Source organism: Pristiophorus japonicus, chromosome 7, assembly GCF_044704955.1.
Source record: "Pristiophorus japonicus isolate sPriJap1 chromosome 7, sPriJap1.hap1, whole genome shotgun sequence".
Classification (NCBI taxonomy): Eukaryota; Metazoa; Chordata; class Chondrichthyes; family Pristiophoridae; genus Pristiophorus; species Pristiophorus japonicus.
Window position 1 is genome coordinate 159,597,755 of NC_091983.1, and position 247,048 is coordinate 159,844,802.

Below are 247,048 nucleotides of genomic sequence, written 5' to 3' on the forward strand. Positions count from 1 at the left end.
AACATGCACTAGAGAAGTGTAAGTTGTTGTTGCAGGTATAAACTTGAGTAAAACAAATAAATTGTTGGCTCATTTAATCCCAAAAAAAGCTTCCTGGAATGTGGGAACATTTTCTTACACAGAGAATTACATACATTTGCTTCTTTATAGTACAGAATCAGTATAGGGTTTACAAAATGTATAACATTGCCAGCTTTGTTAAAGAGGATTTTTATACAATTGGTGCAAAATTGTATTCAGACTTAATGTGTAAGCGTGAGTTTTACTTTATATTTAAGTACCTGTCCAGGTGTTTGAGTCTAATATGAGTGAGAAAAATGTTCTATATTCTGATACTAGATCACACCAGAAATGCAAACCTATCTTTCTCTTTTACATGGTGATCGATTTGAAGTGTGTTTCTAGTATTTTCTGTTTTTCTTTCAGATTTGTGATGGTCTTTTTAACACCAGGTCCTTGAAGTTCTACCCCTCTGTGACCTCTGGAGAGTGTGAAAGAGAGAGGACTGCTTGAAGAGTGGAAAACTTGCTTGAAAAATCTGTACTAAGGCTTTTTGTTAATTGCACTGCTGTAGGTTTTACATAAATGTGAACATTAATTTTGAAACAGTTTAATTACTCTTAAATTTAATTAAATATAAAAATGGAAACTGGGTGTTTTTTGCCTTATTGCATAACTATTGGCTGGAAATAACCATCGATGTTGCTTTTGTATGAATGCAAAGCTCCTTTTCTGCTACTTTAATGAAGGAACTATTTTAAATGGGTTAATGGCGCTATTAAACAGAGGAGAGAGGAATATGTACAATAACATTGTCCACAGTCTTTCCTCGACTCATATCTTTTTATCACAATTTAATAGCATTTCTTTAAACAAATGTTGCAATTTAAGATTTAAGAATTTAACTTTTTTTAATAACCGTGTCATTTTGCAGTGAACGTCCAAGGAAATATCTGGTCCCAAAGGGTTAATGTCCATAAAGATTGCAAAACAGCCATTCAATAGCTACCCTATGTACTCGTAGCCATGAAAGCTTTAGATGTACTTTAAGCAGCTTCCCTGGTTCAGGTCCAGTGAAATCCATATTCTGTGTTCCTTGTTGCCACAGCAATAAGGTCTGGAAAACAGCATGTGGAATCAGCACTGATGTCTAGCAGAAGAATAGGAAAAGCCTTGAATGTTCATGTTTGATATTGTCTGAAAAGTTGCCCATCATGTTGCTGCTTGGAAACCCTGGCAGTCGGAGATGACACGCTCCGGCTTCCCTATTAGGTCCCCTGCTTTCACATAACAATATGAACTGCAGGCTCCCAGCCAAGCACATACACTTGCAAACTGCCGCCAGTCAGTTCCCAAGGCCAGAGGCTGGATGCCGTTGACAAAGGAGATGTGAATCAGGGCTTAGCCCAGCTCATTCTCCCTGCAGAGCAAGTGGCGCTTCTCATGGAGTTCTATAGGGCCGGACCTCCTGTCAGCACTGGGGTGTTGACTGCAAAGAGTAATTTTATATTCAACAAACTAATATTTTAAACCAACCCAGTCTGCTGGATTGAATGTGACTTTGAAGTAATGGGGCCGTAACGTATTTTTCATGCGCTCCATTTCATCGTCAAGGAACTGAGACTAAGCCATGGAAATCTCTGACGTGTTTCTGGCCTGTTTTAAAAAAAAAATCCAATGTATAAATTTGGTGTGGTTTCTCTTAAGGTCACTTTCTGGGAAATCCCTGGTTATTTCTGACACTCGTAGAGTCACAGCACATGCATTGCTACTCCTGCATCCAGCAGGTTAAGCTCAACGCAACTGGCACTCCTCCTGATTCATCATCATCATAGGGTGCACCTGGCACTACTACTGTGTCAGATTCTTTTAACTCAACCCCAAAACAACCTGTCAGATTGTTTGTAAAAAGGATCCTGAAAGAAGCAGTTGAACTTGTTTCTAGACTTGAATTCAATTTCTTTTATCGTTTTCTAGATATTGGTTTGGAAACCAAGGGTCATGTGTAACAGCTCGGTGTTTGCCTTTTGTACAGACGCATCAATAAAAAATTACACAGAAGTTGTGGGGGAGGGGTGGGGACTTAGGGGGAGACTTTCACCTTCATTTTCGGCCACTTTCTCAGTGATACAGCTGTTTTAGGGAGAGAAACCACCCGGCGAAAGTTTCCCCCTTACTTTTTGAATGGTACCGCCCACATCTCGAAACGCCCACCGACGTGCAACGCCGAGAGAATCGCCAGGGCGTAAGTTTGGCCTCAACGGAAGCCCGTCCAGATCACCGAGGGAACCGCCCTGTGGAAGCAGTTTAAACAGCGCGGTAGGTGAGTACTCTACAAAGAAAGGTAAGTTAAAGGTTCTTTATTTTTTTTTAATTGTAAGACAGCGATTAGGTGTAAAAGTATCTTGGGAATGTTTTTTTTAACTTTTTTTTAGTGGAAAATGTTTTTTTTAAGTTTCCCCCCTCCCTAGGTCCAACCGCAGCCTCGGAGTAAATTTTTAAAAACATTTGAAGAACCGCCCATTTTCACCTAGTTTCGCCTTTAACCGCCAAGAAACCGCCGAGAATATTGGTGCAAGACCCATTTTCTTGCCGGGCGGTATTTCTTAACTTTATTATGGAAATTTTCGCCAGCGTTAGTTGCAGAACCTCAGCGGTGTTTCTGGGCGGCTATCGGGTGGGGAGGGGCTTTAGGGAAAGTTTAGTCCTAAATCTCTTGCTGTCTATTATTCTACATTCCTTCTATAATCTGATGCCTCTGGTTATATAGTGAAACAGATCTTAATCCCGCTTAATGACTAGATAGAATGTAATAATGCCAAAACATTCTTAAAAGAAAGGCCATCAACCTGAAACATTAACTCTGTTTCTCTCTCCACAGATGCTGCCTGACCTGCTGAGTATTTCCAGCATTTTCTGTTTTTACTTCAGATGTCCAGCATCTGCAGTATTTTGCTTTTATTCTTAAAGCAACATTGCCACTATCCTGGATATTACCACACCTCCAGTAGGACACATGGTAGAAGGCCTGCCAACAAAGCAGATAGATAGTTGACAATTAAGTCACAGCACTGCCTGCCGTCCACCTGCTATTGATTGGAGCTGTGATTTATCAGGATCGTGGTCAAGCCCCAAGAGTGCGCCTCTGTTCGGAGTCAGTTTGTTTTATCTCATTGGGAAAGGACTTGTTATATAGGTATCTTGCCTCTTTGTAAGTGCACTGATTATAGAATGGGACTGCCAGTACTGACAGTTGTCATGGGACGGCCTGTGACCCATACTATTCCTGCTCCATGGCCAACCCTTGAGGCCAAAACAATTTGCTGATAAAGTGACTCTATCTTGTGTCCATAGCACACAACAAATGAATGAAGTTTAATTTTTTTTAACATCTTATGGCCTAAAATACACTGCAAATAACATAAAAGTGTGAAAAGTTAATAACAAAAATTATCATTCAACCCTTGTAGATCTCCCTGTAATTAAAGGTGCCACTGAGATGTTTTTTATGTCCTTCCTGCCTGTCACCAAATCTGCATCTCTCTATCCTCTGATTATTGAAGTTCTCTTTCTTGACACAATCAAAACGTAGGGGAATGATCAGCAGCCGACCCGAGATCTGCTGCACCAATGGTAGCCTCAAGCCCAACTTCAGTCAAAGACCAACAACATGCCCAGGCCCAGCAGTAACTGGATATTAATTAAGGGAAACTGTTCCTGTTACCTTAATTGGCTTCAGTTTTAGAAGACACTAAGACACATATGTGAGTTCAGTCCATTGATTCCACTTTGAGAAACAAAGCGCAGGCGTTAAATTTCTGCTTGATTTTCTGTTGCAGTCAGCTCATGGGAAGCTAATATGATGAGTTTCTCATTTGATCATGGCAGTAGTTACCTGACTGACAAATTACACAAAGCGGGGCAGAATATGATGGATATATCACCTCCTGGCTTTTGAAAGGCACGGGTTGCATTAAAATGTGAGGCCAACAGTTTCATTTCATTACCATGCTGGATATCCTCACATAAATCTGGAGCAGTTTTCAACCTGTGCTACTGATTGGCTGACTAACCATCACCATGGGCTGCTGACCTCAGGGTGATCACACCTCCTCTTCTCACACAACCTGCAAACATTTTGAAGCGACGTGTTGATTCTGTTGTTTAGCTTTTATCGACTTCTTATGGGGTGATTTGGAAGATGGAACAGACAGGAATCCTGTTTTCACACACGTTTGTGTGTTGTAGCGGGAAAAAGAAAGTATCATGATGAATAGCACACAGAAATAGAGATGTAACAGATTTACAGTAAAACAGCTCTGCGCTTTTATGTAAGTCTCTGTATACATCATCCAACATTCACGTCATACACTTCTTGGGGAATATTTCAAATTTCCAATTGCCAATACATCAAAGCTAGAAATCCTTTTGGGGTATTTTTTTGCAGAGAAGCAAAGTGGCAAATACCCATGTGGAATCAGAACCCTTGTCAAACTTGTGTTTGACTGCGAAGTGAAATTTGTGCAGTTTAATTTTTATGGAGGGTGATTACACAATCCTGTACTCCCAGTGAGGAGCTGATCTTGCAGGGAGTGAAGATCAGGGAATCAGGGCTACAATTTTTTAACTTCACCCCAAACTCCCTGGGAGCACGGCTCCTCACTGTATGTGTTGGCTCATGGAATTACCATATGACAGCAATGCTGCTACTATCAGTATTGCAGATCCATTACATAGGGCCCAAATTTCCCCATGAGTTGCACTGTTTTTTTTGGTGTAACTTGATTTTTTTGGTGTATCTTTTTAGTTGCAAATATGGCCATTTAATTTGCGCCAGTGTAAGTGAGTTAGTTAGGTTTTTTATTAGGTCATTTTTTTTAAAGGGGGCGTTCCCAGCCACTTACAATTTGGCCAGAAAAAAGTTGTACTAAACTAACTTAGAGCAGCGTATGTGTCCACTTTTGCCCGCACAGAAAGACCTTACTTACAATTAAGGAATCGGCGCAAGTAACTACATTTAAAGCACCACCAAGCACCAAACAAAGCACAAAAAGTAATAAGCAATTAATTAACAAATAAAATAGAAGGAACCCTGCACCTAAAGCACCAAGACCAAAGTAATAAGCAATCAATAAATAACAAATAAAAAAATAGAAGGAACCCTGCACCTAAAGCACCAAAATCAATCAGTAAATAACAAATAAAAAATAGAAGTCCTACCTTAGGGAACACAGCGGGCCGCCAATGAGGGAGCCCCCGTTCAGCCAGGGTTTGCTTCGGCCCCTCCCACACAGCCTGCAGCACGCATTTGCAGGAACGGCCTGCCAGGAGCTACTGCACATGCGCGCAGATTCTAGCGCGCATGTGCAGACGTCCCGGCACTGTTTTCAGCGCCAGGACCTATTTCCGCCCCCCTCTCTTTGTTCTACGCCACACAAGCTCCACAGGCGGCCTGAGAATCGGCCATGATCAGAAGTATTTTTTTTGGTGCTGCTTCTGATCAAAACGTCGGCGGGGGACTCGCAGGTGCACCGAAAAAACCAGAGGGCCAAATTTGGGCCCATAGAGTGGGACAGATATGGAATAAAAAGTGGGAGAGTTGCAGTCAGCAGAAGTTTAGGCCAGGTGAACTCTTGGTGTTCTAGTTTCCTTGTCTATTTTAATAACTATAAACTTTATTTTCTCTCCATTTGTTCTCCCCCCCCCCCTCCCCCCATCCATGTCATGCACCTTTTTCTAGCTCTCTGGTCATGCCATTGTGTAGCTAGGCACTAGTAGGTATATGAAAGATCAGCAAGAGTTGACTAAAGAATCTCACCTATTTTCTCCTCCCTCCTATCGTCCATAGAAACCACATTAACTCTACTTACCAACTCACCTGAAATGGTCTGCACCAAAATCAGGATCTTAGTCTCAGGAAATAGATAAACAGACCCTTGGCCGCACTGCTTCATGAGGCACACCACATGGCACTGGGGTTGCTGCATTACTCACAGTTTTGAGCCCGAAAACAAGTATTTATTTTAACTACGTCCTTACAAGAGAGGTGTCACTATACTGGGAAGTCTTAGAATAGTATCAGATACTTCAACAGCTGGGAATAATCTCCTTCAGAATTATAGCCAAACGGCTGCCATCTTGGTCACAGCAAAAATTTCTCCCTACAGTTTATTCAAAACCGAATAAAATACAATCCTTGATAAGATTATAGATAGAAATATTAAACTTGTACTGGCAATTATGATCATTGAGTCACTTCACTGCCAACTTTGATATGATAACCTCTTCTGTGTGCAAATAAGACACTTGAACACAGTGAGAGTGCCCCTTTAAACAGCCAGGGCTAAAGTAATCTCCTTCGGTTTCCTAACCGGCACTACTAAAATTCTAGTGATGTTTTATTACAAATGTAAGATGAAGGAAAATACTTTGATTTTTAAGGGCACAGAAATGTCAGTGTTCCAATGATTAATAAACCAACACTAAAAATAAGAGAGGAAAAGCCTCACATAAAATCATTAAAAAAATAGTTTGGAGTAATTTATGGCACTGAGAAGACTTGGTTTTCGAATGACTTTTCCCTGTGATCCACCCATGAATAACCCTGAGAAAGTGAATAGAGAAAAGACTGAGCTGGAGACAGACACAGGCAGAAACAGGAGACAGAGAATGAATCTGCGTGCCCCTGCTTTACACTCCCTCTTGTTTCCACAGAAATGTCACAGAGTGACCATGGGATCAGTTCACAGCCCAGCATGGGGACTGAATGCAACGTTATGTGTGACATGATATCTAACAATTCCCATCCGTGGCAACAACAGAAGAATGCTGCTCAGCCTACCGTGCAACAAAAATGTATGAAATCGCATTTAAAAAACAAGATTTCTTGGTCTGCAGAAAGAAAGATTCTTTTATTTAAAATTCTGTTAAAGCCTCATTGAATAAATAGCTCGGACAGGATAAATAGGTAACTCGAACATATCTTTTCAGTAATGTAGAAAAAAACACATTCTGACTTTGCATTTAATGATGGTCTTTGATTCTTCTTATCAGTTTTCAAAAATAATACCCTGGGGCTGTGGAGTGCAGTCACAGCAGGGTTTGGTTGTGAATAAATGTCTCTGCATTGGTTTCTCTGCTAAAGGAGACAAGAAGTATTGGCATTTTATATTGCAGTCAGCAGTGCGATATTAGAATGGGGAGGTAAAAAGGAGAATCACAAATGCTGAATGTTTGAAATAAATACAAGAAATGCTGGATATATATGGCAAGTCAGGCAATATCGGAAAGAGAAAAGATAGGTTAACATTGTGGGTGCGACACTTCATCAGAACTATCTTTGCTTTCTGATTGCTATTGGGGACTATAGGTCACAACTGATTTCCCTGAATAAGCAATTCTAATATAGGAAAGTTATCATGCATAGATTCATGTAATTATTTTTAAAGTTTCAAGTTAAAATAATATATATATAGATTTTTTTTACAATAACACCCATTGATGTTGAATGGTCAATCAGCACACTGCATTAGTAATTTGGTAACTTCAACATTACATTGCCATCAACATACAGATAAACAATATTCACGGGACTTGAAAATAAACTGCAATTTAATTCACAATTGGAAACAACCGCATAGCCTGTGGGTTTGTGGAAATAACTTTGATAATTATTTACTACATTTTTTATTTAAAGCTTTACGGACTAAATTAAATGTGTAAATGTTACTACAGTAGGTAGAATATTAAACCATTCACATATTGCAATGTTTTCAGGATAATTGACCACTGTAATTGACTGACAAAATTTGAAAATTCTAAAAAGAAATGTTTGCCATATTTTTCAGTTTTTACTTTCAGGTTACAATTATACTGCCTACTTTTATAGCGCTGCAAAGTGATTTTGGCTTCAGATCCATTTTGAAGTGTGCAGGCGGCGGTATAACTCTGGTCTCCAGATCTTCGGTGTATGAAAGAATATGGGATGAATACATCCTACATGACTCCAGGACTTGATGATGTCAGGACTGAGCCTCCCAGGAAGATACAGTTGTTTGTACCTATAACCCCATATGTATTATGTGTACATACACGTCTGCAGCAACACAGCGATGTCCATAGCTTGCACATGTCCTGAGGACCTGGAATTAGCTTTGAAATCACTGAAAAATTTAAGAAATTTGATTGGACTATAATTCTGGTTTATGTAACCACTGCAAACTCAAAGGTGAATTGTGTTAGATTGGTATGTACAGTATAACTGCAGACTTAATCTAAACACGTCAAATTATTAGGATTCAAATATTGATCAGTTTGAAATGAATTTGAAAAACAAACAACTATATTCAGCAGTCCTAGCTATACTTACCAAATTGTACCTTTTCAAAATTAGCTACATCTTAGATGAATCAAAATGCATTATAATTAAGACATTTTTTTGTAGATTATTATGTATTATCTGACCCCTAATTGGCACTAATCCCCAATATGGTCTTGCATTCTAAAAACTTATTTGAATTTGAAAGTGGTACCAGGAGTGATGTGTCCACTGCTGACTATAGTAGGTTCAATTTTGGAATTGTTAATCACCTCTTTGATCAGCAAAGCTGGTGGAGATTTTACTGTAGCCACACAGTGCAGTGTTCTCATATCATTTGGACACATGGTTTTTCCCCACTTCAAAGAAAAAAGTGCGGAAACATGCATCTCAGCTGAACCAAAAAAATTTCAAATATGGTATGGGTGCCTACAAGGGACAAATATCAAGGTAGAATTCAGAGATATTAAAGATTAAGCCTGTTAAATGCATGAAATCAAGGGGAGGCAGCAGAGGCTGGGCACAGACAGCTCTTGCCAGTCAGGAGGGGGAGGGGAGGTCATGTTGACTGGGTTGTAAGGTTGGCATTTCTTATTGAACAGTGGAACCCTCTCAATCAGTAGGACAGGAGCGTGACTAGTAACTCTTTCCTGCAGTGCAGATGCTTTAAAAAACACGTTTGAATGTTGTGCTCATCACGATAAGGGATATCAATGCTGGAGAATGAAGCTCTTTTCTATTCTTGTCCCCAATGTCAGCATCAAGGACTCCCAAGTAAGGCATAACACAGTCAGATGGACTCCTTCTAGTCTGTCCCAACAACCTTTCTCAGTTATTTTAGTCAGTGTAGTGCATTTATGTTAGATTGCTGTTCAGTGTGAAGAGCTGGAATTGACATTTCTCTGTCCTACCTCCTGTTGTCTCAAGGTGGAAATGAAACTGATCTGTGTATCATCTGTGGAAACTGTTATTTAAAGAATTCAGCATATGAATGAATTTTATTGCTTCTTATAAAGGGGCCCATGGGGAGGGGCGTTTACCAATCATCCCGACAGAAGTGCCAGGATTCACCCGCCAGGGACCTCCAGCATTTACCTCACTGAAGTTAGAGGGGTCAGAGGGAGATCCTTTGTTTCCCATCTGATTAGTGGGTGCCCATGCCACTAGGAGTGTATCCACGGCCTGCCCTAACATGCCAGAAGGTCTGGCACAACCTGCATTTCCCATGGAGTGGAGTGCCAGGTCCCCCTCCTCCAAATAGATTATGGATGGATCTCCAGTGACCACCTTTGTAAAGGGTCTGCTTTAAAATAATGTTTTAAAATCTTTATTTTTCTTCCAGTGTGCAGGCCATGGTCCCAGCTTGAACCACCAGGTAAGGCCCACTTGTATCTCTTGGTGAAAATGCCCTTTCATAAAAAAGTACTGACCAGTTGCTGAGGTCTGGCTGAGCATGAGCTCCTTCTCCCTCAGCATACAGAAGAAGGCCACCTTCCTTTCCGATGACAATCATTTTTTGGATCCCAGTGTTCTCGTTTTGCCTGGTATCTTGGAGCCTTGTTGGTTTTCCGTTCTCTGGCCAATATTTCCAAGTCATTCACACACTTCCAGTTTTCAGGTTTCCATCACAGTTTGAAATGACTCATTAATGTTTCGGGGCATTTAAAGACCATTGGCTTGTTTTTGGTGTAGAAATTCTTCGACTAAAAGGTCAAACTCATGCTACTCAAAAGTTTTTTCAGGGACATGGGGCCCAGGTTTCGAGCCGCGCCTAGAACGGCGCAGTCCCGACCTGGACGCCCGTTTTTTGCGCCACAAAGTGCGCCTAAAAAAAACCTCCAGATTCTCCACCTCCCTGCAGGTCCTCTGGCCCTCGGTGCAGCGCAGCAGGAGCTGTAGGGGGCGGAGCCAGTTCCCTGCGCTGAAAACAGTGCCGGGACCTCTGCACATGCGCGCTACAGTGGGCACACATGTGCAGTAGCTCCAGGCGCCCAAAACTGTGTGGGAGGGGCCGAAGCACGCAGCCCCTAGCCCTGGCCGAATGGCCTCACTGGGGCTGCGTGAATAAGGCTCACCTCCCACGGCCAGCTCCTGCTTCCTCCCGACCCGACTCGACTCCCGCTTCCCGCCTGCGGACCGGACCCAACACCGACCTGACTCCCGCTTCCCACCGCTCCCCCCCCCCCCCGCCCCCGGACCCGACCCGACCCGACCCCCCAGACTGGACTCGACCCGACTCCCGCTCCCCCCCCCCTCACCCCCGACTGGACCCGACCCGACTCCCGCTCCCCCCCCCCCCCACCCGTCTCCGGACCGGACCTGACACCGACCCCGACCCGACTCCCGCTCACCCTCCTGCCCCCGGACTGGACCCGACACCGACCCCGACCCGACCCGACTCCCGCTCCCCCCACCCCCCGCCCCCGGACTGGATCCGACCTGACCTCCCTCTCCCTCCCTCCCCGCAACCCGAACCGAACCGACCTCCCCCCCCCACCCCCCCCCCCGACCCGACCCAACGTCACCTACCTGTAAATCTGGTGCTGGGGACGGACCCTGCCCGAAGTCTTGGGCCCGGCCCGTTCAGCCTCTCTCCCCCTTCTCCTTCCCGCCCCCAATCTCCTTCCCCCCCAATCTCCTTACCCCCATCTCCTTCCCCCCCTTCCCCCATCTCCTTCCCCCCATCTCCTTCCTTCCCCCCCATCTCCTTCCCCCCATCTCCTTCCACCTCCCCCATCTTCCCCCCCATCTCCCCCCCATCTCCTTCCCCCCATCTCCTTCCCCACCCCCATCTCCTTCCCCACCCCCATCTCCTTCCCCCCATCTCCTTTCTCCCCCTTCTCCCCTTTATCCCCTTCTCCCCCTTCCCCTTCTCCCCCATCTCTCCCCATCCCTCCCCCTTCTCCCCCATCCCTCCCCATCCCTCCCCCCCTCCGCATCCCTCCCCCTTCCCTCCCTCTGCTGCCCCCTCTCTCCCTCTACCCCCCTCCTCCCCCTCCCCTCGCTGTCAGAAACACAGACACTGACAGACAGAGAATGAGAGACACACACAGATAGACAGGGAGATAGAGACACTGACAGAGACACACTGGGGGGGGGGGGGGGAGGGGGGGCACCCCAGCACGCTGTTGGAGGGCTCCCGGTGCTGCAGTCGGTAAGTAGAAAATGTTTTATTTATTGATTTTTTTTTTTTTTAATTATTTCTTATTACATTTTTTTTGATTGATTTATTGGTTGATTTATTGATGTTTTTATCATTTATTATTGTTGATGGCTCTTTATTTGTAAAACTGAAGTGTTTAATGTTTGTAAACTTCCCTTTAAACCCCCCCCCCCCTCCCACCATTCCCTACGCCTGATTTGTAACCTACGCCTGATTTTCTAAAGTGTAGACAAGGTTTTTTCGAGCGTACAAAAATCTTCACTTACTCCATTCTAAGTTAGTTTGGAGTAAGTTTTCACTGACGAAACTTTGAAAACAGGCGTAAGTGGCCGGACACACTCCCTTTTGAAAAAAAAATTCTGTTCCAAAGTGAAACTGTTCTAACTGACTAGAACTGGAGCAAACTAAATGACGAGAATTCCGATTTCTAAGATACTCCGTTCTATACCAGTTGCTCCTAAAAATCAGGAGCAAATCATGTGGAAACTTGGGGCCATTATGTCTACCATTTTCATTCCATGACTACAAGTAGAAGTAATGCTGGAGTCACTGACAAAGGTCAAGCAGCTTATTTCCATTTGTTAAGCAGATTAATTTTTTACAGATTCCAAATAATTGCATGGGTTAATTTACTGTCACTGTAATAACCCATTCACAAACACTAAATTATATATTTGTACTGATACGAGCATTATCTTGCTGGTTCAAAGAGCCTTAACATCCACATAATGAATCAAACCAGTGTTTGAATCTCTACAACAGTACACCAGCTCACTAGGCCTTTCAGTGCATCTGTACTTTTGGAAACGTTTCCTGCCTATGTGATATCCATTCAGTATTAAAATGACTGGACTTTCATTCTGTCGCACTTGGCGAGCATTTAAACATAATTTTTAATTACTACTATACCTAGATCTTAGGTAAAAGACAGTTTGCTGAGCTTTACACTTTGAAACCCCAGGCGTGCTAGCAAATGAACCATATTAACATATTATGGGTGTTACATATGAATGGAAACAATTAATTTAAAAAATTGCATAGTTTAGCAGAGAAAGGCTTTACTATAAAATTCAATGGAACAGCAGGGAATTAAACAAGTGTCTATGCAATTGAAAGAAAATCACCTTTCAACATTCCCCAGAAAGAACACCGCACAGTGCTCTATCAATAAACACTGTATTCCCAATGTCAATCTCATGCCTGCTGGTGGGAGGAGGATGTGGTTCTATAGTCCTGGAGGTACATTGGCACAGTCACTGGATATTTAAACATCTCTTCTGTTGTTCATCGTCTTGTTTAACTTAAATACAGTGTGACTGCCACTGCATCAATAATGAGAGATCTTTCTGTGAAACTCATCCGTGAAATTGGAAAATGGGATGTAACTAAAGCCTTGTAACACTGGCTTATCTATATGTATTCATCTGAAAATGCCCTCACACAACTAATTAAAAATGTCATTTATAAGTGAGAATTTTTTTTAAAAAGAAGACACTACCATGCCGTGGCTGGCCCACCAATCTGCTTTGTCAGCTTTGCCCTATTTCCAAGGCTAGGCAATGAAACAGGATGTGACTAGCCTTGGCTCTCAGCGGTCACCGCTGCTAGTTGCTATGGATGGAGCAGTAGTGAGTGCTGGGTGCCAAGACTAGGTGAAGAAATATCATTTATCAGAGCATAACCTTGGAAATCCAGTGAAGATGGCAGTCCCGATCAGGAGGCCAGCTGGCACATGGTGAGTTATTAAAGAGGCATTGTCACCCTTTAACCCATTGTTGTCAGGCAGAGCTTTGGAACTTGGTTTGTAAATGTGAAGAACAATTAATATCACCGTGACCAATGCCAAATGAATGTGACAAAACTGTAAACTGTATTGTGAAAAATTTCATGTTATATCCTCACGGTATACAATGCTGAAACAATGCTTGGTTCTTCCACAACTGGATAATTTACTTTCCCTTCATAAAATGGGAACAATCCCCCTTTAACAATTTTCTTACTCGTATCTTTTTTTAAAGTAAAGTCAAGGACAGGTCTACCATAGGACCTTCTCCTGAAGTATCCCTTTATAGTAAAAGAAAACACATAAAATAGCTATTTCAAAATATAAAATCAATACAGAGTATTTGAAAAGTGGATAACATTACATGATCCTTTCACCACTGTTTTTTTATATTATATGATAATAGAAGCAGGTGTAGCCAGAGCTAAGAGTAACAAGGACAAACTCACAAAGTTAACACTGGAGATTGTTGAGAGCACAGAAACTCTTGAAGAAATTCTCATGGTATCTTTAAGCAAACAGATTTTCCGCAACTCAATATTTTTGTTAAGCAAGTGTACCAAAGGATATGGAGCAAAGGTGGGAAAATGGATTTGAGGTGCCGATCAGCCCTGATCTGATTGAATGGCAGAGCAGGCCTGAGGGGTTGAATGGTCTAATCCTGTTCTGTGTTCCTATACGTGCTTCAGCAACACTGGTGCAACTATTTATGGTTAACTCTGCATTTGAATCCTGCTTACAAAGAGCAGGGTTCCAGGTAACAGCAGTATCTGAGCTCTACAGCCAGGAGGAACAGCGTGAAGCTTCATTATTGGTGTTTTTGTGCTAACATTTTCGATTGATGCAGAACGTTGAGCTGCAGTTGCATCAGATCCATGAAATTTGACTCAGGCACCAGTAACTTTTGTCGTGTTGCCACAGTCTTAATCCTGTAGATGTGTGACAGGTTGGCCAGGCCCATTCGATGCAGAAGATTGACTCTGGTATTGAATAGCCCATCCTTAGCTAGTGTGCGGCAAAGCTTTGGACTTTGTTAAGTCCAGGAGCAAGAGATAGGTGGGCTCAAGAGCAACCCAAAACGAAAGATGATAGTGCGATTGTTCTTCCAGTTGTAAAGTTCATTAACCAAATTCGTTTGGGCAGGTTCAACCTATTATGGATGTGCATGTGCACAATACAAAGTAACCCATAATCTACTTTCCATTAAAGTGACCAGTAACTAAAAATCTCACTCAAAGCTGCTGGTGTAGGAAACAGAAATGAGAGACGACTGCTCTAGGTTGTGCTTTCTGAACTTGAAGTTAAAGCATGTTGGGGAGAGCAAAGCAAAGGGAGCTTCATTTTATATCTGACCATCCTATACCTGACCTGGAGTGCTTGAAGCTGACACTGAGTGAAAAAAATGGAAATAATGGTGTTCCTAAGTACTCAAATTCCTTAACCATGCAAAAACAACAAAGCTTTTAATTTTATAGATATATATAAACAATGCCACGTGTGAAGAACACAAATAATGCTGGAGATATTTATATAATTAAAAACTTTGCACCTAACCTGCCTTAGCTGACCACATTGGCTTCCAGTCCCCGCCCCCTCCCCCCCCCGCCAATGCTTCAAATTTAAAGTTCTATCCCTATGTTTAAATTCCTCCATTGCCTCACACCTCTCTATCTCTGTAACCTCCTCCAACATTACAACACCCCACTCCCACCTCTACAAACTCCTCTGAATCTGGTCTCTTCTGATCCCCCTCTCTTCACCTCACCATTGGGGGCCATGCCTTCAGGCACACAGGACTTCTGCTCTGGAATTCCCTCCCTGGACCTCATACCCCTTCACCTCTTCACCTCCATCCCCTTTAAGACCCTCCTTAAAACCCACTTATTTGACCAAACTGTTGGGCAACTCCTATAATATCTCCTACTTTGGCTTGGCATCCATATTTTCCCATATGCCTCTGTAATGTGCCTCGGATTATCTTACTACTTTAAAGGCGATATATACTCAAGACTGTCAGGTGCCAAATGATGCTCCATGTGAATTGTACATGTCTGACCCTATCTATCCCTCACCCAATACAGCTGGGAAATATTGCCGCTAAGCTGTGCAGCCGCCCAGTAATGGGAAAGGTCCCGCACAGGCCGCACACAGCTTGTCCATTGTAAATACTGCGCATGAAAGAAACAGACCACGCAGAACAAAACGCGGCTTACAGGGAACATTGGAGCTGTATAAGTGGCAACAAGCACCAACAATAAAAACATTACTGATTCGTGGCTATGCAACAGTTTCATCGAGTATAGTATTGTAGTGGTTATGGTAGTTCAGCGAGAGTGCAACGTGGACAATAATGCATGGCTGCCCATTATACATCCCGTCTGATTTTTCTTTCAAATGAAGTCAATGGAAAGGTAAACCAGGCACCGCTCCTTTTGTGCCCCTGCTAGAGTTGAATTGAGTTTAAATTCTGCCAGGACAAATTGTGAAATTAAATGCAGTAAATCTCGTAATTGGTGGGCTGTTTCCTGCAGAAAGAAAAATGACCATGCAAGCTGCCAGATTGTTGAAAAAGCTCAACTGGTTCACTAATGTGTGTCAGCCAATGGAGCCTGCCACCTCCAGTGAGTCTGGCCTACATATGGCTCACACATGAATCATGATTCTCTCTGTTTTGCCTCCATAACAACAGCCACTGCACTTTAAATTCATTGTTTATGAAGTGTTTTGAAACATTTTCACAACTTGAGGCGATGTTATATAAAAGCACTTTTTATTTTTCTTTCATGGGGTACAGACTAGTAATCCAGAGGCCTGGAGTAATAATCTGGAGACGTGAGTTCAAATCCCACCACGGCTTCTAGGGGATTTAAATTCAGTTAATTAAAAAAAAAATCTAGAATTTTTTAAAAAGCTATTATCAGTAATGGTGACCATGAAACTAGCGGATTGTCGTAAAAACCCATCTGGTTCACTAATGCCATTTAGAGAAAAAAAACTGCCGTCCTTACCTGGTCTGGCCAAAATGTGACTCCAGACCCACAACAATAAAGTTGACTCTTAACTGCCCTCTGAAATGGCCTAGCAAGCCATTCAATTGTACCAAACCGCTGCGACAAAGTCAGCACTGTGGGAGTACCTTCACCACACGGACTGCAGTGGCTCACCACCACCTTCTCAAGGGCAATTAGGGATGGCAATAAATGCCGGCCTTGCCAGCAATGCCCACATCCTGTAAACGAATACATATTTTTAAAGTTGTTGTTCCAGCTAATGTCAGTAGATGGCACACATACCACAATAAAGTTATTTTACCACTCCTGAATTATTATTTCCTAGTTTCACATGCGAGTATACAACTTTATAGCATGAAATTGTTAGTTTGGTCTATAAATAAAGCGCATTCTTTTCTTAGTTCCTTCTTAATGATAGACCTAGAAATCCTAAAATGTCCAATCCATGATATCCTTGATACCTCCTCACCAGGGATCACATGCCTGATTTCAGAGTGAAGGGGAAGGCAGTCAGGTGCAAGGACACCTCTTATTTCTGGCCTTCGCCTAGTAGCAGAGGCACGTTGCAGCAGCTGACATCCTGCACCTTCGTATTATAGAACTACGTCTTTTATTCACAAGCAACAACTCAGAGACAACCCCAGGATCAGTATGAGGGCAGTTCACTAGGTGTAGCAGTGATCACAGGTGAGCAGGAGCAGGTGGTGGAGGAGGAACAAGAGGCCCTTGCCAGAAGGTGACCACAGCTGGTGAGGCCACGGATCCTGGTCTCTAGGACTCAGCTTTTAAAAGAAGAATGCACACTGAGCATGAAAATTGTTTGAGTCTTTGATAGAAGTTCCTTCCAGCTTCCGACACATAGAGGATAAGGTTGAGGAGTCCAGCTCTCCAATGTCTGAAGTGCTATTGCAAGGGTTCCAGACCACTCTGGAGCAAGGGCAGCTCAAGGCATATCTGCAGCACAGCCCTTAATGGCAGAGGGCATTATGCCCATCTTAATATCCCTCTTGAATGCCAAAACTCAAACTATTAAGACCGTGGGAAGCAGTTTGACTTCCTCCTTCAAGAAATGAACAAGTCAGGTTGATCGAACGGAAAGTGCTATAGATAGGGACTTCACATTATTGTTGTTCTCACACAGATCACAAGGCACATGACTCAGAGGCTCCAGCAGAGGCGGGCCAGAACTGCAGAGGGATGAAGTTTCTGTCTCCTGCGATGGAAATCCCACCACTACAGTACTCCCCCCTCCCCCTCCCCACTTCTGAAGACTTCAATAGATCCAATAGGCAGGCAAGCCATGCTGAAGACACATCATTTGAAGCGCCACAATCTGAAACAGGTCCCTTGAGCATCTCCTTGATCCCAAGCCAGCCACCAGTCATGCTCCTGACAAGGGCCTGACGCCCCTTTTCCATCGTCAATCACGAGCAAGGTTACGATCAGTTTTCTCGGGCCTAAAGCAGCCAAACCTGTGGTCCTTAGAGACTGCCACAAAAAAGTTATAAAAAAATGTACATTCTTATATGTGGAGCAAGGCGGAGCTGGAGTGCTCCTCCTCGCTGCTCATTGAAACCACCGGCCCATTCGCCTCCTGCCCCCGCCACTCGGACCCATGTGGCTGACTTTCTTCCTCATCGCGACTGGCACACCGCCTCCTGAGGTACAACTGGCTCCCCCAGCACACCAGTTACGTCCTAGTGAGGCCAGAGGAACAATTTTGCGTGGCCCTCTTGTGCATCAGTTTAGGCACTGCGGTAGTTGCCGGATTCCCGAATTTGGGTGTGAACTGATTTCTAGGCTCTCATGTCAGTGTTGGCTCACATGAACAGGGCCTCTGTCACAGGCTGTATGTATCTATACACCTGACAGATGTTTGAGATGTCACCTGCGCCAGCCTGGAACGACCCCAATGCAAAGAAATTCAAAACAATGGTAACTTTCCCTGCTACAGGGAAGGCCATTCTTGCCACGCATTGGAGCATAAGGTTGTCGTCCAGCATGGCACAAGGCCCCCTTACCACTTCCTGGTAAAGAATTTGAAAAGATATAAAACTGTAGCAATATTAGGCTGAACATCCATTGCCTGGATCCCCAAAGAGATAAGAAACTTCATGAATTTCTTAGGTTTCCTCATAAAGGAGGCCAATGAGACTACTGCATGGATCATTCTGGAGGCTAGCACCCTTCTGGCACGAACAGACTCTGCCACAGTTTGATGGTCTCCTCGAGCAGATCGGTGCCTGGAATGTATCCCTAGGACACCCATCCACTTTATTCAAATTAAGTGACCTTCCCTGACCCCACAAACTTTATACAGTCAGTGCCAGAGGTCACAGGCAGGAGCGCTCTAGCATTTACGGCAGGATGTTGGACCATCGAGCTTCACCCGCATAGTTTTCTTGACATCTAGACCACCCACCACAGCAACTAGCAAAAAGGCAGAAAAATGTCCAGGGTATTCATTTACGTTTGTTCACGGTCACCTTTAGTGAAAAATCCACCATCATCAGCCAGCATGAAAATCCAGCCCAATATTTGTCACGATCACTTCTGCATTTTAGAATGTTCCACTTGAAACCCCACTTCCTGTAAAACTAAACTGATTCCTGTACCCACAACTGGATTTTCCCTTATTCCCTTCCCCCACAATAGATCCAATGGTAAACGGAAGGATGAATCTTCCTGGAAGCTTTTCTTAGATTTACGGCTAACAGGCTCAGAACAGAACACCATTTAATCAGGGGTGGTCAGCACCGAGCCAATAATAAAGAAGCAGAAACGTTTTGGTTAACAGACGGAGAATCTGTGTATGTCCAGTTCCTAAAACTGCTGAAACATCCATAAATAAATCTGTTTAAAACACACAAAACACAGTATTTAGACATGCCAAGATCATATATATGTGTGTGTGCGTGTGCATATATATTTGTTTCAATTTTCCTCTCGCAATGTTCAGGGTGAAAATCCACTATATGAAGTGTTACTGAGTTATATCGATCAGGCCGATCCCAGGTTCAGTCTCTGATCCATTCTGAGTTAGCTTATCTCAGCGGGAGTGCTAAAGTTGGCATCAGCATTCTGAGGTTGGGAAAAGAATGATCAGCCAGTGATCCTGCTGCATTTGTCTTTCTTAATCACTAATTATTTATTTGCAGGAATAACCTTTGATTTTTGAAAATTACACAATGGGTTTTATAGATCATGGTTGCTCCTATACCAACAAAACTCTCAATTCTTCTAGTGTCCCGATGAACACATCCCTCCCATACGTTAAGATAGATGACCGCTTAACATTTTTTTAAACAATATAATGAAGCCTTCTAAAATGTAACATATGGGGCTGAATTTTCAGGTCAGCATCCTGAAAATGGTAGGTAATGATTTACCACTGTGTTGCCACAATGGCAATCTTCCTCAAGCAGCTGGAGAAGCCCCCCGAGTCAGGCGGTAGGCACATTTGAAATGCTAATCGGAGTCTTGTGACGTACAGAGGACCCTGATTGATCTGAACTGGGGAGAGTTGACACCGTGCACGCTCCAACTAGTGTCACAGCCAAGGAGGATGCTGAAGATAAATTCCTCTTCATTTTTGTTGAGGCCAGGAAGACCAAGCGTGCTCCTCCAGGTTGCACAAATACAGCCCGGGCTTCTGCCACTCGGCTCCCCCCACCCCAGAGATCATGGCCTCTCTACTTACCCACCTTCTGGTGATATTGAGCTGGCTTGGAGCAGGTCAGGTGACCCAGGGCACTCGATCACCAGCCACAGCCCTTTGCTCTGATGCTAATGAGGCCCGGCTCTCAAAATGGACCGGGCCTCACTCTGAAGTGTAGTCACTGTTGCAATGTAGGAAATGCGGCAGCCAATTTGCGCACAGCAAGCTCCCACAAACAGCAATGTGATAATGACCAGATAATCTGTTTTTGTTATGTTGATTGAAGGATAAATATTGGCCAGGACACTGGGGATAACTCTCCTTCTCTTCTTCAAAATAGTGCATGGGCTCTTTTACGTCCACTTGAGAGAGCAGACGGGGCCTTGTTTTAACATCTCCTCCGAAAGACGGCACCTCCGACAGTACAGCACTCCCTCAGCACTGCACTGGAGTGTCAGCCTAGATTTATGTGCTCAAATCCCTGGAGTGGGACTTGAACCGACAATCTACCCACTGAGCCACAGCTGACACTGAAGGTTACAACAAATGCTTCACAACCAGAATAATCAATACTGTTTGCTCTGCATATGCTGAGATTTAAATATTGCTGTTACTTTCTTGAAGAAAGATACATTTCTAGTAATTTGATGGCAACATATTTCAGCAGAACTATTTCTCCTAATCATAATGTAGACAAGTGGTTACCTAAGTGAATGCCTATTTTCTTTAGCTTTCAATTTAACATCATCACTGGGAGAGTGAGGAGCGAGGTTTGGAGAGATGTCTTTATACAGAAGGTTGTTAATGCAATCCACAGGGACTGGTTGAGGCAGAGACCATTGCATTTTCTAAGAGAAAATGCGATAAATATTTGAAGCAGAGAGACATATAAGGCTATATATAGAGACAATGGGGTAGGGGAATTCATTTTGGAAGAGCCAGCCCAAATAGAGCCAGGTCAAATTGCCTTGTTCTGTGCTATAAATGTCTATGGACCGATGGATTACTTTTTAGAGGTCTGCATTTTGATGATTGACTGCTCCAACGGAAATGATTTCATTTCCAGCGCGCACAACACTCTTCTCCCTTTACTGGGTAATCACTTATAGTGATATTGCTTACCACAATCAGTTATAGGGATAATCTCCACTAGTATAACCCTTAATTGGAGTTGATCCATATTGACTGTGGTTTCGCCTTGGTATGATGGAATTTGCATTTCACATTTATCTGGTTGACAGAGACTTATAGGTTAGTTTTCACATTTACTGAAATTACATTCAGTTGGCTCAAGTGCTCTTACCAGTTCTAACAGCTCATCCAAGTGCAGTCTCGTTCCAGGGTTCTGAGCAGCACATTTTAGACAAATGGGGGGAAATTCAGTGCTGCTGTTTAAAATTTTGAAAAATTAGCGCCAGGTGCAAACGATTTCTAACTTCTTCTAATTTGGGCTTCAGCACCCCAGGAAGGAAGGGGGCGGTAAATGAGGTGCTAAATACATCAGTGGGGTGCTGCAGGGGCACTAATAGCAGAGCGCTACCCAATTTCACGTGACTTGTATTCAGCAATCATCCTTCAATCCTTGGCACTGGCTCATTCCAGCTCTTAAAGGGGAGCTTATATCAAGCTGTACCTGCTCATTTTCATTTGAGGGAGAGCTGTGAGCAAGTGCAACAAGTTTCTGGGATAGCTGCTGCAAATCCAGCTAGAAGGGAGAGGGCAAGGCGATTTAATGACTTGGCATTGGAGGCATTGGTGGGGGCAGTGGAGAGAAGGAGGGATGCGCCCTTCCCTGCAACTGGAAGGAGGCCATTGCCACAGGTCTTCAGGGCCATGTGGAGGAAAGTGACCAAGGAGGTGTCGGCCAGCACTGTAGTAGATCGAACACTCACACAGTGCCGGAAGAAGTTCAACGACCTCAGCTGGGTGGTTAAGGTGAGTACATGCTTTCACACGTCCTACATACCAGCCTCTGAACCTCTGTCTGTGCACACTGAGCAAACCACCACTCAACCACCAAACATGTGCAGCTACTCAAACTCACATGCTCATCTCATGCCTTGCCTACAATCACAGCTATTGAACGATGGCAGGCATATCTCCCACATACACAGCTAGAATCTTACTCACACAAATTATTTTCTTTTGCAGGCCAAGATGGCACATAATCGGAGAGAGTAACAGAGGACTGGCAGGGGTGAACCTCAGCTACAGGAGCTGTTTGATCTGGAGGAGCGAGTACTGCAGCTCATTGGGCCACAGGTGACCATTGCAGATGTCGACCCTGCTGGGGCTAACAACAGTATTTTTATCCCCTCTCCTTTTCTCATCCCACTTCCCCGTCACACCAGGAAGCTTTATCACTTTCCAGTTCCTGATACTGTCTGTCTTCCTTGCTTCATTCCTGCCCCATTGCTCTCACTTTAACGTGAGTCTTGTGCCATTAATTGTAATGTTGCATATTTGGGTGACTCTCATTTCAGTTTTGGGGCTGTGGTATGGAAGGGGAAATGGATGTGCTGATGGGGATGTGCAGAGGAACTGGGAAGTGGGATGGAATTCACTGGAACTGAAGTCTGATGAGACGGTCACGGACCGCCCTTGCAGAATCGCGATTGAGTGGCTGCCTCCTCTATCGCTGCTGTTGGTGCTCCTGCTCCTCCTTGCCCTCCTCCTCATCCTCCTCCTGTTCCTCCTTTTGCTCCTCCTCCTGCTCCTCCTCTTCCTCTTCCTGAGGTGGCAATGCCTGGTGGCAATGGCTGCGCCCTCATGATGGCCAAGTTGTGCAGCATGTAGCAGATGATGACGGAACGGGATACCCACTCAGCCGAGTACTGCAGGGCTCTTCCCGAGCAGTCAAGGCAGAGGAACTGTTGCTTGAGCACTCCGATGGTCTGCTCAATGATGTCCCTGGTGGTGACATGGCTGTCATTATACGTGTGCTGGCAGGAGTGTTAGGGTTGCAGAGAGGAGTCATGAGCCAGGTGGAGAGTGGATAGCCCTTGTCTCCAAGCAGCCAGCCGCGAGCTTGATGTGATATCTGGATGAGAGCTGGCACAGAATGAACGCATCGTGGTTGCTGCCAGGATAGCGGGCATTGACGGTGAGGATTCTACATGTGTGGTCGCACATCAACTGCACATTCAGTGAGTGGTAGCCTTTGTGATTACGGAATACCTCAGGATTGTGATGAGGTGTCTGCAAAATGACGTGGGTGCAGCCAATGGCACCCTGGACCATGGGAAAGTCCGCATTCCTGGCAAAGCCACATGCACAATCTAGCTGCTTCTCTCTGGGGAAGGAAATGTAGTCCCTTCTCCTTCTGTACAGAGCATCTATGAACTGGCGGATGGAGCAAGGACGGCAAACTGGGAGATGTTGGAGATATCTCCTGTTGCACACTGAAAGGATCCGCTGGCGCAGAAATTGAGAGCAATGATGATCTTGACTGGCACTTAGAGAGCCATCCTCACCCTGGTCTGAGGCTCCAGGTCTGGTTGCAGGAGATGACAGAGCTCTGTGACCACGTCCTTGCTGAAGTGCAGCCTTCGGACACACTGCTCCTCAGTAAAATTGATGTAGGAGAACTGTTGCCGGAATATCCTGGGAGGATAAGGCCTCCTGTTGAAGCCCTGTTGGGTCTCCTCACTCTGACCACATTTTGTTGTCTTTCTTTCTGCCTAAGTTGCCTCGGTGACATCAGAGCAGGTGGTCGAGTGCCTACACAGCCCCCATAAAACGATATAAATGTTGTCCGTTCAAATCTGCCCTCAATGAAAGTCATGAATGTTTAACAGCCAGAACACGCCTTCAACTGAAAATCGCTAAAATCTGTCAAAAAGCCTGTCTGCCTATGTGGAAGTAAGCTGTAAAAAATACTGGCCGACTAAAATTTTTCCCAAAGGTGGCGCCTTTAAATCATGCTCCTCCAGCCAACTCCTGACTGAAACTCGACAGCTAATGCTGTCATTGTCGGCGCCAGGCGGGAACATGGGAGGCGCGACTGAATTTAGCTTCCGGGGTGGTAACGGGGTGCAGCCGAGCGGGGCGCTACGTGTTAGCACCGCCACAAATACCCTGCCCAATTTAGCGTCACCATCAAAGGCAGTCCCTCGAAATTGAGGAAGACTTGCTTCCACTCTAAAAGTGAGTTCTCAGGTGACTGTACAGTCAAATACGGGAATTACAGTATCTGTCACAGGTGGGACAGACAGTCGTTGAAGGAAAGGGTGGTTGGGGCGTCTGGTTTGCCGCACGTTCCTTTCGCTGCCTGCACTTGTTTTCTGCATGCTCTCGGCGAATGAGACGCGAGGTGCTCAGTGCTCTCCTGGATGCTCTTCCTCCACTTAGCGCAATCTTTAGCTAGGGATTCCCAGGTGTCGGTGGGGATGTTGCACTTTTCAAGGAGGCTTTGAAGTATCCTTGAAACGTTTCCTCTGCCCACCTGGGGCTCGCTTGCCGTGTAGGAGTTCCGAATAGGGCGCTTGCTTTGGGGGTCTCGTGTCGGGCATGCGGACGATGTGGCCCACCCAACAGAGCTGGTCGAGTGTGGTCAGTGCTTCGATGCTGGAGATGTTGGCCTGAATGAGAACGTTGGTGCGTCTATCCTCCCAGGGGATTTGCAAGATCTTGCAGGGACATCGTTGGTGGTATTTCTCCAGCGATTTGAGGTGTCTACTGTATATGTTCTCGCCGTGCCCAGGCAAAAACTCATTTGTGCCCCGTTAGCACCCCCAGGGGGCAAAGTACCTGCATTTTGCCCCAAAACTTCCTTCTCTAATCTCTGCTTTGATTTCATGATCTGCAACAGTGAAATTACAGTTTGCTGCTTGTTGACATGAACATGAGTCAAAGGCACATATAGGTTTATTTTTCACTGTGCAGACTATCAAAATATGATTGAATTATATATTGTTATTTGATTTAGAGTGAAATGATCAGCTTGGGCTTTCTTAGCCTTTTCATAGTCTGTGTTATTTACAGTATTAGACAGCTTGTCAAATATATCTTGCAAATGTTCTCACCAATTATGCAAAAGCAAAGCTCTCTTTCACATAGTGGGAAATCAAAACCTGTCAAAGCCGCTCAAAACGTTTCACCCAATTCTCCTATTTTGAAGGTATGCAGTAAAAGAAAGATTTTCATTTATCACTCATGTTGGCTTTCATGACCTCAGGACATCCCAAAGCGATTCACAGCCAATGAAGTACTTTTGAAGCGTAGTCACTGTTGTAATGTATGGAAACATGGCAGCACAGCAAGCCCCACAAATCATTATCATAGGCAGTACCTCGGAATCGAGGAAGACTTGCTTCCACTCTAAAATTGGTTCTTATGTGGCCAATACAAGAACCACAGCCCCTATCACAGGTGGGACAGATAGTCGTTGAGAGAAAGGGTGGGTGGGACAGGTTTGCCGCACGCTCTTTCCACTGCCTGCGCTTGATTTCTGCACCCTCTCGGTGATGAGACTCGAGGTGCTCAGCGCCCTCCTGGATGCACTTCCTCCACTTAGGGCGGCCTTTGGCCAGGTACTCCCAGGTGTCAGTGGGGGTGTCACACTTTATCAGGGAGCTTTGAGGGTGCCCTTATAACGTTTCCTCTGCCCACTTTTGGCTCATTTGCCGCGAAGGAGTTCCGAGTAGAGTGCTTGCTTTGGGAGTCTCGTGTCTGGTATGCAAAGTGTGGCCTGCCCAGCCGAGCTGATCAAGTGTGGTCAGTGCTCCACAAATAGCAAGCCCCACAAATAGCAATTAAATAAATGTCCAGATCGTCTGTTTAAGGTGTTGGTTGAAGGATAAATGTTGACAGGAACACCAGGAGAACTCGCATGCACTTCTTCAAATAGCTTTGTGGACTCTTTTATGTCTATTCATCATAAGACACCCTCTGGTAGTGCAACACTCCCTCAGTGCTGCACTAAAGTGCCAGCCTAGATTTTGTGCTCAAATCTCTGGAGTGTGACTTGAACTCACAACCTTCTGACTTTGAGGCATGAATGAACCAAGGACAGTCAATAAGTTAAATGTAAGTGTGGAAGACCACCCTGCGATCATATTACTCGAACAGACACAGATACGTTGGATATGCTGGATCTATGTGGTTATTGGCTTATTCCAAACTTGCAGGGACCTACATCTAAGCAACAACTGCATGCCATACAGGAGTTAATTAATCCTATTCAAATCTCTGGAACTCAACCTTAATTACTCATAAATTAGCCGCACCTCTCATTTTAATTGAACTATGTCATAGTTGTCTTTATAAAGATGAATTATTTATTTGTGTGTGGGCACCAGTAAGGACAGCTAAGGTTCAGCTGTAATGCATCCCTAATGGACTAGCTTACCAACCATCGCACTATCTGTCTCACACATGATGAATACCCACATGGACAATGTGCCAGTGGACTGCTGACACCTGTGAAGTCACACCCCAGTATCAGGAAAGGTAGGAGAGAAAAGCGGAGGAACAAAATTCATTTTATTCTATTCTGAGAGCATCTGGGTATTCAAGCTATGCTCTTTAAATGAGTACTATTGTTTCAGCGAGATCCCAGCCAGTTGTATGAAATTTCCTCTCATTCTTATTGCATGCTTTAGTGTTTTCAACGACACAAAATCACTGAGTTATTAAATAGCTGAGAAGTTTCAAGAAGAATAGAAGAAAAAGACCTAACCTGATCACCCTGTTCTGGTTAAAGCATGTTTGGGCTGTTAGGGCCCATCAGCAGTCTCGACAGGAATCTCTTCTGGGACGGCAGCATGGAAGTCAGGTGTGCAGCAAGACATTCAGAAGAAGCATGACAAAGACAAAGCCCTATGAAAAGAGGCGTAAGTTTGGAGAAGATAGAGGAAACTTGGTGTGATGAGCAAGCAAAAGGGAGCAAAATGCAAGGGATTGAGGGCTGACAGCTGGAGGCCCAAAATACAAGCGAGAAATGAGGAGCAGAAGCAAAGAAAGCAAGAGGAAGACAAGCTCCAAAAGGATGGGCAAGAAAAAGACAGTAGTCGGAGGCTCATTATCTATAAATGGAGACATTGGTAGAAATTTTAACAGGGTGGGCTAGTTGGGAGCGGGTTGGAGGTAAAAAAATTTAAAATTTCAAACCCGACCCCCAAACCGATCACTTCCTGTTTTAATGGAGGCGGGTCGGGAGGCGGGCGACCAATCCCACTCTCAGCAGGCCGAACGGTCATTAAAATTCTTTTGAGGAGGCTGCACGCCTCCATTTCAACAGGACATTTTTCACCCATGGAGGCTGTGTTTTCCAGGGCTTGGGAGCAATGTTCCCTCCGATTTTTTTTTGGCAAGAGGCCACGCGGGCCATTCAAAATTCCGCACGTGTGATTTTTCGACTCAAAAGCCAGCTTACCAGCTGCATGGTACCTGCAGAGAGCTGCGCAGCTGTGGGCCACGCAGCTAATAGGGAACATTGCTTGGGAATCACCACCAATGAAAGGAGAGAAGGTTCAGATCCATGGGGTAAGTGCACTTACATCACCGCTTGTGTACCAGGAGGAGCAGAGGAGTTTCCTCAAGGTACAACAAGCTAACCAACTCCACCCTGCTATCTCCCACCCCCCCCAGCCGCCGATCTCCACCCCCGATCTCTCCCCGCCCCTGATCTCCCCCCCCCGATCTCCCCCTCGATCTCCCCCCCCCCCCGATCTCCCCCCCCACCGATCTCCCCCTTGATCTCCCCCCACCCCCGGCAATCTCCCCCCCCATCTCTCACTCCCCCCGATCTCTCACTCCCCCCGATCTCTCACTCCCCTCAATCTCCCCCTCGATTTCCCCCCCCCCCCGGTGATCTCCCCCCCCCCCGATCTCCCACCCCCTATCTCTCACTACCCCCAATCTCTCACTCCCCTCGATCTCCCCCTCGATCTCCCCCCCACCCGGCGATCTCCCCCCTCCCCCCGATCTCCCACCCCCTATCTCTCACTCCCCCAGATCTCTCACTCCCCGCGATCTCTCACTCTCCCCGATCCCCCCACTATCTCACCCCCCCGATCTCCCTCCCCGCAATCTCTCACTCTCCCCAATCCTCCCCCATCACCCCCCCCTGATCTCCCCCCTGATCTCCCCCCCCCCGATCTCTCACTCCTCCCAATCTCCCCCCCACCCCCGATCTCCCTCCCCACGATCTCTCACTCTCCCCGATCCCCCCCATCACCCCCCCCGATCTCCCCCCCCCGATCTCCCACTCTCCCCAATCTCCCTCCCCACCTCCCCTCACCACCGCCCGCCCCCCCAACCTACTCTCTTCATGGCCCCAAGTAAATATCATGGACATGGGATCCTCTAGGCTCCAGTTACAGACAGAGGCTTTTAGGTCCCCACAGAAGCCGAACCACAGCAAATACTGGAAGTCAGTGCAAAGTAGAAAAAACTAAGGAGCTATTGGAAACAAGAACTGAAAATAAAATTAAAATAACTAAAACAGGCAACAACATCAAAGGAAAGTTTGTGTAACAATGACTGGCTGAAAAGTTAAAGCAAAAGACGGGTATGCACACACATAAGTAACTTTAGAAGAAAAGAGCACAACAAAAAGAATTGAGCAAGACATATGAACACAACTTTCACAGAAGGTGAGAGACTATAAAGAGTGAATTGTACCAAAATTAAACATTTAGGGGAGAAATTTGCATCCTTTGCGCCTCCCGTTGGGGCATTAACGGGGTGTAAACGATTTCTCGTCCAACACGAAGTTCCACAGGAGTTAGCGGAGGTGCAAACCGGCAGCGCCCCGCTCCTGCTGGTAGCGAACCAGGCCGCACTCCGCTCGCGGGACGAAAATTAAAGGGTGTTGCGGCAAGCACTTTTGTCTTGCCTTGCCTTGCCGAATCTGCAGGGTCTGTGCTACGATGTTGCCATGGCAATCCGCTCCCTGGCAGTGAAATGGGGACCCCTCGCCCCATTGCAGAGATTAAGTGTGCCCTCCCCTTTAACAGAAGGGGAGGGCCCAGTGCTCCTGCCAGTGCTCCATGGCGCTCCATGTAGCACTGGAAAATTCCTGCGCTTAGCGCCCGGTCCCGCCCTCGAGAGTAAGTGGAGCGTCCGACATTGCGCTCCACTTCCTCTCAGGGAGTGTCATGTATGTAACACCACTGTATTACTGTACACACTTGACCTTGATGCACACCTTGACCACGATGCACACCTTGACCACAAGAGATGCACTTGTGGGAGACTGCCCCACACCTGGGCACCCAGGTATATAAAGGGAGGTCCCACACAGGGTCAGGTTGTCTTAGTGCTGTAAATAAAGAGTGAAGGTCTGCGTGTGGCCTTGTCCCCAGGATGTGCCTCATGTGGTTTCATACTATAGAGTGAAGACTTTACAGTGGCGACCAGAAACGGGAATTCACGACCCACAAGAATGGCCACCGGTAGCACAGAAGAATGGTACTGTGTTGGGGAAGATTGGGATGATTTTGTTGAGAGGTTTCAGCAGAGTTTTGTTACGAAGGAATGGCTGGGGGATGCAGTGGCTGACAAGCGCAGGGCTCACCTCCTGACCATCTGCGGACCGAAGACTTACGCACTCATGAAGGACTTACTAGCACCCGAAAAGCCGGCAAACAAAACCTTTGAGGAGCTCAGCAAGTTAATCGGGGAGCACCTCAAACCGGCGAGCAGTGTACACAAAGCCCGACACAGATTCTACACCCACAAACGCCGTGAAGAACAGAGCATACCGGACTTTGTAGCGGACCTTTGGCGTTTGGCCAGCCTCTGTAAGTTCACAGACGCCTGTAGGAGGGAGATGCTAAGGGACTTCTTTATCGAGGGCATTGGTCATGCGGGAATTTTCCATAAATTAATTGAGACCAAGGAATGACCTTGGAAGCGGCGGCATTGGGCTCAAACTTTCATGGCGGGGGAGGAAGAGATGAAAACAATATACGCGTGCAATTCTGCCCCCAATACGGCGATGGATCAGGGAGTCATTATTATTAATGCGACTCAGCGCTCTGCAGGCAAGCAGGGGCAGTCCGTCACCCCCCGGGCAGCCATTGACCCCAGAGTAGGTTTTCCACAGAGACAATGGCAGACTGAACGGACATTTATGCCATCAAAGTGGATAATGCGGCCCGGGATGGGGCCATTGACACCCACTAATAGGGTACTTAAGAGCAGTCAAAGGGACATTCAGAGCGGAATGCCTGGCCATAGTTCTTTCATTCCCAACAATGGAAACTTTAACTCCTGCTGGAGGTGTGGGGGTAAACACTCAGCCAGATCTTGCAGATTCCAACAGTTTGTCTGCAGAAACTGCAATCTCAGTGGCCATTTAGCTCGAATGTGCAGGAAGCCTGCAACCAGACTAATATATGAGGTGGATAAACCAGAAGAGGGTTCTTTGAGGCAGGATGACTTTTGGGGCAAATCGATGAACGCGAGGTGCAGCGGGTCCATGTGGCGAATACTCACAGTTCATACACCAAAACGCCACCAATGATGATGAGGGTTTTATTAAACGGCATCCCAGTACGCATGGAGCTGGACATGGGGGCCAGCCAGTCACTCATGGGCGTTCAGCAATTTGAGAAACTATGGCCCATCAAAGCCAGTAGACCCAAACTAGAACGCATTGAGACACAATTACGGACGTACACTAAAGAAATCATTCCGGTGCTAGGCAGTGCAATGTTGGCTGTCACACACAATGGGTTAGGGAATCGGCTGCCGCTCTGGATTGTCCCGGGCAATGTTCCCGCCCTGTTGGGGAGGAGCTGATTAGCCGAAATGAACTGGAAATGGGGGGATGTCCACGTAATGTCGTCTGTGGAGCGAAGTTCATGCTAACAAGTCCTATAGCAATTTGACTCACTATTTCAACCTGGCGTTGGGACTTTCAAAGCCACTAAAGTAGCGATACACGTTACCTCGAACGCCAGGCCGGTGCACCACAAAGCCAGAGCGGTGCCGTATGCGATGCATTAAAAAATCGAGAGCGAGTTGAACCGGCTGTTGAGAGAGGGCATCGTCTCGCCCGTTGAATTCAGCGACTGGGCGAGCCCCATCGTTCCCGTCCTAAAAGCGGATGGTTCTGTCAGGATCTGTAGTGACTACAAGGCCACCATCAATCAAGTGTCCCTACAAGATCAATACCCCCTCCCAAGAGCGGAGGACCTTTTCGCCACGCTGGCAGGCGGCAAGCTGTTCACCAAGTTGGACCTTACTTCAGCCTATATGACCCAGGAACTGGCCGACGAATCTAAACTACTGACCACCATCACCACGCACAAGGGACTGTTCGTTTATAACAGGTGCCTGTTTGGCATTCGGTCAGCGGCCGCGATTTTTCAAAGAAATATGGAAAGCTTGCTCAAATCCATACCTGGAACAATCGTATTCCAGCATGACATCCCCATCACGGGTCGAGACACCGAGGAACACCTCCACAACCTGGAGGAGGTGCTACGCCGACTGGACCGGGTAGGCCTGCGACTCAAGAAGTCTAAATGTGTGTTTTTAGCTCCTGAGGTTGAGTTTCTGGGCAGGAGGGTTGCTGCAGATGGGATTCGGCCCACCGAATCCAAAACAGTGGCGATTTGACGAGCACCCGGGCCCTGCAACACATCGGAGTTGCGTTCATTCCTGGGACTGTTGAACTATTTCGGGAACTTTCTGCCGAACTTGAGCATGTTGTTGGAGCCGCTCCACGTGCTCCTGCGAAAGGGTTGCGATTGGTTTTGGGGGGACTGTCAGGAACGGGCTTTCAATCGGGCGCGGAACTTACTTTGTTCTAACAAATTGTTGACTTTGTACGACCCCTGTAAAAAATTGTTTCCGACATGTGATGCATCGTCCTATGGGGTTGGGTGCGTGTTGCAGCAGGGCAATGCTGAGGGTCAACTGCAACCTGTGGCTTATGCCTCCAGGTCACTCACTCAAACTGAACGGGGATATGGCATGGTTGAGAAAGAAGCACTTGCATGTGTCTATGGCGCAAAAAAAATGCATCAGTACCTCTTTGGTAGGAAATTTGAATTAGAGACAGACCACAAGCCATTAACGTCCCTGTTGTCAGACAGCCAGGCTGTCAACGCCAATGCATCAGCTCGCATACAGCAATGGGCCCTCACGCTGGCTGCTTATGACTACACAATTCAGCACCGGCCCGATACCGAAAATTGCGCAGACGTGCTCAGCAGGCTTCCGCTAGCCACCACTGAGGGGGCAGCGGAGCAAAGCGCTGAGATGGTCATGGCTGTCGACGCCTTTGGCAGTGCAGGCTCCCCCATCACAGCCCACCAGGTCAAAATTTGGACAAACAGAGATCCCCTCCTATCCCTGATTAAGAAATGTGTTCTGACTGGGGATTGGGCGCCCGCACACGGAGCATGCTCCGAGGAGGTCAGACCCTTCCACAGACGGATGGTTGAGCTCTCCATCCAGGCCGACTGCCTACTATGGGGCAGCCGGGTAATTATGCCCCAGAAGGGGAGGGAGGCATTCATCAGGGAACTCCACAGCGAGCACCCAGGCATCGTGCTGATGAAGGCCATTGCCCGGTCACACGTTTGGTGGCCTGGAATTGATTCAGACCTGGAACACTGTGTTTGCAGGTGCACGACATGTGCCCAGCTGGGTAATGCCCCCAGGGAGGCCCCGCTCAGCCTGTGGCCCTAGCCCACCAGGCCATGGTCACGCATTCATGTAGAATACGCGGGCCCGTTTACGGGAAAGATGTTTCTCATCGTGGTGGACGCGTACTTGAAATGGATCGAGTGCATCATTTTGAATTCATGCACGACATCCACCACCATGGAAAGCCTACGTGCGATCTTCACAACCCATGGCTTGCCGGACATGTTTCACAAGCTACGAATTCCGGGAGTTCAATTCGGGTAATGACATCAACCACATCAGGACTGCGCCGTTCAAGCCGGCCTCCAATGGCCAGGCGGAACACGCGGTCCAAATCATTAAGCAAGGTATGTTCAGCATTCAAGGACCCTCCTGCTGGCCTATAGATCCCGACCGCACTCGCTCACGGGGGTCCTGCCCACAGAGTTACTAATGAAACGGACACTCAAAACTCGGTTGTCCCTCATTCACCCAGTCCTGACCGACATTGTTGAGGGCAAGCGCCAGTCCCAAAACGAGTACCATTACTGCAATTCAAGGGGGAGGTGTATAGAAATAAATGATCCCGTATTCGTCCTCAATCATGCCATGAGGCCCAACTGGCTTGAGGATACTGTAATTGACAAAGAGGAGAATAGGGTCATTGTGGTAAAACTCAACAATGGTCAGACATGCCGCAAGCATCTGGACCAAGTAAAAAAATGGTTCAGCACCGACACGTAGGAACCTGAAGAAGACCACGAGTTGGAACTCACAACACCACCAGTGAACGAGCAACAAGAGCAATCAGCAGAATGCACAGTCCCTGCGGTCAGCCCGGACAGGTCGGAATCACCACAGGTGACAGACACTCACGTTAGTGTCCAACAACCAGAGCCCCAACTGCGCCGCTCCACGAGGGAGCATAGACCATCTGAAAGACTTAACCTATGATCCCAATAGGACTTTGGGGGAGAGGTGATGTCACGTATGTAACACCACTGTATTACTGTACACACTTGACCTTGATGCACACCTTGACCACAAGAGGTGCACTTGTGGGAGACTGCCCCATACCTGGGCACCCAGGTATATAAAGGGAGGTCCCACACAGGGTCAGGTTGTCTTAGTGCTGTAAATAAAGAGTGAAAGTTTGTGTGTGACCTTGTCCCCAAGATTGCCTCATGTGGTTTCATACTATAGAGTAAGGACTTTACAGGGGTGATAGTCCTAATTTCGTGGCTGGGGCAGGACTTCCGTGCCAGGCGCTTGAAGTCCCACCTAGCCCCGGCTACCACCCCCCAAATGGGGCCTTACTGAATTTCGGACCCTGAATATCTTTATTATTTCACTTCTTTGATCAATAAGCTGACATTTAATAAACTGTAAGTTGCTCACATGTTTACTAGCAGTTTGTCTCCAGCAATATTTAATTACAATAAAAGGTATTCCGCTACTGTGCTACATGAATGTGGCCTTATTCTTATGAGTTAAGAGAATTGCTTTGGATTAGAGTTATATTTGGATTATGAATAAGTATTGTATTCCATAGTTTAAAGCACTAGTTGCTTTGAAAAGTGAAACAAGTCAGAAATTATTGCCTGAAACCAGAATTTTAGAAGAAATGTTGGTGTTCTCACAGAACTCCGGAGGTCTCAGTTTGAATCCCACGACAATGGAGCAGCACTACTTTTACCCATTCTTAGCCGGGGGTATTTCACTGAGCATTATGTGTTGGCAGAGCACTGCCTCTTGCAGAGGAGGAGAGGAGATTTTCCGGGAATCTTATCACCAGGAAAGTGCAATTTCTGTCAGCGAGGTGTCACAAGCCTTTGACAGAAAATTGCGGAGAAGTCTTCAAACTATTTTGTTCCACTCTCCTTGCCATAGGCAATAGTACATTGATGGGAAAACGTGTAAGCTTTGAAGCAAGAATATAATGGAGAAAAAGAAGCGAAGGAGTGTTAGATGTAAGTAATGTTCATATAGTTATGATCCATTGAGTGAACTGTTAAGCTGAAGATTAGTCCTTAAATGGATTGGTGCTGGCAGCAGATTCAGTGGGAAGTGGATACAATAGTTTGAAGCTAATGCTTGGTAATACATTAAGAACTCCTTCCAATGCCAGAATAATTGGATCTTTGAACAGCAACAGGCCAACACGGCTGTGATTTATATTGCTGCACACAAAGAAGTTATTCCCAGTCAATTGAGAAGTTTAGGGAACTCCAGGGAAAAAAATCTTAAATTAAGCTGAAAAAAAGCGTTAGCTGCTTCGGGTTTTTAGAAAAAGATTTTCAAACGAACTCACTTCCTAGGAGCTTTTATGAACTGTAATCAACATGGGTGCTATTGGACAATACAGCTGTAACGCCACAGAGTTTAATCTAACGCTAAATCACTTCTTGGATCAAGTTGTTAAAACTTCATTAGACTTCGTTGTACAATGAAACTGGTAAAACCTGTAACTGGTGTGATTTAACAGCTCACGGAGCCACTTGGAAACACAGCACAGCACCATAGCAACGGCGTACGCTGAAAGCATCGATGAGCTGGGTTTGGGAGCATCCTGGCTCGGTGGGAGACAGCTGACATTTTATTTTTGTATAAATGGTTATATGTGGCAGAGTGAAAAAACTGTTTAAAAGAATGGAAGTGATGAAATTTCCCAGCATTGTCCATGTGTAAATTGTGGAGCCTGGGTGTTTTTTTTCCACAACCATTGACTCCAATTTTTATTTGTTATTTGGTCAGCACTCACTTGCCAGCTTGTATATGCATCAGATTTCTACGAATGCCAAACTCTTTCAGATATCCAATTTGCAAAACCAGACTGCTTAATACAATAAGAGCTGGTTTATATTGAGCAAGAACAGAGAGCAGAGTCAACATTTTTAAAATAAAAGCATTTCACCAGAGCATTTTACTTTTGTCTATCATTTACTTTAATCTGGATTTTGTTTCTCACAGAGCTGTCCAGCCTCATTCAGCTGGGGTCAGAATGACTCATTTTAGCTTTAAAATGTGAGCTACTTTGATGCATGTCAGTCTTGAAAATAAAGACAGCGCTGTGTGTTTAAAAGGGTTTGTGATGTGCCTCACACATTTTGACCATGATGCTAGCCCTATCATTTCCAGAATATCGGAAGTCTGCTAAAAAAGGAGGGAGAGAGAAAACAGGGAATTATAGACCGGTTAGCCTGACATTGGTAGTGGAGAAAATGCAGGAATCAATTATTAAAGATGTAATAGCAGCGCATTTGGAAAGCAGTGACAAGATCGGTCCAAGTCAGCATGGATTTATGAAAGGGAAATCATGCTTGACAAATCTTCTGGAATTTTTTGAGGATGTAACTAGTAGAGTGGATAAGGGAGAACCAGTGGATGTGGTGTATTTGTACTTTCAAAAGGCTTTTGACAAGGTCCCACACAAGAGATTAGTGTGCAAAATTAAGGCACATGGTATTGGGGGTAATGTATTGACATGTATCGAGAACTGGTTGGCAGACAGGAAGCAAAGAGTAGGAATAAATGGGTCCTTTTCAGAATGGCAGGCAGTGACTAATGGGGTACCGCAAGGTTCAGTGCTGGGACCCCAGCTATTTACAATATATATTAATGATTTAGATGAAGCAATTGAATGTAATATCTCCAAGTTTGCAGATGACACTAAGCTGGATGGCAGTGTGAGCTGTGAGGAGGATGCTACGAGGCTTCAGGGTGACTTGGACAGGTTAGGTGAGTGGGCAACTGCATGGCAGATGCAGTATAATGTGGATAAATGTGAGTTTATCCACTTTGGTGGTAAATACAGTCATCTGACAAACTCTCTACAGTTCTTTCATTTACACCATCATGAAAAGTAGTTTGTACAAATGGATTGTTTAATAGTTACCTAATGAGGAATGATTTTGAAATAGCCAAGGACAGAGTTGAAAGAGAATTAAGCGTTTCAGGAGACTTAGTGCTCCTCATATCCAATCACCATAGAGCAGCAATCAACCAAGAAAGTGGAATTTGAACTATATAGACAAGCATAGTAAAATATAAGTCAAGAGAGCCATACTCGAACTGTATTGTTCTTGTTAGACCACCTGAGTACCGTGTCCAATTCTGTCCTGGAGGGAGTTCAGAATAAAGTCAGCGCAGGAGAAAAGACTGGAGAAGCTTGAGGTGTTGTGCCTTGAAAGGAGCTGATGACTGAGATAGGATGTTATCGAGATATATAGGTCCTGATTTTCCTCATCCCCCTTGCCTGGCATAGTTCATCTGCCAAAGTGGATTCCACCTGCTATGACCGGAACCCACCTGTACGCCCAGGTTCAGGTCATGAGGCATGGCCTGATGTTCCCAATCAACCAGAAGGCCTCCAGCATGAGACTGATGGCAAAGTCAATGTGAGGTTTACCAACTAGGCTTTTACAATCTATTATGTGGTCATTTTGGGCTCGAAATTGATGGCTTTATTGTCCACTGCTGCCCACTGCCGCCGACATTCCTCTTGAAGTTGCGCCCAGTGCCACTTTCCATTTGGTGTGGAGTGGGCTGGAGATGAGAACCGCTGGGAACCGCACGCTGACGTTAGTGGACTTCCAAGTGGCGCAACTGACCTCCTGCCTGCTGAGATGCCATATTGATGCGGGCGGGAGTCGGCGCCAGAATAGGGAAGGCCCACTGGTTGTAGGCTGTACTATCCCTGATGGTGAGTATGAAGAGCTGAAAAAAAAGGTTAGTAAACATTTTTTAATTTTATTCTTTACAGTGACTTACCTGGATGGGGTCCCCTGAAGGTATTCCGATGGTTGTTTTTTTTGATGATTTTCCTTTTCAGGTCTTTGACCCTCCATGGGCCTGACTCCATCCTCAGCGGCACTTGGGCGGCAAGCGCCTTTGCTGCCGAGATTGGGAGCTCCTGTCGGCTGCCACCCAGATTGGTGGTGTAAGTCCCTCATTTGCCACCCGCCGCTCTTTCAAGGACCTTTTTGACGAAAACCTCGCCCAAAGGACCGTCAGGTACCTCGGCAGCACTTGGGTGGGCGGAGGCCTTCACCAATTTTAGCCCCAAATGTTCTTTCCCCCCCGCTACAAGAAAAATCACAAAAAATACACTGCTCTGTTTTCTTTGATTGACACCAGTCCAGAAGTAAGGCTGAAGAAAAAAGCATTCATGAAAGATAACATTATGTGCAAAGTAATTTAAATACACTCCATATGAGAGCAGCCTGATGGTACAGCAGCTAAAATGCATGCTTTACAACCAGGTGGCAGTCTGTTTGAATCTCAAAGCTGCCTGGCACTCAAATGAGCCAGATATGAACAAAAATGCACTAGAAACCTGTTTGGAATAATCGCAGTAACAACTTGACATATTTCTAAATGGGGGCACAATAGAAATGCTAAAATTCAGATACAGGATGGAGAGCAAGTGGTTAGCAACCACACAGAAATTAGACATTTTGGGGCAGGAATTGGTACACGTGCACCAACTTCGGAGTGTGGTTCTGCACCCAATCTGTCGTGCCCACCGCCAATATTGGTCCTCGCTGTTTCTAGGCTTCCCTGGCAGCATCCTTAGAGCAGAGTTATGCCAGTTTAAATATACAAAGAAGGGTCCTGCACCTGCTTCAGGATTCTTCTGCAATATTCGTCAATAACTAGGCGCCACATGTGCCATGTGAGCTCCAACTAGCAGGAGCAGCATTAGGACTGTGCGGACCATGTAATTACTTGGGGTCCCGAGCCAGTCAGGGGCCCCGAGAAGATCCAGTGATAAGTTTAATTATCATTGTCTAGAAAAATATAGAGACCCCACAAGGCAAACATTACATCTACCAGCTAGTTGTTCCACTTCTACAGTGGCTAACCGGCAGTCTAGAGAAAACAAAGTTAATCATTTTTTTTTTTACTTATATTTATGTGGAGCTGGGGGGAGCAGGAGTGCTCCCCTTGGTTCCATAGCTTTGCTATGGGCCGTTGCCAGCCCTCGATCACCCCTCCTTCCCATTCTCCTCCCCACCTCACAGCACTTACCTGATGGGCCGCTGCCGACAAGACACATAGCACAAATTCTCCTGCGGAGAGCAGTGAGCTGCCTCTGGAAGTGCAACAGCCCTTGGCAACTCGCCGCAGTTAGTAAAATGAGGCATAAGACCAATTTTGGCAGAGCCTCGGGGTGTGCTCTGCAGCGACGCTGCCCATTTTGTATCCTTGTGCCGGGTTCTAACCAATTTCTATCCTTTTGAGTAAGATGCTAAGGCCTTGGTGAGGGTGCAGAAGAGATTTACTCGACTGGTATGAAGGATGAGGGACTTCAGGTATGTGGTGAGACTGGAGAAGCTAGGACTGTTCTCCTTAGAGCAGAGGAGGGGAGATTTGACAGAGGTGTTCAAAATCATGAAGGGTTTTGATAGAGTAAATAAGGAGAAACTGTTTCCAGTAGCAGAAGAGTCAGTAACCAGAGGACGCAGATTTAAGGTCATTGGCAAAAGAATCAGACTGACATGAGAACAAAAAAGTTTAGTTGGCGAGTTGTTATGGTCTGAATTGCACTGACTGAAAGGGTGGTGGAAGCAGATTCAATAGTAACTTTCAAAAGGGAATTGGATAAATACTTGAAGGGAAAAATTTGCAGGGCTATGGGGAAAAGGTAGGGGAGACTAATTGGATAGCTCTTTCAAGGAGCCAGCACAGACACGATGGGTCAAATGGCCTCCTTCTGAGCTGCATGTTACTATGATCCTATTATTTATGTATTTATTTCATGAATTCATTCATTAACAAGAAACATTTAAAAGCTGGTATTTTTCTCCTTAGAGCATGGAAATTAGGGGAGATTTAATAGAGGTAGATAGGCAGTATGGGACTAATGGGATAGCTCTTACAAAGAGCTGGCATGATGGCCCAAATAGCCTCTTCTGTGCTGTAAGTTTCTATAGTCTCGACTTGAAGAAACAGATTCAGCACCATTGGTCTGATTTAGGGCACAGATGTTACAAATACTTACATCTACCTGTAAATTAGTTGAAAAATACATGTGTAGGTGATACATAGTGGCACCCAAGATGTGTTTAAGTTACCTGAGTGGTGAAGAGGTAGTACACAATAATCCATTCATTTCAGGAATAAACTAACTAGTGTTTTTGCTTTTTAATAAACCTGTGATTCTTTATTTATTTTGCCCTAACTGTAAAACACCTCTGCAATGTTGGATTTTCCAGAAAGAATCTTTGCATTAAGGGGGGAAAGGGGTAGATTTCCAGCTGACAATATTATAGTGACACCAAGTGGCTTTTTATAGTATAGCCTGCTATAATGAATGATCTTGTCGGATTAATTATAGAACGCAGCTAGGCCACAATTTGGGTGTGGAATTTCCTGTATATTTGTGCCTAGAGACAGAGGAAAGGGTGCAAGCCATTCAGCCCCTTGAGCCTGTTCCGCCATTCAATCAGATCATTTACCCGCTTTTGATCCAAATCCTTTAATACCTTTTCCAAACAAAATTCTGTCGATCTCAGTCCTCAAAATTTCAATGGTCCTAGCTCCACAGCCTTTTGGGGGCAGCGAGTTCCAGACTTTTACTACCTTTGGTGTGAAGCAATGCCTCTTGATATCATTCGTAAATGGCCCATCTCTAATTTTAAGATTATGCCGCCTAGTTCCAGATTCCCCCATCCGAGGAAGTAGTTTTTCTGTATCTACTCTTTCGAATCCTTTTATCATTTTAAACACTTTGATTTGATCATCCCTCAACCTTCTAAACTCAAAGGAATATAAACCAAGTTTATGCAACCAGCCCTTATAATTTCACCCTTTAAGCTCTGGAGACACGTGTAATCGGGGCTTAAAGCAAATAGCCATCGTAAAAGATTGAGGAAATTTGGACAAAAGTGTGTTATGCACGTCATTTCGCTATGCCTGAATTTCCATGATCTTGTATACTCGTCTATCGACCCCTGTGCCCTAACATACCTCCGCTCATTAGCAACCCCATGCTAAAGGTATACCACGCATATTTCCTGCAATTACAATGGTTTAAAATTAGGGCAAAATAATACTCTTAGAGACAGCAGGAAACAAAATCATCTTTCTGGTGTTTTATCATGATTTTTTAATCATTTTTTTTTTTATCCTCACAGTGATTCGCCTTTACTACAATTCTTCCCCACTGCAGGCTTCCTCTATTACCTCAGTCTCTGTGCAGATGCTGAGCAATAAAAAAATCTGGAGAATGTGCTGTCCAAAAATTGGTTGAGTGTCACAGTTTTCGTAGTCTTAGGTGGCAGTGTCAAAACTCATGTGGAATGGGTTCTTGTCTTGCAGCCAGAACAGGTAAATGGCAAGATGTCAGGAAATCTGTACAAGCAGAGACTCATGTCGATTTTGGAAAAATCAATCACAAATCTATGTGGGCTTATACAAACCTGTTGGGAAAATCGGACAATTCTATCGCTTTACACATATCCTGTCACATTGGTGTTAACTGTGAATCTAAGCTCAACTGCTTCTTGCTTTGATGTTCAGAGCTAAAGTATCCTCTTTAAAATAGCACTATCCCAAAGTCGCCAGTTCAGAATCAATTAACTAGAGATGTTTCTGTATTTGAACAGGTTTGTTTACTAGTAACTTGCTGATTTATTAATTTAAAGTGTGTTACAATTTGCAAGACATTCCAAAGGATAATATAAATTCAACTTTAAAATTAATGATTTTTATTTGATACAGAAATGTCTCCTAGCTTTCTATGGGAGCACAGGTTAAAGGAACAATTAACACAGCCCAAGTCTAATTAGTCCGCATTTAATTATATAAACTGCCCCTATAGACATTCACTAATAGAAGGTTCCTGTCTCTGTGCCATCTAATTCAAATTCCTCAAGCTGCCCGTACCACATAACTGTTGGTTAACATAATTATGAAAGAAACACGCAAACATCTTAAAAGCAACGTTTTTGTACAATTCGATGCCCCAAGGAAAATCCGATACACATTAAAAGCTGCTAAACAATTTGATAACCTTTCACAGGTGACAGTTTCATTACATTGTTATAGATTATTTCAGCACAACAAAATGATTTATACAAATAATGTAAACAGTAGTCACAGAGTGGGAGGTGAAGGCTTGTTACTGTGATTCCCTTCTTGCTGAATCACAGGTTCCAGAATGCTGTTGTGAGGAGGCAGCAAGTGGAGGCTGGGTGACCTGTCAGAGAGAGAGAGTCACCCAAGGCCACTCAGAAAGTGGTGTTGATGAAGGCATAGCAGTCGATTTCCTGGCCTCTTATTTGGTATGTAATACAGGAGGATGTAGATGGAAATAGGAGAAAAACTAAACACTTTTGTTATGTATGAATAACGAGTCTGACTGGATACTGTGAGCTCAAAGTAAAGTGTGACCGTAGTCTTTTATTGTAGGTCTCCAGAGTGCCTCTCCAACCTGTGAGGCCTCCTTAAGTACAGGTGCTCCCAAGAGATTATGGGATCCCTTGGGACTCCAGGGGATGAGCCCTCTGGTGGCTACACAAAGTATATACAGGTTTACATATATAACAACACTCCCCTCCCCACAAAGTCAATGGTGTAACTATTTACAAGGCGAGTCAATCTGGGGCCTTTCTTTCCCAGGTTGATCGTCTCGATTCAAATGCTGGTTTAGGTGAATTGTTTGTTGGGCCCTCGCTGGGCTGCTGTGCAGCTAGCCTTGCTGGGCTGCCAAGTGTAGTGAGTCCTGCTGGGCTGCTGCGGGTGATGGGTTCTGCTTCGTGGTCAACCGCGGTGTGGGTTGCCACTGGTGTCAAAGGAGGGTCAAAGAAGGTAGGGTCCAATATGGGTTGCTCAGGATAGTCTGTGAATCTGAGTTTGATTTGGTGCAAGTGTTTCTGGTGGATGAGTCCATTTGAAAGTTTGACCCAAAACACCCTACTCCCCTCTTTGGCCACAACAGTGCCGGGAAGCCACGTGGGACCTTGTCCATAGTTCATCACAAATACAGGATCATTGATTTCAATTTTGCGTGACACATTTGCGCTATCATAATATGTACTTTGTTGAAGCCGCCTGCTCTCTACCTGTTCATGTAGATCAGGGTGGACCAACGAGAGCCTTGTCATAAGTGCCCTTTTCATGAACAGTTCAGCGGGTGGAATCCCAGTGAGCAAGTGGGGTCTCGTGCGGTAGCTAAGCAGGACTTGGAATAGGCGAGTCTGCAGTGAGCCTTCAGTTACCCTCTGCTTGATGGTTTGCACTGCTCTCTCTGCCTGACCATTGGATGCTGGTTTGAACGAGGCAGATGTGACATGTTTGATTCCATTACGGGTCATGAACTCTTTGAATTCGGCACTGGTGAAACATGGCCCATTGTCGCTCACAAGGACATCAGGCAGGCCGTGCGTGGCAAACATGGCCCGCAGGCTTTCAATGGTTGCAGTGGACGTGCTTGCCGACATTATCTCACATTCAATCCATTTGGAGTACGCATCTACAACCACTAGGAACATTTTACCCAAAAACGGGCCTGCATAGTCGACATGGACCCTGGACCACGGTTTGGAGGGCCAAGACCATAAACTTAGTGGTGCCGACCTGAGTGCATTTCTTAACTGTGAGCATGTGTTACATTTGTGCACGCAGTAAGTCCGCATCGATACCGGGCCACCACACGTGGGATCTGGCTATCGCTTTCATCATGACAATGCCTGGGTGAGTACTGTGGAGATCACTGATGAAAGTGTCCCTGCCTTTCTTGGGGATCACTACCCGATTACCCCACAGAAGGCAGTCTGCCTGTATAGACATTTCATCTTTGCACCGCTGGTACGGCTTTACCTCTTCCTGCATTTCCACTGGGACATTGGACCAGCTCCCGTGAAGCATACAACTTTTTTACTAAGGACACTAAGGAGTCCTGGCTCATCCAGGTTCTAATCTGTCAGGTGGTAACGGGTGATTTCTCACTCTCGAATGCTTTCATTACCATGACTAAATCTGCGGGCTGTGCCATTTCCACACCCATGGCGGATGCGTAGTTGTATGCGGACAACGTGAGCGCCCATCTCTGGATGCGGGCCGATGCATTCGTATTTATCCCCTTACTTTCAGAAAAAAGGGATATCAGTGGCTTATGGTCAGTTTCCAATTCAAACTTGAGCCCAAACGGATATTGATGCATTTTCTTTACCTTCTTTTTCAATCATGCTGAAGGCTCTCTCAGCCTTAGACAGACTTCTGGATGCATAAGCAACCGATTGCAATTTCCCAGATTCATTAGCTTGTTGCAATACATCATCATAGGCAGTCCCTCAGAATCCAAGAAGACTTGCTTCCACTCTCAGCATGAGTTCTTAGATGGCTGTACAGTCCAATACGAGAACCACAGACTCTGTCACAGGTCGGACAGATAGATGTTGAGGGAAAGGGTGGGCAGGGAGCCTGGTTTGCCGCACGCTCCTTCCGCTGCCTGCGCTTGATTTCTGCATGCTCTCAGCGACGATACTCGAGAAGCTCAGCGCCCTCCCGAATGCACTTCCTCCACTTAGGGCGGTCTATGGCCAAGGACTCCCTGGTGTCAGTGGGGATGTCGCACTTTATCAGGGAGGCTTTGAGGGTGTCCTTGTAACATTTTCTCTGCCCACCTTTGGCTCGTTTGCCATGGATGAGTTCCGAGTAGAACGCTTGCTTTGGGAGTCTCGTGTCTGGCATGCGGACTATGTGGCCTGCCCAGCAGAGCTGATCAAGTGTGGTCAGTGCTTCAATGCTAGGGATGTTGGCCTGGACGAGGACGCTAATGTTTGTGCGTCTGTCCTCCCAGGGGATTTGCAGGATCTTGCGGAGACATCGCTGGTGGTATTTCTCCAGCGACTTGAGGTGTCTACTGTACATGGTCCATGTTTCTGAGCCATACAGCAGGGTGGGTATTACTACGGCCCTGTAGACCATGAGCTTGGCGATAGTTTTGAGGGACTGATCTTCAAGCACTCTTTTCCTCAGGCGACTGAAGGCTGCACTGGCGCACTGGAGGTGGTGTTGGATCTCGTCGTCAATGCCTGCTCTTGTTGATAGGAGGCTCCCGAGATAAGGGAAGTGGTCCACGTTGTCCAGGGTCACGCCGTGGATCTTGATGTTTGGGGGTCAGTGCTGTGCGGCGAGGACAGGCTTCTGGAGGACCTTTGTCTTACTAATGTTTAGCGTAAGGCCCATGCTTTCATACGCCTCGTAAATACGTCGACTATGTCCTGGAGTTCAGCCTCTGTGTGTGCACAGAAGCAGGCGTCATCCGCTGCAGCTCGACGACAGAGGTTGGAGTGGTCTTGGACCTGGCCTGGGAATGGCAAAGGTTGAACAGCCTCCCACTGGTTCTGTAGTTTAGCTCCACGCCAGCGGGGAGCTTATCAATTGTGAGGTGGAGCATGGCAGCGAGGAAGATTGAGAAGAAGGTTGGGGTGATGACACAGCCCTGCTTGACCCCAGTCCGGACATGAATTGGGTCTGTGATGGATCCGTTGGTAAGGATCATGGCCTGCATGTCGTTATGGAGCAGGCGGAGTCTGGTGACGTACTTTTGGGGCATCCGAAACGGAGGAGGACACTCCATAGACCCTCGCGGTTGACAGTGTCGAAGGCCTTTGTAAGGTCGAAGAAGGCCATGTATAAGGGCTGGTGCTGTTCCCTGCATTTTTCCTACAGCTGTCGCACTGCAAAGATCATGTCCGTTGTGCCCCAGAGGGGATGAAATCCTCACTACGACCACGTAAGACGATGCATCACATGCTAGTACCAAACGCTTATATGGATCATACAACACAAGCAATTTGTTTGAGCATAACAATTTTCTAACTTTTAAAAAGGCATTTTCTTGGCTTTTACCCCATGCCCATTCGTCTCCTTCATGCAGTAAGGCGTGCAGTGGTTCTAACAGCGTGCTGAGACCCAGTAAGAAGTTACCAAAGTAGTTCAGGAGTCCTAGAAACGACCGCAGCTCCATCACATTCTGTGGCCTTGGTGCGTTCTTGATTGCCTCCATCTTCGAATCGGTGGGCCTGATGCCGTCCGCCACGATTCTTCTCCCCAGGAACTCCACTTCAGGCGCAAGGAAAATGCGCTTCGAGCATTTTAACCTGAGCCCCTCACGGTTGAGTCGACTAAGAACCTCCTACAGGTTCTGCAGATGCTCGAGTGTGTCCCGGCCTGTAACCAAGATGTCGTCCTGGAAGACCACCGTGCGCGGGACCGACTTCAGTAAGCTTTCCATGTTTCTCTGGAATATCGCCGCGGCTGATCGAATTCCAAATGGGCATCTGTTGTAAATGAAGAGTCTTTTGTGCGTGTTGATGTAGGTGAGGCCCTTCGATGATTCCGCCAGCTTCTGCATCATGTAGGCCGAGGTCAACTCCAGCTTCGTGAACGTCTTTCCTTCCGCCAGCGTCGCAAAAAGGTCGTTTGCCTTTGGTAGTGGGTATTGATCCTGCAGGGAGAAATGATTGATAGTTACTTTGTAATCACCACAGATTCTGATGGTGCCATCAACTTGAGGACTGGAACAATTGGACTGGCCCACTCGTTGAATTCGATCGGCAAAATGATGCCCTCTCGTTGCAGCTGGTCCAGCTCGATCTCCACCCTCTCTCTCATCATGTACGGTACTGCTCTCACCTTGTGATGGATGGGTCGTGCCCCCGGAATTAGGTGGATCTGCTCTTTTGCTCCTTGGAACTTCCCGATGCCTGATTCAAACAGCGAGAGAAACTTGTTTAAGACCTGGGCACAAGGAGTCGTCAACAGACGAGAGCGCTCAGACGTCGTCCCAGTTCCAGCGTATCTTTCCCAGCCAGCTCCTGCCGAGTAGCGTGGGACCATCGCCCGGTACCACCCAGAGTGGTAGCTTGTGCACCGCTCCATCGTAGGAGACCTTTACAGTAGCACTGCCGATTACGGGAATCAGTTCCTTTGTGTAAGTTCTAAGTTTAGTGCAAATGGGAGTCAGGACTGGCCTTGAAGCCTTGCTGCACCACAATTTATCGAAAGTCTTTTTGCTCATAATGGACTGGCTTGTGTCAGTGTCCAGCTGCATTGACACCGGGAGTCCATTTAATTCAACCTTCAGCATTATCGGGGGACACTTTGTGGTAAATGTGTGCATCCCATATACCTCTGCCTCCTCGGTCTAAGGCTCTGGTTCATCATGATCTGCCGTGGATCTGTCCTCCTCTGCAACATGGTGGTTTGCAGAATTAGCAGGGTTTGCAGCTCGCCTGCATATATGTTGGAGGTGTCCCATTGTTCCATAGCCCTTGTAAACGTTCACTTTGAAGTGGCATGAATGGAAATGATGATTACCCCCGCAGCGCCAACAAGGTGTTAATGGCCTTGCATTCATCACCCTTGATGGTGGATTCTGAGATATCTGCCGACGTGCAGCTGCAGGCATGTGGGGCCTGTGCTGTACGTTGTGATTTGAAAACAACATCACTTTATTCACAGTACTTGTTGCAGCACTCGTGTGCTGAGAGATTTGCTTAGTATTGTCACTGGTGGCAATGAACGCCTAGGCTATCGCTATGGCTTTACTCAAGGTTGGGGTCTCTACAGTCAAAAGTTTGCGAAGTATTGCTTCATGGCCAATGCCAAGTACGAAGAAGTCCCTGAGCATGTGCTCCAAATGTCCTTCAAATTCGCAATGTCCTGCAAGACGTCTCAGCTCGGCAACATAGCTCACCACTTCCTGCCCTTCGGACCTTTTGTAGGTGTAGAACCGGTACCTCGCCATCAGAACGCTTTCCTTCAAGTTCAGATGCTCCCGGACCAGTGTGCACAAATCATCGTACGATTTCTCTGTGTGTTTCGCTGGAGCAAGCCGATTTTTTATGAGGCCATACGTTGGTGCCCCGTAGACGGTGAGGAGAATCGCCCTTTGTTTGGCAGCGTTCTCTTTTCCTTCCAGCTCGTTGGCCACGAAGTATTGGTCGAGTCACTCCACGAAGGTTTCCCAATCATCTCCCTCTGAAAATTTCTCCGGGATGCCCACTGTTCTCTGCATCGTTGGGTTCGTCATCTGTATCTTGTCACCAGTTATTATGTATGAATAAAGAGTCTGACTGGATACTGTGAGCTCAAAGTAAAGTGTGACCGTAGTCTTTTATTGCAGGTCTCCTGAGTGCCTCTCCAGCCTTTGAGGCCTCCTTAAGTACAGGTGCTCCCAAGGGATTGTGGGATCCCTTGGGACTCCAGGGGATGAGCCCTCTGGTGTCTATACAAGGTATATACAGATTTACATATATAACAACTTTGATATAGTTTTATGGTGCAGCTACAGAACACATGTTGGAGTCAATGGTATCATTCTTTCTACAATGTTCTCCAATGTTCGCCTTAAATACAAATAAAGTGTTAATGCTTTTGACAAGGTACCAGGAGACTATTAGAGAACATTCATGGATATGGAGAAGGTCTATTATTAGGGACCTGGTAACAGGTCACTTAGAAAATCATAATATCATTGGGCAGAATCAACACGGATTTATGAAAGTGAAATCGTGTTTGACAAAGCTGTTAGTGTTTTTTAAGGGGGAACCAGTGGATTTGGTGTATTTGTATTTTCAAAAAGCATTCAATAAGGTGCCACACAAGAGGTTATCACACAAAATTAGGGCTCATTAGATTGAGGGTAATATATTAGCATGGATTTAGAATTGGTTAATGGACAGAACACAGTGAGTAGAAATAAATGGGTCATTTTCAGGTTGGCAAGCTGTAACTAGCGGGGTACCGCAAGGATCAGTGCTTGAGCCTCAGCTATTTCCAATCTATATCAATGACATAGATGAGGGCACTGAGTGTAATGTATCCAAGTTTGCTGAATAAAGATAAATACAAAGATATGTGGAAAAGTAAGTTGAGAAGAGAATGCAAAGAGGCCGCAAAGGGATATAGACAAGTTAACTGAGTGAGAAAGAACATGGCAGATGGACTATAATGTGGAGAAATGTGAAGTTATCCACTTTGGTAGGAAGAATAGAAAAGCAGAATATTTTTTAAATGGTGAGTTATTGGGAAATATTGGTAAACAGTGGGACCTGGTTGTCCTTGTACATAAATCACAGAAAGTTAACATGCAGGTACAGCAAACAATTAAGAAAGCAAATGGTATGCTAACCTTTATTGCAAAAGGATTGGAATGTAAGAGTAAAGCAGTCATACTGCAATTATATAGGGCCCTGGTGAGACCACACCTGGAGTATTGTATAGAGTTCAGGTCTCCTTATCGAAGGAAGGATATACTTGCCATAGAGGGAGTGCAATGAAGGTTCACCAGACTGAGTACTGGGATGGGGGGGATTGTCCTACGAGGAGAGACTAGTTCGCAATTTGTGGTCAGCGGTGATGCGACAGGACTCATCACTGACTTCGCAGAAAGCTGCCCACAGAGATCTCATGATCTCTGCGGCGAAAACCTTAAGTTTCCCAATGTATAATTGATTGTAGTGCTGTGAAAAGGGGATTCCTAGCGTAGAGCAGCAGTGACATCATCAAGCCCTCTAAACAGCCAATCACATTGAAGAATACTCAGTCAACAAACCAGAAATTGCTGCTGGTGTGTCTGGTTCTGCTAGTTTTGGGGCTGATCATGGTCTGATTCTGAGGACCAAAGTGAGACAGTATAAAGGGCATCCATGTTGATGGAATAGATGGCAGGCACTGATTATCTGCACTTTTAAAAAATGTTACGGAGAGCAAAATAAAGATTGAGACATACACATGAGGTTAAAGTAACTGTTGAAATATCATGAACAAACTTTTAAAAATATAATACTTTTAAAATTGTAATTTTTATCATAATAGAGAAATTTGACATTCCACAAATATAGAAATTTAATTTTTCAGAGCCAGGATGGTTGTTTAGCAGTTAATATGCTGTTAAAAACCCCAGTTACACCTATTCCAACAAGGCTTAACATTTAATGAGATATTTAACAGTGATAATAGCGCTGTTGGGACTCCACAGTTAAACCGCCGCAAAGCTCCTTTCCCAATGGTATGTGTGTGATCTCCAATCCGACCCAACCTGAGGCGGGCGATCCATTAACCTAATTATTCAATTGTTGACAGACCCTAAATAATGCTTTTAAGCTTTCCTTTTAACTTTCACTGCTCCCCCACGGTATCCATGCTGCTCAGGAACCACGTCTGTGAACCTGAGGTGGGAGTTGAGTGGCCATTGCTCCAGCTGATTACTTAACAGCTTCAAATGTACAGTAAAAGTTCCCACCTGACAGATCATCATTTTCCTCAACCACAAACTATTTCTCAGTCCATTTCCAGCACAGATTATGCAGGCTTCCACTTTTCACTCTCCATCCACTCTCACCTCATTGGAAGAACTCTCATCATTGACAGAATGTTTCTGTCATCTCTACTTCACCTGCCATCTATTCCATCAACATGGATTTCCTTTATACTGTCTCACCTTAGGCCTCAGAATCTGACCATAATCAGCACCAAAACCAGCAGAACCAGGCACACCAGCAGCATCAATATTACCAACCATTTCTGCAATCACCTAATGCTGCACAGGACACAGGGCTTCAGTACCCGACCACATTGCTGCCCGGGAGGCCAGGGATGGCTTTACCATGGCTAGATTTACTTCACTTGATCTTGTACACCCTGACTGCCACATGATGCATCAGGTTGGCACCACCCCACACCAGCATCATAAAGAATCCCTACAATCTCCAAGCCATTCCTTTCACACTTGCCATCATTGTGGGCGGTACCGTTCTGTATCACCATTTACTGCAACTCACTAAACTACTTCCAAAGCACACAAATCTGTGTAAGAGTGGAAAGTGTTGAAAATAAAAGTTTCAATGTTTGACTGCACATTAACAGAAACTTTGCAAGAACATTGGATAAAACACCCAAGTGGCTACCCTTGTGTGTTGTTAGTTGGTATGATTGCACTTGGATAAGGGTGAGTGTGAGGGGTGGCTACTGAGATGGGGATGTGATAATGTAGATAGAGAGAGAGGGATGGGTGGAGGTGCAAGATAAGTTGGTATGAGTAAGGATATATAGGAGTAGGTGAAGGACAGCAGAGTGATGGGGATGTGATGAGAGGCACAGCAGGATGAGGTTGAGTTTGGCTTTGTACTAATGTTTCGTGATCTAATGAGATAATTGGATGGTTTGCGTCACTGCACCCAGGTCTTCCTGACAACATCCCTGTTTGTGAGCTCATGTGCAGCGTGCAACCAGACTGTGTTGGACTCCTGGGGAAGTCTCTTCTGCCCATGGGAAGGGACGAGGACCACCCTGTGTGCTCTGACTCCCTCCATAAGCAAATGGAGGGAGTCATGGGAGAACCTGGGAGTAGCCCTCTGCCTCTATTCAATGCTGTCGAACACTGACAGCACAAATGTCAAAACAAAGTTGGCCATGGTCCTTTTAAGGAAAGCGGCTGATGACACGTCATGAATTACATCATCAGACCCACTTCCTCTATTTGGGCTGGGAAATGCGCTGGGTGGGCTTAACAAGCCCTATCAACATAAATTCATTTTCCAGAGCAGGACGGAGCCAGCAGTGGAGCTACAACCCACCTTTGACATCACACGCACCGAACCCGCAAGGAAAATCCAGCCCATAGAGATTCAGGGCTCCTGATGCCTTGGCCACTGTTAACAATATTGTCCCTGTTGTGGAGTATTAAAAATATAACACTCGACACAAAGGTCCGTATATAGAGAAAAGAATTGTTTATTAAAATCTGATTAATCAAGGGAGAACCGGTCCATCAGTACCACTACTGGATGCTTTAATCCCCGGTCTCGTGGGACAGCCTGCGCTGTTACATTTTATACAGTCAAAATACAGTCAAAATAATGAAATTACACGGAGAAGTGTTCTATTGGTATTTGCCACCAGTCCCCGTCCACCTGCTCCTAATACATTGATTAATACAGTTACAGTAATTTCATTGGTTACTACAGTTACAGCATTATCATTGGCTACAGTAATTTCTAATGATTTCATTGGTACATTCAGTTATGGCCACTGTAGCTGGGGAGGCCCCCCCTCATCATAGGCAGTCCCTCGGAATCGAAGAAGATTTGCTTCCACACCTGAAGTGAGTTCTTTGGTGGCTGAACGGTTCAATACGAGAACCACAGACTCTGTCACAGGTGGGACAGATAGTCGTTGAGAGAAGGGGTGGATGGGACTGGTTTGCCGCACGCTCTTTCTGCTGCTTGTACTTGATTTCTGCATGCTCTCGGCGTTGAGACCTGAGTTGCTCAGCGCCCTCTCGGATGCACTTCCTCCACTTAGGGCGGTCTTGGGCCAGGGACTCCCAGGTGTCAGTGGGGATGTTGCACTTTATCAGGGAGGCTTTGAGGGTGTCCTTGTAGCACTGCCCACCTTTGGCTCGTTTGCCATGAAGGAGCTCCGAGTAGAACACTTGCTTTGGGAGTCTCATGTCTGGCATGCGGACTTTGTGGCCTGCCCTGCGGAGCTGATCAAGTGTGGTCAGTGCTTCACTGCTGGGGATGTTGGCCTGAGTGAGGACGCTGATGTTGGTGCGCCTGTCCTCCCAGGGGATTTGTAGGATCTTGTGGAGACATCGTTGGTGGTATTTCTCCAGCAACTTGAGGTGTCTACTGTACATGGTCCATGTCTCTGAGCCATACAGGAGGACAGGTATTACTACAGCCCTGTAGACCATGAGCTTGGTGGCAGTTTGGAGGGCCTGGTCTTCAAACACTCTTTTCCTCAGGTGACCGAAGGCTGCACTGGCGCACTGGAGGCGGTGTTGGATCTCGACGTCGATGCTTGCTCTTATTGATAGGAGGCTCCTGAGATATGGGAAGTGGTCCACATGTCCAGGGCCGCGCCGTGGATCTTGATGTCTGGGGGACAGTGCTGTGCAGTGAGGACAGGCTGGTGGAGGACCTTTGTCTTACGGATGTTTAGCGTAAGGCCCATGCTGTCGTACGCCTCAGTAAATACGTCGACTATGTCCTGGAGTGCAGTCTCTGTATGTGCGCAGACGCAGGCGTTGTCCGCGTACTGTAGCTCAACGACAGAGGTTGGGGTGGTTTCGTATCTGGCCTGGAGACGGCGCAGGTTGAACAGGTTCCCACTGGTTCTGTAGTTTAGTTCCACTCCAGCGGGGAGCTTTTTGACTGTGAGGTGGAGCATGGCAGCGAGGAAGATTGAGAAGAGGGTTGGGGCGATGACGCAGCCCTGCTTGACCCTGGTCCGGACGTGAATTGGGTCTGTGATGGATCCGTTGGTAAGGATCACTGCCTGCATGTCGTCGTGGAGCAGGCGGAGAATGGTGACAAACTTTTGGGGGCATCTGAAATGGAGGAGGACACTCCATAGACCCTCGCAGTTAACAGTGTCAAAGGCCTTTGTGAGGTCGAAGAAGGCCATGTATAAGGGCTGGCGCTGTTCTTTGCATTTTTCCTGTAGCTGTCGTGCTGCAAAAATCATGTCCGTTGTACCCCGTAGGGGATGAAATCCGCACTGTGACTCCAGGAGGAGCTCCTCAGCCACGGGAAGAAAACGATTGAGGAGGACTCTAGCCACGACTTTCCCAGTGGCTGATAACAGGGAGATTCCACTTTAGTTGCCGCAGTCAGACTTGTCCCCTTTTTTAAAGATGGTCACGATTACTGCATCTCTGAGATCTCCCAGCATGCTCTCCTCCTGCAGATGAGAGAGATGAGGTCATGTATTCATGCCAGCAGTGCCTCTCCACCATACTTCAATGCCTCAGCAGGGATTCCGTCCGCACCTGTAGCCTTGTTGTTTTTTAAGCTGTCTTATGGCTTTTTCTACCTCATGCAGTGTTAGGGTCTCACTGAGGTGGTGGCGGGTAGCATGCTGTGGGATGGAGTCGAGAATACTCGAGTCAAAGGCAGAGTCTCGATTGAGGAGATCTTCGAAGTGCTCCTTCCAGCGGGCCCTGACTGCCTCGGTGTCCTTGATGAGTGTTTCCCCGTTTTTGGCCAGGAGTGGGGTGGGGCCTTGGGTGTTTGGGCCGTAGCTGGCCTTGACTGTGATGAAGAATCCTTGCACATCATGGTTATTGGCCAGCTGCTGTATCTCCTGTGCTTTCTTCATCCACCACCTGTTCTTATGGGTTACGTGTTACGTCTCTGTGAACTTGTTCCCAGGTTTTAACTCTCAGACTAGAGTCCTTCACAAATACATCTGGCTATCCTCATTTCAAAGGGGCTTTGTTTCTGCTATCTCGTGTGACTCGAACATGGCTGCCTCAGCTCGTTACTTCTGTGAGCTGTCTACATTTATCTTGTTTGCGCTCTCAGGAGTGTTATCTCTTCAGAGGATTCTTTGACCTTAGTCCTGGCCCCTTGTGAGTATGTTGTCCTTTATTTCAGCCTAACTGCTGGAATGTGGGACTCAGCTATTCCTTCATGAACGCATTAAACCTTTCTCTCAGCCTTTCTTGCTTTAGGTTTTAACTTTACCAAATTACTTTTCCCCTGATTAAGGTTTTCGCTACTACAGTCTCAATAATGCAAGTTGTCTGTAGGTCAGTTTCCAGCACAACCCCATCACTGCCTCCCTTGTAAAGGTGTGCCTGCAAAAGTAGTTTTTCAAAGGACATTGCCAGATAATGTGTGCCAGGAACTGTAGACACAGCTGCGTGATTAAGGGCAGGTGCAAACACACTGCCTCTATTGCAAGAAACCCTGCCTTGCATGTTTCCTTTTATCCTCTTCTTCCTTCTCCAAAAAACACAAGAAGAAATGATTCCTATAGGAATTGCCTTAGAGTTTTAGTTGTAGAAATCGAAAATCTTGCTGCAAAAGATCTAACCAAACAAATGAAAATAAGAGAAATGCAGCTACAAAAAAATTGTTACAGCGGGTCTCAAAATTCCAAAATTGAAGTCCAAAATTAAATGTGCTCCAATGAAAAAAATCCAGTAGCTCTCCCTTAACAACTAACATTAAAAGCCCACAAAACGTCTGACTTCCTTCACCCAATCTATACGGGCAAGTTGAACACAGCACATTCCCATCAAAACATTGAGGAATCATAATATCATAATATGAAAGATTGTGTAATGTGTGAAATGGATGGGAGTCTTGTGAACCTCCTCACCAATTTCCCAAATCCGCTAGCCAGAAAATATGTCCTCAAATGCAGCATGCTCCATGTAAATTCATAGCTAATACATGTTACTTTAAAGTTATTGCCCATGGAATGATGAATCCTTGAAACTCAGTAATAAGCTCAGTAAGGCGGGAGGAAGGGGAGGAGTTATATATTTCTCGGGGGCGTTTAATGATAATTCCATTTCTGTGTTGGTGCAAGGCAGTTATGAACAAATTGTAATATAACTAGTTTTAAATGGCTGATTTAAGGGTGCTTTGAGGTTTGGCAGAACATATGAGAATATCTCTTGGAGGTGTCTCTTTGGTTTCACACCCACTGTAGTTTAATTGTAAGAAGCGTGATTCTAAGCTTTAAAGGCAAGGCTGGACCACCTTTAAGTTAGTACAGTTGATTTTTCTCTTCATCCTGAGGAACTGGGGAGGGTAGGAACAGAAAATAGGGTGGGGACTGCATCCCTGCCCATTTCTGCATCCTGAGAGTTTTCTGGCATCACTTCTAGTAAATGCCAGAATCAGCTACCCAAATAGGGGCAAAACATTTAACTGAGGCAGTGATGATGTGGCACAGTCATACATTAATCACAGCTGTATAAAATGGATTGTCCAGTGTTGTTGGGCACTAATGGAAAGCTGAAGATCCCTTGTGTGTATGTGTGGCTATTGGTTCTTTCCATGGTACTTTCCCCTTGTACAAGTGTGTGATGTGTGCTCTCTTAAACCTAGACTCATGTTACTCTGTGGCTGTAGCTTGCAGTATACCATCTACAAGATGCACTGCAGCAACTCGCCAAGGCTTCTTCGGTAGCATCTCCCAAACCCGCGATCTCTACCATTTCGATGGACAAGGGCAGCAGGAGTAAGGGAACACCATCACCTCCAAGTTTCCCTCTAAGTCACACACCAGCCAGACTTGGAAATATATTGCCATTCCTTCATCGTTGCTGGGTCAAAATCCTGGAACTCCCTCCCTAACAGCACTGTGAGAGTACCCTCACCCCACTGACTGCAGCGGTTCAAGAAGGCGGCTCACCACCATCTCCTCAAGAGCAATTAGGAATGGGCAACTTTGTCAGCCACCCACATCCCATGAATGAATAAACAGACAAACTGGTACATGGGTTTTCTCTCCATTATAAGGAATTGCATCATGAATGTGTCCCTGGGAGTTGGCCTTGAGTTTTATTGATGACTCTGCCTCACTCGGGAGCCTTTTAATCCCACACAGTCCACTCCACAGCTGGATGACATGAAACCCGTCTAATCCTGCAGTCCTGTACTTCAAAAGGTTGGACACCCCTGGGTAGGGGAATGTCCACTTTTAGTTAATCGTAACATAAAACCTGATTTCCCAATAAAACAACTGTGCACTGGGGTTGTCCGACTTCTCTTTATTGTGTTGAGGAGGGAACCCCCTGGACACATCAGCAATAAAACCCAAGCCAATCTGAACCGGGAAATCAGTGTGTGGAAATTAAGAGTAGTGAAAACGAAACTTCCTTCACATGGACGCCTATATTGCACCGAGAACGTATAATGAATGTCTCTTTGAAGTCGGCTGGACGCGATGTTTCGGAGTGGATTTCTGAGCTTCACCTTGCCCCTGTGCCTGTGTTGTTTGCCCCGGGACAGTCTGGGAGTCTCGGCTCTTTCTCAGAAGAGCAACTCAAGTAAGCGATCGAGTGAGAATGTTATGAGTGCAAGTTGGTGAAATGCGTGTCTTGTCTTGTTTGGGTTTAGGATTTTTACCCTGTTCAGTATGTGAGGGGTTGGACATTTGTCTATGCTTTGAATGACTTAACTTCTGGGTAATAATCAGCAAACATTTCAAAAGGGAACAGACAATCTCTTGTACATGTTGGGTCAAAATGTTAACATCCGTTTTACTTTCAAAGTCAGTGTGACTTGTCCTGGGATCGTCGGGGACTCATGCCGTCCTATTGTAACCATCAACTAACACGATTTCATATTCCAGTGACAGCCCAGGCGTCTGATGGTCCTGGTGCACTGCAGTCTGCCAAAGTGGGACTGACTGTGACTGGTTGTACATTGCAGTTTGATCTCAATTTGACTGCTCATAGGGTAAAATACTTCAATTATTGTACAGTTAAATTACATTTTTTATTTGACGGGTCATCGACCTGAAACGTTAACTTTGCTTCCTCTCCACAGATGTTGCCTGACCTGTTGAGATTTCCAGCATTTTCTGTTTTTATTCCAGATTCCAGCATTCGCAGTATTTTACTTTTATATTTTTTATTTATTCGTTCTGAGATGTGGGCATCGCTGGCAAGGCCAGCATTTATTGCCCATCCCTAATTGCCCTTGAGAAGGTAGTGGTGAGCTGCCTTCTTGAACCACTACAATCTTTGTAGTGAAGGTACTCCCACAATGCTGTTAGGGAGGGAGTTCCAGGATTTCGATACGGTGACAATGAAGGATGATGTGTAACTTGGAGGGGAACTTGCAGGTGATGGTGTTCCCACAAGCCTGCTGCTCTTGTCCTAGGTCGTAGTGGTCGCGGGTTTGGGAGGTGCTCCAGTGCATCTTGTAGATGGTACACACTGCAGCAGGTGTGCCGGTGGTGGAGGGAGTGAATGTTGAAGGTGATGGATGAGGTGCCAATTAAGCCGGCTGCTTTGTCCTGGATGGTGTCAAGCTTCTTGAGTGTTGTTAGAGCTGCACTCATCCAGGCAAGTGAAGAGTATTCCATCACACTCTTGACTAGTGCCTTGTAGATGATGGAAAGGCTTTGGGGAGTCAGGAGGTGAGACACTCACCACAGAATACCCAGCCTCTGACCTGCTCTTGTTGCCACAGTGTTTATGTGGCTGGTCCAGTTAAGTTTCTGGTCAATGGTGACCCCCAGGATGTTGATGGTGGGGGATTCGGCGATGGTAATGCTGTTGAATATCAAGGGGAGGTGGTTAGACTCTCATTTGTTGGAGATGGTAATTGCACTTATGAGGTGCGAATGTAACCTGCCATTTATCAGCCCAAGCCTGAATATTATCCAGGTCTTACTGCATGCAGGCATGGACTGCTTAATTAGCTGAGGAGTTGCGAATAGAACTGAACACTGTGCAATCATTACCGAACATCACCACTTCTGACCTTATTATGGAGGGAACTCATTGATGAAGTAGCTGAAGATGGTTGGGCCTAGGACACTGCCCTGAGGAACTCTTGTAGTGATGTCCTAGGGCTGGAATGATTGACCTCCAACAACCACAACTATCTTCCTTTGTGTTAGGTATGACTCCAGCCAATGGAGAGTTTTCCCCCTGATTCCCATTTACTTCAATTTTACTAGGGCTCCTTGATGCCACACTTGTTCAAATGCTGCCTTGATATCAAGCGCAATCACTCTCACCTCACCTCTGGAATTCTGCTCTTTTGTCCATGTTTGGGCCAAGGCTGTAATGAGGTCTGGAGCCGAGTGGTCCTGGTGGAACCCAAACTGAGCATCGGTGAGCCGGTTATTGGTGAGTAAGTGCCGCTTGATAGCACTGTCGATGATCACTTTCCATCACTTGGCTGATGATTGAGCGTAGACTGATGGGGCGGTAATTGTCCGGATTGGATTTGTCCTGCTTTTTGTGGACAGGACATATCTGGGTGGTTTTCCACATTGTCTGATAGATACCAGTGTTATAGCTGTACTGGAACAGTTTGCAATTTATTCAGGCATAAACCAAACAGAAAGAAGGTTTGGTGTAAATTGACTGCACACCAGAGTTTCTCTGAAATGAAGGGAATGGCGATTTTTTTTTTTAAGTTGCTTTGCCTGGTGACTGGGCTTTTCTAGCATTTTTCCACAAATTTCTACAAATACTGGTAGAGCACATTGCAGCTGCTAATACTGTACAGAAGCAGTTACTACATTTACTGCCACTGGAATAGGGCACTTCTTACAATGGAAGCAGTTGTGATACCGGCCCAATACTGGAGTTATTACAAGTATTAGTGTAGGGCATGTATTACTGGTGCTTTATTGGCATTGGAGCAGGTTTTACATATACTGCCTGTTGCCCAAAACTCACTGTAGGTTTGTAAACAGTTTACTCGGTGGGTATTTAGTCACTAAAATCGCAACAATTTGGTGGGAATTTGAGTATTGAAAGAAAGTCGTCGACAAATGTTACGTTTAAGCCAAATAAACGTTATTTCCCAAAGTAGAAATAAAGTACAAACAACGTGTAACATAGCACATAAGCCTCACTACTGGTGCCCATATTACCCGTTACAGAGGTGATCAATTTCTGCCATAGGTGTCCTGCTTTAAGCTCCTAGCTTAAGGTCCAGCTTCTCTCGAGGGTAGGTCTTCGTTTCTCGCTGCTAGGTGGGGTTTCCCCTCCTGATTTATACTATTCTATAATCTGTCCCATCTCCTTTGATTGCACATTCATCTGTGCCCTGCTGATTAGTTCATACTATTTTATAGTCTGTCCCATCTCTTTGATTACACATTCGTCTGCCCTGATGATTAGTTTATGCTTGTTACTGGCGATGCTAAGGAAGGATTGACTGAACTTCAATTTCAATTGGTAATTTATTTCTATGTTCAAGGCATCTTAACCTTACTCTCGGGTCTTCCCATCTTATGTTGCCATCGCCTGCATATTTCTACATTCCTCCCTTTGATCATGTTAAATCGAAGATCATCATGGTCACCTGTTCATGTCATCATAAGGCTTCTCTCGGCTTGATTTGTGCAAAGCTTGATAAACCTCTACATTCTCAAGTATTAGCTTCAGCCCCTTTTCTAGTTTCAACATACTTCTCCATGTGAGGCATAAGCATATGAATGCCACCACGATTAGGATCACTGTAACATGTGAGAATATTCTGATCCAGGGATGGATTTTGATGCTGTTTCCCCAATCCCATATCTCATCCCACCACGTTGATTTCCATGGCTGGCCTTCTTTCTATGTTGATGATTTCTTCATTCCCAGTCTCATCGGTATTTGGGGATGTAGACAGAAGGTGGAATCCTTTATTGGGCATACTCTATTCCCATAATGGTAAGTGTTTTCATTCATGGTGATGCAGTAAGCCCCGTTTCCTTGGTAACTGGTTCTTACAATTGATTTCATATTTGCTTCAATCTTCATGGTGCAATTTATGGGTAGATTTCCTTTGAACCCATACCTGGCAGTGTTGGTGGAATAGATTTTGTATGGACATATCACCACTCGCTTTGTTTGTTTGCATTGATCAAATCTGGTGCCAACCAACGTATTATTCTGTTCTACGGCATATGGCAACAGATGGTCATACCTTACCCAGACTCCTTCCTGTATTCTCCCTATATTCTGGACCGCCATCAAATTCATCTTTCCTTAGTCTACCATAATTGGTATACCTATAACTAGACCCAAGGCGCTACTATTGCTACTGCCCTTGCAGTCCTTGTTGAACCAAACTTTACTCAGTATCCTCAGTTCACAATTGTTAATGTGACCATCATAATAATCCTTGCTTCTGACTAGTCTAAACAGTTGGGTATTGTTTAACCAGGTTGGTACTTTCCCCTAGTTAGCTAATATCAAATTTTCTCTTAGTTGATTCAAAACCCAATCCCCGTTACATAACGTTTGGCTTTGGGTTATATTGTCCTGTCTCTGAGTTACCTGGATTATCTTATTGATGGTTTGAGCATGTCCTTCTAAAACTCTCACTATCCTTTTCTGTGTCTGAGCATCTTCCTTGCCTGCCTGTGATGAGGTTTGCTGATTGTCATTCAAATCCTTTAGGACTCCCTTGATCTGATTAGTCAAAGTTTTAATTTTATCATTCAAATTTGTTATATCCAGGTATTTACAGTAGTCATACCGTTGCTATAGACGGTGCCTACATCGTTTACTAATCCTCTCTTCCTTCTCATTTTTCCCTCGGTGGTATTGTTTCCTACCTCTTGCTTGAGTAACACCATAACCAAATTCGCGTAGATCTGTTTCTGCTCCTTTGGACACCAGTCGGGCAATTTCATATTTAACATATTTAGCACAACGGGTACTAGTTCATACCATACATTGTCATACACAACCTTTCTTGCCAGTCTTATAACAATGTCTCCCCTTGGACCTGGCTTGTGTTTGGGGCAGTCCCAAACCGGAAGCGGGGTTGTAGTGATTGGGGTGGTAGTCTGAACAATGAATGACCACCACCCCGATCACTACAACCCCGCTTCCGGGTAGTTGGCTCGCGGGTAGTGGCTGTCTCTAATACCTGAACACTATCTTCCCTTGGTGTTTACATGAGCACGTTGGTTTTAAGCTCTTCCGTGGGTTACTGATTATGTTCCTTACAGTTGGACTGCTGATAAGCTCTTAATGAACCTTCTTAAAATATTGTCATTCCAGAGAGCATTCCAGTCTGCAAGAACACAACAGACTCCACGCCTCCCTCCCCCCCCGCAAAAAAAACCATTATTTTAAGCACAGTTTAAATGGAACCACATAGACTGGACCTTTTCAAAAAATAAGATTGAATTATCCCCTTAAATTTAAGATAAATTTCCCTTCTCGAGTGCTTGAGCAGCAACTCATATCAATTTAGCTAGTCAATTTTAATTTCACAATAAGCTTTGTCCAGCCTTTGTGATTTAACAAAACAAAAGGTATCTGCACTGCATTTTGAAGTCACTTCCATATTAAACAACTCCTCTTGGTAATCTTGCACCAACAGCAGTCCTGCTTAGAAGAAAAAAACAGAAACTCCATTGTGGCTTTCCTGCCATCCCAATGGGTTAGAAACATAGAAATTCGGTGCAGGAGCAGGCCATTCGGCCCTTCGATCCTGCACTGCCATTCAATAAGATCATGGCTGATCATCCAACCTCACTATCACTTTCCTGCTTTCTCTCCATACCCCTTGATCCCTTTGGCCTTAAGGGCCATATCTAACTCCCTTTTGAATATATCTAACAAACTGGTCCCAACAACTTTCTGCGGTAGAGAATTCCACAGGTTAACCACTTTCTGAGTGAAGAAGTTTCTCCTCATCTCGGTCCTAAATGGCTTACCCCTTATTCTTAGACTGTGACCCTTGATTCTGGAGCTCCCCAGCAATGGGAACATTGTTCCTGTCTCTAACCTGTCCAATCCCGTCAGTATTTTATATGTTTCTATAAGATCCCCTCTTATTCTTCTAAACTCCAGTGGATACAAGCCCAAATGATTCAGTCTCTCCTCATATGTCAGTCCTGCCATCCCGGGAATCAATCTGGTGAACCTTCGCTGTACTCCCTCAATAGCAAGAACATCCTTCCTCAGATTAGGAGACCAAAACTGAACACAATATTCCAGGTGTGGCCTCACCAAGGCCCTGTACAACAACAGTAAGACCTCCTTGCTCCTATACTCAAATCCTCTAGCTATGAAGGCCAACATGTCATTTGCCTTCTTCACCGCCTGCTGTGCCTGCATGCCAGACTTCAATGACTGATGTACCATGACACCCAAGTCTCGTTGCATCTCCCCTTTTCCTAATCTGTCACCATTCAGATAATATTCTGTCTTCCTGTTTTTGCCACCAAAGTGGATAACCTCACATTTATCCACATTATACTGCACCTGCCATGCATTTGCCCACTCACCTAACCTGTCCAAGTCACCCTGCAGCCTCTTAGCATCCTCCTCACAGCTCACATCGCCACCCAGCATAATGTCATCTGTAAACTTGGAGATATTACATTCAATTCCTTCATCTAAATCATTAGTATATATTGTAAATAGCTGGGGTCCCAACACTGAACCCTGCGGCACCCCACTGGTCACTGCCTGCCATTCTGAAAAGGACCCGTTTATTCCAACTCTTTGCTTCCTGCCTGCCAACCAGTTCTCTATCCACGTCAATACATTACCCCCAATACCATGTGCTTTAATTTTGCACACTAATCTCTTGTGCGGGACCTTGTCAAAAGCCTTTTGAAAGTCCAAATACACCACATCCACTGGTTTTCCCTTGTCCAGTCTACTAGTTACATCCTCAAAAAATTCTAGAAGATTTGTCAAGCATGATTTCCCTTTCATAAATCCATGATGACTTGGACTGATCCTGTCACTGCTTTTCAAATGCGCTGCTATTACATCTTTAATAATTGATTCCAACATTTTCCCCACCACCAATGACAGGCTAACCGGTCTATAATTCCTGTTTTCTCTCTCACTCCTTTTTAAAAAAAGTAGTATTCCATTAGCTACCCTCCAGTCCATAGGAGCTGATCCAGATTCAATAGAATGTTGGAAAATGATCACCAATGCATCCACTATTTCTAGGGCCACTTCCTTAAGTACTCTGGGATGCAGCCTATCAGGCCCTAGGGATTTATCAGCCTTCAATCCCATTAAATTCTGTAACACAATTTCCTGACTAATAAGGATTTCCTTCAGTACCTCCTTTTTGCTAGACCCTCGAACCCCTGGTATTTCAGAAAGGTTATTTGTGTCTTCGTTAGTGACGACAGATTGAAAGTATTTGTTCAATTGGTCTGCCATTTCTTTGTTTCCCATTATAAAGTCACCTGATTCTGACTGCAAAGGACCTACGTTGGTCTTCACTAATCTTTTTCTCTTCACATATCTATAGGAGCTTTTGCAGTCAGTTTTTTATGTTCGTTGCAATCTTCCTCTCATACTCTATTTTCCGCCTCTGAATTAGACCTTTTGTCCTCCTCTGCTGTATTCTAAATTTCTCCCAGTCCTCAGGTTAGCTGCTTTTTCTGGCCAATTTATATGCCTCTTCCTTGGATTTAACACTATCCCTAATTTCCATTGTGAGCCAAGGTTGAGCTACCTTCCCCTTTTTATTTTTACTCCAGACAGGGATGTACAATTGTTAAAGTTCATCCATGTAATCTATAAATGTCGGCCATTGCCTATCCACTGTCAACCCTTTAAGTATCACTTGCCAGTCTATCCTAGCCAATTCACGTCTCATACCATCGAAGTTACCTTTCCTTAAATTCAGGACCCTAATCTCTGAATTAATACTGTCACTCTCCATCTTAATAAAGAATTCTACCATATTATGGTCACTCTTCCCCAGGGGACCTGGCACAACAAGATTGCTAATTAGTCCTCTCTCATTACATAACACCCAGTCTAGGATGGCCAACTCTCCAGTTGGTTCCTCGACATATTGGTCTAGAAAGCCATCCCTAATATTCTCCAGGAAATCCTCTTCCACTGCATTGCTACCAGCTTGGTTAGCCCAATCAATATGTAAGTTAAAGTCGCCCATGATAACTGCTGTACCTTTATTGCACGCATCCCTAATTTCTTGTTTGATGCTGTCCCCAATGAATTCATCAATTCTGATCCCCTTTTTGTTACTGAGGGAAACATCCACTCAAATTTGAAACTAAAAATGTTCTTAACATTTTAAAATGCTCAAAATATTTATATTCAACTCTGCAAAAGGTGTTGCTTTCTGAAGTCTTGTACAGAGAGTTTCCTTCCCTTTTTGTCCGCATTTTAAAAGTTCGACAACAGGAATCAGAAAGTAGGGCAGGAGAGAGAGAGGCCGTAGTGAACCGGCTGACAGAAGCTTTGAACATTGAAAGGCAGGAGAGAAAAGCACAGGAAGAAACGGCTAGAAACCACGCATACCAATAGGTTACACATTACAATGATTCTCTCTTTCACGCATAATAGCAGTCATTCTCCTTTTTCTCCACTGGTCACACATTCTTGAATTGGTTGGAAATTTTTATTTTTAAAATACCAATATATGTGATTGCCTCATGTCTGGAACTAGAGGTTTTTCACACAATTTAAACCAACCAAAATTCCACCATGGCCGTAATGAAAGTCTGGTTTTCACGGATTAATTAACCTCAATCACTCCAAATTAATTCAAACCAATTTCAAACTAACCAGTGCCAGTTGAGAAAAACTATACAAAACATCCCTGAAAACATCAAAGGTTATTACACAGACTGGCGTTCACACACAACACATCGTACAAACACTATGTTTTATTTCTCTCAGCACGAAAATTAGAAGCTTAAGTGTCAGATTCACCTTCTTAGACTCATCGAAATGCTTTTCTATTATTTCCATCTCTTAAACAAACGGTTTACTACTGTAAACACAATGCTCCCTGTCATGCTTTGTTCTTCCTTTTGGATCCCACATGGTCCTTCTGCTCACCTTGTTGCACCTTTTCTTCCACCACCTTACTGTCAGCTTTCAAATTTCTAAAACTACTTTTGCAGGTACTGATAAGGATCTGCTTCAAGTTCGCATCCTCCAACTCTGGGTTACCCCTCCAAAAATCCACCCAGCGTCTATTAATCCACCCACTATCCATGGAGTTAATGGGGCCTTTCTCCCGGCTCAATGCTGCCAATTCATCCTCATCACAGTTATTGATCAATCCCGGTGCTTCGGGAGATGGCCGACCCTCACTATTCTGGGTCCCATCATCGGGCTCCCTTCTCTCCTCATCCCAATCTACCCCAACTTCCCCCGGTGTCATGAGACAAGCCATACCCCTGGCCCCGAATAATGCTAGGGTCAACTTACTGATTTTTCATTACAGGGCAATATACCCAATTTGAGCTACCCTGTCTGCCACCTTTATATCTTTTAACTGACCCTCGGCCTTGTCAGCTCTCTCAGAGATCCTTTTTCCTTCCTCTCGCTGAGCCTGACAGTGCCTTCTACTTTCGGTGGCATGAAATTGTTTCTAGCCGTTTCTTCCTGTACTTTTCTCTCCTGCCTTTCAATGCTCAAAATTTCTGTCAGCTTGTTCACTGCGGCCTCTCTCTCTCCTGCCCTACTTTCTGATTCCTGTTTCTCTTTTTCTAAATGCTCAACTTGCTCTTTGAGCATCTGAATTATCCCTGGTCTCCCTGTGACCCCTTTTCTGTGGATTCGTCTTGGGGCTCTACACGCCCTAGCCTGGTGATCCGTCTCCCCACAGTTGAAGCAAGTCCATCTTGTTCCTCCAGGTCCCTGTGCGAGGTGTCCTGGAGGCCCTCGGGTTCTTCCCTGATACTTAGGTGGACCTTCTGTCTTCCAGGCCAGAGGATCATATGCCCCAGCGTGTGACTGATAGGCATGCAATCGCTCTGCATAGGTATGGGGGGGTTATTCCAGGGCCTGTCTAAAGTTAGCCAATTCCATGACAGGGTCTTTACTGTTGACCCCTGACACATCCTGTACAGCAGTCCACAATTCCGCCAAGGTGCCCCCTCCCATCCTCTGTGTCTGCGGCCTGGGCCCAAAAATAACCGGTCCCAGAAAGTTACCAATTTCCTTTGTTCCGCCTCTTCTAATCCGTGGGTCTCAGAGGCCTGTAGGACCGATGCTTTCCATAATTTGAAACTATTTTTCCCTTCATATTTAGTGATACCTTTGGAAATTTCACTTAGTTGGGAGACACTCAACGGGGTGGAATACCATATGGGTATGTCAACCTTGGCGCCCGTACCCCTAGTAGTTATCATTGGATTCATGGGGGCCTGTCATGCTGAGTGTCAGGGGCATAAGGTGGGAGCTTTCCTTTTCCTCTAATTCTGGGTCATGTTCATACTCATAGGCTGCCTCGGCCAAATCAGCATAGTTAATTTCAGAACCCCCCTTGGTCAGAGAAACTGCAAATCATTCCTCTGTGGGAGGATAATTGTGCTTTTAATTTATCAATTTCTTCACGACAGGGAGTATGGTGAAACTGCTACATTACCCTAAGGGCTAACTTCAAGTCCTGGCATTTGGTTGCCAGGCAATCTTGGGCCAATCCCGATGCCCTCAATTGTTCCTTTAACCTTTTAGTCTCAAATACACTTGTGTCTACAGCTCGCAGATTAGCCGCCATATGGACGATATATAATTGTTTTTCGTCCTGGAGTTGGGTATTTTCTCTCCTTAATTCCTCTATTTCCCTTTTGACCCTTTCCAATTCGCGTATTTGCACCTGGAGTTGGGTTCGTTCATTCCGTAACTCGTGATAACAAGCACCTATTAGTAAATATTTGTAATTTTTACCTTTCAGGGTTTTACTGGCGCCTTTTAAAGTAGTTTCTAAAAATTTTTGGCCTGTGCTTTCAGTTGGCCATAACATAACATTGCCAACACCCAACTGTGAAATTTCTGAATCATTACTCGGTTAAACTGCTCTTTCCAATCTTGGGAGGTCATTTCTTAGTTCTTTGCCTTTCAGTCGCATACTGACTTTCCTTAGTCCTGGTCCCTGATCAGTTCAAACATTGACTTTCCTTAGTCCTGGTCCCTGACTAGTTCAAACGCTGACTTTCCTTAGTCCTGGTCCCTGACCAGTTCAAACACTGACTTTCTTTCTTTCAATACTCTTTAAATTCACAGTCCCATGTGGGTCGCCAGTTTGTTGCCCAAAACTCATTGTTGGTTTGTTGACAGTTTACTCGGTGGGTATTTAGTCATTACAGTCTCAACAATTTGGTGGGACTTCGAGTATTGAAAGAAAGCTGTTGACAAATGTTATGTTTAAGCCAAATAAACTTTATTTCCCAAAGTAGAATTAAAGTACAAGTAATGTATAAAATAGCACATAAGCCTCACTACTTGTGCTCATATTACCCGTTAACAGAGGTGATCAATCTCCGCCACTGGTGTCCTGCTTTAAGCTCCCAGCTTATGGTCCAGCTTCTCTCAAGAGTAGGTCCTAGGTTCTCGCTGCCTAGGTGGGGTTTCCCCTCCTGGTTTATACTATTCTATAGTCTGTCCCATCTCTTTGATTACACATTCGTCTGTGCCCTGGGGATTAGTTCATACTATTCTATAGTCTGTCCCGTCTCTTTGATTACACATTCGTCTGCCCTGATGATTAGTTTATTCTTGATACTGGCGATGCTAAGGAAGGATTGATTGAACTTCAGTTTCAATTGGTAATTCATTTCTATGTTCAAGGAACCTTAACCTTACTCTCGGGTCTTTCCATCTTACGTTGCCATAGCCTGCATATTTCTACACTGCCCCAGCAGTGAGGCATGTAATACAGGTACTGATGTGAGGCAGCTATTCAATGTTCTAAGATTGGACAAGAGCAAGGACAGGTATTTCATTTGTACCAAGAACATTAGAGTCATTTACAGGTACAGGTTAAATGTAAGATGACTGTAGCTCTGATGTTTCAGATGCCTGCACTATTGCCAGCTTTGCAGCAAACACTAATGGTAACTATTCTGATCTAAGTGCTAGGCTTGGCTCAGCAATAGCACTCTCAACTCTGAGTGAGAAGGTTGTGGGCTCATAGCTCCCATTCCAGACACTTAAGCACATAATCCAGGCTGACACTTCAGTACACTCCTGAGGGAATGCTGTATTGTCAGTGGTCCCGTCTTTTGGACGAGGTATTAAACTGAGGCCCCTTCTGTCCTCTCAGGTGGATGTAAAAGGTCCCATAGCATTGTTTCAAAGAAGAGCACGGGAGTTCTTCTGGTGTCCTGGCCAATAGTTATCCCTCAACCAATTAAAACAGATGATCTGGTCATTTATCTCATTACGGTTTGTGGGACCTTGCTGTGGGCAAATTGCCTGCTGCCTTGCCCTACATTACATTGTTTACACTTAAAGTACTTATTTGGCTGTTAAGTGCTTTGGGATGTCCTGAGGTCATTGCTATATCAATGCAAGTTCTTTCTTTCTCTATTAGTGGGCATTGAATACAAATTGCATTGAATCAGACATGATCAAAATGTTTGGGTTCCAATCTATTCTACTGAATCTATTAAAGGGGCAGCAGTGAACATTATTATAAAGGGGGACAGAATTAGGAAAGATGGAAGTTAACTCTGTTAAAGTTAGGTGTTGAGAAAGTGGTAGCAAGGCGAAGGAGCTTAGGAAGCAAATTTTAAAATGCAGGGGTATGGTGCAAGACGGTTCTGCAACTGATGTGCAGTGGAAGGAGGGGAGGCACAACAGTAGGCCAGAGTTAGAAGGTAGAGGTGCATGCTGGGGTCAGAAACATAAAAACACAGAAAATAGGTGCAGGAGTAGGCCATTCGGTCCTTCGAGCCTGCACCACCATTCAATGAGTTCATGGCTGATCATGCAACTTCAGTACCCCATTCCTGCTTTCTTGCCATACCCCTTGATCCCCCTAGTAGTAAGGACTACATCTAACTTCTTTTTGAATATATTTAGTGAATTGGCCTCAACAACTTTCTGTGGTAGAGAATTCCACAGGTTCACCACTCTCTGGGTGAAGAAGTTTCTCCTCATCTCGGTCCTAAATGGCTTACCCCTTATCCTTAGACTGTGACCCCTGGTTCTGGACTTCCCCAACATTGGGAACATTCTTCCTGCATCTAACCTGTCTAAACCCGTCAGAATTTTAAACGTTTCTATGAGATCCCCTCTCATTCTTCTGAACTCCAGTGAATACAAGCCCAGTTTATCCAGTCTTTCTTGATATGTCAGTCCCGCCATCCCAGGAATCAGTCTGGTGAACCTTCGCTGCACTCCCTCAATAGCAAGAATGTCCTTCCTCAAGTTAGGAGACCAAAACTGTACACAATACTCCAGGTGTGGCCTCACCAAGGCCCTGTACAACTGAAGTAAGATCTCCCTGCTCCTGTACTCAAATCCCCTCGCTATGAAGGCCAACATGCCATTTGCTTTCTTAACCGCCTGCTGTACCTGCATGCTAATCTTCAATGACTGATGTACCATGACACCCAGGTCTCGTTGCACCTTCCCTTTTCCTAATCTGTCACCATTCAGATAATAGTCTGTCTCTCTGTTTTTACCACCAAAGTGGATAACCTCACATTTATCCACATTATACTTCATCTGCCATGCATTTGCCCACTCACCTAACCTATCCAAGTCACTCTGCAGCCTCATAGCATCCTCCTCGCAGCTCACACTGCCACCCAACTTAGTGTCATCCGCAAATTTGGAGATACTACATTTAATCCCCTCGTCTAAATCATTAATATACAGTGTAAACAGCTGGGGCCCCAGCACAGAACCTTGCGGTACCCCACTAGTCACTGCCTGCCATTCTGAAAAGTCCCCATTTACTCCTACTCTTTGCTTCCTGTCTGACAACCAGTTCTCAATCCATATCAGCACACTACCCCCAATCCCATGTGCTCTAACTTTGCACATTAATTTCTTGTGTGGGACTTTGTCGAAAGCCTTCTGAAAGTCCAAATACACCACATCAACTGGTTCTCCCTTGTCCACTATACTGGAAACATCCTCAACAAATTCCAGAAGATTTGTCAAGCATGATTTTCCTTTCACAAATCCATGCTGACTTGGACCTATCATGTCACTTCTTTCCAAATGCGCTGCTATGACATCCTTAATAATTGATTCCATCATCAGAAAGCCCAGGTCATGGGGCAATTGAGAATGTGCTAGCGAGGATAGTGGTAATAGGACTATGGAATAAAGCGCAGAAGAGTTCTGAATGAATTGGAATCTATATGGTAGAGCTTGGGAAGCTAATCAGGAGAATCTCATCAGGACGTGTGGTGGGTATAGATGAGGATTTTGGATGTGGTGGGGTTACATAGGAAAAGGAGTAGAAAATTCAGCCCCTTGAGCCTGATCCTCCATTCAGTTTGATCATGGCTGATCTGAATCTTAACTCTGTTTGCCCACCTTGGTTCCAGAACCTTTAATACCCTTGCCTAACAAAAAACTATCAATCTCATTTTGAAATTTTCAATTGATTTTTGGGGACGAGAGTTCCAGATTTCCACTAACCTTTGTGTTAAAAGGTGTTTCTTGACATCAACCCTGAACGGCCTAGCTCTAATTTTCATGTTATGCCTCCTTGTTCTGGAATCCACCACCAGAAGAAATAGTTTCTCTCTGTCTACCTATCAAATCCTTTTATCATCTTAAACACCTCAATTAGATCACCCTTCAATCTTCTATCCTCTAAGGAATATAAGCCTAGTCTATGCAACCTGTCCTCATAAATTAACCCTTTTAGTCTTGGTATCATTCTGGTGAATGTGCACTGCATCCTCTCGAAGGCCAATATATCCTTCCTAAGGTGTGGTGCCCAGAACTGACCACAGTGCTCCTGATGTGATCTAACTACAGCTTTATGCAACTGAAACATAACTTCCACCCCTCTAGCCCCCTTGAGATAAAAGCCAACATTCCATTAGCATTTTTAATTCTTTTTTGTACCAGTCCACTACCTTTTAGTGATTTCTGTACTTGGACCTGAAAATCTCTCTGCTTATTTCACAGTTCCTAGCTTCTTGCCATTTAGAAAATATTCTGATCTTTCTTAGGTGGACCTCACACTAACCCACATTAAAATCCATCTGCCACAGTTTTGCCCAGTCACTTCATCTATCAATGTCCCTTTGCAACGTCCTTCTCCCGTCTACACTGCTTACTGTGCCACCTAATTTAGTGTCATCAGCAAACTTGTATATGTTACTCTCTATTTCTTCATCCAAATATAAATATAGTGAAAAGCTGAGGCCCCAGTACAGATCCCTGGGGACACCACTAGTCACACCCTGCCAATTTATGTACATCCCTACTCTCTGCCTTCTACCTCCTAACCAATTCCCTGCCCATTTCAATAGGTTACCTCCAATTCCCTGCCCATTTCAATAGGTTACCTCCAATTCTATTCACACTCATTGTTGTTAACAGTCTCTTGGGTTGAGGCAGGGATGTAGAAAAGCAATATTGTAAAAGTGGAATAAGGCAAATGTGCTTGATTGGATGTGGGATTTGAAGCTAAACTTAAGGTTGAGCTCAGTGTCGGTATGATGGAGCCATTTATCTTATGACGGCAGTAGTTATAATCAGATAATATTTATATGGGCTAGACTTTCCACTTCACATCGCCCATCTATGGCCCATATATGGCCCAAAACGGACCTCTATCACCCATCAAAAAGTGGAAACTAGGCCCAAAGTATCGCCCGAAAAATAAGTGTCTAAGTTTCCACTTTGATCGCCGAGAAAATCGCCAAAATTATAGCCCACACAAGGCCCATGCCAAGTTTCAGCACCTAGCATACACTTCGCTGGGCCAATGTATGGCCCAAAAGAGTGCTCAGAAATAGTTGCTTTTTCTGGGCCTAAGAGAAGGAAAATGGGCACTACGGACACCATTTTGACCAGAGGAAGGGTGGAGCATTAGTTGTGAGTTATTTAGAGAGTTAGTTGTACTCAGAATATTGGGACAGGGAATATAAATTAGGTATTATTCAGTTATTTTTGGTAAATATTGAATTTATTAAATAGCTTTTATATAGTGAAGTTGTTACTAAAGTATTTTTGTATATTAAAAGAACAAATATGGATTAACAACTGTATAGTTGATAATTAATATAACTAAGAGAGAAGACACACACAATTTATTGAATCAAACATAATCTTTTTTATTAACAAATGAAAAAAAAATTTGATAAACTATCCCTCCACCCCCCGCACCAACCCACTCTTCCCTCAAATACACAAAATCTTAACAATTAACCAATGAACAATTAACAAATAACAAAACAAGAAGAAGAACAAGCGAACAAGTTAAAAATGAACAAAAATATAAACTTTGTGAAAAAACTCCCCCCTCCCTACCTGCAGCCACGTTTCCCTCCAGGTCCAGTCTTACCCTGTGCTCGTACCCCACCCGCCCGTTTTGGTCTACGCAGACCGACGCCAAGACGTCGTGCAGAGTGGGACGGCAAGACTTCCTGCCGTGGTGGAGGTGTTGGAACTTGTCCTCCGTACTCACCTGTGTGCTCGGGGTCTCGCTGCGAGCAGGCCGACACCTTGGGGTGCAGCACCGTGTCCAGCCAGCAACGTGTGCCGTAGGGCATTGGTTGCGGCTGTCTGCTGCCGAATGGCCTCCAACGTCTCCCTTGCAGTCTGCGCTTGCTCAGAAGACCAGTTGGAGAAGTTCGTGCAGAACTCACTCCAGGATGCTGGAAACTGGCTCCAATTTGCGGAGAACTGGCTCCAGTTGGCAGAGAATCCCGCGAAACCCTGGATAAGGCCGCGACCAATCACGACCGTCTCCCTGCACAAGGATATTAAGCTCTCTGTCTGGCCCTCCATGGTAGGCGATTGCTCACCACGCTGACCGGACCTCCGTGAGGTCGGCGTTTGCAAAATTACGTGCCTTGGCGTCGCCACCTGCACACCGCTTGGTCCCGTGCCTCTTCCCTCAATGGAGATGGCCGCAGGTTGTTTCCCCCCCTCCCACAAAAACAATTTAATCCTCCTCCTGCTCCTCCTCAAATTGACTGACAGAGTGCGTGAAAACGTCCGCCTCCTCCTCCGTCTCTTCCTCTTGCAAGCTGTTGGAGGGGTCGATATTTGAGGATGTTTCCGCTACCTCACAATGCTCAATGGTTACTTGACCTTTCTAAACAACTCATAACAATACTTAATATATATCAATATTTCAATATCAATATCAATATTTCAATAACCCAAAACATTGCAAAACTTTTCAAAACCCCATATGCATAAGGGTTCACCAGGGCCTCATTCGTAGATCAAGACTACATCTAAATAATTGAATTATAATTGTATAACATTACATGCGTAACTACGAAATTTTTTGTATGTGTTAATAATGTTTGACACATTGCACAGTTCCCATTACTCATGAGACTGAAGGATGAGCTCGGCCACGCCACGAGTCGTGACCAAACGGCTTTCAGGCCCCACCAAGGCCACCGCAAGCTCTTCGTATTGAGTAAGAACGTGTACCGTCGCGGAGTCGCCACCCATCCTCCTTTGCTCCGCCTGGTTGATAGTTATCTTCTTCTGCAAATGATAATTTAACATTGCACGGCATAAGCTAATGGACTTGACAGATTTAAATGTTCAATTATTACATAACATTGTAGTGCATATGAATAATTTTTAATACTATAAGATTCAACTTAGTGTTGGGAGAATAAATGTATTTTTAATTTAATTATTTTATATTATAAATAAATGACATTGAGGATTCCAATTACAATTTATAAATTGCAAGTAAATAATACATATGTATGATTTTAAATATGACTTTTACATATGTTTTAAAATAAAATTTAAAATGCAACTTACTCTTGTAGCTGCATGTGAATAATTTTTAATACTATAACATTCAACTTATTGTTAGGATGAATAAATGTCATTTTTAATTTAATGTAATTACTTTACATTATAAATAAATGATAGAGGATTTTATTTACAATTTATAAACAGCAAGTAAATAATACATAATAATAATTTATAAACATCAAGTAAATAATACATGTGTGATTTTAAATATGACTTTTAAATATGTTTTAAATATAGAATATATAATCCAACTTACTCTGGCAGCTGCCAGCAGGCTGTTCCATCTGTTGCCGCACTGGTCCGCAGCCCGCAGCTCATTCGATGCTGATGTCACGACAATCTCCAGCCAAATTCTACGATATGCACGGGGTGGAGGTTTTCCATGCCCACCCCGTGTCAAGTCCTCCCACCTCGTTCTGACCACGTTAACAAGGGCCTCTTTGGCCTCCTCACAAAATGCTTTGGCCCTTCTCCTCTCCATCTCCCTTTTTGCACTTGCATTTGCATCGGCACTGCTACAAAATGTTTTTACAGATAAGAGATAATAGATGCGAGATAATAGTCCCTATACTAGCTATTAGATCAATTAAATGTAATAGATTTGTCAAATATAATGGTTTAATCGATGTTTTTCTCACAGCGAACTACCAAGTCCTCTCTCCTTCTCTCTCTCCCACTTTCTCTTACCCTCCCTGTGCTTCTGAGCATGTGCGATGACCCATGAACTCTCCAAACGCGGCAAAAAAAATCAACCCAAAAAAAAATCCCACACATGCGCACAATAGCGTTGCTAAGGAAGCTTCTTTTTTTTTCTATGACTTCCATTTGTCTTCTGCTTTTGTTGGGCGATCGTGTGATTGCTGAAAAATCAGATCGCCCATTTGACATTGCCGGGGTAAGGCAGAGTGGAAAATCGCAAAAAGAAATGGACCTTGTGCCGGCGATCAGCATGGGCGGGCGAGATGTCCCACATCGCTGGAACAAGACCCATTTTTGGGGGCCTTAGCCACCTAGTGGAAAGTCTAGCTCATAATATTTTTGAAAAGTTTACATTTTTTTCTCTAAAGCTCCCATCGTATACTTTACATGTTTTGTTTCTGAACTTTTCAGAAATGAGTAGGGGAATAAGTAAAATAGGCAATAGTTATTTACAGAAAGAATGAGGTGAAGGATATCTGTGATTTGTTTCACAAAATGGATGAGGGTTGCTTGCTCCATGATTCATTCTGAAACCAAAATTAAAGTTTAGTGTTATTGCGAGCAACAACTTGACAAAATGGGAGTGTAAAAGGGTGTGCCAGGAGCAGCACCCAGGATACTTTAGAATGAGGCACCAACCTAGTGTAGCTACAGCACAGCTACCTGTATGTTAAAGACCAAAAGCCGCAAGTTATAAACAGAACTAAGCGGTCCCACAAGCAATGGATCAGGGAAAGCTCTGTAATCTTACCACATCCAGTCAAGAATGGTGGTAGACAGTCAGGCAACTAACAGTGGAAGGAAGTAGTGAGCGGAAAAGTTTTTAAAAAGCCAAGCAGCTGCTATTAGTGCAAGGGTTAATCAATTGTGTTTCTGAATTTGCAGCCTTCAATTTGTGTGGTGGGTGACTGTATAAACATCGCTATCCTTAACTATGGCAGAGCCCCAAGACTGAGTGCAGGAGATGAAGCTGAAGTGTTATTAAGCATTAATTAGTACAAATGTGCATTTTAACATATTTATAACTTCATGAACTTGAGTTGCTCATTGGTCTACAGGCTTCTAACTGAAAGAAAAAAAAGAAGGACTTGCATTTATATAGCACCTTTCACTAGCACCAGACGTCTCAAAGCGCTTTACAGCTAATGAAGTACTTTTGGAGTGTCGTCACTGTTGTAATGTGGGAAACAAGAGCTGTGTATTCCTCTTGTGAGTGACGGATGGATTGGGTTACTTTATCAACCCCACAGACCAGGCATTTGGCTGTACATAATAATTCTGTAGAACAGTTAAATACTAAGGACTGCTTGAACTGTATCATGGAATTGTGAATAAAACAACAACAACATTTTGTATTTATATAGAGCCTTTAATAAAGTAAAATGTCCCAAGGTGCTTCACAGGCGCATTATCAGACAAAATTCAACATCGAGTCACAAAAGGAGATATTAGGGCAGAAAGAGGTAGGTTTTAAGGAGCATCTTAGAGGAGAGAGAGGTAGAGAGGCAGAGAGATTTAGGGAGGGACTTCCAGACCTTAGGACCTAAGCAGCTGAAGGCACAGCTGGCAATGGTGGAGCAATTAAAATCGGGAATGCTCAAAAGACTGGAATTATAGGAGCGCAGATATCTCGGATGTTTTGGGGGCTGGAGGCGATTGCAGAGATAGGGAGGGACGAGGCCATGGAGGGATTTGAAAACAAGAATGAGAATTTTAAAATTGAGTCATTGCTTAATTGGGAACCAATGTAGGTCAGCGAGCACAGGGATGATGGGTGAACGGGACTTGGTGCGAGTTAGGACACGGACAGCCGAGTTTTGGATGACCTCAAGGAAAACCCGGAGAACCTGAAGAATAAGAATGCAGATTGAATGCTTTTATTGCCTAACTACCCTCAGTATCCCCATACAGTATATGTGCTGCTATCTCAGTCACTACATTGTCATTCACTCGCCCTTTGTAGTTTTCAAGATTCACAACAAATGTTGTGATCGATTGGATGGATGATTTTGAAGCTGAACATAAGTTTGAGCAGCTGTGTCAGTATGATGCAGCCAATTATCTTATGTTGAAGGCTTGCAAGGCCCTGTTCTAATGGTTATAATCAGATAATATTCATAATATTTTTGAAAAATTTGCATTTTTTCTCTAAAGCTCTCATCATGTGCTGTACACACTTTGTTTCCGAACTTGTCAGAACTGATTAGGGGAATAAATAAAATAGGCAAAATTATTTACAGAAAAGAATAAGGTGAAGGATATCTGTGATTTGTTTCACAAAATGGATGAGGGTTGCTTGTTTAATTCTGAAACCAAAATTAAGGTTTAGTGTTATAGCAATAACTTGAAACAGTAGAAGGGTGTGCCAGGAGCAGCACCCAGGGTACTTTCGAATGAGCTATCATATTTGTGTTTTTTGAACATATCTCTTAATCAAACTTGATTATCATTCAAATCCTGACTGTCTCGCTATTGTCTATTCACTCACTGTGACTGGGATTAAAATAATGGCAGAGTTACAACACAGTAGCTCAACTGAGGCTGAGATGTAACATTCAACAAGATTATGGTTTGGAACTTTTTAATGATCTGAGCCATGCACTTCTGAAGATACTAGTGCTCACAACATAGAAATGGTGGTGGAATGGGTTAGTCAGATGTCCTTTAACCTCTGGGAAATGTGTCAGCTTGGGATATTGCTTGCTCAAAAAATTCTAGTGGTATAATCACACAACACAAACTGCCCTGAATTTAGCTTCAATTGTCAATCTCACTCTGAGCCCACGTGGATGGCTGATATGGGGATGGAAATGTCACATTGCTGAAATTAGCAGGGTGATGTTTTAGGTTTGGGACAATGATGAGAGAATTTTAACTTTAGCCGGCTATACTATATCTGACTTGACAGTGCTTGTTGCTGACACCAGGCACCTGAAATTAGAAAGTGATTCATTCCCCCAAACCTTGATAAGCACAAAGGGCTAGAGCCTCCACTTTTTTTGCATGCTGATCGCCCATTTTACCGCTGAAATGACATATAACGCCCAGATATCGCCCATTTAGCCACAACATGGAAACTGACGCCCATTTATAGGAAACTTATCGTCGAGCGTTACTTTCCCCATGTGCATAACGCCGGGAAAAAATATTACCGTCCATGCACTTTTTTGGGTGGAATCATCAGAATGGGCGAAATCAACGCCCATAATATTGCCCAGCGTTAATTTCCACACTGATTTAATGCCGAGATTCAATAATACCGCCCGTCCACTTTTTTTTGTCGTGAAGAGCATACTTACCGAAACTAACGCCCAGCAGATCGCCCAGCCTCAATTTCACTACCTCGCACACATATCGCCCACAATATCGCTTGCCCAAAAAAACGCCCACAAAAAGTGGAACTGTTCTGAAAGAATGCCAGCGGTGTGGCTGGCATTTTTAAAATCCCACTCTTACATGAGGAGCTGATATCTGAACGATTTGCCTGAAAGAGCATTGATGTGAGTGACAGCGCTGACACACTGCTGTGTGTGTGCAGCTCAGACATCAATGGTGCCCATCACCTTGGTGCCAGTTAAAGTTTACGTTGATTGATGTCCAGTTGTATTTAACCCTTTCATGGTAAGGAATCACCAGTGTGTAACGGTGCAGCTATCTGAGACAATGCGCAACAAGGTTATGTTCACCAACAAAAATTTTATACCACCATTGGTCTGAAATCATAAGTATCACAGGCAATAACACCCAACCCCCGCCCACACCCCACTTTTTCCACCATTAACATAAATCACATGATCAACATGTCCAGCAACACAGAATACAAAGGCAAAGCAGGAGCGTGCTCCCCAGCCCCCATACATTGCAACAAATTGCATACATCCAGATGGAGATAAATACAGCCATCACCTGCGGACATGCACCTCACTTTCTTTCCCCCCTCTACTCCTTCCCCTCCTCGCTCCACGGCACTTGGCTGAGGAGCGCTTCAGGCGATGCCTCATTGGGGGGGATGAAGACAGATGCGGTCGTTGCACGGGTATAGGAGCGGGGGGTGCCGAGGGGGGAACATTCTCTAATGCAGAAGCAGGATCTTGGTCCTTGCTCTCTTCTGTCGTTCGCAGTGATGCGGAACCTAGGGGTGGAGTGCCGCGCTCGGGGACCACTGGGAAGCCTGTGCCAGCAGTGTTCCTGGCTATCGCATCCAGGGCCTCTGCCATCCGCAGAATGTACTCGGTCATGGTGCAGGAGATGGTGGCCAGTTGTCGGGATATGCCCCCCCAATGCTTCGATGAGCTGATCACCAATGTTTACAGTTCTCCTGGACAACTGTACCATCTCTCCACTGTCATGTGGCACTCATGGAACAGACCTGCTGCGTCCACAGAACTCCGCGGGGTCAGCGCCGTACTGGGGACAAATGGGGTGCCCTATGGCGAGGTGCTTGAGGCCGGTACCTCCAGAGGCGAGAATGACCGGAGGACCAGATGGCCTTGGGGTGGAATGGCTTCTGGAGCGTGGCGATGCAGGTTCCTCGAAGTCTGCGCTCTCATCCGTGGAGAACAGACCCAACGGATTGACGGGCGAGAATCGGAGCTCCTCAGCACCAGATGTAGTAGGATCTTCCGCCGACTCCTGCCCCGTGACTCCACCTTCCGGCTTCTGTGGTCTTGCCTTGGGACGCGCTGCTGGCTGAGCTGCAAAACATTAGAGAAGAAGGGGGTGCTAGGGTGACAAGGCGAGTCCAGCGCTACACACAGTATATGCACGACAGAAGCACCACCGCTCTCAAAATCATCACAGACATCACATTTCATGACCATCAACACATTTGCATTGTAATGATTTTCATTAGGCCAGCATTATTTCTATGACAATTTTAGAAATTATCTATCATATATGATTGTTCGGATATGAGTGGGTGTGGCATCTATTGACTTTACATCACGCAATGGTATAAACATTACTCACATGGCATCATTTCAGGGTCTGCAGATGCGTCCGTGCCTGTCCGGGGGTGCTTCCCCACGAATGCGAGCACACGCTGCTCCATGTCAGTGATGGCGCTGGGGACTGGTGGCCCCCCACCTGTTTGCCTCTGTACAGACCTCATCGTCGATAGCTTCTTCTGTAAAAGGTGACAGGACGACATGGCATGAGATCATTGCGTGATATCATTGCTAGGTACTGTCACAGACACTGATATAACACATAACCGACAGATGTAATCATGATTATTATAATTATCATTCTTTACCAAAAGATGTACACCGTGACCGCAGGCTTTGAGTAAAACATTCCAGGTAAAAGTGAAAGACCTCACATCTGATGATAGTCATTCATGACTGTTACAAATCAAATTATATAAATACATAAGTACATGTAAATCAATGTAATACTTACTCTTGCGGATCCCACAAGGTCGTTCCATCGTTTGCGGCATGGTTGCCCTTGTTGGTCGCCGATGAGACCACCTCTGCTATCTCGGTCCATATCTTCTGGTAGGTCTTTGGGGTGGGCTTCCCACGCCTTCCCCGTGTCAAATCACCCCAGCATAGTTCGACCTTGTGCAGAAGGGAGGCATTTGCCTCGTTCGAGAACCTCCTGGCTCTTTTGTGCCCTCCAATGTGCTCCTCTCCCAGCTCACTGCTCTCTCCAACGTCAGTCCCCACAGCGTGCTGTGATGCCTCCTCCTCTCCCTCCATTATAGGCCAAATTCAGGCAAATATGTGGCTGATAACAGCTACTTTTTGTTTGCCTACTGCTGTGAAGCTCTAAAGTCTCCCTCCTTCGTCCCAAAAGCAGCCACACCACACCCAGACATGCCTTCAGTCCCTCTGAGCTCCCTCTCTCTCTGTCTCCTCTTCTACACATGTCATGATGACATGAATCGCGGGAATCGAGCGTTGTCATGCCATTGCTAAGGACGGACACACTTTACGGCAGAAGGTCAAAAAAATTTAACGCTACCGCCCATTTTATATCACTCGTGGTAATGCCCATTTTCAAAAGTGGAGACTAGATGCTTCAAGAATGGGCAAGAAGCTGGCGATCTGAAAACCCTTTTTTAATGCCCACACTGGAAATATCGCCCATTTTTGGGTGATAACCACAAAAGTGGAGGTTCTAGTCCAAGAGCATTATTTTTTTAATGCTTCTCAAGGAATTAGAAGTACTTAACAATTCACGACAGGACTCTATTGGTGGTTGAACCAACACCAGTTATAGCATTTCACTCAGTTCTGCTGTCTTCAGGTTTGGTATTGCACATGGATGTTTAAAATGGAAATTTGTACCAACAGAATTGTGCACTGCTTTCATGTGTGTTCCAAATATCCAGTGCATTCCTAAGTGAGTATCATAGAACGCATGACTCCATGATGTAATTGCAACAAACTGAGAATACATTACAGGAAAATACTGCACATGTATTAAAATTATTGTATTGCATGAAAAATTTAAGATGGCTTGGAGTAGTCTACAGGGCTGCAGCACAATTGAAATATTTTGGTAAAGTAAATCTTGATCCATTTACAGTTTCTAGAAGTCTGTTAATCACTTGAGACAGCCTGAGGATGTAATAAGGTTCTATATAAATGCAAGTCCTTTTTCGCCAGTCCTGGCCATTTTCCCCATTTTACTGAACTGTTTGCTATGCAAATTAGGTACAAGTGGAGAAAGTCAGCACTGATTGGCCGCACAGCAGTAGACATTCAGAAATGTGCAGTATACTCAGTCTGTCTGGTCATTTGCATGAGTAGTTTCAGGAGGATGTCAATGTGAATGCAGCAGCACAACTCGGGGTGAGCTTCTGATCTGATTCCCAAGACTTGGAGTTGGGAAACCAATTCTATCTCGAGCAGATAGTCCTTCAGAACTTGATGATCACACGGGCTTCACTGTTTTCCTTCTGGGAGCGGCCGCAAATGCTTTTAAAAAATTCATTCTTGGGATATGGGCGTTGCTGGCAAGGCCAAAATATATTGCCCATCCCTAATTACCCTTGAGAAGATGGTGGTGAGCCGCCTTCGTAATAAGAACATAAGAACATATGAAATAGGAACAGGAATAGGCCATACGGCCCCTTGAGCCTGCTCCGCCATTCAATAAGATTATGGCTGATCTGATCATGGACTCAGCTCCACTTCCCCGCCCACTTCCCATAACCCCTTATCTCTTTATCGTTTAAGAAACTGTCTATTTCTGTCTTAAATTTATTCTATGTCCCCGCTTCCACAGCTCTCTGAGGCAGTGAATTCCACAGATTTACAACCCTCTGAGAAAAGAAATTTCTCCTCATCTCTGTTTTAAATGGGCAGCCCCTTATTCTAAGATCATGCCCTCTAGTTCTAATCTCCCCTATCAGTAGAAACATCCTTTCTACATCCACCTTGTCAAGCCCCCTCAAAATCATTTACGTTTCGGTATGATCACCTCTCATTCTTCTGAATTCCAATGAGTAGAGGCCCAACCCACTCAACCTTTCCTCATAAGTCAACCCCCTCATCCCTAGGAATTAACCTAGTGAACCTTCTCTGAACTGCCTCCAAAAGCAAGTATATCCTTTCATAAATATGGAAACCAAAACTGCACGCAGTATTCCAGGTGTGGCCTCACCAATACCCTGTATAGCTGCAGCAAGACTTCCCTGCTTTTATACTCCATCCCCTTTGCAATAAAGGCCAAGATACCATTGGCCTTCCTGATCACTTGCTGTACCTGCATACTATCCTTTTGTGTTTCATGCACAAGTACCCCCAGGTCCCGCTGTACTGTGGCACTTTGCAATCTTTCTCCATTTAAATAATAACTTGCTCTTCGATTTTTTTTTCTGCCAAAGTGCATGACCTCACACTTTCCAACATTATACTCAACCTGCAAAATTTTTGCCCACTCACTTAGCATGTCTATGTCCTTTTGCAGATTTTTTGTGTCCTCCTCACACATGGTTTTTCCTCCCATCTTTGTATCGTCAGCAAACTTGGCTACATTCCACTCAGTCCCTTCTTCCAAGTCGTTAATATAGATTGTAAATAGTTGAGGTCCCATCACTGATCCCTGCAGCACTCCACTAGTTACTGGTTGCCAACCAGAGAATGAACCATTTATCCCGACTCTCTGTTCTCTGTTAGTTAGCCAATCCTCTATCCGTGCTAATATATTAGCCCCAACTCCGTGAACTTTTATCTTATGCGGTAACCTTTTACGTGGCACCTTGTCAAATGCCTTCTGGAAGTCCAAATACACCACATCCACTGGTTCCCCCTTATCCACCCTGCTTGTTACATCCTCAAAGAACTCCAGCAAATTTGTCAAACATGACTTCCCCTTCATAAATCCATGCTGACTCTGCCTGACTGAATTTTGCTTTTCCAAATGTCCTGCTACTGCTTCTTTAATAATGTACTCCAACATTTTCCCAACCACAGATGTCAGGCTAACTAGTCTATAGTTTCCTGGTTTTTGTCTGCCTCCTTTTTTAAATAGGGGCGTTACATTTGCGTTTTCCAATCTTTTGGGACCTCCCAGAATCCAGGGAATTTTGGTAAATTACAACCAATACATCCACAATCTTAAGACCCTAGGATGCAAGCATCAAGTCCATGGGATTTATCCACCTTTAGTCCCATTATCTTTCTGAGTACCACCTCCGTCGTGATTGTGATTGTGTTAAGTTCCTCCCCCCCACTCCCCATAGACCTTTGACTATCCACTGTCGGAATATTGTTAGTGTCCTCTACTGTAAAGACTGATACAAAATATTTGTTCAGAGTTTCTGCCATCTCCATGTTTCCCATTACTAATTCCCCGGTCTCGTCCTCTAAGGGACCAACATTTACTTTAGCCACTTTTTTCCTTTTTATATACCTATAGAAACTCTTGTTATCTGTTTTTATATTTTGTGCTAGTTTACTTTCATAGTCTATCTTCCCTTTCTTCATCATTTTTTTAGTAATTCTTTGCTGGCTTTTAAAAGCTTCCCAGTCTTCTGTCCTCCCACTAGTTTTGGCCACTTTGTATGCCCTTGTTTTTAATTGGATACCGTCCTTTATTTCTTTAGTTAGCCACGGATGGCTATCTTTTCTCTTACACCCTTTCCTCCTCACTGGAATATATTTTTCTTGAGAGTTGTGAAATATTTCCTTAAATGTACACCACTGTTCATCAACTGTCCTGCACTTGAATCTATTTTCCCAGTCCACTTTACCCAACTCTGCCCTCATACCTTCACAGTCTCCTTTATTTAAGCTTAGTACGCTGTTTAGAGATCCATCTTTCTCACCCTCCATCTGATTTGAAATTCAATCATGCTATGATCACTCATTCTGAGGGGATCCTTTACTAGGAGATGGTTTATTAATCCTGTCTCATTACACAGGACCAGATCTAAGATAGCCTGTCCCCTGGTTGGTTCCGTCACATACTGCTCAAAGAACCCGTCCCTTATGCACTCTATGAACTCCTCCTCAAGGCTACCCTGACCAATTTGATTTGTCCAATCAATATGGAGGTCAAAATCACCCATGGTTATTGCTGTTCCCTTTTACAAGCCCCCACTATTTCCTGGTTTATGCTCTGACCAGCAGAGTTGCTACTGTTCGGGGGCTACAGACTACACCCACCAGTGACTTTTTCCCCTTGTTGTTCCTTATCTCCACCCAAACTGTTTCAACACCCTTACCATTTGACCTGCTGCAGTCTGTGTGGCGAAGGTACTCCCACAGTGCTATTAGGGAGGGAGTTCCAGGATTTTGACCCAGTGACAATGAAGTAACGGTGATCTGCAATCAAGAAATTAAGAAATAATGGAGGCTTGTTAGAAAGGTAAAGCAATAATCATAGGCGATTTTAATCTTCATATTGATTAGACAAATCAGTACGTTATGGAACCAACCAGGGAGCAGGTTATCTTAGATCTGGTACTGTGTAATGAGACAGGATTAATAAATGATCTCTTAGTAAAGGATCCTCAAGGAAAAAATAATCATAGTGTGGTTGAATTTCAAATTCAGTTGGAGGGTGAGAAAGTTGGGTCTCATACCAGTGCCCTGATCTTAAATAAAGGCGATTACAAAGGTATGAAGGCAGAGTTAGTTAAAGTGGACTGGGAAAATAGAACATAGACGGTAGATAAGCACTGGCAGACATTTAAGGAGATATTTCATAACTCTCAACAAAAATATATTCCAGTGAGAAGGAAAGACTTTAAGAGAAGGGAGAACCATCCATTGCCAACTAACGGGGAACCAGTGGATGTGGTGTATTTGGATTTCCAGAAGGCATTTGATAAGGTGCCACATAAAAGGTTACTGCATAAGATAAGAGCTCACGGGGTTGGTGGTAATATACCAGCATGCATAGAGGATTGATTAACTAACAGAAAACAGTGAGTCGAGATAATGGGTCATTTTCCAGTTGGCAAGCTGTAACTAGTGGAGTGCCACAGGGATCGGTGCTGGGGCCTCAACTATTTACAATCTATAGCAATGACTTGGATGAAGGGACCGAATGTAATGCAGCCAAGTTTGCTGATGATACAAAGATGGGTGGGAAAACAAGTTGTGAGAAGGACACAAAGAATCTGCAAAGGATTATAGACAGGCTAAGTGAGTGGGAAAACATTTGGCAGATGGAGTATAATGTGGGAAAATGTGAGGTTATCCTCTTTAGCAGGGAAAATAAAAAAGCAAATTATTATTTAAATGCTTGGAGATTACAAAATGCTGCAGCAGAGCGGGGCCTAGGGGTCCTTATGCATTAAACACAAAAAGTTAGTATGCAGGTACAGCAAATAATCAGGAAGGCAAATGGAATGTTGGCCTTTGTTGCAAGGGAGATGGAGTATAAAAACAGGAAAGTCCTGCTACAACAGTACAGGATATTGGTGAGACCACACCTAGAGTACTGCGTACAGTTTTGATCTCCTTATTTAAGGAGAGATAAACTTTCATTAGATTCAATTCAGAGAAGGTTCACTGGGTTGATTCCTGAGAGGAAGGGGTTGACTTATGAATAAAGGTTGAGCATGTTGGGCCTATACTCATTAGAGTTTAGAAGAATGAGAGGTGATCTTATTGAAACATATAAGATACTGAGCGGGCCCGACAAGGTAGATGTAGAGAGGATGTTTCCACTCGTGAGGGAATCTAGAACTAGGGGCCATAGTTTAAGAATAAGGGGTTGCCCATTTTGAACTGAGCTGAGGAGGAATTTCTTCTCTCAGAGGGTTCTAAATCTATGGAATTCTCTGCCCCAGAGAGCTGCGGAGCCTGGGTCATTGAATATATTTAATGTGGAGATAGACAAATTTTTGAACAATAAGGGAGTGAAGGTTTATGTGGAGTGGGCAGGGAAGTGGAGCTGAGCCCATGACCAGATCAGCCATGATTTTATTAAATGGCTGAGCAGGCTCGGGGGGCCAATTGGCCTATTCCTGCTCCTATTTCTTATGTTCTTATACTTCCAAGTCATAATGGTGTGTAACTTGGAGGGGAACCTGGAGGTGCTGATGTTCCCATACGCCATAAGGTGGTGGTGTTCCCAATACTGGAATCATTAAGGATGACTATTAACAGTGCATGAGTTAATAAAAGGTGCTGCAATTACATATCTGCTACTTAATTCTGCACATTCAACATTAACCCTGTACATTCTATGGGCCCAATTTTGGCCAACCCGTTTTTTTTGGCGTACTTACCTTTTATGCGCCGTTTTTGTGCGCTGAAATCGGTGCTGGAAAAAATGGCCCCATCTTGGCCATTCTGAAGAGTCTGGAGTGCCCTTGCGCGGCGCAGATTAAACAATGGGGGATGGAGCTACAGCCCTGCGCCGAAATCAGTGCCGCGCATGTGCAGTGGCGCCGGGTCCGGTGTTCGCACATGCGTAGTAGTGCCAAAACTTGCAGCCGTGTTCTGCCTGTGTTGCTGTTTGGATGCAAATTATGATGATGCCACATTCGGTCGCCCCCACCCACCACCACCCAGAAGGCCAGCCAGCAGCTCTCTCTCTCTCTCTCTCTCCCCTCCTCCCCTGCCACCCCCCACCCCCCCCTCCCCTACCAATGCAGCGTTCGGTCGCCCCCCACCCCCCCACCCCGAAGCCCAACCAGCAGCTCTCTCTCTCTCTCTCTCACTCTCCCCTCCTCCCCCGCCACCCCCCCCTCCCCTACCGATGCAGCGTTCGGTCGCTCCCCACCCCCCACCCCCCCACCACCACCCAGAAGGCCAGCCAGCAGCTCTCTCTCTCTCTCTCTCCCCCTCCTCCCCCCCCCCCCGCCACCCACCGATGCAGCGTCCCTTCCTTCAGCCTCCCGATGCATCTTTGCCGGCCACCCCTTTCCCAGGCCGAATGGCCTCCCTTACAGGCCGGGCTGCTGCCTTCCCTGGCCGAGTTCAAGTCAAGGTAGGATTTACTACAATTCTTTGTTATTCAATTATTTACCTGAGTTCTTTATTTTTAATTAGTTATTTAAACTTTTATTTGCAATGTTTGGCGTTTGGGTGCAGGTCCTTTCTTACTTACCTGCGCCGATTTCTTAATTGCCCCTTCAGTTTAAGGTAGAATTTGATGCAGTACTTTTCTTTAATTATTTACTTCACTTCTTTATTTTTTATTGAATTGTTATTACTGCTTGTGCTTTCTTTGGTGCTTGAAATGTTGTTTAGATGCAGGGTTCCTTCTATTTTTTTATTTTTTATTTATTGATTGCTTATTACTTTGGTCTTGGTGCTTTAGGTGCAGGATTGCTTCTATTTTATTTGTTAATTAATTGCTTATTACTTTTTGTGCTTTGTTTGGTGCTTGGTGGTGCTTTAAATGAAGTTACTTGTACCGATTCCTTAACTGTAAGTAAGGTCTTTCTGTGCGGACAAAAGTGGACACATATGCTGCCCTAAGTTAGTTTAGTACAACTTTTTTTTGGCCAAATTGGCATAAATGGTGTAAGTGGCTGGGAACGCCCCCTTTTGAAAAAAAACCCAGACCTAACAAAAAACCTAACTAACTCACTTACACTGGCGCAAATTAAATGGCCAAATTCGCAACTTTTAAGATACACCAGAAAAATCAAGTTACACCAAAAAATACGGTGCAACTCATGGGGAAATTAGGTCCCTATAGCACTACATGTCAATCTCTAATAAGATCTTTTGATGAAAAGACAAAATCAACTTGACTTGCGGCCTCCTGCTTGCTCCCTGATGGTTTTCCATGTGTCTACTTGTTTACACACTGAGAAGGAAATGCAAACAGAAAGTGTGCAGAAAGGAAATACTCAGCAGGTCAGGTGGCATCTGTGGAGAGAGAAACAGCGTTAATGTTTCAGGTCGATGACCTTTCATCAGAATTCATCGACCTAAAACTTTAACTCTGTTTCTCTCACCACAGAGGCTACCTGACCTGCTGAGCATATCCAGCATTTTCTGTTATTTTTATTTCAGATTTCCAGCATCCGCAGTATTTTGCTTTTCGGGAAGGAAATGTAGGCCGCGATTTTGCCAACAGTAGCAACACTGGTGTGGCCAGCATTGGTGGCATATAGGGAACGCGCTCCAGGCTCCATCTCAACACAATCTTCCATTAATTAGGCTTGTTAAGCCCATCCTACAAGGTTCCCGGCCAATTTACAGGAAGCGGATCAGATGATACCATCTGCACCCAGGTTCTCCCATCAATCGCTCCAGATGCTTATGGAAGGAGTTACAGCACGCAGGGAGGTTCTCTTCCCTTCCAATGGGCGAAGAGACCTCCCCAGGACACCAACACAGTCTGGTTGCACATTATACAGGAGGACACAAGCAGGGATGTGGTCAGGTGGACCAGGCTGCAGGGGCGCAAACCTTTCAATGATTTCAGTAGATCACGAAACATTACTGCAAAGCCACACTCAACCTCATCCTGCTGTGTGACTCATCACATCCCCATCACTCTGCCTTCCCTACCCTACTGTACATCCTTACTCACACCAACTTACCTTGCACCTCCACCCATCCCTCTGTCTCTCTCTATCTACATTGTCACTTCCCCATCTCACTAGCCACCCCTCACACTCACCCTCATCCTTGTCCAATCCTAACAACTAACAACACACAAGGGTAGCTACTTGGATGTTTTAGCCAATGCTCATGTAGAGTTTCAGCTAACATGTTGTCAAACATTGAAATCTTTATTTTCAACACTTCGTGTCCTTGGACAGATCGTGTGCACCTTTGGAAGTGGCTTAGTGAGTCGTAGTGAATGGTCAGACATAAGGGTACCCTGTACAATGGTGATGAGTATGAAAGGAATGGCTCAGGCATTGCAGGGATGCTTTATGATCTTGGTGTGGGGTGGTGCCAACCTGGCGCATCATGTGGCAGCCAGGGTGTATAACGTCAAGTGACATAAAAGTGGCTAAGGTGAGGCCATCCCTGGCCTCCCGGGCAGCAATGTGGTTGGGTGCGATGCCCTGTGTACTGTACAGCATCATGTGATTGCGGAGAAGGTTGTTGTTGTTGGTGATGCTGGTGTGTTTAGTGATGTTAGGGCTGATCATGGTGGGATTCTGAGGACCAAGGTGAGATTTTTTCAAGAACACCGATGTTGCTAGAACAGATGACAGGTGAGGTTGAGATGACAGAAGCGATGTGTCAATGGTGAGAGAGATTTTCCAAGGAGGTGACAGTGAATAGAGAGTTTACTGCAAACACTTCCAAACCGCATACAGGTTAAAAGTTTCTTCTAAATCCTGAAGGCTTCATCTTCTGACATTGGAAAATGAACAGCTGTGAAATGATAGCTTTTATACGACTTCTGCAGCTGTCAACTAGCCAAAGCAATGGAGAGTCACTGAGAACCTGACACACTTACCTGGTGTGTTCCCCGAGGGACAGCAAACTCATTGAAAACTTGGTTATCTAGTAAGTGCCTGGGTAAAATCCTTTTTAATATCTTTAAAGTACCTGTTAAGTATTTTAATTGACTGGGCCGCCACTTGGTTCGGGTCTGCGATCCACAAGCAGACCCGACACTTGAGAAACTGACACGGAGGTGGGTTCAGAGCGGACATCCGCAAATGACAATTGGGGACATTTTAACACCGGGCCCACTTCCAAACCCACCCTCGCTGGGAAGATACCGGCCATAGTTTTCTCATGATTTTACCTTGGACTGCACAGAATGCTGCCATGACCAATATGACCTGCAGATGGCAGCATTACTACACACATGTAACCATAGGCTGGACATAACTGAATGATAACATAAGAAATAGGAACAGGAGTAGGCCATTTGACTCCTCGAACCTGCTCCGCCATTCAATAAGATCATGGCTAATCTGATCATGGACTCAGCTCCACTTCCCTGCCCGCTCCCCATAATCCTTTACTCCCTATCGCTCAAAAATCTATCTATCTCCGCCTTAAATATATACAATGACCCACAGCTCTCTGGGGCAGAGAATTCCATAGATTTACAACCCCCTGAGAGAAGAAATTTCTCCTCATCTCAGTTTTAAATGGGCGGCCCCTTATTCTAAGCCTATGTCCCCTAGTTTTAGTTTCCCCTTTGAGTGGAAATATCCTCTCTGCATCCACTTTGTCAAGCCCCCTCAATATCTTATGTTTCATTAAGATCACCTCTCATTCTTCTGAAATCCAATGTGTATAGCCCCAACCTACTCAACCTATCCTCATAAGTCAACCCCCTCAACTCCGGAAACAACCTAGTGAACCTTCTCTGAACAGCCTCCAATATATCCTTCCTTAAATAAGGAGACCAAAACTGTACACAGTACTCTGGGTGTGGCCTCACCAATACCCTGTACAGTGGTAGCAGGACTTCTCGGCTTTTAAACTGTATCGCCCTTGCAATAAAGGCTAATACTCCATTTGCCTTCCTGATTACTTGCTGTACCTGCTTACTAACTTTTTGTGTTTCATGCACAAGGACCCCCAGGTCCCTCTGTACTGTAGCATTTTGTAATTTTTTTCCATTTAAGTAATAATTTGCTTTTTTAATTTTTTCTGCCAAAGTGGATAACCTCACACTTTTCCACATTATACTCCATCTGCCAAATGTTTGTCCACTCACTTAGCCTGTCTATGTCCCTTTACAGATTTTTTGTGTCCTCCTCACAACTTGCTTTCCTACCCATCTTTGTATCATCAGCAAATTATGTTACCACAAGAACATTTGATCCTCATGTATCTAATTTTTCTCTCTGCTATTTTAATGGAGGCACTAATCAGTCTGGTTTAATCAAATTAATACCTCTGTTGAGATAAAAAGAGCAAGTGATACATGATTATTAAATGTTTATGCAACATCACCAACAATAATTTCTAGTCAATGGTGGAATCTCATAAAAGTATATAAATTATTAAGTGATATAGCTAAAATGAGCCCAGAATATCAGTTCAAAGTAAGTCATAAAACTAGGACTGGAGGAATGGTAATTGGTGAAAAATATATTTTGAACAAATATTAGGAAAACTACTCAGAGTGTGAAATGTTCAGATTATTCTACCAGCCAAGATAATAGAAGCAAAAATATTCGGGTCATTTAAAATACAGTTAGATGCCATGATGGGAGAGTTAATGTACTGAAAGAATGAACTTTAATCGGCTAAATATTTTCTTCTCATCCCTGTTGATTTTTAAGACTTAAAAATCTGTCTAAAATAAATAAAGGCCATTAAAAAATCCAGGCCCAGAAATTGGATAAGGCCCGAAAATGGGCGGGGGTTGCGCAAAGCACCTGTTCAAAGTGGTACAGGCAGCTCGCAAAATTCGTGCTGCCTTCTCTTTATAATGATTGCAGCACTGATCTCAGTGCTCAAGGCGCTGCTGATTGGCTTAGCACTGAACGGGGGGGGGGGGCAGGTGGTGCGGGGGGGCAGGCAATAATGTCTGGAGTCTACTGGCCAATAAAGTTTGGCCCAGGCTCTCTACACTACTTGAAGGGGAGGTGCTTTGTTTCAGAATCACCTCATTATCATTGTGGATAAAGGCATGGCCCAACATCCAAGAGAGAGAGGGGGAGGAGATTTTCGGATGCAACACTGGAGGCCTTGGTCATAGTGGTTGAAAGACACTGTCAGGTCCTCTACCTGCAGGGGGCAGGAGGCCTTCAAGGCAGAGCAGCAGAAGGCAGTGTGAGAAAATCGCTGAAGCTGTCAGAGCGACGAGTGTTGTCTTCAGGACCTAGATCCAGTGCCGCGAGAAGTTTAATGACCTCGCACGAGTGCCATATCCCACCATCATCTTCAAATGCTATATCCCATCATCTGCACCACAAGCTTCATACACTGCTCAATGCACCACACCCCCAGCACTTGCCTACCAACAATCTCTAGCAACTACCACTCGTACCTCACAATCATAGCTTCACTTCACCCTCACACAGTGTATGCAATGAGTTGCAATGACTGTTGAGGCCGGCAGGAAACCCATTATTCACATTTCTAAGAAGTCTGCCAACCATATTTCTTAATTCACACTTTCTTTGTGGTGGCTGTGGTGGTAACCTGAGCAGCATCAGCATGATCGATGCGCTCGATGCTGCTCACAAGTATAAACCCACTTCCATCAGTAATGTATGTTAACAAATAGATAGCAGGAAGGCTTTGCTGAACGTTTACTCTTGATTGTGGTTAAAAGAAGCAAACTGTGTATCTGCATATTCTGCTAAGAACAAAATCGAGAGGTGAAATCCAAATCATTATTTTTTTACAAACTGCTGCGAAATGGGCATTGCGAAGGGAACATACGCTGGTAGATGTCGGCCTGCGTCTCGCTCATGTGCTTAATACGGCGAGCCACAGACGCTAATTGAAGGTCGCTGGTCGAGGCCTCAGGAAAATCTGCCGGCCCTGTCACCGATAGGTCCATGGTGGGGGCAAGGGCTGGGGGGACACTCCTGCTCCTCCTCACTTAATTTAAATGTAAAACAAAATATACTGCAACGGCCTCCGGTTAGGCCGCTGTAGTCCCGGAAAAATTCAGCGAGGCCATGCATGGTGCATGCTCTGGCCAGTTTATGCTGAATTTGGGAGCAGGATCCTAAAATGGCGATTGGGGATTTGATTTGCATATTCAAGGGCCCAAACGCCTGTTTCCGGCCGGCGCCTTGGACACTTGGAAGTCGTCAACTTTCAATTTTGCAGCTGCCACACTGCGTGGAGAGGTCGGTCACAAGAGCTCGCGCCCGCAAATTGTCATCTAAAAACAGGCATGATGGGTGGCTATTTCTCACCATTGTCTTCATAAAATGTGTTTGCAACCAAACCAGAAAAGGTTGGAGAAACACAAGAGGTAATGGCACAATTTGCATCAAATGTTCCATAGATCAGTCAAGCAAGGTTTCTTCACAGTGAGAAAGACCCTTTCAAACTACAATTCCTTTGTCATCAGCCACTATCTCGTTAAATGGCGGAACCGGCTCGAGGGCCTACTCCTGTTCCTATATGATTGGCAAGGTTTCAGCAGAGCGCTGACAGAAGTGAATAGTGCAGTGGTGATTCCGCCACACAGTTTGGCTGTAGTGGCCATTGGTGCTTGTGACAAATGCAGCAGGATCCTCACTGCAGGAGTGACCTAAGGAGCACAGGAGGCAAAGCAGATACTCCGCTCCCAGAGTAATTTAGCCAGGCAGCAATCGACCACAGTAGGTGCAGCTATCCGGGCCTTCATGGGAGATCAGTGACTCAACATCAATTTGCCAGATTAGATGTTTTTAGATTTGAATTGTATTTCATGTGTACTTGCACAACAGTCAGTTAGTTTCAGAGGAGTCAGGAACATGTAACAACTGGGCAGTAAGTGTTGCCCCACTTTAGCTCCTTCTTGGCCTTACTTTGTAATCCTTCCACACCAGTCTGCATGGTACTTCTCATAAACACACTTATTGCTATGCATTATTGGCATACTTCAGGGTGTAGCTTTAGTCTGAATTTGAGAATATGCACTAGTTTTATAGATTTCTTGTAATGTGTCTTTTCAAATCCCATTCCCCATTGACAAGTGAATGTTTCACTGATTCTGCAGATCTACGCAAGATGATGGCCGTTGCTACAGCCTCACAAGCACAGACTATGCTTGTACAATTCAGCATTGAATCACAATCTCACTGATAAATGTCCATGACGTGAAAATAAAGCTAATCAATAGTCCAATTGAAAATGGCTTCTTCAGGGATGGTAGTTGTGGAAATCGTCCTGATGCACTAAGCATTCCTTTGTGAAGCTGAGGTTAAGTAGGTTAAGTCATATTGTTGAGACAGACTGCAAGAATCTATGCTCCCTGTTGTACTTCCCCAAAGAGTGCTGGATCTTGTTGACATTTTACACTCAAAACAGAGAGTGTTCCATTGTACATAAGGGAATTTCCACAATTCAAAAAGCACATTTTTTTTTAAATTTCAGTTTTATTGATAAAAGTGGGATAGGCTTCCTTCCCACCCCTCCCCAAACCAATAGCATGGGGCTTATAACATTATTTTCATGGCCTAGAACATTTATCAAGCTCCGTGGGAAGACAAAAGGACCGGTGTCAGCAAGAGGCTGCAGCAGTGTGAACCGTGGGCCCGAAAACCTGACCTTCCTCAACAGCTTAGTGTATTATTTATAAATGTCCTTCATTAGTGTGACGTCATAATTCTATGTATTATGTGTCAGCTGTGGCTCAGTGGGTAACACACTCACCTCTGAGTCAGAAGATTGTGGTTTCAAATCCAGGAACTTGAGCATATAAATCTAGGCTTACACTCCAGTGCAGTACAGGGGGTTGACTTATGAGGATTGGTTGAGTAGGTTGGGCCGACACACATTAGAGTTAAGAAGAATGAGAGGTGATCTTATTGAAACATATAAGATAATGAGGGGGCTCGACAAGGTGGATGCAGAGAGGATATTTCCACTCATTGGAGAAATTAAAACTAGGGGACATAGACTTAGAATAAGGGGCCGACCATTTAAAACTGAGATGAGGAGAAACTTCTTCTCTCAGAGGGTTGTAAATCTATGTCCCAGAGAGCTGTGGAGGCTGGGTCATTGAGATAGGCAGATTTTTGAGTGATAAGGGAGTAAACATAGAAACATAGGTAATAGGTGCAGGAGTAGGCCATTCAGCCCTTCGAGCCTGCACCACCATTCAATAAGATCATGGCTGATCATTCACCTCAGTACCCCTTTCCTGCTTTCTCTCCATACCCCTTTATCCCTTTAGCTGCAAGTGCCATATCTAACTCCCTCTTGAATATATCCAATGAACTGGTATCAACAACTCTCTGCGGTAGAGAATTCCACAGGTTAACAACTCTCTGAGTGAAGAAATTTCTCCTCATCTCAATCCTAAATGGCTTACCCCTTATTCTTAGCCTGTGTCTCTTGGTTCTGGACTTCCTCAACATCGGGAACATTCTTCCTGCATCTAACCTGTCCAGTCCCATCAGAATTTTAGATGTTTCTATGAGATCCCCTCTCATCCTTCTAAACTCCAGTGAATACAGACCCAGTTGATCCAGTCTCTCCTCATATGTCAGTCCTGCCATCTCGGGAATCAGTCTGGTGAACCTTCCCTCAATAGCAAGAACGCCCTTCCTCAGATTAGGAGACCAAAACTGAACACAATATTCCAGGTGAGGCCTCACCAGGGCCCTGTACAATTCCAGTAAGACCTCCCTGCTCCTATACTAAAATCCCCTAGCTATGAAGGCCAACATACCATTTTCCTTCTTCATCGCCTGCTGTACTTGCATGCCAACTTTTAATGACTGATGTACCATGACACCCAGGTCTCGTTGCACCTCCCCTTTTCCTAATCTGCCGCCACTCAGATAATATTCTGCCTTCGTGTTTTTGTCACCAAAGTGGATAAACTCACATTTATCCACATTATACTGCATCTGCCATGCATTTGCCCACTCACCTAACCTGTCCAAGTCACCCTGCAGCCTCTTAGCATCCTCCTTACAGCTCACACTGCCACCCAGCTTAGTTTCATCTATGGGGCGCGGGCAGGGAAGTGAAGCTGAGTCCATGATCAGATCAGCCATGATCTTATTGAATGGCAGAGCAGGCTTGAGGGGTCAAATGGCCTACTCCTGCTCCAATTTCTTATGTTCTTATGTATGCAGTGCTGAGGGAGCGCTGCACAATCGGAGGTGCCATCTTTCAGATGAGACGTTAAACCAAGGTCTCGTCTGCCCTCTCAGGTGGATGTAAAAGATCCCATGGCACTATTTCAAAGAAGAGCGGGGAGTGTCCGATCCAATATTCATCCCTCAATCAACATAACAAAATCTGATTATTTGGTCATTATCACATTGCTGTTTGTGGTGGTTTCCTGTGCGCAAATTGGCTGCTGCGTTTCCCACATTACAACAGTGACTACACTCCAAAAGTACTTAATTGGCTGTAAAGCACTTTGAGACATCTGGTGGTCGTGAAAGGCGCTATATAAATGCAAGTCTTTTTTATTTGTTTTGAATTTGTAGTGTATATGTGCAACTGTTAAAATATAGGCAGCTAAAAATGTTTGCCTCGTAACACTGCGCAATCTAAATTTTCCGTCCTCACTACTTTGCTGTGCTCCCACCCTGTGTGTCCCCAGATTCAGTTCAGAAAATATGGTCATCCATTTTTACAGGCATGTTTGGGGCAGCATGCGAGGTTCTTGCTGCAGGGAGGCGAAGGCCTCATAAATATTCTAAAGTCAAAGTCCAATGACGCCATTCATCAGCAAACGCCTACATGTGGAGAACACTGTAGGAGTGTAGAACATTGATGATTGGCATGTACACTTTAGTTAAAAATTAAACAAAACAAAATTTTAATGTTTTATGGAACTGAACCCCAAAGTCCCATTTTGCTTCCCCACATAGAGTGAATTCCATCTGGTTTTTTTTATGGTCAAAAATATACTGCCTCATCCTTGGTTACGTTAAATCGCATCGGTCATTATTCTGCCCACTTACTTAATCTTTTCCTAATTTTTTACTTCCTCCTTCATAATTCACGATGCCTCCTCGCTTAGAATCATCTGCAAACTTGGATCTGCTCAGGTAACAACCTTGGCTCAGTGGCAGCACTCTCGCTTCTGAGTCAGAGGATGTAGCTTCAAGCCCCACACCAGCATTGAGCATATGATCTAAGTTGACACTTCAGTGCAGTACTGGAAGAATGCTGCAATACCTTTCAGATGAAATGTTACACTGAGGCTCTATCTGCCTTCGCATTCAAAGAGCAGGGAAGTTCTCCCCGGTGTCCTGACCAATATTTATCCCTCAATCAACAGTTCAGGGGCAGGCCACAGCGTCATGTTTTCTGGGTGCCTCTGCAACAGGGCTCTCAGAAAATTTGCATGTTGAGAATTGCCTCATTTAATATGGGTCTGAGGTGGGTAGCTGAAAATGTCTCCTGGTGCCTTATTAATATAGCTGTGATAGGCCTGTGCCTATGCCTGGTGCAGGTCAATCTCTGCCCCTCCAGGAAAGCCAGTTCACCCCTTTTCCCTAACCTTTGTGCCTGGATAAATGGGCATTCACTGAAGGCAAGAATCAAGAAAATCTGTCCTATTAGGTCAACAGGAAGAACCTAAAACCGAATAGGAAGTTATTGGAGTATGAGTGAGCTGGTTGACTTAAGGTGGTCAAATTGGCATCGGGTGGCTATCCTTACACTACCACATCTCAATTTAACGATCATAGAAACATAGAAACATAGAAAATAGGTGCAGGAGCAGGCCATTCAGCCCTTCTAGCCTGCACCGCCATTCAACGAGTTCATGGCTGAACATGAAACTTCAGTACCCACTTCCTGCTTTCACGCCATACCCCTTGATCCCCCGAGTAGTAAGGACTTCATCTAACTCCCTTTTGAATATATTTAGTGAATTGGCCTCAACTACTTCCTGTGGTAGAGAATTCCACAGGTTCACCACTCTCTGGGTGAAGAAGTTTCTCCTTATCTCGGTCCTAAATGGCTTACCCCTTATCCTTAGACTGTGACCCCTGGTTCTGGACTTCCCCAACATTGGGAACATTCTTCCTGCATCCAACCTGTCCAAACCCGTCAGAATTTTAAACGTTTCTATGAGGTCCCCTCTCACTCTTCTGAACTCCAGTGAATACAAGCCCAGTTGATTCAGTCTTTCTTGATAGGTCAGTCCCACCATCCCGGGAATCAGTCTGGTGAATCTTCGCTGCACTCCCTCAACAGCAAGTATGTCCTTCCTCAAGTTAGGAGACCAAAACTGTACACAATACTCCAGGTGTGGCCTCACCAAGGCCCTGTACAACTGTAGCAACACCTCCCTGCCCCTGTACTCAAATCCCCTCGCTATGAAGGCCAACATGCCATTTGCTTTCTTAACCGCCTGCTGTACCTGCATGCCAACCTTCAATGACTGATGTACCATGACACCCAGGTCTCGTTGCACCTTCCCTTTTCCTAATCTGTCACCATTCAGATAATAGTCTGTCTCTCTGTTTTTACCACCAAAGTGGATAACCTCACATTTATCCACATTATACTTCATCTGCCACGCATTTGCCCACTCACCTAACCTATCCAAGTCACTCTGTAGCCTCATAGCATCCTCCTCGCAGCTCACACTGCCACCCAACTTAGTGTCATCCGCAAATTTGGAGATACTACATTTAATCCCCTCGTCTAAATCATTAATGTACAATGTAAACAGCTTTAACTAAGCCTTAAAACTAAAAAGAAATCTAAGGCAACCCTGCAAAATCTTTGTTGATACCTTCTTGCAAAAAATTGGGGTGATCTTGGACTAAAAATTACATTTATTCCTCTGTGAAATATAGGAAGCTCCACAGTTTAGGAACCAATCATTATACAATACAATTAAGATGAATTTGGTGAACTTTCAGTACAGTTAAGAAGTACTAACATAGTGACAATGGCAGGAAATTTGCCTACCTGGGCGGGTCTGGGGTGGTCGGTGTCCATTGCGGGTCGTGACCCCACTACTGGTTCCATCCTGCTGCAGAAAATGACCTTACCTTAATAGGGCCTATTAAGCCCGCCCAGCGCGTTACCCGGCCCAATTAGATGGAGTGGATCTGGTGACGTCATTCAAGACAAGTTTTAAGCCAGGATCCTTAAAGGGACCATGGTCGCATTTGATTTTAAGTTTAATCTAAAATAGTAGATGTTGAATCTTTACTCGACAATAATATCATAAAAATGAGATATGAGTGACAAAGAAATATTTAAATAATATTATCATTAAGCAATATGACGCCATCTACAAATATGGTCAAGAACATAATTTAAAAAGTACGTTAATTGGGAAGTTATTGGTGCTTTAGTCACAAATCTATAGACTTTTGTATCAGTAACTGGTACAAATAAAAGATGTGTGTGCATATGTAATTTATAAAATGAAACAGATTTTAAATGTAATTGCAAAGAGATAGATTTACAATCTTCTGCAAGTTCAATGCAAGAGTGTATACCCTGAAAAACAGTGCATTTGGTGTTTACAATAATGTTTCTGGGATTTTTGCAGCTCTTCCGTTGAAGTTAACAATGGGCAAGTGAGAGAACCTCCACAGAAATTCACCCCCAAAGTCCCAGACTGAAAAATTAAATTAGTCATATTTAGGGACTGAAGCAAATTAAACCAGTGGAATAAGGGATGAGAATTAAATTGTTACAGTTGATGACTTGATTTCATCATCATCATAGGCAGTCCCTCGGAATCAAGGAGGACTTGCTTCCACTCTTAGAATTAGTCCTTACGTGGTTGTACAGTCCAATACGAGAACCACAGTCCCTGTCACAGGTGGGATAGATAGTCGTTGAAGGAAGGGGTGGGTGGGACAGACTTGCCGCATGCTCTTTCCGCTGCCTGCGCTTGATTTCTGCATGCTCTCGGCGGTGAGACTTGAGGTGCTCAGTGCCCTCCCGGATGCACTTCCTCCACTTAGGGCGGAGGGACTCCCAGGTGTCGGTGGGGATGTTGCACTTTATCAGGGAAGCTTTGAGGGTGTCCTTGTAATGTTTCCTCTGCCCACCTTTGGCTCATTTGCCGTGAAGGAGTTACGAGTAGAGCGCTTGCTTTGGGAGTCTCGTGTCTGGCATGCGAACAATGTGGCCTGCCCAACGGAGCTGATCAAGTGTGGTCAGTGTTTCAATGCTGGGGATGTTGGTCTGGTCGAGGACGCTAATGTTTGTGCGTCTGTCCTCCCAGGGGATTTGTAGGATCTTGCGGAGACATCGTTGGTGGTATTTCTCCAGCGACTTGAGATGTCTACTGTACATGGTCCATGTCTCTGAGCCATACAGGAGGACGGGTATTACTACAGCCCTGCAGACCATGAGCTTGGTGGTAGATTTGAGGGCCTGGTCTTCGAACATTCTTTTCCTCAGGCGGCCGAAGGCTGCACTGGAGGCGGTGTTGGATTTCGTCGTCGATGTCTGCTCTTGTTGATAAGAGGCTTTTGATTTTTGCAGCGCGACAGTTGCAGGAAAAATGCCGGGAACAGTGCCAGCCCTTATACATGGCCTTCTTCGACCTTACAAAGGCCTTTCACACTGTCAACCACGAGGGTCTATGGAGTATCCTCCTCCGTTTCGGATACCCTCAAAAGTTCATCAACATCCTCCGCCTGCTCCACAATGACATGCAAGCCGTGATCCTTACCAATGAATTCATTGCAACCCAATCCACGTCTGGACCGGGGTCAAACAGGGCTGCGCCATCGCTCCAACCCTCTTCTGACTTGATTTAATGTGTAACTGGACAATCACAGTATACCTGACCAGAAACAAACCAAAGATTTATTTAAATGGTATGTGTCATTTTTTATAGTGCAGATTAATTCACTGCAATTATTGTTCAGTTGGAAAGCAACAGCCGAGCATGGCCAGTGAAAAATGTACTTCCCTCACCATCCAGGGTGGCACTTGCATCCCTTCAGGAATTTCTGAATTAACATTTTCCGGTAGCTTTTCAAGTAGAACAGAATATCCATCAATCTGTTAGCCGATGTAATCAACATGTTTTTATTTTGGTTTGTTTTCCATGCTGTCAAGTAATCAGCTGGAGCAATGGCTACAGAACTCCCGTCTCAGGTTGACAGACGTGGTTCCCGAGCTCTGTGAATCCTGTGGCCATGCAGGGAAATTTAAAAAGTGGGGGAAAAAGGCTCTTAAGTTCCTGTCAACTATATGATAATGATCTCAATTGGATCCCCCGCCACTGCCGGTCGGATTGGCTCCGCTACGACAGACCTGCCTGGAGGAAAGGTGCGTGGGAGGGAGATGACAGCAAGGTCCTGACCCACTGTCAAAAATAACAACTTTCCCACCCGACCTGCCACCGATTGCACCTGCTACCACCCGGAAAATGCAGCCCAATTTTGCAGAATCCAACTTTATAGCAGTTCATTCCATAAAAGAGTTGGGTGCATATGTTTAACAAAACATTGTTTCCTTATGTGTATTTTTTAATTCATATCCATGTTTTAATAATTAAGGAATATTTTGCTTAATTCAAATAGCTTTCATTTATTTTTTCTAACTTGTTCAGCTTGGGTGACAGATTTTGTGGGCGCCTATGGTATCTGTCACTACATTGGGATCAGGGCCAGACTTCAGGTGGGCAGGACAGCCTGTTCTTCTCGTTCTTCTTGACTTGTCTGCAGCCTTTGACATGGTTGACCACTCTATCCTTCTCCAACGCCTCTCCACTGTCGTCCAGCTGGGTGGGACTATACTTGCCTGGTTCCATTCTAATCTATCTAATCATAATCAGAGAATCACCTACAATGGCTTCTCTTCCCACTCTCGCATCATTACCTCTGGTGTCCCCAAGGAACTATCCTTACCCCCCTCCTATTTCTCATCTACATGCTGCCCTTTGGCAACATCATCCGAAAACACAGCGTCAGTTTCTACATGTACGCTGATGACACCCAGCTCTACCTCACCACCACTTCTCTCCATCCCTCCACGGTCTCTAAATTGTTAGACAGCTTGTATGACATCCAGTTCTGAATGTGTTAAGTATCGAATAACTCCACGAGGCTAAGTACGGTGAGCTAGTTCTGGCATGACCTTACTCCAGTTTATTTATTCTCAAAGTGAGGATTCAACATGGCTGCCAACATTATATACACGGCTTGCACGTGTCTGCCAGTGACCATAAGGACTCCGACAGGTAAAACCCAGTTAACATACATAACATCATTCCCCCCAAAGACCTTGGTACAGGTTGTATTTACAAGTTGAGACGGTCCGGGGCCTTCCACTCCCTGGTTGATTTTCTCAGTTCGAACCCAAGCTTGGCTGAGTTAGTGGGACCATTGCTGCATTGCGGAACAGTCGGTCTGACAGGACTGTCGGGGATGGTAGGTTCGTCTTCGTGAACGACACAAGAGTCAACTGATGGTTGGATGTGTGTTGGTTTGTCGATGATGATGTCATCTTCAATTTGTTCTGGGTTGTCTGTGAATCGTAGTTTGATTTGGTCGATGTGCCTCTTGCATGTTTTGCCATTTAACAGTTTGACTACAAACACCCTGTTCCCCTCCTTGGCCAAAACCATGCCAGCAACCCACATTGGACCATGACCATAATTCAGGACAAACACAGGATCATGATCAGCAATTTCACGTGATACGGCCGCACGCTTGTGGTACCACTGCTGCCATTGCCTTCTGGTTTCAACGTGATCATTGAGAACCAGGTGTACAAGCAAGAGCCTGGTTTTGAGGCCTCTCTTCATTAACAGCTTTGCAGGAGGGACCCCGGTGAGCGATTGGGGTCTCATCCAGTAACTGAGCAGAATGCGGGACAAGCAGGTCTGTAGGGAGCCGTGAGTCATGCGTTTTAGGCTCTGCTTAATGGTTTGAACAGCCCGCTCCACTTGACCGTTAGACGCAGGTTTGAAAGGGGCAGACCTGACATGCCATTACGGGTCATAAACTCATGGAACTCCGAACTGGTGAAACACAATCCATTGTCACTGACAAGGACGTAGGGAAGGCCATGGGTGGTGAACATGGCCCGAAGGCTTTCAATAGCGTCTGTGGATGTGCTGGATGACATGATTACGCATTCAATCCATTTGGAATAAGCGTCCACTACCACTAAAAGCATTTTGGCGAGAAAGGGGCCATCAAAGTCTATGTGGATCCTTGACCACGGTTTGGATAGCCATGACCACAGACTTAGCGGACCCTCCACAGGTTCGTTACTCTGTTGCATGCAACTGTTGCACTGATGCACACATGACTCAAGTCTGAGTCAATGCCGGGCCACCAAACGTGAGACCTGGCAATGGCCTTCATCATGACAATGTCTGGGTGGGTACTGTGTAAATCTCGCACAAAAGTTTCCCTGCCTTTTTTGGCATAACAACACGATTACTCCACATTAGACAATCAGACTGAATAGACAATTCATCTTTGCGGCGGCTATAAGGCTTAATTTCATCCTGCATTTCTCTGGGAATGGCAGACCAATTTTCATTTAGGACACACTTTTGTACGTTTGACAGTACAGGATGCTGGCTGGTCCAGGTCCTAATTTGGCGAGCCATGATAAGTCTGCGGGCTGCGGTATTCCCACCCCGGTTGTGGGCAATGGTAGCCGGCTAAGCGCATCGGCAGTTTTCAGTTCCCGGTCTGTGGCGGATGACATAATCATAAGCGGATATGTCAGTGTCCATCTTTAGATGCGGGACGAGGCATTGGTGTTTATAACTTTGCTCTTGAAAACAATGAAATGAACGGCTTGTGGTCTGTTTCAAGCTCAAACCGAAGCTCAAACAGGTATTGGTGCATTTTCCTAACCCCATATACGCATGCTAAAGCCTCTTTCTCTACCATACTACACGCTCTTTCAGCCTCAGACAGACTTCTGGATGCGTATGCAACTGGTTGGAGTTTGCCTGCTACATTGGCTTGCTGGAGCACACAACCGATCCCATATGATGAGGTGTCGCAGGCCAGCACCAACCGCTTACATGGGTCATAGTGTACCAGTAATTTATTGGAACATAGCAGGTTCCTGGCCTTCTCAAAGGCTCTGTCTTAAGATTTGCCCCAAACCCAGTCGTTACCCTTATGCAAGGGCTCTAGCAATGAGCTCAAACTAAGTAGAAAGTTACCGAAATAGTTGAGAAGACCCAGGAACGAACGCAGCTCCGTCACACTCTGGGGTCTGGATGCATTCTTGATGGCCTCTGTCTTCGAGTTCGTAGGCCTGATGCCGTCCACTGCAATCTTTCTCCCCAGGAATTCGACTTTTGGTGCCGTGAAAGTGCACTTGGAGCATTTTAACCTGAGTCCCACTCTGTCCAGACAACGTAGAACCTCTTTCAGGTTGTGCAGGTGTTCGGTGGTGTCACGACCGGTGATCAGGATGTCATCTTGGAACACGATAGTTCTCGGGACGGACTTCAGCAAACTCTCCAGGTTTCTCTGAAATATGGCTGCCGCCGAGCGAATTCCAAAAGGGCATATGTGGTATACAGACAGTCCTTTGTGCGTGTTGATGCACGGCAGTTTTTTCAATGGTTCGACCAACTCCTGTGTCATGTAAGCGGAGGTCAGGTCCAATTTGGTGAATAACTTCCCCCCGCTAGCATTGCAAACAGGTCGTCAGCTTCGGGTAACGGGTACTGATCCTGTATTGAGACTCTGTTGATCGTTACTTTGTAGTCGCCGCAGATCCTGACCATGCCATCACTTTTCAATACCGGTACAATTGGACTGGCCCATTCACTGAACTCGACTGGTGATATGATTCTTTCCCATTGAAGTCTGTCCAGTTCGATCTCGACTTTCTCCCTCATCATGTATGGAACCGCCCGAGCCTTGTGATAGACGGTTGTTGCATCTGGGCCTAGGTGGATCTGCACCTTGGCCTGATTTGAACAACGAGGGAAACTTGCTCAGCACTTGAGCACTTCCACTGATGATTAGGCTTTAATATCGTTCCAGTTCCATTTAATTTTCTCAAGTCAACTCCTGCCGAACAGCGTTGGGCCATTGCCTGGAACGATCCACAGCAATAAATCATGTACAGCTCCATCGTGCGATACCTTTACTGCCGCACTGCCAATGATTGGTATGAGCTCTTTGGTGTAGGTACGCAGCTTCGCATTGATTGGGCTCAGTTTGGGTCTTTTTGCCTTAGTGTCCCACAGCTTTTCGAAAGCCCTCTGGCTCATTATTGACTGATTCGCACCCATGTCCAATTCCATGGATACTGGAACCCCACTTAATTTAACTTCCAGCATTATCGGAGGACTTTTGGTAAAAGAATGTACCCCATACATTTCTTCGTCCTGTACCTCGGGTTGAGATGCCTGTGCCGCTTGATCTAAGCTGGATCGATCATCCTCAGCCACGTGGTGTGTCGCAACATGCTCGCTCGGTTGTGGACACATTCGCTGAAGGTGCCCCATTGTGGCACAGCCTTTGCACACGTATTGCTTGAATCGGCATTGATGGGCCCGATGATAGCCCCCGTAACGCCAACAAGGCGAGATTTGATTCACCCCCGATGGCAGACTTTGAGCAGTTACAGGTCGTACGAACGCAGACGAGTTTAGGCCCTGCCATGTGCAGCTCTGCCTGCCGCCGATATTATTTTATGCACAGTACTTGCCGGTGAGTTTCAATGCTGGGAAGATATCTGTTTCGAGTTTTCGTCCATGGGCATGCATGCCTGGGCGATCGTGATGCATGATGGCCTTGCTCAGGTCTAGAGATTCAGCAGCCAGCAGCTTTCGAAGGATGACCTTGTGGCCAATGCCAAGCACAAAAAAGTCCTGCAGCATTTCCTCCAATGCAGCTTCGAAGTTGGCCCAGTGAGACGTCTCAGGTCAGCGACAAATTCCGCCATGTCCTGGCCCTCGGAGCGATTGTGCGTATAGAAACGATACCTCGCCATGGTGATTTTCTTCGGTTTAAAGTGGTTCTGAACCAGTGTACACAATTCATCGTATGTCTTATCTGTTGGTCGAGTCGGTGAGAGTAGATTCTTGATAAGGCCATAAATTTTTGACCCTCAAACGGTGAGGAGAACTGCCCTGTGCTTAATTGCGTTATCGATTCTTTCCAATACGTTGGCTACGAAGTACTGGTCGAGGAGATCAGTGAAATCCTCCCAGTCTGCCCCTTTCACGAATCTCTCCAAAATTCCAACAGACATGGTTGCGTGAAAGTTCGTATTTTTAACTCGTCGCCAACTGTTAAGTATCGAATAACTCCACGAGGCTAAGTATGTTGAGCTAGTTCAGGCGTGACCTTACTCCAGTTTATTTATTCTCAAAGTGAGGAATAAACATGGCTGCCAACATAATATACACAGCTTGCACGTGTCTGCCAGTGACCATTAGGGTTCCGACAGTGGCAGGTAAAATCCAGTTAACATACATAACAGAATGAGCAGAAATTTTCTCCAATTAAATAGTGGGAAGACCAAAGACATTGTTTTCGGTCCCCGCCACAAACTCTGTTCCCTAGGCACTGACTCCATTCATCTCCCTAACATCTGTCTGAGGCTGAACCATCGTGTTCGCAACCTTGGTGTCATATTTTACCCTGAAATGAGCTTCTGACCACATATCCGCAGCATAACTAAGACTACCTATTTCAACCTCCATAATTTCGCCCGTCTCTGCCCTTGCCTCAGCTCATCCGCTGCTGAAACCCTCATTCATGCCTTTGCTGGCTCTAGATTTGATTATTCCAACACACTCCTGGCTGTCCTCCAACAATATAAACCTAAGTAAACTTGAGGTCATCCAAAACTCGGTTGCCCACGTCCTAACTCGCACCAAGTCCCTTTCACCCATCACCCCTGTGCTCACTGGCATACTTTGGCTCCCTGTTAAGTAGCGCCTCGATTTCAAAATTCTCATCCTTGCTTTCAAATCCCTCCCTATCTCTGTAATCCCCTCTAGCTCCACAAGCCCCCTGAGATATCTGCACTCTTCTAATTCTGCCCTCTTCAGCATTCCTGATTATAATTGCTCAACCATTGACAGCCATGCCTTCTGTTATCTAGGCTCTCAGCTCCGGAATTTCCTGCCTAAACCTCTCCGCCTCTCTACCTCTCTCTCCTCCTTTAAGATGCTGTTTAAAACCTACCTCTTTTTGACCAAGCTTTTGGTCACCTGCCTAATTTCAATTTATGTGGCTCGGTGTCAAATCTTTTGTCAAAATACCCCTGTGAAGCACCTTGGGATGTTTTACTACATTAAAGGCGCGATATAAATACAAGTTGTTGTTGTTGTGAAGCCTGTACATAGTAAGGTAGAAGGATTATTATTCAACTTCAAGACTTAAAAAAAAGAAAGTCTTGGGTGAATTCACAGTCCTGTAGGGTGCATCATCATCATCATATCATCATCATCATAGGCAGTCCCTCGCAATCAAGGAAGACTTGCTTCCACTCCTGAAGTGAGTTATTTGATGGCTGAACAGTCCAATACGAGAGCCACAGACTCTGTCACATGTGCACTGGATTGTGGAATCACCCTGTATATTTTTTTATTTGGAAAATTATGACAATATTAGAGATCCTATCCAAACAGTTCTAGCATCTGAAAGAACAAGTGCAAGTTAATATTTTTCATGGGACCCATCATCAGAACCGAGTAACTTCTGACACTTTCGCAAATCTTTCTCTTTCAGACCGCTTTACATTTCCAGTATTTCTGTTCTTATTTTCTATTTCTAGCATTTGCAGCTTTTTTTTTATCTGGTCTTGCACAGATGGACTGCCTGTGTTATCCCACTGCAGCGATCTTTTATCAGAAGGGACAGCAGAGAGAGAATGTGAAAGTCAGATATAAAAGCTATGTCGGAGCATTTAAGGTTTCACAATAAAATTGAGCCACTTTATTACCAAGATGGCAGCCCATATAAGGGCGAAATGACAGCACTGAATTTCACTTTAATGAGATTACCACCACTTCAACTGCTACTTAGTTGTCAGCCTTGACTTAGTCATGGTGCTCTTGCATCTGAATCACAATGTTGTGGGTTCAAGTCCCACTCCAGAGACTTGAGTACATTATCTCGGGTGACAGGCTGAGGGAGTACTACATTGCTGTAGGCGCTGTCCTTTGAATAAGATGGCTGTAAACAGAAATCCTATGGCACTATTTGAACAAGAGTAGGGGAGTTCTCTCTGGTGTCCTGACCAACATTTATCCCTCAACCAAATTCACTAAAACAGGTTACTTATCTCATTGCTCTTTGGGGAGCTTGCTGTGCACAAATTGGCTGCTGCGTTTCCTATATTACAACAGTGACGACACTTCAAAAGTCCTTAATTTGCTGTGAAGCACTTTGGGACACCCTTAGGTCATGGAAGGCGTAAGTCTTTCTTTCTCGCAACAAAATGGAGCTCCCACAATAGCCATGTACAGGTACAATCTTTCAATTGAATGCCTATTGTTACATTTTCATCACATTGCCCACATCTGTTCCTCAGTTGTTTGCCTTGGTGTCTGTTTTTCTTTGGGTGTGGTTGCTGGTATCTCGCCTGGGCTGTCTGTTTCGATTGGTGGGATTGTTGTTGACTCGCCTGCGCTGACTGTTGGGATTGCCCTTTCCTCAGGTTGTTCCCTCTGCCTGTCCACCAGGTGTGGTGCGAGTTCCACATTGTAGTCTGCCTCTGGTTCCGCAGTGTTGTTGGTAAATCTGCTTTTGACTTGGTCTACATGCCTCCGGCAGGTTTTGCCATTGTCCATTTGTACTACCAGCAGCTTGTTTCCTTCCTTGCCCGTTACTGTCCCTGCAAGCCATTTGGGACCCCTGCCATAGTTTAGTACAAACACGTTGTCCCCTATCTCATTCCATCGCCCCCTCGAATTTCTGTCATGGTACTCAGTCAGCTTACGGCACTTTGCCTCAATGATTTCGTGCATGTCTGGGAGGATTAATGAGAGCCTTGTTTTTAAAGTCCTTTTCATCAATGAGTGCAGACGAGATCTGTATGCCAGCAGCAGTCGCGACAAGCGACCCTGCAGCGTGGGACCTTTGATTTTAAGCATGCCTTGTTTAATGATTTGCACTGCTCTCTCCGCCTCGCCATTGGAGGCCGGCTTGAACGGTGCTGTCTTGACGTGATTTATGCCGTGGTCAATTATAAAGTCTTGGAATTCTGCGCTGGTGAAGCACGGACCATTGTCACTGACCAATATGTCAGGGATTCCGTGCATTGCAAACATGGTTGCGAGGCTTTCCACAGTGGTGGAGGTTATGCTCGAGTTTAAAATGGTGCATTCGATCCACTTTGAAAATGCATCTACAACTACGAGGAACATTTTGCCCATGAATGGGCCCGCATAGTCTACGTGCACCCGTGACCACGGTTTGGTAGGCCAGGGCCAGGGGCTCAGTGGAGCCTCCCTGGGGGCATTGCTGAGTTGGGCACAAATGGTGCACCGTCGGACGCAGAGCTCCAAGTCCGCGTCAATACCAGGCCACCAGACGTGGAATCTGGCTATGGCCTTCATGAGAACAATCCCCGGGTGTTTGTGGTGGAGCCCCCGGACAAATGCCTCTCTGCCTCGCAGAGGCATGACTACTCGGCTGCCCCACATCAGGCAGTCTGCTTGTAGTGATAGCTCATGCATGCGCCTGTGAAAGGGTTTTAATTCCTCGGGGCAGGCATCGCGAGCCTCTGCCCAGTCATCAGTTAGGACACATTTTTTTACTAAGGATAACGTGGGGTCGCTGGCCGTCCAGGCTCTGATTTGGCGAGCCGTCATGGGCGAACCTGTGAACTCAAAGGCATTGATTGCCATGACTATCTCACAGTCCTGTTCGTCAGACCCTTCCGTGGTCGCCAGGGGTAGCCTGCTGAGCGCGTCGGCACAGTTGTCTGTGCCTGGTCTGTGCCTTATGGTATAGTTGTAGGACGCCAGCATGAGTGCCCACCATTGAATTTGCACCGAGGCATTGGCGTTTATTGCCTTGCTCTCGGATAGGAGGGACGTGAGGGGCTTCTGGTCAGTTTCTAACGCGAACTTGGCCCCGAAAAGGTATTGGTGCATCTTTTTGACACCGTACACGCATGCGAGCGCCTCCTTCTCTATCATTCCGTACCTGCGCTCCGCCCGCGAAAGTGACCTGGAGGCATAAGCTGTGGGTTGTAATTTGCCTGCACTTTTGACATGTTGCAAAACGCACCCGACCCCATACGCTGACACATCGCATGTGAGAACTAGCTTTTTACCTAGATCAAAGAAAGTCAAAACACTGTTGGAACACAGAAGGTTGCGTGCCTTATCGAAGGCGCGTTCCTGGGCGTCCCCCCAAAACCAATCGCACCCCTTCCTGAGTAGCACGTGGAGAGGCTCCAGCAGCGTGCTTAAGTTCTGCATAAAGTTCCCAAAGTAATTGAGTAGCCCGAGAAAGGCATGCAGTTCTGAGACATTCCGGGGCCTGGGTGCCAGGCGAATTGCTTCTGTTTTGGACTCTGTTGGGCGGATTCCATCAGCGGCAATCCTTCTGCCCAAAATTCAACCTCGGGTGCGAGAAACAGGCACTTGGATTTCTTGATTCATAGGCCTACCTAATCCAACCGCTTTAGTACTTCCTCCAAATTACGGAGATGGGAGTCGGTGTCCCTGCCCATGATAAGTATGTCATCTTGAAATACAACCGTCCCCGGGATGGACTTGAGCAGACTCTCCATGTTGCGCTGGAATATGGCAGCTGCCAACCTGATGCCGAATGGGCATCGATTGTACATGAAAAGGCCTTGATGTGTGTTGATGGTGCTGAGTAGCTTGGATTCCTCGGTTAATTCTTGCGTCATATACGCAGATGTGAGGTCTAATTTTGAGAAAAGTTTACCTCCAGCCAATGTGGCAAATAAGTCCTCCGCTCTGGGCAGCGGGTACTGGTCCTGTAGGGAGACTCTGTTTATGGTAGATTTGTAGTCCCCACAGATTCGTACGCATCCATCAGGCTTCATGACTGGGACGATTGGACTTGCCCAGTCGCTAAATTCCACAGGTGATATAATGCCTTCCCGCAGAAGCCTGTCTAGTTCGTGTTCAATCTTTTCCCTCGTCACATAGGGTACAGCTCTGGCCTTGTGATGGACTGGTCTAGCATCCTGTGTGATGTAGATTTTGACTTTGGCCCCTTTGAAAGTGCCCACACCTGGCTGAAAGAAATGTTCAAATCGCTTTATAACTGTTGAGCAGGAGGTCCATTCCTCTAATGACATGGCATGGACATCATCTCATTTCCAGTTTAATTTTGCCAGCCAGCTTCTCCCCACCAGTGCTGGGGGATCTCCGGGGACAATCCACAGGGGAAGTCGATTCACTGTCCCTTTGTGTGTGACAGAGAGCATGGCGCTGCCGAGGACTGGTACGATTTCTTTGGTATAGGTCCTTAGTTTGGTGTCAATCCTTGTGAGTTTTGGTCTGTCTCTTTTATGCGGCCACAGTTGTTCAAATTGTTGAGCGCCCATGAAAGATTGACTCGCTCCCGTATCCAGCTCCATGTTGACAGATATCCCATTGAGTAGGACCCTCATCATTATAGGAGGCATCCTGTTGTAGGAGCAGTGGCCATTGATTGTGTTGGCCCGCTGTACATCGGTGTCCCGGGTACTGTCCCCACCATCTTCTGGTCCGCTTTCCGACCCATCCGATTCGTATACCAGCCGAGCTGCCGTTTTTTTGCACATGCGGGCCAAATGCCCTGTATATTCACAATTTCCCACCCGAGTGCCCACCCCCACACCTCCAGCACAGACCTGTTCCATTGTTCAAAGTGTTCCCAAAGAATGAGCTGCGTCTGGCTGATCTCGCTTGAGCTTCTCTCAGTTTGTAGTTGATTGCTCGCATTGTGGGTTGATAAGATGTGAACGGCCGTTCCTGTGGCCCTTGATGGCTTCTGCCTGCTGTCGAGAGCCTGTTCTCCCAGTTTTGCCTGTGTGTGGGGGTAGCAGCTTGTTTAGTGCTGTGAACTTCTTGTTCCGATATTTCGTTAGTTGTCGTACCTGCATTGTAAATCAACCTCGTTTCTTCTTCCCCTCACAAGAATGTCTGTGCAACCAGTGCTGCTGCCTCTAAGGTCAGGTTCTTGGTCTCTATGAGCTTTCAGAATATGCCTGCGTGGCCTATTCCTTCAATGAAAAAGTCTCTCAGCATTTCTCTCCTCAGTTCATCGGAGAACTCACATAAACTAGCCAACCTCCGAAGTTCTGCCACGAAGTCGGGTATGCTTTGGCCCACACAGCGTCTGTAGTTGTAGAACCTGTGTCTGGCCATGTGTAGGCTGCTCGCTGGCTTCAGGTGGTCTCTTACCAGTGTGCTCAATTTTTCAAATGACTTGCTTGCTGGTTTCTCGGGTGTCAACAGATCCTTCATTCAAGCATATGTTTTCAAACCACAGCTGGTCAAGAGATGGGCTCTTCTCTTGTCTGCCTTATCATCGCCTAACCAGTCTTTGATTACAAAGCTTTGCGAGGAGCCTTTCTATAAAGTCCTCCCAATTGTCTCCCGCATTGTACTTTTCATCTGATCCGTTGTTCGCCATTCTGTGGATTCTGTAATCCCGTAACTCGTCGCCACTGTAAAGTCCTGTCCCCTCAGTACACATTCACACGAGGCAAGTAGTGAAGTCAAGGTCACTCTGGACCTGCACCTTTATTTCACAGCTCTGCAATGCTGCACTTGCCTGAGACCTGTCCTTATATACCTGTCTCTTGCGAGTGCACCCCTGGTGGTAAGGTATGCTGGTGGTTACAGGTCATATCTTATTACAGTCATGTACAGCATGTTAGGATACAGTTATATATAATAATGTAAGATACATGACATCCGTAATGGCAAAGGGATAACTCTCATTTTTGTTGCTGGTGTAACACTCAACTGGCATGAGTTCTTTTGGGCTGAATGACAATGTAATAGGTGAAATTCCTAGAGGACCCCAGGAACTGCTCCATGACATCCAACCCAAAGCAGTCTTTGGATGTGGGGAAGGTAGGGGGTGCAGGGTGGAAGGCTTGAACCTGGCTGGAATTTAGGCTAGATTTTACAATCCACCCCAAATTCTAGCCCTCCAGCATGAGATACAGTTAAGTTCCGTCCCATAGTAACTCATATGGAGTTATAACATACTTACTGATGCAGTGTTGCTAACATTTTGTTCGTAATGTAAATGGAGAGTTGCAGTTACACTTCCTGCTTGGACCTCTGGGGAATGAGATAACAGAACTAACTGAGTTTCCTCTGTTGAGATACTATTTAAATGAAAAGGCCTGCAGAGATAATAAAGCAGAAGTTAGTCATAAAAGTTGATTTAAGCTTTTGTTATTTCGTTCCGCCATGTTATAAGGTGATCTCCCACCACTTTCCTTCACATCAATGTCCTATCTTTTACTTTTCAAAAAGAAAACTCAAACAGCCTCCTGTCATGCCAATCTCTTTCTACCTATTGAAAAGGTCTGTTAGCTTTTCAATCAGCAGTAGACACACCACAGTATGGATGGCTGATAAGTAACCATTTGAGCATGTGGTGTATGAATCTCTGCCACATTACCCCTTCCCCTGATCCACAGTCATCTCTAGAATGAATGACCCAAAATTTGATAGCAGGTGCAACTTCCTGCCAGTTTTCAGCCTTTCATGACCACAGGACGTCCCAAAGTGCTTTACAGCCAATGAAGTATTTATGAAGTGAAGTCACTGTTGCAATGTAGCAAACGCGGCAGCCAATTTGCGCACAGCAAGCTCCCACAAACAGCAATGTGATAATGACCAAATAATCTGTTTTTAGTGATGTTGATTGAGGGATAAATATTGGCCAGGGTACCGAGGATAACGCCCCTTCTCTGCCATGGGATTTTTTACATCCACCCGAGAGAGCAGACGGGGCCTCGGTTTAATGTCTCATCTGAAAGATGGCACCTCCAACAGTGCAGCACTCCCTCAGCACTGCACTGAAGTGTCAGCCTAGATTTTTGTGCTCAAGTCACTGCAGTGGGACTTGAACCCACAACCTTGCAGAAATGGAGAAAAATATCTTGGGGCAGGGAGGGAAGCAGAGCAATGTCAAAACCACCCTGTAATATGCTCATCGCTTGCCAATCACCAGCAGCTACATGGGATTTATTTAAAAGGACCATGCAATGGAGCTCCTTCTGTCTTTTCCGCTCTCCTCCACTCCCCATAGTTTTGCTCTTGTTTCAGTCTAAATTAATTTGTCATAAAATAAATTATTTATTGCTGGTCCATTTCCAATTTAATTCTCAAACCAAATATGATCGCATATTGTAAACCCCTACGTTGTTGGTCCATCACACATTTTATACAATATAGTATTTACCTGGAATAAGGGCTGCTTAAATATATCAAGATGTTGCACCTGGCTTCTATTCATTAAATGCTTCATTCGCAAATTGGCATCAAAAAAAGGATTTGTGTGACTGCTGGGGAGAGTTTATGCTTTTTTTATTGTCACAAAGACCAGTGCGGTTTTATTGCTAGGCACCTGGTACAAAATTTCAATCTTCACCACATATTCAAAAGTTCGTATAAAATGGATTGTAATGGGAATGGGTATGTGCACTTTCTCCTTACAAAGATGCTTACAATATTATCCTTTAATATCCTTTAAAGAACTGAAAGCAGACTACATTCAGTACTTCTTCTATTGGCCCATAAACTCAAATATGTTTTGCACGGTGTAACTCAGTAGAATAGATTGTTGCCATCCTGGTTTAATCTCGCTTCCTTAACCCATGACGTAGAGTTCTCTGTTTCAGTTCCATGGAGCTACTGATCTTTTCTGCAATAAACTTTGGCCATTTTCCACAGCACGATTCATGACATTTTTTTGGTTTGTTCTGGGGATGTGGCCAATGCTGCAAAGCCACGTTTATTGTTCCTTCCTACCTGCCCTGTGAAAGTGGGGGGCCTTCTCCTTGAACTACTGCAGTCCTTGTGCTCCCACAATGGTGTTAGTAGGGAATTCCAGGATATTGACTCAGTGACAATGACGGAATATGTGTCCAAGTCAGGATGGTATGTAACTTGGAGGGGAGCTTGGAGACGATGGTGTTTTCACGATATTATTGCTTTTGTCTTTCTCAGTGGTACAGGTTAACCATTGGCAGGATAGGCGCACCAACATTAGTGGTGCACCTCGCTCAGGCCAACATCCTCAGCATTGAAGCATTGACAATGCTCGATCAGCTCCGATGGACGGGCCACATTGTTCACATGCCTGATACGAGATTTACAAAACAAGTGCTCTACTCGGAGCTCCGACATGGCAAACGAGCCCCAGGTGGGCAGAGGAAGCGCTTTAAGGACATGCTCAAGGCCTCCTTGAAGAAGTTCAACATCCCCACTGACACCTGGAAATCCCTGGCGCAAAATCGCTCAAAGTGGAAGAGAATAATCCGTGAAGGCGCTGAGCACCTCGAGTCTCTCCGCCAGGAGCAAGCGGAGACCAAGCGCAAATGGCGGAAGGAGCGCATGACAACTCAAGCACTTCAACAAACCGGCACTTCGACCAACGTCCTTTCAACCACCGTCTGTCTAACCTGCGACAGAGACTGTAGGTCCCGCATCGGACTTATCAGTCACCTGAGAACTCATTTTTAATGTGGAAGCAAGTCATCCTTGACTCCAAGGGACTGCCGAAGAAAAAGGTACAGGTTAGGGAGCTGGGAGGTGGCATATAAGTACACTTAGAGAGCTGCTTTAGTGTAACCTGTAAATAGTACATACTGCAGTCAGAATGATGCTGGAGAGGGTGGATATTGAGTCCAGTGCAGGTGACCTACTGTTGAAATGACTGGCCCGGTTAAGCTCTGGTCAGTAATGTTGATGGTGGGAGATTCGGCATTGGTGATGCGGTTGTAGGTCAGGAAAGTTGATTGTGATTTTTTTTTTGGAGATGGTCATTATCAGGCGGGAATATTACCTGCCACTTCTCCGCTCCAGGAAGGATGTTGTCCAGGTCCTTCTGTAGGTTGGCATGGCTGGTTCATTACTAGAAGAGGTTTGAATATGGTTGAACACTATAGCATCATCAGCAAACAACCCCAGTCCTAGTTCTCTTTTGTGTGTTACAGAGAGTAGCAAATGTATGCAACAATATTGAATGCAATATCCACTGATTATTAATTCAGTTGCAGCAATCGTTAATGGAGCAGTCCAGCTTCAAGAAAACACATGCTGAAAAGCTAGAATGACTCGCTTTTAACACCCATCAAGATGGGCTAGCCGGTGTACTGCAGGTGCACTATCTAATCCATAGAATTTTCAGCAGACAGCAATTATTCCCTCATTTTGATAATATTACGCATTTAAATGAATCTCTTGCATATTCTGTGCAGGAGCAATCAACACAGGCAGACAACTAGTTTCCATTTTTTTGTACTACGCTGAAAAAATGGTAAGCTTCCATTTAGAAATTCCCACTTTCCAGGCCCTCACACACCCATTTAGTGCTGCTGGGACTGTTCCTGACAATTTGAAGCACCACCCTACTAACCTTTGATTATGTTAAAATAATTACAACATTTTTTCCTGCAGCAATTTCTCCGCTCCAGTACCTCACCAAATACCTATTATTGATGTGTGGCTATCAACAGTGAATAGCAGTAGACAGTTTGACTGTAGCTAACATCATAGCAAAGCCCAATCCTGTCTTCACCCAATATCCAAATAATAATCAACATTAGGGGGTCGAAATTTGGTTGCTAACGCCTGCTGATAACGCCAGTGTTAGATGTTAACTGGGAGTTAGGCGGTTGGGAGTGGCGCTCACTGCTGTTCACGCCTGACGCGAAATTTGGTGGTAATTTTTTAAGGGTGTTAAAACGTAACGTACCGCCGGTTAATGCCATGGACATCATGACATCAGTACATGTGCAACGCCTCCTTAGCACCCTTCTTGCCACATTCACTTTTGCCGCCTCATTTAACGGCTGGCGCCCATGCAAAAGTTGGATTGCACAAGGCAGAGAAACTAATCCGGGGTGTTATTTAAAGGAAGTTGCAGCCTGGGCTCAGAAGTCTCGATCAGTGCTGCGTTTGATGCTCGCACAGACATTAGGGTGTTGGCATCATACTGCAGTTGACTTGTCAGATTGACCATTAGTATCTGGGACACATTGGCTTCCATATCGGATACATTTGAAATCTCCATTTCGCTATGACCTGTGCCAAGTGATAGGGGCAGTGATTGCACACTACGTCGTCCTGTGCCTCTGACTTGAAAGGCGCCCGCTGCAGAGACAGCTTATGGTAAATGTGGACCCTCTCCAGAGGAGATGCCCCAGATGGCGGGGCAGGAGTTTACCATGCGCATTACTTGTACCTTGAGATATCCTGAGGAGCACTGCTTAAGAAGGCTGAGGTTCTGCAAGGAGGTGGTCACGGAGCTTTGCCACTCTCTGTGGACATACCTGGCAGCTGACATCGGCACCAGGACCTCGCTGGCAGTGGCAGTGAAAGTGACAGTAGCCCTCAACTTCTATGCTACCAGCACCTTCCCATCTCCTGTAGGCAATATATATGCAACATCTCACAGTTTGCAGTACATTGCTGCATTCGCCTGGTGACCGAAGCTCTCTACGGCAAACAAATGGATTACATCAAGTTCAGCATGTCCAGGGAAGACTGGGATGAGCGCACCTGTGGCTTTGCCAGGATAGCGGGCTTCCCTAGGGTTCAAGGAGCTATTAATTGTACACATGTGGCATTGAGGGCCCCGCCCTACAATGGAGAGGTCTTTCAGAATCTCAAGGGATTCCACTCCCTCAACGTACAGCTGGTCTGCAATCACAGGCAGATGATCCTTGCTATCAATGCCTGCTATCCTGACAGCTGCCACGATGCGGGAGACCACTGTGCCATGACTCTTCAAACCACCGCATGAAAGCCATGCCTGGCTCCTGGACCACAAAAGATATGGTGTGGTCACCTGGCTGATGACACCCCTCTGCAATCCCGCCACCCCTGACGAGCAGCGCTACAACACCAGCCAATCCACGGGATTCTGAAACAGCGTTTCTGCTGCCTTGACCACTTTGGAGGGGCATTCCATTACTCACCTGATAGAGTCTCCATGATCACTATTGTCTGTTGCATTCTGCACAACCTGGCCATTATGAGGGGCCAGCTATTACCACCAGGATGGACGAGCCACCTCAGGAGGAGGACGACGATGATGAGGAAGATGAGTCTCACCGAAGGAGGAGGCAGCCTGACACTGTGCGGCTGGAATGGCTGCTCATCAGAGACTCATCGCTCATCGATTCCAATGAATGACTCTTGACATGCCCAATGGCCAGCCTATACACCTGAGCATCAACTCAACACATCGCTACACACCCTCCGTTTTATATAATCAGTGCCTCATCATGTGAATAATCCAAACTTGATTTATTGCAAACATAAATCATGTGTGCTGAAAATAAGCACAAGACAACAACTTCATCTCCAACACATCAACATACCCATTAAACCCCTTCAAACATTCTCAGATATCCAAGTGCAACTATTGACATCAGTTCATTTTATAGCAAGGTAGCCATCACTAGCAAGTACCAAACAATTGTTGCATCATTCATCCAACCGCAACAATTTACATGAGCTCACATTGCAACAACCTAGCCATCTCTTGACTATCACGCAAGTGCGTCATACAAGTGCAACTAATTTTAAAAGCTCATATCTTCACAAGGCTCATATGTGGCCACCTTCCCACAGGTCTTTACTTTGTCTTAAAGAGTGCTTTACCACCCCTTCCCTTCTCCCCCTCCCACGCCTACTGCTCCTCCTCAATGGGGTCTCAAGCTGGGTAGTCGGTTGCTGACTTGGATCTGCAGCCACACATGATGGCCTAGCAGGATGTCCCCGACCAGCTCAGGCCCTGTAAGACCCAGCTGCGGATTGCATTGGCTTAGCATGGCTGGAAGCACTGTTATGGATGGGGTGCAGAGAGCAGCAGCTGCGAAGGCGGAATGATGTTGCCCTGAGAAACAACATCACAGTCCAATTGGCCCAACAGGCTGCTACTCCCCTGGGGCAAAGCATCATCATCTGCAGAAATCTGGATGAAGTCAGATTCCTGCCCCGGTTCGGCAAGGTTACTTCCCCATTCAACTGATGGGGCCCCAGACCGGATAGCAGCGGTCAGTGCATCCATTGAATCTATTTGTCTCTGCATCATGAGTGTCTGCGACTGCAGTACACCAGAGAGCTAACTCTGGATACCACGCACTGATGAAATTTGAGTATGGAGGCCTACAATAGTATCGGCCTGGTGCTCAATGTCCATTGCAACATCAGTCATAGCCCGTGCCACCATGTCTGGGACCCATGGTCACTGTTTGCATCCAGCGTCCATTGGTATCTACAAGGATGGGCTCAGTGGGCTGCTGAGAGGCATGAGCAACAGTTGAGGCAGATTCCTCCATCCTCACAATTAGTGCATCAAGAATCAGTGGCACGCTTGCTAGTGCACCCAGCACATCGATGTGCAACTGCAGGGATAGGCTTGCAACAATCTTTAGGTCAGGTTCATCATCTGAGTGCTGCTGAGCATCATTCAGGCGCACAGTCACCCTCCAGGGAGCTGGCCTCCCGGGCTTCCCTTCCCTTATAGCGTGGACTTGCTGTATCATTGCTTGAATTAGGGTGCCAGGATCTAACAGTAATGGGGAGGCTACTATCTTCGAAACGCATATGAAGACTGAGGAGTCAACAACATGAGGAGTGGGTCTGCAGAATTGAGTAACAAGGTTAACAGCACATGCAGGCCCTTCAAGTGGGTGAGGCTGCAAATGGGAACCCAATTAGAGCATGGATTCAGAAGCACTACATTGAACAGAGAGTGCACATTGAGGTCAGAGAAGTTTGAAATTAAAGATACTCACCCTAACTAGCCACGTCAGGTCATTGCACTTTTTCTGACATTGCATCGCTGTCCTTGGCATTGTGTCACTTGCAGACACTCGCTCTGCTATCTTCCTCCATAGCATTTGATATGTTTGGGGTTGGGGTCTCCTTCCAGCCTCTGCCCTCAGCACCTGCCGATGCCTCACCAGGGCATCAAGGAGTGCATCCACTGCGGCATCCGAGAACCGGTGGGCACGCTGACGAGCTGCTGCTACAAGGTCTGCCATCCTCACGGTCTGAGTGGTACGTAGGAAACGAATATAGCCATGAGGCGTTGAGGTGGCCAATCAACGCCTCAATTCAATCCACGTGGCACCACTATGTGGCACAGCTCCAAATGCTGCCCAACTCCCGGATGTTGAGCCCATGCTTAATGGCCCATTTAGCACATCCAAGTTAATGAGCAACGCCAAGATTTTACGTTGTTATCAATTCTTTAAGTGCCAACACTGAATTTCGCGTATGGGGACCGCGCCTGAAGCGAGGCGTTAAAAATTTCTCTTATGCGGTGATAACAGCTCAAAAATGGCGGTACCAAATTTCGACCCCTAGGAGTCCTGGCTAATGTTTTCCTCCCTAACCGATGACAGTGAAGTCAATCTGGCCAAGTGGAGGCCCAAAATTACATTGAGGTCTTACGTACATCATAAGACCATGATAGGGCTAATGAAACACCCACCTATTCCTGGCAACCTCCCATAAGAAGGACCCTACAATAATAGTGGCAGGAACGGGATGGTAACTGCAAACCCATTGCTGCCCCTATACAGGCCTCTCTGAGTCATTAGAGGAGCCCTTTCAATTTGTTTTACCTAGTTTACTTTTTTTAACCTAGTTTCCTCTGCTCTGACGTCCCACTGTTCGACCAACTAACTGAAGACTACAAGAGGCGGAGGAATGCCTGCTAGGTTGAGCTGGTTTCTCCAGCGGAATTCACCTGAAATCGGCCAAACCAGCGCAAAAGATCGAGGAATTTCAAGCGCAAGTTACGTCCAGCGCAAATTGAGATTCTGCGCTTTTACGCTAGTTTCAAAATATTGCGCTGGATACCTGCCCTACCCATAAAGCTCATCACACCCCAAGATCGAATTAATCAGCTTTCTACAATTGCGTCCGTTTGCGGGCCTTCAAGGAGGCTCTTAAAATTAAGCTTCTTTTAGGTGCAAGGGCGCAATTAGCCCCTTTTTAAAGTTTTTAAATATTACAATATATTTAATTTACTAAGAAACTGAGTAGTGTAAACCAATGGAACTAGTACATGGTTCAGTATAGTCTCTTAAAGTAATTTTCAGTTATTTAAAATCAGCTTACTCACAGATCGTTGACTAAACACTGATTAAAAATGCTTATTTTTTGTGATAAACCCATTAATGAATAATAATGGGTTTATAAAATGGCACCAGGTAACCATTCTTAAATGTATCAAGGGATATTTTTTTAATGCTGGAAAAAAAATCAATTATATTCCATTACGCTGACTGATGCCGCTGGTTCAAGGAAGCTTGTAAGTTTGTGATTATGCAAATGTGTTTGAGTGGAAACTTAACTTCATTTTGGAAAACCAGCACTATTTTAAGTGCCAGTCAATAGACTACTCCAGATCAAACTTCAATACAATTATTTCCCATCAAATTAATATTGTAGACTGGAAAATCCACATTTTTAGGCAGCTTTCGGGTGAGGGTAGAGCAAATATTTGAGTGGAGTTCAGTTATTCCAGGTCTTAGCCCCATTTGATATTCTGTTGGGGTTTCTTGTAGAGCTGGAGGCAGATGATTGTTGCGTCTGTCTCTTATAACGCACTGTCAGAAATGGAAGCAGGTCTAGTAGGGTGAAATTAAACACAATCCGCCTTCACTAGTCCCAACGTACTGTTTGCTTGCAAAAATCAGGTGTACAGTATTTCACAGGGCAAAAGTGAGGCGCACAATACAATTTCAGGTTGGCACAGTCATTCTAAAGCATTTTCGACAAGGGTGTTAGTCAGATGATATGGTTCAGGCCTGTCGAATCAGACACATGTATATATTTTTTAATTAATTTATTCTTTATTCTTTAGTTACGACAGACTTTCAAGTACCAGCAAAGCAGCAATGTGTGAATTGGAGAATTGCAAATGTTACACCCTTGTTCAAAAAAGGATGTAAGGATAAGCCCAGCAACTACAGAATAGTCAGTTTAACCCTAGTAGTGGGGTAGCTTTTAGAAATGATAATCCGGGACAAAATTAACAGTCACTTGGACAAGTATGGACTAATTAAGGAAAGGCAGCACGGATTTGTTAAAGGCAAATCATGTTTTATAAAGTTCATCATAACTTCCTTGCTTTTGTACTCAATGCCTATATTTATGTACCCAAGATCCCGTATGCTTTTTTAACTGCTTTCTCAATCTGCCCTGCCACATTCAACAATTTTTGGGCATATACCCCCAGGTCTCTCTGTTCCTGTCCCCCTTTAAAATTGTACACTTTAGTTTATATTGCCTCCCCTCATTGTTCCTACCAAAATGCATCACTTTGTATTTGTTGTGCATAGAGAGAGAGTCAGACTGAAACTGTGAGGGATTGTGGGATCCCTTGGGATTCCAGGGGATGAGCCCTCTGGTGGCTGTACAGAGTAAATACAAGTCCACATATATAACAACACCCCCCCCCTCCCCCCCGCCTCCAAAGTGTAACTATTTACAATGTGAGTCGACTTGGGGCCCTTCTTGCCCTGGTTGATCGTCTCGGTGTGAAAGTTGGTGTTGTTGAATCATTTGTTGGGCCCTCACTGGGCTGCTGTGCAGCTGGCCTTGCTGGGCTGTCTGGTGTGTTGGGCCCTGCAGGGCTGCTGTGGATGATGGATTCTGCTTCGTGGTCAACTGTGGTGACGGTTGCCACTGGTGTGTACGTTGAGGGATCAAAAAAGGTAGGGTCCAAGGTGGGTTGCTCAGAATAGTCCGTGAATCTGAGTTTGATTTGGTCAAAGTGTTTTCGATGAATGAGTCCATTTGAAAGTTTGACCTGAAACACCCTGCTTCCCCCTTTGGCCACGACAATGCCGGGAAGCCACTTGTGACCTTGTCCATAATTTAAAACAAATACAGGATCATTGATTTCAATCTCGCGTGACATATTTGCGCTGTGATGGTCTGCACTTTGTTGAAGCCGCCTGCTCTCTACCTGTTCATGTAGATCAGGGTGAACTAATGAGAGCCTTGTCTTAAGCGCTCTTTTCTGAGCAGTTCAGCAGGTGGGATCCCAGTGAGTGAGTGGGGTCTCGTGCGGTAGCTAAGCAGGACTCGGGATAGGCGAGTAGGCAGTGAGCCTTCAGTTACCCTCTTCAAGATTTGCTTCATGGTTCGCACTGCTCTCTCTGCCTGATCATTGGACGCTGGTTTAAATGGGACAGATGTGACATGTTTGATCCCATTACGGGTCATGAATTCTTTGAACTCAGCACTGGTAAAACATGGCCCGTTGTCGCTCACCAGGACATTGGGTAAGCTGTGTGTGGCAAACATGGCCAGCAGGCTTTCAATAGTGGCAGCGGACGTGCTAGCCGACATTATCTCACATTCAATCCACTTGGAGTCAGATCTAGCTTCGTGAATGTCTTTCCTCCCGCCAGCATTGCAAAGAGGTCGTCGGCTTTTGGTAGTGGGTATTGGTCCTGCAGGGAGAAACGATTGATAGTTACATTGTAATCGCCACAGATTCTGACAGTGCCGTCTCCCTTGAGGACTGGGACAATAGGACTGGTCCACTCGCTGAACTCAATCGGTGAAATGATGCCCTCTTGTTGCAGCCGGTCCAGCTCGATCTTTACCCTTTCTCTCATCATGTACGTTACTGCTCTCACCTTGTGATGGATGGGTCGCGCCCCCGGAATTAGGTGGATCTGCACTTTTGCTCTTTGGAATTTCCCGATGCCTGGTTCGAACAGCGAAGGAAATTTGTTTAAGATCTGGGCACATGAAGTGTCGTCAGCGGGTGAAAGCGCTCTGACGTCGTCCCAGTTCCAGCGTATCTTTCCCAGCCAGCTCCTGCCGAGCAGCGTGGGACCTTCGCCCGGTACCACCCAGAGTGGTAGCTTGTGCACCGCTCCATCATAGGAGACCTTTACGGTAGCACTGTCGATTACAGGAATCAGTTCTTTCGTGTAAGTTCTTAGTTTCGTGCGAACTGGAGTTAAGACTGGCCTTGAGGCCTTGTTGCACCACAACCTTTCAAAAGTCTTTTTGCCCATGATGGACTGGCTCGCGCCCATGTCCAGCTCCATTGACACAGGGAATCCATTTAGTTCAACATTCAGCATTATCGGGGGACAATTCATGGTGAATGTGTGCACCCCGTGTACCTCTGCCTCCTCGGTCTGAGACTCTGGTTCATCATGATCCTCTGTGGATCTGTCCTCCTCTGCAACATGGTGGTTTGCAGGTTTAACAGGCTTAGCAGTTAGCCTGCACACTCGTTGGAGGTGTCCCATTGTTCCACAGCCCTTGCAAACATACTCTTTGAATCGTCATGAATGGAAACGATGATTACCCCCGCAGCGCCAACAAGGTGTTAATGGCCTTGCATTCATCACCCTTGATGGTGGACTCTAAGTAATCTGCAGACACGCAGCTGCAGGTATGTGTGACTTGTCCTGTACGTTACGATTCGAAAACAACATCACTTTGTTCACAGTACTTGTAGCAGCACTTGTGTGCTGAGAGATTTGCTTCGTATTGTCACTGGTGGCAATAAACGCCTGGGCTATCGCTATGGCCTTACTCAAGGTTGGGGTCTCTACAGTCAAAAGTTTGCGAAGTATGGTTTCGTGACCAATGCCAAGTACGAAAAAGTCTCTGAGCATGTGCTCCAAATGGCCTTCAAATTCGCAATGTCCTGCAAGGTGCCTTAGCTCGGCGACATAACTCGCCACTTCCTGGCCTTCAGACATTTTGTCGGTGTAGAACCAGTACCTGGCCATCAGAACGCTTTCCTTCGGGTTCAAATGCTCTCGAACCAGAGGGCTCAAATTGTCGTACGATTTCTCCGTGGGTTTCGCTGGAATGAGCAGATTCTTCATGAGGCCATACGTTGGTGCCCCACAGACGGTGAGGAGGATCGCCCTTCGTTTGGCAGCGCTCTCTTCCCCACCTAGCTTGTTGGTCACGAAGTATTGGTCGAGTCGCTCCACAAAAGTTTCCCAATCATCTCCCTCTGAAAATTTCTCCAGGATGCCCACTATTCTCTGCATCTTTGGGTTCGCTATTTGTATCTCATCGCCAGTTGTTGTGTATGGAGAGAGAGTCAGACTGAACACTGTGAGCTCAAAGTAAAGTGTGACCTTAGTCTTTTATTGCAGGTCTCCAGAGTGCCTCTCCAACCTGTGATGCCTCCTTAAATACCCTCCCAAGAGATTGTGGGATCCCTTAGGACTCCAGGGGATGAGCCCTCTGGAGGCTGTGCAGAGTAAATACAAGTCCACATATATAACAGTACTTTTCTGCGTTAAATTTCATCTGCCACGTGTCCGCCCATTCCACCAGTCTGTCTATGTCTTCTTGAAGTCAATCACTATCCTCCTCACTGTTCACTATGTACATGGACTTCCAAAAAGCGTTTGATAAAGTGCCAGATAATAGGCTTGCCAGCAAAGTTGAAGCCCATAGAATAAAAGGGACAGTGGCAGCTTGGATACAAAATTGGCTAAGTGACAGGAAACAGAGAGTAGTGGTGAACGGTTGTTTTTCAGACTGGAGGAAGGTATACAGGGGTCATTACTAGGACCACTACTTTTCTTGATATATATTAACGACTTGTACAGGGCACAGTTTCAAAATTTTCAGATGACACAAAACTTGGAACTATAGTGCATACATTATACACCTCATGCCAACTCTGCCACATAGCTGAACCGAAAGTGGTTCCATTCCTTCAACGTGCAGCTGGTGTGTGACCACAGGCAGCGCATCATGCAGGTCAATGCCTGTTTCCTGGCCGCAATCACGATGCCTTCATTCTGCGGCATTCCTCTGTGCCTGTCTCATTTCTCTCCGCCTCGCTGTCTCTCACTCTTTCTGCCTTTCTCTTCTCTGCTTCAGTCCCTCTTTCTGCCTCACTCTCAGTTCCCCTCTCTCTGCATGTATCGAACCTCTGTCGTCACTCCGCCTCGTTCTCTCTCTCGCTTGCCATCTCAGCCACTATCTCTTTCCCTCCTCTCTATCCCTGCCTCATTCTCTCTCTCGCTCTCTCTCACTCCTTTTTTTTCCTTTAAGTCTCTCTCTGTTAATCATTTATTTTACAGTGGTTTCTTCTCTGCTCACATCTCTCTCTCTCCTTCTCTACCGCTCTTTCTTTTCTCACTACCACTCTCTATCTCCCCTCTGGTTCTGTTTCCTTTCTCTCTGCTCTTGTCTCTCTCCCAGTTTCACCCTTTCTCTCTCTCTCTCTGTCAAGATTCCTGATGTAATAGGACTGTCTCAACACAAACACGAGCCCAACCCGTACTCTGAACACATTGCATGAGCTGATCACAGCTTCTACACCCCGCCGTTTTAAAATGAGCTGCCCATAATGTGCCCGCTCTCACCAGGGGATTGGAGCCCTGCAAGATTTTGCTGTTAATTAAGAGGGAAGCTTGCTTTTGGTTCTAACCTCTGCCTCCACAGCTCATCCAGCCTGGCATGTATTCAACTATCATTGTAACCCATGTATAAGCTGACCTAAGTTTGGCTAGGATAGATTGGCGAATGATACTTAAGGGGTTGACAGTGGATGGGCAATGGCAGACATTTAGAGACCGCATGGATGAACTACAACAATTGTACATCCCTGTCTGGCGTAAAAATAAAAAAGGGAAGATGGCTCAAGCGTGGCTATCCAGGGAAATCAGGGATAGTGTTATGTATTCAACCAGCATTGTAACCCATGTATAATCTGACCTAAGTTGTACGCTGTGAGAACAATGACCACTTGGTGGGAGACACTCCTTACCTGTTGCTTCAGGTACAAAAGGGGAAGCTCCACCCACCTTCATCACTTGAGTGCTAAGGAATAAAGGACAGGTCACAGACGGACCTTCTCTCAAGCATGGGCCTCGTGTGCGTTTATACTGTATGGTAAGGAACTATCAGATAGTATTAAAGCCAAGGAAGTGGCATACAAATTAGCCAGAAATAGCAGCAAACCCAGGAACTGGGAGAAATTTAGAACTCAGCAGAGGAGGACAAAGGGTTTGATTAGGGCAGGGAAAATAGAGTACGAGAGGAAGCTTGCAGGGAACATTAAGACGGACTGCAAATGCTTCTATAGATATGTAAAGAGAAAAAAGTTAGTAAAGACAAATGTAGGTCCCCTGCAGTCAGAATCAGGGGAAGTCATAACTGAGAACAAAGAAATGGCAGACCAATTGAACAAGTACTTTGGTTCGGTATTCACTAAGGAGGACACAAATAAACTTCCGGATATAAAAGGGGTCAGAGGGTCTAGTAAGAAGGAGGAACTAAGGGAAATCCTTATTAGTCGGGAAATTGTATTGGGGAAATTGATGGGATTGAAGGCCGATAAATCGCCAGGGCCTGATGGACTGCATCCCAGAGTACTTAAGGAGGTGGCCTTGGAAATAGCAGATGCATTGACAGTCATTTTCCAACATTCCATTGACTCTGGATCAGTTCCTATGGAGTGGAGGGTAGCCAATGTAACCCCACTTTTTAAAAAAGGAGGGAGAGAGAAAACAGGGAATTATAGACCGGTCAGCCTGACATCGGTAGTGGGTAAAATGATGGAATCAATTATTAAGGATGTCATAGCAGCGCATTTGGAAAGAGGTGACATGATAGGTCCAAGTCAGCATGGATTTGTGAAAGGGAAATCATGCTTGACAAATCTTCTGGAATTTTTTGAGGATGTTTCCAGTAGAGTGGACAAGGGGGAACCAGTTGATGTGGTGTATTTGGACTTTCAGAAGGCTTTCGACAAGAGATTAATGTGCAAAGTTAAAGCACATGGGATTGGGGGTAGTGTGCTGACGTGGATTGAGAACTGGTTGTCAGACAGGAAGCAAAGAGTTGGAGTAAATGGGTACTTTTCAGAATGGCAGGCAGTGACTAGTGGGGTACCGCAAGGTTCTGTGCTGGGGCCCCAGCTGTTTACATTGTACATTAATGATTTGGACGAGGGGATTAAATGTAGTATCTCCAAATTTGCGGATGACACTAAGTTGGGTGGCAGTGTGAGCTGCGAGGAGGATTACGAGGCTGCAGAGTGACTTGGATAGGTTAGGTGAGTGGGCAAATGCATGGCAGATGAAGTATAATGTGGATAAATGTGAGATTATTCACTTTGGTGGTAAAAACAGAGCGACAGACTATTATCTGGATGGTGACAGGTTAGGCAATGGGGAGATGCAACGAGACCTGGGTGTCATGGTACATCAGTCATTGAAGTTTGGCATGCAGGTACAGCAGGCGGTTAAGAAAGCAAATGGCATATTGGCCTTCATAGCGAGGGGATTTGAGTACAGGGGCAGGGAGGTGATACTACAGTTGTATAGGGCCTTGGTGAGGCCACACCTGGGGTATTGTGTACAATTTTGGTCTCCTAACTTGAGGAAGGACATTCTTGCTATTGAGGGAGTGCAGCGAAGGTTCACCAGACTGATTCCCAGGATGGCGGGACTGACATATCAAGAAAGACTGGATCACCTGGGCTTGTATTCACTGGAATGAGAGGGGATCTCATAGAAACGTTTAAAATTATGACGGGTTTAGACAGGTTAGATGCAGGAAGAATGTTCCCAATGTTGGGGAAGTCCAGAACCAGGGGTCACAGTCTAAGGATAAGGGGTAAGCCATTTACGACCGAGATGAGGAGAAACTTCTTCACCCAGAGAGTGGTGAACCTGTGGAATTCTCTACCACAGAAAGTTGTTGAGGCCAATTCACTAAATATATTCAAAAAGGAGTTAGATGTAGTCCTTACTACTAAGGGGATCAAAGGGTATGGCGAGAAAGCAAGAATTGGGTACTGAAGTTGCATGTTCAGCCATGAACACATTGAATGGCGGTGCAGGCTTGAAGGGCCAAATGGCCTACTCCTGCATCTATTTTATATGTTTCTATGTTTTTTATGTACACCTTGAGAACATTGACCACAAGGGGGTGAACTTGTGGGAGACGCTCCTAACCTGGACTTTCAGGCATAAAAGGGGAAGCTCCACCCACCTTCATCACTTGAGGTCTTGGTAATAAAGGTAACTTGTCACAGAGTGACCTTCTCTCAAGTATGGGCCTTGTGTACATTTATACTGTATAGTAAGGACTTATCTTTGGCGACGAGAAACTGGAATTTAAACCACGCGAGCATGGACATGAGCAGCACAGAAGAGAGGTACTGTGTTGGTGATGATTGGGACGACTTTATTGAGAGACTACAGCAAAGTTTTGTCACTAAAGAATGGTTGAGACAGGATTCGGCCGACAAACGCAGGGCTCATGTCCTGACAGTTTGTGGATCCAGAACGTACTCCCTGATGAAGGACCTTCAAGCGCCAGAGAAGCCGGCGGACAAGACTTTCGAAGAGCTCAATAAGTTGATCGGGGAACATCTTAAACCGGCGATTAGCATGTACACGGCGAGACACCGGTTTTACACGCACCGGCGGTGAGAAGGGCAAAGCGTTCCAGACTTTGTGGCAGATCTCCGGCGACTGGCAAGCCTCTGTAAGTTCCCAGATGCATGCAGAGCGGAGATGCTGTGAGACTTTTTTATTGCGGGCATCGGGCACGCTGGGGTTTTCAGGAAACTGATTGAGACCAAAGACTTGACCTTGGAAGCGGCGGCTCTGATAGCCCAGACAATTATCTCAGGGGAGGAAGAGACCAGAATGATGTGTGACAAAATTCTTGGCTCAAATGCGGCAAACGACCAGGGAGTCAACATTGTTAATGCAGCACACAGTTCTCTAGGCAGACAAGGGCAATCAGCATGTAGTCGAACCCAAAGGGGGAATTCAACAGAGACAATGGCTAGCTGAACGACGATTCATGCCATCGCAATGGACAATGCAGCCAGTAATGGTGCCATCAACATCTGTTAATGGTGCGCTTAAGGACAGTTACAGAGACAGTCAGAGACGATCGACTGGTAATGGACCTTTTGTTTCCAACAACGGGGCCTCCAGCTCATGCTGGAGGTGTGGAGACAAATACCCAGCCAGAGCTTGCAGGTATCAGCAATACACCTGCAGGAACTGCAATGTCAGTGGTTGCTTGGCACGTATGTGCAGGAAGCCTGCAGCCAGGTTGATGTACGAGGAGGATGGGCCCGATGTAAACCCTACGAGGTCAAATGAATACTGGGGGAAATCGCTGGAAGCTGAAGTTTAGCGAGATCATGTGGAGCACATATACAGTTCATATATCAGGACGCCACCGATAATGATGAAAGTGCTCCTCAATGGCATCCCAGTATTAATGGAGCTAGACACAGGGGCCAGCCAGTCCCTGATGAGTATCAAACAGTTCGAAAGGATGTGGGTGTCCAAGGCCAGGAGACCAAAATTATTGCCGATTGACGCACAGCTACAGACATATACAAAGGAGATCATTCTGGTGCTCGGCAGCACCACGGCAGTCGTGACCCACAAAGATTTGGAGAACAGGTTGCCACTCTGGATTGTCCCAGGGGATGGTCCCGCACTACTGGGAAGGAGTTAGCTTGCTGTCATGAACTGGAAATGGAACGATGTCAATGCGATTTCTTCTGTGGACCGAGTATCATGCTCACAGGTCCTGGACAAATTTGACTCATTATTTCAACCCGGCATCGGCACTTTCATGGGGGCCAAGGTAGTGATTCACACAAACCCGGACGCCAGGCCGGTACACCACAAGGCCAGAGCGGTGCCGTATGTGATGCGGGAAAAGATAGAATGCGAATTGGACCGCCTGCTGAGGGAAGGCATCATCTCGCCAGTCGAATTCAGTGACTGGGCGAGCCCGATTGTGCCGGTGCTCAAGGCGGATGGGTCGGTCAGGATATGTAGCGATTACAAGGCCACCATCAATCGGGTGTCACTCCAAGACCAGTACCCGCTACCGAGAGCGGAGGACCTCTTTGCGAGGCTATCCAGTAAAAACTTTTTTCAAAATTGGACCTGACCTCAGCTTACATGACCCAGGAGCTAGCGAGTGAGTCGAAGAAGCTGACCACCATCACGACACACAAGGGGTTGTTTGAGTATAACAGATGTCCGTTCGGGATTCGTTCGGCCGCCGCGATCTTTCAGCGAAATATGGAAAGCCTCCTTAAGTCGATTCCAAGGACGGTGGTTTTTCAAGTCGACATCCTCATCACGGATCACAATACTGAAGAACACCTCCACAACCTGGAGGAGGTGCTATGCAGACTGGACCGGATAGGGCTGCGACTGAAAAAGGCGAAGTGCGTCTTCTTAGCTCCAGAGGTAGAATTCCTGGGGATGAGGGTAGCAGCAGACGGGTTCAGACCTATTGCGTCTAAAATGGAAGCGATCCAGAGAGCACCCAGACCCCGTAACACGACGGAGCTGCGTTCGTTCCTGGGGCTCCTGAACTATTTTGGTAACTTTCTTCACAAATTGAGCACGCTGTTAGAGCTGCTACACGTGCTCCTACGCAAAGGTCATGATTGGGTCTGGGGGGACAGCCAGGAAAGGGCTTTTGATAGAGCACGCAATTTGTTCTGCTCCAACAAACTGTTAACGTTATATGACCCATGTAAGAAACTTGTTTTAACGTGCGATGCATCGTCCTATGGGGTCGGGTGTGTGTTGCAGCATGTGAATGCCAATGGTCAGTTACAGCTGGTAGCTTATGCCTCCAGAAGTCTGTCCCAGGCAGAAAGGGCTACGGGATGGTAGAAAAGGAAGCGCTAGCATGTGTATAATGTCAGTAAAAAAAATGCACCAGTACCTGTTTGGCAGGAAATTTGAGCTGGAGACAGATCACAAACCCCTAACGTCCCTTTTGGCCGACAACAAGGCCATAAATGCGAATGCATCGGCCCACATTCATAGGTAGGCACTCACGTTAGCCGCCTATGACTACACTATTCGGCACAGACTGGGCACTGAAAACTGCACCGATGCACTCAGCAGGCTCCCACTAGCCACCACTGAGGGGGCAACCGAGAATGATGCTGAGATGGTCATGACTGTTGAAGCTTTCGAAAGCGAAGGTTCACCTGTGACAGCCTGTCAGATTAAAGTCTGGACAAATAAAGACCTGCTACTGTCTTTAGTTAAGAAATGTGTCCTGAATGGGGACTAGGCAGCCACGTACGGGACATGTCCTGAGGAATTTAAACCGTTTCATAGGCGCAAGGATGAACTCTCAATTCAGGCCGATTGCCTATTGTGGGGAAACCGAGTAGTCATGCCCCAGATGGGCAGAGAGGTGTTTATCATGATGAAGGTAATTGCCAGGTCACACGTTTGGTGGCCAGGGATAGATGCAGACCTGGAACTTTGTGTTCGCAGGTGCAATACGTGTACTTAGCTGGGCAATACACTCAGGGAAGCCCCCCTTAGCCCCTGGTCCTGGCCCACCAAGCCATGATCATGCATCCATGTGGACTACGCAGGTCCTTTCATGGGAAAAATGTTTTTGGTTGTAGTTAACGCCTACTCCAAATGGACTGAGTGTGCCATTTTAAATTCAAGCACATCCTCTGCCATGGTAGAAAGTCTACAGGCAATGTTCACCGCCCATGGTCTACTGGTTGTCTTGGTCAGCGACAATGGCCCGTGCTTCACAAGCACTGAATTCCAAGACTTCATGGCAGGCAATGGAACCAACCATGTCAGAACGACACTGTTCAAGCCTGCCTCAAACGGCCAGGCAGAACGAAAAGTTCAGATAATCAAACAGGGGATGCTCAGAATCCAACGGGTTTCCCTACAAAGCCGCTTATCACGCCTCCTGTTGGCCAATAGATCCCAACCACATTTGCTCACAGGGGTTCCACCCACAGAGCTGCTAATGAAAAGGACGCTCAAAACCAGGTTATCCCTTATACACCCTACTATGAAAGAAATTGTTGAGAGCAGGCGTCAGTCACAATGTGACTACCATGACAGGAATGCGAGGGCGCGATGTATTGATGTCAATGACCCTGTTTTTGTCCTTAATTACGCTGCAGGGCACAAATGGCTTGCAGGCACTGTGATTGCCAAAGAGGGGAATAGGGTTTTGGTAGTTAAACTTACCAATGGACAAATCTGCCGCAAACATGTGGATCAAACTAAAAGGAGGTTCAGCAACCCCATAGAAGAAGCAGAGGAAGAACACGACGTAGAGTTTACTCCACCACAGGTGACCGAACACCGGAACCAAGTGGAGGAGAGCCCAGTCACTGTGGGCAGTCTGGACAGGCCTGAGGCACCGCAAACAGCAGACACTCAGGCCAGCACCCAACAACCGGAGCCCCAACTCAGGCACTCTACGAGGGAGCGTAAACCACCAGAGAGACTTAACCTGTGATCCCAATAAGACTTTGGGGGGAGGTGACTGGTAAGTCCTTACTCTACAGTATAAATGCACACGAGGCCCATACTCGAGAGAAGGTCACTCTGTGACCAATTACCTTTATTACCAAGACCTCAAGTGAGGAAGGTGGGTGGAGCTTTCCCTTTTATACCTGAAAGTCCAGGTTAGGAGTGTCTCCCACAAGTTCACCCCCTTGTGGTCAATGTTCTCAAGGTGTACAACTTAGGTCAGCTTATACATGGGTTACAATGATAGTTGACTACATGACACTGCCCTATTCCTGAACTCGTTTTATTACATTTCATCGTCCAGTGCATATCCACCTGCTTTTGTATACATTGTCTCTGATGTATTCCTCACTGTAAATCTACTGGGCCTTGTTTTTCCTTATTTTTGACAGCCTGTTTCTTTAATTGTCTGTTTGGTCATTATGTAAATTTCTGAAATTTTTGAAGAATTAGCTAGCGATTCCTGCTGATCTGCTGAGCGTATTTCCATATAGGACGCAGAAGCTTTGGGGGAGCAGGGTTTCCAGTCACGTTAAAATAATAGTAAAAAGGTTATTCTGGAGATCACCTAGCAGTGGAAGGAAACCGAAGGGAAAATATGTAAGAAAATGTATAAAGTAAATAATATACATATCATCATAATCATGAGAGATTTTTAACTACACCAAATAATCTGTCAAGAAGAGGTAGGGAAAGAGGAAAAGGGAATGAAGTATTTACCGAGTGTTCAGGACTCCTTTCTTACCCAGTATGTAAGAAGCCCAACAAAGAGGAATCACTGATGGATCTATAATGGGTAATGAACCTGAGCAGATAAAAGAAGCTTAGCTGAAAATGTAGGCTATATCGATCACAACATAATAAGGTTTAACATAATGATTAAGAAAGACAAAAGTAATAGTTTGAAAGAAACTAATTTTTTAAGTGGAACAAGGAAAGATAAACTGGAACAGAATATTGACAGGCAAAGATAACAGCAGTGGGAAATATTTAAAAAGGTGATCAATAGAGTTCAGGAGAAATATATTCCACTAAACAAGAACAAATTAGCCAATAATGAAACACCATGGATGAACAGGACAGGGACAGAGCCACTAAAGGATTCACAAGATAAACTCACAGGTAATGACAGCAAAATGGCAGAAATATTGGAGGGTATTTAAAGGGATGAGCAACCAGGTTATTGAGAGGTCACAGTGAGTGCTACGTATCCACATAGCACGGTGCGTGAACTTAAAGTTAAGTAGTGATTTTAGGTGTGCATTTACATGGGTGCATTGCTATCATGCCGCTGTCACCTCCTCCAAGCTATTGATAGGCGGCGTCTCCAGAGAAAGGAGCTTGGAAATGTGGGGTCATGAATGAGGAGACCCCATAGACATAAGAACATAAGAAATAGGAACAGGAGTAGGCTAAACGGCCCCTCGAGCCTGCTCCGCCATTCAATAATGTCATGGCTGATCTGATCATGGACTCAGCTCCACTTCCCTGCTCGCTCCCCATAACCCCTTATTGCTTAAGAAACTGTCTATTTCTTTCTTAAATTTATTCAATGTCCCAGCTTCCACAGCTCTCTGAGGCAGCGAATTCCATAGATTTACAAACCTCTGAGAGAAGAAATTTCTCCTCATCATGTTGGGACAGGAGGCCTTACCCGCCATGGGTTTATCGGGAGCAGTCCTCATACCTGGAGATGTCTGAGGAGCAATGTGTAAGAAGGCTGTGGTTCCTCAAGGAGGCCGTAACCGAGCTATGCCATCTCCCACAGTCAGACCTACAGGCTGAAAAAGAAACATAGAAACATATAAACATAGAAAATAGTTGGGGGAGGCCATTCTGCACCACCATTCAATAAGATCATGACTGATCATTCACCTCAGTACCTCTTTCCTGCTTTCTCTCCATACCCCTTGATCCCTTTAGCCGTAAGGGCCATATCTAACTCCCTCTTGAATATATCTAACGAACTGGCATCAACAACTCTCTGCGGTAGTAAATTCCACAGGTTAACAACTCTCTGAGTGAAGAAGTTTCTCCTTATTTCGGGCCTAAATGACTTACCCCTTATCCTTAGACTGTGACCCCTGCTTCTGGACTTCCCCAACATCGGGAACATTCTTCCTGCATCTAACCTGTCCAGTCCCGTCAGAATTTTATATGTTTCTATGAAATCCCCTCTCATTCTTCTAAACTCCAGTGAATATAGGCCCAGTCGATCCAGTCTCTCCTCAAATGTCAGTCCTGCCATCCCAGGAATCAGTCTGGTGAACCTTTGCTGCACTCCCTCAATAGCAAGAATGTCCTTCCTCAGATTAGGAGGCCAAAACTGAACAAAATATTCCAGGCGAGGCCTCACCAAGGCCCTGTACAACTGCAATAAGAACTCCCTGTTCCTATACTCAAATCCCCTAGCTATGAAGGCCAACATGTCATTTGCCTTCTTCACTACCTGTTGTACCTGCATGCCAACTTTCAATGACTGATATACCATGACACCCAGGTCTCGTTGTACCTCCCCTTTTCCTAATCTGCCACCATTCAGATAATAATCTGTCTTCATGTTTTTGCCACCAAAGTGGATAACCTCACATTTATCCACATTATACTGCATCTGCCATGCATGTGCCCACTCACCTAACCTGTCCAAGTTACCCTGCAGCCTCTTAGCATCCTCCTCGCAGCTCACACCACCACCCAGCTTAGTGTCATCTGCAAACTTGGAGATATTACACTCAATTCCTTCATGTAAATCATTGATGTATATTGTAAATAGCTGAGGTCCCAGCACTGAGCCCTGCAGCACCCCACTAGTCACTGTCTGCCATTTTGAAAAGGACCCGTTTATCCCATCTCACTGCTTCCTGTCTGCCAACGAGTTCTCTATCCACGTCAATACATTACCCACAATACCATGTGCTTTAATTTTGCACACCAATCTCTTGTGAGGGAACTTGTCAAAAGTCTTTTGAAAGTCCAAATGCACCACATCCACTGGTTCTCCCTTGTCCATTCTACTAGTTAATCCTCAAAAAATTCTAGAAGATTTGTCAAGCATGATTTCCCTTTCATAAATCTATGCTGACTTGGACTGATTCTGTCACTGCTTTCCAAATGCGCTGCTATTTCATCTTTAATAATTGATTCCAACATTTTCCCCACCACTGATGTCAGGCTAACCAGTCTATAATTCCCCATTTTTTCTCTCCCTCCTTTTTTAAAAAGTGGTGTTACATTAGCTACCCTCCAGTCCATAGGAACTGATCCAGAGTCAATAGAATGTTGGAAAATGATCTCTAATGCATCCACTATTTCTAGGGCCACTTCCTTAAGTACTCTGGGATGCAGCCTATCAGGCCCTGGGGATTTATTGGCCTTCAATCCCATCAATTTCCCTAACACAATTTCCTGACTAATAAGGATTTCCTTCAGTTCCTCTTTCTCGCTAGACCCTCGGTCCCCTAGTATTTCCGGAAGGTTATTTGTGTCTTCCTTCGTGAAGACAGAACCAAAGTATTTGTTCAATTGGTCTGCCATTTCTTTGTTCCCCATTATAAATTCACCTGATTCTGACTGCAAGGGTCCTACGTTTGTCTTCACTAATCTTTTTCTCTTCACATATATATAGAAGCTTTTGCAGTCAGTTGTTATGTTTCCAGCAAGCTTCCTCTCATACTCTATTTTCCCCTCCTAATTAAACCCTTTGTCCTCCTCTGCTGAATTCTATATTTCTCCCAGTCGTCAGATTTGCTGCTTTTTCTGGCCAATTTATACGCCTCTCCCTTAGATTTAACACTATCCCTAATTTCCCTTGTTAGCCACGTTGAGCCAACTGCGGGAGAGCACTGCGCCACGACTGTTCGAGCCACCACATGAAGGTCACAGCTGGCTGCTCGGGGACAAAGGCTATGGTCTAGCCACCTGGCTCATGACACCCTTCCGCAAACCCAACACCCGTGCTGAGCATCATTATGACAGCCATGCAGCCACCCAGAATATCATAGAGCAGACAATCAGGGTGCTAAAGCAACGTTTCCATTGCCTTGATGCTTTGGGGGCAGCTTTCAGTACTTCCCTCATCAAGTGTTGCTGTTCATTGTGGTCTGATGCATGCTGCACAACCTGGCCATAATGAAGGCCCAGGCATTGGCACTGGGGATTGCAGCTCCACTTCAGGAGGAGGAAGAGGAAGAGGAACATGATGAGGCAGATGAGGTGGAGGATCAGCAGCCATGGAGGAGACACTGTGGCAATATTGCTGCTGCAAGGGCCACACGTCAGCACCTCATACTGCATCGATTCAGATGAATCAATGACCAGATGATGACTGGCCCTGATAGTCATATCGCTATATGCTAGGCTCATGGAGCAGCTCCGTGAAATTCTCCATAATACACATGACGGCAATGCAAACAGTCAAATCAACATTTCATTATCTCAAGCAAGAGTGTGCCCTCAAGCAGCACATCAATAACCCTTCACCAGCAACTAATAAAGAATGTAACAAATGCCTGTTGAAAGAGCATAACACACAATCAACCTCAGGAATACATACACAAACACCCCTCCCATCTGAAATGCAAGACCAACTCCCATGAACCATATTATGATTAGACCCTTCCACAAATAACAGGCATCAAATATCAGCAACGACATATGTACAATTATATTTACAATGTGGACATTGGCCATGGTCGGAAAGTCCTCATTTGGACTTGCTCACATATTTCCCACCCCTTCCCTTTTCCACCCTCCCACGCCTAGTGCTTCTCCTTAATGTGTCCCCAGTGCCTGCAGCAAGGCTGCTGTGTCTGTGAGGCAGAGATTGCAGATGGCCTTGCAGGATGCCCTGTCCCAGCTCTGGGCCTGGAAGGCCCAGCTGCGGACTGCACCACCTCAGCACGGGCAGCAGTCTGGGATGGGTGGGGTGCAGACCGTGGCAGGTGCAATGACAGAGTGGCAGTGGTGGGAGCTGGAATGCTGTCATCGTGAGAGAGGACAGCACCTTCCATTTCCATCAACACACTGCCCTCCCCCGGGACAGAACCTCAGCATCCGGAACAATCTGCTGGAACACAGATTGCTGGCCTGCTTCAGCATCGTCAGTTCCCCGTTGAACTGTGGGGAATCCAGAGAGGATGTCAGCAGTCAGTGTTTGAATGGCCTCAATCTGAGTCTGTGTCAGAGCAGACTGAGTCTGCAATGCAGCAGACTGAGAATTAATGCCACCAACCAATGACTGCATCACATCACGAAGGTCTTGTGTTGCTTTGGCCTGTGCAGTGATAGCTGCTGCCATGTCAGCCATGACACGTGCCATCACCTCAGGGTCCCTATGGTCGCTCGTCGACTCCAACATCCTTTGGTACTTGTCAAGGATGGGCTCGATGGAATGTTTAGAGGCATGGGGAATGCTTGAGGTGGCCTTCCCCAAACTCATAGCAAGTGCATCCATGCTCTATGGGACCTTCACACTTGGCATTGCTACAAGCCATTGTGTCTAGGAACCTCAGGCTCATCAAACTCCAGGAAGAGGCTCGAGGTGGTGTCCCCACTATGTGCAGCAGATGGATCGTGCCAGACTGGTGCAGAACTGTCATCCTCTTCCTCCTCCTCACCCCCGTCATTGGAGGTGGACACCTCACGGACAGGCTGTTGCACTTCTGGCTCATTATCTGTAAGCACAAAGTGACAGAAATATGGTTAGCAGCAGTGGAGGGGGCAGAAAGAGAAAAAGGAGGTGACATAAGACATTTATATGTAAAGGGGGTAAGGCATGTGGATTCAAGGGAAAATGGTGTCATATAGGAGGCAAAGGGCATGAACATACCGTCACTGTCCCCTGGTGATCGGCTTCCCCGACCGCCAACACACCCACTAATACATCCATAATGGCGGACGCTCGCTCTTCCACCTCCAGGAGGACATGGAGGTTAGGATACCCTCCTGTGATCCGCATTTGTTCTCGCCTATTGTGAGTGAGTTTCGACTGCAATACAATTAGTAGGTGTGAGTAAGTTCGCAGCTCATCGTCTGTCACATGTGCCTTGCAGAGTTGAATAGTTGCTACTGTATGGAAGTGTGCAATGTCCATTTGACTCTCAGTAGCTGCGCATAGTGGCTGTGTGAACAGTTGGATTTGGTGTCTACCGGCTAAGATTAAGGGTATGGCTGACATTTTGCAAACACATATAAAGAGTGAAATGGTATTAAGAGGAGGAGTGAGGCTGGGTAAGGACCAACAAGGTAAGCTAGGCTTGGATGGCCAGGGTATGGCTGCTGAAGTGAGGCGGAACATTGCAGCTCTCTTCAGCAATGAAGACCATGGCCTGGTACACATAGTGAAGGAGCAGGTACTGTGGGAGACAGTGAGGTTACATTATGGCATCATAATATTAATAGAAAGGGTACTCAGCCTGATGACCCTAGTGAGGTCTATAAGATTTAGGTCACGCACAGATACCCAAAAGGTCTTAGGAGTCATAAGGCATATTATTAAAGGAGCAATAGTTCAAATATAGTCAAACATAACACATAATCAGGATAGGCATAGTAGCCATACAACCGTGACAAGTAGCTGTTATTAGTCCCGATCAGACAGATGAACAGTTCTTATCTTCACCGACTGCCCTGAAACGCCTTCTGGGTCTTTCGTTTATTCTCTTTTTAGGGGTGGGCCTGGTGTAGGATATTGGCAGGACCATTTAACCTGTGATATGTCGGGTTCGTTGTCTCAACACTTGGGTGAAACAATCCTCTTCACATCCTCCCAAGGTTAGAGTCAGACATGCCATACTTGGCCTTCAGATGTTTCGAGCTGTCTGTTATCAGTTATTTATGTTCACGCTGTTCAAGTTGCTTTAGCTATTGTACCATGGAATGATTCCTTCAATTCTAACACCAGTCTGAAGAGACTTTTTAGTCTCAAGTTATTTCTTCCAATTCAAGATTTCTTACAGGTCATTGAACTTCTTGTGACATTGTATCGCAGTTCTGGGCACCGTGTACGTGGCTGACACTTGCTGTGCCACCTCCGTCCACAACCATCTGAAAACTCTAGGAGGTGGCCCTCAGCCACTCTCATAAGAACATAAGAAGAAATAGGAGCAAGAGTAGGCCATTTAGCCCCTCGAGTCTGCACCGCCATTTAATAAGATCATGGCTGATCTTGGGCTCAGCTCCACTTCCCTGCCCACTCCCCATAACCCTTCACTCCCTTATTATTCAAAAATCTGTCTATCTCTACCTTAAATATATTCAATGACCCAGCTTCCACAGCTCTCTAGGGTAGAGAATTCCAAAGATTCACGACCCTCTGAGAGAAGAAATTCCTCCTCATTTCCATTTTAAATGGGCGACCCCTTATTCTGAAACTATGCCTCCCTAGTAAGATCACCTCTCATTCTTCTAAAATCCAATGAGTATAGGCCCAACCTGCTCAACCTTTCTTCACAAGACAACCCCTTCATCTCAGGAATCAACCTAGTGAACCTTCTTTGAACTGCCTCCAATGCAAGTATATCCTTCCTTAAATAAGGAGACCAAAACTGTACGCAGTACTCCAGGTGTGGTCTCACCACACCCTGTACAGTTGTAGCAAGACTTCCCTACTTTTATACTCCATCCCCCTTGCAATAAAGGCCAACATTCCATTTGTCTTCCTAATTACTTGCTGTACCTGCATGCTAACTTTTTGTGTTTCATGTACAAGGACCCCCAGATCTTTCTGTACCTCAGCATTTTGTAATCTCTCCCCATTTAAATAATTTGATTTTTTATTTTTCCTATCAAAGTGGATAACCTCATATTTTCCCACATTATACTCCATCTTTGTGCCCACTTACTTTGCGTCCTCCTTCACAACTCAGTCTGCAGGACATTCTATCGTCTCTCCACACCCTCGATTAATGCCTCTAGGGCCGCGTTCGAAAATAGGTGGGCATGCTGCCAACCTGCTGTCTCAGCCATGCTCTGACCAGACACCGATGGTGAAACTGCACCTGTGCAGAGTTATCTTACCTCGTCTTTAAGAAGCGGCTGGTGCCGGAATGTTTAATGACCATCGCCTCATCCACATTCACTCTGAGAATTTATCGCAACATTTTCAGCTTCACCGCCCTAAGAGAATTGTCAAACAACTGAATTACCGATCCATTTCCTCGTGGGGTGCTGAAACCGAATTTTACGGTAGACGGTGCTATCTTTCACAAGGCACTACAGTTACCAGCCAGCCGGGCTTACCGCCTCAAAATAGGCGATACCGAATTTCTAGCCCTAAGTTTCTAAATGGGTTAGAGGAGCAAAATGATCTAAAGGAACAGATGCACAAATCATTAAAAGCAGGTTAACAAGGCCATGAAAGTGCAAACAAAGCACTGGGGTTCATTTCTAGAGTAAGAGATTTGCCAAGCAGAGAAGTTATGTTAAACATATATAGAACCTTGGTTAGACCACGCATGAAGTACTGTATGCTGTTCTGGTTTCCTTATTACAAAAGGACATCGAGGCACTGTCGAAGGTGCTACAAAGATTGAAAAGTGTGATACCAGAACTGAGAGGTTATATGTATCCAGAATGACTAAACATGCTGGGGCTGAGTGGTGACGTAATAGAGATCTTGATGGGGTAGATGTAGAGAATATGTTACCACTTGTGGGCAGTCCAATACTAGGGGTCATAAATATAAGATAGTCATTAATAAATCCAATAAGGAATTCAGGAGAAACTTCATTACTCAGAGAGTGGTTAGAATGTGGAGCTTGCTAGCACACGGAGTAGTTAAGGTGAATAGTGTAGTGCCTTTAAAGAGATGCTAGATAAGTAATGAGGGAGAAAGGGTGAGGTGTAGTAAGGTAAGAGGATGCTCGTGTGGAGTATAACTACTAGCATAGGCCTGGTGGGCTGAATGGCCTGTTTCTGAGCTGTAAATTCTATGTAATTCTCTATGTAATTCTATGTAATTTTATACTCCGTTTCTTATCACAACTATGCGACAGCTCTACCGTAACTCCCCTTTGTTTCTCAGCTTTCCTGTGAACTTTATTACACTTATCTGAACAGATGGCTTCTCTCTGCTGTGGTTGTCCTTGTAATTTGCACTAGTAAATATCAATTACCTTTGACTCCGCAAAAAGGCTATTCGACAGGGTGGGGAAATTGGAAACGTAGAGATCATGTGATGAATCCTCCAGGAATATGTCCAACTAGAGTTGGTGACCCTAATTCAGACAGGGGTAATCTTTCCAAAATTGTACTCCATGTGTGGAACCTTATCCTCCTTGGTGCATATGAGAATTTGGGGCATGTTCTCCCTATATATGGGCAAGTGTATTCAAATTAAATGCAAGTTAAAGAAATGGATGCATTTTCTTGTACTGCTAAAATGGCCGCATTGTCTCTGATTGGCTCTCCATTATCACATGACCTTTTGCAGATTGGTCCCCTTGGAGGATAAGCCACACTCTGAAGTTTCTCTGGAATGTGTAACCGGAACCACTCAGCCCAACTTCTGACTGACTTTGCAAATTGTAATTCAATCCATTTTGACTTCAGAAGCCAGAGAGGATAGATCTCCACCAGCCCAGTAAAAGCCTCCCAAGTTCCAGCCGAAGCCCCTTACCCCAGTGCAAGTGCTGCCTCCCCCAGCCAAAGTCCCTTACCCCAGCGCAAGTGCTGCCTCCCCCAGCCGAAGTTCCTTACCCCAGCGCAAGTGCTGCCTCCCCCACGCACACGCAGCAAGCTTTCCGAGAAATCAGATGTGGGTGTAAAGGGGTTTGGAAGAATGTGATCCTGAGTTTCCTCTCTCCCCTCTCCCACTTTCCCTTCCGCTCCCCCTGTGTCTCTCTCTCTCTCTCCACAGTCCGCAAGCTCACTCCCCGCTGCCCGCCGCCCCTCTCCCCGCCGCCCCTCTCCCCGCCCTCCCTCTCCCCAACCTCCCTCTCCCCGCCCTCCCTCTCCCTGCCGACCCTATCCCCGCCCTCCCTCTCCCCGACCTCCCTCTCCCCGCCCTCCCTCTCCCCGACCTCCCTCTCCCCGCCCTCCCTCTCCTTGCCGACCCTTTCCCCGCCCTCCCTCTCCCCGCCCTCCCTCTCCCCGACCTCCCTCTCCCCGCCCTCCCTCTCCCTGCCGACCCTTTCCCCGCCCTCCCTCTCCCCGCCCTCCCTCTCCCCACCGCCCCTCTCCCCGCCCTCCCTCTCCCCGACCTCCCTCTCCCTGACCTCCCTCTCCCTGACCTCCCTCTCCCCGACCTCCCTCTCCTCGCCGCCCCTCTCCCCGCCCTTCCTCTCCACGCCCTCTCTCCCCACCCCCTCTCCCCGCCGCCCCTCTCCCTGCCCCCTCTCCCCGCCCCCTCTCCCCACCCCCTCTCCCTGCCCTTCCTCTCCCCACCCTCCCTCTCCCCACCCCCTCTCCCCGCACCCCCTCTCCCCGCCCTCCCTCTCCCGCCCCCTCTCCCACCCCCTCTCCTCACCCTCCCTCTCCGGCGCCCCTCTCCTCGCCGCCCCTCTCCGGCACCTCTCTCCCTGCTGCCCCTCTCTCCAGCGCCTGTAGACTCTGAGGATCAATGTGGTTAATTGTGGAGCCCCACTTCCGGTTTCGGGCGGGGGGCGGAGTCTAGAGGTCGCAGGCGCAGAAAGACAGAAAAAGGACAGTATAAATAGCTACTCTGTAAAGAAATATACCCTCTTTTCATTTGCGTCACTACTATACTGAATGCGAGGATGTTGCCTGACCCAGGTGATGTATGTTGCAAAGATGAATGGGAATGGGTTCTATTGTGTTCCTAACACAGATGAGACAGCACACAGGTAGGTTAAAGTAACAGTGACCTCAGTCTTTATTAAGACACTCCAGAGTGAGGAACAGGCCGGCTTATATACAGTGCTCCTAAGGGATGCTGGGATCCCTTGGGACTTCAGGGGATGCACTCCCTGGTGGTGGAACATGGGAGTGCATGCTTTACAGATACACAACATCACTCCCCCCCCCAAAGTCAAAGTGAAAACTACAAGGTGAGGCGGTCGGGAGCCTTTCTTTCCCTGGTGGACCGCCTCGGTACAAATGTCAGTTCTGGTGTGTTGGCTGTGCCCTCGCTGGGCTGGTGTGCTCTTGGCCCTGCAGGGCTGCTGGGTGAGCCTAGGCTATTGGGCGTGATGATTTAGATTTCCTGGTCCGGGGTGGTGTCGTTGATCCTTTGGGTATGTGTTGTGGGCTCGAAAAAGGTGATGTCTGCTGTGGGTTGCTCAGGGCAGTTTGTGAACCGCAGCCTCGTTTGGTCCAGGTGCTTTCTGCAAATTTGTTCATTGTCTAGTTTGACTACAAACTCCCTACTCCCATCTTTAGCTATCACCGTGCCCACGATCCACTTGGGACCATGTCCATAGTTTAGCACATACACAGGGTCATTCAGATCAATTTCCCGTGACCATCGTTTACATTTTGTTGCTGCCGCCTGCTCTCCACCTGATCATGCAGGTTGGGGTGAACCAGCGAGAGTCTGGTTTTAAGTGTTCTTTTCATGAGTAGCTCAGCCGGGGGCACCCCTGTGAGCGAGTGGGGTCTCATGCGGTAGCTGAGCAGTACTCGGGACAGGCGGGTTTGGAGTGAGCCTTCTATGACTCGTTTGAGGCTCTGTTTGATTGTTTGTACTGCTCGCTCTGCCTGCCCATTGGAGGTCGGTTTAAACGGGGCCGAGGTGACATGTTTGATCCCATTGCGGGTCATGAATTCTTTAAATTCGGCACTGGTGAAACATGGCCCATTGTCACTGACCAGTATGTCAGGCAGGCCGTGGGTGGCAAACATGGCCCTCAGGCTTTCAATGCTGGCGGTGGTGGTGCTTCCCAACATTATTTCACATTCAATCCATTTTGAAAAAGCATCCACCACCACCAGGAACATTTTACCGAGAAATGGACCCGCATAGCCGACATAGATCCTCGACCATGGTCTGGAGGGCCAGGACCACAAACTTAGAGGTGCCTCTCTGGGCGCGTTGTTCAACTGAGCACACACGCTGCATTGCCGTACACAGGACTCTAAGTCAGAGTCGATACCAGGCCACACATGTGGGATCTGGCTATCACTTTCATCATTACTATACCCGGGTGTAAAGGTTGCAACTTCCCCGCAACGTTAGCTTGTTGTAATACACACCCGATTCCGTACGACGACGCATCACATGCTAGCACAAGTCTTTTACACAGGTTATACAATACAAGCAGCTTATTGGAGCATAAAATGTTTCTGGCTTTCTCAAAAGCAATTACTTGGTTTTTTTCCCCATACCCAGTTCTCACGTTTATGCAATAACACATGAAGGGGCTCTAAGAGGGTGCTTAACCAAGGTAAGAAGTTACCAAAATAGTTGAGGAGTCCCAGGAACGACCGCAGCTCCGTGACGTTCTGTGGCCTGGGCGCGTTCCTGATAGCCTCTGTCTTGGCGTCTGTGGGCCGAATGCCGTACACCGCGATCTTTCTCCCCAAAAACTCCACTTCTGTTGCCATGAAAACGCATTTCGACCTCTTCAGCCGCAGCCCAACGTGATCCAGTCGCAGGAGGACCTCCTCCAGGTTTTGTGGGTGCTCGACGGTGTCCCGACCCATGACCAATATGTCATCCTGAAAAACCACCATGTGTGGTACCGACTTGAGTAGGTTCTCCATGTTTCTCTGGAAGATCGCTGCAGCGGACGAATTCCAAACAGGCATCTGTTTAGATGAACAGTCCCTTGTGCGTGTTGATACAGGTGAGGCCCTTCGAAGACTCCTCCAGCTCCTGCGTCATGTAGGCCGAAGTCAGGTCGAGCTTGGTGAACGTCTTGCCTCCTGCCAGCGTCGCAAATAGGTCGTCTGCCTTAGGTAGCGGGTATTGGTCCTGTAGAGAGAAACGATTAATAGTTACTTTATAATCGCCGCAAATCCTGACCGTGCCATCACTTTTGAATACTGGAACAATCGGGCTGGCCCACTCACTGAATTCCACTGGGGAGATGATGCCCTCGAGTTGCAGCCTGTCCAGCTCAATTTCCACTCTCTCCCTCAACATGTGAGGTACCGCTCATGCCTTGTGGTGAATGGGTCGTGCCTCTGGGACCAAGTGGATCCGCACTTTCGCCCCTGAAGAGTTTCCATTGCCTGGCTCAAAAAGGGAAGGAAATTTGTTCAGAACCTGGGGACATGAGGCCTCATCGACATGTAATAGCGCTCGGATGTCATCCCAGTTCCAGCGGATTTTGCCCAGCCAACTCCTTTCAAGCAGTGTGGGGCCATCGCCCGGGACAATCCAGAGTGGCAGTTCATGCACCATGCCCTCATAGGTGACCTTGACCATGGCGCTGCCCAGGACAGTGATAAGCTCTTTGGTGTACGTTCTCAGTTTCATGGGGATGGGGTTCAGGGCTGGTCTGATTGCCTTGTTGTACCACAGTCTCTCAAACATCTTTTTACTCATGATGGATTGGCTAGCGCCAGTGTCCAGTTCCATGGCTACAGGTAAGCCATTCAATTTTACATTTAGCATTATAGGTGGACATTTCGTCGAAAATGTGTGCACCCCGTGTACTTCAGCATCTGCCTTCTCTCTCTTAGGCTCGAAATTGTTTTGATCCACCATGGACCGATCTTCCTTTCCCATGTGGTGGTTAGTAGGTTTTGCAGAGCTTGCAGCTTGTCTGCAAGCTCGTTGGAGGTGCCCCATTGTTCCACAGCTCTTGCAAACATACCCTTTGAAACGGCATGAATAGGCTGAATGGAAGCCTCCACAACGCCAACAAGGTGTGAATTGCCTTGCATTCATCCTTTGTTGTGGATTCTGAGTCATCTGGGTCACCTGAGGCCTGCTGGCAGTTGCAGACTCGTGATTTCTGCCCTGTACATTTCTGCTCGCAAACACAGTTCCAGTCAATTTATGAACATTGCTCACACTTGTGAGCTGAAAGATTTGTTTGGTGTTATCACTGGTGGACATAAACGCCTGTGCTATCGCAATGGCCTTATTGAGGGTCGGTGTCTCTACAGTCAAAAGTTTCGTAGGATGGTCTCGTGGCCAATGCCCAGTACAAAAATGTCTCTGAGCATCTGCTCCAGGTAGCCATCAAACTCACATTGTCCTGCAAGTCGCATTAGCTCGGCGACGTAGTTCGCCACTTCCTGACCTTCAGATCGCTGGCACATGTCGAACCGATACCTCGCCATCAGCACGCTCTCCCTCAGATTAAGATACTCCCAAACCAATGTACACAGCTCCTCATATGACTTATCTGTGGGTTTCACCGGAGCCAGAAGATTCTTCATGAGGCTGTAGGTCGGTGCCCCGCAGACTGTGAGGAGGACCGCGCTCCTTTTTGCAGCGCTTCCTTCTCCGTCCAGCTCATTGGCTAAAAAGTACTGGTCTAGCCATTTGACATAGGCTTCCCAGTCCTCACCCTCCGAGAACTTCTCCAGGATGCCCACAGTTTGCTGCATCTTTGCGTTGTATTCGTATACTCGTCACCAGTTATTGTGTTCCTAACACAGATGAGACTGCACACAGGGAGGTTAAAGTAACAGTGACCTCAGTCTTTATTGAGACACTCCAGATTGAGGAACAGGCCTTAGGGGCCGACTTATATGCAGTGCTCCCAAGGGATGCTGGGATCTCTTGGGACTTAAGGGGATGCGCTTCCTAGTGGCGGAACATGGGAGTGCATGCTTTACAGATACACAACAGGTTCCATGTTTTTTTCTATTTGCAGGGTCGGTGTAATTGCTCTCAAAGCAATGGATTATACAGGCCCAAAAGGCTGCTGCAAACATGCAGCAAAATCTCACCCACATGATTCCGTGGCAGAGACAGGGGAGCTCACTGCCAAAGTTCAAATGAGCCCAAGGCAGGAAGCTCGTTTGGTGTTAGGACGGCATCTTTGTGGTGGATGTAAGTCCTTCCTGCCCCTACCCAGAGGTGGCCCCAGCAACAACTAGACAGATTCTCGGCCAGCCTGTCAGCATGCACAGTGGTGTATTGGCAACGAGCCAGAATGAGTCATTCCTTGCTAATTCTCTGGAGGGTAACCAGTCAGATGTTTTGGAGAGTGGGGATTTCCAACCATAAGATTTGTTTAGGACTGTGTTTGGCACCATTTCTCTTTTAGCCCTTTGAGAAATGCATAAGCCTAAAGTCAACACACATTTTTCTTTCAAACCTGATACTGGGAACTTCCTTGCACGTACATGTACTTTAAGACCAGTGTATTTTGATGTACAATATGCAGTAGAATAAAATGATTAAAATGAAGGTTTCTCCAAAATGTATAGGGCTTTCATTGTAAATGTAACTATTTGAACTCAGATGAGAGCCAGGTTACAATCATAGAATCATAGCACAGAAGAAGGCCATTCGGCCCATCAAGCCCGTGCCGGCTCTTAGCTTGACGCACTCCGCCGCCCTTTCCCCGTAGCCCATTAGCCAGGTAGCCAGGTTATTTTATTATGTGTTTTTAAAGAAGTAATGGGACGCCGGTGCCATTGCTCCTGTTTTATAATGACAGGAGTGTGACACCCTGTGATATACAGTTGTCGGGAACTTAGTCAAGGATTTGCCTGATCAGCTTTCATAACTTCGTCAGGAGATTAGCGGAAATTCCAGATAGATGCATAAACATGTCCCTCTGAAGTCACGGCTGCTGACCGGAAGAACCCCGGAGGGAATTCCTGGTGAGCGTTTTAAACAATAAGTTGATCTCTTGTAGCATTTTTAATGGACAAAAATAATTGGGGGGGGGGTGAATCTTCTTGGCGTTTTCAATGCAGTAGCTGCATATAAATAGGGTGGGAATTTTGTTTCAGCGAGGAAATTTGGGTAGCAGTAATGTTCACCACGTGTGCCTTTACAATACTACCCTCGAGTTTCCTTGCACTTTTTGAGTCTTTCCACCAACTGTGTCCCTGCTGACCTGATTTGCGTATGTCAGAGTGAGAGCCAGTGGCGTAGCAGCTGTGAGTTTCCTGGGTTTGCATTGCTAAAGTACGTAACTTGGGCTGAAATTTGTGAGGCATAGCAGCTGCCAGGATCAGCAGATACAGGCGTAACTGAGGAGTTCCTGACGCAGATGATTCAGGAGAGTTTGAATATAGACTCATGAAGTTGGGAAACACTTTTTAAATGTGTTTGTTTTGCTATTCTGCCCACGTACACCTGGATTTGCTTCTCACAGGGTCAGACCACCTGTAGGTTTGTGGACCTCTTATAGTCAGGGGTTCTCAGGAACGGGTATTGCATTCCCTATGGGCATATGCTTGTTATGTCATTACAATAGAGGAGGAGGAGGAGCACCAGAGGATGCAGCAAAAGAGACTCGGGCAGCATTTACTGCAAGAAGCACACAGCATGATATCACTAAAGTTTTCTGTGAAAAAATAGTCTATTTTTGACACAACAGGTTTACATCCCTCTCCCCCACTTTCAAATAAAGGGACATTCCCTCAAACTACTATCCATTCTATCACATATCAATACAGCTCTTGGCTCTTACCTGACCATGTCAGGCATATTCACCTGAGTGAAAATGTTATCACCGGGCTCAATTTTCTCCAGTGATTTGCGGCATTTATTTTGGAGCAGGCTGCTCTTTTTGGCCTAAGTTGAAAAACCACAGTTTCCCCAATCAATTTGCACCAGTTAGTTACGATTTTTCTTTAGGTCAGTTTTTTTTTCAGCCAAAGGGGGCGTAACCAACCACTTACACCACTTCTGGCCATTTAGGGAAGTTTGGCCAGCTGAGAGTTACTCCAGTTCTGATTAGGCCAGCGTCTGTAGCCTCTCCAGAAAAATCTTCCGGAGAGTTAAGGAAATCGGCGCAGGTATGGAAATCGGCGTAGCAGATGTCCGGACACACTAAAAGAATTGAAAAATACATAGCAGCAACTTATCTCCAACCCCGCCTGAAAGGCTTGCCGGTCCGGTCCCATTCTCGGTCCCCGGTTCAGAAAGAGAGCAAGAGAGAAAGCGAGACCGATCTTTTAGGTGCAGATCAAAGCTCTACCCCCAAAACTAAAGGTCGGGTTATGCCATGCCCAAAATAAAGAAATCCAATGGGGAAACTTGGAATATTTTTTTGGCATACTTAGGCCCCAAAAGATTGGGTGTGACTCTTCAAATACGCCAAAAAAATGCTTTGGGGAAAATTGAGCCCAGTATAACTGAACTCTTTCCTGTATGACACTAACCTCCATTAATAACAAAATGCTATTTGATTGGATGTTATATTTTATTACAGTGAATTCCAAAGTGCACACAATCAACCTGCTCTTTCTTAACACTGATCTTCCCCTGGGTGCTACATATGTATTTTTAAATAATTCTCATGCTTCTTCCAGGTGCCAGCTGTTTAAGGGGTTTAAGGGTTGAGCATGTAAGAAATTTCAGGTCTACACTCCAAAGATATCACTATGAGAATTGTGTGGGTAGAAGTTCCATCTGCCACATTGATGCTCGATGTCCGGCTGGAGATGGGGCAGGCAAGATGTCGTTATCTATCGGAATTCCTGCTACTCCGACCTCTCTTGATCTAAGTAACATGGACACTGAGTGGTGGAAATGGGCCCCACAAGGGTGTCCAGCACTTTGGGCTGGATCATTCCAGAGGATCATAGGCAGCACCAATTAAATGAAAGGGGCTGTTTTCCACACTCTTTGGAATTTTCAGCCAGTTATGGTGTCTTGACCCCCAGGAGTTGTCAAGCACCACATTCTAGTGAGAAACTGGATATGAGACTTCATGGATGGGTCCAGGCCTGGGACTAAGTGGCAAACTGCAGTCCCAGGAGATTCCACACTCATGGATGGAAGGCAGAGGGAAGTGTGAAACTGGGGAGGGGGGCGAGGGGAGGCACCTGAATCACCCATGCAGGAGTGGAAAAGCAGAGGCCTGAGTTACACATGTACATCACTGAGGGGCACTAATGGGTTACTCCTGCATAAAAGCTCCAAAATATTCAGGGCAAAGTCTGTGCATGTGCACGGAGTCCCAACAAATATTGAGAAGGGAATCCCATATGACAAAACCATGCGTCAGGAAACAGCCAAATTTAGCCCCAGGTTCCCGAGAGAAGTAAGACCAAAGGTCAGAACTGAAAGATCAACAACCTGAAACATTAAGCCGACCCTTCCTCCCTCCACAGATGCTTCCTGACCTGCTGAATGTTTCCAGCATTTTCTGTTTATATTTCAGATTTCCAGCATCTGCAGTATTTTGCTTTTTGTGTTAGATGCTGTAGGGTCCAGATGGATGGAAGAATTAAGAATGGGTTTCTTCATAGAAACATTGAAATTCACAGCGCAGAAGGAGGCCATTTCGGCCCATCATATCCACGCCGGCCGACAAAGAGCCGCACGGACCTTGGTCAGCAACCCTGAAGGTTACACATAAACCTATGAACAGTGAACAATGGCGGAAAGACAAAGAGCACCCAGCCAAACCAGTCCGCCTCACACAACTGCTCACCCCTTATATTAAAACATTCTACATTCCACCCCAACCGGAGCCATGTGATCTCCTGGGAGAGGCAAAAACCAAATAAAAATTCAGGCCGATTTAGGGAGAAAAAATCTGTGAAAATTCCTCTCCGACCCATCCAGGTGATCGAAACTAGTCCAGGAGATCACTCTGGCCGCTTTCGATTCCCTGCAGTACTTACCATTATATCTGCGCCGGCCAACAAGAGGTTATCCAGTCTAATCCCAATTACCAGCTCTAGGCCGTAACCCTGCAGGTTACGGCACTTTAAATGCCCATCTCTTAAAAGTGGTGAGGGTTTCTGCATCCACCATTCTTCCAGGTAGCGAGTTCCAGATCCCTACAACCCTCTGCGTTAAGAAGCCCCCCCCCCCTCAAATCCCCTTTAAATCTTCCACCAGCCACTTTAAAACTATGCCCCCTCGTAATAAACCCCTCCACCAATGGAAATAGACCCTTACTATCCGCTATGTCCAGGCCCCTCAATATTTTGTACACGTTAATGAGGTCTCCTCTCAACCTCCACTGTTCCAATGAGAACAAACCCAGCCTATCCAATCTGTCCTCATAACTAAGATTCTCCATTCCAGGCAGCATCCTAGTAAATCTCCTCTGCACCCTCTCTAGTGCAATCACGTCCTTCCTATAATATGGCGACCAGAACTGCATGCAGTACTCCAGCTGTGGCCTAACCAAAGTACTATACAATTTAAGCATAACCTCCCTGCTCTTATATTCTACGCCTCGGCCAATAAAGGCAAGCATTCCGTATGCCTTCTTATCCACCTTATCCACCTGGCCTGCAACTTTCAGGGATCTGTGGACAAGCACTCCAAGGTCCCTTTGTTCCTCTACACTATTAAGTGGCCTACCACTTAATGTGTATACCCTTTCCTTATTAGCCCTCCCAAAGTTCATTACCTCACTCTTCTCGGAATTAAATTCTATTTGCCACTGCTCTGTCCACCTGACCAGTAGATTGATATCCTCCTGCAGCCCATGACTGCAATAATCTTGTCATCTTGTGAGACATTGCTGTGCACAAAATGGCTATCAAGTTTACCCATGTAACAGCAGTAACACAATGAAATTTATTCTCGATGAAGCGCTTTGGGTTGTTTCTGAAAGATATCACAAAGCACTATATAAATGCAAATTCCTGCTGTCTTATACACAAGTTTAGGATTTCACTGCAGTCAACAGACAAAATGCCTTTCCCTCCCAGTTTTCAGTCGAGTTAACAAATTCGACCATAATCCCCTGAGCCCACCATCTTAGACTTTGTGCCTCCACCCACAGATTGTAATCTGTGACTTCTGACTCTGTAACTCTCATGACCTTTGATCATCTACCATGACCCCGATTGGTAAAACCAGTCAGATCACAAAATATTTTTGTTTGGGGTCTAATGCGATTCAACTGCTCTTGAAACAGTTTGCGTACAGTTTGTCTGAAAAGCACGACAGGAAGTCCCAAATTTGGTTTTAATTAGTCATATATTTTTCCTTTGAAAGGAACCACAGAATGTGAACACATTGGTAACGGGTTATGGTAAGGAAGGTTAATGATATTTCTTGTGAGTGCATGAATCAGGATTCTTCCATTGTTCTGACATAGTGTCAGCTGTGGCCCAGTGAGTAGCACTCTTGCCTCTAAGACAGAAGGATGTGGGTTCAAATCTCACTCCAGTGAATTGAGCACAAAAATCTTGGCTGACAATCCAGTGCAGTGCTGAGGGAGTGTTCCACTGTTGAAGGTGCTGTCTCTTGAATGACACATTAAACTGAGGCCACGTCTGCTCTCTCAGGTGGTTGTAAAAGATCCCATGGCACTATTTTGATGAAGAGCAGGGGAGATCTCCCTGGTGTCCTGGCCAATATTTATCCTTCAATCAAGAAAAACAGATTATCTGTCATTATCACAGTGCTGTTTGTGGGAGCTTGCTGTGCACAAATTGGCTGCCACATTACAACAGTGCCTGCACTCCAAAAGTACTTGATTGGCTGTAAAGGGCTTTGAGATATCTGGTAGTCATGAAAGGCGCTATATAAATGCAAGTTTTTCTTTTATTGTTCTTACATTTGAATGTTATTTATTTTGCAGGTTATCATGAACTTCCTCCTCCAGTGAACCTCTCTTTAACGTCTTACAACTTTAAGACCACATTAACATGGGCCTATGCAGATGAGACATCTGAAAAAACAAACTTTACTGTCCAGTTCAGGGATTACCAGTGTGTATTTAATTTCATTTTTAACTTATTACAATTGTTTCAAACAGTTTGGAATTTGATAAACTGAACAGGAATTCCTTTGCTTTTTCTTTATATATAGAACCGCTCAATGGCAGCTGTTTCCACCCTGCTCAAACATTGCATTGGCTCGCTGTGATGTCACAAAAGCCTTTAACATGAAACTCACTGCATTAAATTCCTATTATGCTAAAGTCAAAGCGGTTACACAATTTCAAGAGTCACAATTTGCTTTCACTGAAAGATTCTGTTTTAAAGAGAATGGTAAGTTGATTTTGTCATTTAATAGGTCATTTCTATGAGGTACAACAAGATGAAACAGCTTTTGAACGATAAACAAACAGTGACAGACAGCAAAAGACCTCCTGGTCTACCCAGCCTGTACCACACAATTGTGATACCTCGTGCATCACAACCCAGAGAGCTGTGGAGCCTGGGTCATTGAATATATTTAAGGCAGAGATAGACCGATTTTTGAGCGATAAGGGAATAAAGGGTTATGGGGAGCTGAGTCCATGATCAGATCAGCCATGAGCCATGAGCACAGCAGGCTCGAGGGGCCAAATGGCCTACTCCTGCTCCTATTTCTTATGTTCTTATATACACTTCCCACCCAACCCAAAACCATTAAATCTCCTGTTAGTTGGTATCGCAACTAACATTTTTATTTATAGGGTAGGTTTTCCAAGTTCACTTGCCATGGCCGGAGATTCAGAAAATCTTCCATTATGTCTCCCTGTCTTTCATTGATTTACCAAATGATAAATTTTCCAATTGTCATGGGCAGTGGAGCCGAGTGGGAATGGGCAATCGGAGGGATGGGAAATTGGGCATGGATTGTCCTTGTAGGTTCTCTTCCCATTCTGCACCTTGCCTGCTATTCTGGGTGATCTAAAGTTATTTAAATATTGTTGTGTATGAAATAACTGTTAGACTGAGTACTGTTTAACTCCAAGAGGTATGACCTTGGCTCTGCTTTATTAAGGCCCAAAGTAACTAATATACAAAATGGCTGGCCTTTTATACTTGGACTGCACACACGTGCGTCTTCAACAGTGACACCATCTAGTGGCTAATGATTCCAAAAGTACATACATGACACAGTCTTTTACAAATTGAGAAGGTCCGGTGTTTTATGCTCCCGGGTTGACCGTCTCAGTCCAACACCGGCCTTGGGTGAGTGTTCAGAGTCTGTTGTGACTGGTGGCTGATCTGGTGGGAGTGACAATGGCCATATCAGGGATTGAAAGTCAATTTTCATTGAACATGTCAGTGACTGAAAGTCCCGATTCACTGATGACCAATGAGTCCTCTGATGACTGGGGGTAGGTTGGTTGGTTGTCGAATGTCTCTTCCTCGGACTGTTCCGGTTCGTCTGTGTGCCGCAGCTTTGTCTGATCCATATGTTTCCTGCATGTTTGCCCATTTTTGAGCTTGACAATAAATACTCTGTTGCCCTCCTTGGCCATAACAGTACCAGCGATCCACTTGGGACCCTGACAATAATTCAGAACATATACAGGATCATTTACAGAAATATCACGTGACACAGCTGCGCGATCGTGATACCCTTGCTGACTTTGTCTTCCATATTCAATATGATTATTCAAGTCCAGGTGTACAAGAGATAGCTTGGTCTTAAGAGCTCTCTTCATCATTAATTCAGCAGACGAGACCCTGGTAAGCATGTGTGGTCTTGTCCTGTAACTCAGCAGTATGCACGACAGGCAGATCTGCAGTGACCCTTGGGTTACTCGCTTCATACTCTGCTTTATGATTTGGGCAGCACGTTCTGCTTGCCCATTGGATGCAGGTTTGAATGGTGCTGACTTTACATGTTTTATACCATTGAGTTTCATGAACTCTTGAAACTCCTGACTAGTGAAGCACGATTGTCGTTAACAACGATGTCAGGCAGACCATGTGTCACGAACATGACACTGAGATTCTCAATGGTAGCTGTGGATGTACTGGATGACATGATTATACAATCTATCCACTTCGAATATGCATCCACCACACTAAAAACATCTTCCCCAGGAAGGGACCTGCAAAGTCTATGTGGATCCTGGGCTAAGGTTTGGACGGCCACAACCACAGACTCAGCGGCGATTCCGCTGGTGCTTTGGTGAGCTGCATGCAAGCATTGCACTGATGCACACATGATTCCAGCTCAGAGTCAATTCCCAGCCATCATATATGAAACCTGACGATGGCTTTCATCATTACAATGCCGGGATGTGTGCTACGTAGCTCACACATAAATTTCTCTCTCCATTTCTTGGGCATAACAACACGATTGCCCCACAGTATACAGTCCGACTGAATAGACAGTTTGTCTTTGCGATGAATGTAAGGTTTGGTTTCCTCGCACATTTGCTTGGGTATGGCAGACCAATCACCTTTGAGGATGCAACTCTTCACCACCGATAAAATCGGGTCCTGGCTGGTCCAGGTCTTAACTTGTTGAGCAGTGACAGGATTCCTTCACTCTCAAAATCATCCAAAACTAACAATAGGTCCGCTGGTTGTGGCATTTCCACCTCCAGTGTGGGCAACTGCAGATGTCTCAAAGCATCGGCTCAATTCTCGGTGCCAGGCCTATGGCGAATGACATAATCATAAGTGGATAATGTCAGCGCCCACCTCTGGATGCGGGATGAAGCATTGGTATTGATACCTTTGTTTTCAGGGAACAGTGAAATGAGCGGCTTGTGATCTGTCTCCAGTTCAAACCGAGTTAGACTGAGTACTGTTTAACTCCAAGAGGTATGATGTTGACTCTGCTTTATTAAGGCCCAAAGTGACTAATATACAAAATGGCTGACCTTTTATACTTGGGCTGCACCCATGTGCGAGCAGCCCAAAGGCCGCCAACAGTGACGCCATCTAGTGGCTAGTGATCCCAAAAGTACATACATGACAAATATTATAATGCCTTTTAATGCATCCTCCAGTGATAGGAGTAAGTGAGATCGTTGGATTTCTCAGTGAGGTAACTGGATGGTGCAGATGTGTGCTCTAAGAGATGTCAGTCGCATCTATTTCTGCTGCAGCCATACACCACTGCTGCTGGGTACGGCCACAACATGTCCGGTGAGCTACAAGGAACAGATCGCTAGAGAGCAGCCAGGGCAGAAAATGGCTCCCTCCATCTACTCCCAAAGATGTTCAAGACAGACACAATAGCCTCCTAGAAATTGGAGCCCATGACCGCAAATAGCTGGGTAGCATTCACAAGAGAATCTCCTTCGGTGCGAAGGACCTCTTTCACTGGGGATCTTCAATGCAATTGCTCCAGGAGTTGTCACGTAGCTCCTGGTGGACTGCACATAACAACAGTTGATCCACTTGCATATGAAACACTTTGAGACATTCCTAAAACATAGAAACATTGAAACATAGAAAATAGGTGCAGGAGTAGGCCATTCGGCCCTTCGAGCCTGCACCACCATTCAATAAGATCATGGCTGATCATTCACCTCAGTACCCCTTTCCTACTTTCTCTCCATACCCCTTGATCCCTTTAGCTGTAAGGGCCATATCTAACTCCCTCTTGAATATATCCAACGAACTGGCATCAATAACTCTCTGTGATAGAGAATTCCACAGGTTAACAACTCTCTGAGTGAAGAAGTTTCTCCTCAAATGGCTTACCCCTTATCCTTAGACTGTGTCCCCTAGTTCTGACTTCCCCAACATCGGGAACATTCTTCCTGCATCTAATCTGTCCAGTCCCGTCAGAATTGTAGATGTTTCTATAAGATCCCCTCTCATCCTTCTAAACTCCAGTGAATACAGGCCCAGTCGATCCAGTCTCTCCTCATATGTCAGTCCTGCCATCCCGGGAATCAGTCTGGTGAACCTTCGCTGCACTCCCTCAATAGCAAGAACGTCCTTCCTCAGATTAGGAGACCAAAACTGAACACAATACTCCAGGTGAGGCCTCACCAAGGCCCTGTACAACTGCAGTAAGACCTCCCTGCTCCTATACTCAAATCCCCTCGCTATGAAGGCCAACATACCATTTGCCTTCTTCACTGCCTGCTGTACCTGTATGCCAACTTTCAATGACTGATGTACCATGACACCCAGGTGCTCAATAAATGCAAATCTTTCTTTCTTCAAAATTAATTGTAAGAAACAAGGGCTGGAATTTGAACGCCCAGCGAGAATGGTGTATGAGGGGGGTTAAAATTTGAAAAATTTATCACTCGGCTCCAACCCGCCACATTCCCAGCCAGCATCATTTTTACAACAGCGAATCCGGACATCGGCGAGGCTCCTGCTAAAGGCAGGCTGAGGCCTACTTAACATAGAGAAGTCCTGGCCCGGTGACATTATCGGTGTCACGACGTAATATTAGCTTCCAGCCCGGGGGAGGCCTGCAGTGCCTGCAGCCCGGCAGCAGAGGCACGGCAGGAGGGGCAGACTGGCCAGAAGAGGTAAGCAGAGTAAAATGAAGTAAGTTTCAGATATTTGCTTCAGTTTGAAATCCCTGTGGGCCAGAGTGCTCCCCCAGGCCCTGCAAGGAATCCTTGAGCCTCCCCAGCCACAGCCTCTCCTGGTTGCATTCAGATCTGGCTGCTAGTCCGTTCCCACGGGTCCCCAGCTGCGCCCTTCTGTCGTCAAATTCTCGCTCACACCCGCCGGGACTCCATGAACTTTTATTTAAATGAGGCCCTGTCGTTAAGATCAGCGGGACCTCCAAATCCCCGGACTCGCTGGGTGCACTGCCCACTGCTGGGCTTGCTTGCACCATACCCACTCCCCATTTAAAATCAGGGTCAAGGTTTCATTGTACCATTGAATGGTATGAGAAGATCAATTTGAAATGGTTTAATCATTGTACTGGGAGAAAAATCAGGTTGCGCATTTGAAAGATGTAATGGAATTTCAGTGAGAGAGTGAATTCAGAAGAAATCAAAGCAGCATAGTTCAGTACAAAATATATTTTTAAGAACGGCTGGGGGTTCGTTATGGTTTATAACACAATGTCAGGAAAGATTCTTATTTCGTCGTAATTTGTAGTGAAATTGAAAGTGTTTTCTTTATAAATATATTTAAGTTCTTGTTCCAAATAGCAGAGAGGAGATCTTCACCCTGTTTGCTTTCTGTTAACTTTATAGATAATTTCTACTTTACTCTTACATTTGAATTTTCAGAAGGCATTCGATAAGGTGCCACACAAGAGATTGTTGCACAAGATTAGGCCTCATGGGATTGAGGGTAATATATTAGCATGGATTGAGGATTGGTTAACGGACAGAAGAAACAGAGTCATTTTCGGGGGGGCAGGGTGTAACTAGCGGAGTGCTGCAAGGATCAGTACTTGGGCCTTATCTATTTACAGTCTATAGCAATGACTTGGATGAAGGACTGAGTGTAATATATGCAAGTTTACTGATAATATAATGCTAGGTGGGAAAGTGAGCTGTGAGGAGGATGCAAAGAGACTGCAAAGGGATAAAGACCGATTAAGTGATGGGCAAGAACATGGCAGATGGAGTATAATGTGGGGAAGTTTGAAATTATCCACTTTGGTAGGAAGAATAGAAAAGCAGAATATTTTTTAAAAGTTGAGAGATTAGTAAATGTTGATATTCAGAGGGATTTGGAGGTCCTTGTACACAAATCACAGAAAGTGAATATGCAGGGTACAACAAGCAATTAGGAAGGCAAATGGCATGTTAGCCTTTATTGCAAGGGAGTTAGAGTACAAGAGTAAGCAAGTCCTGCTGCAATTATATCAGGCTCTGGTGATACCACACCTGGTGTACTGTGTACAGCTTTGGTCTCCTTACCTAAGAAAGGATATACTTGCCTTAGAGGTGGTGCACTGAAGATTCACCAGGCTGATTCCTGGGACGAGAGGGCTGTCTTATGAGGAGAAATTAAGTAGAATGGGCCTCTACTCTCTGGCGTTTAGAAGAATGAGAGGTGATCGCATTGAAATGTATAAAATTCTGAGAGGGCATGACAGGAAAGATGCTGAGAGGCTGTTTCCGCCGGCTAGAGAGTCTAGAAAAGGGACGGCCATTTAGGACTGAGATGAGGAGAAATTTCTTCACTCAGAGAGTCGTGAATCTTTGGAATTCTCAGCCCCAGAGGGCTATGGATGCTCAGCCGATGAGTATATTCAAGACCGAGATCAATAGATTTGTGGGAACCAAGGAAAAGTGATGTAGAATTTCAGTCATGATATTATTCAATGGCATGGAGGCTCGATGGCTTGTATGGTCTACTCCGACTCCTACTTCTTATGTTCTTACAGACAGTTCCTCAGATTTTCATTGCTGAGTAACTTTTAAAATTAAGTAAAGTTTTTCAGTTACAGAATGTAAAGGATTTAAAAAATATTCTCTGTACGCTCCACACATTGTGCAGCTGAGGTGAGGTATGAACATTGCCATACATTTTATTTTAATGGTAACATTAACTTATTGAAAATAATCAGATTATTGCCTCAGTTAAGATCATTGGCAAAAAAGCCAGCGGGGAAATGAGCAGAATTTTTTTAACGCAGTGTGTTGTTATGATCTGGAATGCATTACGTGAAAGCGTGGTAGAAGCAGATTCAATAGTCATTTTCAAAAGGGAATTGGATAAATACTTGAGAAGGAAAAAAAGTGCAGGGCTATAAAGAAAGAGCAGGAGAGTGGGACTAATTAAATTGCTCATTCAAAGAGATGGCACAGGTACGATGGGCTGAATGGCCTCCTTCGGTGCTGTATGATTCTATGATCTGAGGCAGCAAAATTTCAGTAATTCAATATCATTCCATGGGGCTGAAATTGATGATGTCCCGCTGGTACCTGTTTCTCGCTAGTATTCCGGCGGTCCGTGGTTTTTCACCGCCCACTGTGATCCTCCAGCGCGCCTGTGCTGGAAATGTAGCGGGTGGCAGCGGGAGCGGTGTGTAGCGGGCGTCGGTGGTGGTGCAGGCCATTAGATTTGGCAAAGATCGGGGGCCGAGTTCTGCGCATGCGTAATTTTTTATTAAGGTTATTGAAGGTATTGCTGGGGGAGTAGGCTGGGGATTGGTGAGTGAGTGTGGAGATCAGGACCACAAGGGGCTGGGGGAGTGGGCTGGGGATTGGTGAGTGAGTGTGGAGCTCAGGACCACAAGGGGCTGGGGGAGTGGGCTGGGGATTGATGAGTGAGTGTGGAGCTCAGGACCACAAGGGGCTGGGGGAGAGGGCCGGGGATTGATGATTGAGTGTGGAGCTCAGGACCACAAGGGGCTGGGGGAGAGGGCCGGGGATTGATGAGTGAGTGTAGAGCTCAGGACGACAAGGGGCTGGGGGAGTGGGCCGGGGATTGATGAGTGAGTGTAGAGCTTAGGATGACAAGGGGCTAGGGGAGTGGGCCGGGGATTGATGAGTGAGTGTAGAGCTCAGGACGACAAGGGGCTGGGGGAGTGGGCTGGGGATTGATGAGTGAGTGTGGAGCTCAGGACCACAAGGGGCTGGGGGAGAGGGCCGGGGATTGATGAGTGAGTGTGGAGCTCAGGACCATAAGGGGCTGGGAGAGTGAGCTATAGATTGGTAAAATAAAATTATTAATCTCAGTTGGACTGTGTTGGAAGGGCTGAGCATGTGTAAGTCCAAGTAGAACTGAGGAATTTTTTCATGAGAAGGGTGCGTTCCGTCCGCTTAAGATCGGCTAAGATCAGGTAAGACCTTAGTTTTCAGGACGGCATTTAGGGCGGTCAGTAAATGGATCTTAGTGATCAAATTTGCGTTTTTGGGGCCTTCTCCAATGGGCGGACAGTATCGATTACCGCAGGCAGTAAATATCTAATGAATTTACCGCCGGTGGGAATGTGGGCAGTAATTGATTTTTTTTAATCAAATTCGCATTTCTGGGCAGTAAGAGGACGGTAATATGATGAATTTCCAGCCCCATAAACTTTGTTTCTCATCTGCAAATATCTAAGTTAAAGAAAAATCTATCTGACACACTGGAGTTCACAGGGTCCTGTTTATGATATTCTGTTCATATGACCTTCTTCTGTGAACTAATATAACTGAGGCAACAATCCCATTATTTTAAAAAGGTTAATGTCACCATTAAAATAAGAGGCAGATAAATGTCATCCAGACACATTAAGCATTCATCTGCTAATTATTGCGAACAGTCATTTCTAGCCTTTACGCATATAGACTTGAACAGGACTTTGAATGTTATTTAATTATATTGTTTCCATGCTTTACACAGCCACAATAGGTGCTCCCACTGTAGAAGTTCAGGTCCATGGACAACAAGTAATTCTGAGGTGTATTTACCCTGTTGTTGCAAAACTGACTACAGAGACTGGCCTGAAAGTAAACCGTGACTTTAGATGTAATATTTGCATTTGGCAGGATGGAAACAATGAATTGGTATGTACTGTTAAATACTAAAATGTTATTGGCAAATGTTGATTATGCACAGTTCAAGTGAATGTAGCTTCACTGCTCATGTCAAACAATGCTGTTATTTATCATTGTTTAATTACGCTTTTTAATGTGTTCCATAAAATTAGAAAACTTTACAGCACAGACCAGCCACTGGCCGCTGTCTGAGGCTGAACCAGACTATTTGGAACCTTGGCATCCTATATGACCCGGGCGGAGCTTCTGAACCCATATCCTCTCCATCACCTACTTCCGCCCACTTCCACCTTCGTATCACCGTCTGTTTCCACCTCAGCTCATCTGCTGCTGAAACCCTCATCCAAGCCTTTGTTACCTCTAAACTTGACTATTGCAATGCTTTCCTAACTGGCCTCACACCTTGCACACTCCGTAAGCTTGAGCTCATCCAAAACTCTGCTGCCCATATCCTAACACATATCAAGTCCCGTTCACACATCCCCCTATACTCGCTTACCTCTACTGGCTCCCGATCCAGCAATGCCTCGATTTTAAAATTATCGTCCTTTTTTTCAACTCCCTACATGGTCTCACCTCTCCCTATCTTTGTAACTTCCTTCAGCCCTACAACCCTCCGAGATCTCTGCACTTCTTCTATTCTGGCCTCTTGAACATCCCCAATTTTCATCGCTCCACCATTGCCAGCCGTGCCTTTAGCTGCCTAGGCCCTAAACTCTGGAATTCCCTCTAAATGTTTTTGCCTCACTACCTCTCTTTCCTCCTTTAAGATGCTCCTTAAAACATACCTTTTTAACCAAGCTTTTGGTCATCTGCTCTAATATCTCCTTATGTGGCTCAGTGTCAAATTTTGTTTGATAATGCTCCTGTGAAGCACCTTGGGACATTTTAGTATATTAAAAGCACTATATCAATGTGAGTTGTTGTTGCTCTTGTTTAGCATTATTTTCGGCTCTATTGTCCCTGCATTGTTCTTCTAATTTGTCTACATATGTCTTTGTCTATCACTTTTCCACTGTTTAGTGGTCTACATACTTCCAATAAAGTACCCTTTTCATTCTTTGGGGCTAAAATTGCCCCTTCCCTTAAGGCCTGTTACCGGCGGAAATCGGCGGTCACGCTGCGGAGTGCAATGGCCAACGATTTTTTGTATAATGGCCGCCATTTTGAAAATTCCACTCCTGCGGTATCCCAGTAGTGACCCGCTCCTCACCGCCCCCACCCCCCCCCATTTGCTTTGCTGCTGCCAATCCGTCATAAGTGCGTCATAAGAGTGTGCACCGCTGATGTTCCTCCCCGATGGTGAAATTCCGCTGAAAAATTCTTGCTCCCGCCGCGCAGTGCCAAAAGCTGCTTTTTTCTGCCAGTGCAGTGAGGCTGTAGTCCTTGTAAAATAGCGGTGCAGCTCCCATTAAAAGGGAGGACCTACTGCCGCTGCTGGTGTGTTTTTTTTTTGTCTGCCGACTGCCAGGTCGGCCCGACAATTATGCCCCCGGGTTTGGCCGGGCTGCCAACATGCCCTCTTGGGTGCCAAGCCATTGGCCTGGCCGAAACCCTCCTTGGTAGCCCAGTGGACCGAACTTAAACAATCGCACAGGCTCTCCCCTTTAAGTGAAGGGGAGAGCCGTAGTAACGCGACACCATGCTGATATCAGTGCTATGCTAATGACTAACCACGGCAGCCACTCTGCCCGCCCCCAACTTCCGCCCCTCTAGAGTGCGAACTTCCGCTTACCACCCCACATCTGCCCCCATTATGACCAACTTCCAGTCCGCCGGAAAAAAAAAACGCTAAAGAGCGGAATTTCGCTCAAGAGGCCACTGCATCCATTGCGCCGATAAGAACTACAGAAACAGAGAAGATGAGCCCCGTTTCGAGCGGTGGGCAATTTCGGCCCCTTTAACTCTAATATTTTGTAACTAACAATGTTCAACTTCCAGATCTGCCCTAACCTAAGTTATGTCTTTTTAAAATCCTAATATATCATTACTACCCCCAAAGCAATTGTGCCACTAGCTCACGAGTTTTACTCACCACCTGTCTCTGTTTATTTAATAATCTTACTCATTTTAATCCATTCTCCTTCTGATCTGTTCTTTATCATTTTCTTTTTTTTTAATCTTTTATCTTTTCTACACTCTTTATCCCTTTTTCTTTCCTTTCTGCTTTCTCATCTTGGTTTTCTCTCTCCCATGGCACTAGTTACTCTCCCAGTGAGGACATTGGTCCCAGCCTTATTCAGGTGAATCTCAATTATCCTGTAGAAATGTTTCTCTAGCCAGGCATTTAATTCCTTTATCTTAATATTCTTATACCGACTGGTGCATGGCTCCAGGAGTAATATTGAGCTTACTACCCGTGATGTCCTGCTCTTTAACCTATCTCCTAATTGCCGAAACGTCTTTTGCAGGGTCTCAATTTTATTTCTTCGTGTGCCTGCAGTTCTAGCATGAAACAAAGAAGAGCTTGCATTTATGTAGTATCCTCACATCTTCAGGACTTCCAAAGCCCTTCATAGTCAATGAATTATTTTTGAGTCCAGTCACTGTTATTGCATATCCTGGTCTGGGTCTTGAACCCACAACCTCTGACTCAGACAACAATGTTACCACTGAGCAAGTTGATAAATAAAATCTGGCAGTTGTTCTTCCCTATCCAAAATCCTGAGCACCACTTCCATGCTATCCCTTATCCTGACACCTGGGAGAAAACATATTATTTTAACCTTTGGCTCTGGCTATTCTCCTAACTATGGAATCTCTTATTACTAACAGACTAACTGGAACAAACTAATACCAGACGCATTATAAATTATATATATTAAAGTGAATTACTTTGTAATCTTACTCTTTTATTATACAATTCCCTAGCCGAAGAAAAATTGTCGAATTAGAAAATCAAGGTGGAAATTAAATATAACACAGCCAAGAGTTACTTTATGTGTGTCTGCTCGAGTGAATTCAAAGCAATGGAAAATGAAAGAAGAATGGTCAACACAAAAGTGCTTCAAAGTTCAGTCCTTAAATCTACAAGGTAATGTGGCCATACAGTTAGAATTACATTCAGAATTGCATTGTAAATTGCAACTATTCAAATGGCCCAAGACATCAGCTAAACCTGTGTTAATCTGCAGACTCAGTGTTAACTGATATTCACAACACCTGCAATTGCCATCAAAGATCTCATTACACATGGCCAAAATAATAATTGGTTTCACCTTATTGAGATTTTTGAGCTTTTGCATCTTACTTGTGTTCTCTTGACATGGATTATGACTTGAAAATAGTACTGCTGACATACAATATATGACATATCAAGCATATCTAATTATATGAAATAAATATAATGAAATACATTGAGAAACTAATATAAACCATTATGTTAGAACAAGTGATCCCTCTATTCCATTATCCTTCTATCTCTATACTCATCTGATACATTTTTTTGATGTCACAAACTGAAATACTCATTATTCTATCACCCTGCTAATTTTAATTCGGCTTCAGTTGTCACAAGGGTATTTTATTTTGGTATTATTTAGCTGTAGTTCATTTTTTTATTATAGTACATATTGACAGCAGAGAAATAATGGCAAGATCAGAGTGCAATGCTAGTTGACAGTAAAAAAGGGCACCAAAACTCCATGGTCCTAGGGCAGCAAAATGAACAATTTCTAGGCAGGAAGGGCTGAAGTTACACTAAGAGGCAGAGAATCTGGAAGAAATGCGGTGAGGGGGGAGATGGTTGGTCATACGAATAATAAAAATACATCATACAACATAGTTCCTGCCTTAGTGACTCAAGGTGCATCTCTGGTGTTCAGTGTTGCTAAGGATCTCGGTGGGCGGGTGGAGTGGAGGGGTGGTGGTTGGAATTTAAGCTCTATAAGACTGGTTTCCTGAAATTGTATTTTCTTGGGTCATTTCTCAGTACCTGATGCGATTCCCTGATTATATGGCAAAGGTGTAGGCACCTGCTAACGTTTGCTAACATCACAGTTTGTATTGGTTTTTCAATGCATTTTATTATATTTTATTTTATTTATTTCGCATGATTAGATATGCCTAATATACACACATTTTCTTGTTTTTATATTTTATTTTAATTTAATATTTTATATATACAAATGCCCCTGACCCTGAGGTTTGGAATAGGACCAGGGTGCATACATGAATTTCTGGACCATAATTTATAAGAGAAGATATATTGCATTTAGTTCTCTGATGTAGGTTCAAGTAATATCATCATTCTAAGGAGAAGGTAGTATGCAGTATTTTACATCACATTTTATATAGAACAATAGTGCAATTTCAATTTTATTTTCAGGAGATTTCTTACACCTGCATTAGTGAGTAATAATGTTTTGTTCTCGTTACTTTTTTGTCTTCTAGAGACTCTGATTGTTCTTCTAGCTGTGGTTGCATTTTTCTTGGGGTTTGTAACTGTCAGCGTTCTCTGGAAACTTTTAAAAAAGGAATTAGTCTTACCAAAATCCTTGGTAAGTAATTCTGTAATTTAAAAATAACAGGGGGGCTCTTGGTGCATGCATTGTTTACATTAACCTTTCATCTTTGGGACCTGAACTTGAACCCAAACCACACTGAATGAATTAAAGTTTGCTTTCAGGTGGTCGAAAAAAAACTAAGTAAAATGAACTTGAGCAGGCCCAATCCAAATCCTAGTTGCAGTCAGTACAAAGCAGAAAACCACTGATAATTTGACTAATAGTGGTAAGGAAAGTGCCACACAGGAGTAGTTGGGAGGGATACTGCCATGAATCTGGGGTTAAAGTATATTACTGGGTAAATAGCTCATGTCTGAACGTAAGAACATAAGAAATAGGAGCAGGAGTAGGCCATTTGGTCCTTTGAGCCTGCTCCACCATTCAATAAGATCATGGATGATCTGCTCTTGGCCTCAGCTCCACTTCCCTGCCCACTACCCATAACCCTTGACTCCTCTATAGTTCAAAAATCTGTCTATCTCCACATTAAATATATTCAATGACTCAGCCGCCACAGGTCTCTGGGATGGAGAATTCCAAAGATTCACGACCCTCTGAGAGAAGAAAATCTTTCTCATCTCTGTTTTAAATGGGCAGCCCTTTATTCTGAAATTATGCCCCCTAGTTTTAGATTCCCCCACTAAAGGAAACATCCTCTCTGCATCTACCCAGTCAAACCCCCTCAAAATCTTGTACGTTTTAATAAGATCACCCCTCATTCTTCTAAACTCCAGTGAGTATAGGCCCAACCTGCTCAACCTTTCTTTGTAAGACAACCCCTTCATCTCAGGAATCAACCTAGTGAACCTTCTTTGAACTGCCTCCAATGCAAGTATATTCTTCCTTAAATAAGGAGACCAAAACTGTACACAGTACTCCAGGTGTGGTCTCACCACACCCTGTATAGTTGTAGCAAGACTTCTCTACTTTTATAATCCATCCCCCTTGCAATAAAGGCCAATATTACATTTGCCTTCCCAATTACTTGCTGTACTTGCATGCTAACTTTTTTGTGTTTCATGTGCAAGGACCCCCAAATTTCTCTGTACCACAGCATAATGTAGTCTCTCTCCATTTAAATAATAATATTCTTCCTACCAAAGTGGATAACCTCACATTTTACCACATTATACTCCATCTGGCAATTTTTTGCCCACTCACTTAACCTATCTATATCCCTTTCCAGATTCTTTGTGTCCTCCTCACAATTGGCTTTGCCGCCTATCTTTGTATCATCAGCAAATTTAGCTACAGTGCATTTGGTCCCTTCATCCAAGTCATTAATATAGATTGTAAATAGTTGAGGCCCCAGCACTGATCCCTGTGGCACCCCACTAGTTACAGTTTGCCAAGCTGAAAATGACCCATTTATCCTGACTCTCTGCTTTCTGTTAGTTAGCCAATCCTCTATCCATGCTAATATATTACCCCCAACCCCATGATCTCTTATCTTGTGCAGTAACCTTTTATGTGGCACCTTATCGAATGCCTTCTGGAAATCCAAATGTACTACATCTACTGCTTCCCCTTTATCCACCTTGCTCGTTACATCCTCAAAGAATTCTAGCAAATTGTCAAACATGATTTCCCGATCATAAAAGCATGCTGACTCTGCTTGATTGTATTATAATTTTTCTTAATGTCCGGCTACTACTTCCTTAATAATGTAATCCGGCATTTTCCCAAGGACAGATGTTAAGCTAACCAGTCTATAGTTTCCTGCTTTCTGTCTCCATCCCTTCTTGAATAGGGGTATTACATTTGCGATTTTCCAATCCGCTGGGACCTCTCCAAAATCCAGGGAATTTTGGTAGATTACAACCAATGCATCCACTATCTCTGCAGCCACTTCTTTAAAGGACCCTAGGATGCAGGCCCAGGGGACTTGTCCACATTTAGTCCCATTAGTTTGTCTAGTACTTTTTCTCTAGTGATAGTGATTGTTTTAAGTTCCCCCCTCCCTATAGCCCCTTGATTATCTATTATTATTGGGATGCTTTTAGTGTCTTCTTCCATTGGTGTGCAAAATCAAAACACATGGTTTTGGGGGTAATGTACTGACGTGGATAGAGAACTGGTTGGCAGGCAGGAAGCAGAGAGTTGGGATAAACGGGTCCTTTTCAGAATGGTAGGCAGTGACTAGTGGAGTGCTGCAAAGCTCATGCTGGGACCCCAGCTCTTTACAATTTACATCAATGATTTAGATGAAGGAATTGAGTGTAATATCTCCAAGTTTGCAGATGACACTAAACTGGGTGGCGGTGTGAGCTGTGAGGAGGATGTTAAGAGGCTGCAGGGTGATGTGGATAGGTTAGGTGAGTGGGCAAATGCATGGCAGATGCAGTATAATGTGGATAAATGTGAGGTTATCCACTTTGGGGGCAAAAACACAAAGGCAGAATATTATCTGAATGGCGGCAGATTAGGAAAAGGGCAGGTGCAACGAGACCTGGGTGTCATGGTTCATCAGTCATTGAAAGTTGGCATGCAGGTACAGCAGGCGGTAAAGAAGGCAAATGGTATGTTGGCCTTCATAGCTAGGGGATTTGAGTATAGGAGCAGTGAGGTCTTACTGCAGTTGTACAGGGCCTTGGTGAGGCCTCACCTGGAATATTGTGTTCAGTTTTGGTCTCCTAATCTGAGGAAGGATGTTCTTGCTATTGAGGGAGTGCAGCGAAGGATCACCAGACTGATTCCCGGGATGGCTGGACTGACATATGAAGAGAGACTGGATCAACTGGGCTTTTATACACTGGAGTTTAGAAGGATGAGAGGGGATCTCATAGAAACATATAAGATTCTGACGGGACTGGACAAGTTAGATGCGGGAAGAATGTTCCCGTTGTTGGGGAAGTCCAGAACCAGGGGATGCAGTCTTAGGATAAGGGGTAAGCCATTTAGGACTGAGATGAGGAGAAACTTCTTCACTCAGAGAGTTGTTAACCTATGGAATTCCCTGCCGCCGAGAGTTGTTGATACCAGTTCATTGGATATATTCAAAAGGGAGTTAGATATGGCCCTTACAGCTAGGGGGATCAAGGGGTATGGAGAGAAAGCAGGAAAGGGGTACCGAGGGAATGATCAGCCATGATCTTATTGAATGGTGGTGCAGGCTCAAAGGGCCGAATGACCTACTCCTGCACCTATTTTCTGTTTCTATGAAGACCGATACAAAATATTTTTCAAAGTCACTGCCAATTTCTTGTTTTCCCATTATTCATTCCAGTCTCATCCTCTAAGGGACCAACGTTTACTTTAGCTACTCTATACCTTTTTATATACCTCTTATTGTCAGCTTTTATATTTCTTGCTAGTTTACTCTCATAATCTATCTTCTCCCTCTTCATTACTTTTTTAGTCGACGTTTGATGGGTTCTAAAAATTTCCCAATCCTCTGGCCTGCCACCAATCTTTGTAACATTGTATGCCTTTGTTTTCAATTTAATATCATCTTTAACTTCCTTAGTTAGCCACGGATGGTTCATCCTTCTCTTCGAGTCTTTCTTTCTCACTGGAATATATCTTTGCTGGGAGTTATGAAATATCTTCTTAAATGTCTGCCACTGCTTATCTACCGTCCTATTTCCCCAGTCCACTCTAGTCAACTCTGATTTGTATTACATCTCTTCTAGGTGCTTGACTCAAGCACTAGGGCCTAGAAATTTGAAGCATTGCTAACAGGGCGCAAATGTATTACCAACCGGGCGCAGCGCTGGTGACGACTCCCGCCATATTGGGGAGGAGTTTAGTGGCAGCGCTACGGCTTTGCACCCCGATCTCCTGCACCCAGAGATCGTGACATCATCACTGTGCGCATCATCCTGTTAGCACCCCAGTCCCAAAATTGAGTTTCGCCCCCTTTAGCAGCGCCGAGCGAAAACATAGGCAGCTGCAGAAGGCATGGATCAGGCGGATGGTCACTACCATGGCTGTAATTAAAGACGAGGAGGCTGAGGTAAGTGTATAAAAAAAAGTACCTTTGTTTTCAATGTTTTCGTCCGTGTTCTTCGTGGGGTCCTGCCCGCGATTGCTCAGCCTGGCACTCTCCTTGAGTGCCAGGTCCCCCGCTCCATTGGTGATTCAGGTAGCTGATTCATTTTTTGCAGAGCCTGTAGCGATGGCCCTTCCCGTTAAGGGAGGGAAGGGCCTGTTGAATGCGCCAGTGCTACAGGCTCTAGTGTGCAGTGTTGCTGATGCGTCCGCCACTTTAGCGTTCCAAGAAGGAAATGGAGCACTTGATTTAGCGCTCCACTTTTTTCCATGATTGCTAATGCAAATTTTTTGAGGGGGCGACAATCAATTTCTCCCCCGAGGTGACCAGAGTAGAAAACTGTTCCATTCTCCAGTAATGTTCCTCACCTTAATTAGTACAATATTACAAAAATACTCGTTTTTACTATATCTACATAGTATATTATATATTAGCTCATATAGGATTTTAATATCATGAGAACTTATCCCAAACTTTCTGGAAGAGAATCTCTTCTGCAGGTGGCAAATGTTTCAAAAATATTAATGTCACATGTTTCTACAAAGAAGATAGAAGTAAAAAACAAACGCCCAAGGTCTATGTTGCACAAGCAGAATTACACAAAAATTGCAATATGCAAACCAGCCATTGAGTCCAACCTATTCATGTTGGTTTATATCCTCCATATGAGCAGTAAGAAAGACTTGCATTTATATAGCACCTGTCACAACCACTGGATGTCTCAAGGCACTTTACAGCCAATGAAGTACTTTTGGAGTGTAGTCACTGTTGTAATATGGGAAATGCAGCAGCCAATTTGCATACAGCAAGCTGTCTCAAACAGCATTGTGATAATGACCAAATAATCTGTTTTTGTTATGTTCATTGAGGGATAAATATTGGCCAGGACAGCGGGGGCAATTCCCCTGCTCTTCTTCGAAATAGTGCCATGGGATCTTTGATATCCACCTGAGAGACAGACGGGAACCCGGTTTAATGTCTCATCCAAAAGACAGCGCATCCTCAGCCTAGATTTTTGTGTGCAAGACCCTGGAGTGGGACTTGAACCCACAACCATCTGACTCAGAGGCAAGAATACTACCCACAGAGCCGCAGCTGACACACAGTAGTCTTAATCGCATGTATCTACCCGATTCCCATATCCCTTTATTTCCTTTTCCTTTAACCATCAATCCCATCTGGTCTTAAAAGTTGACATAGTCCCTACTTCAATCACCAGTGAATTCCTCAGCCACACAACCATCTGTGTTAAAACGTTTGTCCCGATAGTGTTCTACATCTCTTACATTTAGGGAGACAAATTCCGTTGCTCCCCGTTTGGAGATGGTAACATTTGAGAGTCGAGACATTTTGTGCCAGGCACGGAAGTCCCGCCCCGCTAGCTAAATTCGGGTTACCGCCCCTGAAAGGAAGTGGAGTGCAAAATAATGTGCTCCATTTCCTTTCTGCGGCGGTAGTGGGGCGGATGGGTTGGGAGCAGGGCACAGCACTACGCACTGTAAAGATAAACCCCAGCTTCTATTCTCCACTGCTAACCGTCTTTTTAAACCCCTCTCCCCAGTCTCCACCCTCACCTCCGACAATAAGTGTGAGGAGCTCATGGACTTCTTTGTCTCTAAGATTGAGACTATCTGTTCAGCCGCCTCTGCCTCTTCCCTTCCTTCCCCAGGCTCACCAGGCCAAACTTCCTCTATGGATCCCCTGCCCTAGCCCTAACCTCACATCTTTCTCCAGTTTCTCTCCGATTTCCCCTCATGACCTTTCCAAGCTCATCTTGTCCATGAGACCCACTTCCTGCTCCCTTGACCCTGCTCCCACCAAACTTCCTTTTCAGCTCCCATGTTAGCTGACATTGTTAATGGTTCTCTCTCCTCAGGTACTGTCCTCGCCTCCCTAAAATTTGTTGTCATCGCCCCTCTCTTCAAAAAAAACAATCCTCGACCCCTCCATCCTTGCAAACTGCTGCCCGATCTCCAACCTCCCTTTCCTTTCCAAAGTCCTTGAACGTGTTGTCGCCTCCCAAATCCTTGTCCATCTTTCCCGCAATTCCATTTTGAATTCCTCCAATCCGGTTTCCGTACCTGCCACAGAACTGCTCTCATCAAAATCATAAATTACATCCTTTGTGACTGTGACAAAGGAAAATGATCCCTCCTCGTCCTTCTTGATTTGTCTGCAGCCTTTGACATGGTTGACCACTCTATCCTCTCCACCGTCGTCCAGCTGGGTGGGACTGCACTTGCCTGGTTCCATTCTTATCTATCTAATCATAGCCAGAGAATCATCTGCAATGGCTTCTTTCCTGCCTCCGCATCGTTACCTCTGATGTCCCCCAAGGATCTATCCTTGGCCCCTTCCTATTTCTCATCTACATGTTGCCCCTTGGCAACATCATCCAAAAACACAGCGTCAGTTTCCACATGTACGCCGATGACACCCAGCTCTACCTCAATACCACTTCTCGCGACCCCCTCCTCGGTCTCTAAATTGTCAGACTGCTTGTCCGGAGCAGAAATTTTCTCCAATTGAATAATGAGAAGACCGAAGCCATTGTTTTTGGTCCCCGCACAAACTCCGTTCCCAAGCCATTGACTCCATCCCTCTCCCCAACTTCTGTCTGAGGCTGAACCAGACTGTTCACAACCTTGGCGTCATATTTGACCCTGAAATGAACTTTCAACCACATATCCGCAGCATAACTAAGACCACCTATTTCCACCTCTGTAACATCGCCTGTCTCCGCCCTAGCCTCAGCTCATCCGCTGCTGAAGCCCTCATCCATGCTTTTGTTACCTCTAGACTTCATTATTCCAACACACTCCTGGCTGGCCTCCCACATTCAACCCTACATACATTAGAGGTGATCCAAAACTCAGCTGTCCTTGTACTAACTCACACCAAGTCCCGCTCACCCATCACCCCTGTGCTCGCTGACCTACATTGGCTCCTGGTGAAACAATGCCTTGATTTCAAAATTCTCATCCTTATTTTCAAATCCCTCCATTGCCTCGCCCCTCTCTAGCTCTGTAATCTCCTTCAGCCTCACAATCCCCCAAGGTGTCTGCACTCCTCGAACTCTGCCCTCTTGAGCATCCCTGATTATAATCGCTCAACCATTGGTGGCCGTGCCTTCTGTTGCCGAGGCCCTAAACTCTGGAATTCCCTGCCTAAACTGTCTCTTTACCTCTCTCTCATTTAAGATGCTTCTTAAAACCTGCCTCTTTGATCAAGCTTTTGGTCACCAGCCCTACTTTCTCTTTAGGTGGTTTAGTGTCAAATTTCTTGTCTCATAATATTCCTGTGAAGCGGCTTGCGACGTTTCACTACGTTAAAAGCGCTATATAAATACAAGTTGTTGTTGTAGCGCTGCCACTTAGGAGGGGCTCTTCTCTTAATTAAAGGGAAAGGCCCAAGCTACAAATGCCGTATTTTAAAAATGGGCCTTCCTGGACCACCAGAGAACAGGGGTGCCATGCCGCCCTGTAGGTGACCCCTGAAGCTGTCCCTGGCATCGCCTGGTGCAGCTTCACGGCACGATACCCAATTTAGGGTCTGGGGTGCTAGCGGGGCTCTGTGCACGTCATCATTTCCGGTGCAGCGGAGCGGGGCACTATGGGTTACTGCACCGCTAAACTCCCATGGAATTTAACAGGAGTCACTAGCGCTGCTGCACCCGGGCAAATAGTCATTTGCACCCCGGGATCCCCGGAGGCGCTAATGGGAGGCACAAACGACCAAAATTTCTCGGCTTTCATTTTTTAACTACGTCCCTTCATTCTAGACCCTCCAGCACTCAAAACAGTCTGGTCTATCTACCTTGCACTATCTATTCATAATTTTAAACACCTCTAAAAACATCACCTCTTAATCTGCTTTGTTCTAACAAAAACAGTCCCAATTTTTCAAGTCTTTCTTTGTGTTTGTATTTCCTCATACTAGGCACCATCCTAATGAATCTAAGCTACAAATGCCGTATTTTAAAAATGAGCCTTCCTGGACCACCAGAGAACGGAGAACACGATCTAATGCTTCAATATCCTCTGCCCTCTCTATTGCCTCAATATTATTCCCATAGTGTGGAGCCCAAAACTACATACAGTACTCCAACTCTGATCTTACTAAGGTTTTATATAAATTTACCTTAACATCATGGCTTTTAAATTTTACTCCTCTTGCAATAAAACCCAGCATTCCATTAGCTATTGTTTTTACTTTATCCACATCATGTACATTGTCATGTGAACTTGAATCTCCAAATCATAGTGCTCTTCCATGTTACCCAGATTTCTCCCATTCAAAGTAAAATTATTGCTTTTTTTTTTCACCAACATGTTCCACCTCACATTTACTGACATTGAATTTAATCTTGTTTGCCCATTCTACCAACTTATCAGTATCCCTTTGTAGATTTCTTTGGTCCTCTGAATTATTTACTATGCCTCCTATTTTAGTATCATGTGAAAATTTGGACACCACTCCTTCTCGCCTTACTGACAAATCATTGATGTACACAGTGAACAGAAATGATCCCAGAACAGAACCCTGTGGGACACCATTACCAACCACTCTGAGGAGATTCCCTTAACTCCTACTCTAAAACCAGTTTTTAATCTAATTTGCTACCGATCCCCCAATTTCATACCCCTTGATTTTATCCGATTGATCTGTGAGGTACCTTGTCAAAGGCTTTCTGAAAATTCACATCCACTGCATTTCCCCCATCCGTCATATCTGACACCTGCGCAAATAAATCATTAGGATCCTTTTAAAATCTGTGTTGGCTGTTTGTAGTTATTTTCTTTTCATCTAGATATTTCATTTTGTCTTCAATTAAATATTCAAAAATTTTCTATACCACAGATACCAAACTAACTGGCATGTAATTACTCAGGTTAGTTCTGTCCCCTTTTTGAAAATGTGTATTGCTTTCTCTACTTTGCAATCCTCCACTCTTAAAGAATCCTAAAATGATAGGGATCTTTCTGAAATTTGTCCTATTCCAATCTAGTGCCCTTGTTTTGTACCTACTTTTTCCGCTTTCTGTTTAAATCTTAAACCATATCATACAATGGTCACTATTCCCAAGATGCTCACCCACATTTAACTCATTAACCTGATCTAAGAAGAATGGCCATTGATGTTGACCCTGCCCAATTGTTGGGGATGGGGCAATTTATATAGTTGAGTGGTTGGTCTGTCCCTGTACAGACACAACAGAGGTGCCCACTCTGACTGCCGGATGTAATAATGCAGCGGTACTCTGCAGCTTCAGTAGAAGAAGCAAGAGGCCCTTGATGGGTCAAAGTTTTAAGTGCCTTGATTTGCATTTTGGGGGACTTTACAGGGCTGAGAGTGGAACCAACAGCTGCTTATATTGAGCTGAGAATATAATGGTTGGAATTTCAGGATAGTCCAGGGCAGAAATCCAACAAATCTGGGTTCCACCCCAAATTGTGAGATCCCGCCCATGGGTGATTTACCTGACTTCCACCTCCCCAAACATTTGAATTCCCAGAGCAAAGTGATTAAAGTGCATCTCAGTAGTCATTAAACAACTCTATTGAGGGTGTTAATCAGCAGTGTTACCAGTTATTTATTTAAGGACGTGCTTATTTGTACTGCCAAAATGGCCACCATGCGCCACCCTTTGTCTATGATTGGTCCCCTTGGCGGATAAGCCACATCCTGAAGTTTCACTGGAATGAAGGTCTCACTGACTTTGCAAATTGTAACTTGATCCACTTTGACTTCCTGAAGCGACACAGGACAGAGCTCCCCAGAAGACAACAAGGGCCAGCCAAAGTGCTTTACCCTAGTCCAAGTGCATGCCTCCCCCAGCCAAAGTGCCTCCTCCTCCATCCCCCCCTCAACCACCCACCCACCCAACCCCACTCCACCATAGATGGGGCAGGCATTGTGTATGGATTGTTAACCTCACTCTCTCTCCCCCCAGCTTCTCTCTCTCTCTCGCTCTCTCCCCGCAACCTCTCTATCGCTCCCCCTAGCCTCTCTCTCTCTCTCTCTCTCCCCCAGCCTCTCTCTCTCTCTCTCCACCCAGCCTCTCTCACTCTCCCGCCAGCCTCTCTTTCTCCCCCCACCCCAGCCACTCTCTCTCCCTCCAGCCTCTCTCTCTCTCTCTCTCTCTCCCCAGCCTCTCTCTCTCTCTCTCTCTCTCTCTCTTCCCAGCCTCTCTCACTCTCCCCTCAGCCTCTCTCACTCTCCCCCCAGGCTCTCTCCTCCCAGCCTCTCGCTCTCTCTCCTCCCAGCCTCTCGCTCTCTCTCCTCCCAGCCTCTCTCTCTCTCTCCCCAGCCTCTCTCTCTCTCCCTCCAGCCTCTCTCTCCCACCCCCCAGCCTCTCTCTCTCTCTCTCTCCCCACAGCCTCTCTCTCTCTCTCTCTCTCCCCCCAGCCTCTCTCTCTCTCCCCCCAGCCTCTCTCTCTCTCTCCCCCCAGCCTCTCTCTCTCTCCCCAGCCTCTCTCTCTCTCCCCAGCCTCTCTCTCTCTCCCCAGCCGCTCTCTCTCCCCAGCCGTCCTCTCTCCCCAGCCGTCCTCTCTCCCCAGCCGCTCTCTCTCCCCAGCCGCTCTCTCTCCCCAGCCGCTCTCTCTCCCCAGCTTCTCTCTCCCCCTAGCCTCTCTCTCTCTCTCCCCCCAGCCTCTCTCACTTTCCACCCAGCCTATCGTACTCTCCCCCAGCCTCTCGTTCTCTCTCCCCAGCCTCTCGCTCCCCCCCTCCCAGCCTCTCTCTCTCCCCCCCAGCTTCTCTCTCTCGTCCCCCAGCTTCTTTCTCTTCCCCCAGCTTCTCTCTCCCCCGCAACAGCCTCTCTCTCTCTCACTTCCCCAGCCTCTCTCTTGCTCCCCCAGCTACTCTCTCCCCCTCCCCCCTCTCTCTCTCTCCCCCCAGCCTCTCTCTCTCTTTCCCTCCCCACAGCCTCTCTCTCACTCCCCCAGCTTCTCTCTCTCCCTCCCCCTCTCTCTCTCGCTTCCCCAGCTTCTCTCTCTCCTCCCCCCCTCTCTCTCCCCCCCAGCCTCTCTCTCTCCCCCCCCCCCCCCCGCAGCTTCTCTCTCTCGCTCCCCCAGTTTCTTTCTCTCCCCCCAGCCTCTCTCTTGCTCCCCCAGCTTCTCTCTCTCCCTCCCCCCTCTCTCTCTCTCCCCCCCCCCACCCACCCCAGCCTCTCTCTCATTCCCCCAGCTTCTCTCTCTCCCTCCCCCTCTCTCTCTCACTCACTCCCCCAGCTTCTCTCTCTCCCCCCCCAGCCTCTCTCTCTCTCCCCCAGGCCGGCTGCTCTCAGTCCCACGCCGGCTGGGGGTGGAAGCGAGTCATGGTGGGGGGAGAGGTGGAGGGGGAGGGAGGCGGGGTGGGGGCGGGAGAAGGCCGGGGCCACTGAGTGGGCAAAGAGAGTGGAGCCTCAGGTCCTGCTTCTCGGCACCACGTGGATAGAATGATTCGGGCCGGGGGGGTGGGGGGAGGGGGCGGAGTTTGACAGGGGCGGGGCTAGACACATGTTTGTCAAAAAAAGTGCAGTACAAATAGTTACATCGTTTATTTAATCAATCTTTATAGATTAGTGTATTGGCATTAAGTTTATCAATGCTCTGATTTTGAATTCAACTTGCAACTTCTATTTCCTAGATGCTTATTGTAAAGGCCATTAACCCATATGTAGACATGAAGATTGAGGAGGATGTATCTGTTGTGATCAAATATGAGGAAGTGATTCCTGTTGAATGTGATCATTTTTTTGAGGAAGCGGCAAGGCCCATTTCAAATCCAGAGATCACTGAACCACTTACCGTTGATCTGAAATATGCTGGGAAGAACTGGTCTTATGATAGACCTCAAACGCTCTTAAATTTTCATTAACTCTTTAATTCCCAAGGAAGCTACATGCTGTCATTGCAGCTCCTTGTCCCAAGTAAATGGTAGATGTTATGCATCATTATTGCGGCTGTATAGGGTCGATATGGACTGAAAATAAAATCACAAAATGACATTGTGTGCACTGTGTAATGAATGAGTTAAAGAACCTCACAAAGTGTTTCTTGATTAGAGAGAGAACTACATGAAAGTTCAACATTTGAATACAACATTTGAATAATATTACATTTCAGAATTTGGTTGGTAATGAGAACCCTCCTAGCATTAAGGAAAGATTCATAGGTTCTCAGCTCATGTGTTTGGTGTATATGTAGATTTTGAACCTGAATAAAATTGAGAAAGAAATAAAGAACAAACATTTATATTGTGCCTTTTGTGCCCCAAATCATTTTACAACCAACGAACCACATTTGAAGCATGGTCACTGTTGTTACATAGACAAACACCAATTTACACACAGCATGGCCTCACAAACAGCAATGAAATCTGACCGGTTAGTTTATTTTGGTGATGTTGACAGAAAGATAAATATTGGCCAAGATATGGGGAGAATTCCCATATACTTCAAAATACTGCCACGGGATCTTTTACATCCACCCGAACAGGCAGATGGGGGTTGATTTCCATTTTTGGCTTCCACTGTGCAGGTGGTGGGTGGCGTGATCGCACTATCCACCTGATGAAGCTCACCGAACACCCAATCCATTTCCATGGTCGGGCCTCATTGGAATAATGTCACTCAGCTCTCATCATCATCATAGGTGGTCCCTCGAATGAGGATGACTTGCTTCCACATTAGTTCACAGATGTCTCATTTGGAAAATGGTGACATGATAGGTCCAAGTCAGCATGGATTTGTGAAAGGGAGATCATGCTTGACAAATCTTCTGGAATTTTTTGAGGATGTTTCCAATAAAGTGGACAAAGGAGTACCAGTTGATGTGGTATATTTGGACTTTCAGAAGGCTTTCGACAAGGTCCCACACAGGAGATTAATGTGCAAAGTTAAAGCACATGGGATTGGGGGTAGTGTGCTGACGTGGATTGAGAACTGGTTGTCAGACAGGAAACAAAGAGTAGGAGTAAATGGGTACTTTTCGGAATGGCAGGCAGTGACTAGTGGGGTACCGCAGGGTTCTGTGCTGGGGCCCCAGCTGTTTACATTGTACATTAATGATTTAGACGAGGGGATTAAATGTAGTATCTCCAAATTTGCGGATGACACTAAGTTGGGTGGCAGTGTGAGCTGCGAGGAGGATGCTATGAGGCTACAGAGTGACTTGGATAGGTTAGGTGAGTGGGCAAATGCGTGGCAGATGAAGTATAATGTGGATCAATGTGAGATTATCCACTTTGGTGGTAAAAACAGAGAGACAGACTATTATCTGAATGGTGACAGATTAGGAAAAGGGAAGGTGCAACGAGACCTGGGTGTCATGGTACATCAGTCATTGAAGGTTGGCATGCAGGTACAGCAGGCGGTTAAGAAAGCAAATGGCATGTTGGCCTTCATAGCGAGGGGATTTGAGTACAGGGGCAGGGAGGTGTTGCTACAGTTGTACAGGGCCTTGGTGAGGCCACACCTGGAGTATTGTGTACAGTTTTGGTCCCCTAACTTGAGGAGGGACGTTCTTGCTATTGAGGGGGTGCAGCGAAGATTCACCAGACTGATTCCCGGGATGGTGGGACTGACCTATCAAGAAAGACTGAATCAACTGGGCTTGTATTCACTGGAGTTCAGAAGAGTGAGAGGGGACCTCATAGAAACGTTTAAAATTCTGACGGGTTTGGACAGGTTGGATGCAGGAAGAATGTTCCCAATGTTGGGGAAGTCCAGAACCAGGGGTCACAGTCTAAGGATAAGGGGTAAGCCATTTAGGACCGAGATAAGGAGAAACTTCTTCACCCAGAGAGTGGTGAACCTGTGGAATTCTCTACCACAGGAAGTAGTTGAGGCCAATTCACTAAATATATTCAAAAGGGAGTTAGATGAAGTCCTTACTACTCGGGGGATCAAGGGGTATGGCGTGAAAGCAGGAAGTGGGTACTGAAGTTTCATGTTCAGCCATGAACTCATTGAATGGCGGTGCAGGCTAGAAGGGCTGAATGGCCTGCTCCTGCACCTATTTTCTATGTTTCTATGTTTCTATGTTTCTATGAAGGACCCGATGTTCCAGTCCTAAACTCCAATTGAAGGGGTGAGGCATGTGCATGGATTTTTTTAACATGTGGTGACCATTGCACACCAGCCATCACATGGGCTTGACAAAACTAGGCCTTTATCCAGTGGCAAGGGTTAACCAGGACGACTGGAGACCTGCTTTGCTGCACAGACCTAGTGCGCGCACATATCACAGTGTGGGCAGGCCCGTGTTGCCCCTGGGCCCTTGGGTCTTCTGGGTCCCATACCCTCTGATACGTCCTTACTATACAGTATAAATGCACACGAGGCCCATGCTTGAGAGAAGGTTAGTCTGTGACCTGTCCTTTATTTCATAGCACTCAAGTGCTGGAAGTGGGTGGAGCTTCCCCTTTTATATCTGAAGGTCTAGGTTAGGAGTGTCTCCCACAAGTTCACCACCTAGTGGTCAGTGTTCCACAGTATACAACTTAGGTCAGATTATACATGGGTTACAATGCTGGTTGAATACATGACATCACCTCCCCCCCCAAAGTCTTTTGGGATCACAGGTTGAGTCTCTCTGGAGGTTTACGCTCCCTTGTAGAGCGCCTGAGTTGGGGCTCCGGTTGTTGGGCGCTGGCCTGAGTGTCTGCTGTTTGTGGTGCCTCAGGCCTGTCCAGACTGCCCACAGTGACTGGGCTCTCCTCCCTTTGGTTCCGGTGTTCGGTCACCTGTGGTGGAGTGAACTCTATATCGTGTTCTTCCTCTGCTTCTTCTATGGGGTTGCTGAACCTCCTTTTTGTTTGATCCACATGTTTGCGGCAGATTTGTCCATTGGTAAGTTTAACTACCAGAATCCTATTTCCTTCTTTGGCAACCACAGTGCCTGCGAGCCATTTGGGCCATGCAGCGTAGTTGAGGATAAAAACAGGGTCATTTACATCAATACATCGCGCCCTCACATTCCTGTCATGGTAGTCATATTGTGACTGGCGCCTGCTCTCGACAATTTCTTTCATGGTGGGGTGTATAAGGGATAACCGGGTTTTGAGTGTCCTTTTCATTAGCAGCTCTGCGGGTGGAACCCCTGTGAGCGAGTGTGGTCGGGATCTGTAGGCCAACAGGAGGCATGATAAACGGCATTGTAGGGATCCCCCTTGGATTCTGAGCATCCCCTGTTTGATAATCTGCACTGCTCGTTCTGCCTGGCCGTTTGAGGCCGGCTTGAACGGTGCCGTTCTAACATGGTTAATTCCATTGCCTGCCATGAAGTCCTGGAATTCAGTGCTTGTGAAGCATGGGCCATTGTCGCTGACCAAGATGTCCGGTAGACCATGGGCGGTGAACATTGCCCGTAGACTTTCTGCCGTGGCAGAGGATGTGTTTGAATTTAAAATGTCACACGCGATCCATTTGGAGTAGGTGTCTACTACAACCAAAAACATTTTTCCCATGAAAGGACCTGCGTTGTCCACATGGATGCGTGACCAAGGCTTGGCGGGCCATGGCCAGGGGCTAACGGGGGCTTCCCTGGTCGCATTGCCCAGCTGGGCACACGTGTTGTACCTGCGAACACAAAGTTCCAGATCTGCGTCTATCCCTGGCCACCAAACGTGACAATGCCCGGGTGCTCATTGTGGAGTTCTCTGATGAACACCTCTCTGCCCATCTGGGGCATGACTACGCGGTTTCCCCACAGTAGGCAATCGGCCTGAATCGAGAGTTCATCCTTGCGCCTGTGAAATGGTTTAAATTTCTCAGGGCATGCCCTGTCCGTGGGTGCCCAGTTCCCATTCAGGACACATTTCTTGACTAGAGACAATAGCGGGTCACTATTTGTCCAGACTTTAATCTGATGGGCTGTCACGGGTGAGCCTTCGCTTCCGAAAGCTTCAACAGCCATGACCATCTCAGCAGCATGCTCAGTAACCCCCTCAGTGGTGGCTAGTGGGAGCCTGCTGAGTGCATCAGCGCAGTTTTCGGTGCGCGGTCTGTGCCGAATTGTGTAGTCATAGGCGGCTAACATGAGTGCCCACCTCTGTATGCGGGCCGATGCGTTTGCATTTATGGCCTTGTTGTCGGCCAAAAGGGACGTTAGGGGTTTGTGATCTGTCTCCAGCTCAAATTTCCTGCCAAACAGGTACTGGTGTATTTTCTTTACCGCATATACACATGCGAGCGCCTCCTTTTCTACCATCCCGTAGTCCCTTTCTGCCTGGCACAGACTTCTGGAGGCATAAGTTATCGGCTGTAACTGACCCTTGGCATTGACATGCTGCAACACACACCCGACACCATAGGACGATGCATCGCACGTTAACACAAGTTTCTTACATGGGTCATATAGCGTTAACAGATTGTTGGAACATAACAAATTGCGTGCTATGGTAAAAGCCCTTTCCTGGCTGTCCCCCCAGACCCATTCGCGACCTTTGCGTAGGAGCACATGTAGCGGCTCTAGCAGCGTGCTCAATTTGGGAAGAAAGTTACCAAAATACTTCAGGAGCCCCAGGAATGAACGCAGCTCCATCGTGTTACGGGGTCTGGGTGCTCTCTGGATCGCTTCCGTCTTGGACGCAGTAGGGCTGATCCCGTCTGCTGCTAACCTCATCGCCAGGAATTCTACCTCTGGAACTAGGAAGATGCACTTCGCCTTTTTAAGTCGCAGCCCTACCCTGTCCAGTCTGCGTAGCAACTCCTCCAGATTGTGGAGGTGTTCTTCAGTATCGCGACCCGTGATGAGGATGTCGTCCTGAAAAACCAGCGTCCCTGGAATCGACTTGAGGAGGCTTTCCATATTTCGTTGCAAGATCGTGGCGGCCGAGCGAATCCCGAACGGACATCTGTTGTACTCAAACAACCCCTTGTTGGTCGTGATGGTGGTCAGCTTCTTCGACTCACTCGCCAGCTCCTGGGTCATGTAAGCTGAGGTCAGGTCCAATTTTGAAAAAAGTTTGCCACCGGATAGCGTCGCATAGAGGTCCTCCGCTCTCGGTAGCGGGTACTGGTCTTGGAGTGACACCCAATTGATGGTGGCCTTGTAATCGCCGCATATCCTGACCGACCCATCCGCCTTGAGCACCGGCACAATCGGGCTCGCCCAGTCACTGAATTCGACTGGCGAGATGATGCCTTCCCTCAGCAGGCGGTCCAATTCGCCTTCTATCTTTTCCCGCATCACGTACAGCACCGCTCTGGCCTTGTGGTGTACTGGCCTGGCATCCGGGTTTATGTGAATCACTACCTTGGCCCCCATGAAAGTGCCAATGCCGGGTTGAAATAATGAGTCAAATTTGTCCATGATCTGTGAGCATGATACTCGCTCCACAGAGGAAATTGCATTGACATCGCCCCATTTCCAGTTCATGACAGCAAGCCAACTCCTCCCCAGTAGTGCGGGACCGTCCCCCGGGACAACCCAGAGTGGCAACCTGTTCTCCGAATTTTTGTGGGTCATGACTAACATGGCGCTGCCTAGCACCAGAATGATCTCCTTTGTGTATGTCCGTAGCTGTGCGTCAATCGGCGATAATTTTGGCCTCCTGGCCTTGGACGCCCACAACTTTTTGAACTGTTTGATACCCGTGTCTAGCTCCATTGATACTGGGATGCCATTGAGGAGCACTTTCATCATTATCGGTGGCGTCCTGGTGTATGAACTGTATACGTGCTCCACAAGAACTCGCTGAACTTCAGCTTCCAGCGATTTCCCCCAGCGTTCATTTCTGCAATTTCTGCAGGTATTTTGCTCATCTCTGCAAACTCCGGCTGAGTGTGTGCCTCCACGCCTCCAGCATGAGCTGTTGTTTGAAACAAAAGGTCCCTTGCCAGTCGATCGTCCCTGACTGCCCCTGTTATTGCCCTTGAGTGCGCCATTAACAGGTGTTGATGGCTCCATTACTGGCCGCATTGTCCCTTGCAATGGCGTGAATCGCTGTTCAGCTTGCCATTGTATCTGTCGAACTCCCCCTCTGGGTTCGACTACATGTTGGGGCATGCCCGACTGCACTTGTCTGCCTGGAGAACTGTGTGCTGCTTTAACAATGTTGAATCTTTGTCCCAACCATCCCTTAACACAGTACCTCTCGTCTGTTCTGCTAGTGGCCATGCTCGCGTGGTTTAAATCCCAGTTTCTTGTCGCCATTGATACGTCCTTATTATACAGTATAAAAGCACATGAGGCCCATGCTTGAGAGAAGGTTAGTCTGTGACCTGTCCTTTATTTCATAGCACTCAAGTGCTGGAAGTGGGTGGAGCTTCCCCTTTTATATCTGAAGGTCTAGATTAGGAGTATCTTCCACAAGTTCACCACCTAGTGGTCATTGTTCTCACAATGTACAACTTGGGTCAGATTATACATGGGTTACAATGCTGGTTGAATACATGACACCCTCATTCACCGCATTTCCGCCACGATCCCTCACCGCTCCTCTGCCACAAAAACACTCGCCGCACCTCCTCCACGATCTCTTGCCACATCTCTGCACCAAACACTCACCGAACCTCCACCACGATCACCCACCAAATCTCAGCCACGATCCTTCATCACTCCTCCGCCTCGATCACTCGTCGCAAGTCTGCCACGACCTTCCCACTCCCCTGCTGTACCAGGGCACCGCCAATGCTCCTGCCCCCGCTTCAAATGGCGACCTGGGTCCTGATGACGTTATATATGTATTTACTCTGTACAGCTACCAGAGGGCTCATCCACTGGAGTCCCAAAGGATCCCATAATCCCTTGGGAGTGCAGGTATTTAAGGAGGCTTCACAAGTTGGAGGCACTCTGGAGACCTGCAATAAAAGACTAAGGTCACACTTTACTTTGAGCTCACAGTGTTCAGTCTGACTCTTTCTCCATACAGTACAACTGGCGATGAGATACAGATAGCGAACCCAAAGATGCAGAGAACAGTGGGCATCCTGAGAAATTCTCGGAGGGAGATGATTGGGAAACTTTTGTGTAGCGACTTGACCAATACTTTGTGGCCAACGAGTTAGATGGGGAAGAGAGCGCTGCCAAACGAAGGGCGATCCTCCTCACTGTCTGTGGGACATCAACGTATGGCCTCATGAAGAATCTGCTCACTCCAGTGAAACCCACGGAGAAATCATACAATGATGTGTGCACACTGGTCCGAGAGCATTTGAACCCGAAGGAAAGCGTTCTGATGGCGAGGTACCGGTTCTGCACCTACAAAAGGTCTGAAGGCCAGGAAGTGGCGAATTATGTCGCCGAGCTGAGACGCCTTGCAGGACATTGCGAATTTGAAGGACATTTGGAGCACATGCTCAGAGACTTTTTCGTACTTGGCATTGGCCATGAAACCATACTTCGCAAACTTTTGATTGTAGAGACCCCAACCTTGAGTAAGGCCATAGTGATAGCCCAGGCGTTCAGTGCCACCAGTGACAATACGAAGCAAATCTCACAGCACACAAGTGCTGCTAAAAGTACTGTGAACAAAGTGATGTTGTTTTCAAATCGTAATGTACAAGACAGGTCACACATACCTGCAGCTACACGTCTGCAGATGTCTCAGAGTCCACCATCAAGGGTGATGAATGCAAGGCGATTAACATCTTGTTGGCGCTGCGGGGGTGATCATCATTTCCATTCATGACGATTCAAAGAGTATGTTTGCAAGGGCTGTGGAACAATGGGACACCTCCAAAGATTGTGCAGGCGAGCTGCAAAGCCTGTTAAACCTGCAAACCGCCATGTTGCAGAGGAGGACAGATCCACGGAGGATCACGATGTACCAGAGCCTCAGATCGAGGAGTCAGAGGTACATGGGGTGCACACATTCACCACGAATTGTTCCCCGATAATGCTGAATGTTGAACTAAATGGACTCCCGGCGTCAATGGAGCTGGACACGGGCACGAGCCAGTCCATCATGGGCAAAAAGACTTTCAAAAGGTTGTGGTGCAACAAGGCCTCAAGGCCAGTCTTAACTCCAGTTCGCACAAAACTAAGAACTTACACGAAATAACTGATTCCTGTAATCGGCAGTGCTACCGTAAAGGTTTCCTATGATGGAGCGGTGCACAAGCTACCAGTCTGGGTGGTACCGGGCGATGGTCTCACGTGCTTGGCAGAGGCTGGCTGGGAAAGCTACGCAGGAACTGGGACGATGTCCGAGCGCTATTGCCCGCTGATGACACTTTGTGTGCCCAGGTCTTAAACAATTTTCCTTCACTATAAAGGCTCAGCGGCAGCGAGAGGTGGCAGCAGTCCGAGAGGCGGGAGTTCCTGGCGTTGGTGAGGCCTATAAAGGCTCAGCGGCAGCAAGAGGCGGCGGCAGTCTGAGAGGCGGGAGTTCCTGGCGTTGGTGAGGCCTATAAAGGCTCAGCGGCAGCGAGAGGCGGCGACAGTCCGAGAGGCGGGAGTTCCTGGAGTTGGTGAGGCCTATAAAGGCTCAGCGGCAGCGAGAGGTGGCGGCAGTCCGAGAGGCGGGAGTTCCTGGCGTTGGTGAGGCCTATAAAGGCTCAGTGGCAGCGGCAGTCCGAGAAGCGGGAGTTCCTGGCGTTGGTGAGGCCTATAAAGGCTCAGCGGCAGCGAGAGGCGTACCTGTGCAGCTGCAGCGGGGAGAGAAGGCAAAAAAGAAGTAGAAAGAAATCAAAAGGTGATGTCACAGCCAAGAGGGTAAGTGATTGGCTGGTGATTGGTGAGTAGTTTTTCTTTTTTCTCTTCTATAACAGTAAGTAAACTTTAACATTGTTGTTGCCAATTTAAGTGTATCTAAGGCTTAAGTCATGGCAGGAGAGCTCAGTCGGGTGTTATGCTCCTCCTGTACCATGTGGGAACTCAGGGACAACTCCAGTGTCCCTGACGACTATGTGTGCAGGAAGTGTATCCACCTCCAGCTCCTGATGGTCCGCGTTGCGGAGTTGGAGCTGAGGGTGGATTCACTCTGGAGCATCCACGATGCTGAGAATGACGTGAGTATCACGTGTAGCGAGTTGGTCGTACCGCAGGGAAAGGGTCCACACCCAGATAGGGAATGGAAGACCAACAGGAAAAGCAGTGCAAGGAAGGTAGTGCAGGAGTCCCCTATGGTCATCCCCCTGCAAAACAGATACACTGCTTTGGGTACTGTTGAGGGGGATGACTCATCAGGGGAGGGCAGCAGCAGCCAAATTCATGGCACCGTGGCTGGCTCTGTTGCACAGGAGGGCAGGAAAAAGAGTGGGAGAGCGATAGTGATAGGGGATTCAATTGTAAGGGGAATAGATAGGCGTTTCTGCGGCCGCAGCTGAGACTCCAGGATGGTATGTTGCCTCCCTGGTGCAAGGGTCAAGGATGTCTCGGAGCGGTTGCAGGACATTCTAAAAAGGGAGGGAGATCAGCCAGTTGTCGTGGTGCACATTGGTACCAACGACATAGGTAAAAAAAGGGATGAGGTCCTACGAAATGAATTTAAGGAGCTAGGAGCTAAATTAAAAAGTAGGACCTCAAAAGTAGTAATCTCGGGATTGCTACCAGTGCCACGTGCTACTCAGAGTAGGAATCGCAGGATAGCTCAGATGAATACGTGGCTTGAGCAGTGGTGCAGCAGGGAGGGATTCAAATTCCTGGGGCACTGGAACCGGTTCTGGGGGAGGTGGGACCAGTACAAACCGGACGGTCTGCACCTGGACAGGACCGGAACCAATGTCCTCGGGGGATTGTTTGCTAGTACTGTTGGGGAGGAGTTAAACTAATATGGCAGGGGGATGGGAACCAATGGAGGGAGACAGAGGGAAACAAAAAGGAGATAAAAGCAAAAAACAGAAAGGAGATGAGAAAAAGTGAGGGCAGAGAAACCCAAGGCAAAGAACAAAAAGGGCCATTGTACAGCAAAATTCTAAAAGGACAAAGGGTGTTAAAAAAACAAGCCTGAAGGCTTTGTGTCTTAATGCAAGGAGTATCCGCAATAAGCTGGATGAATTAACTGTGCAAATAGATGTTAACAAATATGATGTGATTGGGATTACGGAGACGTGGCTCCAGGATGATCAGGGCTGGGAACTCAACATCCAGGGGTATTCAACATTCAGGAAAGATAGAATAAAAGGAAAAGGAGGTGGGGTAGCATTGCTGGTTAAGGAGGAAATTAAGGCAATAGTTCGGAAGGACATTAGCTTGGATGATGTGGAATCTATATGGGTAGAGCTGCAGAACACCAAAGGGCAAAAAACGTTAGTGGGAGTTGTGTACAGACCTCCAAACAGTAGTAGTGATGTTGGGGAGGGCATCAAACGAGAAATTAGGGGTGCGTGCAATAAAGGTGCAGCAGTTATAATGGGTGACTTTAATATGCACATAGAAACATAGACATAGAAACATAGAAAATAGGTGCAGGAGTAGGCCATTCGGCCCTTCTAGCCTGCACCGCCATTCAATGAGTTCATGGCTGAACATTCAACTTCAGTACCCCATTCCTGCTTTCTCGCCATACCCCTTGATCCCCCTAGCAGTAAGGACCTCATCTAACTCCTTTTTGAATATATTTAGTGAATTGGCCTCAACAACTTTCTGTGGTAGAGAATTCCACAGGTTCACCACTCTCTGGGTGAAGAAGTTCCTCCGCATCTCGGTCCTAAATGGCTTACCCCTTATCCTTAGACTGTGACCCCTGGTTCTGGACTTCCCCAACATTGGGAACATTCTTCCTGCATCTAACCTGTCTAACCCCGTCAGAATTTTATATGTTTCTATGAGGTCCCCTCTCATTCTTCTGAACTCCAGTGAATACAAGCCCAGTTGATCCAGTCTTTCTTGATAGGTCAGTCCCGCCATCCCGGGAATCAGTCTGGTGAACCTTCGCTGCACTCCCTCAATAGCAAGAATGTCCTTCCTCAGGTTAGGAGACCAAAACTGTGCACAATACTCCAGGTGTGGCCTCACCAAGGCCCTGTACAATTGTAGTAACACCTCCCTGCCCCTGTACTCAAATCCCCTTGCTATGAAGGCCAACATGCCATTTGCTTTCTTAACCGCCTGCTGCACCTGCATGCCAACCTTCAATGACTGATGTACCATGACACCCAGGTCTCTTTGCACCTCCCCTTTTCCTAATCTGTCACCATTCAGATAATAGTCTGTCTCTCTGTTTTTACCACCAAAGTGGATAACCTCACATTTATCCACATTATACTTCATCTGCCATGCATTTGCCCACTCACCTAACCTATCCAAGTCGCTCTGCAGCCTCACAGCATCCTCCTCGCAGCTCACACTGCCACCCAACTTAGTGTCATCCGCAAATTTGGAGATACTACATTTAATCCCCTCATCTAAATCATTAATGTACAATGTAAACAGCTGGGGCCCCAGTACAGAACCTTGCGGTACGCCACTAGTCACTGCCTGCCATTCTGAAAAGTACCCATTTACTCCTACTCTTTGCTTCCTGTCTGACAACCAGTTCTCAATCCATGTCAGTACACTACCCCCAATCCCATGTGCTCTAACTTTGCACATCAATCTCTTGTGTGGGACCTTGTCGAACGCCTTCTGAAAGTCCAAATATACCACATCAACTGGTTCTCCCTTATCCACTCTACTGGAAACATCCTCAAAAAATTCCAGAAGATTTGTCAAGCATGATTTCCCTTTCACAAATCCATGCTGACTTGGACCTATCATGTCACCTCTTTCCAAATGCACTGCGATGACATCCTTAATAATTGATTCCATCATTTTACCCACTACCGATGTCAGGCTGACCGGTCTATAATTCCCTGTTTTCTCTCTCCCTCCTTTTTTAAAAAGTGGGGTTACATTGGCTACCCTCCACTCCATAGGAACTGATCCAGAGTCAATGGAATGTTGGAAAATGACTGTCAACGCATCCACTATTTCCAAGGCCACCTCCTTAAGTACTCTGGGATGCAGTCCATCAGGCCCTGGGGATTTATCGGCCTTCAATCCCATCAATTTCCCCAACACAATTTCCCGGCTAATAAGGATTTCCCTCAGTTCCTCCTCCTTACTAGACCCCCCGACCCCTTTTATAACCGGAAGGTTGTTCGTGTCCTCCTTCGTGAATACCGAACCAAAGTACTTGTTCAATTGGTCCGCCATTTCTTTGTTCCCAGTTATGACTTCCCCTGATTCTGACTGCATAGATTGGGTTAACCAAACTGGAAGCAATACGGTGGAGGAGGATTTCCTGGAGTGCATAAGGGATGTTTTTTTAGACCAATATGTCGAGGAACCAAGTAGGGGGGAGGCCATCTTAGACTGGGTGTTGTGTAATGAGAGAGGATTAATTAGCAATCTCGTTGTGCGAGGCCCCTTGGGGAAGAGTGACCATAATATGGTGGAATTCTGCATTCGGATGGAGAATGAAACAGTTAATTCAGAGACCCTGGTCAAGAACTTAAAGAAGGGTAACTTTGAAGGTATGAGGTGTGAATTGGCTAGGATAGATTGGCGAATGATATTTAAGGGGTTGACTGTGGATGGGCAATGGCAGACATTTAGAGATCGCATGGATGAACTACAACAATTGTACATTCCTGTCTGGCGTAAAAATAAAAAAGGGAAGGTGGCTCAACCGTGGCTTTCAAGGGAAATCAGGGATAGTATTAAAGCCAAGGAAGTGGCATACAAATTGGCCATAAATAACAGCGAACCCGGGGACTGGGAAAAATTTAGAACTCAGCAGAGGAGGACAAAGGGTTTGATTAGGGCAGGGAAAATGGAGTACAAGAAGAAGCTTGCAGGGAACATTAAGACGGATTGCAAAAGTTTCTATGGATATGTAAAAGGTTAGTAAAGACAAATGTATGTCCCCTGTAGTCAGAATCAGGGGAAGTCATTACGGGGAACAAAGAAATGGCGGACCAATTGAACAAGTACTTTGGTTCGGTATTCACTAAGGAGGACACAAACAACCTTCCGGATATAAAAGGGGTCGGAGGGTCTAGTAAGGAGGAGGAACTGAGGGAAATCCTTATTAGTCGGGAAATTGAGTTGGGGAAATTGATGGGATTGAAGGCCGATAAATCCCCAGGGCCTGATGGACTGCATTCCAGAGGACTTAAGGAGGTGGCCTTGGAAATAGTGGATGCATTGACAGTCATCTTCCAACATTCCATTGACTCTGGATCAGTTCCTATGGAGTGGAGTGTAGCCAATGTAACCCCACTTTTTAAAAAAGGAGGGAGAGAGATAACAGGGAATTATAGACCGGTCAGCCTGACATCAGTCGTGGGTAAAATGATGGAATCAATTATTAAAGTTGTCATAGCAGCGCATTTGGAAAGAGGTGACATGATAGGTCCAAGTCAGCATGGATTTGTGAAAGGGAAATCATGCTTGACAAATCTTCTGCAATTTTTGAGGATGTTTCCAGTAGAGTGGACAAGGGAGAACCAGTTGATGTGGTGTATTTGGACTTTCAGAAGGCTTTCGACAAGGTCCCACACAAGAGATTAATGTGCAAAGTTAAAGCATGTGGGATTGGGGGTAGTGTGCTGACATGGATTGAGAACTGGTTGGCAGACAGGAAGCAAAGAGTAGGAGTAAATGGGTACTTTTCAGAATGGCAGGCAGTGACTAGTGGGGTACCGCAAGGTTCTATGCTGGGGCCCCAGCTGTTTACATTGTACATTAATGATTTAGACAAGGGGATTAAATGTAGTATCTCCAAATTTGCGGATGACACTAAGTTGGGTGGCAGTGTGAGCTGCGAGGAGGATGCTATGAGGCTGCAGAGTGACTTGGATAGGTTAGGTGAGTGGGTAAATGCATGGCAGATGAAGTATAATGTGGGTAAATGTGAGGTTATCCACTTTGGTGGTAAAAACAGAGAGACAGACTATTATCTGAATGGTGACAGATTAGGAAAAGGGGAGGTGCAAAGAGACCTGGGTGTCATGGTACATCAGTCATTGAAGGTTGGCATGCAGGTGCAGCATGCGGTTAAGAAAGCAAATGGCATGTTGGCCTTCATAGCGAGGGGATTTGAGTACAGGGGCAGGGAGGTGTTGCTACAGTTGTACAGGGCCTTGGTGAGGCCACACCTGGAGTATTGTGTACAGTTTTGGTCTCCTAACCTGAGGAAGGACATTCTTGCTATTGAGTGAGTGAAGCGAAGGTTCACCAGACTGATTCCCGGGATGGCGGGACTGACCTATCAAGAAAGACTGGATCAACTGGGCTTGTATTCACTGGAGTTCAGAAGAATGAGAGGGGACCTCATAGAAACGTTTAAAATTCTGACGGGTTTAGACAGGTTAGATGCAGGAAGAATGTTCCCAATGTTGGGGAAGTCCAGAACCAGGGGACACAGTCTAAGGATAAGGGGTAAGCCATTTAGGACCGAGATGAGGAGGAATTTCTTCACCCAGAGAGTGGTGAACCTGTGGAATTCTCTATCACAGAAAGTTGTTGAGGCCAATTCACTAAATATATTCAAAAAGGAGTTAGATGAAGTCCTTACTACTAGGGGGATCAAGGGGTATGGCGAGAAAGCAGGAATGGGGTACTGAAGTTGCATGTTCAGCCATGAACTCATTGAATGGCGGTGCAGGCTAGAAGGGCAGAATGGCCTACTCCTGCACCTATTTTCTATGTTTCTATGTTTCTATGAACCAGGCATCGGGAAATTCCAAGGAGCAAAAGTGCAGATCCACCTAATTCCGGGGGTGCGACCCATCCATCACAAGACTAGAGCAGTACTGTACATGATGAGAGAAAGGGTAGATATTGAGCTAGACCGGCAACAAAGAGAGGGCATCATTTCCCCCATCGAGTTCAACGAGTGGGTCAGTCCTATCGTCCCAGTCCTCAAGGGAGACAGCACCGTCAGAATCTGTGGCGATTACAAAGTAACTATCAATGGTTTCTCCCTTCAGGACCAATACCCAATACCAAAAGCGAACGACCTCATTGCAACGCGGGCGGGACGTTCACAAAGCTGGATCTGACCTCAGCCTACATTACGCAGGAATTGGAGGAATCATCGAAGGCCCTCACCTGCATCAACACGCACAAAGGTCTTTTTCTTTATAACAGATGCCCATTTGGAATCCGATCGGCGGTGGCGATATTCCAGAGAAACATGGAAAGCTTACTGAAGTCAGTCCCACACACCGTGGTCTTCCAGGACGACATCTTGGTCACAGGTCGGAACATAGTCGTGCATCTGCAGAATCTGGAGGAGGTTCTTAGTCGACTCAACCACGTGGGGCTCAGGTTAAAATGCTCAAAGTGCGTTTTCCTGATGCCTGAAGTGGAGTTCCTGGGAAGGAGAATTGCGGCGGACAGCATCAGGCCCACCAACGTGAAGCCGGAGGCAATCGAGAACGCACCGAGGCCACAGAACGTGACGGAGCTGCGGTCATTTCTGGGACTCCTGAAGTACTTTGGTAACTTCTTACCGGGTCTCAGCACACTGTTAGAACCACTGCATGTCTTACTACGAAAAGGGGATGAATGGGTTTGGGGCAAAAGTCAAGAAAATGCCTTTGTAAAAGCGAGAAAATTGTTATGCTCAAACAAATTGCTTATGCTGTATAATCCATGTAAGCGTTTGGTACTAGCATGTGATGCGTCATCATAAGGCGTATGGCAAAAAGCTAATGATTTCGGGAAACTGCAACCAGTTGCTTATGTATCCAGGAGTCAGTCTAAGGCTGAGAGAGCCTACAGCACGATTAAGAAAGAAGTGTTAGCGTGTGTCTATGGGGTAAAGAAAATGCATCGATACCTGTTTGGGCTAAAATTCGAATTGGAAACTGACCATAAGCCACTTATATCCCTGTTTTCTGAGAGTAAAGAGATAAATACCAACGCATCGGCCCACATCCAGAGATGGGCACTCATGTTGTCCGCGTACAACTACGCCATCCGCCATAGGCCAGGTACAGAAAACTGCGCCGATGCTCTCAATAGGCTGCCATTGCCCAACACGGGGGAGGAAATGGCGCAGCCCGCAGATCTAGCCATGGTTATGGAAGCATTTGAGAGTGAGCAATCACCCGTCACTGCCCAGCAGATCAAAACCTGGAAAAGCCAGGACCCCTTATTATGTCTAGTCAAAAGCTGTGTGCTCCACGGGAGCTGGTCCAGTGTCCCAGTGGAAATGCAGGAAGAGATAAAGCCATTTCAGCGGCGCAAAGATGAAATGTCTATGCAGGCAGACTGGCTTCTGTGGGGCAATCGAGTAGTGGTCCCCAAGAAGGGCAGCGACACCTTCATCAATAACCTCCACAGTACCCACCCAGGCATCGTAATGATGAAAGCGATAGCCAGATCCCACGTGTAGTGGCCCGGTATCGATACGGACTAAGTCCTGCGTTCACAGATGTAATACATGCTCGCAGTTAAGCAATGCATCCAGGGAAGCACAGCTAAGTTTATGGTCTTGGCCTTCCAAAAGAGGTCTAGGGTACACGTCGACTCTGCAGGCCCATTCTTGGGTAAAATTTTCCTTGTGTTCGTAGACGCCTACTCCAAGTGGATTGAATGTGAGATAATGTCGACTAGCACGTCCGCTGCCACTGCTGTGGGCCATGTTTGCCACACACGGCCTACCCGATGTCCTGGTGAGCAACAATGGGCCATGTTTTACCAGTGCTGAGTTCAAAGGATTCATGACCCGTAACGGGATCAAACATGTCACATCTATCCGATTTAAACCAGCATCCAATGGTCAGGTAGAGAGAGCAGTGCAAACCATCAAGCAAGGCTTGAAGAGGGTAACTGAAGACTCACTGCAGACTCGCCTATCCCGAGTCCTGCTTAGCTACCGCATGAGACCCCACTCACTCACTGGGATCCCACCTGCTGAACTGCTCATGAAAAGAGCACTTAAGGCAAGGCTCTTGTTCGTTCACCCTGATCTACATGAACAGGTAGAGAGCAGGCGGCTTCAACAAAGTGCATACCATGATAGTGCAAATGTGTCATGATCCTGTATTTGTATTATATTATGGACAAGGTCCCAAGTGGCTTCCCGGCACTGTCGTGGCCAAAGAGGGGAGCAGGGTGTTTCGGGTCAAACTTTCAAATGGACTCATTCACCGGAAATACTTGGACCAAATCAAACTCAGATTCATGGACTACCCTGAGCAACCCACCTTGGACTTTACCTTTTTTGATCCCCCAACATACACACCAGTGGCAACCGACACCACGGTTGACCACGAAGCAGAACCCATTTCTACAGTAGCCCAGCAGAGTCCAACACACCAGGCAGCCCAGCAAGGACAGCTGCACAGCAACCCAGCGAGGGCCCAACAAATGATTCAACAACACCAGCTTTCACACCGAGACGATCAACCAGGGCAAGAAGGGCCCCAGATCGACTCACATTGTAAATAGTTACACTATTGAGTTTGGTCGGGGGGGGGGGGGAAGTGTTGTTCTATATATGTAAACTTGTATTTACTCTGTACAGCCACCAGAGGGCTCATCCCCTGGAGTCCCAAAGGATCCCATAATCCCTTGGGAGCACAGGTATTTAAGGAGGCTTCACAGGTTGGAGAGGCACTTTGGAGACCTGCAATAAAAGACTAAGGTCACACTTTACTTTGAGCTCACAATATTCAGTTTGACTCTTTCTCCATACACGACAGACGTCACCCAGTCGCCCACCTTGAAGCTGTCGCACATTTGTGTCAGCTCGTGCTGAAGCTGCAGTGGCATGCTCCAGCTCTTTTTATAGCCCCAACCTGTGGTGATGTTCTCTCACAGGTCAGGATGGCCTACTGTGTCCCAGGGCCCGGCGCTCAACTCTACCATTGAACTAATGCTAATAGGCAGCTCGCCAATCAGGGAGGTGGCATTCCGGAAGTCTTCCACAGAGTCAAGCCATAAGTGTGTTGTTAAAGAGCTGGGAAAGCAATTCCAATGGGGGGAGGAGGCCACAAAGTGACTGGCAGCAGATTGAAAGATTTTTGAGGGCCCAGGATGAGCATCCTTTAAGGACCATTCCTTTGGCTGCTCAATGCTAATTTTGACTGGGGAACAGCATGCCGTCCATCTAGTAGTACCCTAAAATTGTATTGGGGTCCTAAATTTGCCATTGGTCCCCAATTTTAATATTTTAACGAAACTCCTGACTGTTTCAGGCGGGAGTGCTGGCTGCCTATCCCACAAATCGAGTCAGGCAGCCCTGGCATAGCAAATGAGCACCAGGTGTTGTTTTTAATTTCCTTCTGCCTGATCACACGAAATAATGGGGCAGACGAAAATCACACCCCATGATGTGTTAGTTCAACAATTCATTTGAAAAATGGCATCTCCAACAATGCAGCAATGCCTCATTATAGTGCTCAAATGTCATCCCAGATTGTGTGCTGAAGACCTGAAGCAGGGCATGAACCACTGACCTTTTGACTCAGCAGGGTGCTACCAATGATCCAAGCTGTCATTAAATGGGCAGAAAATCTTAACTGAAGTCCCTCATCCCTGGAACCATTCTTATAAATCTTTTTTGCACCGTCTCTAAGGCCTTCACATCCTTCCTAAAGTGCAGTGCCCAGAATTGGATACAATACTCCATTTGAGGCTGAACCAGTGTTTTATAAAGGTTCATCATAACCACCTTGCTTTTGTACTCTATGCCTCTATTTCTGAAGCCCAGGATTCCGTATGCTTTTTTAACCACTTTTTCAACCTGCCCTGCCACCTTCAACCATTTGTGCACATATACCCTGTTTTTGCTGTTCTCTCTGTTCCTGCAGCCCCTTTAGAATTGTATCCTTTAGTTTATATTGCCTCTCCTTATTCTTCCTACCAAAATGTATCACTTCACACTTTTCTGCGTTAAATTTAATCTGGCACATGTCTGCCCATTCCACCAGCCTGTCTATGTTTTCTTGAAGTCTATCACTATCCTCCTCATTGTGTCATCTTCACAATTTGAAGTTGTGTCCTGTACACCCCAGTCTGAGGGCTAGAATTTCCTAACAACCCGCCAGCGCCCAATTGTCGGCCAAAAGACCGCTAAGATTCCCAAGGTTATCGCCGGTGAAAACTTCCCCCCCCCAAAAAAGAAAAAAATACGCCCAGTGAAAAGAATGGGCGTTGCACCCTGATTCTCGGCGAAAAGGTGAAATTTAGGGTCGATTGGGCGGTTCTTAAAGAAAATGGGCGATAATTTAAAAATTAATTAAAATTTATCCCGAGGCTGCGGGTTGGGCCGAGGAGGAGAAAAACACTAAAAATATTTTTTCAAAAAACTGAACATAAAAAAACCATAAAAACATTATCAGGACCCTTTTAACTTAAATTACCGCAACAGAATTTTAAAATGATAAGTAAACAACCAATTACTTATCTTTATCTTGCAGAGCTACTCACCTACCGCCCAGCTCCACTGATTCTCATGGGCGTTTTTTTTAATACTTACCTACGGGTCACCGCTGAGCCAAATATCACGCCTTGGCGATCTATGAACAGTGTACGCCGGCAGTCCGTTCCCAGCGGTACCTTGAAACTGCCGGCGTAACTCAACCTGCAATTTCTCGCCGACCCAGTTATCGCCCAAAATGGCCAATATCGCCCAAAAACCAGGTGGTGAGCCACTGCAATTTCTAACCCTAAGTCATTAATATATATCAAGAAAAGCAATGGTCCTAGTACCGACCCCTAGGGAACACCACTGTATACCATCCTCCAGTCTGAAAAACAACCATTCATCACTACTCTCTGTTTCCTGTCACTTAGCCAATTTCGTATCCATGCTGCCATTGTCCCTTTTATTCCTTGGGATTCAACTTTACTGGCAAGCCTATTATGTGGTACTTTGTCGAACGCCTTTTGGAAGTCCATGTACATATCAACCTCATTGCCCTCATCAACCCTCTCTGTTACCTCATCAAAAAACTCGACCAAGTTGGTTAAATATGATTTGCCTTCAACAAATCTATGCTGGCTTTCCTTAATTAATCAACATTCGTCCAAGTACCTGTTAATTTTGAACCTGATTATCGTTTCAAAAAGCTTCCCCACTACTGAGATTAAACTAACTAGTCTGTAGTTGCTGGGTTTATCCTTACACTCTTTTTTGAACAAGCGTGTAACATTTGCAGTTCTCCAGTCCTCGGGCACCAGCCCCGTATCCAAGGATGATTGGAAGATCATAACCAGTACATCGACAATTTCTACCTTTACTTCCCTTTTGAATAAGAGGTGATCGTAGAAACATAGAAACATAGAAACATAGAAAATAGGTGCAGGAGTAGGCCATTCGGCCCTTCCAGACTGCACCGCCATTCAATGAGTTCATGGCTGAACATGCAACTTCAGTACCCCATTCCTGCTTTCTTGCCATACCCCTTGATCCCCTTAGTAGTAAGGACTACATCTAACTCCTTTTTGAATATATTTAGTGAATTGGCCTCAACAACTTTCTGTGGTAGAGAATTCCACGGGTTCACCACTCTCTGGGTGAAGAAGTTTCTCCTCATCTCGGTCCTAAATGGCTTACCCCTTATCCTTAGACTGTGACCCCTGGTTCTGGACTTCCCCAACATTGTGAATATTCTTCCTGCATCTAACCTGTCTAAACCCATCAGAATTTTAAACGTTTCTATAAGGTTCCCTCTCATTCTTCTGAACTCCAGTGAATACAAGCCCAGTTGATTCAGTCTTTCTTGATAGGTCAGTCCCGCCAACCCGGGAATCAGTCTGGTGAACCTTCGCTGCACTCCCTCAATAACAAGAATGTCCTTCCTCAAGTTAGGAGACCAAAACTGTACACAATACTCCAGGTGTTGCCTCACCAAGGCCCTGTACAACTGTAGCAACACCTCCCTGCCCCTGTACTCAAATCTCCTCGCTATGAAGGCCAACATGCCATTTGCTTTCTTACCCGCATGCTGTACTTGCATGCCAACCTTCAATGACTGATGTACCATGACACCCAGGTCTCTTTGCACCTCCCCTTTTCCTAATCTGTCACCATTCAGATAATAGTCTGTCTCTCTGTTTTTACCACCAAAGTGGACAACCTCACATTTATCCACATTATACTTCATCTGCCATGCATTTGCCCACTCACCTAACCTATCCAAGTCGCTCTGCAGCCTCATAGCATCCTCCTCGCAGCTCACACTGCCACCTAACTTAGTGTCATCCGCAAATTTGGAGATACTACATTTAATCCCCTCGTCTAAATCATTAATATACAGTGTAAACAGCTGGGGTCCCAGCACAGAACCTTGCGGTACCCCACTAGTCACCGCCTGCCATTCTGAAAAGTACCCATTTACTCCTACTCTTTGCTTCCTGTCTGACAACCAGTTCTCAATCCATGTCAGCACACTACCCCCAATCCCATGTGCTTTAACTTTGCACATTAATCTCTTGTGTGGAACCTTGTCGAAACCCTTCTGAAAGTCCAAATATACCACATCAATTGGTTCTCCCTTGTCCACTCTACTGGAAACATCCTCAAAAAATTCCAGAAGATTTGTCAAGCATGATTTCCCTTTCACAAATCCATGCTGACTTGGACCTATCATGTCACCTCTTTCCAAGTGCGCTGCTATGACATCCTTAATAATTGATTCCATCATCTTACCCACGACCGATGTCAGGCTGACCGGTCTATAATGCCCTGTTTTCTCTCTCACTCCTTTTTTAAAAAGTGGGGTTACATTGGCTACCCTCCACTCCATAGGAACGGATCCAGAGTCAATGGAATGTTGGAAAATGACTGTCAATGCATCCGCTATTTCCAAGGCCACCTCCTTAAGTACTCTGGGATGCAGACCATCAGGGCCCTGGAGATTTATCAGCCTTCAATCCTATCAATTTCCCCAACACAATTTCCCAACTAATAAGGATTTACCTCAGTTCCTCCTCCTTACTAGACCCTCTGACCCTTCTTATATCCGGAATGTTGTTAGTGTCCTCCTTAGTGAATACCGAACCAAAGTACTTGTTCAATTGGTCCGCCATTTCTTTGTTCCCCGTTATGACTTCCCCTGATTCTGACTGCAGGGGACCTACATTTGTCTTTACTAACCTATTTCTCTTTACATAGCTATAGAAACTTTTGCAATCTGTCTTAATGTTCCCTGCAAGCTTCCTCTCGTACTCTATTTTCCCTGCCCTAATCAAACCCTTCGTCCTCCTCTGCTGAGTTCTAAATTTCTCCCAGTCTCCGGGTTCGCTGCTATTTCTGGCCAATTTGTATGCCACTTCCTTGGCTTTAATACTATCCCTGATTTCCCTTGATAGCCACGGATGAGCCACCTTCGCTTTTTTATTTTTATGCCAGACAGGAATGTACAATTGTTGTAGTTCATCCATGCGGTCTCTAAATGTCTGCCATTGCCCATCCACAGTCAACCCCTCAAGTATCATTCGCCAATCAATCCTAGCCAATTCACGCCTCATACCTTCAAAGTTACCCTTCTTTAAGTTCTGGACCATGGTCTCTGAATTAACTGTTTCATTCTCCATCCTAATGCAGAATTCCACCATATTATGGTCACTCTTCCCCAAGGGGCCTCGCTCAACGAGATTGCTAATTAATCCTCTCTCATTACACAACACCCAGTCTAAGATGGCCTCTCCCCTAGTTGGTTCCTCAACATATTGGTCTAGAAAACCATCCCTTATGCACTCCATGAAATCCTCTTCCACCATATTGCTTCCAGTTTGGTTAGCCCAATCTATGTGCATATTAAAGTCACCCATTATAACTACTGCACCTTTATTGCATGCACCCATAATTTCCTGTTTGATGCCCTCCCCAACATCACTACTATTGTTTGGAGGTCTGTACACAACTCCCACTAACGTTTTTTGCCCTTTGGTGTTCTGCAGCTCTATCCATATAGATTCCACATCATTCAAGCTAATGTAATTCCTAATTATTGTATTAATCTCCTCTTTAACCAGCAATGCTACCCCACCTCCTTTTCCTTTTATTCTATCCTTCCTGAATGTTGAATACCCCTGGATGTTGAGTTCCCAGCCCTGATCATCCTGGAGCCACGTCTCCGTAATCCCAATCACATCATATTTGTTAACATCTATTTGCACAGTTAATTCATCCACCTTATTACGGATACTCCTTGCATTAAGACACAAAGCCTTCAGGCTTGTTTTTTTAACACCCTTTGTCCTTTTAGAATTTTGTTGTACAGTGGCCCTTTTTGTTCTTTGTCTTGCGTTTCTCTGCCCTCCACTTTTTCTCATCTCCTTTCTGTTTTTTGCTTTTATCTCCTTTTTGTTTCCCTCTGTCTCCCTGCATTGGTTCCCATCCCCCTGCCATATTAGTTTAACTCCTCCCCAACAGCACTAGCAAACAATCCCCCGAGGACATTGGTTCCGGTCCTGTCCAGGTGCAGACCGTTCGGTTTGTACTGGTCCCACCTCCCCCAGAACCGGTTCCAATGCCCCAGGAATTTTAATCCCTCCCTGCTGCACCACTGCTCAAGCCACGTATTCATCTGTGCTATCCTGCGATTCCTACTCTGACTAGCACGTGATACTGGTAGCAATCCCGAGATTACTACTTTTGAGGTCCTACTTTTTAATTTACCTCCTAGCTCCTTAAATTCGTTTCGTAGGACCTCATCCCTTTTTTTACCTATGTCGTTGGTACCAATGTGCACCACGACAACTGGCTGTTCTCCCTCCCTTTTTAGAAGGTCCTGCACCCGCTCCGAGACATCCTTGACCCTTGCACCAGGGAGGCAACATACTATCCTGGACTCTCGGTTGCAGCCGCAGAAACGCTCATCTATTCCCCCAACAATTGAATCCCTTATCACTGTCGCTCTCCCACTCTTTTTCCTGCCCTCCTGTGTAACAGAGCCACCCATGGTGCCATGAACTTGGCTGCTGCTGCCTTCCCCTGATGAGTCATCTCCCTCAACAGTACTCAAATCGTATTGAAACTTCTAAGATAATGAGGAGGTTACTGCAGAAGATAAAGGTACGCCGAGTCAGAGGAAATGTATTAGCATGGATCAAGAATTGGCTGGCTAACAGAAAGCAGAGAGTCGGGATAAATGGGTCCTTTTCGGGTTGGGAATCAGTGGTTAGTGGTGTGCCACAGGGATCGGTGCTGGGACCACAACTGTTTACAATATACACAGATGACCTGGAAGCGGGGACAGCGTGTAGTGTAACAAAATTTGCAGGTGACACAAAGATTAGTGGGAAAGCGGGTTGTGTAGAGGACACAAAGAGGCTGCAAAGAGATTTAGATACGTTAAGCGAATGGGCTAAGGTTTGGCAGGTGGAATACAATGTCGGAAAATGTGAGGTCACCCACCTTGGGAAAAAAAACAGTAAAAGGGAATATTATTTGAATGGGGAGAAATTACAACATGCTGCGGTGCAGAGGGACCTGGGGGTACTTGTGCATGAAACACTTTTGAGTTTACCTGAAAATAAACATAAACATTAAACCGTGCCACCCGCCTGGGTGACACAGCAGACATTTTAAAGGCCCCTTTTTTTTTCCCTTTTTTTTTTGGGGCACTAAAATCAAATTTTTTCCAGTGCCCCCTATAAAAGGGGAGGGGGACACTAAAAGCACCAGCAATTAAAACAAATTAAACTTTAAAACGTAAAATCAAATTAAAATTTGGTTGCCGGGCATGATGATGCACTCCAGTCCCTCCGGTGCCCACCTCTTGCGGAAGGCCGCGAGCGTACCGGTGGACACCGCGTGCTCCATCTCCAAGGACACCCTGGACCGGATGTAAGAGTGGAAGAGAGGCAGGCAGTCAGGTTGAACGACCCCCTCGACCGCCCGCTGCCTGGACCGGCTGATGGCACCCTTGGCCGTGCCCAGGAGCAGTCCTACGAGGAGGCCTTCGGACCTACCCGCTCCCCTCCGCACAGGGTGCCCAAAGATCAGGAGAGTGGGACTGAAGTGCAGCCAGAATTTCAGGAGCAGCCCCTTCAAATAATAAAACAGGGGCTGCAACCTTGTGCATTCCATAAAAACGTGGAACACGGACTCTTCCAGACCGCAGAAATTGCAGGCGGCCTGGGAGTCCGTGAACCGGCTTAAAAATTTGTTGCACGGCACTGCTCCGTGCACCACCCTCCAGGCCAAGTCCCCGATGAATAGTGGGAGGACCCCTGCGTAGAGTGCCCTCCATCGGGGACCCCCGCCTCCTCCGGACGGCAAGATGGTACGCCATGGCGTGTCCGGACGGCCGGCAAGGATGGCAAAGTTGAGGGTATGCAGGAGCAGCCCGTACAGGAAACCCCTCCGCGCGGAACTGAAAGGCACGGAGGGGATTTCCCCGAGGCGGCTCAAGTTGTGAGGCGCCGGCCCCCGAGGGAGGTTCTGGGGTTTGGCGCCGATGAGGAATTCCGTCCGGACGGGGGTCAGTTCGGACGGGATCTCCCCACGTGCTTGAGCCTCCTCGATGCACCTAACGGAGTCAGGGCCCAGAGCTGTTTTTAGCGACTCGATGGCATCGGCCGCGTGGCGGACGTTGGCAGAATTTAGGCGCCGCGCCAGCGTGTCTGGCGCCATCCAGCCCGCTCCTCCGCCATCGAGCAGGTCCCTGACCCTGGTCACCTCACCAGCCACAGCCCTCTCTTCCGACCGCCACATAATACCTCGGCCGTGGAGGTACGGATTCCCGAGCAGCGGTTCCTGCAGGACGGCCGCCACTCCAGCCGGCGGAGAGCTGCGCTTGGTGGAGACTTTGTTCCAGACCCTGATGAGTTCCCTGTAAAAGACAGGCAGCTCCCGGAGGGCGGTCCTGGCACCCCCCAAGTTCACAAACAGGAGCTGCGTGTCATAATTGAGGTCGCGCTGCTGGCGGAAGAAATACCTCGATAGAGCGCACCACCTAGGAGGGGGCTCGACGTAAAGGTATCTCTGCAGGGTCTGAAGACGGAAAGTCGCGAGCTGGGCGCTGACGCACACCAACGACTGACCGCCCTCCTCAAGCGGGAGACTCAAGACCGCGGCAGAGACCCAGTGCTTCCTGTTGTTCCAGAAGAAGTCCACCAGCTTCTTCTGTATCTTGGCGACAAACGCAGGGGGAGGGGTCAAGGTGACCAGCCGGTACCACAACATTGCGGCCACCAGCTGGTTTATGACTAGCGCTCGACCCCTGTAGGACAGCACTCGGAGCAGTCCTGTCCAGCGCCCGAGGCGAGCGGTGACCTTGGCCTCCAGCTCCTGCCAGTTCGCCGGCCAGGCTCCCTCGTCGGGGCTAAGGTAGACTCCCAGATAGAGGAGATGGGTCGTGCTCCAGGCAAAAGGCCTGAGCTCCTCCGGCAGGGAGTCCACCCGCCACTGACCCACCAGGAGTCCGGAACATTTCTCCCAGTTGATCCTGGCGGAGGACGCGGCCGAGTAAATCTCCTGGCATTCACGCATCCTCCGCAGGTCAGGGAGATCCTCTACCGCGAGGAGCACGTCATCGGCGTAAGCCGAGAGGACGACCTCCACGCCCGGCCCTTGCAGAGCCAGTCCCGTCAACCTCGTCCGCAAGAGGTGCAGGAAAGGCTCCACGCAAACGGCGTATAACTGGCCGGACATGGGGCATCCCTGGCGCACCCCTCTCCTAAAGCGAAGGGGCGCCGTCAAGGACCCGTTAACCTTAATCAGACACCCCGCGGCGGCGTACAAAAGTCGGATCCGGGCGACGAAATGCGTCCCGAACCCGAAAGCGCGCAGAGTTCCGAGCAGATAGTCGTGATCCACCCTGTCGAACGCCTTCTCTTGGTCGAGGGATAGGATGGCGACCGACAGACCAGCCTCCTGGGAACAATGGATGAGGTCCCGGACCAGATGGATGTTATCGTGGATTGTCCGGCCCGGGACCGTGTAGGACTGGTCGGGGTGGATCATGTGGTCCAGCACGGCACCAAGGCGAGCAGACATCGCCCTGGCGAAGATTTTGTAGTCCGTGCTGAGGAGGGAGACCGGGCACCAGTTCTTAAGGAGGCGGAGATCGCCCTTCTTAGGCAGCAGGACGATGACTGCCCTGCGCCAAGAGAGAGGCATCTCCCCGGTCGCCAGACTTTCCCCCAGGACCCGCGCGTAGTCGCCCCCCAGGACGTCCCAGAACGCCCTGTGGAACTCCACGGTCAGCCCGTCCAGCCCCGGGGATTTCCCCTCGCGAGCCGGTCGAGGGCACCGGTCAGCTCCGCCAGGCTTAGCGGAGCTTCCAGATTTTCGGCGCCCTCCGGGCTGACCTTCGGCAGGTCCTCCCACAAAACTCTACGCGCTTCCTCGCTGGACGGATCCGGAGAGAACAGAGCCCCGTAATATTCACGGGCCCTGTTGTTGACGCCCTCCGGATCCGAGACGAGAGAGCCGTCGTCGGCCAGCAGCGTCAAGAGCTGCTTACGGACACTCTGCCTTTTTTCCAGCGAGTAGAAGAAGGGGGAGCCGCGGTCCAGATCCCGCAGGAACCGGATCCGCGACCTCACGAACGCGCCTCGGGACCCGACGAGCTGCAGGTCCTTCAGCGCGGCCTTCTTCGCTTCGTACACTGTCCGCAGGGCCGGGTCCTGGACGACTTGACCGAGACGGGCTTCCAGGTCGAGCACCTCTTTTTCTAGGCGCCCGACTCTGGCCGCCCGTCTCTTGGTCGACCCCCTCGCGTACTCTTGACAGAAGACGCGGACGTGAGCCTTGCCCACGTCCCACCACAGCCTCAAGGAGGGGAAGCCCCCCTGCTTCCTTCTCCAGTCGGACCAGAATCGACGGAACGAGTCCTGGAACCGCACGTCCTCCAGCACTCGTTCCGTCGATTCTGGTCCGACTGGAGAAAGTGCCAGTACGCGGACCCCGTCCCCGCGCGGAGCGAAGCGAGCTCCGCCCACACCAGGTGGTGGTCCGAACACGGCACCGGCCGCATGGAGGCCGCCGGGACGCAGGAAACGTACGCCCGAGACACGTAAAGGCGGTCGACTCTAGACCATCCTACTCCAGGCCTCACCCAAGTAAAGGCGCTGGAGTCGGGGTGGAGATTTCGCCAGACGTCCACCAAGTCGAAGGACCCGACCAGGTCCCTCAACTTCTCCATCACCGTCATGCACTGCGGGGCACTGGAGCGGTCCCTCGCCTCGAGGGTGCAGTTAAAATCCCCCCCGAGGACAATGCAGTCGCCGACGTCGACGGAGCCAAGAAGAGCGGACACCTCTTCAAAGAAGCGCGTTTGCTGCGGGCCGGGCTGAGGGGCGTACACGTTCACGAGATGGAGCGGCACGTCCCCCAGGTGAACCGTTACGTGCAGCAAGCGGCCTGGCACGGGCTCCTCGACCCCCAAGATCTCCGGCTGAAAATGCGGGCCCAGCAAGATGGCCACCCCACTAGAAATGGCGGTGAGGTGGCTCATGCGGACCTCTCCTTGCCATTCCAGGAGCCACGTGGCTTCGTCTCCCGGAACGGTGTGGGTTTCTTGCAGGAAGCACACCGCATATTTCCCCTCCCGCAGGAGCGAAAAATTGTCAAATCTACGGCGTGCCCCTCTGCCGCCGTTGATGTTGAGGCTGGCTGTGGTTATCTTCATGGCAAAAGCATAGTGCAACCTCTACCTTAACCTATTGTGGGGGGAGGGAGCGGAGTCTTTTGTTGAACTCCGCTCCCTCCGCAGCCCAGCGAGGAGTCCCTCGAGCTCGCGCAGCTCAAGGTGTTGCGCCTTTGTCAAGGACCCGCCCGCGGCCAAGGTTTTAACGGCGGCGCGGACGGACCCCTTGATCAGCTCTGGCTCGGACCATTTTTCCAGGGCCAGTCGGGCTTGGTTGCAGCGACCCCGGCTCTGGGCCAAAAAGTCCCGGAGTTCCTTTGCAGGAATGAGGATGGTCTCGGCGGCGGCCGCGAGCAGATCCACCGCCTCGCTGGCGGTGGTCTCTAGGTTTTCACCCGCGTCCCCCACTGAGTCCCTGTCCTCCTCCGGGAGGTGGCCGCCAGCAGCCGGCCCATCGACCGCACAAGGTACGGCAAATGACCCGGCCGCTCCAACCGGCCCTGGCTCTGCCCCGATCCCACCCCCAGGATCGTCGGCAGAGGAGTCCCCACTGGGCTCTTTTAAAAATGGTGCTGGGTCGGGAAATGACAGCGGAAGGGGTTCCCCCTCCGCCCCAGGAACCGGGGAACAAGGAGAGACCCGGCCATAGGAAATCCCCAGGCTCCCCAAGTGCTCCAGCTCCAAAGCAAGGGGCGAGGGTGGGTGTTCCTCTCCCTCCCCGCTGCCACCCCCCGGCCCAGCATCTACAGTGTCATAAAAAACATTTGTTTCGGTTTCTGCCGGGTCGAGCGACTCCCGGAGGAAGTTGGGTATTGGCTGGGCGGGCTCAGGTTCGGCCTTTTCGGCCCCGCCCGCCTCAGTCCCCGGGACACCCGACCCGGCGGCAATGCATTCCTCCGCGGTCCCCACGCCCCCCACGACAGGCAGATCTTCCACGCCATCCCCGAAAGGCAGAGGCTGGGCAGCCTCGACTGTCTCACCCTCCCCGGGGACAGACTCCTCCCGCCTACGGCGCTGCTTGGGGGCGCTGGTGGGGGACGCGGGACACGCGGCGGGCACCGAATCCTCCGCGGAGGGATGTTGTTCCCCTCCGCCTTAGCGGAGCGGCGCCTTCTTTTGTTGCTGGAGGTGCGCTGAGGCAGGGAGACCTCCATGTCTGCCGAGGCCTCCCGCTCCGCCCCCCCCTTTTTCTTTTCTTGCCCGCGCCCGGGCCCCTCTGCGGTGTTGTTCAAGGGCTCGGGCACGGGCTCAGGGCACCCCGCGCTCGCCGCTGGCTGGGTTGGGCCGAGCGCGGTGGTCAATCTTACTGGCGCACTGAGGGGACCCGCCTCTAGATGTTTCTCCTTGTTCCGCGCCTTCTTTCCGTTCGGACGCTCTCCCTCCCCCCCGCCGGAGGCCCTGAAAACAAAGGCCTCTGACGATGCCCGCGCACCTACGGCTCCCGGCACGCGGACGCAACTAGGGGGAGGGGTGGCGGCGGCGCCAGCCTTGGCCGCCTTCGGTGGTTTGGCGGCCTTGGAGGCGGGGCAGTTCTTGCGAACGTGCCCCACCTCCCTGCAGGCATGGCACCGCACGCCGTCCGACGTCCAAAAGACGCGGTAGACAGTCCCCTCGTGCACCACATTAAAGTTCCCCTCCGTCGTCTCCTCCCGCGCCAGCCGGACAAAGAGCTGGCGGTGGAAGGAGAACACGTGGCGCAGGCTGCTCTCCCTGAGGCCGAGTGGTATGGGGTTGATCCCTGATCCCAGTTGGTGTAGGTGAGGGAGGAGGAGCTCAGCGGGAACAAAGGGCGGGACATTTGAAACGATGACCCTCTGCGCGGTGGCCTCGAGAGGGTCCACCGGCAGGAACGTCCCGCCCACCGTGACCCCCTTTTCGAGGCCAGGGACACCGCCCGCTCCGACCCCAGGAAGAAAACAGCCTTCCCAGACATCTTGGAGGCCGCGACAATGGCCGAGGGGCCGACTACCCCAGCCATCGCCCGCACGCACTCCTCAATGCTCATTGTGGGGTGAGTGTAGCTCTTGACCCCGTGTTTTCTGGTAATTAATCTGAATGGTGGCAGGGCAGCGGGTGGCGCAGGAGGTGCCGTGGAAGCGGTTGCCACCTGCGCATATGTCTTCGCTGGCCCTGTCACCGGCGTGGATGGGGTCGCCATCACGGGGTCCCTTTAAGGGCTACACCCACCCCAAAGTCACAGGCCTTAATGGTCTTAATTGGCCTCTTATATAAAAGACTGAGCAGAGGAGCTCTTAACGAGGCACCTCTCCCCTATTTGGCAATTGGGGAGGGGCCTTGCTCCCTCTGCTCAGTTGTCTCAATTGTTTTGTTGGGTTTTTTTTTAAATTTAGGAGGAAGGGGTCTCAGAGAGAGAGGGGAGAAAAACAGAGAGTAACGGAGAAAGAGAGAGGGGGGGTGGGAAGGGGGGGGGGAACTGCGAGGGCAGGTCTCCCCTCGCAGCTGTGGGTGTGTGCACTCCCCAGATGGCAAAACACAAAAACACAGTCTTTGGATTGGTCTTCAGGTGGGGGGAGAAGACGTCTTCACCTGGGGCAGCTAGAGCCACCAGGCACACACTCCTAACGATGTTCAGTGGGTGATTAAAGAAATCTTCAGCCTGGTAGCTCCAGCTATCCCAGGCTAGGCAATTCTGGGGGGGGGGGTTCAGTTGTGTGTGGGGCCTAGTTGTAGCAAGGCCCCCACACACACTTCCACACACACCAACCCCCGCGATGTTCCGGCCCTCAGTGGTCTTCTTTCCTCCCCCCACCGATACAACAAAGTCTTTTTGGGAAATGCACCCACACCCACCTGTCGAAATGGTAGAGTCTCCCTCCTTCCACACTGGATGTTGTTGGTCTTTTCCCCCTCTCTCCAACTCTTTGCAGAAATGGTTAAGATGTCAAAGTTTTCTGCTTTTTCCTCCTCTCCCTCTGGGTGAAAGTTGGTGGTGAAGCCCCTTCCTTCCTTCTCTTCCTGGGCTGTTCTCAAGGCCTTCCAGGCAGGAGCTAAAGTTGGTAGCTGCTCCTCTCACTGCTCACAGCTCCAACTGAGCAAGACACGCCTCCACTGCTCCACAATTGGTCCTTGTGCATGAAACTCTTTTGAGTTTACCTGAAAATAAACATAAACATTAAAACCATGCCACCCGCCTGGGTGACACAGCAGACATTTTCAAGGCCCCTTTTTTTTTTCCTTTTTTTTTGTGGTTTTTTTTGGGGCGCTAAAATCAAATTTTTCCAGTGCCCCCTATAAAAGGGGAGGGGGACACTAAAAGCACCGGCAATGAAAACAAATTAAACTTTAAAACGTAAAATCAAATTAAAATTTGGTTGCCGGGCGTGATGATGCACTCCAGTCCCTCCGGTGCCCACCTCATCCTTGTGCATGAAACTCTTTTGAGTTTACCTGAAAATAAACATAAACATTAAAACCATGCCACCCGCCTGGGTGACACAGCAGACATTTTCAAGGCCCCCTTTTTTTTCTTCTTTTTTTCTTCTTTTTTTTTGGTTTTTTTTTTGGGGCGCTAAAATCAAATTTTTTCCAGTGCCCCCTATAAAAAGGAAGGGGGACACTAAAAGCACCGGCAATTAAAACAAATTAAACTTTAAAACATAAAATCAAATTAAAATTTGGTTGCCGGGCGTGATGATGCACTCCAGTCCCTCCGGTGCCCACCTCTCGCGGAAGGCCGCGAGCGTACCGGTGGACACCGCGTGCTCCATCTCCAAGGACACCCTGGACCGGATGTAAGAGCGGAAGAGAGGCAGGCAGTCAGGTTGAACGACCCCCTCGACCGCCCGCTGCCTGGACCGGCTGATGGCACCCTTGGCCGTGCCCAGGAGCAGTCCTACGAGGAGGCCTTCGGACCTACCCGCTCCCCTCCACACAGGGTGCCCAAAGATTAGGAGAGTGGGACTGAAGTGCAGCCAGAATTTCAGGAGCAGCCCCTTCAAATAATAAAACAGGGGCTGCAACCTTGTGCATTCCATAAAAACATGGAACACGGACTCTTCCAGACCGCAGAAATTGCAGGCGGCCTGGGAGTCCGTGAACCGGCTTAAAAATTTGTTGCACGGCACTGCTCCGTGCACCACCCTCCAGGCCAAGTCCCCGATGAATAGTGGGAGGACCCCTGCGCAGAGTGCCCTCCATCGGGGACCCCCGCCTCCTCCGGACGGCAAGATGGTACGCCATGGCGTGTCCGGACGGCCGGCAAGGATGGCAAAGTTGAGGGTATGCAGGAGCAGCCCGTACAGGAAACCCCTCCGCGCGGAACTGAAAGGCACGGAGGAGATTTCCCCGAGGCGGCTCAAGTTGTGAGGCGCCGGCCCCCGAGGGAGGTTCCGGGGTTTGGCGCCGATGAGGAATTCCGTCCGGACGGGGGTCAGTTCGGACGGGATCTCCCCACGTGCTTGAGCCTCCTCGATGCACCTAACGGAGTCAGGGCCCAGAGCTGTTTTTAGCGACTCGATGGCATCGGCCGCGTGGCGGACGTTGGCAGAATTTAGGCGCCGCGCCAGCGTGTCTGGCGCCATCCAGCCCGCTCCTCCGCCATCGAGCAGGTCCCTGACCCTGGTCACCTCACCAGCCACAGCCCTCTCTTCCGACCGCCACATAATACCTCGGCCGTGGAGGTACGGATTCCCGAGCAGCGGTTCCTGCAGGACGGCCGCCACACCAGCCGGCGGAGAGCTGCGCTTGGTGGAGACTTTGTTCCAGACCCTGATGAGTTCCCTGTAAAAGACAGGCAGCTCCCGGAGGGCGGTCCTGGCACCCCCCAAGTTCACAAACAGGAGCTGCGTGTCATAATTGAGGTCGCGCTGCTGGCGGAAGAAATACCTCGCCAGAGCGCACCACCTAGGAGGGGGCTCGACGTAAAGGTATCTCTGCAGGGTCTGAAGATGGAAAGTCGCGAGCTGGGCGCTGACGCACACCAACGACTGACCGCCCTCCTCAAGCGGGAGACTCAAGACCGCGGCAGAGACCCAGTGCTTCCTGTTGTTCCAGAAGAAGTCCACCAGCTTCTTCTGTATCTTGGCGACAAACGCAGGGGGAGGGGTCAAAGTGACCAGCCGGTACCACAACATTGCGGCCACCAGCTGGTTTATGACTAGCGCTCGACCCCTGTAGGACAGCACTCGGAGCAGTCCTGTCCAGCGACCGAGGCGAGCGGCGACCTTGGCCTCCAGCTCCTGCCAGTTCGCCGGCCAGGCTCCCTCGTCGGGGCTAAGGTAGACTCCCAGATAGAGGAGATGGGTCGTGCTTCAGGCAAAAGGCCTGAGCTCCTCCGGCAGGGAGTCCACCCGCCACTGACCCACCAGGAGTCCGGAACATTTCTCCCAGTTGATCCTGGCGGAGGACGCGGCCGAGTAAATCTCCTGGCACTCACGCATCCACCGCAGGTCAGCGGGATCCTCTACCGCGAGGAGCACGTCATCGGCGTAAGCCGAGAGGACGACCTCCACGCCCGGCCCTTGCAGAGCCAGTCCCGTCAACCTCATCCGCAAGAGGCGCAGGAAAGGCTCCACGCAAACGGCGTATAACTGGCCGGACATGGGGCATCCCTGGCGCACCCCTCTCCTAAAGCGAAGGGGCGCCGTCAAGGACCCGTTAACCTTAATCAGACACTCCGCGGCGGCGTACAAAAGTCGGATCCGGGCGACGAAATGCGTCCCGAACCCGAAAGCGCGCAGAGTTCCGAGCAGATAGTCGTGATCCACCCTGTCGAACGCCTTCTCTTGGTCGAGGGATAGGAAGGCGACCGACAGACCAGCCTCCTGGGAACAATGGATGAGGTCCCGGACCAGATGGATGTTATCGTGGATTGTCCGGCCCGGGACCGTGTAGGACTGGTCGGGGTGGATCATGTGGTCCAGCACGGCACCAAGGCGAGCAGACATCGCCCTGGCGAAGATTTTGTAGTCCGTGCTGAGGAGGGAGACCGGGCGCCAGTTCTTAAGGAGGCGGAGATCGCCCTTCTTAGGCAGCAGGACGATGACTGCCCTGCGCCAAGAGAGGGGCATCTCCCCGGTCGCCAGACTTTCCCCCAGGACCCGCGCGTAGTCGCCCCCCAGGACGTCCCAGAACGCCCTGTGGAACTCCACGGTCAGCCCGTCCAGCCCCGGGGATTTTCCCCTCGAGAGCCGGGCGAGGGCACCGGTCAGCTCCGCCAGGCTTAGCGGAGCTTCCAGATTTTCGGCGCCCTCCGGGCTGACCATCGGCAGGTCCTCCCACAAAACTCTACGCGCTTCCTCGCTGGACGGATCCGGAGAGAACAGAGCCCCGTAATATTCACGGGCCCTGTTGTTGACGCCCTCCGGATCCGAGACGAGAGAGCCGTCGTCGGCCAGCAGCGTCAAGAGCTGCTTACGGACACTCTGCCTTTTTTCCAGCGAGTAGAAGAAGGGGGAGCCGCGGTCCAGATCCCGCAGGAACCGGATTCGCGACCTCACGAACGCGCCTCGGGACCCGACGAGCTGCAGGTCCTTCAGCGCGGCCTTCTTCGCTTCGTACACCGTCCGCAGGGCCGGGTACTGGACGACTTGACCGAGACGGGCTTCCAGGTCGAGCACCTCTTTTTCTAGGCGCCCGACTCTGGCCGCCCGCCTCTTGGTCGACCCCCTCGCGTACTCTTGACAGAAGACGCGGACGTGAGCCTTGCCCACGTCCCACCATAGCCTCAAGGAGGGGAAGCCCCCCTGCTTCCTTCTCCAGTCAGACCAGAATCGACGGAACGAGTCCTGGAACCGCACGTCCTCCAGCAGCCGGTTGTTAAAGTGCCAGTACGCGGACCCCGTCCCCGCGCGGAGCGAAGCGAGCTCCGCCCACACCAGGTGGTGGTCCGAACACGGCACCGGCCGCATGGAGGCCGCCGGGACGCAGGAAACGTACGCCCGAGACACGTAAAGGCGGTCGACTCTGGACCGTCCTACTCCAGGCCTCACCCAAGTAAAGGCGCTGGAGTCGGGGTGGAGATTTCGCCAGACATCCACCAAGTCGAAGGACCCGACCAGGTCCCTCAACTTCTCCATCGCCGTCATGCACTGCGGGGCACCGGAGCGGTCCCTCGCCTCGAGGGTGCAGTTAAAATCCCCCCCGAGGACAATGCAGTCGCCGACGTCGACGGAGCCAAGAAGAGCGGACACCTCTTCAAAGAAGCGCTTTTGCTGCGGGCCGGGCTGAGGGGCGTACACGTTCACGAGATGGAGCGGCACGTCCCCCAGGCGAACCGTTACGTGCAGCAAGCGGCCTGGCACGGGCTCCTCGACCCCCAAGATCTCCGGCTGAAAATGCGGGCCCAGCAAGATGGCCACCCCACTAGAAATGGCGGTGAGGTGGCTCATGCAGACCTCTCCTTGCCATTCCAGGAGCCACGTGGCTTCGTCTCCCGGAACGGTGTGGGTTTCTTGCAGGAAGCACACCGCATATTTCCCCTCCGGCAGGAGCAAAAAATTGTCAAATCTACGGCGTGCCCCTCTGCCGCCGTTGATGTTGAGGCTGGCTATGGTTATCTTCATGGCAAAAGCATAGTGCAACCTCTACCTTAACCTATTGTGGGGGAGGGAGCGGAGTCTTTTGTTGAACTCCGCTCCCTCCGCAGCCCAGCGAGGAGTCCCTCGAGCTCGCGCAGCTCAAGGTGTTGCGCCTTTGTCAAGGGCCCGCCCGCGGCCAAGGTTTTAACGGCGGCGCGGACGGACCCCTTGATCAGCTCTGGCTCGGACCATTTTTCCAGGGCCAGTCGGGCTTGGTTGCAGTGACCCCGGCTCTGGGCCAAAAAGTCCCGGAGTTCCTTTGCAGGAATGAGGATGGTCTCGGCGGCGGCCGCGAGCAGATCCACCGCCTCGCTGGCGGTGGTCTCTAGGTTTTCACCCGCGTCCCCCACCGAGTCCCCGTCCTCCTCCGGGAGGTGGCCGCCAGCAGCCGGCCCATCGACCGCACAAGGTACGGCAAATGACCCGGCCGCTCCAACCGGCCCTGGCTCTGCCCCGATCCCACCCCCAGGATCGTCGGCAGAGGAGTCCCCACTGGGCTCTTTTAAAAATGGTGCTGGGTCGAGAAATGACAGCGGAAGGGGTTCCCCCTCCGCCCCAGGAACCGGGGAACAAGGAGAGACCCGGCCATAGGAAATCCCCAGGCTCCCCAAGTGCTCCAGCTCCAAAGCAAGAGGCGAGGGTGGGTGTTCCTCCCCCTCCCCACTGCCACCCCCCGGCCCAGCATCTACAGTGTCATTATAAACATTTGTTTCGGTTTCTGCCGGGTCGAGCGACTCCCGGGGGAAGTTGGGTATTGGCTGGGCGGGCTCAGGTTCTGCCTTTTCGGCCCCGCCCACCTCAGTCCCCGGGACGCCCGGCCCGGCGGCAATGCATTCCTCCGCGGTCCCCACGCCCCCCACGACAGGCAGATCTTCCACGCCATCCCCGGGAGGCAGAGGCTGGGCAGCCTCGACTGTCTCACCCTTCCCGGGGACAGACTCCTCCCGCCTACGGCGCTGCTTGGGGGCGCTGGTGGGGGACGCGGGATACGCGGCGGGCACCGACTCCTCCGCGGAGGGATGTGTTTCCCCTCCGCCTAAACGGAGCGGCGCCTCCTTTTGTTGCTGGAGGTGCGCTGAGGCAGGGAGACCTCCATGTCTGCTGAGGCCTCCCGCTCTGCCCCCCCCTTTTCCTTTTCTTGCCCGCGCCCGGGCCCCTCTGCGGTGTTGTTCAAGGGCTCGGGCACGGGCTCAGGGCACCCCGCGCTCGCCGGTGGCTGGGTAGGGCCGAGCGCGGTGGTCAATCTTTCTGGCGCACTGAGGGGACCCGCCTCTAGATGTTTCTCCTTGTTCCGCGCCTTCTTTCCGTTCGGACGCTCTCCCTCCCCCCGCCGGAGGCCCTGAAAACAAAGGCCTCCGACGATGCCCACGCACCTATGGCTCCCGGCACGCGGACGCAACTAGGGGGAGGGGTGGCGGCGGCGCCAGCCTTGGCCGCCTTCGGTGGTTTGGCGGCCTTGGAGGCGGGGCAGTTCTTGCGAACGTGCCCCACCTCCCTGCAGGCATGGCACCGCACGCCGTCCGACGTCCAAAAGACGCGGTAGGCAGTCCCCTCGTGCACCACATTAAAGTTCCCCTCCGTTGTCTCCTCCCGCGCCAGCCGGACAAAGAGCTGGCGGCGGAAGGAGAACACGTGGCGCAGGCTGTTCTCCCTGAGGCCGAGCGGTATGGGGTTGATCCCCGACCTTACCTCCCCCAGTTGGTGTAGGTGAGGGAGGAGGAGCTCAGTGGGAACAAAGAGCGGGACGTTTGAAACGATGACCCTCTGCGCGGTGGCCTCGGGAGGGTCCACCGGCAGGAACGTCCCGCCCACCGTGAGCCCCTTTTCGAGGGCCAGGGACACCGCCCGCTCCGACCCCAGGAAGAAAACAGCCTTCCCAGACATCTTGGAGGCCGCGACAATGGCCGAGGGGCCGACTACCCCAGCCATCGCCAGCACGCACTCCTCAATGCTCATTGTGGGGTGAGTGTAGCTCTTGACCCCGTGTTTTCTGGTAATTAATCTGAATGGTGGCAGGGCAGCGGGTGGCGCAGGAGGTGCCGTGGAAGCGGTTGCCACCTGCGCATATGTCTTCGCTGGCCCTGCCACCGGCGTGGATGGGGTCGCCATCACGGGGTCCCTTTAAGGGCTACACCCACCCCAAAGTCACAGGCCTTAATGGTCTTAATTGGCCTCTTATCTAAAAGACTGAGCAGAGGAGCTCTTAACGAGACACCTCTCCCCTAGTTGGCAATTGGGGAGGGGCCTTGCTCCCTCTGCTCAGTTGTCTCAATTGTTTTGTTGTTTTTTTTTTTTAATTTAGGAGGAAGGGGTCTCAGAGAGAGAGGGGAGAAAAACAGAGAGTAACGGAGAAAGAGAGAGGGGGGGTGGGAAGGGGGGGGGGAACTGCGAGGGCAGGTCTCCCCTCGCAGCTGTGGGTGGGTGCACTCCCCAGATGGCAAAACACAAAAACACAGTCTTTGGATTGGTCTTCAGGTGGGGGGAGAAGACGTCTTCACCTGGGGCAGCTAGAGCCACCAGGCACACACTCCTAACGATGTTCAGTGGGTGATTAAAGAAATCTTCAGCCTGGTAGCTCCAGCTATCCCAGGCTAGGCAATTCGGGGGGGGGGTTCAGTTGTGTGTGGGGCCTAGTTGTAGCAAGGCCCCCACACACACTTCCACACACACACACCCCCCCGCGATGTTCCGGCCCTCAGTGGTCTCCTTTCCTCCCCCCACCGATACAACAAAGTCTTTTTGGGAAATGCACCCACACCCACCTGTCGAAATGGTAGAGTCTCCCTCCTTCCACACTGGATGTTGTTGGTCTTTTCCCCCTCTCTCCAACTCTTTGCAGAAATGGTTAAGATGTCAAAGTTTTCTGCTTTTTCCTCCTCTCCCTCTGGGTGAAAGTTGGTGGTGAAGCCCCTTCCTTCCTTCTCTTCCTGGGCTGTTCTCAAGGCCTTCCAGGCAGGAGCTGAAGTTGGTAGCTGCTCCTCTCACTGCTCACAGCTCCAACTGAGCAGGACACGCCTCCACTGCTCCACAATTGGTCCTTGTGCATGAAACTCTTTTGAGTTTACCTGAAAATAAACATAAACATTAAAACCATGCCACCCGCCTGGGTGACACAGCAGACATTTTCAAGGCCCCTTTTTTTTTTCCTTTTTTTTTGTGGTTTTTTTTGGGGCGCTAAAATCAAATTTTTCCAGTGCCCCCTATAAAAGGGGAGGGGGACACTAAAAGCACCGGCAATGAAAACAAATTAAACTTTAAAACGTAAAATCAAATTAAAATTTGGTTGCCGGGCGTGATGATGCACTCCAGTCCCTCCGGTGCCCACCTCTTCCTTGTGCATGAATCCCAAAAAGTTAGTTTGCAGGTGCAGCAGGTAATCAGGAAGGCGAATGGAATGTTGGCCTTCATTGCGAGAGGAATGGAATACAAAAGCAGGGAGGTCCTGCTGCAACTGTACAGGGTATTGGTGAGGCCGCACCTGGAGTACTGCGTGCAGTTTTGGTCACCTTACTTAAGGAAGGATATATTAGCCTTGGAAGGGGTACGCAGACGATTCACTAGGCTGATTCCGGAGATGAGGGGTTTACCTTATGATGATAGATTGAGTAGACTGGGTCTTTACTCGTTGGAGTTCAGAAGGGTGAGGGGTGATCTTATTTAAAATAATGAAAGGGATAGACAAGATAGAGGCAGAGAGGTTGTTTCCACTGGTTGGGGAGACTAGAACTAGGGGGCACAGCCTCAAAATACAGGGGAGCCAATTTAAAACCGAGTTGAGAAGGAATTTCTTCTCCCAGAGGATTGTGAATCTGTGCAATTCTCTGCCCAAGGAAGCAGTTGAGGCTAGCTCATTGAATGTATTCAAGTCACAGATAGATTTTTAACCAATAAGGGAATTAAGGGTTATGGGGAGCGGGCGGGTAAGTGGAGCTGAGTCCACGGCCAGATCAGACTATTATCTGAATGGTGACAGATTAGGAAAAGAGCAGGTGCAAAGAGACCTGGGTGTCATGGTACATCAATCATTGAAGGTTGGCATGCAGGTACAGCATGCGGTTAAGAAAGCAAATGGCATGTTGGCCTTCATAGCGAGGGGATTTGAGTACAAGGGCAGGGAGGTGTTGCTACAATTGTACAGGGCCTTGGTGAGGCCACACCTGGAGTATTGTGTACAGTTTTGGTCTCCTAACCTGAGGAAGGACATTCTTGCTATTGAGGGAGTGCAGCGAAGGTTCACCAGACTGATTCCCGGGATGGCGGGACTGACCTATCAAGAAAGATTGGATCAACTGGGCTTGTATTCACTGGAGTTCAGAAGAATGAGAGGGGACCTCATAGAAACGTTTAAAATTCTGACGGGGTTAGACAGGTTAGATGCAGGAAGAATGTTCCCAATGTTGGGGAAGTCCAGAACCAGGGGACACAGTCTAAGGATAAGGGGGAAGCCATTTAGGACCGAGATGAGGAGGAATTTCTTCACCCAGAGAGTGGTGAACCTGTGGAATTCTCTACCACAGAAAGTTGTTGAGGCCAATTCACTAAATATATTCAAAAAGGAGTTAGATGAAGTCCTTACTACTAGGGGAATCAAGGGGTATGGTGAGAAAGCAGGAATGGGGTACTGAAGTTGCATGTTCAGCCATGAACTCATTGAATGGCGGTGCAGGCTAGAAGGGCCGAATGGCCTACTCCTGCACCTATTTTCTATGTTTCTATGTTTCTATGTTTCTATCTTTTTGAATGGCGGAGCAGGCTCGAGGGGCTAGATGGCCTACTCCTGTTCCTAATTCTTATGCTCTCAACAAGGTGGATGCAGAGAGGATATTTCCACTCTTGGGGGAAACTAAAACTAGGGGACATCGTCTTAGAATAAGGGGCCACCCATTTAAAACTGAGATGAGGAGGAATTTATTTTCTCAGAGGGTTGTAAATCAATGGAATTCTCTGCCCCAGAAAGCTGTGGAGGCTGGGTCATTGAATATATTTAAGGCGGAGATAGAGAGATTTTTGAGCGATACGGGAGTAAAGGGATATGGGAAGCGGGCAGGGAAGTAGAGCTGAGTCCATGATCAGATCAGCCATGATCTTATTGAATGGCGGAGCAGCTCGAGGAGCCAAATGGTCTACTCCTGCTCCTATTTCTTATGTTCTTCTTATGTTCTTTGGGAAGATTTTGTACAATAATAATAATGTGTTTACATAGTGCTTTTGACGTAGTAAAACGTCGCGAAGTGCTTGACAGCAGCATAATTGGACAAAAATTGACATAAATATTCCCTGGTCCCTGAAGGTGATTGTTGGGGTAAAAAGGCTTCTCTCCTTCAAAGTGGACTAACTGATATAGTTAATTGACACCTCGCCCAGCTTCCCACTGTATAATGACCACGGAAGTAAACAAACGAAACCTCAGGTTTACCGGTTTTATTATGAGCAATGCACGGGAAGGTTCAGTCATGGAACCTCTGAAATACAAGTTTCAAGCATAATTTATACAGGTTTTGGAGAGGAGCTATCCTCCTACAAAATCATTGATAGGTCTATTGCTATCAGCAAAGTTACATTGATTTGTCAACTCTTATCCGACAGGCTCTGAGTGGTACATGCAACTGTCCATCTCTCATCATTGTTTTGTTTCATTTTGCCCTCCACCCCAGTCCATCCGACGCCTAGTGTGGTTGTATTGGCTTCTTTATCTCTTCCTCAGGGACTTTTAAACAAAATTGCTGACTTTGGCTGTATAAGTGTTACTAATGTTAAGCTATAGTTTAATGCGTATAAGTGTGTTATACCTATATACGCAAGTGTTACATACATAGGCAATTTATAAGGCACTACCTACAGCATAATTCTGACCCCCTACCTGCAACCTTACAATTTATCCTTTACAATTCCCCCCTAATGGCTTTGGCTATATGCCCAAGATAGGCCATTTCCCAATTAATACCTCATGGGTGAGCTTCCAAGGTTGTCCTTTAGCTTGGGTAGCGCTACTTCCCGAGCTGCAGGATCTACCTGTTGGCTTTCCTATCAAGGTTATACTAAGTAAGTCCTTTCTGCCGGACTGTCTGATTTCCCTTTATTCAATGTTTTAACTATAGTACGGGCTAGGGCCTGCCTCTTACGTCAGTTATCCCTTTTTACAGGATAATACTAGCAAGATGAGTTCCCTTGCACTATAACCAGTACAATTAGTCCAGCATAGTTCGTGTACAAGTCCTTTTTAGCCAACATTTTCTCGGGTGTTCGAATTATGCCCCGCCTGGGGTATCCTCTGTTTCTTCTATCTTTCCTCCACTTGGGTCTTCTCTATTCTGTCGAATTTCTGCCCCGCCTGGGGTATCCTGTATGTTGTCGAATGGTGTCCAATTCAGTCGAGTTTGTTCCTCTTTCAGTTCGAGTATCGGTTTTCCTTGTAGCCTGATGGCCTTCGCATAACCTCCTCGGGTAATGTCTATCATTGTCCCATTGATCTTTCCTCCTTAAGCTCAGGGGTTATAATAAACCTGTTTATATCTGTCTCGTCAAGCGCAGTAAAGCAGAAGTCAATATCCATAATGGTGCATGAGGTGTTCCTTTCTTCATTTCAGTTGCCGTGGTGCTCACACATCAATCTCCATTTCCTCGTGGAACAGCGATAATTTAGTAGTCCTGTGTTGGGGAGGTGATACTCAAGGTGCACCCATCCACTTGGTTATATCCACAGTCATCTTTGATCATTCATAGTGGATCTCGACATAAAGCAACTTGGTTATTTGTATAACAATCATCTATGCTGAGACTCTGAGTACTGTCGTTCTCTTCAGTTACATTTCTGGTTTGTCATGGTACCACACGCAAGTTTGATTTCTTATTTCTCCTACTTTTTTTTGGTATAAAGGATCTCCCTTTGTCACATCATACTGTGGTACAGATAATACAAAACCTATTATATTTAAATATCCGGTTACACAGCTGGCCTTTGGGACCCAAGCATGACTGTTTTTCTGCACCTCACAGGCATGAGTCATGCTTTGTCCAAGGTCTAGTTGTTAAATACATCGAGTGTTATCCAATCCGGCACCTTTCCATTTTGAAGCTGCTCGAGGTTATGTTATATTCCATTGAGCAACCATGCTCCATTTCCTGTACATACTAGTTCTGTCTGTATGGTTTTATTTAAGTTCCGTTCTGCTCTATTCATTTATAGTTCTGGCGTGGTCTCGCAATGTGTGGGCCACTTGTAATAATTCCCTTTCTGCGCCATTATCCAGTTGTGCCTGTATTTTTTCATTATCCTCATCCCTTTAAGGTTCGTGTTAGGGCGTTAACTCAATCATCTATCGTGTGTAGGTCTATAGTGTTTACCATCGCAACTCCCGCCGCGTACCATTTCTAGTATCCCTCTTTTTCCCCGGTCCTGTTTTTTTACCTGATCATCTTTTCACATTAAACTTAATGGTTTTTGATTCAGGGCCTTTAAGTGCTCGCAGGGTCAGGTTTCTATACAGGCTTATAGGGTTTAACCCGCAGAAGTTGGGGGTGGTTATAGTGTTTAAATTTAGGAATACAATAATTATTCACTGACGTACCCCAAAGTGTATCTTATCCTTGGTCTGCCTTATCAATTTCTCTTTTGCCCCAGCGTTCATAGTTGGACACGTTTGTGGCACTGGGGGTGTGATGGTTGAGGCCCTGGTAGTGCTCACTGTTGCTAAAGTAATGGGTGGGGCCGTGTTGGTGGGTCTATCTCGGGAAATAACCCTCCACCACCATTCATAGATGTTGAGTGAAACTTGCACCCCCTTCCCCCGGGGGCAGTATCTTTGTCCCTCCTGATTATAAAACATACCACGGTCTTATTCCCACTAATCATTGGTCCTGTATTACTGGCCCATCCCCAATGTTGTTTCGTTTCCTTGTTACGTTGTTTTATGCCTGTTATTTAAGTCTACTGTTGCTCCGTCCGTCACCATCAGTGTTTTTGATTCTTTATTAAACTTAGGTCGCCCGAGTCCCTGCAATACAGGCCTTGCCGTCTCTCAGCCTGATGTCCTTGATATGAGGCTGCGTTACCCCACGTTGTTTCCACGAGCAGTGGAGTCCTGCAAAAAACAATATTTCCTGGTCGTCACCAGTTAGTTAGTGGCCATACTTTTTTAACTGGGTCTGGTATTTTCACTTGCCGATACCCCTTATAACTACCATAACTTACCATTATTACCTGATAGGGTCCGGTCCATCTGGGTGCGAGCCTGGACCTCTCTGGGATAATCACCTGACTGCCTATTTGGGGTATTTGGACCTTCCGTTCCTTAGTGTCGTTCTCTAAATCCTTGATTTGCTAAACTCTAGCCTGTGTCTTAAAATCATGTAACTGCTTGCAAATTTCCGTATCCTGTCTTTTATTTTAGTTCAAAGGGTGTCAGTCCTGTCGTCCGATTAGGAGTTGCCTTGAGCTTCATTAGTACTTTGGGTATCCTGTCTACCCATCCCTTTACAGTCTCTTTGATATGGGATATTTTTGCCTAATCCCAAGTAAAGCACAGGCCCGTTTCATTATCTTCCCTGTGAAGTGTGTACCTTGATCTGAGTTCAGCTGTAGTGGCATTATTTCTTCTGCTAGGATCCTGGCCACGGTTTCTGCTGAACAATTTCTAGTGGCAAAAGCTTCTACTCACTTCGTAAACTGATCTATTATAACTAAGCAGTATGTCTTCCCCTTGTTGCTGGGTAACGGTCCAGTAAAATTTTACTGCAAGTTTTCTCAGGGTCCTTTCGGTCGGGGCTGATGTCCCATTCTGACCTTTACTTTCCCCCCTGGGTTGTATTTTGTGCATATCTCGCACCTTCTACAGTGGTCCTGTATATCTCTACCCATTTCCTTCCACCACCAGCATCTGCACATCGAGCTTATCATGTTGGTTCTACCTGTATGGACATACCCGTGGTATAAATTTAATAGGCACCCCTGGATGCATTCCAGGGCCACCACGTTCCCACTTTTCCTCCATATCCCATCGGCCCCTTGTTGGGACCCTCTCTGCTTCCACCTCCTTTTCCTGTGGAGTGGCTTCTCCCTGTACCTTAAGCATGTTTACTTCCTCAGGCCCGATGGTACATACTCCGACTTGGGCTTCCCCAACCAGTGTACCTGTCTCTGCCACTCGCTGACTGCTGACTTCGGCTGTTTAAGTGTTACTAAGGTTAAGCTATAGTTTAATGTGTATAATTGTACTATACCTATTTAAGTGTTACATACATAGGCAATTTATAAGTTCACTACCTTCAGCATAATTCTGACCCCCTATCTGCAACCTTACAATTTATCCCTTACAGTAATCAAGCAAAATGACAGAATCCTTATCAATTACCATACAGTATATCTATTATTAGATACTCTCCTTTTGCATGGAAACATAGAAAATAGGTGCAGGAGTAGGCCATTCGGTCTTTCGAGCCTGCACCACCATTCAATAAGATCATGGCTGATCATTCCCTCAGTACCCCTTTCCTGCTTTCTCTCCATACCCTTTGATCCCCTTAGCCGTAAGGGCCATATCTAACTCCCTCTTGAATATATCCAATTAACTGGCATCAACAACTCTCTGCGGCAGGGAATTCCACAGGTTAACAACTCTGAGTGAAGAAGTTTCTCCTCATCTCAGTCCTAAATGGCTTACCCCTTATCCTAAGACTGTGTCCCCTGGTTCTGGACTTCCCCAACATCGGGAACATTCTACCCGCATCTAACCTGTCCCGTCCCTTCAGAATCTTATATGTTTCTATGAGATCCCCTCTCATCCTTCTAAACTCCAATGTATAAAGGCCCAGTTAATCCAGTCTCTCCTCAAATGTCAGTCCTGCCATCCCAGGAATCAGTCCGGTGAACCTTCGTTGCACTCCCTCAATAGCAAGAATGTCCTTCCTCAGATTAGGAGACCAAAACTGAACACAATATTTCAGGTGAGGCCTCACCAAAGCCCTGTACAACTGCAGTAAGACCTCCCTGCTCCTATACTCGAATCCCCTAGTTATGAAGGCCAACATACCATTTGCCTTCTTCACCACCTGCTGTACCTGTGTGCCAACTTTCAAAGACTGATGAAGCATGACACCCAGGTCTCGTTGCACCTCCCCTTTTTCTAATCTGCCGCCATTCAGATAATATTCTGTCTTCGTGTTTTTACCCCCAAAGTGGATAACCTCACATTTATCCACATTATACTGCATCTGCCATGCATTTGCCCACTCACCTAACCTGTCCAAGTCACCCTGCAGCCTCTTAGCATCCCCCTCACAGCTCACACTGTCACCCAGTTTAGTGTCATCTGCAAACTTGGCGATATTACACTCAATTCCTTCATCTAAATCATTGATGAATACATGAATACCTACTGCATATTTCCCCTGTTATTTACCACTTTTATTAACCAGTACATTAAGAAATGTAATTAATTAATTGACAACTTTGCATGCTTTCAAAATATAATAGTTCTACAAAGAATCACGCTGTTCCTTTAATAGAGTTTTCAGCTGTAACTGACTTGATCATGCTTCACTGCAGTTCAAAAGCCACCCTTCGTTCGTCAGCTTCACTTCCTTTTGTCTCACCATCACAATCCGTGACAAGTGTGTGCAGGCCATTCTGTCAATTTATAAATTTATACAAGTTTTTCTGATGGGGTTTTTTATATTTCATTAAACCTGATGCCGATTTTTTAATAAGCTTGTTGATAATGTCAATGGCTCCCTTTCCTTGGCTCCATCTCTCCATGTTTCAAAACTGCAGTCATCAACCACCTTCTGAAAAGTCCACCCTGAACCATCCATCCTCTCCAACTACCACTCCAGTGCCAACATCCCTTTCCTTTTTTGAATGTAATATCACAACTAGACTCAGAACCCACTCACCTTACCCTCCCTGTTTGAATCTCTTTAGTCTATTTTCCATGCCGCCCACAGGACTCCAGCCACTCCAGTTAAAACTACCTCTGTAGCTGCGGCCATAGTCTGCTTTCCTTCCTTTACCTCTCTGTGGATTTGACATGGTTGGACATTTCATCCTGCTCCATCATTATGGCTGCAGTCTGTCAAGGGACTGCCTATAATGATGATGATGATGATGAAAGCTATCAGAGTTATCATAAGATGCTCCATCATAATGGGTTCCACTGTGGTGCTGATGAAGGTGACCACTTGGTCCATGTTAGACAGAATGGCCTCCATGCTCTGTGCAAAGCCTTGGGAAATTTGGATCTGGACTCCTCCATGCTCTGAGCCATTGTGTGGCAGCTCCCTGGCAGGCAGCCCAGTGCGGCAAGCATTTCCCAATGTATATCCATCAGCCACCTTTGGTACCCTGGGCTCTCGAAGTCAGCATCTGTAGTGAAACTAGCATGCAACCTCAGCCTCCAGTGAACTGGCAGCTGTGGGGTCCTAACCCCCTGCCCTAGCCTCTAAAGTCTGTTTGGTGTCAGTATCTGAGTAGGTGCTTGCGACAGTTAGATCAAGTCACAATGCATCTTCGGGAACACTGTGGTCTCCTTCCTCCACTGGCTGCGGGGCATCGATATTATCAGCAGCTGAAATGAAGAAAAGGGACAACGGTTAGCTTGTGGTGTATGAGAGAGCAGAGAGATACAGTTGGGTGTTGAAAGCATCTGCAACTTGTCATGCAGAGGGTGTGGAGTTAGGGAGAAGTGAAAAGAGACAAAGAGGATTAGGCATAAAGAAACCCCAATGACATCTCCTCCAGTGTCGCCAGTGGTCATGGCCTCCACTCTGTCCCTTCCCATTATAGCCTGGACGCTCACTTCAAGGTGGCAGACGGTTTGCAGATGGGCTCTTCCTCCTCCGATGGCAGTCTGTTGCTTGCTGTTATTTGCCACCTTTTCCTGCAAGAGTGAAGTGTGTTATTGAGAATCTTGTGTGATGTTTGGAGAATGTGTTTGTCATGGGAGAATAGTTGACAGTGTGAGTTGTGGGTAAGTGAAGTTTGTAATAGTGCTGAATGAATAAGCTTGGGGAGAAGGATGTATAATGAAGTGTGGTGCAGTGTTTGCAGGACAGTGCAATGGGGCAGTGCTGTGAGTGTTGTGATTAGTGAGGCAGTGAGTGGTGCAACTGTGATCAGAAAGTATTTTAGCAGTCTTCTTACTATGACAACTCTAGGCAAATCATTGATAGTTTTCCCAGCACTGCAGCCAAGATCTGTGGCAATGTTCCTGGCATTGATATCCTCAGCAATCTCGTCGCACTTTCTAGATGCCTGGAGGCCTTCATGGCCCCGGGTAAAAAAAGATGTCTCTCCTTTCCACTGCCTGCACCAGTGTAGTATCAGGGAGTCTTGATGCTCGCTCTTTCCCTCCTTCAGCTATTTCTTCTGGAACTTGCAGTACAGGTCTTGTAGCCAGAATGCACCTCACTTTTAAGAGATGCTGGCTGCATTTAAGGAGTGTTCTGGCATTTGACTATCACCCTCACCCCGCCCACCTCCCATCCACCTATATTCCTGAAAATTATTCCTGATATTTGGCTAGTTTTCTTGCTATAATATTACTGTTAAGTTTAGTGTCACAGTCCGTGAGCTGAAGTTTACACAACAGGTTGAGTCAGGGAGATTCAGTTTCCCTACACCTGTTAGTCATTTTAAGAATAAAACACCCGAGAGCAACTTTCATTTTAGAAGCACTCCGTGATTCCAAATCTATTGGAGGTAGAGACTACATTGGTTTCAATTGTGACCAGCAATTATTTCAGATTTTATTTCACAAGATCATAAAATCGATAACTTTGAGGAAGACTATAGGACTGACTTTCTGGCACAGAGCTTCACCTGCTGCAAGCGTGATTCCGGAAATGGCGCGTATACTTCCCACAATTTTCTGTCTATTACTTCAGAAAGTCAGCCCTCATGTAAGCAAATGTTTTTTTTTGTGTAATATATTTTATAAATCCTTAGATAGACAGGGTAAATGTGACTTAAAACTTAGTTTCAGCCAGCTGGGAAAGCTCTTTGTTGCTTTGGTCAGAAAGAGCAATCCAGATAATTATAGAATCATAGAATCTTACAGTACAGAAGGAGGCCATTCAGCCCATCATGCCTGTGCCAGCTCTATGAAAGAACTGTTCAATTTAGTACCACACCTTGACTTTATCCCCATAACCCTGAAAATGAGTCCTATTCAATTACATGTCCAATTACCTTTTGAAAGTTCCAATGGAATGTGCTACCACCACCCTGTCCGGTAGTGTATTCCAGATCTTAACAACCATTTGTTGAAAAAAAAATTCTCCTCATTTCCCCTCTAGTTCCTTTGCCAATTTTAAATCTGTGACCTCTGGTTACCGACCCCCAGCTCTGTCTATATCATGCTGCTTCCTTTGTTTAGTATGCAAGTAATCCTGTGTCGCAGCTTCCCGGGTTGGCTCCTCATTTTTGGGTACGCCTGGTGCTGCTCCTGGCATGCTCTTTTAGAGTCCTCATTGAACCAGGGTTGGTCCCATGGTTTAATGTTAATGGCATAGTGAGTGATATGCTGGGCCATGAGGTTACAGATTTGTGGTGGAATACAATTCTGCTGCAGCTGATGGCCCACAGCACCCCATGAATGCCCAGTTTTGACCTGTTGATCTGTTCTGAATCTATCCAATTTAGCACAATGGTAGTGCCACACAACATGATGGAGGGTATTGTAAGATTTCTAAATCTCTCTGCCATTAAATTGACAGCAAGACCAATTATTTTAAAACAATTTGTATTAAGTTTTTAAACATACACACATGCACATAACCTACCGGACAAGCTGCAGTCGACTAGTATCATAGAAACATAGAAAATAGGCGCAGGAGTAGGCCATTCGGCCCTTCGAGCCTGCACCAACATTCAATAAGATCATGGCTGATCATTCACCTCAGTACCACTTGCCTGCCTTCTCTCCATACCCCTTGATCCCTTTAGCCGTAAGGGTCACATCTAACTCCCTCTTGAATATATCCAATGAACTGGCATCAACAACTCTCTGCGGCAGGGAATTCCACAGGTTAATCCTATGGACTCTACTTAATTACAACAGGTAAGGTAATGAGTTACAGATTTACAAAGACATATACTTCCCTCTGAGTCAAGCAAAGCATACGGCCGTCTTCCTTGCTTCTGGTTCTGTAGAGGGAGGTTTCCTGCTTTACCACGTGGTCATCGAAAAGAGAAAAGAGGGCTTGCGTTTTTTTCTCAACATAAGTTGGTAAAGCCCCAGGATTGGATCTTGGTTCCAGGGCAATCCTTTATTGGCTTTCGTCACACATTTGCCTGTCTGGAGGAATTGGAGCCGCTCCCTGATTAGGTGAATGATTTTCCACTTAACACCTTTTCTAGTTTGGCCATGTTCCTTTTGTTCCTTAAACACCGCCCAGCCAGAGAAGTCATGAACTTCGATGTATCTGTTATATATGTGACTTGTATTTACTCTGTACAGCCACCAGAGGGCTCATCCCCTGGAGTCCCAAGGGATCCCATAATTCCTTGGGAGCACAGGTATTTAAGAAGGCTTCACAGGTTGCAGAGGCACTCTGGAGACCTGCAATAAAAGACTAAGGTCACACTTTACTTTGAGCTCACAGTGTTCAGTCACTTTATCCATACACAACAAACTGTCGATGAGATACAGATAGCGAACCCAAAGATGCAGAGAACAGTGGGCATCCTGGAGAAATTTTCGGTGGGAGATGATTGGAAAATTTTTGTGGAGTGACTCAACCAATACTTCGTGGCCAACGAGCTAGATGGGGAAGAGAGTGCTGCCAAGTGAAGGGCGATCCTCCTCACTGTCTGTGGGGCACCAACGTATGGCCTCATGAAGAACCTGCTCTCTCCAGCGAAACCCACGGAGAAATCGTACGACGATTTGTGCACACTGGTCCAAGAGCATTTGAACCAGAAGGAAAGCATTCCGATGGCGAGGTACCGGTTCTACACCTACAAAAGGTCTGAAGGCCAGGAAGTGCCGAGTTATGTCGCCGAGCTAAGACATCTTGCAGGACATTGCGAATTTGAAGGACATTTGGAGCACATGCTCAGAGACTTTTTCGTACTTGGCATTGGCCACAAAACCATACTTCGCAAACTTTTGACTGTAGCGACCCCAACCTTGAGTAAGGCCATAGCGATAGCCAGGCGTTCATTGAAACCATTGACAATACAAAACAAATCTCTCAGCACACAAGTGCTGCTAAAAGTACTGTGAACAAAGTGATGTTATTTTCGAATTGTAATGTGCAGGGCAGGTCACACATACCTGCAGCTGCATGTCCGCAGCTTACTCAGAGTCCACCATCAAGGGTGATGATTGCAAGGCCATTAACACCTTGTTGGCACTGCGGGGGTGATCATCATTTCCATTCATGCCGATTCAAAGAGTACATTTGCAAGGGCTGTGGAACAATGGGACACCTCCAACGAGTGTGCAGGCAAGCTGCTAAGCCTGTTAAACCTGCAAACCGCTATGTTGCAGAGGAGAACAGATCCATTGAGGATCACGATGAACCAGTGCCTCAGACCGAGGAGGCAGAGGTACATGGGGTGCACACATTCACCACGAATTGTCCCCCGATAATGCTGAATGTTGAACTAAATGGACTCCCGGTGTCAATGGAGCTGGACACAGGGGCGAGCCAGTCCATCATGGGCAAAAATACTTCGAAAGGGTGTGGTGCAACAAGGCCTCAAGGCCAGTCTTAACTCCAGTTCGCACAAAACTAACAACTTACACAAAAGAACTGATTCCTGTAATCGGCAGTGCTACCGTAAAGGTCTCCTACGATGGAGCAGTGCACAAGCTACCACTTTGGGTGGTACCGGGCGATGGTCCCACGCTGCTCGGCAGGAGCTGGCTGGGAAAGATACGCTGGAACTGGGACGACGTCCGAGCACTATCGCCCACTGACGACACTTCGTGTGCCCAGGTCTTAAATAAATTTCTTTCGCTGTTCAAAACGGGCATCGGGAAATTCCAGGGAGAAAAAGTGCAGATCCACCTAATTCCGGGGGCGTGACTCATCCATCACAAGGCGAGAGCAGTACCGTACATGATGAAAGGGTAGAGATCGAGCTAGACTGGCTGCAACAAGAGGGCGTCATTTCACCTATCGAGTTCAGCGAGTGGGCCAGTCCTGTTGTCCCAGTCCTCAAGGGAGACGGCACTGTCAGAATCTGTGGCGATTACAAAGTAACTATCAATGGTTTCTCCCTGCAGGACCAATACCCACTACCAAAGGCCGATGACCTCTTTGCAACGCTGGTGGGAGGAAAGACGTTCACGAAGCTGGATCTGACTTCAGCCTACATGACACAGGAACTGGAGGAATCATTGAAGGCCCTCACCTGCATCAACACGCACAAAGTTCTTTTTGTTTATAACAGATGCCCGTTTGGAATCCGATCAGCGGTGGCAATATTCCAGAGAAACATGGAAAGTTTACTGAAGTCGGTCTTGCACATCGTGGTCTTCCAGGACAACATCTTGGTCACAGGTCGGAACACAGTCGAGCACCTGCAGAATCTGGAGGAGGTTCGTAGTTGACTCAACCGCGTGCGGCTCGGGTTAAAATGCTCGAAGTGCATTTTCCTGGCGTCTGAAGTGGAGTTCTTGGGAAGGAGGATTGCGGCGGACGGCATCAGGCCCACCAACGCGAAGAAGGAGGCAATCGAGAAAGCTCCGAGGCCACAGAATGTGATGGAGCTGCGGTCATTTCTGGGACTCTTAAACTACTTTGGTAACTTCTTACCGGGTCTCAGCACACTGCTAGAGCCACTACATGTCTTACTATGAAAAGGGGGTGAATGGGTTTGGGGCTAAAGCCAAGAAAATGCCTTTGCAAAAGCGAGAAAATTGTTATGCTCAAACAAATTGCTTCTGTTGTATGATCCATGTAAGCGTTTGGTACTAGCATGTGATGCGTCGTCATATGGCGTCGGGTGTGTATTGCAACAAGCTAATGATTTCGGGAAACTGCAACCGGTTGCTTATGCATCCAGAAGTCTGTCTAAGGCCGAAAGAGCCTACAGCATGATTGAGAAAGAAGTGTTAGCGTGTGTCTATGGGATAAAGAAAATGCATCAATACCTGTTTGGGCTACAATTCGAATTGGAAACTGACCATAAGCCACTTATATCCCTATTTTCCGAGAGTAAAGGGATAAATACCAACGCATCGGTCCGCATCTAGAGATAGGCACTCATGTTGTCCGCGTACAACTACGCCATCCGCCACAGGCCAGGCACAGAAAACTGCGCCGATGCTCTCAGTAGGCTGCCATTGCCCACCACGGGGGAGGAAATGGCGCAGCCCGCAGATCTAGCCATGGTTATGGAAGCATTTGAGAGTGAGCAATCACCCATCACTGCCCAGCAGATCAAAACCTGGACAAGCCAGGACCCCTTATTATCTCTAGTCAAAAGCTGTGTGCTTCACGGGAGCTAGTCCAGTGTACCAGTGGAAATGCAGGAAGAGATAAAGCCGTTCCAGCGGCGCAAAGATGAAATGTCTATATAGGCAGACTGCCTTCTGTAGGGCAATTGAGTAGTGGTCCCCAAGAAGGGCAGAGACACCTTCATCAATGACCTCCACAGTACCTATGCAGACATTGTAATGATGAAAGCGATAGCCAGATCCCACGTGTGGTGGCCCGGTATCGATGCGGACTTAGAGGCCTGCGTTCACAGATGTAATATATGCTCGCAGTTAAGCAATGTACCCAGGGAGGCGCCGCTACGTTTATGGTCTTGACCCTCCAAACCGTGGTCTAGGGTACACTTCGACTATGCAGGCCCGTTCCTGGGTAAAATGTTCCTTGTGGTCGTAGACGTGTACTCCAAGTGGATTGAATGTGAGATAATGTCGGCTAGCAGGTCCGCTGCCACTACTGAAAACCTGCGGGCCATGTTTGCCACACACGGCTTACCTGGTGTCCTGGTGAGCGACAACGGGCCATGTTTTACCAGTGCTAAGTTCAAAGAATTCATGACCCGTAACGGGATCAAACATGTCACATCTGCCCCGTTTAAACCAGCATCCAAATGGTCAGGCAGAGAGAGCAGTGCAAAAACCATCAAGCAAGGCTTGAAGAGAGTAACTGAAGGCTCACTGCAGACTCGCCTATCCCGAGTCCTGCTTAGCTACTGCATGAGACCCCACTCACTCACTGGGATCCCACCTGTTGAACTGCTCATGAAAAGAGCACTTAAGACAAGGCTCTCGTTAATTCACCCTGATTTTCATGAACAGGTCGAGAGCAGGCGGCTTCAACAAAGTGCATACCATGATAGCGCAAATGTGTCACGCGAGATTGAAATCAATGATCCTGTATTTGTATTAAATTATGGACAAGCTCCCAAGTGGCTTCCCGGCACTGCCGTGGCCAAAGAGGGGAGCAGGGTTTTTCGGGTCAAACTTTCAAATGGACTCATTCACCGGAAACACTTGGACCAAATCAAACTCAGATTCACGGACTATCCTGAGCAACCCACCTTGGACCCTACCTTTTTTGATCCCCCAACATAGTCACCAGTGGCAACCGGCACCACGGTTGACCACGAAGCAGAACCCATCATCCACAGCAGCCCACCAGGGCCCAACACTCCAGGCAGCCCAGCAAGTCCAGCTGTACAGCAGCCCAGCGAGGGTCCAACAAATGATTCAACAACATCAGCTTTCACACCGAGACGATCAACCAGGGCAAGAAGGGCCCCAGATCGACTCACATTGTAAATAGTTACACTATTGACCTTGGGGCGGGCGGGGGGGCGGGCAGTGTTGTTCTATATGTGACTTGTATTTACTCTGTACAGCCACCAGAGGGTTCATCCCCTGGAGTCCCAAGGGATCCCATAATCCCTTGGGAGCAGAGGTATTTAAGAAGGCTTCACAGGTTGGAGAGGCACTCTGGAGACCTGCAATAAAAGACTAAGGTCACACTTTACTTTGAGCTCACAGTGTTCAGTCTCTTTCTCCATACACAACAGTATCCATGTTGTCTCTTCAAACCGCAACCTGTCTGTATTCTGTACTTTTGACATTTATACATGCACACTGAATCAATTTTGTCATTAATATACATTTTTATTCTTAGTGTCCTCAGTGTGAAGACAGGACTTCGTCTCCACAAGGAATGTGCGATGGTCACTGCTACCAATGATGTCGTGGACAGATGCATCTGCGACAGGTAGATTGGTGAGGATAAGGTCAAGTAGATTTTTCCCTCGTGTTGGTTCTCTCACCACCTGCCGCAGGCCCCGCCTGGCAGATATGTCCTTCAGGACTCGGCCAGCTCGGTCAGTCGTGGTGCTACCGAACCACTCTTGGTGGTGGACATTGAAGTCCCCCATCAGAATAAATTCTGTGCCCTTGCTACCCTCAGTGTCTCTTCCAAGTGATGTTCAACATGGAGGAATACTGATTCATCAGCTGAGCTTGTATTCAGCAGGAGGTTTCCTTGCCCATGTTTCACCTGATGCCATGAGATTTCATACGGTCCGGAGTCAATGTTGAGGACTCCCTCTCTGCCCTGAGGAGAACAATCCCAGCTACTCCAATCTCTCCACATAATTGAAATCCCATATCCCTGGTATCATCCTGGGAAACCTCCTCTGAACCATCTCAAATGTCTTGACATCCTTTCTAAAGTGTGTTTCCAGACTCCAGCTGAGGTGTATGCAGTGATTTGTAAAGGTTAAGCATGACTTCCCTGTTTTTGTATTCAATGCCCCTATTTACAAAGCCAAGTATCCCATACACTTTCTTAACCGCCTTATCAAGTTGCCCTTCAGAGATTTGTGAATATGCACCCCTAGGTTCCGCTGCTCTTGCACTCCCCCACCCCAAAAAAAAATACCATTTGGATTATATTGCTTCTCCACGTTGTGTCTCCCAAAGTGCATCACTTCACACGTATCCGCATTAAATTGCATCTGCCAGGTGTCTGCCAAGTCAGAGGGTGGCAATGGAAGATGTCTGACTGGATAATTGTGTCAACACCTCTGCCCAGATATTTATTCAGCCAAAAGTGAGATATAGGATAGTTGAATGATGACATACCTATTAAAGGTGGGGTTTCAGTTGTGCTGTCAATCTGTCAGTTGACTTCAAAGGAATGGGTGTTACTCAAAAGGCACCCATGGCAATACATGACACCTGCAGTTAATCAGCTTCTTTTCCATCTAAAGATCTGAACTCTGTGGATTGGATGTTTGTGTGATTTCGGGATCATTTTGCATCATGAAAGTCAATTTGACATTGTTTCATCTCAAGTTTCCTTTGCCAAATACATTGTTAAGGTCTTGAGCCAAGTATCTTTCATGGCATATTAGTATTTATGACATTCATGAGGTGGAGACTACATAATTTTCAATTGTGACCAGCAATTGTTTCAGATTTTATTTCACAAGAATAGATAGTATTGAGGAAGACTATAGGGCTGACTTGATAAATATTCACTCTGGCACGGAGCCTCACATGCTGCAAGTGTGAATCAAGAAATTATGAGCATACTCCCCACAAGTTTCTGTCCAAATTCAAAAAGTCAGCCCTCATGTAAGATAATGGGGGTTTTCTATAATATATTTTTATAAATCCTTAGATAGACAGGGTGAATGTGATTTAAAAGTTGTGTAAGAATATAAAATGTTATTTTAACTCTGTGGATTGATAAGATCCTTAGGCCTAGAAATTCGGGTGCGGCCCATTACTGGGAATGCTGGGGACACATTATACAATCCCTGTGCCTGAATGGTGAGGCCTGACGCTCCCCCAATATTGGGACACAGGCCTCTTTTCCATGAAACCGTTGAGCTGTGGAGATTAAGAGACAGCTCACCCAGTGAAAAGTCTTGGAAGCTCAAACCGGCCAGACGCTAGCAAGTGGTGACTCTCAGGTAAGTGAGGGAAGGTGGGCAATCAGGCCAGGAAGTGTAGCTGTCAGGTTGGGGGGTAGTGGTGGCTGAGAAGTGGGGTTGGAGGATGAGGAACGGCCTATGTTCTTTTAATGTGTGCTCCTCCTGGCTTCACATTCAGGTAAGTATATTTTAAAAACCTGCCTTGTTGGTTGCGGCGTAACAGGCGATCCCTTTAAAGGACCAATAACTAATGGTTATCTTAATCTGTTTAAGAGTAAGTAGTTATCTGTCATGGCTTTCCAGAAGATTAGTTATAGGGAAAGCTGAATGTTACAGGAGGACAGATTGCACATGACGAATAGTCATTTGAGTGGAGGTCTGTTAGCCCCAGTGGAACCATGTGCCAGCATGAGTAAGCACCTTTAAAAGATATTTGGAACAGCATGCGTATGCATCTTATAACTGACAGCTCAACTTCAGGAGTGAATTAACATAGATAACATAGAAAGTAGGAGCAGTAGTAGGCCATTCGGCCCTTTGAGCCTCCACCGCCATTCAATATGATCATAGCTGATCCTCGATCTCAACATCATATTCCCGCTTTCTCCCCATATCCCTTGATGCCTTTTGTGTCTAGAAATCTATATCTCCGTCTTAAATATATTCAGTGACTTGGCCTCTACAGTGTTCTGTGGTAGAGAATTCCATAGATTCACCACCCTCTGAGTGAAGAAATTTCTTCCTAAATTTCTTACCCCGTATCCGGAGATAATGACCCCTTGTTCTAGAATTCCCAGCCAGGGGAAGCATCCTCCCCGCATCCAGTCTGTCCAGCCCCGTCAGAATTTTATACGTTTCAATTAGATTCTTCTAAACTGTAGTGAATACAGGCCTAGTCGACCCAATCTCTCCTCATACAACAGTCCTGCCATCCCAGGAATCAGTCTGGTGAATCTTCATTGCACTACCTCAATGGCAAGTATATCCTTTGTTACATAAGGAGACCAAAACTGCACACCATACTACTGGTGTGATCTCACCAAGGCCCTGTATAACTGTAGTAAGACATCCTTGCTCCTGTACTCAAATCCTCTTGCAATGAAGACCAACCTACCATTTGCCTTCCTAACTGCTTGCTGCACCTGCATGTTTGTTTTCAATGGCTGGTGTACAAGGACACCTAGGTCCCTTTGTATATCAACATTTCCCAAGCTATCACCAATTAAATAATACTTTGTCTATATATTTTTCCTACCAAAGTGGATAACTTCACATTTACCCACGTTATACTGCATCTGCCAAGTGTTTGCCCACTCACTCAACCTATCTAAATCCCCTTGCAGCGTCTTTGCATCCTCCTCACAACTCACAATCCCACCTAGTTTTGTGTCGTCAGCAAACTTGGAAATATTACATTTGGTTCCCTCATCCAAATCATTTATATATATATAAATATATATATATATTGTGAATAGCTGGGGCCCCAAGCACTGATCCCTGTGGTACCCCATTAGTCACTACCCGCCACCCCAAAAAAGACCCGTTTATTCCTACGCTCTGTTTCCTGTCAGTTAACCAATTTTCAATCCATGCCAGTATATTACCCCCAATCCTATCTGCTTTAACTTTGCACGCTAACTTCTTATGTGGGACTTTATCAAACGCCTTCTGAAAATCCAAATACACTATATCCACTGATTCTCTCTTATCTATTCTATCAGTTACATCCTCAAAAAACTCCAGTAGACTTTCCCTTCATAAATCCATGTTGACTTTGTTTAATCCCGTTGATATTTTCTAAGTATCCCGTTATCGCATCCTTTATAATAGACTCCAGCATTTCCCTTACTAATGATATATGGACTTTAGCAAGGTTTTTGATAAGGTCCCACATGGTAGACTGGTCATGAAGGTTAAAGCCCATGGGATACAGGGTAAAGTGGCAAGTTGGATCCAAAATTGGCTTGGAGGTAGGAAGCAAAGGGTAATGTTTTTGTGTTTTTGTGACTGGAAGGATGTTTCCAGTGGGGTTCCGCAGGGCTCAGTACTGGGTCCCTTGCTGTTTGTGATATATATCAACGATTTAGATTTGAATATAGGGAGTATGATTAAGAAGTTTGCAGATGACACTAAAATTGGCTGTGTGGTTGATAATGAAGAGGAAAGTCATGGGCTGCAGGAGGATATCAATCCACTGGTCAGGTGGGCAGATCAGTGGCAAATGGACTTTAATTCAGAGAAGTGTGAGGTGATGCACTTTGGGAAGGCTAATAAGGAAAGGGTATACATATTAAGCGGTAGGCCACTTAATAGTGTAGATGAACAAAGGGACCTTGGAGTATTGTCCACAGATCCCTGAAAGTAGCAGGCCTGGTGGATAAAGTGGTTAAGAAGGCATACGGAATGCTTGCCTTTATTGGCCGAGGCATAGAATATAAGAGCAGGGAGATTATGCTTACATTGTATAATAAGAACATAAGAACATAAGAATTAGGAACAGGAGTAGGCCATCTAGCCCCTCGAGCCTGCTCCGCCATTCAACAAGATCATGGCTGATCTGGCCGTGGACTCAGCTCCACTTACCCGCCCGCTCCCCATAACCCTTAATTCCCTTATTGGTTAAAAATCTATCTGTGACTTGAATACATTCAATGAGCTCGCCTCAACTGCTTCCTTGGGGAGAGAATTCCACAGATTCACAACCTTCTGGGAGAAGAAATTCCTTCTCAACTCGGTTTTAAATTGGCTCCCCTGTATTTTGAGGCTGTGCCCCCTAGTTCTAGTCTCCACAACCAGTGGAAACAACCTCTCTGCCTCTATCTTGTCTATCCCTTTCATGATTTTAAATGTTTCGATAAGATCACCCCTCAAGCTTCTGAACTCCAACGAGTAAAGACCCAGTCTACTCAATCTATCATCATAAGGTAACACCCTCATCTCCGGAATCAGCCTAGTGAATCGTCTCTGTACCCCTCTGTACCCCCTCCAAAGCCAGTATATCCTTCCTTAAGTAAGGTGACCAAAACTGCACGCAGTATTCCAGGTGCGGCCTCACCAATACCCTGTACAGTTGCAGCAGAACCTCCCTCTCGCAATGAATACTTTGGTTCGGCCACAGCTGGAGTGCTATGTGCAATTTAGGTTGCCGTATTATAGGAAGGATGTGATTGCACTAGAGAGGGTGCAGAGGAGATTTACTAGGATGCTGCCTGAAATGGAGAATCTTAGTTATGAGGACAGATTGGATAGGCTGGGTTTGTTCTCATTGGAACAGAGGAGGTTGAGAGACCTCATTGAGGTGTACAAAATATTGAGGGGCCTGGACATAGTGGATAAAAAGGGTCTATTTCCATTGGTGGAGGGGTCTATTACAAGGAGGCATAGTTTTAAGATGGTTGGAGGAAGGTTTAGAGGGGATTTGAGGGGTGGCTTCTTTATGCAGAGGGTTGTGGGAATCTGGAACTCGCTGCCTGGAAGAGCGGTGGAAGCAGAAACCCTCACCATGTTTAAGAGATGGTTGGATGGGCACTTAAAGTGCAGTAACCTGCAGGGTTACGGACTTAGAACTGGTAATTGTGATTAGACTGGATGACCTTTTGTTGGACGGCGCAGATATAATGGTAAGTACTGCAGGGAATAGAATACGGCCAGGGTGATCTCCTGGACTAGTTTCGATCGCCTGGATGGGTCGGAGAGGAATTTTTCCAGATTTTTTCTCCCTAAATTGGCCTGGATTTTTATCTGGTTTTTGCCTCTCCCAGGAGATCACATGGGTCCGGTTGGGGTGGAGTGTAGAATGTTTCAGTGTAGGGGGTGTCTAGTTGTGTGAGGCGGACTGATTGGGCTGGGTGCTCTTTGCCTTTCCATTATTGTTCATAGGTTTACATGTAACCTTTAGTGCTGCTGACCAATGTGCGTGCAGTCTATTGCTCCCTGCACCTTGGGGAAGTCTGCTATTCTCGAGAAACCCAAAGCCCTCTCGGTCTGTGCCTCCCTGGTCATTGGGAAGCTTATGAAGTCCATCCTGCGAGCGTAAAGGGCTTCAGTCACCTGTCGAATGCAGCATTGTGTAGCGTGCTGAGAGATATGGCAGATGTCGCCAGCTGAAACCTGAAACGATCCCGATGCGTAAAATGCTAGGGCAGCAGTAACCTTCACCTCAATGGACGGTGCGGTTCTGATGGTGCTGGAAGGTTGCAGATCATTCTTGATGAGTTGACATATCTCATCGATGACCTCCTTCCGCAATCGCAGCCTTCTAAGACAAGCATTTTCAGACAAGTTCAGGTAGGATTGCTTTTCCAAGTACCTTCCTTGGCTTTACGGTCTCCTCCTCTGTCTTCGTCTCCGTCTACGCATTACTGTGCCACTCTTCGATTGATCCTTTCAGTAATCAGTGTGTGAGCGGTTGCAATTAAAGGCAGGGAAAGCATGGGCCCCATAATCACTATCAATAATTACTTTCACTAATTTTAATAATCTCTCTACTCTATACTCTCTAATCACTGTAGTCTTCCCTCTCTGTACTAGTCAGTTTGATAGGCCCCAACAATATCATTAAATAACTTCACTATGTAAAAGCTATTTACTAACTGATTCCAAAAATGAGATCTATTTAGCATAAATAAGTTGATAATACCTACTTATATTCCCTGTCCCAAATTTCAGAGTACAATTTTCTTCAATTTTACTCTCTCAATGACTCACAACTAATTCTCCACCCTTTCTCTGAAGTTAAAAATTGCGTCCGTAGTGCCTATTTCCTTCTCTTATGCCCTGAAAAAGCAACTATTTTTCAGCACTCTTTTGGGCCTTGCATCGGCCCAGCGAAGTGCATGCTAGGTGCAGAAACTTGGGATGGGCCTTGTGTGGCCGATCATTTGGGCGATCATCTCAGCGATCAAAGTGGAAACTTAGGTACCTTTTTTTGACCTAGTTTCCACTTTTTGCTCAAAATGGGCGATAGAGGTCCGCTTTGGGCGATAGATGGGCCTTAGATGGGCGATGTGAAGTGGAAAGTCTAACCCAATGTTTCTATGATATTAGTTAACCGGTCTATAGTTCCCCGTTTTCTCTCTCCCTCCTTTTTTAAATAGTGGGGTTACATTTGCTACCCTCCAATCTGCAGGAACTGTTCCATAATCTATAGAATTTTGGATTCATCCACTATTGAATGCATCCACTGTTTCCATGGCTACCTCTTTTAGTACTCTGGAATGCAGATTATCAGGCCCTGCGAATTTATCGGCCCTCAGTCCCATTAGTTTCTCCAGCACTATTTTCTTACAAATAATAATTTCCTTTAATTCCTCTTGCTCACTAGACACTTGGTTCCCTAGCATTTCTGGGACGTTATTTGTTCCGTGAAGACAGAACTGAAGTATTTATTTAATTGTTCTGCCATTTCCTTGTTCCCCATTATAAATTCTTCCGTTTCTGACTGTAAAGGACCTACATTTGTCTTCACTAATCTTTTTCTTTTTACATACTTGTGGAAACTTTTGCAGTCGGTTTTTATGTTCCTTGCAAGTTTACTCTCATACTCTATTTTTCCCCTCTTAAATCAATCTCTTGATCCTTTTCTGCTGAATTCTAAACTGGCCCCAATCCTCAGGCTTGCTACTTTTCCTGGCAACTTTGTATGACTCCTCTTTGGATCTAATACTATTCTTAATTTCTTTTGTTAGACATGGTTGAACAACTTTTCCTTTTGTATTTTTGCGGCAGAAAGGAATGTATAACTGTTACAATTCATGCATTCGTTCCTTAAATGTTAGCCATTGCCTATCCACCGTCATGTGTTTTAATGAATCTTCCCAATCTATCATAGCCAATTTATTCGTAGTTTCCTTTGTTTAGATTTAGGATCCTAGTTTCGGATTGGACTACTTCACTTTCCATCTTAATAAAGAATTCAATCATGTTATGGTCACTCTTCCCTAAAGGACCCTGCACAAGAAGACTATTAATTAACCCCTTCTCATTGCACAATACCCAATCTAGGATAGCCTGTTCCAGAGTAGGCTCCTCAATGTACTGGTCTAAAAAACCATCTCGTACACATACCAGGAATTCATTCTCCACAGTATTATTACTAATTTGGTTTGGCCAGTCTATATGGAGATTAAAGTCACCTACAATTACTGTAGTACCCTTGTTACATGCATTTCTAATTTCCTGTTTGATGCCGTCCCCCTACATTACCACTACTGCTTGGAGGCTTATAGACAATTCTCACCAATGTTTTCTGCCCCTTGGTGCTCCTTAGCTCCACTCAGACTGATTCTACATCTTGATTTTCTGAGCCAATGTCCTTTTTCACTATTGCTCTGATTTCATCCTTTACTGACAATGCCACACAACCCCCTTTTCCTTTTTTCTTGTCCTTCCTAAATATTGAATACCCTTGGATATTCAGTTCCCAACCCTGGTCACCCTGCAATCATGTTTCCATAATTGCAACTATATTGTATCCGTTTACATCTATTTGCGCTGTTAATTCATCTACTTTATTACAGATGCTTTGTGCATTCAGATAGTGTTTTTGGATTTGTCTTTTTAACCTTATTAGACATCTGAGCATTTTTTTGTACTGTAGCCCTATTTGTCTTATCGCTATTTTTTCTTACCTTAGTGCACTCTTTTGTTTGTATGCTCTGTCCCTTCCTGACATAATCTGGTTATCATTACCACAATCACTTTCCTGCATTGCTTCCTTTTCTTTTCTATTTAGCATTCTGGATTTCTCTCCACTGGAACTCCTCGGCCCCCTTATTGAGTTTAAAGCCCTATCTACTTCCCTAATTATTCGATTCGCTAGAACTCTGGTCCCAGCATAGTTCAGGTGTAGTTCGTCCCCACAGAACAGCTCTCTCTTTCCCGAGTATTGGTGCCAGTATCCCATGAATCGAAACCCACTTCTCCCACACCAATCTCAGCCATGTATTCATCTCCCTGATTCTATTGACCCTATGCCAAATTTGTTCGTGGCTCAGGTAATAATCCAGAGATTATTACTTTTGTGGTTCTGCTTTTCAATTTAGCCCCTAGCTGCTCAAACTCTCTCTGCAGAACCTCTTTCTTAGTCCTACCTATGTCATTGGTATCTACGTGTACTACGACAACTGGATCCTCCCTCTCCTACTCCAAGTTCTTCTCCAACCCTTGGGAGATGTCTTTTACCCTGGCACTGGGTAGGCAACACAGCCTTTGGGACCCACGCTCTTGGCTGCAGAGAACTTTATCTATCCCCCTAACTATACTGTCCCATACAACAACCACCTTCCTCTTTATTCCCCCCACTTAAATGGCTTTCTGCACATGGTGCCTTGGTCAGTCTGCTCACCCCGCAGTCTGCACACTTGTCCACAGTAACCACCAGCTTGGGGTGGATGTCCTTGCCTCCTGCTCAAGAGAGAAAATAAGAATGGCAGGATCTTGGTGGCTCCAGGGTGGAGAAGTAACTCGCTGCTTTTAACTAGATGTCAGCATTGACTCAGTGATATCACACTTGCCTCTGAGTCAGAAGATTGTGGATTCACATAGTCCAGGCTGACACTTCAGTGCTGAATGGTAAAGTGGTAAACTTGTACATTAGCTTATACAGCTTTGTATCTATTGCAGGTCTTTATATTTATGTTGCAATTCCTGACATACTAAACACACCTTTTAACCTTTTTGGCAAAGGCATCATTTTTCTAGGCCACAATGACTTGTGTTACACTCTCAAGTGACCTACGAGACATCCAGTTGTCACGGAAATAAGGAAATACATGTGGTAATACGTGATGTGGCAATACGTCATTCACATTCTAAGTTGGTCAAATTAGCATTAGGTCTGTTATGTCTCAAATAAAGCAATGTGACCGAGTACTGTAGACTTGAGTAAGTGTGACCTTAGTCTTTTTATTCTGACTCCAGAGTGCTGGCACAGCATGGGAGGCTTGCTTTTATGCAGTGTTCCCAAGGGATGCTGGGATCCGTTGGGACTCCAACAGATGCGCCCTCTGGTGTCAGTAGAATGCTGGTTACAAGGTGTTACATACATAACATCAACTCCCGCGCCCCACCCACCAAAGTCAATAGTACACTTATTTACAGGGTGAGACGATCTGGGGCTTTCCGCTCCCAGTCGATCGTCTCGGTACAAACGCAGGTGCAGGTGAGTTGGTTGGGCCTTCGCTGGGCTGCTGCGCAGCTGGCCTTGCTGGGCTGCTGGCGATGATGATTTCAGCTTCTTAGTCAACCGTGATGTCGGTTGCCACTTGTGTGTGTATTGGAGGGTTGAAGTTGGTGGCGTCCTCCTCAGGTTGTTCGTGGCTGTCTATGAATCACAGTTTGGTTTGGTTCAAATGTTTTCTGCAAGTTAGTCCATTTGCAAGTTTGACCTCAAACACCCTACTCCCTTCTTTGGCTACGACAGTGCCAGAAAGCCATTTGGGACCATGTCTATAGTTGAGTACAAATACAGGGTCATTGACTTCAATATCGCGTGTCAAATTTGCGCAACCATGGTAGCTGCTTTGTTGATGCCGCCTGCCCTCGACATGATCATGAAGATCAGGGTGGACTAGAGAGAGCCTTGTTTTGAGTGTCATTTTCATCAGCAGTTCGGCAGGGGGAACCCCGGTGAGCGAGTGGGGTCTTGTGTGGTAGCTGAGCAGGACTCGGGACAGGCGGGTCTGCAAAGCGCCTTCCGACACGCGTTTCAAGCTTTGCTTGATGGTTTTGACCTCCCGTTCTGCCTGGCCATTAGATGCAGGCTTGAACGGGGCAGATGTGACATGCTTGATCCCATTGCGGGTCATGAATTCCTTGAATTCAGCGCTGGTGAAGTACGGCCCATTGTCGCTGACAAGGACATCAGGCAGGCCATGCATGGCAAACATGGCTCGTAGGCTTTCGATGGTGGCAGTGGATGTGCTTACAGACATTATTACACACTCAATCCATTTTGAATAAGCATCCACAACAAACAAAAACATTTTGTCTAGAAACGGGCCAGCAAAGTCAACGTGGATCCTAGACCACGGTTTGGAGGGCCATGACCACAAACTTAGCGGTGCCTCCCTGGGTGCATTGCTCAGTTGAGAGCAAGTGTTGCATTGGCGCACGCAAGACTCCAAATATGAGTCGATGCCAGACCACCACACATGGGATCTGGCTATAGCTTTCATCATTACTATGCCTGGGTGGGTACTGTGTAGGTCGTGTATGAACGTTTCCCTGCCTTTCTTAGGCAAAACCACGTGATTACCCCACAAAAGACAGTCCGCCTGTATGGACATTTCGTCTTTGCGCCACTGGAACGGCTTGATCCCTTCATGCACCTCCACTAGGACTCTGGACCAGCTCCCACGGAGGACAGTTTTTTTTTTTACAAGGAACAGTAAAGGATCCTGGCTGGTCCAGGTCCTGATCTGGCGGGCCATAACGGGTAACTTTTCGTTTTCAAATGCATCCATCACCAAGAGCAAGTCTGCAGGCTGTGCCATTTCTACTCTGGTGGTGGGCAATGGTAGCCAACTGAGAGCATCAGCGCAGTTCTCTGTGCTTGGCCTGTGGCAAATTACCTAGTTATATGCAGACAGCATGAGCGCCCATCTTTGGATGCGAGCAGAGGCATTGGTATTAATACCTTTGCTCTCTGAGAATAGCGATATGAGCAGCTTATGGTCAGTTTCTAACTCGAACTTAAGCCCAAACAAATACTGGTGCATTTTTTTCACCCCGTAAACGCATGCCAGAGCTTCTTTTTCAATCATGCTGTCGGCTCTTTTAGCCTTGGACAAACTCTGGAAGCATAAGCGATCGGTTGCAATGTTCCCGATTCATTTACTTGTTGTAACACACACCCGACCCCGTACGAAAATGCATCACAAGCTAGCACTAAACGTTTACATGGGTCATACAGAACAAGCAGTTTGCTGGAACATAAAATATTTCTGGCTTTCTCAAAAGCAGTCGCTTGTGATTTCCCCCATACCCAGTCATCTCCCTTGCGTAGCAACACATGTAGAGGTTCTAGCAAGGTGCTTAATCCGGGTAGGAAATTACCAAAATAATTGAGGAGTCCCAGGAACGACCGCAGCTCCGTCACGTTCTGTGATCTTGGCGCGTTCTTGATGGCCTCCGTCTTGGCGCCGGTGGGTCTGATGTCGTCTGCCGCGATTCTTCTCCCTAAGAACTCGACCTCTGGTGCCAGAAAAACACACTTCGAATGTTTCAACCTGAGTCCCACACGATCTAGCCGACTTAGAACCTCTTCCAGGTTCTGCAAGTGTTCGATGGTGTCCCGACCTGTGATCAATTTGTTGTTCTGGAAAACCACGGTACGCAGAACCGACTTTAGCCGATCGAATCCCAAACGGGCATCTATTGTAGATGAACAGACCTTTGTGCGTGTTGATGCAGGTGAGGTCTTTCGAAGATTCCGCCAGCTCCTGCGTCATGTAGGCCAAGGTCAGGTCCAACTTGGTGAACGTCTTCCCCCGCCAGCGTCTCAAATAGGTCGTATGTCTTGGGTAGCGGGTACTGGTCCTGCAGCGAAAAATGGTTAATCGTTACTTTATAGTGCCCACAAATTCTGTCATCGCCCTTGAGAACCGGAACAATCGGACTGGCCCACTCATTGAACTCAACCAGCGTGATGATGCCCTCTCGTTGCAGCCTGTCCAGCTCGATCTCCACTTTCTCTCGCATCATGTATGGCACCGCATGTGCCTTGTGGTGGATGGATCATGTACCGGGAACCAAGTGGATCTGCACCTTCGCCCCAGATAAATTTCCGATGCCTGGCTCAAACAATGAAGGGAACTTGCTCAAAACCTGGGCACATGAGGTGTCATCGACGGACGAAAGTGCTCGGATGTCGTCCCAGTTTCAGCGAATTTTTCCCAGCAAGCTTCTGCCGAACAGTGTGGGGCCATCTCCTGATACAATCCATAGTGGATTTCGTGCACCGCTCCATCATAGGAGACTTTTACTTCTGCACTGCCAATTACAGCTCTATAGTGCAAGTTCTCAGCTTGATATGAATAGGGCTCAGCTTGGGCCTTTGTGCCTTGTTGCACCACAGCCTCTTGAAGGCCTTTTTGCTCATGATAGACTGACTCGCACCCGTGTCCAATTCCATGGATACTGGAATTCCGTTCAGTTCAACTTTTAACATGATCGGTGGACATTTCGTGGTGAAGGTGTGTACCCCATACACTTCTGCCTCCTCAGTTCGAATCTCTAGTTCAGTTTGATCCACCATGGATCGGTCTTCCTCTGCAACGTGGTGGGTTTGCAGGGTTTGCAACTTGTCTGCACATTCGCTGGAGGTGTCCCATTGTTCCACAGCCCTTGCACGCAAAGTGTTTGAAGCGGCATTGATGGGCATGATGATCACCTCTGCAGCGCCAACAAGGTGTTAACTGCCTCGCATTCACACTTGTTGGCAGACTCCGAGTCATCTGAGGTCATGCAACTGCAGGCGTGTATGTTCTGCCATATGCATTCCTGCCTGAAAACAACGTTACTTTGTGTACAGTACTTGCCAATGCATCTTTATGCTGTGAAATTTGTTTGCTGTTATCGCTGGTGGACATAAATGCCTGTGCTATCGTTATGGCTTTGTTCAGGTTCGGTGTTTCAACTGTCAATAGTTTGCGAAGGATAACCATGAGACCAATGCCAAGCACAAAAAGTCTCTTAGCATTTGCTCCAGGAATCCACCGAATTCGCAATGTCCTGCAAGGCGCCTTAGTTCAGCGACATAGCTCGCCACTTCCTGGCCTTCGGACCGGTGACATGT

At 46.7% G+C, this 247,048-nt stretch overlaps 1 protein-coding gene across 1 annotated transcript; it reads left to right on the forward strand.

Moving 5' to 3' along the window:
* Nucleotides 1-56,199: 56,199 nt before the first annotated feature.
* Nucleotides 56,200-178,297, forward strand: LOC139266884 (interferon gamma receptor 1-like). The gene is made up of 7 exons (XM_070884500.1): nt 56,200-56,326; nt 153,414-153,543; nt 153,644-153,825; nt 161,782-161,945; nt 164,814-164,970; nt 166,329-166,435; nt 178,062-178,297. The coding sequence occupies exons 1-7, from the start codon at nt 56,224-56,226 to the stop codon at nt 178,290-178,292; spliced, it is 1,074 nt and encodes a 357-aa protein (XP_070740601.1). The 5' UTR covers nt 56,200-56,223; the 3' UTR covers nt 178,293-178,297.
* The last annotated feature ends 68,751 nt before the right edge of the window (nt 178,298-247,048 follow it).

What these genes read in the sequence shown, in the direction of transcription:
- LOC139266884 (XM_070884500.1), top strand. Translation starts at nt 56,224, where the DNA reads ATGTTTCGGAGTGGATTTCTGAGCTTCACCTTGCCCCTGTGCCTGTGT. An exon ending in TTCTCAGAAGAGCAACTCAA is followed by an intron (nt 56,327 to 153,413) that starts GTAAGCGATCGA and finishes TTTATTTTGCAG; the next exon opens with GTTATCATGAACTTCCTCCT. An exon ending in ATTCTGTTTTAAAGAGAATG is followed by an intron (nt 153,826 to 161,781) that starts GTAAGTTGATTT and finishes TGCTTTACACAG; the next exon opens with CCACAATAGGTGCTCCCACT.